Source organism: Astatotilapia calliptera, chromosome 7 (assembly GCF_900246225.1).
Source record: "Astatotilapia calliptera chromosome 7, fAstCal1.2, whole genome shotgun sequence".
Classification (NCBI taxonomy): Eukaryota; Metazoa; Chordata; class Actinopteri; order Cichliformes; family Cichlidae; genus Astatotilapia; species Astatotilapia calliptera.
In genome coordinates, this window is record NC_039308.1 from 27,287,787 (window position 1) to 27,557,786 (window position 270,000).

At 40.4% G+C, this 270,000-nt stretch overlaps 11 protein-coding genes and 1 long non-coding RNA gene across 33 annotated transcripts in view; 7 read left to right on the forward strand and 5 right to left on the reverse strand.

The window, feature by feature from the left end:
- The first annotated feature begins 8,325 nt into the window (after positions 1-8,325).
- LOC113025913 (syntaxin-2-like) lies at positions 8,326-13,372 on the forward strand. 4 transcript variants are annotated; one of them, XM_026174155.1, is made up of 9 exons: positions 8,326-8,372; positions 8,823-8,867; positions 9,181-9,280; positions 10,160-10,234; positions 10,626-10,687; positions 10,847-10,955; positions 12,303-12,376; positions 12,491-12,628; positions 12,717-13,372. In XM_026174155.1, exons 2-9 carry the CDS (start codon positions 8,829-8,831, stop codon positions 12,888-12,890), a joined length of 771 nt encoding a protein of 256 aa, XP_026029940.1. In that variant the 5' UTR covers positions 8,326-8,372; positions 8,823-8,828; the 3' UTR covers positions 12,891-13,372. The 4 variants fall into 4 exon arrangements, with proteins under 4 accessions (XP_026029940.1, XP_026029941.1, XP_026029938.1 ...); XM_026174156.1 differs by lacking the exon at positions 8,326-8,372 and adding an exon at positions 8,443-8,464; XM_026174153.1 differs by lacking the exon at positions 8,326-8,372 and adding an exon at positions 8,449-8,509.
- Positions 13,373-14,432: 1,060 nt separating this feature from the next.
- pgam2 (phosphoglycerate mutase 2 (muscle)) lies at positions 14,433-16,347 on the reverse strand. Its single transcript, XM_026174157.1, has 3 exons — positions 15,812-16,347; positions 15,515-15,695; positions 14,433-14,913 (listed from the first exon to the last, which is right to left on the reverse strand). Exons 1-3 carry the CDS (start codon positions 16,226-16,228, stop codon positions 14,744-14,746), a joined length of 768 nt encoding a protein of 255 aa, XP_026029942.1. The 5' UTR covers positions 16,229-16,347; the 3' UTR covers positions 14,433-14,743.
- A 3,383-nt stretch (positions 16,348-19,730) lies between these two features.
- Positions 19,731-22,643, forward strand: nefla (neurofilament light chain a). The gene is made up of 4 exons (XM_026174152.1): positions 19,731-20,854; positions 20,976-21,100; positions 21,563-21,963; positions 22,054-22,643. The coding sequence occupies exons 1-4, from the start codon at positions 19,811-19,813 to the stop codon at positions 22,380-22,382; spliced, it is 1,899 nt and encodes a 632-aa protein (XP_026029937.1). The 5' UTR covers positions 19,731-19,810; the 3' UTR covers positions 22,383-22,643.
- A 2,634-nt stretch (positions 22,644-25,277) lies between these two features.
- Positions 25,278-30,161, reverse strand: nefma (neurofilament medium chain a). Its single transcript, XM_026174158.1, has 3 exons — positions 28,867-30,161; positions 27,934-28,058; positions 25,278-27,823 (listed from the first exon to the last, which is right to left on the reverse strand). The coding sequence occupies exons 1-3, from the start codon at positions 29,923-29,925 to the stop codon at positions 26,188-26,190; spliced, it is 2,820 nt and encodes a 939-aa protein (XP_026029943.1). The 5' UTR covers positions 29,926-30,161; the 3' UTR covers positions 25,278-26,187.
- A 3,160-nt stretch (positions 30,162-33,321) lies between these two features.
- LOC113027374 (uncharacterized) lies at positions 33,322-35,325 on the reverse strand. Its single transcript, XM_026176992.1, has 2 exons — positions 35,251-35,325; positions 33,322-34,812 (listed from the first exon to the last, which is right to left on the reverse strand). The coding sequence occupies exons 1-2, from the start codon at positions 35,323-35,325 to the stop codon at positions 34,189-34,191; spliced, it is 699 nt and encodes a 232-aa protein (XP_026032777.1). The 3' UTR covers positions 33,322-34,188.
- Positions 35,326-75,091: 39,766 nt separating this feature from the next.
- On the forward strand, positions 75,092-152,120 carry LOC113025917 (ankyrin-1-like). Of its 6 annotated transcripts, none has more exons than XM_026174160.1 (43): positions 75,092-75,913; positions 107,464-107,565; positions 113,089-113,187; positions 113,660-113,758; positions 114,449-114,547; positions 115,110-115,295; positions 115,546-115,644; positions 115,787-115,885; positions 116,001-116,099; positions 116,900-117,097; positions 117,499-117,597; positions 117,845-117,943; positions 118,333-118,431; positions 119,496-119,693; positions 119,971-120,069; positions 120,294-120,392; positions 120,629-120,826; positions 120,983-121,081; positions 121,287-121,385; positions 121,485-121,583; positions 123,197-123,289; positions 123,438-123,510; positions 123,692-123,712; positions 125,029-125,152; positions 125,389-125,452; positions 125,992-126,104; positions 127,165-127,389; positions 128,325-128,479; positions 128,758-128,969; positions 130,323-130,527; positions 131,634-131,730; positions 131,856-132,084; positions 134,584-134,712; positions 136,047-136,166; positions 136,716-136,800; positions 137,923-137,997; positions 139,194-139,325; positions 139,480-139,638; positions 145,131-145,788; positions 145,915-146,185; positions 146,528-146,599; positions 148,151-148,245; positions 148,450-148,516. In XM_026174160.1, the coding sequence occupies exons 1-42, from the start codon at positions 75,788-75,790 to the stop codon at positions 148,217-148,219; spliced, it is 5,775 nt and encodes a 1,924-aa protein (XP_026029945.1). In that variant the 5' UTR covers positions 75,092-75,787; the 3' UTR covers positions 148,220-148,245; positions 148,450-148,516. The 6 variants fall into 6 exon arrangements, with proteins under 6 accessions (XP_026029945.1, XP_026029946.1, XP_026029947.1 ...); XM_026174162.1 differs by having other exon boundaries at positions 75,093-75,913; positions 145,915-146,050; XM_026174165.1 differs by lacking the exon at positions 148,151-148,245 and adding an exon at positions 140,260-140,331 and having other exon boundaries at positions 75,094-75,913; positions 145,915-146,050; positions 148,450-152,120.
- A 2,123-nt stretch (positions 152,121-154,243) lies between these two features.
- Positions 154,244-157,456, forward strand: LOC113025918 (eukaryotic translation initiation factor 4E-binding protein 1-like). Its single transcript, XM_026174166.1, has 3 exons — positions 154,244-154,530; positions 156,662-156,853; positions 157,340-157,456. Exons 1-3 carry the CDS (start codon positions 154,395-154,397, stop codon positions 157,369-157,371), a joined length of 360 nt encoding a protein of 119 aa, XP_026029951.1. The 5' UTR covers positions 154,244-154,394; the 3' UTR covers positions 157,372-157,456.
- Positions 157,457-160,062: 2,606 nt separating this feature from the next.
- On the reverse strand, positions 160,063-162,286 carry LOC113027337 (nodal homolog 2-A-like). The gene is made up of 3 exons (XM_026176955.1): positions 161,855-162,286; positions 160,804-161,558; positions 160,063-160,701 (listed from the first exon to the last, which is right to left on the reverse strand). The coding sequence occupies exons 1-3, from the start codon at positions 162,153-162,155 to the stop codon at positions 160,549-160,551; spliced, it is 1,209 nt and encodes a 402-aa protein (XP_026032740.1). The 5' UTR covers positions 162,156-162,286; the 3' UTR covers positions 160,063-160,548.
- A 1,586-nt stretch (positions 162,287-163,872) lies between these two features.
- On the forward strand, positions 163,873-193,315 carry LOC113025919 (low-density lipoprotein receptor-related protein 2). Of its 8 annotated transcripts, XM_026174167.1 has the most exons (57): positions 163,873-163,965; positions 164,541-164,663; positions 164,916-165,161; positions 165,617-165,730; positions 165,837-165,956; positions 166,215-166,340; positions 166,768-166,971; positions 167,097-167,265; positions 167,469-167,637; positions 169,025-169,247; positions 169,458-169,577; positions 169,740-169,958; positions 170,128-170,436; positions 170,710-170,934; positions 171,042-171,170; positions 171,259-171,507; positions 171,659-171,889; positions 171,994-172,242; positions 172,332-172,820; positions 172,973-173,188; positions 173,305-173,484; positions 173,614-173,877; positions 174,045-174,260; positions 174,384-174,563; positions 174,696-174,962; positions 175,215-175,481; positions 175,652-175,867; positions 176,012-176,188; positions 176,451-176,573; positions 176,666-176,821; positions 177,042-177,515; positions 177,700-177,915; positions 178,032-178,211; positions 178,345-178,608; positions 178,775-178,990; positions 179,114-179,293; positions 179,418-179,540; positions 179,834-179,998; positions 180,127-180,342; positions 180,422-180,651; positions 180,755-180,884; positions 181,235-181,428; positions 181,548-181,734; positions 184,391-184,603; positions 184,761-184,944; positions 185,037-185,238; positions 185,445-185,609; positions 185,698-185,907; positions 186,030-186,245; positions 186,455-186,589; positions 186,964-187,165; positions 187,373-187,495; positions 188,101-188,208; positions 191,320-191,556; positions 192,284-192,593; positions 192,775-192,868; positions 192,954-193,315. In XM_026174167.1, the coding sequence occupies exons 1-57, from the start codon at positions 163,908-163,910 to the stop codon at positions 192,999-193,001; spliced, it is 11,256 nt and encodes a 3,751-aa protein (XP_026029952.1). In that variant the 5' UTR covers positions 163,873-163,907; the 3' UTR covers positions 193,002-193,315. The 8 variants fall into 8 exon arrangements, with proteins under 8 accessions (XP_026029952.1, XP_026029953.1, XP_026029955.1 ...); XM_026174168.1 differs by lacking the exons at positions 173,614-173,877; positions 174,045-174,260; positions 174,384-174,563; XM_026174170.1 differs by lacking the exons at positions 173,305-173,484; positions 173,614-173,877; positions 174,045-174,260.
- A 1,232-nt stretch (positions 193,316-194,547) lies between these two features.
- On the forward strand, positions 194,548-203,431 carry LOC113025920 (uncharacterized). 6 transcript variants are annotated; one of them, XR_003272849.1, is made up of 5 exons: positions 194,548-194,629; positions 197,156-197,292; positions 198,142-198,209; positions 198,575-198,889; positions 200,203-203,431. It is a non-coding gene; the product is annotated as an uncharacterized LOC113025920 (long non-coding RNA). The 6 variants fall into 6 exon arrangements; XR_003272844.1 differs by lacking the exon at positions 198,142-198,209 and having other exon boundaries at positions 194,550-194,629; XR_003272845.1 differs by lacking the exon at positions 198,142-198,209 and having other exon boundaries at positions 194,623-194,686.
- A 3,122-nt stretch (positions 203,432-206,553) lies between these two features.
- Positions 206,554-208,256, reverse strand: LOC113027338 (claudin-23-like). Its single transcript, XM_026176956.1, has one exon. It carries the CDS (start codon positions 208,132-208,134, stop codon positions 207,301-207,303), a length of 834 nt encoding a protein of 277 aa, XP_026032741.1. The 5' UTR covers positions 208,135-208,256; the 3' UTR covers positions 206,554-207,300.
- A 7,750-nt stretch (positions 208,257-216,006) lies between these two features.
- LOC113025921 (tankyrase-1-like) overlaps positions 216,007-270,000 on the forward strand; it is a 112,550-nt gene continuing 58,556 nt past the window's right edge. The window contains exons 1-6 of one of the 2 annotated variants that reach the window (XM_026174178.1): positions 216,007-216,715; positions 218,202-218,317; positions 222,593-222,701; positions 230,840-230,935; positions 257,719-257,755; positions 260,491-260,566. In XM_026174178.1, coding sequence (XP_026029963.1) covers positions 216,208-216,715; positions 218,202-218,317; positions 222,593-222,701; positions 230,840-230,935; positions 257,719-257,755; positions 260,491-260,566 — 942 coding nt within the window. In that variant the 5' untranslated portion in view covers positions 216,007-216,207. The remainder of the gene's footprint in view (positions 216,716-218,201; positions 218,318-222,592; positions 222,702-230,839; positions 230,936-257,718; positions 257,756-260,490; positions 260,567-270,000) is intronic. The other variant, XM_026174179.1, reaches the window with a different exon arrangement.

The following is a 270,000-nucleotide window of genomic DNA, read 5'->3' on the forward strand; positions in this document are numbered from 1 at the left end:
AAAATAGTTAGTCCTAAAAGCTGTGCCAAATGTGCAGTGACACAATCGTGCAGAGATGGTCCGTTTTGCAAGGCAGCATGTAGGTAACATGTAGGGGGGGGGGGGGGTTTGATGATACATTTGTGTGCAGTGTTAACACTCTTTTAGAATTGGATTGGAATTGGAACCTGGAAAAGCTTGAATCATTTTGCAATTTTCTTTCTTAGAAGCTTGATACTACCAAGGCCTCATCTGTGCAAGTATGCCTGCCTCATTAAAACACTTAAAGCCCTGGAGAGCAGCCATTTGGCTTTTCTACCTTTAAAACCCTCCTACCAGCCAAATGGCTTTTAGCTAGGCTTTAGCTTCAGCCAAGTGGAAGCTAAATTGGCTAGTCATTCATATGTATATTAGGTTGTTACCTGGGAATTCTGGAGGGAGGGGAGTGGGGGTGTGTGAATGAGGGGGTGGGGGAGCTGCTAAAAGCTGTGAACTTCCTTTTGTGTTCGTCTGATGCATTCTCAATCATCCAGGGAAATAAATCTCCAAAAGTCACCAACTTGGAGTGTTTCAGTTTGCCATCTTAGGGAGAAATCAACACACATGGGTGTATGTCCTGTGTTGCTGAGATTTATTGATAAAAACAGTACAAAAAAAATCCAACCATTTGTACACATATTTACAAATAATAATTGTTAGATATTTTAGTATTATGGGAGCATGTACTGGGTACTTTTTTTGATGATATTAGAACAGAAGATTCTGTGACTCAACAAGGCTCATTATGTTAACCTCATTTTCTCTTGCTTTGTCAACTCAAGATTTTATGGTGTGAAAGTAGATACTAAGGTTGGAGGGAAAACACCAACAAATCACTCTTTTACTTATCACTCTCTTGCAGAAGATGTTTATGTGAAGACCATGTGGGTTGTGTCAGAACTCACGGATGTAGGAGACCTCTGTATAAGATTTATAGGCCTTGAGAGTGCATCTTACTGCAATTGTAGAACAAAGGATTCCAACTGTCTATTGTTTAACAGACCTGTCAAAGGTATGTTGAGATACGATTGTAGAAGGCCTCTTTCAGAGCTGGGGGACCTTCCTTATATGGTTTTAACTTGAAACTTGTTGACACACGAACTTTCTGCTGCACAAAAGAATAAAACTTGAGTTGATTTTGGGAAAGCAACCTGAACAGTCTGTATCATTTTGTTCTCCTAACTGCTCCCGATGTCGTAACTAACCCGCTGACGGCATATCTGAGTGCTACTTGAGAATATATTGCTGAGTGTTACTTAAGAATAATTTTGAATCTTATAGGGTAAAGACAAAACTCTGCTTATAGACGGCCTCGCCTCAGGGAAACCCGATCCACGGACCAGACCTGGGACGGAGTTTCTTTCAATAATAAAAAGTGAGTGAGTACATAAAAATATAAACATGCTCAAACTAAACCAAAAGGGTTGTGTTTTAAAATGTCCCACAGTACATCAAACTTGCTATTGTCAGATGAAGAGTTCTCACAGCCTTCATTCATACTGTTTGTGGTTAATAGTAAACATCCAAGTCAACAGCCACTTTGCAATTGCCTACAGACAAAATAACAAGATTGGACAAAATAACAAGATTGGACAAAATAACAAGATGGAGCTATGAAAACAAACTTGGCATGTAAAAAATTTGTGAATCTGTCACAGTGACTATTTACATAAACGTGAGTTAAGATAGTGGTTTAAAATAACTACCCAAATAAATGTAAGCACAGCTGCCGAGTGGCGAGACTTCCTAAACAGATCATTTTCCTGTATTCAAATCAGTTGATTTTGATTTAATTCAACTTTATTGTCATTACACATGTATAAATACAGGGTAATGAAATACCCTGTATGCATCTAATCAGAAGTACAAAGAGCAGAAAGCGCAATAAGAGAAGATTATATACAGATGGTGGGAATAGTTATGTACATATTATGTACAAATAAGTGAAGCATACAGATGTTTATATTTTTCAATACAGATGTGCTACAGATGTACTACGGACAAATGATTCTGATCCCTTAGAAAGACAGAAGACTCAGATGGTTCCCCGCTGTAGGAACCCCATCTTCTTACGAACCTTTTACTTGTAAGACTTTATCCAGTTGCTCATCTTAGGCAATTGCAAAGTGGCTGTTGACTTGGATGTTTACTATTAACCACAAACAGTATGAATGAAGGCTGTGAGAACTCTTCATCTGACAATAGCAAGTTTGATGTACTGTGGGACATTTTAAAACACAACCCTTTTGGTTTAGTTTGAGCATGTTTATATTTTTCAGGGATGCTACCACTGAGCTACTAAAAGACCAAATGAGTCAAGAATTATAGTTAATCCACAAACAGCTGAGCACATTCTGATATAAAATGAAAGCCCCAGACACAGGCCCAGGTGCTACAAATGTCTCATTAAGGAAGACTAGTGGTGACCATGAGCCAGCATACATAACAGGCCACTGAATCTAAGCAGCTAAATGACTGTCATTCAAATGTCATCCAGTTAATTATTTACACCTGTGCCTGTAGCACTGCGATGCATCATCCTGCTGTGCAAAATTCAAACCTATGTCAAATGTGTGCAGACGGTGACCAGGTGTCCCACTTTGTTTTAACCTTTGTCCTGGGACCCAGACACCGAGGCAATGACCCACATCTTCATTGGCTCCAGTAAACAAGAGGCAGCATGTGAGACTCAAAAATACATGACACATTGACACAAACAAAGATGAGACAGCAGCTGTAACGGTAGCTGACAGTTTTATTATTTGGATAGAAAAAGATTGCAAAGTGTGCATAAAAACTATAGCATAAGACTTAAAATCTCATTTTACTTTTCATTTATACTTAGTGCATTTAATTATTTTCTGATCTTCGCTAGATTTTGTGTTGTCAGTGTCCAAGTGTGGATTAGTTCTTGTTTTGTTTTGTTTTTTCTGTTCTCTTATGTTTCATTGTAAGTGACACACTTATTAAGGACAAGTGTCATTTTGTGCCCTGTAGGCATTATTGTGTATCTGCAGTCTGTTTTATTGGTGAGTTTGGCAGGAGCGACAGTGGCTATAGACAGTAAATTCAGTGTGATCACAGCTTTGTAACTGAAGTAACTGATATGTTTGGCAGTGGGATCTAATTTCAAACAAGCTTTAATATCTTGCCTTTCTTTTTCAACAACATTGGGCTCAGCAGAAAAAAGATCTGCCACTCTGCACAAAAACAAGAGTAAGTCATACTTATAGCAATAAAACTGTGAGATTATGATGATGGCGGCGCGTACACCACGTGAGGCCCTGCATCTCTTCAGATTTTGCAAGTTAGCAGTGTTATTCCTGCTCATTTCGGGTCTGTTCGTTCAGAACATCCTCGCTTTTACATCTGACACCTGACGAGAGCTTTTGGATACAGGATTACATAATTTCAATTGTTTTATCAGTAACCTTCGACTCATCCCGGAAATAAGAAGAACACCGAACGCTTTGCAGGCTACTCGGCTGACAGGAAGTGCTCGAAGAAGTGCAAACAAAGGCGGGGCACCAGCTTTAAAAGAACGTTGTCAACTCTGACCCACGACACATGTGGCTGGGCATTTAGGCCATCTCTGACTATAAGCCCAGCAATTCCACACAGACAGCCATGAATGTGTCCTCCCTCAATGAGCTAAATAACTCCTACGCTGGTTTTGACAACAAGAAAAAGTCTTCCAAAACCCTACCCTCTGATGACTGCCATACCATCACTCTTACCACCATAGATGTCCATAACGCATTGAGCAGCATCAATGTTCTCAAGGCTGCTGGCCCTGACGGCATTCCTTGATGTGTGCTTCGAACATGTGCTGAGTAACTTGTAGGGGTCTTTACCAACATCTTTAACTTGTCGCTTGCCGAGACAGTAGTACCAATGTGCTCCAAGACCACCTCTATTGTGACAGTGCCGAAACACTCATCACCAATGTGCCTGAACGACTATCGCCCTGTAGCCTCACGCCCATAGTTATGAAGTGCTTTGAGCGACTGGTCCTGGCACAACGCAAAACATGCTTGCCCCCCCACACTGGATACTCACCAATTTGCCTATCGAAGCAATAGGCGTACAGAGGATGCTGTATGCACAGCGCTTCACTGTGTACTCTCACACCTGGACAACAAGAATGCTTATGCAAGAATGCTGTTTGTTGAATTCAGCTCAGCATTCAATACAGTTATTCTGTCTAAGCTGGTCACTAAACTTGTGGATCTTGGAATCAGCAACTCTATCTGTAACTGGATTATGGACTTTCTGACCAACTGACCCCACCATGTTAGGTCAGGCCATAACTTCTCTACCACCATCACACTCAACACTGGCACTCTACAGGGCTGTGTGCTGAGCCCCTTCCTCTACTCCCTCTTCACCTATGACTGCAGGCCTATGTATGGATCCAACTCCATCATCAAGTTTGTGGATGACACCACGGTGATTTGTCTCATCAGTGACAACGATGAGTCTGACTACAGGGAAGAGGTAAAGCACCTACCTGTATGGTGTGCTGACAATAACCTGATCCTGAATACCAGCAAAACAATGGAGCTCATTGTGGACTTCAGGAAGGATAAGAGATACACCCATGTCCCCATCTACATAAATGGCACTGCTGTTGACCGGGTTTCCAGCTAGTTCCTGCGGACCCACATCTCTGAAAATCTGTCCTCAACCAACATCTCCACGCTGGTCAAGAAGGCCCAGCACCTCTCTTTCTTGAGAACACTGAAGAAGAACCACCTGTCTGCTGACATACTCGGTAACTTCTACCGCTGTGCGATAGAGAGCATCCTGACCAACTGTGTCACAGTCTGGTATGGGAATTGCTCTGTTGCTGACCGCAAGGTTGTGAAAAACGCGCAACGCATCACAGGGACTCCACTTTCTGCCATTGATTATGTCCACAAGAAGAGACTTCTACACCGGGCAAGCATCGTTCTCAGGGACTCCTCTCATCCTGCCAATAAACTCTTCCAGCTCCTCCCCTCCAGAAGGTGCTACAAGACCCTTCAGACTAAAACCAGCAGGTTTAGGAACAGCTTTTTCCCCACAGCTGTCATCCTACTGAACTCAGTCCCAAGCTGAACCTTTCTATCCACACTCACTTAACCTGCTACACTCCTCCTCCCCCTTATCCCTCCCAATTACAATGATTGTGACTGTCATTCATTCTCAACATTCACTGTATGCTCACATTGGGTACTGCTATAGTTTAGGACACTGACATAACATAGTCTCTGTTCTAGTACAAACTTACACTATTTACTATTATAGTATGTTCAGAGTGCTACTCTGCCACTACTGTAGATATATTCATAGCACTCTGTAGATCTGTTTACCACACATCGGTACATCTGTATATATGTAGCACATCTGTATATTTGTTCATAGCACATATGTATATCTGCTCATCTGGATAGCAATATAGAACATCTCTATGCCATACAGTTCATCTGTATATCTCTACATATGAATACATCAGTACACCTCTACATTTGTCCGTAGTACATCTGTAGCACATCTGTATTGAAAAATATAAACATCTGTATGCTTCACTTATTTGTACATAATATGTACATAACTATTCCCACCATCTGTATATAATCTTCTCTTATTGCGCTTTCTGCTCTTTGTACTTCTGATTAGATGCATACAGGGTATTTCATTACCCTGTATTTATACATGTGTAATGACAATAAAGTTGAATTAAATCAAAATCAACTGATTTGAATACAGGAAAATGATCTGTTTAGGAAGTCTCGCCACTCGGCAGCTGTGCTTACATTTATTTGGGTAGTTATTTTAAACCACTATCTTAACTCACGTTTATGTAAATAGTCACTGTGACAGATTCACAAATTTTTTACATACCAAGTTTGTTTTCATAGCTCCATGAATGAGTATGTGATGGTATTTTTATATATGTGGACATGAACTTGCCCTACTGATACTGACAGTCATGCCAGTCTGAAGAACTCTGACACAGTAGTCTGTTTCAATTTCCTACCTTCTGACCTTCTAAAGAACATTTACACCATCAAAGACTTTTATAGAAATGTTATCATGCACACACTCTTGGACCAGGTTTGAAGAAGAGACACACAGAGACACAAGCATGCATTCCCTCCCTCGCGCACGCACACCCAACATGGAGACAAAGAAATAGACGCCGTACACATACTCACTTCCCATACACACTCTATACTCCCAGGTCCAGGCACCAATACGTCCAGAGAGGCAATCAGCCCCCATACCCAGGAGATGGTTCCCTTCACTCTGTGGTGGAGACAAGCAGACCGTCCTGGCCACCGCAGCAGCAGAGCAGCCCACCAGCTCAGACCCCAACCAGATGACCAGCTCCTCCTCCCGGCCTCCTTTAATTTTCCTCTCCAATCAATGTTAGGTCCAATCCTGCATTTCTAATGCAATCTTTTATGATGGAGAGAACTTAACAAAAGAAAAGCTTTTGATAAGGAAATGTAAATGTAAACTATTTCTCAAGACGGTAATCTAGAGACACGCACGTGGACTATGCAATTCTTTCTCTTTCGAGGTCCCAGGGTTTCCCTCTAATCTTCCATGGAGTAGCAGGCACTGATGAGTGCAACATCAACAGCACCTCTGTTTACAACATGGCAGGGGTGGAGGCATGGATGGAATACTTAGAATCCCTTTTTGCTCACCTACACAAAAAGGGAGTGGAGAAAAATAAACCAGGAGAAATCTGCATCATTTCCTTATACAGAAAAAAAAGTGCGCTAACATAATAATTTCTAATCAGCCAGGCATCATGAATAAATTATGAGCCCAACTGAAACAAGTCACAGAAGATCTTTCAAATCTAGGATGTAGAAAAGCTGTTCTACATGCATGATGTAGTATCTGCTATGAAGTTTTTCAGTGGAACTACTCAAGATATACACTGAATTGAAAATATTTCATTGTTTTTTTTCACTTATTTGCAGGAAAGGAAACATCTACACAGTACTTGAGTTTAATAATGTAATCCTGAAAACAACTTGTTTTCTAGAAATACTAATCAGTTCAAATCCCCACAAATTGGTGACCAACATGCGGCTAGGGAAAAAACACCACATGTCAATTAAGTGGTTGTTTGACAATATCTAAACTATAGTAGTGATTTTACCTGCTTTTTCTCCTTAGCACAAGCATGAAGAAGACCTAAACATTGATTTGGGGGATTTAAATTATTAAATTAGAGTCAAATAGCTTACTGCATAAACACGTACATCAAAAAATATGTCCTTGCATCCAAGTGCTAAAACCACGGTTGAAATCAGAGGATACATGAGCAGGATAACAAAAACATGTAAAGACTATATAAAACTGAAGAAGCTGGAACCTCAAAAGAGTTTTGTATTTTTTTATGTATGTAAAAGATTGGGGAAGAGTTAAAAGGCCTTGATCAGATACAAAGGCATACTTGTGCCCTGTGCCTTATAGCTACATTACCTGAGATTTCCCACTTATAAATTTAAGCAGATTGTTTCATATATTTTCATATTTATGAGAATGAATCATTTTTAGAAAGCTACTAATATTCACAGTAGAAGCACCTGTAGACTAAATGGTAAATGGACTGGCACTTACATAGTCCCGTTCTACTGAGTCGAGCACTCAAAGCACTTTCTACAAGCCTGGTTCACCCAATCAGACACACATTCATGCAATGCTTTTATCTATGCTTAAGTGCTTTCTAACATTCACACACACACCCACACTCTGATGGATGCATTGGGGGCAGCTCAGGATGCCAAGGATACTTTGGCACGCAGACTGGAAGATTCAGGGCTCAATCCAGCGACCTTCAGATGAGTAGATGCTGTACAACACAGCACACTAACAAAAACTGAGGTTTAATTGGCATATTGGTAATTTGATAGTAGTCTGAATTCCATTGAATATGGTTGGAGACCTGAGTCTGGAACAAGTAAAGCCTCAGAGTCCTAATCAGATGACATTAGCTGAATTTTATTCTGATAGCTGAAACTATTCTGTGTACAGTATGTACACATTCCGGTGTGATTTGAGTAATTGTTGAAGGAAAAAAAAGACCTGCCCATTAAAACCAGTTAGCTAGGGCTTGTTACCAAACATTTGTAGAGGTGTTTGTGGGTATTGGGCAATTACAAGCTATGCCCTGGCTGCAGTTAACCGCACAGCATACAGTATGTTAGCACTGGGATTCGTACTGGTTAACTCCCGTGTAGGAAAAGCCTTTCAATCCCCTAAATCTCACTCCCTGGTATAGTTCTAATGCTAAGTCTCGGTGAACTACAGTAAACAGACGGCAGGTGCATCACTCCCACACCTGCTCCGTAAGTACAGTACCTTTAGCCGCAGGACAGGCTCTTTGTTTGCTTTGTTGTGACGGTAACGCGCCTGCGTACCAGCGCACTTTATTACACAGGTGAGCTCATCGAGCTGTGCTAACAAGAGGAAGGGCAGAGAGCAGGTGAGGCCGAGCCTTATCGCCAATACCGAAAGTAACAGTATTACGAGGGATTCTTCTTTTTGTCGTTGTAGTCACCGTAATGCCGACCGTGTGTTAGCCGTTTGGTAGGTTTTTAAAAGATTTTTAAAGTGAAAAGACTTTCTCGGAAAAAAGCCTACATCCAGTTTGTCTCGCTTATACCAGCAGCGCGCTTTGTGTTTTGTTTTTTAGTATTAGATATTAATGCTAAAACATTCAAGGGATTTTCCCTGTAAAGGTGGTGTTTTTCAGATCTCTTTAACGGACTAATGTCATTTTTCCTCACCTGTAAAAGGACGAAATGACGGCCACGAAAGACATGGAGGATTTTTTCAAAACGGTAAACATGACACAGCTTTGAGCTACGCTGTTCTTTCTGAAATAGCTCAAATTTCATATGTACAATATTTTAAAGGCAATACTTAATACATAGGTTAACTGTCATAGACTGTGTAATTACATTTAAATGTGTAATTTCTGGCAGGGGTTGTCTGATAAACGTGTGTTCATTTTGCTAGAAATGTGTTAGCCTCACAAAAGCAAAGTACCATGTGTGCTGTCAGACCAGTTCCCACCACCATACCCCATATAATATTTTCATGTTGTGTGTTCCAAGCTGTGTAACAGTAGTGTTTGCATCCATGCATGTGTAGGTGGGGGAGGTGAGAGGCCTCATTGAAAAAATCTCCTGTCAAGCAGAGGATGTGGGGAGAAGACAAGCTGCCATCCTTGCGTTTCCGAGTCAAGACAAGAGTAAGTGCTGATTTTTATTTTTATTTTCAAAAAGAAGCAAGGACAAAAGTGAATTCTTTGTTGTTATGCTGAAGCATTCAAACGGTCTCAAATTCTCCTTGTCACACAACAGCAACAAGAAACACACACAACAAAGAGTCTAAACAGCCTTTGACAAACACACCTGAAGCTGTTTGTACAGCAACAGACTTGGTAAATGTTACACAGATCAACATGCTTAGGAAGTTTAGATATAGCTTCAAAATCTGCATATACTCACACACATATACACCCACAGATGGAGATAATAACAGTGTAGCGTGCAAAAGGTCACGAGGTACCTCAAATTAAACCGTCTCCAGCTTGTGGTGGTATTCTTTACACACCGTTATTAAGAAATGACTTGTTGTGCTTATAGCAGCGGTGCATTTTGTAGTTTATTTTTGAGTAGACAATATTAATACTCAAAAATGCAATTTCACTGGCCTCTCTAAGATGCTCTTTTTATTCCTACTCATGTTACTGACCCAGTGTCAGTTCCCCAGCTCTTTCTTCTTAGTACCACTTATCTTTTATTTAACTTTTTTTTAACATTTTCTTGTCCTATCCCAATTTTGAGACATTTGAGACATAAAATGAGTAATGTTTATTTTAAATTGTACATTTTCTATTATAAATAAAATATGTTTATCAGATTTGCTGATCAATGCATTCTGTTTTTATTCACATTTTGTACAACATACCAACTGTTTTTAAAATTGCAGATATAATATGAACATCACAAAAGCACTATATATAAAACTTAATCCTTTTTGACACCCGTGGTGTCTGTCTGTGGTGATATTCACCACACACAGTAGTTATTTCCTCTGTGGACTGAACTTGTTTTGTTCTTCCCAGGAAACAAAGATGAGCTGGAGTTGCTGAACAATGAGACCAAGAAGAATGCTAAGTTAATCAAAGCAAGGCTAAAATGTAGGTGGACACATTTTTTTGTAAAGCACTGCAAAATTAGCTTTTATGCAGTGTAAGTTTTTGGCATGCTTCAGTGCAGTTAGATAAAATTTATCATTTTTTTTATATGAATAATGCATATTTAGCTGTGTTGTTATTGTTTAATATAATGAAATGGGGAGGATCAGTGCAGCTGAGTTCCTCATACAGTGGGAATAGTTTGTAACACAGGATTTGACTTGTAAATGTGTAAAAAGGAAGTGTGGTGTAGCCCACTCAACATGCCTTTTGTAAACAAGCTGACAACAACACTGAGCTCTTTACTGTAACTGCAGAAAAGGACTGTGACATAGCAGACTTTGTTTAGTTTTCACTTGGTCCTGTATTCATGTTAGATCGGATTGTTTTTCAGCAATGCAGAAGCCTGGGGATGAGACCGGAGCTACAGTAGCCCAACGTATTAGGAATAACCAGGTGTGCAAGTAGTTTTATTTCCTGTCACAAACCAGGTGCAAGATGATTGTCTGACACTCCTTTGCAGTTTCAAACACGCCCGACAAAATTACTCCTGACAGAGGTCTCTTTATTGACATTTGAATTGATTCACTTCGTTCTCTGGCTCTCTTTCAACAGCACTCGTACTTGACTCGGTGGTTTGCTGAAGTCATGAAGGGTTACCATGAGGCACAAATTTCCTTCAGAGAAAAATGCAAGGCAAAAATTCAGAGACAGCTGGAGATTGGTAAGTTGCCAAATCTAAAAGGGAGCACTTGTCCCTCCTCACCCTCACGTCAGGTTGTGTAAATGGATTTTATTTCATACACCAGTCCATACTGCATTGAATGGAGGGCGCTTCTGCCAATGCTTTACTAGCAGGAAAACCTACACTAGTGTAAGTCACTGTGAGGGTGTTTGCATAGTAATAGCACTTTGGATAATAAGCTGGTGTCATTTTGGAGCAGCAATTTACAGTCTACAGTTTATGGTCAGCGCTCTATTGTAAATAAGTGTCAGGTTCATTGTTCTTTCTCATGACTCACTACTTCACAGTATTATAACCAGCTTTCTATTATACGTCATGTTCACAGTTTTCTTTTTCTCCTTTTGTAGTCTGAAGTTATTTTGTACATTTAAACAGTAAAGCAAACTGTCCTTTCAATTCCTGTTAAAAACAGTGCTGCCTTACAGTTTACATGCACTCACAAACTACTTTATTAGATACACTTTATTATTATCTAATAAAGAGACTGGACTAACTTTCACCTTAATTCTTCATGGCTGCCAGCCCATCACATTCAAGGTTCTATGTGTTCTACATTCAGAGATGTTTTTCTGCATGTTGTAATGAGAATGATAATTTGAGTTACTGTTGCGTTCCTATCAGCTTGAAGCAGTCTGGCCATTGCCTCTGTCCTCAGGCATCAACAAGGCATTTTTGCCCAGAAGACTCATGGGGTATTTTTTTGGCCTATTCCCTAAAAAAACCCTAGAGATGGCTGTGTGGGAAAATCTCAGTAGATCAACATGGTCACCTTGTCCATGTCTAAATGCATGCACTGCGTTGCCATGTGATTGGCTGAATAAAGAGTTATGTTAAAAAGATGTTGAATAGGTGTACCTATAAAGGTGGCAGGTATGCTATGGTAATTGCCAGTATGTTAATGCCATTAAATTAGATTTTTTTTCCTTCAAATCTGCAATTAATATTGTACTAAGCAGCTGGCAGGGTGAACCTCTGTTTAATAAGCACTCATACACGCGGTTCCCCATGATGACATCTAGAATAGTTACAGGGTGCAGTGTATCTGTGAAAACTGCTTTTAAGTGTAGTACTTAAGCTGCTCCACAGTACGATACACTGTAATTTAAATGTGCAGTAGTACGTTTAGTAAACAGACTAATGTAAATCATTATATCAGTAAGTAGAAGTTGAGGTGTAATTGCACCATCCTGTGGTGACTATCTAACTGGCATCCTTGGCAGCACAAAATAAGTCTTGGTCTTTGTCTGTTATTTATTTAGTTGTTGTTCAATAAATTAAGTTCCACAAACATGATGAAACTTATTTAGTATCTTTTGTTACTTTCAGTGAATAAAAGCACTACAGGTAAAGAGTTGGAGGAGATGTTGGAACGTGACAATCTTGCCATCTTCATATCTGATGTGAGTGGAATCCAACATCTTTTTTGGGGGGGTTACTCAGATAAGCAGTTTTTGTAGGTTTGAAGCCATTTATATGATAATTCAAACACAGCTTGAGCATTTTCTCTTTCGCAGATCACCTCTGACAGTCAGATTTCCAGCCAGGCTTTGACTGAGATTGAACTTCGCCATCAGGAAATCCTCTGCCTCGAGTCCAGCATTAAAGATCTGCACGAGATATTTGTTGACACTGCCATGATGCTGGAACTCCAGGTAAAACAAGTTACCTCGCGTGGGAATGTTTAATGAAGATTAATGTAACATATTTGTGAATGACATTCATGTTTTTTTCTTCTCCCAGGGCGAGTTAATCAACAACATAGAAAGAAATGTCACAACTGCTGCAGAGTATGTAGACAGATCAAAGGAAGAAACAAGCAGAGCTGTTGACTACAAGAAGAATCCTTATAAGATAACATTTCTGCCGAACTTCATGAAGTCCCTCAAGAAAAATAGTGCCCCTGATCCTGTGTGAACAGTGACTACACCAAATGTCCTGGTGTGCATTGAAGTCAGTTTTATCTGATTTATGTTGCCTGTGTGCCCCTCAGGCTCCTTTCTAAAGGATTTTGATGACGCTGTTGTTTTAATGAAAAGAATTCATTTGATAATAGTAAAACGATTCTGTGGACAAGGCAGCAGCTTCCTAACACCACCTTCAGTCAGTGTATTTAGATTCCTAGTCCTCAGGGTTTAGGTTTTAGAAATGGCAAAACAGCCCCTTTTATGTTTTCCTTCAGTCTCTTATTTAGCCAGTAGGTGTCATGACAACACTACAGTGTTCCTTCTCTATTTGCTGCCCTTTAAAACTATGGTGCTGCATATTGTGTTGTTTTGTTTTTTTAATGTTTGTTTTTTAATGGTTTAATATAACACTGTGTTAAAGTGAGAAAAAATGTCTGTAAACTGACCACGCCGATCTCAAAATAAACCTGTGAGGAATGGTGCGGTACTTAATTCATGGGTCTTGTATTATGATAGCACAAATGAAAGAGGAGAAGGGATTGCTTTGATGATTGAAGGCAGAACACAGGCAAAATCATATTTATAATGTAAGTGAAGGTCAACTTTAAGTTGATTTGGTTCAGCTAAAAAGCTATATGTTGTTTTTAGTGCGCACAGTGGCGATCCATATTATGGGCAATAGTAGCAGAAACATTCATTCAGAAACATTTGGATGACTGATTAGAAGGTTAGGATTTCAAGCTTCCCTGTACCGTAATGTTAAGCACCCAGCCTTCTCTTTAGCAGCACTCCATACTCTGACCTCAGTTTGCTAACAAGATGAGAATGTGCGACAATCAAAAAGAATGTTACTGTGGTGTAACTTTGTGAAAAAAAACAAAGGCTTGCATTAGAATGCTGTTGCAGGCCTGAAGAATTTCTCCTCACATAAAATCACTTCAAGGGGACAACTAAACAGTCTGGATGTACTTGCAGGAAGATGACAAAGCGTCTTGTGCTATTAAGCCATGAAAACAACTTCTACAGGGATGAACCATTCTTCCAAAGGTTGTCTTGGTTGGGGAATAAATTTGCATTAATTTTCAATAACACTTTGTCAAAAGGGACAAGTCCACCCAAAACCTTCAAGAAAAATCTGGAAATGTCTGCATTTATGTTTCTCCCAATGACTGCAGTCACTTGTCTGTACTGACTCTTACCTGGGCCTTAAGTTCAATAGGTACCTGTTTAAAATTATTGCGTGTGTTCGTTTTTCAGTGAGATCTGACTGGAGTGGAGGATGAGCAAGCATATTCCTGCATTATGGGAGTGCTGCCAGGTTGAACCCATTGACTTATCCATTAGGCTGCGTTTCTCGCTCTCTTCCCCCCTCCTCCCCTCGCTACAGCTCCTGGATAAGATTTCACAGCACCTTTAGCACTTTGCTGAAAGCTCGGATTTTCAAACAGGGAGGGAAGAAGGATGGGAGATAAGGATGACGATGTAATTTAAAGACACAAAAAGAGAAAAGAGGTGCAAGAAGATAAGGAAGACAATGAAACTGATACAGCACTACATAAAAAGATGGTTTCTTTATTGGTTGCGCCAGGTTGGCGAGGGCCCACAAAATAGGGCTTGGCCACAAAGGACTGAGTGGTGTGTGATGACATCAAATGTTAGGCCCTGCAGTTTTGCTTTGAAAGGTTATCCCTGTGTTTGTCATTTAAGCAAACAGTAAACTAATGGGCTGAAAGTGGCCTGTCTCCAAAAGAACCATTAAACGTTTCCCCAGTTGGAATGGACAACAAGGATCTACTAATAGATTAGAGGAAAAGGTTGAAGGTGGGTAACAGTCTCTTTTTCTGCCTCTACAAGGAGTCTGGCTTATTTCTTCGCTTTGCCCTGGGCAGCTACAGCCTCCATGGCCTTCTTTACAGTTTCCTCATCACCGAGGAAAGACATGGGCTTAATGGGCTTCAGGTTGGCATCCAACTCATACACAATTGGGATTCCCGTGGGAAGGTTCAGCTCCATGATGGCTGCATCAGACATACCTGGTGATGCAAGCAGACAGAGTAGATGAAGACATGCGGAGATCAGCATCAGAGGGTACAATACACTGTACTGTAAGTCTGTTAGAATCCCAGCAACATAGACAGGACAACAGATGGACAACAGAAAAAAAAAAAGTAAAGCATGTTTTCTTTATATCTCAGTGTATTTTAAGTTCCCTCAGATCTGCCTCTGTCTTTCAACACTGGACCTGCCACTCCTATCTGACATTTACTATTGCCCTTGAAGCTCTTTAAAACCCTTATCCGTCTCTGGGCTGCTCCTTGAAAAAGTACAACCTTTCTACATAAAGGTCGTGACTGTAATGGGAACCAAGCTCATGACCCTCTACCCTGTCCCTGAGATCTGGTGTGAGCCTCTGCTGCTATTTATAGACAATCCACAACTCTTGTCTGTATGTGTGTAAAGTCTGTGTAAGTGTGTGACACTGGCTATTCAGGTCAACTTTCTGCAGAACTCTTTGGCTATCATGAAAGAATTTCACTGTTAAGTGTTCTGCAGTGTCATTTTTTAAGTCACTCTATCTACTGTGTCCGACCTTCTCATTCTTTTCTTTTTGTAAACTTTGTCCACAGTGCTTACCCTCTAAGTGCTTGACAATGCCACGGAGGCTGTTCCCATGGGCAGCAATGATGACATTCTTCCCAGCTTTGATTTCAGGAACAATGACTTCATTCCAGAAAGGCAGAGCGCGGGCAATGGTATCTTTAAGTGACTCACATGTGGGCAGCTCACCAGGCTTCAAGCCTTTGTAGCGTCGAGACTGGAGGCAAAAACAACACCGCAAAGTACAAAAGCTTAATAACTGACAGCACTCTCAAGCAAATTCTGGAGCAAAGTAGCTTAGCTTTAAGCTAAGCTACTTTGCATTTGTCTCACCTCGCTGATGATTTTGTGATAAGGGTGGTCCTTATCCATGGGGGGAGGTGGGATGTCAAAGGAACGACGCCAGATCTTCACCTGCTCTTCACCGTGCTTTTCAGCCGTCTCGGCCTTGTTGAGCCCAGTGAGGCCTCCGTAGTGGCGCTCATTCAGACGCCAGGTACGAATCACAGGCAGCCACATCTGGTCTGTGCCCTCCATGATGGTCCACAGGGTCTTGATGGCACGTTTCAGGACAGAGGTGTAGCACACATCAAACTTCATGCCTGCCTCCTTGATAGCCTGGGCACCACGCTTGGCCTCCTCCACTCCCTTTTCACTGAGGTCAGCATCGAACCAGCCACAGAAGCGGTTCTCTTGGTTCCAGGCGCTCTCGCCGTGGCGGACAATAACCAAACGATGGGCGGCAGCCATGCTTAATACTATTTCCCTAGATTTTTACTTAAACCAGACACAGAGCCCTCAGCCCTCCTAAGTTGTGGACACTCACACACACTCTGGCTGACCAACAGTAAGCCCAAGGCAGCATACCACACCCTTTTTATAGCAACCTGGATCATGGCAATGCCTAGCAGACAGGCCTTCTTTACTTTCCCCCTGTGAGAGGCCTTCATACTCTGATGGACACACTGGGAGGACCAATAGAACCAGGCCTCTATCCTGGGACATGTGGTGTCTGGGAAGGCCAGAGGTCAGATACTGATCCAGAATAGCAACATGACTTTTAAACTGACATCTGTGCAAGAAAAGTGTAAAGATCAGAGTTGGAACCTCATGCTCAGATGAAGCATTTCCTCACTCTTCAACTCACTGCACAGTGAAGATTTTGTATGTTTAGTAAATATTTGTCCACAGGGCATTTGTTGTGTAGGCATAACAGTGACTATATGACTCATGTAGGTCCTCTGTGTTCCACTATGGCTGGAGAAATTCCATTTTCAGTGTGTCACTAAACAGCTGCATACAGTAGCTGCCAGTGCCAGCAGAAAAAATAAATTAATAAATTAATAAAAAAATACACACACACACACATATATATATATATATATATATATATATATATATATATATATATATATATATATACATATATATATGCGGCTGACTACTGGTGCTAGATTTACTCTTACTTCTATAAACAACAATTATGTATTATCATAAAGAACAAGATAAAGGTTCATAAACAATAAAAGGAGTGTGTAAAAGTCTGTCAGAAGTGCCTATCTTGGTGCAACATAAAGACATTATCAAGTCAGTGTAAAATCTGAAATCAGGGTAATATATAAGGTGTTATTTCAATTAATCACCTCTAGGAGCTGCTCTAATATCATGTCGATTATGTTTACCATTGTATTACATGAAACTTGTTTTTATGAGATAAAAACACCACATAAAAAACTTTGTGAATTACAGTTAGAATATTTTAGGGGTATGTTGAAAACAGAATGAGTTACAAATCCAATAATCCACTTTTCTCCATATGATAGAAAATTGTCACCATCTCTGCTGCATGCTTTGATTAAAACTTAATCACTTTGTATCCTTAGTCTTAAATAGAAAAAGGCCTGGCGCTCCACCAAAGTGAACCTATGACATATGCTACTGAGACAACATTTTTAGTATTTTTCATTAAATTTAATGCTGGGAAGAGAAAATACACTGACAGACAAAGAGCTGACAAAGCAGGGGCATTGAGCTGCAGAGCTAACAGGAAAAGTAGATGCCTTGTGTCCTGAACAATCAAATTTATGATCCAGAGGAAATACAATAATCCAAAAATAGAATATTAATGGAACTCCAGGCATGAAGCCAACCTGCATCATGTGATCATGACATTGAGATTTTCTTCTATACAGAATATAAACTAATGAGAAGGACTGTGACAAGGAAGAAGAAAAGTCACTATTTTTTTTTTTTTTCATTTTTATGGCTAGTACAAGATGTTTAACAGAGAATGATGAGTATAGTCTTTCAACGAAAAATTCTCTGTGTGCTGCCTACCATCAAAAAACTGTCTGACAAGTCTTGCAGAATGGGAAAAGTTAAGTTGGAAAATAAATATAATATAAATACTTGCATTTAACAAATACACAATTGGTTATTATGTTAATTTAAGTTGTGTCTGGTGGTGGCTGGATAGATGAATGGATGGTATTTTTGGCCCTCTGGTGGTCAAGCTGGACTAATGCATCTTATTAGTTTATTTCACCAAGACAGCAGATGCTATCATGGATCACAAAATTGTTGCTCTAATCAGAAGTATGATGCTGGCATCGTTTTTTGTAAAATGCTAGCAATGTTGAGTGCGATAATACTGTCGTCTTCACATGTAGGCCGAGCTTTTATGTTAGTCAGCATCGTGAAGGCAAGAAGTACCAACCTGGAAATTAGCGCTGTAAGTGATCTAATGTGCTTGGGAAGAGAAGTTAATGATCTACTTTCTCTGTTTTATTTCCCCAGGTCCTGTAAGCGCCTTGTCTGCCAGAAATCGCCCCGATGCAGATTGTCATACTGCTGTTACGGTGGGAAAAAAAAGTGTACACAAGGGAGTTTATGTGATCACAACTGTTACGATGACTCAGCCAGCAGCGCAGCCTATGCAGCTCCCACAGAAGCCCCCCCACCTCCCACCACCTACCTCCTTTTTATTTGGGCACAGCACTGCCTATAGGCACCAGGGGCATTTGCTGCAAAGGCAAAGAACACCAGCCATACATGCTGTAGAGCTTTCCCATATACGACAATAGACAACTACACAAAACTGCACAATTCATGCTGCAAAACACTGCAATGCACTTCACTTATTCATAAAGCTGGAAAGAAAAATGAATCTTTGAACGGAAACTCTTTACTTCACACGCACACACACACATACACACACACACACACACACACACACGCACGCACACACACACACACGCCATATATAGCAGTATGGATATGTTTTCTCCTGTTTCAAATCATGAGGGCAACACAATATGTAACTAGTCACTGAATATTTTAAATATCTTGTGTCGCTGTTATGGGCAATATGATGCTCTTGAGAATATTTGTTCTATATATATATAGCAGAAGGGGTATTTGGGTGAACACACAATTTTCAACTTCTGCAGAAAATGAAATCACAGTAAATATTCTTTAACTAAAGGATCAAAGAAGAGTATTAAACACACCCTGCATGTAAAAATTAATAACCTTTAACAGCAGACAGTTGAGAAACCTGTTGAGAAAAATGAAAATCAATTATGGTATTTTTGCAAGCTTTGCTATACCTGTTGATACCATTGATACATGTTGTATTTATTTATAGTTCAGACATTGTTTTAGCTGCACATTAACCCACTCTAAGTCATGCCTTTAATAGTGTTATGCCATCTGTTTGGGTGGGATTTTTATCATTGCAGGTGTTGAGGCCATGGCTGTAGTTCTGCTCCCCACCACACACAGAGATGCTGTGTCATGATTGTAAAATGAGGACACCCCGGCCCCACCCTCACCCTTTTTTCTGCAGTGAGTGAGGAGACAGAAAATGTGTTTGAGTGATATTTTGTCATTTTTACAACATAAAATTACTGTAAAAACTGTACAGTTTCTTAAAAAGATCAGGTTATGTGTTTAAAACTGGCCATGTGATAGACTTTTTTAAAGTTTTGCTGTAGTCTTAAAAATTACTGTAAAAAGCTGTTTTTATATTCTAGTTTATTTAGAAACTGTTTTTCTTCCTCTCTGCTTTTAACCCTTGCTCATTTCCCTCCTCCGTGTATTCCCATGGCTCATATCTTTCTCATTTCTTGCCATTGCAGTGTAAACCTATCAAGCCTTCATTGTCAGAGGGTGCAGAAAGTGCTTGCGTCAGCCCCCACCTTCCAGCTATAAAAGCGCAGGCTGCTGCAGCAGCAAGCAGTCAAGACTTAAACCCAAGCCCTTCGCACTCCTCCACACGCACACATACAGCAAGAGGAGAGGAAGAGCAACTTTTCCTCCCAACACTCAACCATGAGTAGCATCGGATATGACCCTTACTACTCCACCTCATCATACAGACGCTATTTTGCCGAGCCTCCTGCACGTGTGGTGGTGACTAGAGGGAGGACCCTCTCTGGCTTCTCTACTCATGCATCCCCACTGTCTTCCTCCCGTCTGCAGTACTCCTCCCCTGGCCGTGTGCTCTACTCTTCTTCCTCACCAGCTTCTTCCCTGGAGCTGGAACTCAGCCAAGCGGCCCAGATCAGCTCCGAGTTTCGGGCTGTACGCACACAAGAGCGCAGCCAGCTGCAGGACCTTAATGACCGTTTTGCCGGTTTCATCGAGAGAGTGCGTGAGCTGGAGCAGCAGAACCGTGCCTTGGAGGCAGAACTGCTGCTGCTGAGGCAAAGGCACTCTGAGCCGTCCCGCCTGAGAGCTCTGTATGAGCAAGAGGCCCGGTCCCTGAGAGCAGCTGTGGATGAAGCTAGGGCAGAACAACAGGCTGTCCTAAGTCAGAGAGAGAGGCTGGAGCAAACCCTGAGTGCTCTGCAGGGTCGATATGAGCAGGAGGTGTTGGCTCGTGAAGAAGCTGAGGGCAAGCTGATGGAGGCTCGTCGGGAGGCCGACGAGGTTACCTTAGCAAAGGCTGAGCTGGAGAAAAGTGTGGAAATCCTGCTGGACGAGCTGGCCTTCCTCAAGAGGATTCATGAGGGTGAAGTGGTTGAACTTCAGGCCCAAGTCCAGCTGGGTGTGCAGGTGGCTGTGGAATCTGAGGCTGCCGCTCCAGACCTCTCTGGGGCTCTCAGGGATATCCGGTCCCAGTATGAAAGGCTGGCTGCCAGGAACATGCAGGCAGCTGAGGAGTGGTTCAGAAGCAAGGTAGGCTCCCTGACTGAAACTGTGGCCCAGCACACTGATGCTGTGAGAAATTCCAAGGACGAAGCAGGAGAGTACCGACGCCAGCTACAAGCCCGCATACTGGAAATCGATGCATGCAGAGGCCTCAATGGATCCCTGGAAAAACAGCTGCATGACATGGAGGAGAAACAGAGTGCAGAGATAGCAGCTATGCAGGTCTGTAAATGTCGTCCAGATCTTTGAAGTATGTTACTTATGGTTTTCATTTGATCCTGCAGTATGTTATTTCCCTTTGTCTCATTGTATAAAATAACACTTAACTTTGATTTTTCTTTAGGATACCATTGCAGAACTGGAGAGTGAGCTGAGGGGCACTAAACAGGAAATGGCCCGCTACCTGAAGGAGTACCAGGACCTTCTGAATGTCAAGATGGCTCTGGACATCGAGATTGCTGCATACAGGTAATGGGTGAAACAGGGAGTGAGTCTGATAAATGATAAAGGGTTTATTTTTAGCGTTGCAAAATTATATAGAAACTCCTATTTAGAGGCACCTAGGAAACTGATGCTTTTGGATTTGTATCAGAGTCAGTGAAGTTTTTTTTTACATTTAATGTCTGAGACATGCAGGGGCGTAATTTCCAGGGGGGTTATGACCCCCCAATAATCAGACCCAACCAAAAACCCCTCCCAATAAAATTATGAATTGTCTTGCATAAATAGGCTGTTGATTTTCTTTACTCATTTCAGTTATTACCAGCAAAATAGTTTAATCATCTCAGAATTTGCCCAGATTTATTTATTTATTTAGACAGAGATCCTGACAATATAATTCTAAGAGTAAATAAATGACCACTTACTGTTACATTTAAGACCCATGCTTTTAACTGATCTCCCATCCTTTCTTTTCATTGTTTGACGCAGGAAGCTCCTGGAAGGGGAGGAGTCTCGCTTCAGTGTAGGTATGGCTGGGGGAGTGTCTCCGTTGTACAGCCACAGTTTGTCAGCACCCTCTTTCGCTAGGCCCGTCTTCTCCAGCCTGAGCTCTGGCACCTCCTACCTGATGACCTCACGCCTGCTCAGCTCCAGTGTCAGCACCACTGAAGGCATCATCTCTGCCAGCCACGCCCAGCAAGCAGAGGCCAGCCCACCTGGTGAGGAGGAGGTGGAAGAGGAGGAAAAGGAGGAAGAGGAAGCTAATGAAGAAGAGGTGGGAGAAGAAACAGAGGAGAAAAAGGATGAAGAGGAAGAGGAAGGTGAGGAGGAGGGTGAGAAAGAAGATGAAGCTAAGGAAGTAGAGGAAGAGGATAAGGAAGAAGGCGAGGGTTGGTTTAACTTGCTCAGTCATGTTCTATCAGTCAAATAAATATCAATTATTAGTGTCATGGTAACTAAATTGTCATCTCTTGATTCAGGTGGTGATGAAGAGGAGCAAAAGGAAGATGCAGCAGAAGCTGCCGAAGATGAAGGAGAGAAAGAGGGAAAAGATGAAGGGGAGGAAACTGAAGCACAAGAGGAGGCAAAAGCAGAAGGAGCTGATGACAAAGAAGATGATACAAAAGATGAAGCACAAGAGCAGGAGGAAGTTCAAAAGAGTGAGGAGAAAGAAGATAAAGCTGATGACAAAGACGTGAAAGCTGTTCCAAAAAAAGATGACAAAGCCGAAGCAAAAAAGGAGAAAGTTGAAGAGAAAGCTGCCCAACCTGAGCCAGCTGAAGAGAAGAGCACAAAGGATAAAAAGTAAACCGTTATGGTCAAGACTGTCCACAAAAAAACTGCAGCTTAAAGACAGGTAGAGGCAACAGTGCTGTCCTCTTAGATCTGCTTGTTAACATGGTGCTCAATAACACAGTCCAACAGCCATTTAAAGCAACAAATCAAGGTTAAATGCTTACCAATGTTCCGAATAGCCCATAAAGGTCTTGTTGCACAGTTCTGAGTGAATGTAATAGTGTATGTGTGTGAGAGTTCTGGTGGGTAAATAAATTATTCTTAAAGCCGTGCATCTCACTGATTTTGAGCCCTGATTTAAAGATTATGCTGACATGCATACAGATTTATGATATAGTCCTCATAGGCACTTGGAAATGTAGAGACATGTGTTGATTTATTATTTCCTTAACAGGCAGAGAGGTGAGCAGCCCAATCACTTACCACACTCACACTGACAAATGCAGACATTTAGAGTCACAACATTGCCTCTAAGATAATTGCTATCCTGCTGTGTTATAAACACTGTCACAAAAGATCCTGCTGTAGTTCAAGATTGATTTTGAACATCAAAGAATGTGGCTTAAAAAACCATAATCTTCATCTTACAAATAAAAAACTGTTTAGTAGTAAAATCAGATTAAAACTTTCATCTTCTATACTGTCTGAGATCACTTGCTGCTCACCATATACTGGGTTACAGAGCAAGTTTGTAACTTTTGAATGTTGCCAGGATTTATAGTGAGTATCTAAACTCACTGTGTAGTTTACTCAAAGTATCACATATTGCCTCTTTAAGAATAACATCCAATGATAGTCACTAGCCTAGTCCTTCAAAGATCTGAGATCATTATGCATTGGAATGAAGGGGAAATGACAAATGAATATGAGGAAGAAAAGAAGCATCAACGGGTGCGAAGTATTCATCTTTATTAAGCTAAGGTAATATGCTCAGTATGTTATGTATGTATCAGAAATATCACAGAAATATATGCTGGCATTTACACATAGCTAAATTTCATTTACCACATTACAACTGTTTAACAGCAATGAAGAACTGAAAAGAAAATCATCCCAATAACATCAAAAACGTGTTCCTCATGTCACCAATTACATTAAAGCATTGTGATCTAATTGAATTCCCTACAGAAGGAATTGAGAGTAGTGAAGTTCAGAGCATTAAAAGGCATGTTTTCAGACTATAACAGAGATATTTTTGGTGTTTATGGATAGTTACCACCTTCACCTGCTGAATCATTTGAATTGTGATTTAAGGGGTGGAGTTTGCTGACACAGGCTGCTGTTGTTGGTAGACTGGGAGTCACTGAACTGGAAATGTCGCCAATGTTTGTGATGTGAGTGCCTTGTAGGGCATTTTAGGTTTATTAGCATTGATTACTACCATTGATTAGCAGCAGGAGTGACAAAAGTACTGACTTTCTTTATTTAAGTAGAAGTACAGATGCCTTTACTCCAGTAAAAGTTGTAGTACTGAAGTGACTTTTTTACTCAAGTAAAAGCAAAAAAAAAGTACAGGCTCTGAATTTACTAACAATGGAAAAAGTAGCTACACAATTCTACTAGCCATTTTTGTACAAATGTAACTGAACCTTGTGCTATATTAATATAATAATAATTAAATATTAGTATATGAGAATATAGAAATTATTAACATTTTAACGTTCTAATTTCAATCAAACTGCTGTGTTTGAATCTATTATACAGGGCACATGCAGTGAAAGAAAATTTAAAACAAAAATGCTATTTTCTGTCACCTCCGTTGCAGACGAGGACTTTCCCTCCACACCTAAACAGTAAAACAAGGCAGGGGTTAAAGTGGGTGGGATTCAGCAGGTCGGGAAACCCCGTGTAGTGATCTGTGTACTGGATCAGCATGGGGAAAATAATCACAACTCACAATAATTTCTAATATAAGCTTCAGTAGATATTCTTGGTGTACATGATGTGAACAGCTGACCTGTTGCTCTTTGTGGATTTATGCAACTGAACTGGCTGATGTCCATCCCCTACAGTGACACTACTTTGTTTATACTGTCTTTACACTAGACTGTATAAAGTTGGAAGTCAGTGAATGAATCTAAACATCATCAGCTTAAATGCAAAATTCATCTTTGTTTCGCTTGATGTAACATCCCTTCAGGCTTCCTCCTCTTCTGTAGTGCTAGTCACATTCTGAAGTACTGCAAACACAATTTAAAGTGACGCTTCTCACTTTTAAGACATACTTTTATTTTAATTTAAACACCACACAGCCAAAGTTTACGGATAAAGAAAGAGAGGAATGGAGGCCAGAGAAACGAGCTTCCATGACTGCCAAGTTCGTTTGGTTTCTTTAAAAAGAAAAGTAGCAACAAGAACCAAACTCGCTTGTCCAGGACTTAATGTTTCTAAACTGGTGCAATGCGGAGAAGTGCGAGTACACTACGAGATACTTTATTTCCATGCATTTATTTTTAAATGAAATTCATGCTGATACTAATGATTAACCAGTGACACCCAACCAAGATCGCCCATGGCATTGTTTTCCCAATTATCTCAAATAGCTCCCTGTAGTTAATATTCTGTTATCTCTCCTAATGTGATTTTTTGTTGTTGTTGTTGTTGTTGTTTAAAAATGCCATTTACACACAAACACACACTGGTCCACGTCATTAAATTAGGCTTTTGGAACCCTTGTGGTGGGTTTTTAAAAAGACACTGATGCTATTTAATACTGATTTTCTGCACCCAGCCTGTTAGTGATCACATCTGTCGTCACTGCTGGGTTTATGTTGCTGTTGACAGGAAACAAACCACAGTAACTACATTCAATTGCTAATAAACTATGTAATATTCCGTAGCTGTAATGCTGTATTGCTGCAGTGCTGTATACAGTTGATTAAAAGAATAATAAAGTGACAACAGACAGTTGGCGTTTTGAAGATCTTTATGACATTTATTGAGCAAATGCTGCTGGGAAATTGTTCATGATGAGTAAAGTCATGGGATTGCAAACAGTAGCACCTCATTAAATTCTGTATTTAAATTCAAGTCCATCCTATGCATACAGGAATGCATGTTTCTATCATTTACAGTATATATTTTTTTCAGTTGCAGTCAGGTAAACATAACAGACACTGATAAAAAGCATGTTTAAGGCTAGGAGTTTCTTTAGGTTTCTTAAGCTTTATCTGCTTCGGTAAATGGATGTATATGGTATTGTGTTTATCATATCACCGTCCATTTCTTCCGTCACTGTTGGCTGTGTATTTGTTGTTGTTAGTTTCTTTTTGGCTCAGTTGGTATCTTCACGTGTCAAGTAAGGCTTCGTCAGTAGAATACATATGTCTGCATCGAGGACCCTCCATCCGCCAGTCCCCCACTTTTGCTTCAACTCCAAAACCCTCTCCGCAGTAATATTGTTTATTGATTGCTTTCTAGTATTTACTCTTTTTAAGGTGTATTTCTACCATACAGAGAGGAAAGTATTCCGCTCCCCTGAGCTAACATGCAGAGACACCCCACCCACCCAAGCACCCACCCATTCGTGAGCTCACCCACTAACTGCAGAAAGGAAAAAAATATAAGGAAGAATAAAATATCTCAGTCACTTGCTCCTGTCCGCGTCTGCTGTGAAGCCCGTTTGAAGCTTTCACTCAACATGCATTTTTGAAATTTGTAGCGTTTAACTTTTGTCTTCTCGCTCTGACTTGTTTTGTATGTTTGAGAGTGGTTATCTTTATTACATCGCTCTAGCTGTATGATTTTCTTTGTTATGTTAGTTCTGGATTGATTGCTTGTGTTGTTCTCTCCCCTTCCTCCCCTCCTTCTCTGCTCGCTCACTCACTCTCCGTCACCTGCTTGATGGACTGAGTGGAGTGTTTCTCGGTCTTCTTAGTAGAGACCAGTTTCTCCTGCAGCATCTCTTCCGCCTCCTTCACTGTTTCGGTCACAGTGACGGACTTGATGACATGCTTTGACCCATCCTCTCCGGTGGTGATTGTCTCCACGGTCTTGGTGATCACAACCTTCTGGCTGCCGTCTTCCTTGACAGGACTCTCGTCTACGCCGTTGGTGATCACATCAGCTTCTTTTCCTTCATCCTTCTTCTCTTTCTCCTCAGGGCTACTCTTGTCTATGTCACCGTTCATGGCAACATCTTTCTTTTCAACTTTCTTCTCTTCTGTTGGCTCGCTCTTTTTCTCAGTCTTGTCTTCAGTGCTTTTAGGAGCCTCAGGCTTTGCGGTCTCGGTCTTTGGGGATTCAGCTTTTGGGGAGCTAGATTTTGGGGATGCTTCTTTTGGAGACTCTGCTTTAGGAGAAGCAGGCTTGGGAGATTCAGATTTAGGAGACTCTGGTTTTGGTGATTCAGACTTGGGGGAGGCAGGCTTAGGGGATTCAGACTTGGGGGAGGCAGGTCTAGGAGATTCAGACTTGGGGGAGGCAGGCTTAGGGGATTCAGACTTGGGGGAGGCAGGCCTAGGGGATTCAGATTTGGGAGACGCAGGCTTTGGGGAATCTGACTTTGGAGAGTCAGGTTTTGATCCCTCTGTTTTGGGAGCTTCTTCTTTCTTTGGAAATTCAGGTTTTGTTTCCTCAGATTTAGGAGCATCTTCTTTCTTGGCCTCGGCCTTTGTAGCTTCAGTTTTTGGAGCCTCTGTCTGGGTTACAGCTGGTTCTGAGTCTGGCTCATCTTTTCCCTTCTTCTCATCTCCCTTTTTGCCTGCATCCTCTTTTTCCTCCTTCTCATCTCCACTTTTGGATGCTTTGTCACTACCTGCATCTTCATCCTGATCTCCACTCTCTTCTTCAGCACCTGCTCCCTCCTCTTCTCCACTGCCCTCTTTGTCTCCAGCCTTCTCTTTGTCAGGAGAGGCTTTAGACTCTGGAGCTTTGGTGCACAACATTGTCTCCTCAACTTCTTCCTCCTCTCCTCCTCCCTCTCCTTCTTCATCACCTCCCTCTGCATCATCCCCCTTTTCTCCCTCATCCTCACCCTCACCACCTTCTCCCTCTGCTTCTTCTTCCTTCTCATCCTCACCACCTTCTCCCTCTCCCTCTTCTCCCTCATCACCACCTTTTTCATCCTCCTCTTCCTCCTTGCTGGGCGCACTTGAGCTAACTTTGGCTTCAGTGACAGCTACGACTTCTTCTTCTGCTTCTCCTCCCTCCTCTCCTTCTCCCTCTTCCACCTCACCCTCTGCTTCCTCTCCCTCTGCCTTCTCCTCCCCTTCTTCCTCTTCACCCTCCTCTCCTTCCTGTGTGGCAGAGAGCTCTTGCGCTAGCTCTGCCAGGGCCTCATCCATTTCAGCCTTCTCATCCTCAACCCTTGTCTCCTCAATGATCTCCTCCACAAACTTGTGCTGCACCTTAAGCTTTGTGGGCTCCGACTTAGGCTTAGAGATTTTAGTGGTGGTGACAGTCTGGCGGTAAGGAAAAGTGCTGAAGTGGGTCTCCTCACCCTCTAGGAGTTTCCTAGTGTAACAAATGCATAAATTAGATATTTAAAGTATGCTTCTATATGAAAAGGACTGCAAATATTGTTTCAAAATTAAATTTCAATTGTGCATGAGTGTATCCTGTACCTGTATGCAGCTATTTCAATGTCTAAGGCCATCTTGACATTGAGCAGGTCCTGGTACTCGCGCAGGTGACGAGCCATCTCCCATTTGGTGCTCTTGAGCTCATTATCCAGCTGGTGAATTGTTTCCTGAGTGAAATACACAAAAATCAGCTGTTGTTATAGGGTTGAATATGTTGAATAATTTAAATGCAATACGAGGTCCAGTGCTCAAAACCAGTCTTCATGTATTATGCAAATTTTTTTTGAAGCCTTAATAGTTTTTCCAAATTATCTGTTGCAGTGCTGCCCATGTCTTTCTGTAAACTCTGCAGACTCTGCGCAACAAGGCTGCTTGCTTTTTAATACATTCTGACGCAATACAGTATTCTAGAGATGTTGAATGCCTCTGTTTCAAGGGCAGCCTCCGCACTCTTTCAATACACCCCCACCCTCGCCCTAAAATCTCAGTGGTGTGATGCAAGGACAGAGCCAATCAAGGCATCGACCCATTGCCTCTGACTCAGCAAGAGAGAGAGAGAGCGGGAGAGAGAGAGTCTGCTGCAGCGATTCCCTTTTAACCATTTCGTGACTCTTGGAAATCTCTCCAGCTTGTGAATACAATCAGCCTGCTTAAGAGAAAAGTGTTTGTGCTGAACAGTCACAGTTAGGCAGAAGGGGACAAATGTTACAGAACCTGTCAAAGATAATAGAAACTAATATTTTATATTTGTGAATCTTTTTTTTATTTGATTTTAAAGGCTCACGCTTAAATGCTGCGTCAGTAAAACGTAAATGTGTCCTATTAAGGACATCAACTCTTTTATCAAGTTTTAAAAACAGGCTACACAATTCTTTAAGAATAATCTATGACATTTCAAAACAGAATTGCCTTGTTTTAGAGTTGAACGTCTGTTCTCAGCCCACCGTCACCGCTCTTACCGGGCTGCCTTCTTACCTGCAGGCTGGCCAGGTCGCTGTTGTGGCGGTCCTCGATGTCATTAAGCTGTCTCTCCAGTGAGTCTCTTGTACCGCGGACGGACTCCAGCTCCACCGTCTTGGACTGCAGCTGACGGCGATAGTCGGCTATCTCGTCACGGGCGGACTTTATGGCGTCCTTGTTTTGCTCTGCAGCCTCGGTCAGCTTGACGTAGCGGCACATGAACCAGTTTTCCACCTGCTGCAGGTTCTGGTTGGAGTGGCCCTCCAGTTCGCTTCGAATCTCCCGGAGAGCCTCGGTGATGTCAGCCTTCTGGAGGTCTTTCCTTTCCACTGTCACCTGAGACGCCTGAATCTGGGCGATGAGGTCGCTGACTTCTTCCTCGTGATTGTTGCGGATGAAGGCGATTTCATCCTGCAGCGACTGAACTTTCTTCTCCAACTCAGACTTTACCAACTCCGAGTCGCTCATGTCCTTCTTCAGGACACGGATTATGGCCTCTGTCTCCTCTCGGATGCGAGCTTCTTCTTCAAAGCGGTCTCTGATCCGCTGGATGTCCTCGTCGATGTGGTCCGTGTCGAGCTGAATTTGTGCCTTGTCATGGTGGATTTGCTCCAGCAGCTCCCGTAGCTCCCGCAGCTCCTGGTCATAGAGGTCGTCCATCTGGGAGCGCGACACCTGTTTGTGCCGCAGTGCCTGGATCTCCGCCTCGATCTGCTTGTTCTGCTGCTCCAGGTAGTGCACCTTGTCAATGTAAACAACAAACCGGTCATTGAGCCCTTGAAGTTGCTCTTTCTCGTTAGAACGCTTGTAGTCTCCGTTCAGGATAGAGGTTTGACTATAATCAACGCTGTCGGCGGAGCTCAGCACAGCTGAGCTGTATGCCCGGGTTGCCGGCATATTCACGCTCCTCTTGTAAGACGTGGTCACGGTGGAGCCGGGACTGGCCCGGGACCAGGACTGGGACCGAAAGCCGCTGGAGGGGGTGCCGCTGGAGCGGCTGTAGCCATAGCTGGTCGTTCTGGTATCCATAGTTCTCCTGAAGGGACTCCCTACAGTGTCCACCGGGTAACTCATCCGGTTAGACCACAGAAGGGGATGTGCGCAAGAATGAAGGAGGACGGTGCAGGACGTGCAGGAGTGTGGCGAACGTTTATGTGGGTGTATGTGTGCGTGCAGGTGAGGGGTGTGTGGCTCTCACAGCGACTGAGACCTCCTCTGCGTGCTCCTTATATATCCGAGGCTCTGCAGTTGCCAAAGCAAGTATGAGGCAATTTTATTCCATCCACTGAAATAGGGGGAGGGGAGGGCGCATCCCCCTCGGGCCGTCTGCTAATGGTCCGGGGTCCCGTTCAGCCTGAACCACGTGGGCTATACGGGTTACGTGGGTGTCCGGCTTAAAGTAACCTGACAAAGTAGATAGATAGATAGATAGATAGATAGATAGATAGATAGATAGATAGATAGATAGATAGATAGATAGATAGATAGATAGATAGATAGATAGATAGATAGATAGATAGATAGATGTAGCCCCCTCTTAGTTCAGCACCATGGACAGCAACATGCAGTTCAACAGCAGTATCAGTTGCATTTATTCTCGGTTGAAAAAATAAACATTCTTATCCTTCTTGTCAATAATACGGTATAAAGAAGGTAAAAGGGAGTGCCCACCCAGTGATCCACAGCGTGTGTGTGTGTGTGTGTGTGTGTGTGTGTGCGTGCGTTCCTGTCTGCATGCTGTATTTTTGTGTTTACATTAATATTGTCCATAGTTTGTCTTTTTGGGATTTTTAGTCTTTGTTGGACAGAGCAGTAAAGAGCTTATATTAAAGTAGGAGGAGATCAAGGTGGAATGACTTGCAGGAAATGGCCCAGGGTGGAATAAAGCCTGTGCCTTCCTTAGAAGCCTTTTGGCATATAGGCAACCTGCTCAACCAAGTGAGTTATAGTGGCACTCCATCCCAAATAAATAGCTTACCTTATCAAACATCTATGGCCACACATACAGATAATTCAAACTTTAAAGTTGAGTGTTTTTTCTGTTTACCAACACTTCTAACCATTAATTGATTTCCAAACTTCCGTGAAAAGAAAAATATCATCATAAAGAAGCTGGATTAATTTTCATGAAGAGAAGTCTGTTTAGGTTAAGGCACAGCTACAAAGTACACTGAATTTTCCAACTCCTGACACAGTCTGTTCTTACAATTGAATGTCTAAACATCAGGTATTCATTCAATAACTTGGTTAACCGACTTTTGTTTTCTTTTTAATCTCCATCATGACAAAATATAATCTTTGTTAATTTACAGAACTGTTTAGAAATTAGTCTGTACAACCTACACGGAAATGTGTTTTAGCTACAACACTGTAATAGTCAGTGTTTATATTTGTACATGCTGCACGTAAACTTTCTTCCAAGTTAGTAGGATTTTTGCATGGGATTTGTGAGTTATCGAAGCATTTGATAAGGACATTTCACCCTCAACAAATGAAGCCTCACTGTGTAGGTTGGCTGCATTGTGGCTTGGGCCATCAGGGTATTGATCTTCTGTCAATCTTGAAGCTTCACTCAAATATCGTGTGACTTTGATCAATGTGAAAATGATTGTTGAAGGTAATGCACCACAAACAGCTGCATCCGCCTTTTTTCCCCTCCACTGCTTATTTAATTCTGTCAAAATTCTCAAACCTCTCCTCTGCAAGTGCAACCATATTTAAAATCCTGCAAAGCCAGTGCGGACATAAGGACCAAGACAGATACTTTATTGCACATCTGGAGATTGCACTTTAAATTTAAAGCTTTTCAAATAATAATAATAATAATTATCACCTTGATCTACAGTTTATGTCCCCCCCCCCCCCCCCCCCCCCTCATTTCCTTCTGCTGAAAGGTTTAGTCAGGCAGTACAAATGCATCAAGCTTGGCCAATTTTAGATTGCTCCAGAGACAGAAAGGCAGACAGCGAGAGAAGAAGAGAGAGAGGAAGACAGAGAGGGATACAGAGAAAGTCACAATGACTTTCTCGCCCTGTTTATGCATGTCTGCCTATTCTAAGCGCCATCGTGTATTGTAAGTAATTATACTCCAGGAGCCACACCCCAGTCTCTCTGTTTGCAGACTTTACTGTGCCCTTGATCACTGTCCCATGACGTTCTCTTCGGGCCCTGATACTGGCTGCAGGATTTCAGACAGATATATTTGCTGTAGGGCTGTCGACTCAGAACCTTGAGGTGCTTTTAGATGCCCTATGAGGGCGGTGGTGGTGTGATGTACAACTTAGAGTGAGTGTGGGTGGGTTGGGCAGAAAAAGGGGAGTCATTCAACATCAGTTTTGGGCTCCAGCGCACTGCAGAAGGGTTGGAGTGTTTTCAAATAGCACTGCAGTAGAAACAGGCTCTAACAAGGAGACAAGCCCATCCCAGTCAGCCCCAGTCTGTCCCAGCCTGCAACCTGCAGTGAGCCCTCCACAGTATTGAAGTGTACCCGCGTGGGGTCAAGGTGTGGACAACCTTAAGTTGCATAGTGTAGAGGTGTACTGTTACATATTCACAGTAAGCTGCAAGGTCAGCGTGACCTTTTATTAAACCGATACGAGTGGATCATAAAAATGAGCAGCAGCATAGCAATCTTTTGTAATAACAGAATAACACAAACATATGTAAGACATTCACCTGTAAACTTAACACATAAACATCCTTGCATCAACTGACTAATAATGAAACTAGTCGTTCAACTACAGTTTATAATACCTTGACTGTGTTTGCTTCACATTCATGTGTAAACTATATACACATGAACATACATGCAGTTCATTTGTTTTGCCATTTTGTGTAGAGCCAGAGGTGGTCATTTGCAAAAGTAGTTCACTAATGAAAAAAAAATTGTGCTTAAAGGTGTATTACTGTTGATCAACAAATATCAACAGATGTTGCTGTATCCTGTATCAGAGGTTACCTGAATAATCTTACTTTCTTCAATACTCCCATCTAAAAGTGTCATGAAATACAAAACTAAGACGAAAGTTTCATCTTTCCCATGGGTAGTGGGTCATAATTATTTATTTATTGTTTATTTATGTGTTTATGGTTTATATGATTGGTGAACACACGCTCACTTTCTGCATTACATTCAGTTGAGTGATATTTTATGCTTAAAAATGTCCTATGAAATAATTTCATACTCCATATTCTACACGCTAAGTGTGTATTGAAAATGATATATTTGCACTAATGATGACTCTGTAGACTTCCATGTAGTTATAGCTATAGACTTTCAAAGTTATACATACATTTCACTAATAGAAATATTGCCTTTACCTTTAAAATAAAATCTATCTATCTATCTATCTATCTATCTATCTATCTATCTATCTATCTATCTATCTATCTATCTATCTATCTATCTATCTATCTATCTATCTGTATGCATATCTATACATACGTATGCATATCTATATATATATGTATATATCAGTTTTGTACTTTGGTACAACTACACTGAATAAAAAATGAGAGAGTCAATAGCTTCAAGCACAGAGCACATATACCAAAGTCTAAACAACCGTTTAATTGTCAAATCTAAACCTGGTTCTCCCAGAGGTTTCTTCCTGTTACAGTTTTTCTCCATTGGTTTGGCTCATTTCTTGAAACAGAAATTACATTCTCAAAACTCTAAGATCATTTGGCAAAACACTCTTACAGTTTAGCACAACACTATAGCTCACCCGCAAAAGCTCATATCTCTTCCAAAACTGTTCACACAGGCTTCAATCTAAATCCCTTTCGCATTTAAACAGTCAGTGTCTCCAAAATGGCAAAGATCCTTCTCAATAGCTTTGGCTCATTTCTCGACACAGATGGGACATTCTCATCATTCTTGGTGCTTTTGTCAAAATAAACCTGGATGGTTGATCACAACAACATGGTCCACCTGCAAAAGCTCATATCTCTCCTAAAACTGTTCACTCATGTGTCAAAACTACATTTCTTTCTAATCTGAATAGTCAGTGCCCCCAAAATGCATCGTCCCTTTGGCATTGTGTGAGTACTGCCATACAAAATGTTTAGATGTTTTGTCACTATGGCAGAGGACCAACAATATACGACAGAAAAGAGTAGCCTCCAAGGTTTGACATCACAGATTGCACTCACACTACCAAGGAAGTTATAACCATTTTTTATTCACACGCAAAGAAAGTTTCATACATATGTAAAAAGAAAATGTACATTACAGTAGTAAATTGTATGAACACAAAATCAAAAAGCAAGGACTTATTCAGTGGTCGCTGTACTCATTCTCCCGCTCTTGTCCACTGTCTTCACCCTCCTGATTATTTACACGCTGTTGTCCGTCTGGCCACAGATTCTCGTCCACATCACAGCGGATACTTTCTCTAGCAATGCAACGAGGGAAGACACGGCGTGCATGCCGCAACCATCCCCTGCGTCCATAGCATGGAGCAGAAATGGCTGATCCTGAGCATGATGCTCATACACTCTCCAGCTCCAAGCAGAGAAAAACTCCTCTATCGGATTGAGGAAAGGAGAGTAAGGTGGTAGGAACCCCATGACCATCCTTGGATGCGTTGCAAACCAGCTCCTAATGAGTGGGCTATGGTGGAAATTGACATTGTCCCACACAATTACATGAATGGGTAGGTGAGGCCCTATGAGACCTCTCTCATTTTCAGGGATAAAATCGGTATAAAGGCGATCCAAGAAGATGAGGAGCTTGTGTGTGTTGTATGGGCCAAGACTGGGGATGTGAGTGGCCACACCATTCTCAGAAATGGCAGCACACATAGTTATATTGCCCCCTCGCTGACCTGGGACATCCACTGTGGCCCGGTGGCCAATAATATTACGGCCACGTCTTTGGCCCTTGGCCAGGTTGAAGCCAGCTTCATCCACGAACACCAGGATGTGAGGGGTCTCATGTCCTTCCAATGCCATTATTCTCTAAAATAGAGTAAAGAACATAAAATCAGTCATACAGAAGAGTCATATACTACAGTTAGACAATTACATGTTCTCCCCCACAGGTTCAATATACTACAGGCCACTGCTCCAGTGGTTCTAAACTAGTGATAGGCCTATGAGGAAGTACTGCAGGGTATTTGATAGAAAGGGGAGTGGGAAATACTGATGACTTACTGAGATGTTACAGTAAAACCTACAGTATTAGATAGATTTGATTGGGAGACAACAAAATAAGGATTATAATGAGAATCGTATCATACAGTAAACTGCAGTTTTCTGTTGAAATTCTTAAAGTCAGATGAAGAAAATACTGATTCTGAAATCAGGTAAAGGAGGTATTGAAACCAAATAAGTGAACTACTGCTTACTGTGATTACAGGTAAGGTTATAATGAGAGACAACCAGTAACTGACTTACATTTACATACTGGTAGCGCAGATCCTTCACTCGGTCAGAGTTCCTCTCAAATGGTACCCTGTAGATTTGTTTCATTGTCATCTGATGCTTCTTGAAAACCCAGTCTATTGTGGAGATGCTTAATGTGTTTATATTCTGGAATATGATTGTCCTGAAGGATGGCATCACAGATCTGTCTCAATGTGATGGCATTATTTGCGGCCTCTTTCCCCTATTCCTCCACCACGCATTCTCAGTCCTCCTCCTCTTCTTCTTCCTCCTCCTCCTTGAGGAAGAACTTCCCCTTGTCCGTTTGCTTGGCCTTGTCTATCCATGTTCAAAGATCGGACTGGCTCTGGTCAAGCTCTATATATCTGTTTGGCAGCACACAATCATGGAATACACCTGTGTGTGACACTACCCCTTCGTTAGTCTAGTTTCACCTGACTGTCAATGACTGTCATCAATTTATCAAATATTCAAAGAAATTCATATATGGTATTCATGGTATTATGTTCTTGACCAATTTTGACAATTGAACAGACAGTTGTGCATGCGAGTACTTATACAATGAAATCATGCTGACATGTTTTGGAGGGAATGATCATTAGACTGAGAATCAACTAATCAGTCTAGATCTACAAGATCTATTCATTTGGAAAATGTGCTAAATGTGGGCTAACTGTATAACTGTAGGCTACTTGTACTTAATCATTTGCAAAGATGCACTGAGACAATTGAGACATGTACTAAGGCATTTTCCATTTGATAAAATGAATGAGAAATGCCATTCTGTTGTGAACATTTGCCAAGAGGTTTGGAGGTTTGTCCATGTTATTTTGAGAATGTAATTTCTGTTTCAAGAAATGAGCCAAACCAATGGAGAAAAACTGTAAAATGGAGTTTCTCCTTCCCACTGTCGCTTGCTCATAGGTGGTCATCTGATTCTTGGGGTTTTGTCTTTTTTCTCTGTATTATTTTAGGATTATCTACAACATAAAGCTCCTTGAGGCAACTGTGTTTTGTGATTTGTTGCTATACAAATAAAACTGAATTGAATTAAATAACTGGATAATGACAAATGCTTCGTGTTTGTGAAGTCAATAAGTCAGACTACTTCCAGATTCAACCATGGCATAGTATTAAAATTTACAATTTATTAGTACATTTGTCAAACTAAAGCCCAGTTTCTGGTTGAAAATAGGTAACCATCAATTAGCAGGAGTTAAGACTGCTTTTTACAAAATACATATATTTTGATTCAAAGTGAGACTTTACGAGTGTTAGTTGGTGTAGTCACCAAGTTTAGTCATCTCTAATTGTAGTATTATATTTAGAGCTTAATCTACCTAATGTTAGGGTTCCTGGGTCGGTGACCCAGTGTTTTGTGTTTTTGGTTATTTGATTTTGTTATTTCTTTATATTCTAGCTTTGCTTTACGGGTTTTTCTTAAGTTAAGGTCCTCTGGGTGGGGTTTGGTTAGAGTTTTAGTGTTTTGGTTTTCTGTCTGTGTTCCTTTGTTGCTGTCTTCCCTGTCTGCTGTATTTCCACGTCCAGTCAGTGTCTGTGTCTGCCCTGGTCCCACGTCTCTGTTCCCTTTGTTTTAGTGCTTGCCTGTGAGTCTGTGTTATGTTTCCTGTTTTACTTTGGAAGTCTATGTCTGATGTTAATGTGTCTGGTTTTGCTTCCCCTGGTCTCGTTAGGCCTGATTTGCCCCAGCTGTTTTTCCCTCCTGTTACTCATTCCCTGATTGCTCCCTCTGTGTATTTAAGCCCTGTGTTTCTCTGTGTCCATGTCGCGATCTACTGTTTATTTTGCTGTGTGGTTTGCCAGTCCACCGGTGTTAGTTTATTTTGAGTTTTTTTCCAGTTGTGTTATGTTTGTGTTCAGCATTAAAGCTGTTTTGGTTTAAGTTTGTCTCTGGAGTCTGCATCTTGGGTCCTATCCCTGTCCGCACACAGCCGTCACCTAACACCTAAAGGTTTTAATGTAGCCTTCTTGTAATAGTATTCAAGAGGACTGGGAATCTATAGCTTAACTAAATAATTGTAATACTTACCACAATGATGCTTCGATCTTTCATGCAATTAACAAGGCTGCCTGTTGCCTTTCTGTCACTTATTTATTCATGAGGTGAAGCAGTATGTCATGAGCCAGAGGAGAGAAAGAATGACACTGAGACATAAACAGACAGACATAAACACAGGGAGATTAATTAAGACGTCTGCTGATAATTCTCAGCTCCTCAGTACAGAGAGACTTCACAGGTACACTTATATTACATTGTAGGTCCATATATGAAAATAGGACATTTGATTAACCCTTTCATGCATGAATTATGACCAGTGTTGGTCAAGTTACTTGAAAAAAGTAATCAGTAACTAATTACTGATTACTTCCCCAAAAAAGTAATCCCATTACTTTATTGATTACTTATTTTCAAAAGTAATTAATTACTTAGTTACTTAGTCACTTAGTTACTTTTTAAAAACACAATTTACAACCTGAAGAGGTGATAAAGCGATAGATCTTTCAGCCCAATTCTACTTTTTCTGCATAATCCATCATACAAAATGTAATCAAATGGAAAAGTCTCTTTTTTTAACTTGTTTTATTAGTTTTAATCTTTTAACTTTATGCATCAAGTAAAAATTTAATTATATGCAACATTCTCTGAGTTGAATAAATTAGTTTAACATTTAAACCTATTTTCTGCACATTCCAGCACATAAAATAAAATATTTTTTGTGTTTACACTCAGTCTTTCAAATAGATGCAAGTAAAACACAGCAGAAAATAAATAAAGTCAAAGACTCAGCGGTCCTGTTGCTCTATTTTCACCTGTAAAGCAGGACTGCGGTAGGCGGAGGTTTACCCTGGTGCAGGTGTGCTGCGGTCAGTGGAAGAATCCGCGAGTTTCTCTGTGAATTTCCCATTGCGTCATAGCGCACTCGGTGCTTGTTGGAAGTTTAGGGGTTTTTTTTCGCTGTAAAAAGAAGTTTTCTTCCCACGCACAACGGACACTAATGTTTTTGTCACTTTTTATGGAATCAAACTCAAAGTAAGGTCAGTACTTCCACGCTTTAAACACTGCACGCTCATACTCTCTCCTGCACTCGATATGTGATCCATTGTTGATCTGCACACAGCTGTTGTCACTAACGGCGCACTCGCTTACGTCACTGTCGTGAGACATTCTTGCAAAAAATCACGGTTTTAGTAACGCAGTAACGCAGCGTTCCTACGTGAAAGTAACAGTAATCTAATTACCGTTTTTGCAATAGTAATCCCTTACTTTACTCGTTACTTGAAAAAAGTAATCAGATTACAGTAACACGTTACAAGTAACGCGTTACTGCCCATCTCTGATTATGACAACTTCAATCAGGACTTTTTTAAAAGTATTTTTATTCATCTTTAGGCATGAAAAAAAAGATTTTTGAACTTCATTTTCTTTTTAAGCATGCACTTTTCAAAGAATTGTTTACATGTCCACTTAGGTGGACAACTGATGTGTATGGAGTGACACATCAGTGGTTTATGTGCAAGTATACCATCAACACTGACACAAATACAAGAAAACGGCCTTTGAATAGCTGTTCACTGTAGTGACCACTATGTGTGAAAGGGTCAATGATCAAATGTCACATCTTTGACTGTCTTCTTTCTGTTAGGAGACCTCGGTCATCAACCCAGAGTTTTGGGTTTTCATTATTATTGTACTTTGATTTTGCCTTAATTTATCATTTCTAGTGTTTTGGTTTCTTTGTTCGTGTTCTACTTTCTGGTTTCTGTCTGTGTTTCTTAGTTGCAGTATCCCCTTGTCAAGTCCGCGTCTCTGTGTTATGTTTCCTGTTTTACTTTGAAGTCTGTGTCTCAGGTTATTGTATCAAGTTTTGCTTCCCATGTCTCGTTAGCCCTGATTTGCCCCAGCTGTGTTTCCCTTCTGTCTCTCATTCACTGATTGCTCCTCTGTGTATTTAAGCTCTGTGTTTTCCTTTGTCTGATCGCCATCGTCCCATGCTGTGTAGCAGAGGTGTGGACTCGAGTCACATGACTTGGACTCGAGTCAGACTCGAGTCATTAATTTTATGACTTTAGACTTGACTTGAAAAAATGTTCTAAGACTTGTGACTTGACTTGGACTTTTACACCAATGACTTGGGACTTGAATTGGACTTGAACCGGTTTACTTGAAAAGACTTGATATTTTACCCCAAATATAAAATTTAACATGCATATTATATAGAGATTGAAAATGTGACGTCATTCACGGGTAGAACCGCAAAGGATTCTGGGAACTCGTGGCAAGCGGTACTAGCGCACGCAGGCTTTCAATTGAAATCAGTCACACAGCGATAAAAAGAAACACAAAAATGTCAAGAAGCTGTTGTATTATTAACTGCAATAGCCGGTCGCATGACAGCCACGGGAAGCCGACGGGTAAAGAGATCGGTTGTTATCGGATTACGACGTTGAAGAGAAATTGTTTGAGCCATGTTTCCGAAGTAACAAAGAGGCGACGGATGGCCTGGATTGCAGCCATTCAAAGATCAAATATAACGTCCCAGAACACTCCAGCTCACAGGTTAGTCTGCTCCAAGCATTTACACGAAGGTCAGTGTTTTTTAGTAGTTAATACGTCATTTTTCATAAAATAATTGGTGATATAGGTTAAAAGCAAGTCTGGCGCTGAACAGAAATTGTCGCTCCTTTGTTTATTGTGCATAAATAGTGAATTATCCTGACACAATATTGCGTTTCGCTTCTGTTATTATGGTACATTGACAAAAACACATACTTTTATTCACAGGATAAAACAGGTTTTTTGTATCACTAATTGCCCAGTACGATTACAGCATACAGTATTATTGTCACTGCTACATTTCTGTGATGGGTACCAGAAATTATTTCCACTACTAATTAATTACCGTTGAGCTCAAAGGTCCTATTAATAAACGGTTAACGAATGTGTATTTATGACGACGATTTGTGAGACTGGTAAACTTATGATATGTACGATGATCTTTACTTTCTACACGGTGCATTTCAAGGTCCTGCACCCATCCGTCGGTAAACTGTACCTGGGCTTGTTGCAGTGACCTGAAGTTACTAAACTTCACGAGTGTATGCACTCACTCCAAGAACCGTATGATTATAAATATGCATATAAATATGCTAAGATGAGATAGCTGACTTCATCTAACTAGCAAATGTTGTCCAGGCTACGTTGGTGATACAGTTTTTTTTAATGTGTATGATATTTTTGTCATGCGATTTTAAAGCCGGTCCTACAACCGCATCCAAGGCTGTGTAGTCTGTCCATCTGCTTGCCAGTATAAGTTTCCTGTATTTCCAGTCAGCCATCCACCAGTAAAGTTGCATTTGAGTTTATCTTTTTGCTCCTTGTGTCTGCGCTTTGGGTCCACCACTCCTGCCTGCACACAGCCACACATGACACTTTCATCCACCTTGGTAACCTTGTCAAATTCATCGACAGTACTAGCAGTTGTAACACTGGTGTCCTTCAAAGCACCAGACTGTAAAAATGTCATACATAGGTTAAAACTCTGTACTGATGCATATATATGCGTGCTTGTTTTTCTGAAGTGATGCATTAAAGACTGTGTTACAGTTATTTTATTTTAAACCTTTGGTTTAAAATGAATAACATAATTTCTATAACAATGTCAAAATATTTGACCGTATCACTTGTTTTCTTCATTTGAATTTGTGTACGTGTGTGCATACATTGCACTTCACAGGCACATGGTCTGTCAGTGATGAATTTACATTATTGCTTCATCAGCTCCCCTTCGAGGTGCCCTGTACATTGATTAACATATTTTTTCCCCGGTGGGTTTCAAAGCTGCTCTGATGCACGCACCAGGGAAGAAAATCTATTTGTACATTGTCTTTTAGGTTGAGTGAAAATAATTGAGAAAAATACAAAACAATTTCAGTTCTGTGTAAATTTTTTAGGGTTTTGATGATATTCTGCAACTAAAATCATTTGAATCCACTCCTATAACTTACCAGACTTCACTGTCCTGGTGGTGGCGGCAACAAATCGTCAATTTTCATATAAATGAACACCTTAATTACACTTCCAGAACATTTTATTTGTCCACAGATTTCTTAGGTGGGGTAACAATTCACTTTTAAAATAACAAGAGCCAGAGTCTGCATAACCATGGATTTTTGGCTCAAGGCCAAATCAATAATGATTTGTTAAACAATCTTATGTTGTAGTGGATCTGAAAACTTTCGTCTTCAGTGTTCTGCAAAGGTCAAAGATTGGCTGTACGCCTCCTGAGATGGATGGTTGAGAGGTGGAAGGGTAAGAGCATCTTGTGGGGAGGTAAGCAGGGTGTGACAGCTTGTGGATAGCTGTACTGGGTGGTGCTGGTGGGAGGTGGGGAGCAAGTGATGTCATGGATACTGCGAGGGCAAAAAAAAAAAAGAAAGATGAACAACAGTAGAAGGGGTTTGCAAAGGAGAACAGAAAGGGAGGGGTGACACAAGGATCTGCAGTTTATCTGCAATGCATCAGTAGCTCTCTCTCTCTCTCTCTCTCTCTCTCTCTCTGTGTGTGTGTGTGTGTGTATGTCCATGTTAACATCGAGCAGAGTTTTTTTTCTCATAGGCGATCCTCTGTGGATGGCTAAGTAGCCACAGACAGAAATAAAACTGTTCCACATCTTCCTCACACAGGGAAAAGGATTGGCAAAAGCCCAAGACAGGCCTGTCACTTCACACACACACACACACACACACACACACACACACACACACACACACACACACACACACACACACACACACACACACACACACCGATCGTATGGAGCAGGCATCAGCAAGGAAAATGCTAATATTCAGTCCTTCGAGTTTCTAAATCAGTTTGATTTTTTCCACAAATCAGTAGGGGAAAACGGGTATATGTGAAATGCACAAATACGCAAATCACTTGTTCCACTAGAAAATGTTTGAAAAGCAACCTGAAAAAAGTGATTCCCTTCAACATACTTCTTCAGCAGGGAAGCCATCAAACCTTTAATAAATTCAACATGAGATTCAATCACTCACCTAAAGTTACATAACAAAATATATGACAAACAAACTGGGGAGTGTTGTATCAATCTGTCAGCTCGCTGAGAAAATTGCAAAACTAATCTGAAGCATAAATACACACATACAAACACGTTATATCCCACTAAGCATGTTTTCTCGTTTCCCTGTGATGAAGGGAAATTCACAGTGTTGCCTAGGCAGTGATTTATTTTGTTGTTGCCATTTATCTGTAGCATTTGGTGCTCCAGATAAATTATTTAGAGCTCAGACTAATGATGAGATTGCCTATTTATGCTATATATTATGATAATATTTGCCTAGACCTCCTGTCAGACCACCATTAGTCACTGAAAGTGTTGGACTCCAGATATAGAATAGAATAGACTAGAATAGAATAGAATAGAATAGAATAGAATAGAATTCAGCTTTATTGTCATTGCACATGCACAGGTACAGGGCAACGAAATGCAGTTTGCATCCATCCAGAAGTGCTTTAGTGATATAGATATATTACAATATATATTAGCAATAATATAGATATGTGAGTATATTACAGAAATGGGTCTATTATGGTATGTTATAATGTACACGGTATGAAGTATGTTATGAATATTCTATAACTATGTACAGTAACTGGCTGTAGTGAGTACAAGCTATGTAAATGGTAAATGGCCTGTATTTATATAGCGCTTTACTAGTCCCTAAGGACCCCAAAGTGCTTTACATATCCAGTCATCCACACATTCCCACACTGGTGATGGCAAGCTACATTGTAGCCACAGCCACCCTGGGGCACACTGACAGAGGCGAGGCTGCCGGGCACTGGCGCCACCGGGCCCTCTGACCACCACCAGTAGGCAACGGGTGAAGTGTCTTGCCCAAGGACACAATGACCGAGACTGTCCGAGCCGGGGCTCGAACTGGCAACCTTCCGATTACAAGGCGAACTCCCAACTCTTGAGCCACGATCGCCCCAGGCTATGAACAGGATATAAATATGAAAAACTCTACAGAATATGAAATAAATAACTTTACAGAAATCTGAGATATACAGTTATACAGAAATGGGAACTATGCAAGTTGTAAACAGTTGTAGGATTAAAAATTATCAAATGTACAGAATGATTATTTACACAGAACTATACAGTAGTGCAGTTAAGATAAGTGAGATATAATTCCTACAGAGGCTATATAAAGTGCTAGTGGTTGTGAGTGGTGGTTCAGTCCATGTTATTATTGTGTGTTTGAGGGTACAGTTGTCCATTGTGGGTGTGTGTATGTTCAGTCCATGTGTTAACGTGGGTCAGATGTCAGGAAGCAGAGTTCAGGAGTCTGACAGCTGTGGGGAAGAAGCTGTTCCGGTACCTGGTGGTCTTAGTCCGGAGGCTCCTGTAGCGCCTCCCAGAGGGCAGGAGGGTGAAGAGTCCATGTGATGGGTGACTGGGGTCTTTGATGATTTTCCCAGCCCTTTTCAGACACCGCTTCCTGTAGATGTCTTTCATGGCAGGAAGTGGTGCTCCGGCGATGCGCTGGGCAGTTTTCACGACCCTCTGCAACGCCTTCCGGTCCGAGGCAGAGCAGTTCCCGTACCAGACTGTTATACAGTTGGTCAGGATGCTCTCGATGGTGCAACGATAGAAGTTCACCAGGATGTCTGAGGACAGGTGGTTCTTCCTCAGAGTCCTCAAGAAGAAGAGGCGCTGGTGAGCCTTCTTGACCAGCTTGGAGCAGTTGGTCGTCCAGGTGAGATCCTCGGAGATGTGGACTCCCAGGAACTTGAAGCTGCTCACACGCTCCACAGCCGTCCCCTTAATATGGATGGGTGGATGTGGGTCAGCATTCCTCCTGTAGTCCACGATGAGCTCCTTAGTCTTCTCGGTGTTAAGCAGCAGGTTGTTTGTGTCGCACCACTCAGCCAGATGATCCACCTTCTCCCTGTAGGCGGCCTCAGATAATATCCAGATATTACACTCTTAATACTCGCACTACAGCAAGCAGTATGATTAGTGAAAGTGAAAACCTTACAATTACTATGAGAAAACAACGCTGAATAATTATTTGCTGTTGCTGATAGAAGTGTCACTATTACTTGTCTTCCAGTATTAGAAGTACAAAGAGCCATGCAACTTATGGTGTACAACAACCACTCAGCATGTGATGGTGTCATACTGGGTTGTGTGCTTTAAATGATTCATTACTTTTTTTTAGGCATAGGGATACAATAATGATTGTGCTGGGAAAAATCAGTACTCACATTCACCTTTATTATAAAAGGGAAAAGGGAAGAAAGGAAACATAAAAAAAATAAAGAAGAGCAAAATAAGAAAAACAGCAAATAAAAAATTAAATTACAAGTAAAACAAAGTATTTGAAAAGTATTCAGAACTAATTGTTATGTTTATTTGTAATTGTTGCAATTGTGTTTGTGTGTTTAATTATAAGTAAAAAACTAATTATTCTACATGAGTCTTTTATTCATTAACATTAATCCAGTTTCTTTTTGTTTTTTACAGTCTTTGGTCAATACCCGAACGTGTTTGTGAAACAAGAAATCAATTATTGTGCTGCTGACTCACTATCACACCGTCATCCTCAAAGGACACTTGATTAGAACAGAGCCATTGATACTACGATTAATTCCACTCCAGCAATGACAAATCAAAAGTTTATGCTGTGAAGACAGCCTATGTCTATGAGGCCACTCCTGATTTCTTTATATTTTGCTCCCAAGGAATCACAATTTCTTGGAATTTTTTTAATGTGGTCTCCAGTAACAGTTCTCCAGGCTTTTGAATGTTTTCTTTTATTTAACACTGACATGAAAAATTGACAAAAAAAATTGGAGCTAAATCAAGGGATGAACCAGTGTTGTGTCTACACAGAACGAACAACTCTGACTGACGAATGTGAAATTTTGGTTTAAATTATGATTATCTGGAGGAGTCCAGGACAGAGGTACAACGGTGAGTCTCTACAGGCATCTGGAAAACATGGTGGAGACTTTGTCACAGTCTGGGGCTTTATTAAAAAAAAAAAAAAAAACAGAAAAAGAAAAAGAAAAAGAAAAGAAACAAGAAATCAAGTTAGATTAGTGGTAAAATAAATAAATAAATAAATAAATAATAATAATAATAATAATGATAATAATAAAAGATGATGATGATGATGACAATACATACAAATTCAGCTTTGTATTACAAAATGTCATATGATAAAAAAGTACTTTAGTACAATAAAGTGTTACTTTATTGTACTAAATAGTATTTTAGGGTGGTTATTTCAACAAATTCTTTGACTGACAGAACAAACCTATTCACAACCATATTTCTGAGAACTATTTAAAGAATCAGAAGCTTTGCTTACTACCACAGTATTTTAGTAAAATCCATTAAAATATTCTAAATATACCATAGCAGGAATAGCGTGATCTCAGTTACTTATGAACTGCCATTTGAAGTCACAAGCAAAGTAGAATTAAACTAAAATGTCATATTCATCTAATAAACTTCACAGATAGCTAAATAAATTTCAATCAAATTAAATTAAATCAGATTTTTGAATTTTATTAATTTAATATTGATCCTGACTCTTATGTCACGGTACTGGGTCCGTGACCCAGTCTTGTGTTTCTTTAACTTATATCCCTTGATTGTTTGTTATTCATGGCTTTGGTTTTCTGTTTATATTATATCTGTAGTTCTAGCTCCTAGTTTCAGTCACTTCATGTCTTCCCTGTGTTCCATGTTGCATATCCAGTCAGTCATGTCTCAGTGTCAAGTCTGTTTCTGAGTCTTCATCTTTGCAAATGTCTCGTGCTTCCTGTTTTACTTTGATAGTCCTTGTCTTATGTCAGCGTATTCTGCTTTGCTTCCTTTGTCTTGTTATGTCTATTTAAGCCCTGTGTTTACCTTTGCCCTTTGTCATGTCGTGCACCCTCACAGCTGTGTGTTTCCCTTGTCCTTGTGCGCCTGTTTAGTTTCTTAGCTTCTCAGTTCCAGGTTTGTTTTCTTGTGCTCCTGCTTAAGTTCCAGTTTTCCGGTGTTTCAGGCCTTAGTTCCCACGTTCCCGTGTTGTTTATTTGGTTTTTTTTTGTAAGGTAATGTTATTGTGGATTTCCCAGCAATAAAGCTGCCATTTTCAGTTAAACTCCCATGCCCAAACGAGTCCTGCATTTGGGCCCTCATCCTGCCTGCCACACAGCAACATTACAGCTATGACAGCTGGGATCAGTGTGCATTGACCCAAAATGAGCTATGCTTGTTACAATATTTAAATCAATTACTATCTTACTATAATACTGTCAAAATAACTAATTTGATTAATATTTCATATGTTTGTAACAATTGTTCTTTCATTTTATTGTATGATAGCATTGTGACCCCAGGAAGAATAGCTGCTGCACTGCTAAACTTAATGTGGACCTTGATAAGCTAAAAGGTCTATGCATAAAAACTACCTTCAGGATGTATAGAACATTTATTGCTGAAGATCTTTCCTCTGCCTTCAGCAGTGTTGCTCCTGGATATGTGAGCCCTTGTTGTCCCTGAACCATGTGTGTCAGCATGTACTGGCTGTGCCAGTTGTCGATGTGTCCCGGCACCAATGTCATTGAGACAAATTCGTTTACACATGTTGCAGTTTGCTAATAGGTCCACAGAGTCCCCCACAGACCCGATGTCTGTAGAGGATGCCATTCTTCAGGGTCAAGGCAGTCACGGAGAGCACGTCTTTTCCTGCCTCGATGCATCACACACGCTGATGGGGCAATGCCTCATATTGAGTCTTTAAAGGTATTTAAAGCTGAAGTCAGCAGCTTTGGATGTCTAGAGGAGGAAGTGAACGATCAGCTGAAGCAGAGCAGACTAAACCCAATTACCCCACTGAGGGAAAATGCTCTGAGACCCTTACTTAATTATTTCATCAGTGTCAGTTTTTCCTTCCCTTCTCTCCTTCTCTTATCTTGTCACAAAATCAGCCTCTTACATTCATAATACATTAGGCTTCATTCTGAAATGCCTTTGATCTGACAGCTTTTTAGCAGTTATAAACAAAGAAGAAACATTCATCCAAAAGAACAATCTAGTAACCAGGTGCGTCCCTAAGGTCCCAAAGACCTGACTCATGCTCACGATCTGCAGAGGCTATAAAAATACCAGTGCACAAGATGAAAGAGGAAAATGTTAATACTTCCTTCTCTGTGTAAAGTCACTGATATTATCAATCCCGTTAATCTGTGTTGATGTTTTTATTCCATTCTTTTCTATTTTAATCTACAAAAGTTAATTGTGTTTGTCTTAAAGTGCATTCCCGTTAATTTTTTTTCTCTGTTCAGGGCTCTCAGCAAAGCAAGCAGATATTATTTTCTAAAAATGTCAGTTGCTTGCAAACAGCATGGCTCCATGCAGTTCTAGCCATCTACCTCCAATATCCTGGATCATTTGTAGTGCTCTGACATTATGGTTTTAATCTGCAGAGTCACTCATCAGCCTCCTTCACTGCAGCCCTCCTCCCTCCTCTGTTGTCTCCACCTACACAGTAGCAGATTCACTGTCTCTCTTTTTATGTCTCCATCCTCCACCTCCATCATTTTTGAGACATTTTAGTGTTATGCCCTCTGTGGATTGTCTATTCAGTACCCATGCATGAGGAAATTACCTCAGTGCGTATTTTCTGTTGCGGCAAATGAAGAAACCAGAAAAGTAAAAAAAAAAAATAAGACAATGTAGTTGTTAATTAACTCACATTGAAGTTCTCTTTTGAAAGGAAGACTTGAGAATAGATTACAGTATGTGTACTCACAATAATGGAAATGAAAATGACGCCCACACATGACCACGCTGAATTAAACGGTCAGAAATATTAGACATAAAAGGTAATGAGACTTAAAGGTTTCTTGGGGGTAAATGTCTTTAATGTTTTTGCTTTAATGTTTTTTGCTGTGATGAACTTTCAATGCCATTTTCTCCTATAAAATAATGTTATAGCTCTTTAGCTTTTCATAATTAGGTTATAGTACTTAGTATAGCTGATGCTCATGAACTAACTGGATATAACTGTGCAAATAGCATCTCAACAGCATCATGACGATGCATAATATATTCTTTATGAAATGTACACAGCATGGGGGATTGTATAATGTGTTTTCTGGTACATTTTTCTGGTCAACTCAAATGTGCACTGTGTATGAAGGCGTGACTTCACTCATACCCATCAGATTGTATCCATGTCCGCACCTGGCAGCAAAACAGGCAGATCAGGTTGGGACGAGATTGCCCTGAGGTGCTGAGGACTGTAGACACTGTTGGTTGTCTTAAAGTGGGTTTGTGGCTCTCATTTGTAAGCAAAAAAAAAGACTTGAGGGTGTGTTGACAGGTGCTAACAGGGTGCTAGAAGGCACTGTCAAATCCACAAACTGTACATAAAAGATGAACATAGCCACAGTGACTTCACAGATTGGTTTGAGAGGCTCTGTTTTGAAACTTCATAGTTAGCATTTTAGCTGCAGTCATGTTTTCTTTGCGAGTACAGTGGGACAATAAGGCAATAAGCAATAAGTCCCAAGGTATCAGCTAATGCAAGTATGTTTGAATAACATGCAAACTTATTGCATGGGTTGTATGCACAAAAGCATGTACCCACAAATAAGTGCAAAGTAACATAGTAATAACATAAGCGCAATCTGATATCCCCATGTCAGTGAATGGTCAACATTGCAACTGACCAGTTACGTTATTTGAGTATTCAGTTAGCATTAGCCAAGAAGTTACTGTACCTAATGTTATCAAAAACTATCACAAGCAAACAAAAATAGCTAACAGCAAATCCAACCTTACAAACCTTATTTGTTGTATTGCTTTAAAAACAAACAAACAAAAAAAATCACCATAAATTATGATGAACGACAACAACACAAGATAATTAGATATTCCGATGACATGCTATAACCCAGTAAGACAAACATTTTTAGTACAAATTAACATGGCCAGTCAAATTATTTGTCTGAAAAATCCCCTCAAAAAGTTGATTTGGGAAAATATATGCAGATTTGAGTTCACGCAGAACAGTCAACCACATCTTTACAAATCACAAGATTATGGGAGTTCCTGTCCTGTTTACAGATGGGGAACCAAAACTCTTAAAACTTCTAGAGACAAAATGTTTAAAATATGTCACACTTCCTGTGATATCGCATTACAAACACTTGGTGTCAGATATAAAATTACATTTTCTGAAAATTTTGCAACTATAAGATTAGGGAAAAAAAATAGAAAACTGCAGATACCTGAAGATTTCTTACAAACAAATAAAAACAAAGTTTTTTATTTTTAGGAAATAATGGTTTAAAAATGTGTTCAAAAACTTTTTAATGCTTTAACTGTATTAAAAAACTGTTCAAATCTGTACTTTTTCCTTTGCTTTCATGCCAAAAATGAATAGAATTCAGCTTTTGTGTCATAAGGGGTTTGTCTCTGTGTAAAGAATACAGACAAAGGTGGAGGTTTTTCTCCTCTAAATAAGAGCTGCAGGGAGGATGGAGCTCTTTATGTAGTGTTGAACGATTATTATTATAAGGTCTACATTATAAGTACATTATAGACCTACATTACATAGCTATGTATTGTTATATCTCAGTCTGCCGATAACCACATTAGGAAAGATTAAAGTGTCTGTGAAGCTTAAAGTAACACTCAGTATGACGTGTGCTGTCTGTGATGTTTGTGTGTATACAAGAATTTGTGGTCATGCTGCAAGTCTGCAGTATGAGTGCTTGTATGTACGACAAAGAGAGGACAGTGATATTTGTGTGTAAGTGTGAAAGTACTATAGTTCTACCTCCAGTTATTTTAAGCCATTTCTGTTTCTCCTGGACTCGTCAACAAATAGAGGGGGGCTGAGGTGCAGAGAGGAAAGTGGAGTCATGCTGCAGAGGTTGAGCTGCAGAATCATGATACAGCTGAATGAGGGAGGAGGGAGAAGGGGCGGGTGCAAGGAAGGGGTGGGGGGGGGTGATAACCGAGGTGCTGAGGTTTAACAAAGTCGGATTTGGTGTCTGTGTGTGCGTGTGTGTGCGCTCGAGTGTGTGTGTGTGTGTTAGGAATGTTAACTATTGCTTTGAAACTCATTACGTAACTGTATCTGTTGCTGCAGCAGAGCAGAACACTGTTGCAGTGGAGAGGACCTGTCTACACTGTTGAGCTGTTGCATTCAACAAGCTCGCTTCTCTAAATGGCGACATTTGTCACAGCCTTGTTAAAAACTCATAAGACCATTTTTTTTCTTCTGCCACCTCCCTAGATAATGATAGCTGAATTTGGCAGTTAAAACTAGTTTACCAGAGTTAGAGAAAGCTCAAGGTCAACACTGAGAGTCATAAATTAGCTTGTCCCCTGTGACACTAGAGAAAACAATGAGCATAAATGTGACATGAACTTGCAATCTTGTTGCCTTTGAAATGGCTACTTCAGCAAGGGACCAGGTCTTGTCTTCAAAGTGACTTTGGTGCATCAAGATGGAAATAAAGCTCCAATAAGACAGAGTCCGTTTGCTGCCAGTTCGTTATCAGTTTGTGACTGAATGGGATCAAGTTGACAATTAAATGCAATCTGTCTTTGGTAATACACCCATTAACTGTGATAATTCTGGAAAAATCTCAGCAACCAAATGCAAAAAATAATGTAGTAGCTAATATCAACATTAGTAAAAATAAAATGATTGTGAATATGACACCACAATAAAAATCTAATTGATTATCTTATCTACTTGAATATAAATTTATCAGAACAAAGAATATTAGAAAAATCACAGGCACATCACAATCACAGTCAATGGCAAAAGTCAAAAAATTCATACATTAATATCATATTATCTAAAGTATATCCAATAAATATATAAATTATATTTATTATTACTACAAGGTATAACGTTAGTTAGATTATGTTAGCTTGCTAACAGTTTAGCCTACAGAACATGGTTTATTTCAAAATAGCGTGTATTTGAGGATGACATAAGAAGGCTGACACTTTGGATGTTGATAATATTAACTGAGACTTACTCAATTTAAATTTTGTTAATAGATCTTGAGCCCGGTCTTTTAGGCACTTCAGTAAATTGGACTGCCTTCCTTATGATGAGTTGTGACAGAGTTATTGCATCAGCTGAACTGGTCACCGTCTTCCATGTGTAGTTTTCTGTAATTTTGTCTTTCTTCTTCAGCAGATAGACTAGAACACTTACAGTTGTATGCTGTTACCCTCATTTCCACACAATTTGCAGCCTTGGTACATATGCTACATACCTAAAAAAAAAAATCAAATACCACTGAATTTTGAGAATTTAGTAATTGAAAAATATATTGGCTTGCAAAAGTATTCGGCCCGCTTGAACCTTTCCACATTTTGTCACATTAAAGCCACAAACATGAATCAATTTTATTGGAATTCCACGTGAAAGACCAACACAAAGTGGTGTACACGTGAGAAGTGGAACGAAAATCATACATGATTCCAAACATTTTTTACAAATAAATAACTGCAAAGTGGGGTGTGCGTAATTATTCAGCCCCCTGAGTCAATACTTTGTAGAACCTCCTTTTGCTGCAATTACAGCTGCCAGTCTTTTAGGGTATGTCTCTACCAGCTTTGCACATATAGCGACTGAAATTCTTGCCCATTATTCTTTGCAAAACAGCTCCAGCTCAGTCAGATTAGATGGACAGTAGTTGTGAACAGCAGTTTTCAGATCTTGCCACAGATTCTCGATTGGATTTAGATCTGGACTTTGACTGGGCCAGATCGGATGGCCCATTTGACTGGGCCATCTGCACACTGATCCGAAACAGATCAAGACTTATACTAATCTGAAGCTAGGGCAAGTTTGCAAAACCTAAAGAGCTCAAGATTATTAACTAAATACTTCAAACTACCAAGACTACTCATAAAAACATATGACTTAGTCAGCTAAGCAAGCAACACCAGTAACACTAAAAAGATGTGTCGAAAAAGAATGTACGGTTACTGTGTAACCTTGGTTCTCTTAGTCTCTTATATTGAGACTATGTCTCCACACCGTTACATATTCCATATGTACGGGGTACGACCCCCCTTTGTCGTGGCGCGTGGATACTTCTTTAAGACACTCAGGCACGCCCTACAGCTCACGTATAAAACAGCTGTGCAGACATGACACCGGTGATAGTTTGATTGGAAAGCATCTCTGAGCGGCCTGACGGTTGAGAGATAGTCTCTCAGTAAGAGAACCAAGGTTACACAGTAACCGTACATTCTCTAGCATATCGAGGCTATCTCTCCACACCGTTATATATTCAATATATATTGTGGCTCAAGAGTTGGGAGTTCGCCTTGTAATCGGAAGGTTGCTGGTTCGAGCCCCGGCTTGGACAGTCTTGGTCGTTGTGTCCTTGGGCAAGACACTTCACCCGTTGCCTACTGGTGGTTGTCAGAGGGCCCGGTGGCGCCAGTGTCCGGCAGCCTCGCCTCTGTCAGTGCGCCCCAGGGTGGCTGTGGCTACAATGTAGCTTGCCATCACCAGTGTGTGAATGTATGTGTGAATGGGTGGATGACTGGATGTGTAAAGCGCTTTGGGGTCCTTAGGGACTAGTAAAGCGCTATATAAATACAGGCCATTTACCATTTACCATTTACCAATATGTACGGGTAACTCTGTAAGACACCCCACGAGGAGACAATGCAACTGAACCACCAAGAGTGAAGGTGCCAATGAACCATTGACCATTGAAGTACACATAAGTAGACCACCCCGGTCAGGGCTTCACCAGACGCGAAGGCCAAGCCGGGGGGGTGGAGGCAGCAGTCTGCAGATGCCAGACTGGCCCGAACCGGTCATGCAGGACCGCAAGTGATCGGCCGCTCAAGGTCAGCCCAGGAACCGCGAGACAGACCACCAAGGAGTGCAGCACACCGAGCTGCTAAGTAGTATCCCACTGGTCGCATAGGCCTATGACATGCGGGCAATGCCAGACAGAGAGTCGGCACTACAGGCTGGAGAACTCTCACTCACCACAGCGAGGTCCAAATGGTGTGTAAGCTAGCGAAGCAGGCAGTATGCCAGGGGAGCACAGCCTACAGTAGCAGGTCAAGCTAGGGATGAGACCTGTCTATCCACAGAGCCGAAGCTGCCCCATGCTGTCGACAGACAGGGAGGGGGACTGGCAGCTTAACCTACTAAAGTGGAGGGCTGAGCAAGGCGACGACCCGAAGGTCCACCCCCAGCACCATCACTACGTGCTGTCCACAGACAGATGAGCCTCAAGAGTGAAATCGAATGAGACACTTGAGGTCAGTCATAAAGTCCCAGCTCACTGAGCGGGCCTGTGCTGGCCTTGTAAGCCCGTGACACACAGCCAATGCACGAGACAGGGAGCCAGCGTTGCAGACTGGAGAGCTCTCAGTCACTGGCTGAAGAGCCAGACACAGCGAGGTCTGACAAGCGTGTAAACCCGCGGAATGCATGAAGAGGAGGAGAAGAAGGGTAGCTCGCCGAGCCGCTGAGTGGGGACCCTATTGGCCGCGCAACCCTGCAAGAAGCGGGCAACGCCAGGCAGGGAGCCAGCGCTGCGGGCTGGAGAACACTCATTCGCTGGCCGAGGTACCAGACACAGTGAGGTCCGACTGGCATGTAAGCCAGCGAAGCTCAGAAAATACGCCAGTGGAGAACAGCCTGCAATGTCAGCACGGCTGCTGAAAGCGGAGGACCGAGGCCGCAACACCACCCCGCGCCATCCACAGACTGGCAAGGGTGCTGGGGGTCCAGCGAGCTGAAAGGCTAAGTGGGGACACAACCGGAAGGTGTGCCCCAACGCCAGTCGGCCACTAAGTGCTGTCACAGCAGGGGAGCCACAAGGGCGAACTTGCTACTTGTGCACAGTTGGCACTGCAGGCTGGAGAACACTCACTCACTGGCTGACGTATCCGGAACTGGCGAAGCTTGGGCAAGACGCCACACCTGCAGCTGCAGTAGCAACAGTAGCAGCAGCAGCTCAAGCTGCAGTCAGAGCCGAGAAGCCTCCCCGTTCAAGCAATGACAGGAACCCCGCTGGTCGTGTGAACCACGCACGGCGGGCAACATGCCAGAAAGAAAACTGGCTACACTAGCCTGAAGAATTTGCACTCCGCGCAGCGAGGTCCAACTGGCGTATGAGCCAGCGAACGCGGGCAATACGCCAGGGGAGCGTAGCCACCAAGCCACTCGAGCACAGCAGCTGGCTATCGCCATGACAGAAACCCAGGGCATAGCAGCCACTTTGCGCCGTCCGTACGTAGGCCAGCAATAGTGGGCCCAACGAGACACTTGCAGACAGTCAGAAAGTGTCAGCACACTGAGCGGGCACCTGCTGGCCATGTGACCCGTAACACAGGGGCAATGCACTAGACAGAGAGCCAGCGCTGTGTGCTGGAGAACACTCACTCGCTGGCTGACGAATCATACACAGCGAACCGCGGGCAATACGCCAGGGGAACACAGTCCGCAGCAGTAGTACAACTGCGAAGACGAAGGGGCAAGGCAGGGATGCGACCCGAAGGGATGCGAGGTCCAGCTGGCGCATAAATCGGCGAATGCGGGCAGTACGCCAGGGGAACACGGCTAAAATAGGCTGGAGAATGCTTACTTGCCGCAGCGAGGTCCAACTGGCCTGTAAGCTGGTGAAATGCGGGCAACACGCCAGGAAAGGGATGTGAGCAGCCCTTTCCTGTGGCGACTGCTTATCAGGGCCTGGAGCCTGGGGCTCGCTCGGGCCACTTTGGAGGTGGGGTGCCCTCAGCCTCTCGGCCTGGGGCTCGGTCACTCAGGCACAGCTGGCTGCCGGCGGAGCTCACGGGCGCGTCACTGCAACTCCCCCTGGCTTCTGCTCCACGGCTGCTGAGTGAGCCCTCATCTGGGACTCTCCTCAGCTCTTTCTGGGACAGTGGCGCGGCTGCCCCTCTGTTGGTCTTCCTTGGTCTCTTGTGTTCTGGGGGCCTCTGGATGTCTGGAGTTTTGATCTCCTCCATACCTGCTTCATGCCCTGGAGGACGGGGCAGTGGCCCCCCCACACCCTCTAGCAGATCATTACATGAAGGAACCTTTTAAATACAAGCGCGTCCATGCTCACAGGTGTACACACGGGTGATCACACCCACAAACTACACCCTTTTTGGCTCCTACCTCAAAGCACACTGTGTTCTGTTGATCTTATGTGCTGCACAATAATGTTTAATATTTAGTATTTACTGTCATATTCCCATATATCATTGTGATGCTGTTTATTCTATTACTCTTGTTTTCTTCTGCTTGTTTTCTTTTTTCTTTCTCAACAGGTGATCCAGGTGATCGATATATGTATTTTTTTTCTCTGCTTATTCTGTTGGTTTTTGTTTTTTGCCCTTCTCCCCGTCCCTCTTCTAAGCTGTTTTTCTTTCCCTCTTTCTTTCTCCCCTTCTTTCCCCCAGTCAAGTCTGTCCCGTATTCAGCAAGTGAAAATAAAATAAACAATAAAAGGTGAATCAAATGGACCATTACGGCAAGGCTGGGATGGTCAGTTTGGTAAAGTAAATCCGTTGGGCATCTTTCTTCGCCTTTAGACAATAATTCTGATGGCAAAAGAGCCAAACAGGACAGGCAAAAAAAAAAAAAAAAAAGGAAAGGGATGTGACTTGCCGGGGGTGTCAGCTCACTGAACGGGCCCTGCTGGCCACGTAAGCCACAACATGTGGGCAATCTGCCAGACAGAGAGCCAGTGCCACAGGCTGGAGAACTCTCAACTGCTGGCCCAGGCACCAGATGCAGCGAAGCCCAACTGGGGTTTAAACGGTCGAAGCACGGGCAATATGCCAGGGGAACACAGCCTGCAGCAGTGCTGGCCACTAGGCCCAACTTAAAGGATGTCAGTTGGGCCTAGACAAACGCCAGACAGGCTAACAGACCGGAGAATGATCACTCGCCGGCCGTGGCACAGCAAAGTCCCAGCGGCGTGAAGCCTGCGAAGCGGGCAAGACGCCGAGGGAACACAGCCCGATACACACAGACGCTAGCTCGATCGGCGAGGGAACCGGGCCACGGGAGACCGGGGCCGAGGGAAAGCTAAGGGGAACCAAGCTAAGGGGAACCGGGGCTGAGGAAAACCAGCTAAGGGAGACCAAGCTAAGGGATACCAGAGCATACCAGGGGAATACCAGGGAATACCAGGGGAGAGGCAGTGCCCATCGAGGCTGCCGAAACAGGCTCCAACAGATGCAACACACACACACAGAACTCTCAAGGTAAACACACACACAACCCAAGTGGAGATCAAACGATCACCAGTGTCACGCCTGCACAGCTGTTTTATACGTGAGCTGTGGGGCGTAGCCGGGCGTGCCTGAGTGTCTTAAAGAAGTATCCACGCGCCACGACCAAGGGGGGTCGTACCCCGTACATATGGAATATGTAACGGTGTGGAGACATAGTCTCGATATACTACAGAACTGCCCATAAGGATGATAACCTAATACAATCTATTGTCAGGTGCAGAGTAGAGATGGTGGATAGATGGGAGACAGAGGAGGTGGAGGCTTCTTCCTTTTAATCGTGATGACTCATGGCTGTAAGAGTAGGGGGCAGGGATAGCTCAGTAGGTAGAGTGGTGGCCCCATGATCGGAAGGTCGGGGGTTCGACTCCACTGAACGGCTACCCTGAGGTACCCCTGAGCAAGGTACCGTCCCTACACACTGCTCCCTGGGCGCTGCACTGGTGGCTGCCCACTGCTTCACTGGGTGAATGGGTTAAATGCAGAGGAACTATTTCCCTATGGGGACTAACAAGCTCACTTTACACTTTTTACACACTTTAAGAGTCATACATCAGCTTTATGCCTCAGCTTTGCTTTTACATCAAAATCATTGACTCTGCTGCTTTCTTCTTCTTCAGCAGTTCCTCTTTACAATGTGAACTAAGCATTGCATGTGTAATTTACATTTACTCTTAAATGTTTAAATGATTGTCAGATTGGCCCTAACTTGTTTGCATAATCAAAGCAGATCTTCTACTTTACTGTAGGTGCAGAAATATTATATACAGTTTGGCAGAAAATGTAATATGCCTGTTATAGTACTACCTACTAGTCTGTGACACAAGCACTCTATTCACAGTAAGAGTAGTATCATGGCTGAGTAAGCCGTCTCTTTGGTTTGGATCATGGAACTCAGAGTCACGCAACCCTAACTGGTGAATGGCTTAACTCTGCATATTTCATGAGACTTAGGCTGCAGAAAACCAGTGCACATCAGCAAAATGTGAGTGTTTGTTGATGTGTAGCACATCTATGCCAAAAATAAATAAATTCTTCCCAGGTCAAATATCCCATATTTATTCTAGGAACGTTTTCAAATGTGTTTTCTTTCCAAAAAGGTCTTTGATTCACTTCTTGTCCAATTAGTTATTTGCCTAATGCAGTCTCACAAATCATTTTGGCTTTAAGCAATACATTTAGTAGCTAAAATTAATTTGATAACACTGATGTCTGCTGTAATATTTACAGTAAAAATTATGCAGACACAATAATTATAGTTACACTAATTCATCAAAAACAATGCTTATACGGAAAAACTCAGGGAATGGGCATCTTAAAAAGTATTATGTAGGCTCAGAGACAAAAGATTTAGACAAGCCATTAAGAGATACATCACAAGATTTTTAAGAGGATGCACTGCAAGAAAGAGCGCAACAAGAAGACTGACAAAGATTAGAGATCTTAGACCCCTCTTCCCCCAAATCCCGGGGCAGGCTGACTCACTCTGATGGCTCTGAAGTGCTAAAATGCTTTGTCTTAGCCATGAGAGACCCTTCATCAGCATATTTCATTCCCTCTGAACAAGAAGAGAGGAACGATAGGATGTGTTGTGTTGTGCGCGTTGTTGGATGTTTTGAATTTTGAATGTAGCAAGTTTTCCCTTGTGCCTGACAAGCAAGTCTCTTCTCTGCAGAGTACCCGAAACTCTTTCTTCTTTTTTTGCATCTTTGTTAACTCTGTTCCATCCTCAAATCCTCAAACTGGTGTTTTCTTTGAAATAACTCTTTAAATTCAAACAGAAGCTTCAACTAGAATAGGATGCTCAAAAATAATTTTGTATTAATATATATAACCAAAAAGGTTGAAACATGAAACCAAAAGCCTTTTCCTTCATTATGTTTCTCTAGGAACAAACGTATGTGATTGTGTATGTTTTATGTACTCTGACAATATGTAGGCACAGGTGTGTACATTCACACACATGCACTGACATTTTTGTTATAATTCTAACCTGAGGCCACTGAGTTCACGAGAGTAGCCAAGAAGATGTCATTAATAATTAATAAGCACGTTCAGTGTAGTAAAGCAGGTCTGACAGAGTCATTCACTCGACCTACAAATCCTGAATTGCAAATGACGCTGCCAGCTACGGCAGTGCCACACCTTTAATAAGGTTGTTTAAAAAATAAATAAATAAAAAACATGCTGAATTTAAAAGTCTTATTTAATGTGTCTGACACTGCCGGCTTTTATCGATATAAAGTTAAAAATAACAGGCAAGATGTACAAATGAATCTGTGCTCTTTTTCACTGCTGGATCAGATTTAGTGTCATATATCAGACTTCCTTTTGTTTGCCATTGCTGCATTGATTTTTTTTCCTGTTTTACATCTGAAATGCAACAGTCATGGGAACAGTGTCAGTATTACTGTAACACACTGTGTGCAAGTGTTCTGAAGGCTATTCAAGTCTGCATAACCCCAGAATCGGGGAGGGAAATGGGGGCATACAGTGTGGGTATTTTATATAATATATATACTGACCACATGATTTTTTTTCAAAGGGCTTGTCTGATATAGTCACTTAAAATGGGCAGTGAGACAGACAAGAAGTGGGCTGACTTCATCTAAAGTAGACTTACCTACACCGAAGTTATAATATGCCAAAGAATGACATCCCAAAAGTGCCTCTTAAATACTTCACTACGTGCTGTTTTTTTATGTGTTGTTTTATGCAGACATCTACATGAGAAGAATGCAAGAGTCATTAAGCAGGATTACAGTTTACCAGTTAAAACAACAAAATGAAATGGTTTCTGTCACGGGTAGGGAGAGGACTCAGGCGCAGACTGGAATTCAAAGTTAAATACCACAGTTTATTTACACAACACCAAGTGCATGATATATACATGTGGGGGCAGTGGTGATCCCCTAACTCAGGGATCACCACAACATAACCTAATAAACCTACACCTTAGTTCACTTCAGGGGCGATTTTAGCCCATTTTTGGGGGTGCTTAAGCAAAAATGAATCAAAGCACCCCCAAAGATTTCTTACTTTTTTTTTTGACAATATTTGCTGTTTGTGTGACACACTACTAAAAATATAAAAACCATACAGTACTGTACTTGTTTGAGACGTAACATTTTAACAACAAAATTATAGATAACCTCCCCCCTTCCCAAAATGGTTTGTTCCAGCTCGCCTCTCCCCTGCTCTGGCTCTAGCGCTCTTGCTGCCAGAGCGATGGTGGCTGAGACGCAGCAGAGCGGAGGTGTAAGTGCCTGACTTAAAACAGGACATATTAGCTGCATTTAACCTTCAGTTACTCTTATATAGTTAGGTAGGAGTCATACCATGTTTCTTTTTAGCTGAAAAGCATTACACCAGGTAACCTGCAGTGTTAAAAACGTGTTTTCCGACAATGTTTGCTACCCTACAATCCGTCCTGCTCTGTAGTAAATTCAGCGACATTTGACCGTCCTGTTGCTCCCATTGAAATGTATACAGCCTATTTAAAATCTAAAACTTAAAATTGTCCGTAGCCCGCTGCTGTTACCACTGTCCTGTTTGAAATGGATACTAACTAGCTAACTGACTGAATGCCCATTAACCTTATAATCTATTTGTGTATGATTGTCAGTCTAAAGAGGGAGAGAGGAAAGAGGGGAACGTGAGGAGAAAGTACAAGGTCAGGAAGAACCAGGTAAGAAAACAGAGAGGGAACAGTGACAGGCAAAACAGAAACTGTTAAACTGACAAAGAGAAAAAAACCCTGATTTTACTCACACAATCTGGAAGTTGTGTTCTCCCTATATTAATGCTGCTATACAGAATCTGCTAAACAAACTGGGTTGAAACATTTTTGACCCTCTTTAACAACATTCCAACATACCATTATAATGGATCGCGGAGATTAAAATTACTGATATATTTTTATGTGGTTCAGCCACAACTGTACTAAAACCTCAGTCGCAGGACGTACATCACATTTGCACACTATCAGAAAGTGCCAAACAGCCCTGGTGGAGTGAGGAGCTGTAAAGAGAAGCAGAGTTCTCTGTTTATATTCTAAAAATGTTTTAAGCTTGTTTCAAAGATTCTGTACAGCAGCTTTAAATGTTTTCCAATAGCACACATACTACTTATCAGTGTTTCTTAAACTTTTTACAGTGTGTACCATCTGATAAAAATGTCAAGCTCTCCTAAGCACCACTATGAATGCATGAAAGTCATAAATCTTACAACGCAAAATTATTATTATTAAATTAGTAAAATTAGTATCTGCAATAAAGGTTTTTTCATACATTGTATACATTCTACCACAGGCAAAGTTGCCTCCATTTTTATAGTTTTTATTAATATTTTGTAATAATTTATTTGTAATAATTTATTCTGTTTTGGGAGTGTTTTTTATGTATCTGTATTATATTATACATACACTTTAAAAGTGAATCTCTGTCCAAAAAATGCACTCAGTTTACTTTTTACTCACTATGAGCATCACTCATTATTCTCCCCCAGTAATTAAGGTTAGTATATGTATTTTTTCTATTCCAATCCATTCTTCTTTTGCAGCATTTAAGACAACAGACGATGAGGACAGGGAGGAACAGGGGGTTAAATGCACCAAAGTGACAGTCAGAGAGAACTCGGGACAACATTTAAGGATGCAGGGACTGACAGAGACAGGTTTATCTTGCCTGGCTGGGCAGCTCTCTGGGTGCTCAGCACCCCCAAAGCTCTGATCCTAGAATCGCCCCTGGTTCACTTTGTCTAGGGTTTATTTCGAGGATTTCGCACAACCCAGGATTCAAATCATGAATACATAATGGGCTTGGATTTACAACATTATGAATGAAATGTGGTCTACTTGGAAGCAGCAGGGCTCTCCTCCCCTTTCGATGGTTTGTGTGTGAGACTTTAAATCATCAAACTGTAAATTAGGAATTTTAAATTGTTATTGATCCCTGTACCCCTGGTCCTAAAGTGTATATTTATTTTCTTACTCTTCTTATATATATTGTTTGTTTAATTGCACTGCTGTAACTGGAGCCTCGTCGTCTCGTCTCTCTATATACTCTACTGCAGGGGTGCCCAATCCCGGTCCTCGAGAGCTACCGTCCTGCAGCTTTTAGATGCATCCTTGTTCCCACACACCCGAATCAAATGAATGGCTTGTTATCAGGCCTTTGCCAAACATGATGGCATGCTGAAGAGGTAATCAAACCATTTGATTCAGCTGTGTTGGAGTAGGGATGCATCTAAAAGCTGCAGGATAGTAGCTCTTGAGGACTGGGATTGGGCAGCCCTGCTCTACTGTATGTAGCGGAGATGACAATAAAGTTTACTTTGACTTCAGCCGCGAGCAGGCGCACCGAGGGCTCTCGCGCTCACTTTTCGCGTATAGAATTTCGAAAAAAACATCAGTGCAAATTATAAGTCTGTATCATGATGTCTGGTGTTTTCATGTTTGTTAGTTTGTTTTTATTTTGTTTTATTTTGCAAGTTGGTTATTAGACGCTGCTCCAGCCAGCCAGAGAATCCCGCCCCGCCCTCTCCTCCCTGTGCCGCAAGCAGCAGGTGCACCTTGCAAACGGAGGGCGCCCTTACTCCCAGCAAATGGGCGGCAGAAAACCGATTGGTGCCTATGCCATTCCCAATATGCGCTGTCATGACATCGGGGCAGCATGGCGTGATGCCGCCCCGCTACTGTGTGGGGGGAAAGATCCAGGGGTCCAGGGAGTCCAGGGGTGATTCGGGAAAGGTCCTCTCACACACTTGAACTCCACCACATGAATCCACACACCAACACGCTTGTAATCCAAAGCAGAGACAGGGACCATGACAGTTACCTTGAATTCTGTGGGTGACTTTATGGGTGGGTGACAGACTTCATCCAACATTTATTGTGGCTGTAACAAAGACACATTTGCATCGCTTAACTCAGGAAGGCAAAGTAGTAAGGTAACTAATTAGAGCTTCTGGTTATAAAAACAAACAAACAAACAAACACAAAAACAATGGGACAAAAAACAACTTGCAAACATGGAAATACCAAAATCAAATTTAGAAAAACTGTCTGTATCTTCTTTTATTCGTAACCTCACTGCCTTCTTCTCTAACTTTTCTAAATCTCTGTCTTTTTCCTCATTTTTTTCAGCATTATTTTTCCCTGTTTTTTTACACTTTCCTTCTTCAGTCTTATTTCCTTTGAATGCAAACACAGCTCTCCTGATGGCAAAAGCAGCACCGTTATCAATTACTCCCCGTCTCCTGCAGCAAAAACCTCTCTGCAGACACAGCACATTTCCCTGGCCTAGAGAGAGAATGAAAGTGGGAAGAGGAGTTGAAAAAAAAGAGGGGCAAAGTTAAGAGACAGAGAGACTGAGTAAAAAGAGAAGGAGCACAGGGGAAAAGAGGAGGTAGGTGGGCACATACCGTGAAGGGGTAAAAATGATCTGGACAGCACAAAACATTCGAAGATTATGGTAGGCTGGGAGATGAAGGGAGCACTTGCACCTTATGGCTTAATATATCATGACAGCCTGCTGTGTGTACGTGTGTGTGTGTTGGATGGCCTAATATGACCTGTGTAGCTAGTACACTCAAAGATACACAGTATGAAAGAAGATAGCAGCAGGATATCAGGATATGCAGGTTTCTAAGCAATAATATTGGCATAGAAATCAAAACACTGCAGAGTAAATAAAAAATAATAAACATCGACAGTAACATATACTGGAATTGTTTGCTTTGCGACAATCCCACTAACTGCATCACCTGACATACCCAAGTGCAAATTAAAAGAGTAATGTCCCATTCTTTTCCGATATAGGATTCTAGCTGCTCAACAGTCCAGGGTCTGCTTTCATCTTCAAATGTTTTTAATTAGTGAAAGTCTGGAAAGGCAGGCAGGTTCAGCACCCGGATTCTTCTACTATGAAGCCATGCTGTTGTAATAGATGCCGTATGTAGTTTAACATGGTCTTGCTGACAAATACAAGGCTTTCCCTGAAAAAGACATCTGGATTGGAGCATATGTTGCTCTCAAACCTGTATATACAATTTATCACTGATGGGGCCTTTCCAGATGTGCAAACTACCAATGCACTCCCATATCAGATGCAGGCTTTTGAATTTAGAAATGATAACAGGCTGGATGGTTCCTCTACTCTTTAGTCCAGAGGATATGGCCTCCATATCCACAGAACAGTTTTCCACTTAGCTTAAGTCCATTTTAAATGAGCATTGGCCCAAAGAAGACATCTGCATTTCTAGATCATGTAGAAAGCTGCGTTAGTAGATGGCATGGTTCACAATAATTTCTGGAAGTGTTCCTGAGCCCATGCAGTGATTTCCATGATGAATCATTCCTGCTTTTAGTGCAGTTCTAGCTGATCACATACAAATACCAAGCAGCCAGTATTGATTTTTGGCTTTGTCCACTAAGCAAAAAGATTTCTCTAGATTATCTGAATCTTTAGATGATGAGATACTCAAAAATCTTTGCAGTTTTATTTTGAGAAACACAATATGCAGATTGGTGAACATCCGCCCATATTTACTTCTGAGAAACTCTGCTTTTCTAAGAGCCTCTTTTTATTCCCAGTCTTGTTACTGACTTGTTATTACCACATACTTTCCCAGCCTTTTATTTCCCCTTATTTGCATTCTGTTTTCATTTACATTTAACACAGGATCCTAACTTTTTTGGAACTGGGCTTGTACATTTAGCCATTGTAGGAAAATAATTCAGGGTGGTCATGGGGAGAAAATAGTAATTGTTATATATTTTAGTAACAGTATAAAATAGTTTAAAACTATTAAGAGTAGAAATGACACACTGAAAAAGGTACTAAAACAAAACGTGTGCTGTGTAATTCAAATTCAAATTTTATTTGTCACACACACACAACCATACACAGTATGACATGGGGGTGAAATGCTTGTAGCTGTACAATGCCCGACCATTAAATGACAGAAGAAAAGTTTTACAATATTTACAATTTACTACAAAAATTTACAAATTAACTTAGGAATTTACAGTAAATAATGTGCAAATAGCAGAAGAGATTATAAAGATAAGGATTATAAATTATAGGAATTATAGGATTATAGGAAATGTGTGGTGGTGCGTGTGGTGACGTGTGTGAGAGTCCAGTCTTATAGTGACGTGTTTGGGAGAGTCCAGTCCTACACCGTGTGTACGTGCTGTATGCTTAATAGCCCATAGCTCTGACTCCATTAATAAGTATTGATATTATTTGCATTATTTCCAAGTTTTATGTGATGATGGATCCTCGTTTATTAGCTTTTTTAATGTTTTGCATGAAAAATCTGAAACCAAAGAGTAGCCACGAAGTTTAGCTGGCAAGTGGAGCTGGAGAGTTTAACAAAGTTATCTAAGAAAAACGTTCACACGTTGAAGGAAATTCTGTCTGGATAAAGACTACGTCTTGCTGCTGCACATAGCAATGCAATACACCTCCTCCAGACCTCTCATCTCTCTTCTGCCTTTTTCTGTCTCCTCCCGTGGGCTGAGCCAACGCCCAGTTGCTGCAGTGCAGCTCACTTTCCCATTTCAAAAAACTCTCCCCCCTCCCTCTCCTGATCTCTCCCTCACTCTACATCTTTGCCTGTGTCTCTCTGCAGTGAGGCAGCGAGCAACACAAACTGACAGTACAAAAAAGTGTTTTTTGTACGACTAATCAGCTTAGAATTGCACTATCCTACGAGCAAAAGTAAAAATTTGTGCACATCTACATTTTGCATAAATGGTGACTCGGTTTATTTTCAAGAAATTCTCAATAAGTTTATTTGAAGGATGTTTGATTGCTCCTTGGATATTGTGTAATGTACATGAACTATTGTATAGATTTGTTTTCCCCATTAATATCTAACACAAAATTTAAAAAAGGGGGGGGGGGGGATGTGGAGTTTTATTTATCTCCAAACACTGCAGCAGACACAAATTTCACTTACATTGATCCTTCCTCCCGGCCTTCATTTCCTCTACCCTTGGTAAACTTAATGACCCAAACAGACTCATCAGATCACCCGATGTCTACTTAATCTGTTAAAAGTTCAAAATGATTTGGGACTTAAATAACTTTAATGACTAACTTTAAACCACTTTGAATGTTGTTATCGCAGAAGCACTGCTGATAAAGTCATAAAGCTGTGTTATTGGAGTGCCACTACTGAACCTTTGGGAGTAATTGAGAAACATAAGACATATGGCTTAGACTGCATCCTCTACAATGAATGGGGCCATCGGAAAGACTGATTAAAAGTTCGCGCAATTAATTCTGGAAAAGGAAAATATAGAAACATAACACAGAGGAACTCTTTCCCTTAGCTCTAACAATATTCTAAAGTATTGTATGCATTTATGAAGCCATGATAATTTCATATTTTATAACTGGCACAACATATCCTACTTAGGAGCATGTATATTCTAAATGTCATATATATAGCTAAGCAGACTTAGTAACGTCAGCTTAGTTTTATCGAAAAGAGATATAATGTGATAGAAGACTGTGATACATGCTTATATCAATTCTAGATTAGATTACTGCAATTCATTACGCATTTGCCTGAGCTAGCAAAGCTATAGCTGATCCACAATATAGAAACCATACTTTTTATTAAAACCTGAAAAATAGAGCACATCACTCCCATTTGAGGTTTTCTTCATTGGCTATCTACTAATTTTGGAATTGATTTTAAGACATTTTTTTTTCAACTTTTTAGACCAAAGCATATTTCAGATCACCTGACACCGTACACCCTTAATTCTACCCTGAGGTCCTCAGCCAAGGCTCTGCTCGTACAATCCTGACTAAGAACTTGGGAGTGATCAAGCTTTTTCTGTCAGGGCACCTTCTTTGGAGTAATCTCCCTGAGGAGATCAGATAAGCAAACTCAATTTTATCTTTTAAATCCCTCTTAAAGACATATTTTCATAAGCAGGCTTTTTTCTGTTCATTTGTTTTAAGTTCTCCTAGTGATCATTTTATAGCTGCTTATATTTTGCTTTTAATTTTCTTAATTTACCTGTTTAACCTGTTTTTATTATAATTTTCTTTATTTCTTGCTTTTAATCTCCTTGTGCTGACAGTATTTACCTCCTCTTAAATCTTTTATTTGCTGTTTATTTCCTATCTTATCTTGTGAAGCACTTTGTAAAGGTGCTATATGAATAAATTGTATTATTATTATTATTATTATTATTAGTAGTATTATTATTATTATTATCATGTCTTTGTAATTTTAGTAACTTTGAAACAGACTGTACATGTATCTATTCATATGTGCATTCTTGTTATTGACTGTTTCATTGCTTGGGTTTGGTTTAAGAAATGCATTCTTTTTCCAGCATATCATATAAATCTCTTGTAGAGTTAACGGCCCCATTGTTTTTGTAGCTTGTGCACATTTTGTCATGTGGCTTTCAATTAAGTCACAACTTGCCCTGCCTTTTCTTGTCATGTCCTATCATACCCCACTCCATCAAACCACATCCATTCCTATCACTTTGTGCCACGTCACAGCATGCATGACATTATATGCAGCTTTTAGAGCTGCAAGAAAGACAAACCCACACTTTGCTGTACTTTGCCACTGGACAAGGATCAGACTTCTATATCTAGCTTGTACCTCCTAATCTATGGAACAAGCTATTTGCCATTGCAATTTGCAGAACCACTGCAAAGCAAACACATTTACTGTAATGTAACTCTTGTTAAAAAAAAAGAAGAAGCCAGGATCAATAAGTATTGATTGTGATCTGTGCACGTCCTCAGCTCTAGTGCTTGGACTGCTCTCTCAGGCACTGTAATCCAAGCCTCGGAGGTCAGCAAAATTCCCGGCAGGTTGAGGCTGCAGCCCTAGAGTAAACGAGAGACAACATAATCTGTCACTGATCTGGTCTGTCTTCTTTTTTTTCAAAAAAGCAATATATATGTTTCAATACATCTCATATTTTCTTTCCCAAAAACTAACAACAGAAACCTTTTGGGAAGGCATGGATATTTCATGGAAAATGTTGTAAATATGGAACCTGCACCATCATCAGTTGCTTGCTGAAAAGGCTTTGACAATGGAAAAAGGAGACATTATAACCAATGCAGATCAGCCATGTGTGCAAGTCTACTCATCAGCATTTCAAATGCAAAGACAGAAAGTCTGCATAATTCTTCTCCTGGACAGGAAGCTGGTCTGCAGTACTGTGGGATCTTGGCTTCAACAGGGGTGACTCTGAGATAATTTCTGGATGTCTGCCAAGTGCTTTTCACCCCCGACCACTTTGATTCTCAGAGTGTTTCCAGCATACCCAGCTCCAATGATCAATGGTTCCTAATGGAGGCACGGTCGTGGACAGCATGAAATTTAAAAAGAACATTTAGCTCTTATACCTTTTTTCCCCCAAAGCCATTCTCATTATGGCAGCATAAATGAATTGTACCAATCTAATTTTGATGATCCATCATCATCCCAAGAATATGTTGTCGAGCTTTTGAAACTCTGACTGTACTTTATTCTTCAAAGGAAAAGTTTGACATTTTGTTGTCTGTCATTGTCATGGCTGAACGCTAATATGGAAATGAAGTGACATTTGTATAGCACTATTGTACTCTTACTGACCTGATAAATCCCTTACTGTGAAGCCAAATGTAAGCTAAAGTCACCACTTAAATAACATGGCATATTTCTACTATTCTGTGTCCTAGCAGTAGCTTAATATCTAACAAATTATAAAGGCAGTACTGACCTTCCAATCTAACATTGTGCAAAAACAAAAACATGCTCCCTAAAAAAGTTTATATATACCAACTTCAAAAGTACTTTTCGTGGCTTTAATTGTTCATATGTGTTGACATAAACCAGTTTACTGCAGCATAAGATGCTTCAAAGAGTGTCCTGAACTTGATGTATGCATGCAACAAAAAGGGTTCACATAAGCCTTATATTTGAATTCTGGTTAATAAAAAAAAAAAAGTCATTTGCAAAGTTTAGGATCTTTTGTTCCTATAGGATTCTTCCTTTCAAGTCGTGGTTAACACACCATCCCATTGTTCTCTGACGAAGTAACTGAACTGCTGAGCAGGCTATAATTCTGTGTTTTGTTGCACCATGTATCTGCATGCTGTTTCTACCCTGGTGAGCATTATATATCAGAGCCAGCACAGCAAAAAGCATTGATACTCTTTGCTCTATTGCAGAGATTACTTAATTAATTATTTTATGTATCTTAATATTTGGTCTTTTCTATGCTGCAGTTTCGATTAAGGAACACACCACAGTACAGAAAGTGAGGAAAGACAAGAACGAGATTAAGAAAAACTGAGATATTACACTTTGTACATATCATACAAATGACCATATCATATTTTGTGTGTGATAACAGCAGATTTGTATGTGGTCTTTTATAGTGTGTACCTCTTCAGCAATTAAATGGTTTCTTAATATCTTGTTTGGCTTTTTCTTGCTGAAACTTTGAAGTTTGCTGACATCTAGTGTTTCAAGTGTGAAAATATGTTATGTGCCATTTCTGGTATTACTGCAGTGGAAGATGGTAAACTCAGTAGTAGAGGTAACAGTAGCTTCATCAAAAAGGAGAGAAGATAAAAGTCTTCTTAACTGAAGACATAACACTTTTCTGTTAATCCCTTTATAAATTAAATTGTCCTGTTAGTATACTGTGTGGTTTAAACTGTAATGCCATAACAGTAATAACACATATTAATTGTTATTGTGAAAGAGTTACTATTGATGTTAACAGGAACAGAAATACTTTAACATAAAGCAAAAGAGACTTGCACAAGATTTTTAACTCAAGTGGTAATTGTTAAACCCTTTAAGAAAGATAATACATAAAATCATATGATGAAGCAGGATGAAGGTGTCCGTACTAAGAACAATATGGATTCATTACATCAAGGTGAAAACAAAGACATGTCCTTTGTTTCAGCGTTCCCTGCCTCTTCTTATTTCTGAGGTGGATGTAGTTTGTAATGGACACAGCAGCACTGGCTGAGTCCCAAAATGCTTTTTTTGCTGAGGGAAGTGCAAGTCCTCGCCAAGGGCAAAGGACTGGTGGATGCACATTCTACATTGGAATAAAGCCAGATGGCATGTAGCAGAGCTGGAAAGACAGTGAAACATTAGGGCATTTCAGGGGCATTACCCAAAACACATGAGTCATATTTATTATTATTTGTGCGTAAGAAAAACAATTAGAAAAACTTCAAATACGGATTGAAAGAATACTTTTAAAGAGCAGAAACAGATGGCGATAAGGCGTTTGGTAGCAATAACATCCACTTGCCACCTGATGGTGCAACAACACAGTGAAAGCCAGATGACCAAAGATGCTGCAGTGATATGTGAGACTTTAAATAGTAGTGATGGAAATCTCTCAGCAATGCAGAATCATGAATCACCATTCACTGGAAACCATCCAATCTACTCGGGAATGTAGAGCGTGACATGCTGACATTAAATCACACTTTCTCGCTACACCATATGCTGACTGTTGAACCAAGACTTCACTTTTGCAACTACAAATTACAACGATCCATAACTCATCCTCCTCGCCAGCGCTCCACTACTTAATTTACTGAAAAAGTGTTAAACTGTTTAATCGCGGTCGTGCACTGACCTTGGGAATCTTATACTGCAGGCAAAATATTGCCCAAAGCACAGAGGCCTATAGTCACATTGAGCTGATAGGAAGGCAACAGTAAGACAAATACCAACTTGTTACAACCAAGGTATGCAGAAGAGCATCTCATTGAAGTAAATGGCCTATGGGAGCAGAAGACCTCACCTGGCCTCTTTGGGATTCGGTGGAACAGAAGATTTACAACAATAAACATATCTGCATCAACTGTGTGATGCTGTAATGTCAGTATGGACCAAAATCTCTGAAGAATGGTTCCAGCACCTTGTTGAATCTATGCCACGAAAGCTCTCCAGCGAGTAGTGCGGTGCTCTGAACGGATAATTGGAGGTGAGCTTCCCTCCCTCCAAGACATCTACAGGAAGCGCTGCCTGAGGAAAGCGGGGAGGATCATCAAGGACTCCAGTCACCCCAGCCATAAACTGTTCAGACTGCTTCCATCAGGAAGGAGGTTCTGCAGCATCCGGTCCCGTACCAGCAGACTGAGAGACAGCTTTTTCCATCAGGCCATCAGACTGCTGAACACGTCATAGACACCTCAGCTTCACTACTGGAACTTCAACATTATGCACTCCACACTGTATATAAATGCCACTTGTTTTGCACATATTCAACTCTGTATATTTTATATATTTTATTATTATTATTATTTTTTTTTTTCTTTTTACTATTTAATTTGTAAAAATGTGTATACACACACACACACACACACACACACACACACACACACGTAGGAAAATATTTAGTATACACATCCAGAAATGCATACACTATTATATATTGTACATATATTTATTAGTTTCAGGTTGGCCATTCTTGTATTTTGCTCGTTTGTGTTGTAGTGTTTGCACATCTCTGTTGCTTGTGGGGCTCGCACACAAGAATTTCACTCGCATGTGCTGTGCCAGTGTGCCTGCACATGTGATGTGACAATAAAAGTGATTTGATTTGATTTGATTTGAAAAAACAGCTCTCAAGGCCAAAGGGGATCCAAGCTAATATGAGTAAGATGTAACTAATGAAGTGACCAGTGGCTACATGATGCATATCTTTTTGATGTCTTAAAGAAAACAAAAAGTCAGTGATCTGTTATGTTCATGTTCAGGTATATGAAAAACTGTACCCCTGCTCGTCTTCATCAACTGCCCATTCTCTTTATATGCCCAGAAATTAAAAGTGTAGATTTTATTAGCAGCAGACATCCCTGTGTCTGCTTCATGTCTGAATTATGTGTGCAACTGTCACTGAAATAAGTTTAGAGCTGACTTTCCCCAAAATTGCATTAAACGCTGGGAAAGACTAGTTTACCATGGCTTTGGCTTGTTTCTTTTCTCCACAGCTACACTGATTACTTACACTGATTAAGTGACTGATCTCATTAAGCTAGAAAATTGCAGTGCCAGATCTTCAGGTAACAAAATATGCAGCTTCATCATTTTCTATATTTAGCACACACCATACTGGCTCAGGAGCTAATGGACCCAGCAAATGTATTTTTATTTTTTTTCATCAGTGATGGATTCATGCACAATATGCTCTTTCTAACGCAAATACATCTCAGACCATGCAAGCAAATTAAAACACACCATTTATTCATTTTATGGATCAATATATGTTTTTATATTAAATTCTAGTTGTATAGTATATAGTGTATAGCTTAGTGTATAGCTTATAGGTGCAAGATCCAGCTAATGTGATACACACTTGTAGGTTAACTAAGCTATCTTTCATGGGTGGCAGCTGGCATGCACGCAGTGGGCTTCATAGAACACAGCAGGAGAGCGCAACTTCGGCAACAGTGAGTTTGTATTTAAGAACAGTACATTAAGTAGAAAAACAAACAAATAAAATACAATGCAATACATGAGCTACGTTTATGAGTTAATTCATGAAGTCTGTACTTTGGCGGTTGGCACAATAGCTAGCAGTATACCCTTTCCTGAAAAATGTCGACTTATAAAAATGTTATTATAGTTATGGGGGGAAAAACAGCGACTGCATCGGCATTCTTTTTTTTTTTTTTTTTTAAATCAGTAGCAAATATTGGACTATGCCTGTAAATGTTAGCCCAACTTTAGCTAGGCCAAGATTTTTTTGTTTTTTCTTAAAAGTATATTGCAACAGAAATGTTATGAGTAGGTATCAAGGGCTATCATATATCATAGCCTCATATATCTTAGTTAATATAGTGGTTGTATTGCTAGCTGGCTAACTACTGGGATACCAACCTAGTTCTGCTGGCCAGTAGAAGCCCTGTAAACTAGCTACCCTGGGTTTTCTTAAGTTATCTGTAACCAAATTATAAAATATCAGAAACATACATTATGGGAGTAGTAATGGCTTTAACTTCAAATACACACTACCACAATGTAATAGAGAGAAATCTGCAGGTTATGATCTATTTTTATCTTGTCATTTAAGTTATTATCTAATAGAATACATTTCTAGCTGCTCCTGATTTCTTTAGAGACTCCTAGTAAATATTGGAAACAGGTGTAAACAAACATTATATATGGCAAAAACAGCTGTTACAATGAGCTTGAAAGTCAGTATTTGGTACGACTATTTGACCTTTATTTTTCAACACAGTCTGAACTCTCTAAAGCTTTCTTATAAATTCTTTAAGAAGTCTTCAGGAATAGTTCTTCAGGCTTCTTGAAGGGCATTCAGCGCTCTCTTTTGTTCTATTCTCTGTCACAAAGATACAATTTAAAATTGGTTCTGTGTTATTTGTGATGTGTAGTCAGTGTCCAGAGAAGAAAGAAAGACAGTAAGAATAGGACTGGCTCCATGAAAACATAAAGAAATTGGGGGTGGCATAAAACTTTTACAATACTGTATTCTAACCATCAAAATGTTCCTGCTGATGACAATCCTGTGTCTAAAGAAAAAAGGTCAATGGATATTTTTTACGTTGATCTTAAAGTTGTTTAGAGTTCTGTTCATTACATATTGGTTTTGTGTGCTGAAAGCTGTCAAAGACCGTTTTTGTAGTAAATTGCAAAAGTGTGAATACAACAGTAACCTACAATTGCCTAAACCTGCTCCTGTGCTTCACCCTGCTCAGGCTGAAGTAGAGTGTTTTGGCTGTTGCTATCTAAGCCTTTGGAAAGAGTCCAGAGCACAGGTCAGCATTTTCAGAAATAACTATGCCTTTGTTCACTAACTTGAAACTAGAGATTGAGGCTATAAACCAATCAGAAAAGTGTTTACTGAGGTCATAGAGCAAGGAAGCTCACAGTCATTTACATTTGTCCTTCAGTTCAACTAAGTCTTTTTGCAACAAGAGGAATCGCCCCCTGCTGCCATTTAGAAAGAATGCGGGTTAGAGGCGCTTCCACTTTGGCTTCAGTTTTCAGTAATGAAAGTTCTGTTAATTTAAAAAAAATTACATAAAGTTAATGCATGAAAAGAGCAACAGCAACAACAATGCTTTCCTTCCCACAGGTGAATAAATGACGCCATAAAGAGGTAAAGACAGGCACAAACTGGACTAATGTTCCCGTTGTGCTTTATTTACTAGAAAGTCTAAATAGCTGCTCATCTGAGATATTTGCACTAGAGTCCTATAGCCACACTGTTGCATAAACTATTACCTATTTAGTCTGTATTTTATGCACATGGCTTTCAGAGGGCACATGGATCACTCTGAGGGGAGTTTTTATGCAGGATTTGCAACAATTAGTCTGGTTGCTTTGATGGTGAGTCCAAGGCAAGCTCTGGCATACATTTTGTTGCTAGATCTATTAAGCTAGATCCATTAGCCTGATACTAATGGATCTAGCTTAATAGATCCATTAGTATCCGTATAAAATGTCACTCAGATGTGATGCATACAAAGAAGCAAGAAGTTGCATAGAGTCACACAAACACAGAAGGCATCTATGAATATAAAATGTATGCATTCCTATGCATTCCTATGCTGCACTTTACGTTGCTACATCATTCTGCAGAAAGATGATGTTGCAGGGGCGGATGGGGGAATAAATGAGAGAAAGAAAGAAAGAAAGAAAGAAAGAAAGAAAGAAAGAAAGAAAGAAAGAAAGAAAGAGAGGGGGGGGGGGTTGGTAGACCTACACTCTGGTGATGAACAGTGTGTACAGAATGCAAATGTGTTATATTAATGAATTAATAATAGCTAAACAAATAATTCATTTTGGAAATAAGATGGAACTGTTGATAAGACAACAAACAAATAAACAAACAGATATTGTCATGTCTGTTGAATATAATGGATTTTATAGTTTGAAAATTGGTTTCCGGATTTGACTCACAATAGGAAAATAAGAAGGATTTTAAGTTAAACCTGGATGTTAGCTTATTAGAACCAAATAAAACAAATTTTATAATCATATGAAGGCACAGCAAGTCAATTTTCCATTAGATGGTGACACAGTCAAAATCAGTTGGAGATTACCTGCAAAAACTGTTAGTAGTTTTTCAAAAATGAATGGTAATGTTGTTTTTTGTTGCACCAAACATCTGTGCATACCCTCTTGATTTGATGGAAAAAGGAAAAGTGGTGGAATGAAGGGGAAGGGAGAGGAGCATGCAGTTTTTATGAGGCGTTCACATCGTTGATGCTTTTCTTCTGTTCTGCTTCTGACAAAACATGAGAGAAACAGGCAGGTCTAATACTTATCACACGGCATACTGTTTCCATGCCACCTTAAAATCGACTTTTGGCCAAGCTGTGCAAAGACTCATCGTAAAAGCATGATGCTGCATATTAGAAACCCGTTTCTGTTTCACAAGCTCCCATTTTTCTCACTTCTGTTCTTCTTCTCTTGTTGTTCTCTGTCTGTTTCCAGGAGGGAGGTGCCATAGAAAAGCTATTGGCAGAGAGAGGGAAAAAAGACGTGAGAAAAAAATTATTTGAAGGCATTCAGCAGCTTTAGCGCCCTCATCTTTTGTACCTCACTTATGCAAAAACAGCTATTCTGAAAAAAAAAGCCTTTAACAAAGAAGAAAACTGGAGAAAGATGCAGAGCAGCAGGAAGAGGAGGGCATCTGACAGATAAAACGAGGGAGCTCTGCAGCAGGATCCCTACAGTGCTGTACACAGAACTGCGTGACTGGTCTCTGCAAGCAGAGGGAGGAGAGAGGAGAGAAGGGAGGAAGGTAGGAGAGAAAGAAAGGGGGAGGGGAGGCAATTCAGTGCAGTGCTAGCAGACTGGATGAGTAGCAGCCGCGGCATAAGAAGCAACATCAGCACCACTAGCTGTAGCATCTTTCTTTGTGGCTGCTGGAGGCTGTCTTGTGGCTGCTCTACCATCAACAGCCACAAGACATACACACACACACACACAAAAATATTTGGACACAGACGCTCCTCGTGCTTGCATCATACACACACATGTCGTGGTGGCCACCAGAGAAGAGGTAGTAAGTGACGGGGCTCGGGGGACAGAGGGACACAGGAAGAGGAAACCGGGACGACTGGTGGTAGTGCAAACAGGAGGAGGGCTGGAGCGACCGTGACTGGAGCAGCAGCAACAGTAGCAGCGGCACCATGGCGCAAGCCGCCAAGCAGCTCCGCAAGACCAAGGACCTTGCGGAGGCCGCCGCCCAGGAGCAGAGGGAGAAGGAGGAGGAAAAGATAAAAAAGAGGAATCGATCCAGGGACCGCAGGCGCAAGGTATGGCTGATTATCTCAAGAGACAGGGGAAATGGCAGTTATTCTTACATCCACCTGCCTTTCTCTATCTCCAGCAGTCTTTCTCTCTCACTGTGCTTGATTGGTTAGGGTGCAATTACACATGTATAATTACACAGTTGGTCTTATGGCCTCAGCTGGTACGTGTGCCTGTGTGTGTGTGTGTGTGTGTGTGTGTGTGTGTGTGTGTGTGTGTGTGTGTGTGTGTGTGTGTGTGTGTGTGTGAGTGTAGGCTAGCCAGTCAAGCACATTTGCTCTGGTACAGGTTGTGTCAGCTCTGTCAGATATTTAACCATGGGGAAAGAAAATTAGGCTTACGATGACTGTTATGCCACTAGAGGTGTGAATAATATGCGCTGCCGGTCAAATAACACGAGCTGTCTTTTTGTTTTTCTTTCACGACATGCGTTTTAGGGGATTTCAGCCTTACAGTGTGTGCACTATATGTATTTGAAGGAAATGCAAGTTAGAGGTACTGCCCAAGCTTATATTTCAATGCAGATTTTTGTCACCACTTACATGGTTTGCATGCTCTACTCTCTCCTTTATATTTGGTGTCTTCCCCCATATTACAGTTTTTTTGTTTTGTTTTTCCATTGGAGGAAATGTAAAATGGAGGGGGAAAATGGAGGTACACTCTAATAATAGATGCAATTTTAATGCATCTGTGTATCTTTTGGGGCATGTTTGTGCTCCGTGTAATGTTCGAAGGAGAGATTGATGGGGATGATTATTTGTAAAGATTTTCAGCACGTAATATTTTTGGTTTAGAAAATGAATATTTTTTGTGTGACAAAGTGTGCACACAGAATATCATCCTTTAGGCACGAGAGCACTCATTCACCCCCTTTCACTTGTCTCCTGGACTCTTCCGCTCTCGCTGTGCCACTGGGTGCAGATTTTATTGGGGTTGTGCCTCCTTGCACTCATGCTTGGCAGCGGTGAAATGATTTATGGAAACACATATTACATTTTAGAGATGTTTATTGAATGATTAAAAAAATATATTTTTATCCATTTCTACATCTGATAACATTATTCCATGATCATAGCCTTTGTATTTAATATTATGCAGTATGCAAGTTTTCTCTCCCTCTTTCAATATTTCTGTAATGTAAAGTTCCTGGATAATGTAAAGGTCTTTGCGTATTCACTGCACAAGAGCTGTGTGTTGTGTGTGTGTATGTGAGAGACAGAGTGTGAAGCAGGGAAAATAGATTTGTCAGACAGACAGAAACAATTATAATACAATTATTTAATATTATTTTAAGTATGAAACTGATTCTTCTGAATGGAAATATGTGTAGTTTCTGAAGCTGTACAAAATATTTTAATTTTATGATCGGCTTATTTTGCTGGTTTAGTTTTTCTTAATGGTATTGGAAGAATATTGGAATGGGTAAATGGCATAAACATGGTGATGTGTTGAGGTGTCAATTTATGTGATATCGTGACAACCTATATAAATGTACTTATATAGGATAAACATATGGATTGTTCTGCAAAATGACACCCCGGCTTGGTGTTTTACCTCAGGCCTCTCCTTCAGGGAATACAAGTTAACGCCATAATACTTTGTTCGGTTTCACACATTTCCCCTTGTGGGACAATTAAAGGATTATTCTATTCTACATATAGTAATACACATACAGTATAGGACATACATATACACACCCTACAGAACAGCCACCAAACTGGGGCTGGTCCACCGGCACCCTAGTCCATAGAAGACCCAGCAGGAAGGACATAATGAGCCACCAGAGTGTGTGGCGATGATCAGCTAGCCAAAGCATATATCATTTACAGACACCCCTTTAAATAGTACCCATGAGGTTCTCATTCCCCTGATGAAATGTGTTCTTACACTCTGAGGCAAAGAGAGAGCTTTGTTGCTGTAAGCTAGGAACATAGCCTCCACTAGCCTGTGGGAGACCCTCTGTTCAGACAGAGAGCTTTACCTTTGGTGGGATTAGCAAGGCACACAAGCAACTGGTCACATAAACACACATTCTGAGTGCGGTGAATTTGGGTACATAGTACACGCTCCAGGCACAGGGAATGCAGCTCCTCAGATGCAAAAGGAGGGGGAAGCAAAAACTGTAACCATGAATTGTAGTAATAATCTGAAGGAATAAAAATCCCTCATTTGAGCATACTGACCATGAAGCCAACACAAGAGAACTGTCTGCAAAAGGATTCACAATGTATGGTCACTCACTCATTTTGTAGAAGCTAACCTGAGAAACAATAGTCTTATATGAAAGAAGCTTCATATTTATTTATTTTTTCTTTGGGGGGGGGGGGGGGGGTGCACAAAGGGTCTGCAGCACCACAGCCAAATCTCAAAATGCTGGTGATGCCTAACTACAGATCTCGGGTGGTGGACCCCTTTCAAAAGAATTCGTGGCCAGAGGATTTACACCTGGCATCAACCTGTCAAAGTCGATATGACTGACCAAATATACTTTAATTATTAAAGAAGAAAGAAGATATAACAGCTCCCAGGGAATGTCAAAAAGATCTGCAATAGAGGACTGGAATAGGAGAACATGTCGGTTCTGGTAACATTGCTAAAAGGTTTACTATTTATGACCATGCAGTTTTCTGCTGCATGAAGCCCTAGGACTTTAGACAATCACACTGTGTTTGGACCAGACTGCGTATGGAAAGTGCTGCACCTGCTTGGACTGACAACCTGAACAGAACTTAGGTGGTGCGTCTTGGTTGGTAACAGATGAGAGATGTGTCCCAGCTCCACAGCTAGAAGGACTGAGGCTTCCTACTAGGAATCTCATTTCTTTGCTCTTTGCTCCAGACCAGTTGGTGCGGAACTCAACTTTGAGACTGGGCTCTCACCTGCCATGCTCTCTTGGGGATAGATAACAGAATGGCAACAAGTGATGGCACACATAAACCCTCAGCAGACACCGATTGATCCAAGTGGATGGTCCCTTTTCTATCCAGGACATGAGAGAGGTTCAGCCAGATGCTGCTGTTGTCCTACTCTTAAGGCCCTCAAAGGGCATAGGGGTACTGCTGTACAGCAGGGCCCACAGAGAATGCAATACATGGTTCCTCTGATGTCATTAAGGAGAGGTGCCAGGGGGCTGTCAAAGTGAACCAGTGACTTGAACTCCAGCAGGTGCATTGCAAGGTGACAAAGTTGAGCCCGTTAAATCTGATATCCATAAAGCTGAGATACAGCGAATCTGCTGTGCTTAGAAGAATTAAGAGGCCTATTACACCATGGTTGTGAGATGGGGCCAGATGAGCAGCCAAGTGTGGTTCCCGGAAAGGTTTAGATAGTGAATTAACTAAGCCAGCTTTCTCTGCATTGCCCAGCTCCAGAAATGGTCCGTAGCTGTTCACAGTAATGCAGGTAGACAGTGGTTAGCTTCATGAAGCTGTTAGCTCACAGACAAAATCAGGGAATATGGGCAGGTGTTTTTTTTTCTGAGACAGTACAGGATCCTAGCCGCAGCTTCTTGCCTGTATGGTGAAACAGCTCAAGCTGTAGCTAGCCAGTGACTTCACAACCTCAAGAACGAGCATCAACATACTCCAGTTGGTAAGCCCAACTAGTCTTGGGTTCATTGAATGGACACTCCTTACTAGGAGAAGGTCATGCTGTTCAACATCAGTCTTTTCTGGTCCTTTTCCACAAACATCACTTGTTTTTCTAGTGTTGAATGCTGGCAAGAAAACACATGTTTCTGGCTTAGTCAGTGCTCTCCTAGCATGGACAGTCCCCAAGCAGATCGGACATGCTTTGTGCTGGTCTTCATCATGCAAAGAGAAACCACTTCCATAAGGACATGGGTGAATAGAAGATTTCTTCTTCACTTGCTTTGGTTTGGTACTCATATCTAAATGCAAATAAAAAAATGCTTGGAAACATGGAAATTAGTCCACATGAGGACTACACCACTGGTAATCAAATTAAAAAGGGTAAATTTAACTAGGAAGGAATAAAATATAAATTAAGGTTAAAAAGGAAATAACTGTACAACACAAATTAGAATGAAGGGTAAATTTAACTGGGAAAGAATAAGATAAAATATATAAATTAAAGTTGAAAATAAAATAACTGTACAACAAAATACACAATATAGAACTATATAAGAATGTATGAAGAAATATAAATAAATATATACACAATAACAGCAGCTGTACAAGTATTAACTGGAAATGAAGAATATAATGTCCAGTGTTGTGCAATCCACATTATGTCTTCTGCAGTGCAAATATGCACCGCCTGCTGTAGATTGAGTGCAGGTCAGGGAGCTCGGAGCGGATGGTGCGCTCAGCTGATCACACAACCCTCTGTAGAGCTCGTCTGTCCTGCATGGTGCTGTTCCCGAACCAGGTTAAGATGTTTCCCGTCAGGATGCTCTCTATGGTGCACGAGTAAAAGTTCCTGAGCACCTTGGAGGGCAGTTGGAAGTCTCTCAAGCGTCTGAGGTGGTAGAGACGCTGACGGGCCTTTTTCACCACGGTGTTGATGTGACAGGACCATGACAGGTCCTGCGTGATGTGAACTCCGAGGTATTTGAAGCTGTCCACTCTCTCCACTGGGCACTCGTTGATGACGGGGGTCTGGTAGTTCCTTTCCTGCTTAGTGCTGAAGTCCACTATCAGCTCCTTTGTCTTACTGACGTTTAGAAGGAGGTTGTTCCTCTGGCACCAGTTCTCCAGATTCCTAATCTCCTTCAGGTAGGCCGTCTCGTTGTTATCAGAGATCAGGCCCACCACGACGGTGTCGTCAGCAAACTTGATGATGGTGGTGGAGCTGGTAGTGGCCACACAGTCATATGTGTACAAAGAGTACAGCAGGGGGCTCAGAACACACCCCTGGGGGGCTCCAGTGCTGAGAGTGGTGGAGGCTGAGACATGTCCGCCCATCCTTACTGCCTGTGGTCTGCCAGTTAGGAAGTTGGAGATCCACTGACACATAGATGAGCTGAATCGTAAACTCTTTTCGAGTCGGCAGGCAAAAGAGCTAACTAGCAGTAGCTAGCTCGCCCGACTCAATAGAGGTGTTCTTAGTGATGTGAGGAGTGTTAGAACTGAGGAATGATTGTGATGTGTGATGTTGACAACCCCACTCTGTAGTTTTATGTGGTCTGCCATCTGAACACCCTAAACACTTCCACTTTGTGATTATACTGTTCACATTTAATCACTGAATATCTAGGAGGGAATAAATCTCATAAATCAACTTGCATTGGTGGCATCCTATTATAGTTCCACACTCAAATTCAGTGAGCTCTTTTAAAAATATTTGTAAAGATAGAATTCACGGCTAAGTGCTTCATTGTCACAATGTAGCAATGGGACAGAAAAAAACCTGAATTAATAGGTGTGGCCCAATGCTTTTGTGTATATTCTGCAGAATAAGCCTAATTCAAAGACTTTTAGTTGTCATTTATATATTGTTTTTAATAAAAACACATCAGACAAACCCTTCCAGGTTTGTGCAATGTCCTCCTTATTAATGCTATAATATATTCATAATTATCGTCAAATATAAGACAACTTCTACTGTTTCATACATTGTGAGTGAAAACCTAATATGGAAATCAGAGTGTGCAAAGGATTGTGTAGTATAGTGGAGATGTGCCAACCCCCCTGCTCCCCAAAAAAGTGAAACCTGGTCCTTTACAATACTGTTCTTATGAATACTTTTCTACAGGAGTTGTATAAAAACAGTGCTTCAATTTGTTTAAAACTAAAAATGAAAGATGTTGAAAAGCATTTAGAATCATTATTTGCATTTAATTATTTGTAGAGAACAAAAATGGTTGAATTGACTGTTCTTTTAGACTATGTACAACATAAGTGTTACCGTAGTCTGCTGGATTTCATAGGCCGTTTGACCTTTCCCTCTCACCTTCACCTCAACAATCACCCATGCCACATCAATATATGTCACTATCTGTATCTGTCTTATTTCCTCTTTTGCTATAATCTCTGAAGACATGAAGGAAGGAAGATCAGGCACAGGCAGGCCTTAATGTTCTTGGGATTTTAATTGGCCCCATTCGATGTAAATCAAACTCGGCAGGATGGCATCTCTCCTCCCTATTCCTCCCCTCGCACAAAGGTTATCCACTCCAGTGCCAACAGAGATCCTATCACAGCTATGGACAGACTGGACAGCAATCCAGTTAGGGAGTCTGCAAAGGAAGTAGCCGTGCTGGCTAAGGTACATGCGTTACAACTGCCCAGTAGTTTTTGAACAGACTTCTGCCATGTACATTTCGGGAAACTAAATAACTAAACACTAAGTGTAGAAATGTCTTTGAATCACTGAATATTCTTTTTTGTTCTAAATACAGATTTTAGTTTTATTGTATTGGAAAAGTGTTGACATGTTCATGCAAAGCACTTTTATCAGATTAGATTGGAAAAACATTAACCTAGCTGAAATAATCGTGTGCTCTTTACTATTCATAATACTCGCATGACTGTTAATGATTTCTGCACATCCTAATTACCAAGTGAGTGATTCCAAAATATGTCAGCAAAAATAATGATTGAATTATGTGTGACAGACTCAATACAACCAAACTGCATTACGTGAGCATCTTAAATTATAAATGAATGTTTTACAAGGTAGATCTTCTTATGACATAAATGATTGCTTGCAGAAAATTCAGTTTTAACCTCTTGAAATCTTACATCTAGACATTAAATGTGCCCTATTAGATTTTTCTTTAAATCATGCCATCAACAAGATGACTGCATTTCCACGATCATTACACACTTGTGAGGTTAGTTCTTTTGCGTTTTGCTTTGTGTTGTTTATATTTTCTTTATTACTTTTTAAAATTGTTTCTCTAAATTCTGGGCTTCTAACTCACTGTTGCTCAAATTCTACACTTGAATATAGGGTGGCATTTTTCACATTAAGCCCTTGCTGTGGAAAAGAGGTACAAGCATGCAAAAGTGGAGAACACATTACACAGTAAAGCTTGGCAAAGATACAGTCATTTCTGGCCACTGGTAAAAGGATAGCTCATGAATTGCAGTATCAAACATTTGAAGTCCTGCTTAGTACGTGTCTAATAGTTTTAGTGCATGATATATACCTATTCTTTAATAGGGTACATAATTATATGCCTTTATTATTAGCACAACAAATGCTAAGAGTGGAGTAATGCGATTTAGGAAGTACATGGTAATGCTTGTCCTTCTTCAAATTGCACTTTTTGCTCATTTTCTGTAACCAACCTGTTATGTGAAACCCTTTTACTCTAGTAGCTCAACACAAAGCTCCTCAGGTCCGTGCATGTCCCTGCTTCCTTCGGGCCTGCACTTAATACAATGAATCTAGAGACCTTTTAATGGATACTGTGTGTCTTTTGTTTGCCTTTTACTCCTGTTTTCCAAAAGAGCTTTATTTGTGCACATGTGAGGACATACAGTGTGTGTGTGTGTGTGTGTGTGTGTGTGTGTGTGTGTGTGTGTGTGTGTGTGTGTGTGTGTGTGTGTGTGTGTTACATGTCAGGCCTTCGGGTTATATCATTTCACTTTTATGTAACCTTATGGACACCCAACACTAATTAGCCAAAGCTGTCTTCCATCTCTCTACTCACTTTCTTGGCCACTCTTCCATTTTTACAAGATGCCCCATGGGATAATAACACTAGAAATTCTTCTTAGTGATGCCTAATTTTGGTAATTAGAAGTTTGACATCTGCAAAAATAATTTCATCCAAATATTTTAGATGGGGAAAATGTATCCTTGTCTGGCTGTTTTTTGCCCGCCAAAAAGTTGGATGAATGCAGTGAACAGGAGAAGTGCTTTTATCCAGTCTGCAAGAAAGCAACCTAATCACACCAAATCATTCACAAAGGCCTTAGCCATTACTCCACTTTGAACTCTATGAACATATTGATTTATATGGATTTACTTCAGGCCAGACGACTTACAGTAAAACTGCTCCCGACAGGAAAATTTGCAGTGCTTGCATATTTTAATAAAAATATAGATATCTGGTGTCAGCGAACTGATGCTATGGATTGTTGTATCAATATTTTGTCCTATCCCTAGTGGTCTGATGCCTTTCCATCCCCTTTGAGAAATGGGAAGGCAGGATAAGCCAAGGTCAAGCAGAGCAGAGCAAAGCAGCACTTTGCCCAGCCCTAAGCATCCGCAGGCTATATTTACCAGGCAGCCTAGGATTACACTGCATCTGAGACCAGCTACCCATCTATCTACAAACCTCTACCGTGTTCTAACTAAGCACCTGCTCCGTGCTCAGTACTGTGTCTGATGTTACCCCAGATGCATACCTGCTCAAACGTGATTCCAGAACAGAAGCATGATGGCCGATATTTATCGGATCTCTCTGAGGGCTTATCTTGTACTCAGTTTGACTGGCACGTATTTTGATCTGGAGATCAAACTGACTTTAGATGAGTACTCCTTGTCAGACACCTTTGATAAATATCAGAATCATTTTGCTCAAGTATTGTGAATCTTCAGTGGCTGTTTACCTTGAATTCAGGTACTTGGATTTATGGATTTAATGCTTTAGCGCATGAATAGGAAAAAAAAGTATCATAACACAGTTGCCACATTGCAGTTAAAGGTATGGCCAGTTGCATTTTGACATTGTATTGATCAATCTGTAGTCTGATTTTGTGTGAATCCCTCAAGTGTCACAGCTCATCTGCCGGCCTGAATCTGTTAATCAGCGCATCCATCATCATAGTTAGCAAGGCCACTCAATGTGAAGTATGCAGTGCGAGGGGTAACAGCTGTAAATCTTTTGGCAAAATTTAATGTGACCCTGAGGTCATCCTACCAGCGGTCAGAAGTGATGGATGTTGCCATAGTGATTAAGGTTTGACACTGCATGTGGTGGGATGATGAAGAGATGAGTTGATGGACGAGGATATGCTTTGGCTGGTGATGGGAATTCTAACTTATGCCCTAGGCACAAAATCCCAGGGGGAAAAACCTTGTTGATTGATTTTTACTCCCAAACTGGCTGTATTTGGTCCTGGCTCCATTAGGATGTGTGATGATTATAATTTCTCACAGCACAACTGAACTCACTAAACTAAATCAATAACATGAGTTAGAGAGCTGTTGGCGTCTAGATTTTTTTATGAAACAAGACTTGCATTCCACTAACTTCTAGTTTAAATCAAAAGTTACATCTAAAATATACAACACAACATCTAATTGTTACAGCTGACCTACCTACATGCATACCTAATGCTCATGATACATTTATCAAATCAAATCAAATCACTTTTATTGTCACATCACATGTGCAGGTACATTGGTACAGCACATGTGAGTGAAATTCTTGTGTGCGAGCTTCACAAGCAACAGAGTTGTGCAAAATACAATAATGTAAACAAGCAAGCAAGCAAGCATTTACATCATCATAGTTCATTAGTGAAATTGTGTGAGGACAGCCAATTACAAAGAATAATTAGAGGAAAAGTGAAAGTGATGCAGAGTGGCACAATGCCACACACACATGCACATTCACACACACTTAGAGCTGTAGCTGGGCATTATGTAATGGAATTACTGCTCCTGAAGGTCTGCGTGGATCATGTGGCTCGTAGGAGCCCACTAATGCACTGAAGCAGCCACTCTCAGGCACGCCCTGACTCCATCACTTTCCTTCGCTGACCTAAAGACACTTTACAGTGCACGTGCTAGCTAATGCACGTAATGCTTGATCAGAAAGAAAGAACTGTATATAGTGATGATGGTGGAGATATTTTCAGTATTTCTTATATATTTAAAATTCTTGTGCAAATGTACATTTCTCACAAGCTCCAAACTGTTGTGAGAATGATTTTAAGGTTTGAACACAAGAACAGACTACCACGGAGAATGGTTCATGGTGGACAAGGTGGACACTTATAGCAGTGTAAAGATGAAAAAAGCCTTAGTGATGCAAAGCACCAGTTAAATGTTCCTCAACTTTGTCGTGAGTGATTGAAGCAGCTACCAAAGTGGAACGAAACTGCTTGACATTTGAAAGGTGGTGAAATAAAGTAGTGGGTTTTATGTGGATGGGATTAAGGCAATGAGCAAAGCTAGAACTGATAAATAATGAATCTAATAAGAAACAACTGATGTACACAACCAATAACATAGCTATTAAAAGTAGCCAAGTGTTAATCTACCATGTTTTAACTGCGCCTGTTATAAAAACAGAAGATTTTAGGTCATTGCCAAAGCTTTTCAAGACTTCTTGCTGTCTATGGTCATATTATTTTTTTTGAAGTAGATCCTTGAAGTAACCAAAACATGTCATGCTGTTTTGGGGCACCAGCTGTATTTCGTGTAGTATGGTTAAAAACACATCATTCCAAATGGAATGAACAAATGCTTTTTTCACATCAATTTAAGGGGGAATTTGTGGTGGTGGTGACGTAATTGCTTTGTGTGTTCGTGTGGTGTGTGTGTGCATGATGAGAAGGGGTGTCATGTGTCTTTGGGATTGCTGTCTGATGTCAGGTGGTATGGCTCCCCTCTCTCTTCAGCCTCATCAGTCAACAGCCAACCATGGCTGGTGGGCAGCACTCTTGAACACATTAAAAACAAGTTTACTTACTGTAAACACTATTGGTTTTCAAGGTGTGAAACTACCAGAAAAAGAGCTGAAATATTACATCAGCAGTTTCCAGTGCATCCCTGACAGAACCAGCTGCCATTCATTCACTGATATCACTTCACACTCTCTGATCAGAGCGCTTGCATCAGCACCCACTGATGGCAGCTGGACTGGGAAGGAGATAGCTGGGGGAGAGAGCTAGAAGCAAACTGAGAGTGGTTCTCCTCAGTCAGCTTTAAATCCTTGTCAGCCCTCAGCCATTTCCCCCTCTAGAGCTATAATTCTTTTTTTCTTCCTCTCCCCCAGTGAGGAATCCTGTATTTCTGACTTTAAACATATCATCAAATCCCTAATATGGACGTAGGACACTTATCAACACTGCTCTGTTTCCCTGCACTATCCTCCGCTGTCTGCTGTACAAAGGCATTGAGTTGGAAAACCCACACCACATTTGTATAAATACTTCATTGCTAATTCAATTTTAAACTCTAGATGGGAGGAGGGGAACTGTAGCAACTGTTCGTTCATCCATCTGTTCATCAGTGCTTTCCTGCGTTAGATATCTTTCGGTTTCTCTGCTTATTCTTGTTTGCTTTATGTTGCATCTGTTTCTCTACAACTTCCCATCTTATCCTGTTCACCTTCTCCTCTACCTCTCTCTCCATCTATGACTTCCCCACCCTCTTCCATCCTGTCTCATAGCTGCGCTCTTGGTTGTTTTTTTAGAAGGCTTACTCCTGATTTTTTTTCTGTAGTTTTCAATGATTGAAAATAAGAATATACAGTGAAATGAATGACTTTAACCGTAAAGCTAAGTAGACAAATTTTTGTTGCATAACTTGACTACAGAAGTCACTACAGACAACAAAAAACAAGGCTGATAATATTGCACCTTTTATCCTCTCAGCTGTGTGATTCGATTTTGTTGTGCCTCTAATCTTAAATTCCAGACATTTATTGCTCCATTTCAAAATCTAAAGCTAACAGAGAAACAACCCCAATACAGTACAACAATCTTGAGCCACATCTCATTTCTTTATATTTTGTTGGGTAAATGGGAAATGGGTTCAGTGATTTATTGAAAGGTCCAAACATGGTAAGGCCAAAACAGAGTTTGTACAATTCTGACAATATTGAAAGTCTGGTATGAGCACTGTTATTCTTCAGCACAGCCTGAACTCTCCTGGGCAGTTTTCTTGTAATTTCTCTAAGTAGTTTTCAGGAATCGTTCTCCAGACCTCTTGAAGGACATTCAAAACTCTTCTTTGGATGTTGGCTGCCTTTGATTCTGATCTCTGTCAAGATGATACTATACTGCTTTCAGGCTCGGGCTCTGTGGAGTCCAGTCCATGACTGATTGTGTTTCATGATTGTGAACAATGGCTCAAGACCACTTTAAAAAATAATTGTGTGCTCCTTGGAAATATTACTCAAGTCAGTAAAGAATATAGTGTGTATCAAAGTAAAGTGCACACACATGGCAGTGAAAGCAAGATGTCTTTGTAAAACAGAGTTCATCAACTTCCTGTAGTCTTCCTCCCCAAAAGTCTGGCAAATGTTTGTATATCTAAAATTCAGAAACAGCTCTCTCTCTGGAATCCCCTGCATGCTGCTGTCAACTAAACAGACTCTCCTCATGTCATTTATATATTTTGTGTTTGTAATATTTTGTGTCTCAACCAATGCTCCCATAAAAAAGTCCAGCAAAATCAAATGCTAGAAAATGCCATAATTACTGCTTACAATACAAATAGTCAACCTTATAATTTATTTATCATTGACATCTGTGCTGCCTGTTATGGCAACTCTAGTGAACAACAAGGTTGCGCATCCATAAGAAAAGTATCCATTAGCAGTCTGGGATCGAGGATGAGAACACTAAATAAATAAATGTTAACACGGTCCTGTGCCAGAACAGCCTGTGAGTCATTAAATATGATTTCCTAGCATCGAGTGAGCAGGAACGGATGAATAGACAGAAATCTCTATGAAGGCACTGCAGTGGTTATTATTTTGTCTATTTCAATCCTTCAACCTTTCGCTTTTACTGTTTACAAAATAACCGCAAAGCCAAAGAAGAACTCATTGTGAAGCCTGACCAAAATGACAACTGTAATAGATAACAAATGTGTTGATATACATATGTGCTAATATTAAAACTTCAGCAAAAGAGGCTTGAAATAAGTCACGTATTGTGCCATCACATATCTAGATCATAGCAGCTCTGACTCCACTATTTACAGTACTCTTGAGACTGTTTAAGGGGATGGTGATGTAGAGTAAGGCAGCATTTTCATGATAATTTGCTAACTGGTTCTTAATTTACATTGCTGGAAGGTGTAAAAAAAACAATTACTCCACCCCTTTCCCCTTCAGCATACCTTGAGCATACTCTCTTTAAATGCATGCACATAAAGAATAATATTAGCCTATATGCAGTATATTGACAGTGAGGTTTTTTTTAACTCCCTAAATGCTCAGCTTAAATAAATACATAAATAAATAAATTACACAGAAATGTATAATCTAAATATACTTCATATAGTTGCTTCTGCTTATCTATTTGAATATAACATTATAATTCTGAAGCACTCTCCTCGGAAACGATGCATCACATCCAACTTCATAAATTCATATTTAATCAGATGTTACACAATGCACTAGCATATGTTTTGTGTTTTTGAGCTGTTAAGGTGTTAAGTGGGCACCTGTGACTTTGCAAGATGCTCTGAATTGATTGATTGTCATTTTCTTTTTAATCACATTCTTTGTCTCACTTTATTTTGCGCTACTTCCTGTTTTTGCTTAATTTCTTCCACTTTCTGCCACACCTGTGTCCAATCGACTAATTACTCAACTGGGTGTGCATGTTTGTGTGTATACATGCAATTCCCTTGATCCCTGCCAGGCTGTCTTGCTATTCCCATTAGTCAAGGATTCCAGCTTTTTCCCAGTGTTCTCTGCACATGTTCTTTCGCTTTAATATTTTCCCTTGTGCATTTCTTGTTTCCTTCTGTTTCTAATTAGCTCTTATTATGAATGACCTGCTTGATTGTTTTGGGTGGTTTGTGCCTTTAGCAGTTATGTTGCCTCTCTCACTGCCTCCGTGTGTATGACCCTATAATGATGAATGGAAGATCTGGATATTGGAATTTGCCCCCTTCTTTCTGAACTTCCTCTGGAGGGTTTAGTAGCACACCAAACAACCGAATATTACTCTTTATGATGCAGCAATAGTACACTTAAATTATTGATTTCCTCCCTCCCTCAAACACACACTTTTGACACTGTTGTGCCATCTTGCATCTATGACTCACAAAAATGCGCACAGGCTAAAATATTTGTGGATCGTGGCCTGATTGTAATGAAGCAGCAAGACTGACTCAGCGGTTTTAAGCCTGTGTGACGGATGGACAGGGTGACAGGGTGTGTCTTGCTGGCTCTACATCAGCAATCCCATGGGGAAGGCCAAGGTGAGAGGAAAAACTCACAGGCCTTTAAATATGCACATAACATACATTAAAATTACAGTTTATCTGAGGCTTCTTCTTCGCCAATGCCATTCAGAGGGCACTCACATGGGAGCGTGCAAAAAGTCTAAAGTGATTGATTACACTGTAATTTGCATCACCCACTGGCAATAAAGACAAAACAACCCTTGCTACTGTAAATAAAGCATTATAATACTTATATCAGTTTACACATCTCCCTGTGGCTGCTGTATATGTTAGTGTAAACTGGATATATTTCTGGTTTAGAAACAAGTGCAGACAAACCTACTCTGTTAGTTTACCTTCTGAAATAATGAAAGCGGTAACTTATATCTTGACCCAATAATAAAGCTTGGGAAGACTTTGCTTTTCATACTTTTAACACCAACCTGAACGGCTAATCTTAAGATGTAAGATTATTCATTTTTCCAGCATCTATCGGGGAATAGCTTATCACGTAATTGAATTTAGTTTCTTTTTTCCCTAGTGAAAACCTCACATTCTGGGGCATGTGTAAACGTTTTTAGGAATGCCAGTGTGCATGGACATGTCATAGAGAGCACAGACAACAAGCATCAGCAACTGTTGAAGGGTGATTGATGGTGCTCTGAATGAAGTGCAGCTTTCTGCAAATGCAGTGTGTCAGCTTGTCTAGCCCATATTTTTAGCCTTCCCTGGTGCATAAGGTTTATTATAGCACGAGGTTTGGAAGGAGCTCAGTGACTTCTCATTCTGAGATCATGTGACATAGTCATGCTGCTACCCAATTTGCATCATTGTTCGCCAGCTTTTGAATTTGGATAAAGCTTGCATTTTTAGTTGGGATGCAGTATGTTGTCTTTTGGTTATATTAGGAGTTTGATGTAAGTGAAGATGAAAAGCTGCAGATTTGGAGGTGCAAACAGCAAACGTTTGCTATACGGCTGCAGATTTTGTGCCATTTAGCTGTCTAGCTGAGCTGCCTTGAGTGCTAGACTAATCCAGGCATTTGGGTAATCCCGTAGTTTATGTTACAGTGGTCACCTTAATGTCTGCTTTTTTTAAGATTTACTTACTTTCTTTGATTTTCTTACTCAGTGTATCTCACCCTGTGACTCTCTTTCCTGATGTATACTTTATGGAAAACTGCATTTGGCTATCATCTTGGGAGACAAGACATTTGATTTCAGTGCTACTTTAGCGGTGCTTTAACCCCTAGCAGACCTTGTGCTTCAGGCCTGACCCTGATATCAGGAGTGTGCCTCATTGATGAATAGCTCCTTATGTGTTGAAACGCCCCTTGTGATCCTGCACAGAATGCTGAATCATGAGGTGAAGGCTTTATCGACTGGCCTCGGGGAGCAGTCACAGTCCCTCCATCGCACCAGTAGCAATTTGTGGCTGAGAATAATGCCCTTTTTTTCTTAACAGTGGGATGCTAAAATGATTTGCCACTACTGTGAGCCTCTTTTCCAATACATTTTCAGTATATTTCATCTCATCTGTGTTTCCTTATGAGTGTAAGCTTTAAATTATTAGAATACCAGATTTAATCTTTTGGGTTAAAACGCTAATTTCCTTTGTCTCATAATAGATAATCAACTCAGAGCGTGGCACTGTAGTCATTAATGGTATTGCTGTATGACTGCTATTTTTAGAAGCAGCAGTGGTCCTCGTAGTCATAGAGGTGGTTGCTACCTCACAGCTGAAGGTAACCATGCCCTCCTGTGATCTCGTCCTCTAATGTATCTTGTGTTTGTCCTCCATGACTTTTCTTTCTTTATCCTCCATCCGCCCCTCTGTGCCTACATCACTCTTTCAGCATGTTGCTCACTGGTATGATGACTCTATACCCACTGGGTGATTAGCAGTGACCCGCTGTCACTAACACAGACTGCACAGTAGGGACACCTCAGTGTGCTCAGAGTAGAGGGCGAGTACAGAGGTGTCAAACATATGGTTTGCAGCCCAAAAAAAGGCCCAACAAAGTGTCCAGAGCAGCACTATATAGCTTTGCAGAGTGAAAAATTGCAGAACATTTATTGATAATTACAGATTTTTAATTAAAACACATACATATTCTTACATTAATATATTAATATGAATAAAATATTGTGTTTTTTGTTCTCCAAAACACTACGGTTTAAGGTTTTTTGGCTTTGTAAATGTGGTTTTGAAAATGTGCTCATTTTTCTCAAGACATCAACATGTGTTTGTACAGTAACGAAGGGGAATTTTGAGTGTAATTTGGGGTTGGATCAGGAAGGGCATCTGGTGTAAAAATCTGCCAAATGAAACATGCTGAGCTGCCCACTGGGGTGAGCCCGTGTGAAGAAGGGGGCAGCTGAAAGTAGCTCATTATGCAACTGTTTTAGTGGCTCAGCCCACTTGAGATCAAGTGGAGCTGTTTGTATGAACTGTAAATCAAAATGAGTTTGACACCCCTAGGTTAGAGCTTACAGTTGCCACATCTGTGCACAGGTATGCAAACACATAAGCATAAACATGTCACTTTGGATTTTGATCAACAAGATATTACAAGACATTACTCATTATCTCATTAACCCTGTAATCTCTCTTTTTTCTTTTACATACTATGTCAAGTCTTTCACACTATTTTTTCACATTGTAATAAAACTACTTACAGTAGGTAGACACTATGTCAGGGGTCCCCAATCCCAGTCCACGAGGGCCGGTGTCCCTGCAGGTTTTAGATGTGTCCTTGATCCATCGCAGCTGATTTAAATGGAGAAATTACCTCCTCAACATGTCTTGAAGTTCTCCAGAGGCCTGGTAATGAACTAATCATGTGATCCAGGTGTGTTGACCCAGGGTGAGATCTAAAACCTGCAGGGACACCGGCCCTCGTGGACTGGGATTGGGGACCCCTGCACTATGTTATTGTAGTGAGTGCTTAGACAGCCAAACATTTGTGTTTAAATTGCTCCATGCCATTCTTTGTACTGTAGGAACATGGTCACAAATATAGTTTGGTCAGATTGAGTAGGGTGTATGGAATACACAGATACATTTTCTTATATTATGTTCAGTGTATTTGATTTGTGCTGTCTTTTGTGAAAGCCTACTCTAATTCTCAGGTCCATCAATCTCCATCCATCCATTGCATGTGTGTGTATGTATGCCAACCTGACAAAGGAGGGAAATGATATCAAAGAGATTTCTATCCCCAGTGGTCCTGCAAAAGTGTGCAGGAGATTAGCTTTTAGTGTTGGGTGCAGCTTGCTCTGGAGACATTGCAGTGGAAGAAAGACATTTATGAAGATGAATACGAGTGTGGAACATTTTGAATAAACTGTCTAGGCTAGGAGGTGGTCAGGGCGCTGAACAGCTTTTGGCCACTGCTCTTGTGACGTGATTTTTGTCAGCTTAGATGCATATTGCAAACATTCAGCTGACACGTGCGGGCTCGTATGTGTTGGACTCTCTACATCCTGCAGTGAGGAACATATGTCAGCTACTGTGACTGGTTGCTGACAGCAGGGCTGACAATGATGCAGCATGTTGCACTCTGTGTATATACTGACATGTGTGCACATAAAATTGAGCGCACATCGCTGCATTTGTGTGTCTACATTACGTGTGTGTGTGTGTGTGTGTGTGTGTGCGTGCGTGTGCGTGTGTGTGTGTGTCAACCTGAGGATCCAGATTATTAGGATTTCACATGCATCCACATACATGTGAACTGTGAATATTTATCTTGTGCCTGTCAGGACGCTTGTGTGTCTTAGTATGTGTCACCTCCAGAGCCCTCTACAGAACTGATTCCTGACATTGGTAATTTGATAGTCAGTCTGTCAACGTCGCGTTGGAGGCGGGAGAACCTGCCCCCCACCCCTCTTCTCATCTATCTCTCCCTCCCAGGCCACAGCCGTGATACTCTGACATGTAACATCCAACTGTGCCTTCAGACAACTGAGTCATAAAGCAGTGACTGCACAGTGACTGTTGAGTTTGGTGGTTTTGTTCATATATATATTATATATCCTTTGCTCTAAATACCATTAATGCCAGTCACTTCTGTCATAACATGTCATTATGACTCAGGATTGAAGAGAATATTGGATAACAATAATTTCCATCTTTATGTTAAGATATTGTAAAATTGTTAAAGTTTTTCATGTCTCACTTGTCAGTTGTTCTGCCATTCCTCTTAGTTTCCAGACTTGCTTGTGGCGCACTGATGCTCACATACAGATATTTATGAATAGATGAAGGTGAGTGTTTTCTAGCAGCTCAGTTAAAGCAGCCTTTCCGTGCTGCTTCACAGTTCAAGAGTTTCACATATGTTTACAGAGATATGCCTGAATAATCCTCTTTTATTATATTTTGCCCTGCACTTGATTTAAAATACTGACTCCCAATTTAGAGAGCATCTAATGCGGATAAACACTAAACTTTGCATTCATTGAGGTTTATGCGTGTACTGGAATATATACACATGTGAGTCCATGAATCAGTGTAAATAAAATAAACTGAATACACTGAGATGGTCACAAAAAACATACCTTTTACTTTTTACTGCAATTTTGCTAGTTTTATTAATAAAACCATCTAAGGTTTATAAGCGAGGTAGGGTACGGATAAGACATCTGTGCTCCTGTGAAAATGCAAAAATGCTGTCATACAATAAAATACTTATAAAAAAGTTCAAGGGCTGTGGCAGCAACCTCGGCCTTTGCCTAAGATAACCTCAAAATGAGCAAATGACAGATGGATCAGGGAGGTTGGAGTGATAAACTAACAACTCTGAGACTAAAAGTATTTTAGGTGCACAGTTCTGTGGTGCTATATATATATTTAAGAATAAATAATGATTTTATGCTCGTATTAAATATTGCACAGTAATGATGATCAAAATGTAGTGGGCAGAGGATAGACTGATATCAACTGATGCACAAGTAGATAGATGGACCATACATGGGTAGACAGACAAACAGATACAGCTGTACTTAATGTAATTGATGTAATTCTCAGATTTTTTAGTTTAACCAGTGCATCAGTGAGGTGTAACGATTATGCAAATCCGCCTTCTTTTCTTTGTCAGTGACTCACTGACACTCACTGACACTGCATCCCATAAGCACCAGAGGTGCTGCTCTGTATGTGACCGTGACCTCTGATTTCTCTATTTCTGAGAAAATTCACAGTGGTGATTCATCAATGACCCTAAAATGGATATGTTTCTTTAACTCGTGACTCTTTTCTTACACTCTTCTTTCCTTCTTTCTTTCCTGCTTCAATTCTCCTCAATCTCATTTCTTGTCTACAAGACACAGCATATTTATTTCTATTTTGACATTTTTTAACTTTGCTATTGAAGCTCAGAATTTGTAAGAGTCTGGGAGTATCATCTAATATGCTGTGTGATCTCTAATGTCGCCAGTGCCCATGGTTCTCATTCTTCCTCCTTCATGCTCCTCGCTACCATTTTTCTATATCCATTTTTTTCCTTCACTTATTCATTCTGCCATGACTATTTTATATCCTTTATACCATCGTTTATCAGAGGCACAGTCCTCGTTTTTGTACCATGTGTACTTTCTTTCCTCCTCCTCCTTCCTGTCATTTGTAACTTCTCCTCCCTTTGCCGACTGCTTCTTCCTGTCATCGTGATTGCATAGTGCCCTTACGGGAGTCACTGGTCGTCTGCAGCTGAGTGCTTTGCATTAGTTATGTGCACATGATTTTCAGACATAATGGCTCCCAGCTTCTCTGTGTGTGTGTGTGTGTGTTTCCCCCCCCCCCCCCCCCTTTTCCTCATAGTTTTTTCTTCTACTTTTCCCTTTTCAAGTTCATGTGTGTTGTCAGTTTTGGCTGTGGGAAAGCTGGCCTCACATTTGATTCTACAAAGCTCTGGTATACAGAAGATTTTGTGGTTTGCTCAGTAACTGCGAAGCACCCTGGTCCATCACTGCCCGACCACTGTGCTTGGGATATATGTTTAATTGTTTTGTGGAGCAGAATTTGTTTGGAAGACTGATTGATCGGATGTTTGCTAATTATTAGTTGACAACCTGCAGCTAATATTTAGCTTAGTTTAAAATAAAGACTTGTGCTAAGATAAAATAAATGGTAAATGGACTGCTACAGGTACTTTGACTGAGTGCTTTCATGCTACAAGATAAACCCTTTTGGACCTTAAGTACATGCATTTCATTTTTACTATATACTGCAAGGAGTAACTTAATATTCATGGAGAGATAAGAGAGTGACAGAGAGAGTGTTCTTTTCACTTAAATCTCTGCAAGAAGGAAAACAGGTGCATGTCCCAAGATATCAAACTTTTATTTAAATGAGTGATTTAGATGTTCAAGGTAGTGGCACTAGTGAAGCAAATTAAACAGAGCAGCAATTAAGCAGCAATAAGCTCAGCATGGGCTTCTGTGTGAGGGAGTACTGAGTTAAAGGCACACTGCTTCCTTGTGTCAGATTTAAGATTGGTCACTTGAGGTAATCAAATACAGCTGTAATCAACTTCTAAATCATGCTGTGCTTATTTTAAAGCATCAGCCTCTCAAAGCTTGGCAGTCACAGATTGCTTTGCACTGAGGAAAGTTAATGTCAATTTGGCCAATTAGATGTGAGTAGAAATACAAGAATGTCTAAACATTCAAAGTTATATTTTTCCCCCATTTATTTAGTGGTCTGTTTTCTAATTTAGTAATGTTGGTTCTGTGGATATGAAGCTTATATATAAAACATGCATTATTTAGTCTTAACAATTATATAGGCTCAAATCATATATATAAGCTTTTCATTAGCGGTCCTGTCAACAAAAGTCTTGTTCCTATGGTGGTTAAGCCATTTCTCTTCATTTCAATGATATTTTATCTATATGGCACCAAATGACAACAACCGTTGCCTCAAGGTGCTGTTTTTAAACAGTTTCTATGACTCTGTATTTTCTGTGTGCCAGTAAAATACATTTTCAGATTCAGTTTTGCTGGCAGAGAACTTGGAACTTGACTTTGATACTGGTGGGGAGCCCAGAATGCCAGTGATGACGTCAGGAAGAGACTCTGAGGGACAGCTGTACCCAGCATGCTTTGCTCCTAGCATTTCTGCAGTCCTCATAAATATTAAAAGGTTATGAAAAGAGAGAGAGAGAGGAGGCACATTGAGGGTGGGGATAGTCTTCACAAAGCTGAGAGAGCCTGGGATGGGGAGAGAGAGGTTAAAGGAGCGATGACAAGAAATGAGTGGAAATGACGGATAGCTGAGCAAATGAAGAAGTGCTTGTGAATTCAGGAGTTCGGGGCCTCCTTGCCATGTCACTTTATTGTCTCTTTCTGTCTGTCTTCTTTTCTGTGCTGTAGGCAGAAATGCCTAATGGGGTAGTCAAATGAAAGCAGAAATCATCCAGTGGCAGGTAGAAATGCAAGTTAAAAGGGAAAAAAAATCACTAATACGTCTGTCACCTGAACAGATCTTTCTTGAAATGTCCAGTAAAACACAGTACAGTAGCTGAATTCTTACAGTGTGCACATGCAACACAGCCACGCAAAGGATTATTCTCAAGAGGTAGTAGATTATGAATATAGAGTGCAGACTGAAATGAAGAACAATAAATTATTTAACTTAGAAGACGTGGTAACAGTGTTTCTTCTTTATTTTAGTGCATTTTTGCCTTTCTTTGATGATAGTAGAAGAGCTATAGAGACACGTTTTCTGTGCTGGTAGCTCCAATGTTGTTATACATGTCCTTGCAAAATAATAAAATGTATTTTATTGTTTGTTTCTTTGTAATGAATTCTTGATATAAAAAAAGAGGAATGGACCAGAACCTTGCTGATACAAAAAGCCCCCTGTCACAACGGATAGATCCCCTCAATGTATGAGTCAAAGGTCAAGGTTTTTCTTTCATTTCTGTATGGCTGTATCCCTTATTAGCATTTTCACAAATGTAAGCAGGTTGCATAAGGTTGAAATATTAATCATGGCCTGGACAAAAAATGTCTGTGTATAGTTTATAAACCATAAGCCATCTTTGCCACATTTTCTTTTTCCTTGTCTGTGCTTTTGTGTTGTGTGCATTTATATGCTAGCCCCACTACCTACATGCGCTACATGCACATGTGATGTGCATGCATTTAGACATCAAGATAGATATATAAAAAATAAGAAGAAGCATGCTTTGATTGTAATGGGCTGCAGAAGCAGTGGCCTGACAGAAGCTATAAATATTTCAGAAGCTCTGTTTTAGCACAGAGATAGAGAAGACAACAGGAATATCCTGGTTTTGATGTGGCTCTTCATTTTGGAGGAAGGAAGAATTTGGTGCACAGCTAAAGTTATTAATCTCAACAAACCATCTAATCATTTATTCAGTCGTTAACTGCTGTCTTTATTTTTAAAGATACATGTCAGCTAAGCTTCAGATGAGCATATGAACATGGAGCTGTGTAGTTGTGGTTGTGGAGCTGTTTGCTCAAGTTGATGGAGGTCAGTCCTTAACTGGAGCTATTTTATTTTTTTCTGTTTCCTTACTTTCTGTCATATATGTAATGTTACAATTCAGCATATTCATATATTAAACATGTCCAAAGTTTGAAGTATGAGGTCAGTAGGGAGGCCATGAAGAGGGAAATAACACAAAATACAGACACTAAGAACTGAGAGACTGCACCATTAGCACAGTATATATAGCACAGTTATAAATAAAAATGATTTTGAATTGTCAATAATTCAAAGCTCCTAATAGATTTCAAGAAAAAAAATATGCGTCTGGAAATGAAAAGGATGGGCCCGCTTTAGATTTGTTAATCATCACCACAAAATGTGGTACCTTGAAATGAACTTAGCAATGTGCTAACAACATGACTTTAGTAGGTACAGTCAGTAAATGGTAAATGGGCTGATTCTTATATAGTGCACTTTATACAATGTGTCATTCACTTGGTTATGTTCATTCACACTATAGCACTTTTTTCTATACCCAAGTGCTTTCTGTCTAACGTTAACATGCATTCCTATTCCAGTGAACACAACTGAGAGCTACTTGGGGTTCACTATCTTGCCCGAGGATACTTTGGCATGCAGAGAGAAGGCAGCCAAAAATCATCTACTTCCTACTTCCTGAACTACAGCCACCTCCCAATACTAGTGTTCCCACTATTCTTGCCAGTCTCTTATTTTGCAGTCATTACTGTGAATAGCATGAACCTTTCTCAATCTTTCTTAATCTGAAGTCTCAGTCTTTGTGCTTTTACCTACATTTAGATCCAGGATGAGTCACTTTCATGCTCACATCCATTGTATTAGTGTTCAGATCAAAGCCTATATGTTGCACGACACCATCTCATACTCTGAAACTCTCCATCCATCAGTAATAGATCAGCTCACACACCGTAGAGCCTGCAGGACTCAATCGATTTTTAATTCTCGGGGCTGTGACTTCATCTTGCCAACCATAAGCACACGCTTGAAGTGATGTCCATTTTCCTTGGCGAAAATGTTAAATTATGGCAGCCTAATTATGAGTTAATGCTTTCAATATCATTAGTATGTTAAATTGTTTACATGTTAAGCATTTTATTTAGATACTTCTTAGCTGATGTAAAATCTTTTGGAGTGACATAAAGACTACAAATATAGCAGCTTTATGATGATGATGGATAGCATCTGTATCTACTTACCTGACAAATACAACTTAACTAAATAACTAAAAACAACTTTCATGTATTTATTTTAAAATCTATCTTATTTTTTGTGTTTTAGCCCGTCTCACTTGTATGTCACAAAATAACAATTAACAAATTGAAATTTTTATTCAAATATATTCCAGTTTATTTGATTTAATATTGACATAATATGTATAATGTATGTATCTGTTCTTATTTACACAGATGTAGATGTCATGAGTATGTAAAGCAATAGAAAATATATCTTCAGATTAGACTTTTTTAATGTGATTATTCCAATCATTGCTTTTATGAGCTTGTGCGTATTCTCGTGAAAATATTTTATGCTATCAGACCTACAGGGACTTGAAAACTGTGGAAACATGGAAAATAAGAAACTGTGCCAGTAATAATATAAATGATAAGCTAGGTGACCTGTTTTATGTACCTGTACTGTGCAGCATACCTCTCACCAGTGATACTGCCATGTGTAGGGGGTTTCTTTCTGTTAGGATGGATTGGCTCAGCCTTAGTGTGAGGAGCTTGGACATCTGCTGCTCCTTTGTGTCAAAAGGAGCCAGTTGAGATGCTTATTGCATCTTATTAGGATACCTCCTGGCCACCGTCCTTTGGAGGTTTTCTGGGCATGTCCAACTTGGAGACCTGCTGGATAGATTACACATCTCCAGCCTAGGAATGCTTTGAGATCCATCAGGAGGAACTTGAACGCTTTGCTGGCGAGACAGATGTTTAGAGTTCCCTGCTTGGTGTGTTGCTGTCACGACTCAACTTTGGATAAGCAGAAGCTAATGCCCTGATAGATACATCTGTTTATGGTATTTACAGTATGTTGTACTCATGACTGTGAGATGCACTTGACAGCTGGAGTCTGCAGGGCTTGATCTGTTTTTGTCCTGCTGTCAGTGCATGAAAACCATGTGTAACCATACCTTTGTGTGTTAATCTACACTCAGTCGTGTCTCTGTGGTTTTTTATATTTCTTTTCTGTTCCTATTTTATGTGTGTGTAAGTTTGCCTGGGAATCTGTCTTCTGTGGTAGAAGTGGGTCTTTGTTTAAACCCAAGAGGATTCATTACTGTGATCTATCTCCCTCCCTGTTGGTGCTAACACTAACATACTGTGGCGTCTGTGCAGCTATTTTTAGTTTTGGTTTGTGTGTTTGAAGGTAATTTGTCTTGGTATGCTTTTTTTTTATCATTATATGAATGAACGTCTTGTTCGTGCTCACTATTATTCCATCTACAACAGATATTTGTGTCCAGTATTTATCACAATAGACCCCAAATATGCTGCTTAAGATCATCCATGATTGGTTTTGAATATTTTTCTTGATTATTGAGCTTCTGCACCTACCCTCCTATGCCTTTGTTTCTTTCCATCTTAATTTTTATCTCTCCATATTTGCACAGAAATTAGGGCTTGTTGTATTATGTTTAAATTATGTTGTCTTGCTCTTATTAAAGGACCATAGTTTTACATTTTTGTTCTTATTTGATTTTGTTTTCAATTTTGTCTAGGTTCAGTTACTTTCCAGAACAGATTTGCTAGCTTCAGTTTAGTTCTTTACTGTTTGAGAATGTTTTGTTTGGGTTACAGTGATACAGTGGCTTTTATACGGTGGCCCTGCAACTGGTCCGTCGGGTTATTGTCTCCCCAGAAACACTTCCCTTGTGCTTTTGGAAATCTGTTTTTTCCTATTTCCGTTGTGTTTTGTGTGCTTTTGCCGTGTTTTTCTTATTGCTGGTGTTTTCTTAGGTTGCAGTCCGTTTGGCCTCTCAGGGCCACTGTACTTTTCAGCCTGTAAAGACGAAGTGATTGAAGTGCAGAACTTCAGTTTTAATTTTTAAGGTGTCTAATGTAAGTGGTCAACTGACATGGTAAATGGACTGATTCTTATATAGCACTTTTCTACTCAAAGCGCTCTATACAACATGCCACATTCACCCAATTGCGCCCATTCACACAAGCACTGTCTTCTAAGTTTCTTAGTGCTGCCTAACTACTCAAGTATGAATTCATACACATTCATACTCCGATGGACACATCGGAGAGCAGTGTGGGGTTAGTATCTTAGTATCGAACTGCTATCGAACCACTAACTTCACAACATCTAACCAAGTCAAGAACACTTTCAAGGAGGTAGATACTTCATTATCAAGATCTACATTTAAGAAATACCATCAAAAATTGAAATACCAGAAAGTACAAACCATTGGTTATGCTCAAGAATAAGAAGACCAGATTAGACTTTACAAGAAAACATCTAAAAGAACCTGCTCAGTCCTGGAAAAATGTCTTTGGATAGATGAAAGCCAAATTAGCTTTACTAGAATGATGGGAAAAGAAGGGTATGAACTAGGAAAGGGATGCCTCATGATCCAAAGCAGATCACATTATCTGACTAACAGGATGAAGGCAATGCTATGGCATGAGCATGTAAGGCAGCCCGGTGAACCGGGTTGCTAGTGGTTATTGGTGATGTGAATCCTGAAAGGTAACAGGATGAATTCTGAAGTGTATGGGCCTATACTCTGAGACGAATGCTGCAAAATGGATCACAAAGAGCTTCAAAGTGCAAATAAATAGTAATACAAAGCATAAATGCAACCCAAGAGGTTTTCAAGGCAAAGAAAACATATTTTTCAATAACAAAGTCAGTGACCTGATCTCAACCCAACAGAACATGTCGTTCAGTTTCTGCAGGCAAAACTGAAACCAGAAAGATCCACAAACAAGCAGCAACTGAAGATGATTGTAGCCAAGGCTTAGCAGGGCGTCTCAAGGTTTGGAAAAACAGCATTTGAATGTCCATTTGGAGTTCTAGTCTTCAGGCAGGCACTGACTGCAAAGGATTTTCATACAAAAAAATATTATTAAAAAAAAATGTTAGTTTGTCCAATTAATTTTGCACATCTAAAAATAGCTGTAATTCCTGAGGACTTAATGCAGTAATTTCATCAAATTACGGTCAAATAACTGCTGAAAGTCTGAAATTCAACCCCAAATGCTTAATTTTCTAAAAAAAAATATGTATCTAACACATCCATGCACATGCAAAAGTTCCAGTGTGGAAGAGACGAGATGCATGTTTAACTGTTGGAAGAAGTCTCAACTTTAAGTGACACAAGAACTCATTTCAAAATTAGATGTGACAGGCGCTGTCACTACGATAAGTACAGACATCCAGTGTTCTGCCAGTGACTAATGTCAAATACCCACAGCACAGAAAGTCAACAAAACGCTTCCAGTACAGACTTTGTGATATTTAAAGTTTCATGATCTATATCTTCCCTCTCAAAATCACCTGGGGAAAAGCTAAATGCTAGAATTGTGCACTTGATACTGTAAAACTTTATTTGGCATTTACACCGCTGTCTCAGAACATTAATTTAGTCACATAGATGTCAAACTAAGACCAGCAACAGCTTATTTAGCAGATTATATTTTTCTCTCCCCATGCTCCATGACTCATTGCCATACGTGTCTTAACATTTCTCATCTTGTAGAAAATGAGGTGTTACTCATGCAGTTCCTGTCCCTTCTAATAGACTATTCCTGCATATTTGCATTAGTGTGTATGCATATATTTATCTTGCATGGGTGCCTTCTTGCTTTCATTTCCATGTGTGTGAAGTCATGGGACTTTAGCTTCAGTTTTCTCTGCTTCTGTATTTTCTTTCTGAAGTCTTTGCTTTCATAGCTTTTGTCATGCAAAATTTGGCTACAGTACTTTTTTGGGAGCGTAGGTTGATGAAAGTAGGTTTGATGTGATGGCAAGATTTGGTGTGTTTAAGAACTCTGACAGAAGAGCTTTTCACACGTTGCATCCTACCAAGAACTTTGCTCAGCATTGACCTCTGTATCAGGTCCTGTTTTGGCTTCTGAGAGGTTAGCCAAACCCTGGGGAGTAAATAAGAAAGTTGTATTCAAAGTACACTTGTTTCTTTCATACTTTGTATGTGTTTGTCCATAAGTTGTTGTGGGATTCCTTGAGGTTTTGCAAAGATCATCTTTCTGCCTCCCCTAAGTCACCAGTTAGTATTTCAGGTGAAGATATTGAAATTTCAGCATATCAGCGCCCGAGGAATATTGTAGTATTTAAGTTCATTCAAAATTCAGATTTTAAGACAAACTAATTGGATTTATTGTTTTGTAGTATATTGTGCAATGACTGTGTGTTATTGTGCCTTTTGTAATGAATTTAAAACTGCCGTCAAATGCCTGCACATACTTGTCGTAGACTTGCGACATGCATAGACAGTGGAGTGGGAGATAAAGGCTCCTATTTTATCATTTTTCTAGAATATTTGTGATTATTATATTTCTAATGACAGATAAAAAAAAATACTCAATGTTTTATTAATTTTTGCAGCTTGCAGGCAGCAGCATTTATAAGTATAAAAGTAAATAAAGCATTTGCAATCCTCCTTTTCGAGGGGTGGACCTTGAGGCTTCATAATATCACTTGGTGATGTCACAGTGGCTACATTCTTACTTTAAACTGCGAGCTTTAAAAACAATGAAAATGTATAATTTAGAAAATAATTAGTCGCATAACTATTTGTTTTTATATATAAATTAGTAAAAAATTGTGTATTTTATGACCTTCAAAAATTGAAGAAGAAGAAGCCTCCCACAAATGATTGTTTCCTCCTGACAAACTTATCTCCAGATGTTTAGCTTGATAAAGCTGAAAACTAAGAGGTGAACAAGCAAACTTACTGTAAGAGACAGTTTTCTGATATTAATATTTCTTGACCTTGACAATACAAATTATGTCTGAAATATAAATCTGAAATCACTTGCATAGCATCAAATTATATTCATTTACTGGGTGATAATTAGCTTACTACATATCACTACATTTTGATTAAAACTTGAATATATGGAATTGAACCTTGAATATATTGAATGAACCTGAAACAGTGACATTTGTCAGTAACTGCAAACTTTTAAGCAGTAGTGCAGCTATCACCATGTCTCTTCTTAAGTACATCATGGAGTTCAGTACCTTTTTAACTGTCACTTCTACTGTGTCTACTTCTACATCTACTGTTTATCTAGAAGGATGTGCAGGATAAAGTGTGAAATTAAAAAAGCTAACAAAACAATAACAAAGAAGAATAACTGGCACTAGTAAATGTGTTGCAGAGCAACAGCAACACAAACAGCATAAAACACAATGGGGAACACATGAATATGGGGAAAATACTGTAGAATGTGAGGAGGGAAGCAGAAGCGAAGTGGTGCAGAATGGGTTTCTGGATTTTTCATTTTCAGCTAAATATGGTCAGCTCATGCCTCATGTTGTGGCTGGGTCTATTCACCTGACCAACACTCATTAACAAAATAATTTGCCACATGAAAAATGCACATAGAAAATGGCTTCATTTAACAATGGTGCAGAGTCATTGGGAAGAAGAGAGGGGATGCAGGTGTAGACTGTGATCAGTAATATTATGACACCAAGATAAATGAGGCAAAGGACCGAGATCTGAAATGGCTTTTGGTTGTAGAATAAATCATAGCGTAATATACGCATGATAAATAAATTTAGCTGAACACCAGCAGGGTTCAGGACCACATTTTTTTGTGATGAGTCTTTGCTAGAACCCATTTGATCGTGACAGCAATTGTGTAAAATAATGTGACAAGCGACCTTGATCAGCTTGATAAGCAGGTATTATGAGGTTATAAAACTGGAGGATTATACACCAGTTTTGGTGTATAATTTGCGACCGTGGTTCAGGTGGTTGAAAAGTTCATCTTTAACCGGAAGGTTGCCGGTTCAATACCCCAGCTCTCTCTGTCCTGGTCGTTGTATCTTTGGGCAAGACACTTCATCCTACCGCCTACTGGTGTTGGCCAGAGGGGCCGATGGCGCGATATGGCAGCCTCGCTTCTGTCAGTCTGCCCCAGGGCAGCTGTGGCTACAACTGTAGTTTGCCTGCATCAGTGTGTGAATGTGAGAGTGAATGAATAGTGGAATTGTAAAGCGCTTTGGATGTCTAGGAAAGCGCGATATAAATGCAATCCATTATTATTATTTTTATTATTAATAACAGCCACGCCTTTTCAAACTTGATGCAGGTTAACCACCGTCCCCTGTTCTCACAGGATATTTGCATTGCTCAGATATTATCTATGCTGGCACAGTAAAATAATCAAGATTTAAATAGCTAGGCCCTACACTGCTGCTTGAAAAGCTGAACTTCTCCCTGAAGACATGTAAAGGAAAAACAGCAAAGCTACAGAACCAAAATTCAGCATGCATAAATTGCCTCACAAGCTTCACAAGCTGCAGTGTGGAGTTGAAAAGAGCAACTGTAATTGTTTGTATTAGAAAAAAAACTCATCTGGAAAAACAGGTTACCACATTCTATAAAGACAGAGTAATTATCATGTACTGTTTAAAATATCTTCTCTGCTCACTTGCCAGTTCCTAAAGATAGAATATTCATAAGAGACTCTCCATAATGTGACAGACACCTACAATGTACACAGTAGCAGCACACTGGATTGTTAAGTAGGAAGGCTCCTGTCACTGATAGTGAGTCTTTGAGGTCCTGTCTCTCATCTCTGCTGTGCACAACTGCTGTCTAGCTCTTATGTTCAAAGTAAAGAGACCAGATGCTGAATAGATAATACAATATTATCCTTCAAATACGCACGCAGGAAGATAAGAGTAACAGGTAACATGTATGATATTTATAGTATCGTCAAATGTATTTACACAAATCACGTACCAGTTAAACAATAGATTGGTGCCAAGATAGATGCCTGTGCTGACTTCAGGAAAGGGCACTTAGAGTAACATGAACAAATCGAGCTCCTCTAAGAGTTGATGTCTTTCCTCCTTGGTATTATGTTAAAACGCACCTGAATGCTCCAGACCTGCAAACTGACAAAACATCTGCTTTTTTACCCACTTATTTGCTGATGATCAGTCAATGAAGCGCATTCAATTAGCAGCACCTGGCTGCCACATTCCCTCTTAATTCTTATGGAAGCAGTCAAGGTGTACCTTTTCACAGGACTGCATGGAATCCTGTAAAAGTGTTATTTTTCACATGAGCTGTGAGGAGAGAAGAAAAGATGACTCAGTGACTTGAAAAGGGCAAGCATATCTTTAAGCAGTTCAGCCTAATTAAAGTACTTGGGAATAACAGCTCAAACTGGTGGTGACAAGGGTGGAGAGAGGGTCAAGAGTGCAGTACACTGCATAACATTTCTCTTTCACAGCGTTGAATCATTTCATTGTGCAGGTCAGTTGTATTACATTATTTGCTGATAAATGAAATCGGGGTGGGCGTACAAACACTGACACACAATGAGATACAAACCACAGGAGCTTTCCTGCCTGAGATCAGACAGGCAGACAGCGGAGCTTGTGATGAAGCGTGCTATGAATGCCAGCCCAATGCAGAGTGTGGGCGAAACACGAATGGAAGGAGTCTGACATTTTAAGCCTCTTACAGAGGGCAGAGAAGCAGTGAATGTGCAGTAGTATCATATTCCTGCATATTGCCCTGTGTCTTGCCTTGAAGGGTAGTTATGTTATTATAATGGATTAAGATGTGTAACCTGACTGAGGCTCTTAGTGTAACTACAACTTGATAGCAAGGATAATGTTGGAGGAACAGTTAATATTGAAGGATCTTTGCATATTGTTGCTCTTTTTACAATTTCACAAATAAGCAATTTTGTCATCAGTCATCGCTGTTATGTGAAAGTTTTTAAATGCACAGAAACACAGTGATTTGTATTCACCTGCGTGCTCGCTTCCTCCTCTCCTCCACCTTCTGCAGGCCGATGCAGCCACCAGCTTTCTGCGCGCAGCTCGTTCAGGGAACCTGGACAAGGCGCTCGATCACATCAAGAATGGAATCGACATCAACACAGCTAATCAAGTAAGACAGTTTCAGTCAATTCACTGGAACAGCCATCAAAAATCTGCTTACGTTTGTGCCTGTGTGTGTGTGTGTGTGTTTAAGAAAAAATGGCAGCCACTGGTTTCTATAAACAAAAAAGGCAAAACAGGGCTCATATCAAAATCTGTTACAACATTTAAATAAGAATTGTGGTACAAAAATGGTTACATTGCAGCATTACTCTATTTGGTTTTGCTTTTTGAAATGTAAAGAAATTAAAAATTAGCCAGAAATACATAATGGCTCAACTTATCTTGGTGACCGCACCGTATATAAATATATAAATGTATAAATATACCAACACAAGTGATTTGATTGGAAGAAAAACAAAATAAAATAAACATCTGAAAACTGGGCCTAAAGAAACAAAAACAAGAAAGGGTGCTGGGCCAGTCATGCAATGGGCTGTAGGACCCAGAACTTTCCTTACTAAACTAATGAAGTAAGAAGGCTAAAATAACAAGTAAAGCCACAAAAAACAGACTACTAGCTCATCCATTACTCCACGTGGTGTACCTAGGTGAAAATGAGGAACAGAGGAGACAGGGGAGCAGGAAAGAGAAAAGGAGGCGAGAGAAAGCAAATAAAAGAGGAGGGTGTATAACAAGGTCTCAGTGCCAAGCCTTTTTCTCAGTGAGATCTTCCCTAGATCAGTCATCATGCATTCTGGAAAAATGGACAACCTATAGCAATCTATTATCGGTACAAGTGAATTAGCTTTGACTGATCTAATAATCATACCTTTCTTTTTCCAAATCCACCATGGAGTTAGTATTGGAGTAATAAACATTTCAGTGCACTGTTAAAAGTGAAAGAGTACCACTGAACAAGAGCACATAATAGGAGCAGACCAAGCTTTATTGTTTGGTCTCTTAATGTTTCTCAGGAGAAATTTCTACCAGTGCAGTAAAGAAATTTGTGACACTTAATGTGCCCTTGCACATCTCTTGCCCTCCTGTTCATTTATTACTTGCTCTAGGGCAGCATGTTGGGAACGAGTTTTGTCTGCTTGTACTGTTTCCTTTAATCACTTCTTGCAAGATACCTTTTATAAAATATCACACCATTATACTATTTTTGGGATAAATGGGACCTGTAATTACACCATTGAGCCAAACCTTTAGGAAGATCCATCCTTGATATGATAAAACCCTGATAACTCATTTAAAAAAAATCTTTAAACCATCATTAAAGTATTCTCAGCAAGATTATGGATAAAAGTAGAATATATACACATGAGTGAATGGTGAAGTTTTTACACCAGGGCAAATCCTACTAGTAAAATATACTCACTAACTACTGTCGCAGGTATGCTATGCTGGTAGTAGGTTGGACTCCCTTTTGCCTGCAGAACCTTAAATATTCATGTTAGAGATTCAAAACATTGCTGGAAAGATTCCTCAGAGCCTTTAGTCCATATTGACATGATGAGCATCACACAGTTTTGAGCTTTCTGCGACTGTGAGTTATCATGCTGGATGCAGCCATCACAAGACGGTCATAAGGGGACAGACATGATCAGCAATAATACTCAGGCAGGCTGTGGTATATAATCATTCCTAAGTTATTTCTTATGAAGCCCAAAGTGTGACAAGAAAATATCCTTAACACCATCACACTACTGAAAAACGGGACGATCGCATTTTTTACACCGTTTACTCCAAATTTTGACCCTGCCATCTGAATATCTCAGCAGAAAATGAAACTCATCAGACCAGCCAATTTTTTTCCAATATTCTTGCACGTGCCTGTGCACGGTAGCTAACAAGAGCGGCACTGAATGTGGTCTTTTGCCACTATACCCCATCTGCTTCAAAGTTTGATGTGTTGTAACTTCATACATGGTTCTCAGCACACACTGGCTGTAATGAGGGGCTATTTGAGTTGCTGTTGCCATCTTATAAAATCAAAGCATACTGTCCATTCTCCCCTTACCTTTGACATCAACAACTGGATTTTCTCTTTTTCTGATCATTTTCTGCGAACCCTAAAGTTGGTTGTGTGGGAAAGTCCCAATAGATCATGTGTCTTGGTAGCTTTTCAGTCATCCAGCTAATGTTGAGTGCTTTCACGTGTCATCCAAGAGGTTTCTTCAGTTCTAAACTACGGATAAAGAGTCCGAGGTATGCAACCCCCCTTGAAAATGGTGTTGAAGGTCATTGGCCCACTATTATCCTCGGAAGTCGTCACATGAGGCAAGCTGTGAAAAAAAGCATCGAACATTAGCATCGCAGGGGCCAAGGTCTGAAACCTCTGCAAGACATTTTGAGCTACTAAGGTCACCTGAGGAACGCAGGATGGGCTGAAACGCAATGAATCAGCAGTTTCTGTAATACTTAAATCAGCCAGTCTGGCACCAACAACCATGCAACATTCAAAGTCACTTCAGTTAATTTTCTTCCCGATTCTGAGCCTCTGAACTTCAGCAGGTCATCTTGACCATGTCTAAATGCACTGAGCTACTGCCTTGTGATTTGCTGATTTTATATTTACATTAACAAGCAGTTGAACAGGCATACTTAATCAAGTAGCCAGTGAGTATATGTACTCAAATCTGTACTGTAAGTACTTTGCCTTGATGATTAATGTTTCACTAGCTTAAAGAATTAAATTATAAATAAAAAAGTGGAAAGATTGATTTCCCTACAACATATATAGTACTGTAGCTCTTTAGCACTAAACTGTAGGAAAGAAAGGTTTTCCCTTGCTAAGAATATCAGGATTAAAAAACAAGCTAAATAGATAATTGCAGTTTATTTTCATTCTATTTTGCCATTAAACAAACTGCATAGATTTTTGTCATTAGAGGAATACTTAATGCCATACCATTATTTCAGTGTTATCAGTAGAGTGCTCATTTGCAAAATCAGCAAAGGATTTAAATATAAACCAAAAAGAAAATTAACTATTCATGACTCCTAGACCCCCCTGGGTTTCTTTCATTTTGTAAAGTAGGGTATATTAATATTTAAGTACAGTTGTGGTCAAAAGTTTACATATGCTCATCATGGTCATGAATGCCATGATAATTTGGGATTTTTAATGATTTTGTTGAACTGTTCTTTTTCCGGGGTGGAATGACTACATAACACATCTTTAATGACTAGAAAATACGAATTGGATGCACAAGGTTGAATTTTGGGGCGGGTGGTTATAATCCACACACAGTCAGATATATATAAATATACACCCCAACTAATATTTGGTTACATTTCCCACTTTAGATAGCCATCAGCATAAGCCTGGCTGGATATTTGACCACTCTACTTGGAAGATGGGGTTGGTGGGGTTAATTTACAGTTGGGGAAATAATTATTTGAACCCCTGCTAAATTTGTAAGTTTGATCAATTACAAAGAAATGAACAGTATCTAATTTTATGGTAGTTTTGTTTTACTGGAGAGAGAGAGAATACCAACCAAAAATCCAGGAAAAAAACATAGTACATAAAAGTTTGTTTAGGCTGGCTGTGGCATGGGAGGATTTTTAGTGACTGACGAATGCTTTTATACATGGATAAAACACCGCTACTGAAATGTAAGTCATTTTTGACAGTTAATGTTTACTCTCAGTATGTGATGCACTACTGATGGAAGTAATGCAATTCAATTGTATTTTATATAGCACCAAATCACAACAACAGCTGCCTCAAGGTGCTTTATATAAGGTAAAGACAATAATGCAAAAGAGACAGAAAAACCCAACAATTATAAGACCTCCTATGGTCAAGTGCTTTGGTGACAGTGGGAAGGAAAAACTCACTTTTACCAGGAAGATACCGCAAACAGAACCAGCCTTAGGGACTGGTGGCCATCTGTCGTGACCATTTGGGGTGAGGGAAGGAAGAGTAACACACAAATAAAATAACAGTGGATGTGCAGTGGATTTCACTAATCACTGTGGGTCACACTTCAAAATGAGAATTGCATCAGTACATATTACACATTACATTACACAGAGTTTGTAATTGCAGAGACAACTCCATTCATTTTGGGCATGTCATTTTCAAGCAGGAAGCTCAGAAAGCCCTTTGGTTTGCTTTGGTTTGGTAGTGTGGGGCATTTAATAAACTCAGATTTATTTCACAGGATTGGAAGAGTTAAGTAAAAAAAAGTAAAAGAAAAGTTAGATGTCTTTGATTATGATGGTTTCCTGGTACCATATTGCCTAGAATTCTGCCATAAAATTGGCCCTATACAATGGCATCACTTTTTTCCCTTTATATTCTTTGAAAACAAAGAATATGTCAATAAAAGATGCATACTCGGGCCAGTGTGAAATTGTCAGTCTTCAGTATTTAGAATATTTGCATTTCATCGTTATTGGCTGGTTAGCTTGCAGGTGTGGTAGAGGAGCACTTGGTGATTTCATGGGCAGAAATCTCTATGCAGACCTACAGCCACACCAGAGAGCAGGATTTGACCTGGAAGCCTTGGTTTCTCAGTAGTTACTATTGTTAATAGAATCTAAAAAACTTGGATTTAATACCCACAATTCTGATCATTTTTAAGTTATTAAATATTGTTTTTTATCTTATGTTTATTTGTTTACTGTTACATTGATGTCTTTTTGCTCATGATGAAAGCAAGGGCAGACATGGTATATTTATATATGATATATATTATATGTGATTCTGCAGCAATGATCTGGCCTTGCTACAGAAATACAGGCTGTTCTTGGTTTATCTGTACCTACCTAACTAATTTCCATAGCTATTCCATTATTCGTGTGTTATGATGAAAAAAGAAAAGAAATCTCACCCTGTAGCTGCTTCAATCACATCTACACACAGCAGACATTCACACGTTACAGTGTGTGTAATTGCCTTTGATACAAAGTGTGTTTCCCATCAGAGCGCATGCTCGCAGAGATGCTCTGTTACCCATTTGAATTGAGTGACACTGCAGTATGATCAGAAGTCTGAGAGTTTGTGGATCACTGAGACTCCTGGTGGCCAGATTGTTTACTACAGGCAGACTGCATCTTCTACAAACATCAGTAATTCACTGTGCAACTAAGCTGCCACAAAAAAGACAGATAATCACAAAGAGAGACAAACCATGCTGAGATAAAACAGCTGTCTCATCAGAAAGTTCATTTTTTCAGAACTGAGCCCTCGTGCTGTCACAGTGGGTTTATCCGTTATTTTTAGAGACACTCTAACTAGACAAGTGATGTTCTGCACAGCTAGAGAAAGTGAGCATATGTTGCTGCACTCACAGGGGTATAGGAGTGAAGAATACCATTTCTATCCTCTCCTCTTGTGGCTTCCTAATTACCTGTCAATGAAGTGGGTGGAGTTAGAACCGATGGAGAACTGTATAAGCTTTGGAGTCTGATTATGTTCAGCAGCAAGTCCTACACATTATACTCAAACCACAGCATGGATAGCATATTGTTTCCTTTTCTCAAAGGTCATAAAATGCTTTCATGTCTAAGCTTTACTATTATAGCTTTGGTGGGAGTTGTTTGTGTAACTAAATCTCTCCATTTCCTCCTTAAGAATGGTCTTAACGGGTTACACCTCGCCTCTAAAGAAGGCCACGTCAAAATGGTCTTGGAATTACTCCATTCTGGCATTGAGCTGGAAGCAACTACAAAGGTACATTTTTTTCTGTTCTCTCTGTTTCTATGTTTCCAACTTGAAGTGAGTGAACCGTGGTAACTGCCACACTTTCCCAAAACTTGTCTTATTTTACTATTTTAACTCAGGGTTTGTTTAGTTGAGTTGAGTTGTAAATACTGGGACCAATGGAAAACTACACTTACAATACAGATACACAACATTTTTTTAATGTAATACTTTTGTATTTAAACACAGTTTAAATAGACAGTTTAAGTGTTTCTCATTTATACCAAAGGTATTTATTGATGAACAACTAAATAAACTAAAACAAAGTTTTCCTGCTTTTAGTCGGTATAGCTTTTTTAATCTTATACACACTACACAGACTAGATTTCACTGTTGAGTTCTCAGTGTAGCGATCTAGGCCATTAGGCTGTAATAATTGCCCTCTCACTCACTTTAATTTTCTTTTCTCGCCTTCTCTGTGGTTTTTTTATGTGACCTCAAGAAAGGGAACACTGCTCTCCATATCGCAGCGCTGGCAGGGCAGGAGAAGGTGGTGGCTGAGCTCGTCAACTATGGTGCCAATGTTAATGCCCAGTCACATGTGAGTCGCCCCAAGCTGCGTAGAAGGGTTGAACGTATGAGCCAAGTGTGTCGAGTGTGTATGTGCATTTGTGCGTGTTTTGTTCCTGTTGAATATGTGTCACAGCAGCTGATAAATCATTTCTCTGCATATTTATATATAGTATCTGTACTCATAAACATGTGTGCGTCTGTGTCCTCGGAAAGATAAGCACCTGTTTTGTATCCAGTACTTTACCCATAAAGGTAAAGGTAGGATGCTTTTAAAAACTGATACAATTTTTTATTTTTGCAATTTTTATTCATCATTAACCTTTTAAAAAAGTGCAGTACAAAATTTTCTGACGCCTCTTTGCTTTAAAGACAGAACCAATTCTGCTGGATGCAGTTAATAATTAATAGGCAGGATTGTTTGGGGCAAAGTTTGTTACCAAACTTTAGCTGTATCAGTGTCCTCTGTCCATTCATGTAATCTAAGGCTAACTGCATAATGTTTGGATTAGGCCTCTATGAAAATATGGGTGCTTTGAAAATAGTTCTTCATGACTCAGGCTTTACCTTTGGATTGTTGTTCATAACTGCTCTAACTTTTGCATAGTAGTATACATGTGTATGCATATGTGTGTTTGTTTTCTGACATCACCACTTGCAGTATAGGTGGATGTCCATTTCTTGTGTGTTTTTTCTACAAAATGTATTTATGTCCCAACAGAAAGGGTTCAGTCCTCTCTACATGGCAGCACAGGAGAACCATTTAGAAGTGGTCAAATTTCTGCTTGAAAATGGTGCCAATCAAAGTCTCCCAACTGAGGTATGTGTCTTTCAACAGCCTGTTTATTGTTGGGTGTTTCCTGACAAACCACACTGATGATGGGTCTTTATTATAAGAAACTGTAGGATGTGTAAAGTAGTCAACAATTGTGCCAATGCGAGAGGGTTTACCAAATGGAAATTTCCTTAATTAACAACAACAAAACTTTAATTGTCAACAAACATTGCGGGATCATGTAAATACAATTAACAATAGAAAATAAATAGGAACATATTTAGTGGTTTTAATTGATAGAACAAACAGAAATTGTCGGGCAAGAGGATATAATTTGAAATCACATTGTCTCTAACATGCTAACATCTAACATCTCCCTTTATTATGCCTGCTCTCATTCCATTTTGTTTTGGCCTACCTTTTCTGTCACCTATCAATGTACATACTTGAATTGGTGTGTTGCACCGTTTTCATTGTAAGAGTCCTACAAAAAAAAAAATAGTTGCAGTCTATTTTTAGTGACAAAAAAATGGTTCGTCCTTTAATTAACCTCCTCTTCTTCTTCTCTCCTCTCTGTTTCTCTTCTGCTTATTGTCCCCTCCCTCAGGATGGCTTCACTCCCCTTGCAGTGGCCCTACAGCAGGGCCACGAAAACGTAGTGGCACTGCTCATCAACTATGGCACCAAGGGCAAAGTCCGCCTCCCTGCCCTGCACATTGCTGCAAGAAACGATGACACGCGCACTGCTGCAGTTCTCCTGCAGAACGACCCCAACCCTGATGTTCTTAGCAAGGTATGCATTCACTGAGTATGGGTAAACTAAACTGTCAATAAGTCAGTCAAAAAGAAAAGATGTTGCATGAGCACAAAAATGCAGCTGATAAGGAAGTTCTTTCAATTAATTATACACATTTAAGGAAAATTCTGTAATCTCCTTAACTTCTTTTATCTGTAAACCTTTCACATTGTCCTTATTTAGTAAATATTTTTAAACTGTTGCTTGCTAATGCCCATTGTGTGTCTGTCTCTCTCTTTCTCTTTAGACTGGTTTCACACCTCTGCATATTGCAGCTCACTATGAAAATATGAGTGTAGCCCAGCTGCTGCTGAACAGAGGAGCGAATGTAAACTTTACCCCCAAGGTCAGTTTAATATTATAAAACATAACGATTTGCTTTTCTACATATATATCTACATGCAGAAGCTTTTAATGTAAATATAGCTGGGATATAAATTATACTATAAGCATAAAATTGACTTGATTTATTGACTTTGATTGTTTAGAATGGCATCACACCCCTTCATATAGCCTCTAGGAGGGGCAACGTAATGATGGTCAGACTATTGCTGGACAGAGGAGCACAGATTGATGCCAAAACTAAGGTACTAAGCTGCAATTTAACATCTTCTACATTTCCCAGCCTGATTTTGGAGTTTGTTAGTCTGCACTTCATGGTGTTTATTTCTTGTCTAATTTGCTTCACTTCTCTCTTTGTAGGATGAGCTGACTCCTCTCCACTGTGCAGCTAGGAATGGTCATGTTCGCATTATTGAGATCCTGCTAGAACACGGTGCTCCCATCCAGGCTAAAACCAAGGTAGGTGGATTTTGTGAAATATTGCACTATGGCTGATCTATGGAGGTATGCTCTGTGGAAAAGAGGACTGAAAGTCGTTAGAAGCAAGACGAACTACAAGCTGCAAGAACCAGAAGTGGTGAAGTTAGATGAGTTCTAATACCTGGAGTCAACCATCCAAACCATCCAAAGTAACAGACAGTGAACAAGAGATGTGAAGAACAGAGTGCAAACAGGGTGGACAGAAGAATAGCAGCAAGAGTGAAAGGGAAGGTTTTAAAGTTGTGAGACCAGCCATGATGTTTGTTTGGAGAAAAGGGTAAGTGACAAAAAGACTGGAGGCAGATACGGAGGCGGCAGAGTTGAAGATGCTTAGATTTTCATTGTCCATAACAAAAGTTTGTGTATTAGAGTGACAGCTCAGGTTCAACAGTTTGGAGACACAGTTAGAGAGGCAAGCCTGAGGTGATTTGGCCATGTGAAGAGGAGGTATAGTGGATATATTGGACGATGTTGGACATAGGTTAAATATAGAGCTGCCAGACAGGATGACAAGAGGAACACTCCAGAGGAAGTTCATGGATGAAGTGAAGGAGAAGTTTGGTGTGACAGATGAGCATACTACAAATAGGGTGAGATTCCTGACAGAAGGAGAAGCAATCACCATGGCTGCATGTTTCATTAATGTGGAGTCTTTTCCACATTTAGCTACTGAGAAAATCCCATGATGACTCAGTCAGTGTCAACTCTCCAACCTGCTCTGCCTCCATATAGCCTACAGTTGATCGCTGGAGTCCCTATCGTATTGTTCTTTCCTACAGAACGGTCTATCCCCCATCCACATGGCAGCTCAGGGGGATCACATGGACTGTGTCAGGCAGCTACTCCAGTACAATGCTGAGATTGATGATATCACACTCGACCATTTAACTCCTCTTCATGTAGCAGCCCACTGCGGTCACCATCGCATGGCCAAAGTTCTCCTGGACAAGGGGGCCAAAGCCAATGCACGGGCTCTTGTGAGTAACCGTTTTCTTTTGAGATAATTTCTATTAAGTTACTGTGGAAAGTTTTAGGCAATGAATGTGATCTCTATGGCATTCATACATTCTAGGATCTTGTGTTAATGAGGAACTAACTGTAGCAGTAATTTGATATTCTCCGTTTCTCAAAGTTGGCATAAACTCAGCTCACATTGCTTTGTCTTCTGCCCTTAAATGAGTTATAGTTGTGTTCAGTTCAGCAAACTTCTAAATTAGTAAAAAAAAAAAAAATCTTTATATTAAGTCCTTTAAAAATAACGTTTTCTGTAATTTTGAGTTGAAAATGTACAACCCATTTTTAAACTGAAAAGTCAAAAATCTTCAGCACTGTGATTTATTTCTGAGCTGTTTTTTTTACTATTTTTTTATGTTTGCAGAATGGCTTCACACCTTTGCATATTGCTTGCAAGAAGAACCACATGCGGTCTATGGACCTGCTGCTTAAGCACTCTGCTTCCTTAGAGGCTGTCACAGAGGTAGGATGGTGTGACCACGAGGAAAAGGGTCTAAAAATTAACAAATCCTTATCCCGATGTGCAAGCCCTCACCCTGACAGTTGTATGGTACTTGACAGAGCTAATCACAGCTCTCTAAATCGCTGCCACCATCATTGATAGTAATCCACATAGGCCAGACAGACGTGGCTAATGAGGTTAAATGTAATTTAGCCTATTTATAATGCATGAGTTTGATGTGCTTTTCTTTTCTGTTTTTTGTTCACAGTCTGGTCTCACTCCTCTTCATGTAGCAGCTTTCATGGGGCATCTGAACATAGTGAAAAACCTGCTCCAAAGAGGGGCTTCACCCAATGCTTCCAATGTGGTGAGCACTGCTTTTCTCATCCCAGAACAGAACAAATTGAATCTGACTGAAAGGGGAATAAAGTCACTCCTTTGGAGATCTGTTTTGTGGAATGCATATTAAATAATAATTAACTACTGGATTACTGAAATTAAAAGGCCAATCTGAACCATGGCCTTTAATACTACGATAGAGGATTAAAACAAGATTTACTCTAAATTTTAAAAAATATGTGTGTTTGAACTTTATCAGAAAGTTTTAAAACTCAAAATAAATAAATATAGAAACTTTTCATTGTAGGTTGTTACAGATGGATGAACTGCAAATGTCAGTATACATATGGACCCTTATATACACATTTGGGGTGCTATTTTGTCATTTGAGTAACTACCTGTATTTATCTACATCAGAAAGTGGAGACTCCTCTTCATATGGCCTCCAGAGCAGGACACTGTGAAGTTGCTCAGTTCCTGCTCCAGAACTCAGCACAAGTGGATGCCAAGGCTAAGGTATGAGCTGAGTAGTAGTACTAGTAGTACTACCAATGCTTCCAAGCAGAACACGGAGGGTCAGCCTGTCCATGCCACTAAATAAACAAAACAAAACACAAAACAAATATTTCTACAAGCTCCTCTGGGTGCAAAGACCGCCTTTTATCATTTGAGGAATATAGCCAGAATCAGACAAGTTTTGTCAAGCGACACTGCAGAGGTTCTTGTCCATGCATTTGTGTCTTCACGTATTGATTATTGTAATGCTCTCCTTTCTGGGCTACCAAAGAAAAGTTTTAGAGGTCTACAGATGGTGCAAAATGTAGCTGCTCGCATTTTAACAAGAACTGGGAAAGTTGAGCACATTAGCCCTGTACTGAGATCTCTTCATTGGCTACCTTGTCAGGTTCGAGCAGATTTTAAGGTCCTGCTGCTCACCTACAAGGCTTTAAACGGACTGGCACCTTCATACCTCTCTGACCTTTTACACCATTATGTCCCATCCCGTGCTCAGGACTCAGGACTCTGGCCTTCTAAAGGTTCCTAGAGCCAGAAAAAAGACAATTGGAGAGCGTGCTTTTTCTTTCCATGCCCCGTTTCTGTGGAACAACCTCCCTCGAGATATTAGGCAGGCATGCTCTTTGGAGGTTTTAAAAACTAAGCTGAAGACACATTTGTTCACCCTATCTTACATGTCTTAATTCTACGGCTTTTCGTTTTTGAATTCTTACTGTTTTAACTTATTATTATTATTATTGCTGTGTATCGCTTTTATTTATTTATCTTTTCAGTTTCAAATAGCTGTACAGCACTTTGTTTGAAAGCGCTTTATAAATAAAATTATTATTATTATTATTATTATTACTAGTAATAGTACCTTATTCAGCACCCAAAACAAACTTACAAATGATCGTGCAGCAATTATCAGTCAATCACTGATCTTTTTAAGTTGTCACAAACAATGCATAAAGGCTGTTTCATGTACACAGTGGCAGGTTTTATTAGGCATGATGTTTAATTTCCCGATGCTCAGCTGTATCTGTTTTCCAACTTGAACTAAACTCATTGTCCTCTGTGTCCAGGATGACCAGACACCTTTACACTGTGCAGCCCGTATGGGCCACAAGGAGCTTGTCAAGCTGCTCCTTGAGCACAAGGCCAGCCCTGACTCAGCTACAACTGCAGGTCACACACCTTTACACATTGCAGCACGTGAAGGACATGTCCAGACTATTCGAATATTATTGGATGCTGGAGCGGAGCAAATAAAGATGACAAAGGTAAAATCAGAATTAAGATTAAATGCTCAGTTAGTGCAGACCGCGTTTTATTGCTAACTGAACCGCTTCTGGCAAAAGATGACCGTTGAGGTTATTTGAGTCTGTCTTATGCTAAATTAAATAATTTAAAATAATTTTCTCAGCTAAATATAAGCACAGATAGCCACAAATAGTTACATATAGTAAAACCCCATATTCAGAAACATTGTGGTGTACAGATGCAACTGAATCTTTGACAAACATCTTAGTCTTTTCTTCTTCTTCTTCATTTGAGTAGAAAGGTTTCACTCCCCTCCACGTGGCCTCCAAATATGGAAAGGTAGATGTGGCTGAACTCCTTCTGGAAAGAGGAGCAAACCCAAATGCAGCTGGGAAGGTGAGCCAGTCTGTACTTTTGTTGACAGGCAGTGAGGAGCAGTTCATTCTGCAAGTTTGACCCCACCCCGAGATAATTTTGTTTTCAGCTAATTGATTGATTACCATGGTATGTGTTTCATATATACATGTTTCTGTGTGGTTTTTTTGCATATGTGTGTGCATCTGTGGGTTATATATATGTTCATGCGTATGTGTGTGTGTGTGTGTGTTTGTGGTTAACAGAATGGTCTGACACCCCTTCATGTGGCCGTCCATCACAACAACCTGGATGTTGTTAGACTCCTGGTCAGCAAGGGAGGATCTGCACACAGCACTGCCCGAGTAAGATGTTCACACATATGTGTGTGCACATTAGAGGCAGGCCAGCATAACCTGCCAATCCATGACTGACAATCATACAAAACAGGCTAAATTAGAGTGATTCTCAAGCATACATTGACTTGCATAGCAAACTTTGTACTGGCAAGTGCTCTCTCACAGCAGCGTTTAAGTTATATGCTGGAAGAATAGCAATGTCCACTTTTTTATTTCTGTTTTGTCCTTGTTTCTTTCTGCAGAATGGATACACTCCCCTTCACATAGCAGCCAAGCAGAACCAGATGGAGGTGGCCAGCTGTCTTCTTCAGAATGGGGCATCGCCCAATTCTGAGTCCCTCCAAGGCATCACGCCCCTACACCTGGCTTCACAGGAGGGACGGCCTGACATGGTGGCTCTGCTCATTTCCAAACAGGCCAACGTAAATCTTGGAAACAAGGTATAATATTAGAATGGAGAGAATTGATCATGTTCTAAAGAGTAAAGTTTAATTCCTGTAGTTTTATATGTGCTTTTTTAAAATTATTATTAGATTAATATACTGTCTAAACAATAGATAAACTATGATGCTCATTCCTCTGGTCGTTCTTTGTAGAATGGACTGACTCCTCTGCATCTTGTGGCCCAGGAGGGTCATGTGGGCATCGCAGACACTTTGGTCAAACAGGGGGCATCTGTTTATGCTGCTTCACGTGTAAGCTACATCGATTCCACTGAATACACATAGACATAAAATACCATGTGTGTGTGATGAACTGAAGAGATGGCATCTTTTGTCTTTATACAGTCTTGTGCGCCAAATGACTAAGCACATATTTGCCCGATATTTAGACTGACAATTAATGGGTATCACTAAAGCAACTAAACAACAGCTTGCTGTCTTTCTCTCTTTGGCTCAGATGGGCTACACACCCCTTCACGTGGCCTGTCATTATGGCAACATCAAGATGGTGAAGTTCCTTCTGCAGCAGCAAGCTCATGTGAACGCCAAGACAAGGGTAAAATTCCTTGTCAGCACCCCCCCTTTTTTTTTTTATCATATTTAGTTTCTTCTTTTGTCCGTCAAAACTTTTTTATCGCTTTCTTTTTTGCTGCAGATGGGCTACACCCCTCTGCACCAGGCAGCCCAGCAGGGCCACACAGATATTGTCACACTCTTGCTGAAACATGGAGCCCAACCCAATGAGATCACCTCGGTGAGAAACCTTTACTAAACCCTTCCTTGTGCAGCAGTTTTTCTGAAGGAACAAACATGTGATAACAAATAAAGAAATTGCCTTCAGTAGAATAGTTAGCACTAGATTAGATTCAGATCACAGATCATCATCATCATCATCGCTCTCTTGACTGATAAACATTCCTATCCTGTTAAATATTTCTCTGTAAACGTTTTTCCACATGCACAATGTATGTGTGTTCACTGTCAGGACTATTATTTACTTTTTTAGTTGCTGTGACTACGTTGCAATGAAACTTTTTTTTTCCAGTGTGTACTCTGGAGCTAGAGTTCCCCAACTAAAATTGATGTTGCATCCTATTTTGTCTATCCATTTATTTTACATCAGTATTTTTAATTTTTGATACTTTGTTCAGAGATTATTTTTACATCACTACATACACCTGACAGCCCTAATTGGTTAGTTAGATTTTAAATTAAGATTTTGACAGGCACAATTTATGAAAGGCCTGAAAGATGCAGTTTAAGACCTAGTAATTAAACCGCAAAATTTAATAGCTTTTTTTTGTCTTTCCATTCACTAGTTTTGATATATTAGAAGTTTGGACATGTGTATAACTATGGTGGATACTGTCCAGTATATGTTTGTTGCAGCCTGTAGGATATATCAGTTCACCTTTTGCCTTCATTTTTCATATTTTTTTATTTATGTTGTAGATGTGTACCGTAATTCTAAAAACTATATTTCTTACAGGACTCCATGCAGTCATGATAAACTAAGTATACCTTGTAGCTTGTAAAACAACCTTTAGCTGCAACAACTTGAAATAATGATTTGCTGTATGACTTTATAATTTACAACATTGCATTAGTTTATGGAGGTTTGCAGGCATTCATTTATATACAGATCTCTTATGGTCCCATCACAGCATTACAGTCAGGCTGAGGTCTGCACTTTGACACTGTGACACCTTGATTCCTTTCTTTTGCGGCCATGCTGTTGTATACCAGCCAACCTTTAGCTCTTGGACAGATGGCCTCAAATGTGACAGATTTCATGGTCAACTCAATGAATACAAGGCGCCCAAGCTGCAAAACAAACCCAAATCATCACCCGTCCAGTACCAGCATGCTTGGCAGTTGACATGAGGTATTTGTTTTTGCCAAACATGGTGCTGAGCAGTATGGCCAAACATCTCCTCTTTGGCCTTGTTTGTCCAAAAACCTCTTGTGGTTTCTTCAGATGCAACTTGGCAAACTTCAGCCATACTGTCCTGTTCTTTTGAAGGAGAAGAGGCTTCTTCCCGGAAACCCCATCAAATAAACCATACTTGTTGAAGTTGATTTTAATAGTCAACATGCTAGCAGAGACCTGTAGAATCAGAGCTGTAGCTCTTGGGTTTTTTGCACTTTCTGAGAATTGTAAAGAATCTGTTGGGATGTTGACTCCTGGCAAGATTGTGGTATTTTGTCTACAAACACCTGAATGCTTTGAGATCTTCTACTTTTGTTTTTCACAGGACACTAAAATACTTCTTTTTCCCAAGAGTATATGTTTTCTACAGGAAAGAATAAAGTTCTTAAAATCTGTGGAAATGATTTTAGTAATTTTAATTATCTGTCTCCGTGTAGAACGGCACGTCTCCCCTGGGCATTGCTAAGAGGCTGGGTTACATCTCTGTCATCGATGTGCTCAAGCTGGTAACCGAGGAGTCCGTTTCTGCGGTGAGCATGGTTCACCTAGTTACACCAGTACATGAAGAAGAAACGTTGACCCACCATGATCAGATGTTCACTGAGCAAACTCTGTTTTCCTAATTACATTCAGCTCCCTCACTGCTTGCAAATTAACTCCCACCCTGGTTCTCCACAGATCACGACAGAGAAGCATCGGATGAGTTTCCCCGAAACTGTAGATGAGATTTTGGATGTTTCAGAGGATGAAGGTAGGCTGTCTTATTTGATTATGTTAAAAGCATCAACTGTGCAGCTTTGATAATTACCTTTCAGCTCTGATTTTGGTAGAAGACGAGCGCATGGGAAGTACACTGACATGTCGAAGTACCAGCATGAATTTGACTGTATATGTGCGACTGTTTATAACACCCTTTTCCATTTGTCTTGTAGGGGTTGCCCAGCTAACGTTAGGTAGGACTGTGTCTGTATCTCTGCCTTGTCCGGTCCGGTGACTCGTACTCGTACTTGTGCCTTCATTGCAGTTGCACTTTCTCATTTTCTCTGTGTGTCACTAAATGTCTTTCTAATCAGTTCTACTTTCGACTCCAGCCCTGTTTGTTATCCTCTATTTTCTCTGTCTTATCTTTGATCTCTCCTGTTCTCCCTCTTGTTCAGAGATTTGCTTTTTCTTTAAAAAGTCTGTTTGTCATCAGCATGTAGTCACAACATTTTCCTTTTACCAGCACATATCTGGTCATGGATCTATCATTGACAGAACTCCAATATTTCTGTATTTAAATTTAAATGGCTCCCTTGCAGTGCAGCGTTGCTGTTCCTCCTGATTTTTACAGTGTAATTGATCCATAAACGGATAAAACACATACTGTGGCAAAGCTGTGACACTTTCCAGCAAACAGCTCCAGTTTATACAGTCATCGGCCTGCCTTAAAAATCTAGAAAAAATAAACCAAATTCGAATCTTTTCAACACGTTTTGGAAGCATTTTTTCCTTTTGCAATGTGTTTTCTTGTTTTTATACTTGTTTAATTTTCTCACTTTTTACTTCTTTAACATTTTTTTGCTTTGTTTTCCTGAACAGCTTATACGAATGGGTGCTAAAGTGTCTGTCTTGTGAAGCGGTTTAAAGTTGTTGTTATAATTATTATTTTAGTATCATTCCTATTTAATAATTAAGGTGTTTTCTCCTACACAGAAACAACCATCACCACATGTGATTTCATCTTTAATGGGCATGCTCACTAAAAAAGCTGTCACCAGGTGCCTTGCAGTTTGCTGTCCATGCAGTGTCCTAAACTGTGTTGATATTCACTGTCTTACCAATCCTCTTCTTTCACTACTTTGGTTTCCATCGGCTCTGGTTGTTGTTGGTTTGACTCCATTGCTTGGACTAAAATGTTTGGAACTGCTTTGTGGCCATTTTTTTCTGTGGTTTGGTGAAGGGATGGGAAGGATGGTGGAGTAGTAATTACAGATTTCATCTGGGGATTATATCAAAATTGATTTTACTCGAATTTGAAGAGAGTTCAAGGTTTTGAGAGCATTTCTCATAAAATACATTTTGAAACAACTTGAAATGTATTGAGATAAACTGATATTTATTGGGAGAACTTGTCCTTAATTTAAAGTTTACTCCGTATCCCCCTGGTGTCATCCTTTTCTCTCTTACTTCCTTATGTGCTCCTTGCAACCTGTTCCTTACCACTTATTTTTCTCTGTGTTCATTTTCCATGTTCTTTCTAAACATTTCTTTTACATTTTTACCACAGGAGACGAGTTGCTGGGGATGGACGGAGCTCGCTATTTGAAGCTTGATGATTTTAAGGACCAGGATGATGACTTTCTCTCCCCAAAGAAGACCCTCAGAGACTTTGAGGGCGGCATGGGCACCACGTAAGTCAGTGTGAGGTGGTGTGACGAGGAGTCTTTATGTGAAGAATGCCTAATATGATATAATTGAAAATGAAATTTGAGCTGGCGATTAAATTACTGACATAGCTCATTTATCCTTACCTTAGATTATGAGAAGCAGCAGAGTGAGCTCATATGATTTTATTAGAATTTTGATAGCGGTGTCATATTCAGCGATGGTTTCTTGTCTTACCTTATTCCTACCTCCTCTTCGACAGTCCATATTCTCCTGCTATTCCCAGGATCCCCTGTGTGTCACCAGAGACAGTTATGCTGGATCAGGTATGCTTAGCTCGTGACTAAGAGTGGCTTTGTAAGCATTTGTTACTTTATCTTATCCTCCTGAGACCTGAGCTCCCATTTGAATACTTTTCTAATTTCTTCTAGCTATTTGGGATTAGTTGGATCTGATAAGTATATAAACTAAGCTTCCTCTTTGAATAGGAAGCCATTGATTTGTTACGTAGTTGTTACATACTTGTATGTACTCGTAAAGGGACACTTAATTTAAGTTAACATTGCTTGACAATCACTTTCTTGTGCAGAATGAAGTTTTTAAGGTGCAAAAAAGAGGCTATAGAAGACAGATATTCAAATGGAAATATCACTAACTTATATTATTGAACCAGATTCTGACTTTTATTCATACCTCTTCCTTTATTATGGTCTTCTCTCTGCTTCATGTTTTATATCACCTCTTTCTCTTTTCATATCAGTCTTTCCCTCCTACTTTTCTCTGGTTTAATCTTCTCAGTCATAGCTGTTTTACAGCCTCAATTTCTCACCGTTTTCCATTTTCATTTCTCCCTCTCTGACCTCAGCACACCCCCGTCCCTTTGCCAAAAGAATATGATGAAGATTCTCTTATCCCAAGCAGTCCAGCTACTGAGACTTCAGACAATGTCAGCCCTGTAGCCAGCCCTATTCACACTGGGTGAGTTATTAAAATGTTTTTCTTCCCCGTTAAACCAAATTTTTAAAATTGCTTTTATGTTAAACAGTATCAGTCGTCGATGCTTCTTGTCAGGATTCTTATTATAGTGTTTTGGCAGACTGTGAAATTTCTGGCTTTACAAAAAAGTAAATAGAAAAAAAAAGTGCAGATAGTGCAGACTTGTTAAAAGCCTATGATGATAGTCAAAAGCATATTATATTTATCATCTATTTTTCTCTTAACCTGATTATAATTAACAAAATTGTTTAAACTCTAATGTCATTAACATTTAAAACTGGCAACCGATTCCATTAATTCATCTACTGAGGTGATAGTTTATGTGACAATAGCATCCTTTACTTATATACAATCTAAAGTGCTCTGTAAACTGCTACGAAAAAGGGCCTAGGTAAATGCAGTCCATTTATGTTTTAATGTTATTGCATAGAGGTATGATACCAAAAGATAAATGGTGGTTGTAATGATTATCAGTGATGATCACGATGATCACAATCCAAATTTACAGATATCTTATATTTAAAGGAACTGTATTCCAGCAATAAACACTTTAATTTATCAATTATGCAAAGTCATAATTTACTGTAACTGTACCTCCATGAGTCAGCTTTTGAAATAGTGAGTATGAAAAGATGACCTCAGACATAGAGACACCTGTATTAAGCCACCGGTATAATGCAGGAGAAGCAGAATCGGGATCTCTTTCAAATCTTTTCACATCATTCTTGCTGAGCATTGCTGCAGATCACTCGTTCTCTCCTGTCATATCCAGACAAGCAAATGAAAAGAGCGCCTACACAGTCAATTGATGTCTTCTTTATGAATAGCATAAACCATGAGCGGGCAAACCAGATCAATTCAAAACACTGCTGAACAAACAGCACATGAATAATCTGTTCCCATCTCGTAGAGCTGGAGGATTTCCCTGACGAAAGTCCAGTCTTTGTGTTTTTTTTCTTTCTGTCGTGTTTTATTAATGTTTAAATGTGTGTTGATAAAGTAAAGTTTACATGTTCTTAATTTATGGCACCATGTAACTCAGCTTCCTGGTGAGTTTCATGGTGGATGCTCGAGGGGGCTCCATGCGAGGCAGCAGGCACCATGGACTACGAGTGATCATCCCTCCCCGAACCTGCGCTGCACCGACGCGCATCACTTGCCGTCTCGTTAAACCCCAGAAACTGACCACGCCTCCTCCACTAGTGGAGGGCGAGGGCCTCGCTAGCCGGATCATCTCCCTGGGGCCGTCCAGTATGCAGTTCCTTGGGTAAATCAGACCTTTCTTTGGTTTATTAACTGTATTTGATCGTATTTGACTGTGCATTTACAGTCAAAGCAAAATACTTTTGTGTGTATTTGAGTGCCTATATGTGCACGTATTTGTGTGGCTCTTAATAGACATGACATGTCCAAGACAAGTTCAGTGATTGTGCCATTTAATGGACAAGACTAGATCATGATGGGGTATTTATAGGAAAATAGTCATTTAAGCAGTTTAAAACTAACCTATCACAGTGTAAAATTACAGAGAATATGGGGATCATCTACGGTACAAATTATCTTAAAAATATTTTTAAAAATCTTCAGAAAGTATTGTACACAAAGGACTAGGTTGAAAACCAATGCTGAAAGGTCCAGAGTCATGCTGGGATGATGTATCAAGCATTTCTGAAAACCATTGTGCGTGAGCACTGGTCATTTTTATTGTACAATATTAAAATTCTAACCATGCAAGGAGAAACATAAAAAGCATTCATAAACATGTCGTCTCTGGACATCAGCTCATTTAAAGAGGACCAGGTCTGACCAATCAAGTGGCAGAGGTTTTTTAGAAGTCACACATGTTGCATCTTCTAAGCTGTGAACATCCACTTCAAAAGGCTGTGTATTAGTGCAAATGGCATTGATAACTTGTACTGTTAATGTTAGTCTGGGCTCTGAACCAGCTGGCCTGTAGTTCAGAGTCATCAATTAGAATGTTTTGGCACACTGTGAAATAAAATAATACCGCAGAGCAGACCTCAGTCTGATGAGTACCAAACCAGGCAAGTAGGGAAATGCATTTGACTTTCAAAACTACAGCATTTAGTCTTCTCTGTTCCCCAAAACCTATAGATTGTCATTAAAAGACGAAGAAAAAGAAGATAAAATATGCACCTCTCCTACCTTTTTCTAAAAACCTTTCTGACATTTCATTCACAGACCAGTGATAGTAGAAATCCCTCACTTTGCCTCACTGGGACGAGGAGACAGAGAGCTTGTGGTGCTCCGCAGTGAGAACGGCTCGGTCTGGAAGGAACATCGTAATCGCTATGGCGACGAAGTACTGGAAACTATTCTGAATGGCATGGATGAAGGTTAGTGGGATTGTAATGGATGTCGCCTGTCAGGGAAACCTTGAGGGGTTGTATTAATCTTGATGTATGTCCCTGGAGTTACAGAAGACAAGCATAGGAAGGTTTTTTTTAAACACAGAAGCTGCCTCCGCAGCATCAGACAGGCTTTATTCCCACAAAGTGTTCATTTAAGACTGAAATTTTCAGCTAGACATGTATCCTAACACCTACCATTACCCTCTTTTTCTTTCCTCTTTATCTCTTTTCTCTGCTTATCTCCACTATTTCACCTAATATAGACTTGGAGAGCCAAGAGGAGCTGGAGAAGAAGAGAATCCGTCGAATGATCTCCACTGACTTCCCCCTCTACTTTGCAGTAGTGTCTCGCATACAGCAGGAGAGTGATCTCATTGGTCCAGAGGGCGGTCGGCTGACCAGTAAGCTGGTCCCCCAAGTTGAAGCCATCTTCCCTGAGACTGCTGTCACCAAAAGAGTGAGGCTGGGACTGCAGGTGAGAATATGAATTGAAAAGAGGCTTTGCACATGTACACTTTTCATAATTGCTTGATTGTTCAACACAAAAACAGATGTTCAAATGAGAAAACAACCAAGACTGTGCCAACATGTTTACCTCTGGCCTCATTTTCTGTTTGTGCTGCTTTCAGTCTACGAGTTCAGATTTGACAGATTTCATGCCATGAAGTTGATGTTATGTGTGTTTGACCAATGAGTCTGAAAATGCTTGAGTTTTGCTATCAGTCATGGAGACCTGATGCGAGACGTGAAGAGGCAGACTGATTTATTTCAGTACTATATACCTTAATGCTAGAAGAAAGGTCATCACTTGTCATTTGAGATATCCCATCAAATAGTAAATCTATATTTCATTCAGTGTTTTGTGATGTAGCATCAGTTATTATTGGTATTACTGTAAATCATGTACATTTTTTAAAGTAAATTTCTCTTGCCTTGCACTTCATTGTGATAAATTTGCTTTGGTTTATTCAATGAAAATGTAAAAAAAATACATCTACTTCACAAAATAGAGCTGTAACAAACAGTGATATCAAACCGATAGGAAGAAGATTTTCTCAGTTTTTAAACACTGTCAATAAGAATTTCATTGATAGAATAGGTTAATATAGAAAAATTATATACTTTATTAGAACATTTTCAAAATTTGCCTGACCTTTAAGAAGCATCTCTGGTGTTTGCAACACGTGGTGTCTGCCCTGCCAAACAGGAGCTTCTGGCAAATGTATGACTGGCTGTTACTCATCCAGACCTCTGCAGACACCCGTCTGGGAACTTGGCACACACTCATGCTGACTGATCTCTTTTCACACTACACCTACATTTGGCTTTGTTTTCCACAGCAGAAAGATTATGAAGGATTATGGCTTCTTCATTTCTGTTGCTTGGTCACTTGAGTGTACATCGTTTACGTTCTTTGTCATGGCACTAATGTTATGTACGTAAGAAGATTGCATGAGTTTTACTTTGGCTACGCTCGTCTGTTTTCCTTTTTATTCAGCCATTCGTCACTCCTCAGTTCCCCGATTTAAGTTGTGAGCCACAGTGACCAAGCTGATGCACTGATCTGAGTTTATGAATTTGTTGCATGTGTGAGTATGATTGGGAATTTGAAGTTTTAGCCTATTGCACATTTGCTTTTATGGTTTATGGTTTGTTTTCCTTTTTTAAACATTTTGTTTTAATTGTTTGTTGATCCTTGTGGAGTTTCTGTTATGTTTTATTTGTGCTTGAGTTTATCTTTTCCATTCTCCATGTATGCAGCCTTCTCCTCCTGTCTTTTCGTCATGTCCTCAGTGTCCCTTTTTTGCCATTAACACTTTAACATCAGGCACAACCAATCCCTGATGAACTGCTGACCAGGCAGCTTGGTAACCAGGCCACCTTCAGCCCAGTGGTTACCATCGAACCTCGGCGACGCAAATTTCACCGTCCAATCGGATTGCGGATTCCTTTACCACCGTCGTGGAGGGAGAGCCCTCGTGATGCTGGCGAGGGTGATACCACCAGCTTGCGTCTTCTCTGCAGTGTCATTGGTAGGAATAACTTTACAGAGTAATCCCTTTTTATATTTTGTTTTTTCTTGTAACAAACATGAGATACCTAGGATTGTATTCAGGAATTATTACCTTTCTCATTAGGGTACAAACAAAATGATCTGCCACCAGATTATATATTTTTTTGTGTTAAGCAGTTTTATTTACCAATTTGACTTTTTAGAGTAACCTTAAAATGACTCTTTATGGTGGTGAAGGGGAAAATTTGAAATACTGGGGCAAAGAAAATCAGAGCACCAATTCACTAAAATGGACCCTAACAAAACTGATTGATGGCAGTGGACACGTGGGTGTACTTCTGACTCAAACATCACAATATAAAAGGCTCTAATCTCCTGTTTTAATATGCAAAGCAGGGGTCATACATGGAGATGCACTTCTCAAAACAAACATGGCAGCAAAAGAGGAAAGTCGAAAAAATACCATACCAGTCTAAATTCGACTTAAACTGTATTTACATTATGTGAGTTTGAGCCGTCTCTGGAGAAAGACGACCAACATAAAAGGATATTTCTGAGTACTCAACTGGTAATCAAGTAAAAGGCAAAAGCAGCATAAAATTACGTGCAAAGAAGCTTGTCAGACGGAAATAAACATGCACATTAACAAAATGATTGAGATTCCAATCATGTCTCTGTGTAAGTTGTGTCCTCCATCTGTTAAAGCTGAGCCAAGGAGGACACAGGAAGCAGACAAACAGCAGAGGAACAACAGCTGTCTGTCTTAGCCTTGATTCAGTTGCTTTTATCATTGTAAGACAATTAAATTTTCATGCAGCAGACTAGAAATATTTCTCAAGTTTATCAGATCAATGTCATATAGTGTGGACTTCAGTGTGTGGGAGTCATTACAGGGAGTAGTGAAAAAATGACCAACAAAACTGCCTGGAAGTCATACAAAAGGGACGCTAAACAAATGATGCAAAAAGGAGAACCCAGGATACTGGATGTATATATTCAAAAAGACAGTCACTAGATAATCGATAATAGGTGGGAGACCTAACAAAGAAAGGAAATCAAACTGATGAAGGTCCAACTTAGACAACATAATGGGACAGTTTTTCCAACACTTGCACATCAATCCAGGTGGAACAGCACCAGCTCAGTGGGAGGACATCACTGGAACCACCAAGCTGATGTACGCCAACAACTGTGCCAATTTTACCACCAATGTGTCTGCAAGGTGAGCTCAGTAAACACCTGTGCAAGCATGTTCCCAGTCAACTTTTTTTCCTGCACTCTTGCACACGTCTGGATTTAGATCCAGCTGGTTTGTTTAATTCTTCTCTGTTCTCCTGCTATATCCAGATTCTGGCTGGCAGACTGTCCACGTACGGCGGAGGTGGTCACCTTTGCCAACCTGCTGTACAGGGAGCTAATGGCAGTCCCATATATGGCCAAGTTTGTTATTTTTGCAAAGATGAATGAGGCACGTGAGGGACGCCTGCGTTGTTACTGCATGACAGATGACAAGATGGACAAAACTCTGGAGCTGCACGAAAACTTCACCGAGGTGGCCCGTAGTCGAGACATTGAGGTGCGCACAGGGGCAAGGCCACAGAAAGCCAGCTTATTAAGGAGCGCAGTTGAACATGTGATTCGTTTTAAGTTCTCTAAAAAGTGGCGGCATCGTGGTGTGGTGGTTAGCACTGGTTCCTCAGACCAAGAAGGTCCTGGGTTTGAATGATGCTGTGTAAAGCAGGGGTCCCCAACTAAAATAACAGGAGGTTCACTACCTCCATCATCCAATCAATCTGGGTTCCGAACACTTTAAATGACCCAACAAAATTATTTTCTTTCATTTCTATTTAACATTTAATTAACAATATAGACTTTTGCCTTGTAACTACTGATCAATTATTCATATGCCATTAAATCATCTGCTGAACCGAAAAGTGTAATCCAGTTCAAGTACTAATATTAAACAAAAAACTATTTAACAATAAAATCATGTAATAATCTTTACCACATCTATTGCACATAACCCAACATTAAGGTGTCTTGATGCATGCTCAATCATCCAGGTAAATCCAAATCAAAAAAGTTGTTTCTGTTCATCTGGACGAACCGTTTTCAGTGGGAGAAACATTTCATTACTCATCCAAGTGACTTTTGAAGAAGAATGGGAAAAGGGAAAGACCACCTTTGAATCGATGAGCGGGCCTAAGGGTACATCTTTCGCTATCTTACAACGCTGTGATTGCAGCCATTCCCCAACTCTCTGTGAATGGTACTCATGGCCATTGATTAATGGTCTTTGATCAATGGGCTTTGATCAGTGGTTGTTAATCAATGGTCATGACAATTTGGATTTTAATGATTAAGAAACTGACCTCACAGCCCATTGTTCATTCAGTGGGCTAGTCATTGTGCAAAGGTACTGTTTGTAACGTTGGGGAAACCTGCAGTCAGCTGACACTAAAAAAATCACTTGGATGACTGAAAACACTACATCCAGATGAACAGAATAAACTTTTTGGGACAACATTAAGGTGCAAACAATTCACCTAAAAAAAACCCTCAATTTTCAGGAAAATTAAGAAGTGCTTTAAAACGGTGCAGTAAATATGTTTGACAAACTCAACACCATGTAACTTAAAACATACTGCAAAACAGTGCTGGCTCTCACTTCAGTGAGAGAAATTTGCATGTACATTTGCAGCTAGCATTTTAAAATTTGGGTGAAATGGGGTCAATGCAGTTCTTAAGCATGCATGCAAATGTTCATTAGTCAGCTGTGAGCGAATTTTGTCCATTCATCTTTAAATGTCAGATAGTCCACTATACATGCTTTTGATAAAGCCATCTTTTTTTACTCATTCAACTGTGCACCGCCAAGTCATCATTCTACTGTCGGCAAGTGCAAGCTCCCAAGCTGTAACTTAGCAACCTGTGTTGAAGGGCCCGCATTGGTTGTTCTTCTTTAGCGTTTTTTTTGGTGGTTGGTGGTGCAATACCGCCACCAGCTGGCTTGGAGTGTGGACTAGAAAGTCACTGATCCACATAGCTGCCCATCACGCCTGTTCAAAAGTCAGCCATGGCAGCCGGCAGGAATAAAATATCTAGCTACATAGTAAATGAGGAAATGCTTTGCGGTCTGGGGGAAAACCCTCTCGGGGTCCGGTTTGGGTCTGGAGACCGGGGGATGGAGACCCCTGGTGTAAAGTTTGCATGTTCTTCCTCCCACGGTCTGAAGACATGAATATGTTGAATTGTCCTAAAGTATGGGTGTCTGTCTCTGTGTGTTAGCCCTGAGATGGATCGGTGACCTGTCCAGGGTATACCTGTGTTGTTCCAAAAAGTGATTGCCTGCCAAAAACTGATTTCCAATGTTTCCGTGTATTTTTAATGTGTAATATCTTTACGCATGTTGGTAAATAGACTACAAAGGGGTTATATATAGAATTAAAAAATTATCTGTTTTTTCAAGTATCTTTATAACTCTGTGTTATTGTACTTACCGGTACATTATAACCAATCCGGTCCTTTATCCCCACTTAAAGTATTTTTACAGAACTATTGTAATATTTGCTGCCATTTCTGCTGTCCAACTTAATCTTACAAAATACATTTTTAATGTTAATGAGATTTTTTTTAACTGCATAAATAAAGGTTCTATAAAAGTCGCTGCCAAAAACTGATTGCGGCTTCTACCTTGTTACACGAATGTTGTTTGTGGTCATCCATGAGGGATGCATTTGACATACTGTATGTTTCACATATTATAGCACAACAAGTTACTTAAAGCAGTTTAAATACGAGCAATCAGTTTTTGGCAAATACCAGAAATCAGTTTTTGGCAGACAATCACTTTTTGGCACAACACCTGCTTCTTGCCCTTGTTTTTGCCATTTTTGTTATAGATTGCATTTGCTGCACCTAGAAAGACAATGGATCATTCTTTTGTTTGGGTTTTTTGGGTACAGCGTATTGTATCATGAGAAATCTGCATAAATTCCCTATGAACGAGTGCTTGTGAAATGTTATTAGAAAAAAAGCAGTTCCATTTTTCCCTTTTATGTTATATTTTCCACAGCTAATGGAGGGCATGCCTCTCTACCTGGAGTGTTCCGGGAACTTGGTGCCCATTCGGAAGGCCACTCAGCAGCCTCGTAGCTTCAGCTTCCAGGCCTTCCGAGATAACAGACTGCCTGTCTCTGTCAAGGTCTGTCCCTAGCTGCTTGTTCATATGTCTGCTTCTTTATCACTTGCTACGTGTTGCTACAGTATTGTGTGTTTGTTTGTGTGTGTGTGTATACATGTGCAAAAGTGTGTGTTGTTTAGTTTTTGGATACAGTATGTCAAGGACTTTCTCACCAGTTATTTACACTCATGAGCACCTGCCGATGACTCAAACACTGCGTTCATATGGTGGTTTTTGTGTTTGCTTTTCACTCTCATATCAGTGATGTAAACACGTAGGTAATAGTACAGTCCTGTGCTCACTCTGCAATCATTGCATATTAAACACAGCAGTATAATTGGTGCACTATAATTGCAATATGCTACCTTTTTTCATAGAGTTGAGAGATATTCCAGGCAGTAAAGTTAAGATAAACATTAGAAATATTGGAATGTCAGGTTGTTCATCGGATCTCGGGATTCTCAGTTTCTTCAGTTAGCTTTTGGCATGGTGTGTCATTGTGAGTCCTTTTGTTCTTTTTTCATTTTCATTGTGCTTTGTTTGTTTGAAATGTAAAGGTAATAAAAACCAGCAATCTGATTTGATAGGGTGTTTTTGTTTTGTGTTTAAGTTCTTTATCAAATGCATCATAATTTCATCTCTTTTTATTCCACATTACATTGATGACTTGTGTATTTGTTCTTCTATTGATCGTATATGTTATATATTGTGTGTACGAGCCGTTCCATGCCTGTCCCGTGACCATATTTATGTAATTTCCATATCACTGTTTTTCCGTTCATCTGTGTCTGTCGATGTGATAAGTCAAGTATTGTTCAGAATCAGCTTGATGAATACTGGTAGCCAAGCAACAAACAACTTACCTGTCTAGCTGTCAACTCTCTTGGGTAATTGTTTGCATGTCCTGTGACTCCTTCACTTTCTTTGCCTGCCTTCCTATCTTGCGGCCTTGCCTGTCTGTATGTGTCTGTCTCACTGTCTCTCTTTCTCTCTCTCACGGTCACTCTGTAACTGTCTGGTCTGACAGATGTCCAGGTAAAATGTGCAGGTAAATCTCTCCCTCTTGCCTGCCTGTGGACTGCTTCCATCCCTGTTTCCCCCTGCTTCTCGTCCCATGTTACTGCGCCACATGCTCAGGACAACTGTTAAGGGATCTAGTGCTCTTTTTGATTTTTTTTTCTTCTTCTTGCCCATCTTATCTTCCTCTATTCTATCTTTTCTGCTCAATTTCTCTTCCCGCTCTTCTCTGCTCATCCTTTTCTGTCTTTCCATTCTCCTCCTTTCCCTCACTCCACATTATTCTATTCTATTTTTCTTTCTTCGTCTCTGTCTACCTGTTTTCTGTCTATGTTTAGGTCAGAGACAGTAACAAGGATGCCTCCGGGTTTTTGTCTTTTCTGCGGAAATGCACCAAGTATGAGGACACACAACACGTACTGTGTAACCTTAATATAACCATGCCACCTTGTGTCAAGGTAAGAATTTGGTAGCAAACATGCACACATAATAAATAGAGGTGATAAAAAGAAAGATCACGCACTGTGACCTTATCTCGATAGATGGTCATTTTTTTCAGGTTGTTCTATCAGACTGGGGCTTGTCCAAAATATATGTGTGTGTTACATATATTATTATGTATTATATGTAATATTTGCGCTTATTAATTTTGTATAGACAAAAAGAGATTCCATTAAAAAAAATAAATGTACAATAATACAACTGAAGCAGTATAACATTACACAGTATCAGTTAATCCTTTTGACAAAGGGTTTACTCTTGGACTGACAGGCTACCTTAAAGGTATGGAGACTCCTTATTTTAAAGGTTTAAAGTGTTTTAATCTAGTCTACTGCATTTTACCTGGATTACTATTTTAATATCAACCATTACTTTGCCAGGAGTCTGTCTGAAGTGCTACATCTGTCTAATGTTACATGGGTCAAACATGGTGACATGGGTGTTTGTTAAAAGTTCAAAAGTTCTGTGTAAGGCGATTAATTATTGTAATTCTTTCAATTTTTTAGGTTGTTGGAAGTGAGGAGCGCAGACGAACTTTAACCCCTCTTGCTTTGAGAGAACGCTACAGTGCACTGAACGAGCCCAGCGTGGGTAAGTCCTTCAATGCTTGACCGTCAGCCCTCTCCGAATATACACACAGTGGAGATGGGCACTGAATGTTGCACTGCCACTTTACCCACAACCCTGCTTCTTACTCTGCCCTCTCTATTTTCCTGTCTCGTGTGCACGCATGGCACAACAACTGAGCCTTGGATGCAATGTACTGCTCTACAGTATCCCACTAAGTTTTTTGCAGTGCAGTTAGTGGAAACATATTGAATGTGCAGCCACAAGATGAGCAGTCGCCCCCAACATGACCTGAAATGGCTCCATGGCACATGGCAATTTAGCCTTTTTCTGTCCTGAGTGTCCTGGTAGCTGTGACAATCAATGAATGACTTCTGTGGTTGGTTTTGCATGGCGCTGGTGTCTCCACTGCGATTTCCAATGGCATGGCAGCAGATACTGTTAGCATTAGCACTATAGCTTAGCACTGAGAATGGGCAGGACCTCGCAGTGGAGCAAGACAGATGAGCCCTTATACTGGCCTGTGGTAACTAAAGAGAGTCAAGATGACCATTCTGATTGGTTTAAATGGTGCTGATGGCGAGTGAGGGTGAATGGATAAAGGCCTTTTCTGTCTATCAAATACACAGCGCTGCTATATTGCACCTCAGTCTCTATTTAATGGTTACTGAATGCTACTGTGGTTAGCAGGAATAGCACCTGAATGAACCCCAAATTATGACCTTTCCTTGTCAAATGATGTCCTAACCCTGAGAATTATATGGGTAAAAAAAACACTGTTGTTGGTATTGCTTATTTCCTCCAACAGAGCAGTGCTTTTGTCAAGGTACGTATTGAAACTTAACTGTCTTTTAGGTACAGATGATGAATTGGAATAACAAGAAGAAAATGAGTCAATACTAGCCACCTCTTAATAACATTTGCTTCAACACTATCAAGTCTAAAAAGAGTCTTAAAAAAGTCATAAAAAGTCTAAAAAATTCATCCCAATTAAAAAAAATATTTTTTTCCACACATCAATATCTGTTTGACTTCCCAAATACGTTTTTGTGTAAAACAGTATACTATTAGGTCATTGAAACATCTTTTACTTGTGTGCTGTATTACATGTTTCTAAACTGTGTGTGTGTTTTTTTTTCTCATTAGCCACAGTGAATGCCATGGAGAGGACTGAGCTCAAAATCAACATCATATCCGAACAGCTGGGTTTAAGCTGGGCAGGTTAGTCACACTGGATACTGTACAATCTGTATATAAAATGGATATATAGCCATTTGAAAAAGAAATTCAAAGCCACATTGTGAAAAACTAAATGCACCCTGATTGCTTCAATAGAAAATAGCTACAAAGTTGGACCATGCAATGCTTATAAAAACTGCAAAAAAAAACAACCCAAGAGCACCATCTCAAACTCTACAGGCCTCAGTTGGCAGTTGTTAAATGTTAAAGTTCATAATAACACAATTAGAAAAACACTAACGGGCTCAGGTTTGCAAAGTTACATTTGAATAAATGTCCTTTAGACAAACGAAACCAAAATGGAGACATTTGACCGTAATGTACAAAGCTACGTTTGGTTGAAACCGACCACAACAGATCAGCACTAACACCTTATAGCAGCTGTTATAACTCCTCTATATGCCTATATATATATATATATATATATATATATATATATATATTCACACCAGTGTGTGAATGCGAGAGTGAATGAATAGTGGCATTGTAAAGCGCTTTGTGTGCCTTGAAAAGCGCTATATAAATCCAATCCATTATTATTATATGTATATGAATCACATATGAGGCTATCAATGGTTCCTGTTAGTTTAGAAAATTAGGAAAAACACGTATAAGGGCAGGATTATGTTGTAACAGACACATCACTACTGTATTAGTGTACAGAGTTCCTCGGTTTCTCAGACGGATCAAAGAGTCGCTTATCACATACTGTTTGAAAACATCAAGATGGCAACTGAGAAAAGAACAGTTATTAACCAGTGGGTTAATGAGTCCTGGCTAGGTACATCTTTTAGATCCGGTCTATGATGTAGACCACTAAACCGAATATTAAGGAAACCCCTGCCAGTTGTTATTCGTCCAGATCAGAGATCCTACTTATGTTTGTCCTTCCCGTAGACCACACCACCGATGACCAGCAGGAGCCCACGTCTTGCTGTTTTGTGTTATGCTCCAACCCAATTATTTGGATTTAGCAAGTTTCTCATTATCAAAGTCTCCCATCCAAGTTGGTGACTAAGAACGAGCAACAGCTTTTACTAATATATCACAAATCTGCAGGTGTGCCATTATACTTAGATTATTCACTTCATCTGTGAGTGGTTATACAGTAGTATTTTGGACTTAGTTGTATAAATATGTGCTTTATGTTTCTTTCTATTCTTAACTGTGTCCATTAGAGTTAGCACGAGAGCTTCAGTTTGGTGTGGACGACATCAATAGGATCCGTGTGGAGAATCCAAACTCCTTGCTGGACCAGAGCTCTGCCCTGCTCAACCTGTGGGCCAGCAGAGAGGGCAAAAGGGCCAAGAGTAAGTTAGCACTATATCCCTTTAAAATTCAGACCAAACGATTAAAACTTTGACTAGTGCAAATATTTCTGTGTCGGGGCATCCTTATCTGTGCATGTGACAGATATTTAAAAAGAAAAGTTGAGTGATAAATCGTGGAACCTTTGCCTCTCAGTGGAGAGCCTCTACTTTGCTCTGAAGAACATCGATCGTGCAGATATTGTAACCTCTTTGGAGGGTCAGGCTCCGCAACCAGCACCTGGTTCTTCAGAGGAGGGCGCCTGTCGGCTTGGTGACCGCGACTCCACTCTGTTGTCCCCCAGTGTCATTAATGGTAAGATACAGGAACACATTAAACATCCTACACACAGGACATATAAGAAGGGTCAGTTCAACATTTTTTTTAACAAATTACCTCTTTACGGTTAATTAGCAAAGATATGCTGTGCCTTAATTTTGTATTTTGTATTGTTAAATAGATTGACTTCTCTAGCTACATGTGTTGTAATTACAGAAAACAAAGGGTTCAATACTTTTTATGTTTATTGCAAGACTGATGTTCTCATGATGGTTTGTAACCGTCAGAAATGGAAAGTTTTCAGGAATTTCCTGTTCAAGAAGACTTTAGAGGCAACAATAATGAGAGGCTCAATTTACTGTGCAAGTGCAGTATCTGGTGTACTTGGTCATTTCCAAATAGATACATCCACAAAATATCAGGAAATGCAGATGTAAATGGAAAAAACACGGTGGGACCCCACAAAAAGTTGCAGAAAGCATAGAGCGGAAATTATTTCCTAAAAAAAGTCTTCACTGCCAAAAATCAGAGACTAAATTCTTCAGCCCAAGAAGGTGAGGCTTTTATTCTCATTTACTTTCCACCTCTGAAAACCCCTCCTTGCCTTCTCTGAGTCTGGGTAACAGCCACTTTACCTTGTCTCTGTTGCCCCACAAGAGATCACGGACACAAGGCCATCGCGCCTAGTGCGCAAGCCACGTGTTATTAGACCCCCGTTTTTCAGAAGGGGTAAGTTGAAGGGAACTTGGGTTGCATGGTGGTTTGCTGCTCATGACCTGTAGTGCACATGATGATGATGATGATGATGATGAAACCAATGATAATGATTCTCAAATACCATTTTTGAGGTCTCAGGAATGGTGTCATTCTTCCACCATGAAGCAAGCTTTTTGCAGCATGCAGTAACACCGCCTCTCCTCACTGGGGCACACATCATTTTATTTTCATTTTTTTAATTTATTTTTTACTTTTTCTTTTTACGTTACACTTTTTCACACCTCATACTTGAGCCCTAAACATGATGCCATTTATTCTTCTGACTCAATATGAGAAACGAGGATAAGTCACTTTTTCTGACAGGGGTTTAAGTCGTCTGCAAAACAGCCAACAGTTAACGTATGGGTAACGTTCGAGATTTTATAGATTACATGTGGGTGTATGTGTGGCTCTGCGCGCGTGTGTGTACACATACATGCACGTGTGTGTGCATACACGCCCTTATGTGTCCTGTCTGGGATGGATACACTAGTCAAAAGTGGCGCTGGTGCACAGATGACAGTGTGCTCTGGGCCTCCATACCTTGTTTCTGTCCCTGCCTCTTTCTTTCTCTTTCTTCTGTCTGAGAACAAGATAAAATTTCACCTGTCACGTTGTGCTTGATCGACAGCAGACATTGGTCCCCAGCGACAATGTCTTCTTGCAGTCTTGAAATTTTGTCTTTTCCTCGGGATCCTGTCCTACTTTCTGTCTTTTTTTTTCTCTGAACCTGTAACATGTCATATCTGCTGCCCAGCTGCCCCGCTCCTCCTCGTCCTCCTCCCTTCTCTTGCTCTTCTTCCTCCTCACAGCTCTTCCTGTCCGACCTCTGACCTCATATGACCTCATGTTGACCTCTGGGCCTCCTCTTCTCTTGTCATCTTATTTTCCCGCGCTCCTCCCTCGTTCAGTCGAGTGGGGACCCTCTCCTCCTCTTTAAAACAGCTCTGTGTGTGTACTACAGTTTGTGCATGTGCATGTGTGTCTGTGCATGTGTGCACGTGTGTGTGTGTGTTTCAGACTTATTTATTCAAAGTAAGTCAAGTAAAAATGACATCATATAGCCGAGCTTGAAATTTATTCATACTTTTTCTAGTTTTCTTCCAAGATTATAGAGAGTAAGTTCAATATTTTAGTTACACAAAAATATTTTAAAATTCATTTTAACCCCAACACAAGATGGCCATTTGTAAAGGTGTGCGTGGGTGTGTGTGTTTGTGCGTTTGAGCACAGAGTTTCTTGAACAGAATAACGTTTGCTGTTTGTGACATCTTTTATGTGCATGGCATGCTTTCAATGTATGACGTTTTCTTCACAGTGTAAAATATTTTCTCTGTTCATTTATGTATTTCAGTCTTTTATTTAACGCTATATTAACAAACAAATGTTTTCTTTTTCTTTTTCCTGTAAAATAAATGGTGTGTGTTTTTTAATGCTACGCTATAACACATGGTCAGCTGCATAGCACATAATGCTCAACATACAATGTTGCTGTGGTGGTCTTCATTCATGGGCAAAATAATCACATGTTTGGTAAGTTACAATTTGAGTGGTTTAACACTTAACCATTGTGTAGTTGGTTTGGCAGTTACTATATGTAAAATTAAAAGAGCTAAATCCAGTAACCAATGAAAAAAAATGCCATGAATTATCTATAACTAAATTTTCTATGCAGTATTTTTTTGCCCAAGTCTGATGATGGCCTTGCTGCTAACATTGTGTGAACGTTATTTGCCAGCAGGGATTTTACTGTGAGGTGTGTGTTGATTCTGGTGTGTATGGTTTTTTTGTACATCCGAGCGTCACCTGTGAGCTAAAAGTGTGTGTCCTCCTTGTGTGTTTTTAAATGAATGCAGTGTTGTGCGTTTATACATGTATGTGTGCGTGTGAGTGTGTGTTTGCTGTGGTAAAGTGTGCTGTGTAGTGCTCTTCTCTTCTGTTTCTTGTACCATGAGATTCTCCGTGGAGTTTATTTGTGCTTCACTACATTTTGTGCCTTTGACACCTGTGTGAGTGTGTCTGTGTTTCAGCAGCAGGAGTGAAGGGAAGGGCTAACCCACATTCATCTAACTCATTCTAACTCTCATTCTAATTTTGATTCATTCCCTCCTTGCTCACCTCATTCTGATGCCACCTCTGATCATTCTGGCCCTGTACCATCCCAGAAACACACACATGTGTACCCACACAATGGACCATTGTTGCATAAACTCTGAGAGACAATTACTTTACACAGTAAAGGTGTATTTTACCCATTACAGTGTTGTGGATCACATCAGAAAAGGTTTAGATTTTTAGCTCCATAGATGTGCGTACTGTGATAATTAGTATTAGTGTGTCATTGAAATATACAGAAGTAGATTTACTGATAGTACAACAAGGTAGAATTGCTATGTTGCTTTACTCAGTCGTTTCTTGCCCATAGCCTCATTACTACATTAAATTATGGTTAAATGAACAAAAGTAGCGGTGCATGAAGGTCTAAGAAACTTTCTGTGGTAACTTTCAGATACGTCTCACTTTAAACTGTGTTTTGTTTCCACAGATGAACGTCAGAGCATTTTCCATTTAGTACAAAGAGATATCAGGATGCCTTCTTGGTGGGCATAAATTCATGACTGATTCTGTTAAAAGTGTATTTAAAAAGATATTACACATTAAATGCTAATAGGGTTTACACACTTTTTTTGTATTTAGTTCATGTGTACTGTCCCTGATGCCAGGATATAGTGAGGATCAGGAATTAACATGTTTCATTGCACAAAGACATTTGAACTAAAAGTATTATTTTGAGTTTAACCTCATACTATACTCATTCTGTGGGTTGTCTATTCGGCCTGCAACCTCACATTACAGCACAGCCTCTACTTTGTGCTTTACAGTGGTTTATCATTGTGATCTGTCAGTGTGCCGTTCTTTGTTTCATATGGGTGAAATACAACTTTACTGTTAAGTCTCTATTCATCTGAACTCACTGACACACTAGTTTATTAAAAATATTTTGTTAACGGAATTAACTAATCCAGATTTGTGTCAAAATATAAGTGTTACCATGTTCAAGTATCACCAAAGATCAACATATGGGTTATAAGCTTCGAGTTAAATGAAATGTGAAAAATATGAAAAATTTTACATTCAGAATGTTTTATTATTATTATTATTATTATCATTATTATTATTAGATATTATTATTAGTAGTAATATAAAGTAAATGTAAAAATAGTCTTAAAAAATAAACAATGAAAAAAGACATTAAAATGCCACTTCCTCAAAATATATTTTTAAATGTATATTTAATAATTTTTAATTATTTATCAAAGAAAATAAAACAAGCTTTGAAATGAAAATCTCAGATCATGTCAAATCTCAATGAGATTACATAAAGATTCTAACAAAAATTTGAATTTTCTTTTTAAAATATGTATGATATAAATTAGAACCAACTACAGTGTGTGACTGTGAATTTGACTGTGTGCTTTTGTGCGTCTTTTTGTCAAGTAGTCCAACAAGCTGCATAATAAGTGTCATCCTGGAACTAATAATAGAAATGTGTAAACCAATCTAATTGGATCTAATATAATCAACGACTTAGTCAACGACTTATGATTTAGCAGGATAAGATTAAACAACACATCATGCAGTGATTCTATTTTTTTTAGTTACCCTTAGATTAAAAGTTGTGTGTGTCTTTGTGTGTGTGTGTGCGCGTGTGTGTGTGTGTGTGTGTGTGTGTGTGTGTGTGTGTGTGTGTGTGTGTGTGTGTGTGTGTGTGTGCGCATGTGACTTGTTTTATTTGTTTATTTTTCTGAGTGGGTGCTGGGCAGGGGATCTTTTGCGTACAGACACATGAATGCATGACTCTGAGTTGCAGCTGCAGTCGGGGAGAATGCGGCAGTAACTTGCATTTTCTTTTCCAGAATTTGCAAGATGCTGCTGATTCCCCCGCAGAGACTTGTGACAAGGGTTGGAACGATAAGCGATGTTTCATTACATGTTTGGCAATTGTATCACAGCTGCTACTTTAGCACCGGAAACAAAATTTGTGCAATCCTCTATGTGGAAAATCCAGGCTTTACCCCAATTAAACCTACCTTGAAAAAAAAATTATAATAAAATGTTGATGTAAAGCAAAAAAGGATGAAAATTTATACTAAAGAGAGTAAAGCCTTAAATTATTAAAAAAGAATATCGTGCCAACCCCACAATCAATTAAAGAACCCTACACTCATCTTTCTTTTCTCTTATCGAGAAACAGTTTCTGTTCTGCAGATTCACTTTCCGAAAGTGGGAGCAAGCTAGAGCCCAGCATCACTCACCTCACAAACAATGGATGACTCACCAAATTCTTTTATCTCTCACCTCACAAATTGCTGTGTCCCAATGACAGTTACCTGAATAGCTCTGCAAACTTGAAAAGAAATTTTTTTTTTATTCGATTAGCCAAAGTAACAGTTTTTGAGTAATATCATTGTGTTCTGCCTTTTAGATCGAAAGCGTGAAAGCAACATGTTGGCTGGGATTAACTGAGAGTCAAGTCAGAATTACTGGCTTAGCATCAAGGCATCTTAATCCTAAATTAGAATTCTAAATTGTGATTGATAAGTAATTGATTAAGAGAAAGTCTTTTGTCTTGGTATATTGGGACAGAGCTGAGCCCCACTGTTTCGCTGGTAGGTTGGAGAAACAGTTGTCCCACCACCTCCCCATCCTCTCAGTGGCTGTGCCTGCTTGGTGTTAGTCTATCTCTTGTCTCGCTCCTGTTTTCCCTCCAGGTTATGGGCTGGTGCAGGAGGAGCTTCTGTCCCCGGCCTCCATGCAGTACAGCTTGCCATCTCCACTGGGCGTGGAGCCCTACTGGCAAGAGGTCTCCAGCCTCGAGTGCGCCCCCATTGCCACCACAGAGGAAGATACATTAATGGAGATGTCGGACGTTCAGGTGTGGCCAGCAGGGGTCAGCCCCTCTCTGGTTACAGTGGAGGACTCATCACTAGAGGGAAGCAGTCGGGCTGACGACTCAGAGGGCGCCACACTCTCCTTACCCTGCAGCTTGGGTCGCCCAAGCAGTGGAGCCAGCGGGGCCAGCGGCTCCATCATGGAGCTGGAGGAAGAGGAGGAGGAGGAGGAGGAGGAAGGGGAGGTTGAGGAGGAGGAGGCACCACAGGAGCCAGCAAGTGCACTGGCGGAAAGGGACAGGGTGAGAGCCAGTGGTGCCGTTCCCAAGGTCAATCTAAATGGCCAGCTGGGAGGTCAGAGGTCGGACGTGAGGAGAGTGGAGAGTGTGGCTGTAGGAGGAGGAACAAAAGGAGGAGGTGGAATGGTAGGGCTGGGCTCAGTGGAAGGGATTTCTGTTGTTTCAGGCCAACAGGTGTACTCCCAGAGGTGTGAGATAACGGGGCTGGGTCGAGCTACAGAGCACAACGGAGACAACCGGTAAGTCAACTGTGTGTGATCGCCATCACTCTATATTTGTTTCTTTTCCACTGCCTGTACTCAGAATTAACATATGTGCTTTCTTTGTTTCCCTTCCCTCTGGTCTATTCACATTCTGCTTTTCAGGATGGTGGGAGGAGGAGCATTTCAACCCTACATGCCAGACAAGGACTCCCTACAAGGCTGGGTGGGCTCGGTGTCATCAACGCGTGACGGCAACGTGCCAGGCTTGCATGTGGCCCAGGAGGCTCTGCTGACTCCGGTGTGTGACACTGGTTACTCTCATGTGCTGCGTGGGCGCCTCCTGCAGGGCACGCAGCCCTTTGACAAGGGGCTGGGCTTCTCTCATCAGGAGGCAGGCCAGCGAGCTTGGGAACAGGAGCAGAGGCGGGGACAGGTCAGGTTGCAACGCCGACCACCTGCCGCTCCCTGCGCCTGGAGGGGGAACATCTTTTCCATGTTTTCTTTTTTTAATGATCAACCGGGAAGATCGTCATTCAGTTTGATTTTTTTTTAAAAAATCATCAACAGCTTAATCTCACTGAACGATCATCAGAACAGATGATTGACCACAATCAGTCACAGAACCAGAGCAGAATGATGTGTTGCACAGCTCAACACATCTAATGAAAAGCTGCCCATTAATATGATTTAACATTTGTGATTGAGAACACCTTGTTAAGAATTAGAAATGGATTTTTTAAATATATATAAATTGTGGCCTTTTTTTTCTTAACAGAGAGAGGAGAAGGAGGAGTATGTTGCTGAGGCACAGTTTGTTGAAGAACGTGGAAATGCACTTGCTAGAAAGGTGAGTCACTTTGTGGGTATTTTTCATTTGCAGTGAATCATGGTCATACCAACATTATAATTGTTGTTTATTTGTTGTTGTTATGAGTTTTGTGTAATTTTATTTATTCACTTATTTTGAGTTCAGCTTTCATGGTGGATTTGCTCATTTCAGTCTAGTTTTGATTGTTCAGTTGCTTTTTTTGAGTTTACCTATTTTTCATGGTGACATTTGGGTGCTTGTCATGGGCAAAATGTAAGTAATTCCAAGAGACATTACAATGCAAAACCTTGACTCACAGCAGTGAAATGTCTTTGTGCATATTGCGTTGACATATTTGACCAAACTGACAAATACTAAAACATTTGCCAAAGGTCTTTGGCTGCACAAAGGGAAGGATTGTGACTCTGCAACCAGTGCAGATGTGCTTGCCTGCAAAGCTCCAAAATTCAACAGCACATAGCCTGCCGGACTTTCTGAAAAGTTGCACAGGGAAGTTGCAATGGAGTTCACTATGAACAGGAAGAATTGGGGAAGTATAGTGAAAGATCAGAAAAGCAGCAAATGAAGATGGACATAAAGGGATGGAGGTGGTCATCAACTACACTAAGTAGGCTGTTGGTCAGTCAGTATTCACCGGCTGAAGGTGTCCCAAGAAAATATCCCTGCACCATTACACCATCGACTCAAACCTGAACCACTGATGTATGGCAGGATGGAGCCATGCTTTCACGTTATTTGCATAAAATGTGGTCCCTGCCATTTTATCTTGTGTTCGAAAGACTTATGAGACCAGACATTTTTCCAATGTTCTTTCATCCAGTTTTGATGAGCCTGCAAAGACAGTAGCGTCAGTTAGCTGCTGGTGCGGTCTTCTACTGATGTAATCAGTCTGCTTAAAGATTCAATATGCTATACATTCAGCACTTCTGCATACTTTGGCTGTAATGAGCCACCTTTCCCCCTTATATAAGTTTGAAGGACTCTGGCCATTCAGACCATTGGAATAGGACAATCATCGCTCTATTCTATTATTTTTTTTTTTTAATTGAATTTATTTATTTTCTGTATATTTTCAGTTCTAGTTCATTTGGTAAAAATTCTCACTTGTTTTAGTTTTAATTTGAACTTTAGTTGAAACCTTCTTCACACCTACTTTCAGTTTTAGTTAACACTGATAACCTTTTGTCACACCCAAGCACTGCAAACCCCGTGCTTTTTACTGTGAGTTATCCACAAAGCCTGGCCAACAGGGTGGGAAATTAACAGCAGCCACAAGGCAAATGTTGACAGCAGATATGAACTTAAACCAATTATGATTCAGAGATCATCATTAAAAAAAAGCTTTTTAAAAATGACATTATAAAAACGGGCATTTGTATGGCATGAAATCTTTTGTGACTGATTGGCTGATTAACTGTGAAATGATGGTAAATTTGTGAGCCACAGCGGCCAGGTGGGCAGACAAGTTAGTTTCCTGCTCTGGTTTCACATGGAGGCTTCAGCCGTTAACTGGTCCAAGTGTTGTTTCCTTCCTTCCTTCCTTCCTTCCTCCCTGCCTCCTTGCTCCAGGTGGCGGTGGATGTGAGAAAGGGCGCTCAGTCAGTGCAGCGCAGCAGTCTGCGGAGAGTTAAACACTGAAATACACTTTCTGCCCATCCCTTCAGGTATGGGACACAAGCACTAGTGCATCCCAGTGCTTGGATAGATGCCTTCTACGGCACCCTGTTGGAGCCTGTTAGAGCCTAATCATCTCTCATACGTCGTTTTGTCTCATTCGTTAAACTTTGGCAGTGATTTTATAGAAGCTAAGACTAATTTAGCCCATGTGATGCATATCTACTGGTGTACTCCTTGTCTCTGTTTTGTAGGACCGGAAAGCCACTGCCAAACCATCCTCCACGAAAACACGACCGGACCGCAGAGGAAAATGAGCATGGAGGAAGTGCAGACTATTTAAAAAAACAAAAAAACAAACAGAATCATCCTCAACCTGTGACCATGGAGCACCACAAAACAAAATAGAAGAGGAGAAAAAAAAACAGGAATTAAACTTGTAGTTTTATAATATTTGTAAAAAAAAATATCAACTAGACTAAGGCATGACGATACCGTTTCTTTTTCTTTTTTATACAAAAAAACATAAATGTTAGTTAAACAACTAAGAAAAAAAAAAGCAACAAAGTGCTTCCTGTGAACTGTAATCGCATGATGACTGCTGGTGCATGCCCTTTTGAACTGTCATTATCTACAAACTGAAGGGGTACAAGGTACGGGGGCGGACCCACATAAGGGTTACAGGCTTTTTTTAAGGGCCTTCTTTCCCCCAACTGGAGTGGTTTGTTTCAGCAAGTTGAGTCTAATAACACTACAGCCAAAAAAAAGAAGTCCCTCAATGGATGGTTCTCTATACAGCTAAGCCTCTGCTGAGCCTCCCAACGCTTCTTTCACTGGACCCTTTGCCCTGTTATTCTAAATGTGATATATGCACTCTATGCTACGTGGACATGTGTCAGTGTGTGTATGTGTGTGTGCGTGTATTTTTCTCTACCGCATGTGTTTCTTGCTTCCGGCTTGGCGCTGAGCCCTTCCCCATGATTGGCTTGTTGTCCCTGTAATGTCACGGCGTGCTCAGCGCTGGAATGAGAAAGCCGCCGTGCTGCCCTGCTCGTGACTTCTTGTCCGCGTGCGTTTTTTTACATTTTTAATTTTTTTTCCTTTGTGGATGAAGATCGCTCCTCATTGTTTCTTTGGGACTCGTCCACTTTGGGTTTCAGCTTTGTTTGACTGCGGATGAGAAATGAACCTCTAGCTCCCCTCGTGTTTTCAGGGGGAATGTTTTCAGACAGCGGGAATGTTTTCTTTGGAAAAAGCGTGGGTGCTCGATTGCATTGTACAGCAGCTCTGAGGGCACAAAGCTTGACTTTCTATTCCCTCAAGCTTTTCTGTGCTCTTCCATTGCTTTTTTTGTTTTCTTTTTTTTCCCCAGTAGCGTACTTTACCTTCACCCATAATCTATCAGTAGCCTCAGTCTATATGCAGTCAAATCACAGTCCTCTCCCATCAGCATCTAAAGGTCCTCCAAACCCTCTGTGCTCCCTCTTTTATCTGCTTGCAGTGGCTGTAGCGCATCACTGTTGAATTTTTGAGTCAATATTTCAAATTGTGGTGAAGAAAACATGAAGGATCTCATTCGTGTGACGATGCCGTGATTTGAGGATTTCTAAGCGAGAGTGAAATGGCAGACAGGTAGCACTGTGATCGTCTTATTAACACTGACCCCAGACTCGTGAACTGTCAAGACCCACATTCATATATAGCACAGGCAAAAGCACAGAAACATATATGAACACATTTCCAGAAACACACAAACATAGATCACACGGTTAAATAATTATTGCCTGGTCAGTGTTGTTGTTGTTGTTTTTTTCTTGTTTTCTTTGGAGTTTGCCACAGCAATAATACACAGAAACAAAAAAAAACATGAAGATGGAACGGCAACTGTAAAAGACTGGTTTCCTCAGAGAAGACACAAACTGTATCTGGATGAACAGCATTTGGCATTGAAGCTCGCCCTTGAAGTGAGTGAGTCAGGACGTACTGATGCAAGATGAGATGACTCAGCTGTAGCAGTGCGAGACCTTGGAGGCCGGAGAGTGTTTGTGTTTCAGCACTTAACGTAGCAAAATATAAACCAGGATATCTTCATTTAATATCTGTTAAGAAGCTTGCTGCTGCCATGAGGCGGAATCCACCGAACTCTGTTTTCCTTCTTTTTTTCCCTGGATAATTCAACTTGTGTTTCTGTAAATCATCAGCTCATCACCTCTGAAACACTTTATGCAGAAACTGGTTGGCAGCAGCATGAAGGAGTTACATCATAGTAGCACGCATTTCCTTAAAATCACCTATATCTCCCATAAGTACTGTAAATGCTACTGTAGCCTGAATGAGTGAGACCGGATGAATGAACACATTGGTTATACATCACGCAAATGCACTTACTTTCCACGCCCAGTCCATGCACGAGAACCTCATGGGATAATAGCACGTTTTCCACTGTTACTTCACTCAGGTTTTCAGTTCTGCTCTATCAGAAAGAACAAAAGATGTTTGTTTCTAAGTTCTGAGTCATCCTCTCAAAGACAAATGTGGGACACAAGTGAGCGATTTAGAGTTTTCTGTTGGGGCTGTTTGAGGTGGGATGGTGATGCGTGGGCTTTTTTTGGTTTGGTTTTTTACTTTTTCTTGGTGGAGCAGGGTGGTTTGGTGCAAGTGTGTGTGTAGTTTAGTTGTGTGATTCACATTAGACCAAAAAACACTGAGTGTGTGGTCAGTGCCAGCATGTCTACTTAACCTCGCTGGTGCGCTGCTCCTGCTGTGACACCACTGTTGGTTATTTTTGTCTTTACTCATTTTTTGTTTGTTGGTTGGTTGTTTTTTTGTCACAGATTGGAAAAAAAAAAAGCCAAATAAATTTTGTTGAAGCACAGGCAAAAGATTTTCCTTTCACCAGATAAATATAAAACAATTATCTTCTCATATGTATACCTTCAATTGTCGATGCACGTTATTGTGTAATCTTACCTAATCGGCCATTATGCTGAAGATAAAGTCAACAAATGACAAACAAGACGCCCACTCGACTTCACAGCTCCCACAATCACTCTGTTAGTCTTTAAGACTTTTACTGTATCAGCACAAGAATGGGGGTTGGATCCAGATGTTTTATTTCTGTGTTGAGGTTTTAATCCTTAAGATTAATACTCTAAAAAATGTATTTTGATGCTGTTAAAGGTCAGAGGTTTTTCAATTTGCATCCCTTAGTAGATTAGTTTTATTATGAGCAGCAAGAAACTGGTTCATGAAAAAACTGTGTGACCGTAGTGGATGTAAAATGGTGGATGCATGCAACAGTCCTAAAGTTTAGTGCTAATCCCATGATTTTGTTGGAGCTCTGATTGAACTGTTGCTTTTCTTTTGTATGTGAAGAAACTTTGGAAAAATGTTTGCACTTAATTGATATACTATATTTTTGAAGTGACTGCAAATCTGGTCACTGACATTTTATAAAAGAAATTGGCCATAGCTCCCATAATCTCACAGTATGTCTCACCCACTGATTTGTAGAGACCCACTTTGAAGCTTCAATTTCAGCATTTTGGTTGTTAATTTGTGTTTCCTTGGAACCAGATGGCACAAGCAAGGTTTGGATCTGGCAGGAAAAACCAAGGGACACTGCACACGTTATCGTTTATTTATTTATCCACAATCTGTCTGGTTTGCAGTGTGTAATTAGAGTTAGGTTAATTGGTGATTCTAAATTACCCATGACTGTAAGTGCAAATGATTGTTTGTCTCTATGAAATCATCAACCCCCATATTGGTTCATTAAGCAAGACTAGCAGTAATTGCCTTCACTAACAAAGTAGTTGTTCAAACAACAAGATTTCATTGTGTTTTCCTAAAGTTTTTAACTTGTGTAGAATGAATTAAAACAAATTTCACTCTACATATTTAAATTAATCACTTCAAGTCAATGTAAGTAATCTACGTTGCTCCAACGTAATCTGATTACATTAAACCACCAAATGCCAAATGTGTTGGTTTGACATGGTCAAAAATGGGTTATTGTACTTGGTTAAATCACATGGAAATAGGTGCCATGATTAAAATGTGTTCATCCCACAACAGATTTTTTTGAGTGTAGTCAGTACTCTTAAAACATGCTTACTTCCCCCAGAGGCATCAGCCAAGACTAAAATCTTAAGGATCATAACTTTGACTTTAAGGAGCTGTCTTCCTGCTTAACTTCCTGCTTAGTCACATTTGAAATCCTGAAAAAAAAAAGTCTCCACAAAGCAAAATGATGTATGAAGTAGTTTAATTATGTTTCCATACATAGATCATTTGGATTTGCCGTCTGAATTAAACTTGTCTGTGATCCTGTGCACTTCCCCAGTGTTTGTATGTACAGTATGCGAGTGTTTGTGAGTGTGTGTGTGTGTGTGTATGATGATGATGATAATGATCATGATGTTTGGTTCCAATTCTGGTTGGATCAGCGGGAAGAAGAGAGACCGCAATTTCCCAGGCATGTGATCTGAGAGGACGTGTAACCTACAGCAATGTATTTTAAAGAGTATTGTAAAATTTTAACTGTTGCAAAGAATAAAGATCACCTATACTCCTTTAGAATGGATACATGACAATGTAAACGCAATATCATATTACTCTATCCTAAGGAATGCAACTGCGCACATGCACAAAAAAAAGATGTTTTTATGAAAATATATGTATAAATATATGACAAAATATATTTAATTAGAATGCTATGCACCCTCATAGAGTTATTATGGATGTTCTTTAAGCATTATCTAGACTAGGCCGACGTCCACGTCATGGGGAATGTAGAGGCTTTGTAGCTATGACCACTTGTTTTCTTTTCTTTTGTATTGTCCCGGAGAGAGGATAAACCAACGTGAATATGTATACAAGCCTTTCAATCAGAGTCATTCTGACATGAAGATATGTATAGATCATCTTACCCTGTACACCAGCTCAAACCATTTACAAGAATTAATAAACAAAGATGTGACATAAATGTGGTGTGTTGTTTTCGCAGCAAGTGCATTTAAGTGCCGTCTTTTTACTCTGTGGATGTATCACTGAATTGGTACCGTCTCACACCTCAAGACACAGACGTGTGTCCTGGATGTCTGAGAAGTTACAAACATGCATCTTCTTAATGTTTTATTCGACAGATCCAATAATTTTATGCAATATTTATTCCCTTCTTATGCATCTGAAACCTTATTTTCGAGGAAAATGTCCCAAAGCAGTTGCACATACACAATACATACATACACGAGAACTTCAGATATCTCACATCTAAAATATATAAAAATTGTTCTTTTCCCCACAAAGTGGTGATTGAATAAACGGGATTGGCTTCAGCTTCTTTGAATCATTTGTTATATCAGTTTTTAGTGTTAAGAAAGAAGAAGGAAGAAAGATCCTTTTGGTCTGCCAAATGTACAAATATGCACAGACTGCTAATTTATTGTACTGTCATGTATGGTTAAAAGGCTGAAGAAAGAAACCCAAAAAGAGCATGATTAATATTTTTAACTGTCACAGTGTTTTCTCTTCATAAATATGTTTTTACTGTAGTTGATCATATACTGATTTGTGGAATGTGCTTAAGAATGCCATTTACGCTATCAGTGTATGAATGTGTGTGTGAATGGGTGGATGACTGGATATGTAAAGCGCTTTGGGGTCCTTAGGGACTAGTAAAGCGCTATATGAATACAGGCCATTTACCATCATCCACTGTAAGTATACAAACTGAACTTCTTTGTCATTGAAATCACTACATTTCCATCCCGTTGTAGAAATTTGCATGATTGTAGCCTACCTCTGTGCTGGTTTTGAAAATCTTTTGTACATTTTGAACAGTTGTGCATTTTAATCGCACGACAAATGTCTTATAAAATGTGTTTGCTGTATATTTTTATTGTTGCTGTTGCTGTAAAGTGTTCTTGCAGAAATGTACCATTGCATGTATTTGATTGCTGCAGATTAGGAGGGAGGAAAAAACTACAACATCCACTGTCAACATCAAGTGACGCCCCCTAGTTTCAGCCAATCATAGCCCACCGCCCCACGTGTCGTTTTGTAGGAAGTTCCTGGGATGTTGTTTTGGGTTTTCTCAGAGCACGTGGAGGCATAGTGTAGCTTTCCATGCTCAGTCTGCGGGCGTACATGCAGCTCTCCTCATCTGTGGAGTGTCATTAGCGCATAGAGTTGAGAGATGTCAGCGGGAGGCCAGGCCACCAGGAGCCGGGATATCCCCGCCGTCAGGCGGGTCGCTATCCACGACGCTGCGCATTTGCCAAACGACTACTCCACGACCCCGGGAGGAACTCTGTTCAGCACCACGCCTGGAGGTACTGATGTCCAGAATGAGGAAAGAGAGGGATTCAGAATAATCTGTATTTATTTTTACTCTTTATTTGCTTTTTTTTTTTTTTTAAATAGGCAGTACACGCCTATTACAGAAAGTCTTAAGAAACTATACAAACTGTACTTGCAAAACTCAGTAATGCATATGTGCATATGACCTGAATGACACAACAGTGGGTGACAGTCTGAGCGGCTGGTTGAGTAAACAGCTCTCTGTAGCACCTACCTGAAAGCAGCAGTTTGAACAGTTTGTACATGTCAGGGGTATGCAGAGGGTTAAGGAGTTTAGAAAGCAGCAGCACCAACTTTTGTTTTGGTCTCAAAAGCCAAAAGGTTTGCTCACATGTGAATTATTTTCCTCTTCAGATGCTAATCGGAAAAAAAATTATAAAGACAGTTTATTTGCTTTTATATATCTCAGAATTTTAAACAAAAGTTCCAACACTGCAGTTTACTTAGTATCCCAAAATCATGATTAGCTTATCCATATGACTTAGAGACAGAGAAATAGAATAGAAATATCCTTTATAGTCCCCCACTGCGGAAATCCACGTATTCCAGCAGTAACGTGGCAGGCAGACGGGGCATGGAGATTCACATAAAAGTAAAGAATATAAAATAAAAAACAAGAAATAAGATCTTTTACAACAAATTTACAACATTAAAAAAAATACTGTACAGCTATTAAAAATAGTATACTCAAATTTAATAAATGTGCAGCCGAGTGGGATAATTTTTTTAAAAGATATCCAAAAAGTGCTGTATACTTGTGCCTGACAAAAACAAAAAGAGAGAGATATTTGGAGTTATGTTTGAAATCCAGCTCCAAAAACAGTTCGTGGTAATGGAGGTAACTGAGGTCCTGTCATGTTGTCTTGTTAATGTTTGACAGCGTTGGTGTGTCCCGAAGTATAACAACTAGCAGAAGCAGTACTTTATGGATCCACGTACTGCAGTTGTTTAACAAAACCAGAGATTATTTCAGTGTATTTTACATGGCTTTATTCCTCCGCCCTTAATTATTTTCCCATTTATGCTGATTGGAGACTTATAACTGCATGTGTCTGATGGCTCTGGTTACAAAATCTAGCATTTTGCCCCCTCTGCATGAGGTTTTTATGTGCATAAGCTTTAATCTAATGTGGAAGTCGTCACTTATGAATGGCAGCTTCAGTGTCATTATCCAAGAGTATGGGCAGTGTGCAGCCTATGTTTACTTGCATATACAGTTTACGACTGTAAGGTCAAATGTTGGCCTGTGCTCAGTCACATCCTATTTATAGTCCTGCTATTACAGCAGCCTGTTGTTGAGCTGCAATAGCAACATGTTTACTAAACATGGACACACTGGTTGTATTAATCATGAACAAGTGGGACTAATGATTGTGAGAGATCACAAAAAAAAATCCAAAAGCTTACTCACCAACCAACATAAAATGCCAACTGCTAATGTGAACATTTCAGAAAACTTTAAAGCTGTAGCCAAAAGAAAATATTTTAATCTAAACTGAATTGGTCAAGCTACACACAACAGAGATCATCTGAGGCCGTACTCAGGACCTGGACCAGCAGTAAGCTCAGTTTTGACCTTTTTTTTTTTTTCCTCATTTTGGGGGCTGCCATTGTTTTATTTTAAACATTGACAAGCTGGGGCCTTGGGAAGCTTCAACTGCAGAGATAAAAGTTAAAAAAGAAAATGTTTTCCCTCAGCGGTCGTGAGAAACCTGACTCAGAAGCACATGCCCACTACAACTGATACTGTGTCCTGTAACATTAGCAGGTGGGACACAGATAAAACACAAGTGAGTCACTGAATATGTACCAACATAGCTGATATGGGCTGCAAAATTGGGCTAAATGTCATGGGCGTGTATGGACCTGTGCATTGTTGGGTCACACTAGCAGAGAAAAGCAGGCAAGCTATTTGCGCACCAACATGTTTAAAGTTTAGATTAATAGTAGTAGTTTTAATCTTTATTTTATTTCATCATTGTTTACATTTGATTTATTCCATGTTATTTTTATTTTGAAATCTGTTTTAGTGTGTACAAGGATTATCTGCTGTACTGGAATTTTCCCAAATAGTCATCACTTTAAGAAAATGCTAACCCGCAGGTACCAGAATCATCTACGACAGGAAGTTCCTCCTGCAGTGTCGGACATCTCCCCTGACTCGCACGCCGCCCAACCTGCCTGACATCCCAGGCGTCACTCGGCCACTCAAGCCCGATGCCTCCAGCGACACAAACCAGTCCGATCAGTCGCTCAGCAACAACACGGACCACAGCGTGCATGCAGAGAGCGCAGGTAAACGTGTGCAGTGGAGACCAGTCTGTGACCATTTGGCAAAAATAAGGATTCCTTGACTGATTGAGTGGTTGTTGATGGCAGCAGGTGGGAAAACAATTTCTTAAGGGCCAATCATTTCAAAGTAAACTTTACACATTATGAAACTTTGCAGGCAAACATTCTTCATGTCCACTTTCTTTTGTTGACGACAAACATGGAAAACTGCAGGTAGCTGTGGTGATCTGCTAGCGACCAAATCAATCACTAGAAGGTTTTTGATGCAGCACCTTGCGTGCAACTAATTTTATTCAGCAACAGCCAACAGTGTCTAGGAACCACTGCCAACCAGTCGGGGATTACACGTTGTTTCATAGCAACCGATTGAATGTGATTGTATCACCTTCAATATGAGCAATGTGCACACGACGTTACATAGGAAACTTCATTAAACTCTTATTTCTATTAATTGTCCATTTTTTGTTGTTGTTGTTTTTTCTTTTATAGGTGAAGATGCCCAGTTTGAGATGGACATCTAAAGCGGGTCAGCTTTAAGGATTAAAGCAACATAGTTTATAGTTTTTGTTTACCGGTATTAAAAAAGCATATCTTTTAAAACGATGAGCCTTTTTTCTGTGTAATCTGTGTTCAGAATTGCTCTGAAAACGTTTTGTAATGCCTCTCCTGTTCAAGTGTGCATGAACAGTTTCTTTTCTTTGTATGATTTGTGAAATATTTGACAAATAAGTCAAGGTTTTGTTACAATTAAATAATTAAAATTTTATGTAATTTCATTCATTTCTCAACTTTGATGACTTGTCTTTAATTTGTTTTTACCAATAAAAAAAGAGAGAGACCGATCTGTTTATAGTGAAGTCTTATTTCACACCTTGCAGTAAGTGACTCTGACCATTTGGTGTCAGCAGACAAACTGTTAACTGAAGTTCAACTTTAGAAATCATTTGCGACCATATTTCTGGAAGTCTGATGAATGTATTTGTTATCTTTAAGTTTTGGTCTGATCATCAGCAACTACTGAGGGAAACTTTCTTTTTCGTGCTATTGTTGGCTAGAGAATAAGAAGGCTTTGTTTGTGGAAAAACCAAAGTGACCCAAAGCTCTAACGACAGAAGCTATAACACTAAAACTAAGCTAAAATATACCCACAGTGCATCCTGTAGTGTTGCGGGTAGCTGCAGCCTCAGCTTAGGTGGTTTGGTGAGTGACAATGACCCAAATAACTTTCTGGTGTAAAATCTAAAGAATATTTTGTGAAACTATTGTGAGGACAAGTTCATATTTATTTTAAATCTCCATTTTTGGGAAGGGTTACAATATAATGATAAACATATTTACATGCAGTAAGATGAGATGTTTTCTTCATTCACCTCTCCTGACCTTATCTGCATTTTTGGTCCCTTCATTTTATCTATCGGTAACTCCTCTCTTCAGATCTTAGTGCCTCCCATCAGAGGTGTGAGAAGAGGAAGCGATGAGGAGACGGAGGGGAAAGATGAAAACAGGCATTTAAACTTATTGGGCATCCTTACCTCGGGGTTGTTAATTTCAAGCAGTGTCAATGAAATATGATGTTTAACTGCATCATAAATAGTTGTCTAATAAAACTGGTAAATAGATGACTGCTGTATTTTATGACCTCAGATGTAAAGGTGCTTATGTTTTATATTTTAGGGCTGCTTTTAATGAGACTCACAACATGCAGCAATGTGATAAAAGATATTGGATACGGTCAGATGTTTGCACACAGTTCTCATCAGCATGAATACCCTGGTAATTTGGGACTTTTAATTCTTTTTTTGAACTGTTCTTTTTTCAAGGTGTAGTTTTTTTTATCTGCACAAGTTTGAAATTATTTGGGTGATTATTGATTAACTCCTGGTAGTTTCTCTTTTCGTTTGTTTAACAGTGCTCATTGGAAACAACGACACTCAGAACAACGGGGAAGTCCGAGGAACTCAATAAAGAGATCTACACAAGTTAGGAAGGTTTCTTGAAGCCATTTCTAGACAACTGCCAACTCCACAGCCATCTGACAATTATATGTAAATACAGGATGAGAGGAAATTGTTTAGGATGTTCAAGAAAAACTCAGGAACCACCAGAGTTCAAGCCTGCCACGAAGTGGAAACTGCTGAAATATTAGCGTCAGTGTCCAAAGTGACGTGAGCTTTATATCAACATTGACTGAGAGGGTGTCGACCAAGAAAGAAGCCCCTGCTCCAAAATCATCACCTTCGAGTTTGACTGCAATTTGCAGTTAGATAACACAAATATTGAGGTATTTGGTCACAATAACAAAAGCTATGTTAAGGAAGGGTAAAGGTGGCTTTCAAACCTATGAACACTGTCCCAACTGTTGGCATCATGCCCTTGGGCAGTTTTGCTGGTGGTACTGTTACATTGCACAAAGTGAATGGATTAATCTCATAATTATTCAACTTCACCTCAAATCAGCAGTTAGATGGTTGAAATTTGGACATAGTGTCAATAGTTGGCTGTTCCACAGGACATGATCTCTCATTTTGGAACAAAGCAGACATTAAGCTCCTGATGTGACCTTTTTGAAACCCCAACATCATCACAATTGAAAGTTTGCAGACTACGGTTAAAAGCCATGTACTTGCCAGGAAACCAAATGAACTCTACCAATTTTGCCAAGAGGAGTGGTCAGATATCCAGCCAGAATTATGCCAGGTGCTTGATATGGCTACCAAAAACAACTTGTTGGTTTTGAACTTACTAAGGAACATTCAACCAAATATTAGTGGGGGTGTATGTATAATTTTGGGTGTGAATTTATACTATTAGCCTTCTCTAATCCAAATGACACAGACCCAATAGACCTAAGTGCCTTCTAGTGTTTTGTTCAGCAGTATCTAGATCCTGGGTTGGTTGTTTGTTTGTTTGTTTGTTTGTTTGTTTGTTTGTTTGTTTGTTTGTTTGTTTGTTTGTTTGTTTGTTTGTTTGTTTGTTTGTTTGTTTGTTTGTTTGTTTGTTACCTTTGTACAGTCAGGGGCTGTTTGTGAGACATTTCCATCTACAGCCTTGGACACCAAAACCCAACAACTCCTGTGCTTTTAATTCTAGTGTGTGGTTTTTCTGTTAACAGGTAAGAATATTTCTTTACCACCAACATTTCAAAATGAAAACACAATTTGGTCAAGTTGCTTAAGAGAAAAAAAAACAATTTATTGCTCTATTATGGCCTATATAGCAAATATACAAATAGGTCAATGTGACCCAAACGTCTCAATAAAGAATATTAATAATATTGATAATGATAATAACTAAAGCGCTTACAGTAAACCATTCTGTAATTTCAATGGTATTAGAGGTTCAGTCTTGAAGCATAAAAACAACATAGTTTCTGTGACAATATAGTGCTTAAGTCTGTGATCATGTCGTGCCTTTTGAGACATGGCTATTAAAAGGCACAGCTTATAGTCCCACATAATTTCCTATAAACAGAAGCTGTTTCATAACTGTTTAGCTCTGTAATTTAGAGAGAATCGTCCAGGATATATACTAGAAGCTTCCTGCATCACATCAGCAGTCTCTGTCCTGGACAGCTCTGTGCCAGCAGACACGCACCCACTTTGCCGCTCTGAGATCCCAGTACTCTCGCTGTAGACCCCTTTGGTCCCGTGGTTCACAAGTTGAAGGGTTATATGATTTCCCTTCTGCAGGCGTTTCCCTCATTGGCAGCCACACTCCTCCACCACCATGTCGTCTTGATGCCTCATGACCATCTTTCCATCTTCGAAGTACAGCATGGAGATTGGTGCCAGGTGTGTGGGCACACAAGACAGACAGGGTGCCTTGTCTGGATGATGATAATTCAACAGGCTCTGGAGAGCGGAGAAGAAGAAAATAATTGATTAGAGAACATCTATTCATGCTGTTGGGGCATTATCAGTACTGTTGCATATGATGAGGTGTTTCAGTCTTACCTGTATGTATGCGTGGTTAGTAGGGGTGTAGGTCTCATCTACTGGTGTGGGACAGGTCCCTTTGCAGCGATAAGCGTTGTATCGTTTGGGATAGACAATCCACTCACTCCAGCCGAGTTTCTCAAAGTCCACCCACATGTCCACCTTCCTGCACAGATGATCCTTTTTCTCCTCTTGTGTTGCCTTGTCGCTGGGAGCATCTCTCCCACCCTCCTCTCTCTGCTGCTGGGTCTGCTGGTCCCTCTTTTCTCTGCTACTCCTCATCCTGGAGGGTACGTGCTCCCTGCCCAGACCAGCGTACTTGGAGTGCTTTGCTGTGCGGATGAGCATTGGTACTCGCTGGTCCTTTGCTTCATGCTTTAAGAAGACCACCATGATGACCCTGTCAGCTGTAAGGTGCTGAAATAATTCATGCTCCTGCTCTCTCTCCTCTGGCTTCTCTTCCCCCATCCTCTTTGCGAAATGCCCCCGATGCTGCAACCAGCGATGGACTATGTGCGTCATGTTGAACACTTTCCAGGAGGACGGCGACATCAGTGAACTGGGATGAACTCTAAGGTGGCCAAGAAGCAGCCTATTCTCGGGGCCGTGCATGCACCGCTCACTGTGGGAATGGTAGATGTCTATTGAAGCGCTGGAAGATTCTTTAAAAGCTGGCAGGCGGATGCGAAGCTCAGCCAGCTGGACAATGTCGCTTGCAGACATGGAGGACATGTCAAAAGTGAGGGACCATCTCCTGCCAATCTGCTGGCAGCCTGAAACAGATACGATAAAAGACATTTTTAGAATTATACCACGGGGTAAAGCTATGACTTATTTAACAATAGACATGCAAACTATTAAAGGGGAATAGAGAAAAAAAACACATTTTGTAGTAGTGTGTCAAACTAAAGTACATTTTGCTGCTAAATGTATTTATGAAGTTCTTCTGTTTGTAAATTATTCTTTTTCATCCATATTTTCTAAAAGAAAAGTTGGGCTACGTGGCTTTCAAATGGCTTTCAAAATACCTAAGCCCGTTTTCGTAATTTCCCTGATGTTAAATACTCACTCTTAGCGACCAGGCTGATCACAGAATCGGAGCTGTGAAGATTTTCTTCGTTCCAAGTGTGGGGCACGCTGTCAGCCTGAGTACTGATCTGGTCTTCGATCAGCATGACCCGGTAGAGATGGATCATGTAGTGCGGCAGACTGTTAAAGCGGTGCCTCTGTGCAGCGTGTCTGGCCCCACCGTCCCGAGCTTTCCTCCCACGGAGCAGTTTATCAGGGTGCATCTTAGGGATGGCGAGAGCCTGAACCAAATCCACTAGAAGAAGAAGCGCAAAAGCGAAATCCACAGCTCGTCTCTTCATAATTTGTCGTGTTGTCTCTTCGGTAGGCAGATCCAGAATGATCAGGTGTAGTCCCAGAACCGGATTTATAATCACGCGTGTCTCTCTGAAGTTCTTTGAAGACAGCTGTCAGGCCTCTAATGGCTGAAGGACGCCTGTGATCTAAGCGGTATAACAGGGACCTCCTATGGGCTATCGAAACAGAGTGCTCTTTGAAGTGGAGTCCCCCACTCTGATTGATGTTTTGTATACTGGCGATCCCTCAGATTAAAAGGCATGATAATATTTTTAGCTAAAGAGATTATGAGCTACACAATTGCGCCTTGATTAATTGGGAGAAACAAGAGAGTTAATCAAAAAAACTGCTTTTTTTTGTATGACATCATTAACAAACTGCGCAACCCCTTGTGTCCTATTTCTGTCCAGGACACAAGCGGAAAATATAACAGGTTATTTTAGACCAAAATAAATACGATTTTTGTTTGTTATTTTTTTAATTAATTAAATTTAATTTTAATGTATTGTTAATCTTAAAGGGATGTCAGTGCTCAGAAATGAATAAAACGAACTGAACATTTTCAATAAATATCAGGAAGCCTAATCAGCAAAATATTAATAAACAATATGAAAATATGCGGAAGCAAACCGGTGATCTCCTTAATTTACTGTTTTAAAAGAAACCTGCAATGCGTGTGTTCCGGCATATTATCAGAATAATATAATATAATATAATATAATATAATATAATATAATATAATATAATATAATATAATATAATATCAATACATATAGAAAAACAATTAAAATCAAGGTAAAGTTCAAAGACAGTATAATTAATTTGGGCCACTGTTTTAGGAACTGTAAGTCATTCCTTGCGTAATATTGCGTTTCCAAAGGCACACGACTTTCATCGGACGCTAAAGCCATTAAAAGCTAACACACCCAGAGTGATAACTGCCCGCTAATCGTTTCCATTCATAAACTAAACAGCTTCGGGACCTCAGTTAAAAGAAGAAAGAGCCCATGTACAAAGCTGCCGTGCTTCTGATGAAAACATTTAACAAAAGGTGAAACTGTTCAAAGGTGTCGTTTTATTCCTTTAAGTCATTGTGACAACATCAAACAAATGTATTCAAACTAGCTAGTTTTATGTAAAACTTTAACTAATTCGTTTCAATTAGTTGGACGAATGAAAAGCAGTAGCCTACTGTCAAATTGTTTCATTAATTGACATAACGAAAGAATTTCATATTGGATATAATTCATGTTTTCATGTAACAGCGCGCACGTAACACAACCAGATGAAAACCTTAAAGTGCACTGCACACACAGTAACACGGTACCATGTTGAGCCTGAAATACTAACATCATTATCTAGAAAGACAGTGCAAAAATATCACTGCATGCACACACATCGTAACTGTTCTTCCGTGCGTAAAACCACAAAACCTTTCGCAATGGGCAATAATTCATCAGCCTGACTTGGTGGTAGAACTTCATCACCAGCTAATTAAAAAAAAGAAAGCTCTCCAAATGCAACTTTAAATTAACTTAATTCAAGGGTGCGGTTGCTATTATTAAAAATAATGTAAGTATGTTTTATTTGGCACTTTTTAAGAAAACGTCGAGTTTAAGTTTAAACACAGCGGAATAAATCAAATTTTATTTCTCGTTTTTAACTTGATCGGAAGTGACTCTATCCGCCGCAGCTACCGGATAAAAGCGTTTCCTCTCAGCTGCTGCTGTTTATCCCGATGAGCCGCGCAGGTCGACATGGATTGGCGCCTGTTGGTTTGTTTGATTTTTCTGGCGCATTTGAGAGTTTTGAGAGGTATTTTTTTTTCTTTGACTATCCAAGGGTAGACACTTTCAGTTTCACAAAAATAGGCAAACCTGTTTCTGCGGGGTGGATTTTAGGGTTCGCTATATGTCAGGGTTTTGCTTGTGTGCGGCAGAGGGATGTTCAGGGTTACGAGCTATATTTCAAATAATCTGAGCTTCATGGAGTTTGCCTAATCAGAATGATTGTAACAACGAGACAAGTTAGTATGAAACTAGCAACATTAGAGTTTCAGGACGTTTAAAATAAGCGAAAATCGCCGTTCATTGGATCCTATTTAGCACTGAAGTACTTATTTAGATCAAATCATGCAAAGGTACGCCGAGAATCATGAGCTGATATGTACTTCATTTGATATTCATTTAACCGTATGAAAGTCGTCTTTCTAATTAGAAATTTTAAATAGAATATTAAACATCTATTTCTGACTGCTTTGCATCTTTTCCCACTCACATGTCATATGATTGTACAACTTTTTGTTAATACAATTACAACCAGTGAGGAAGTTATTGTTTTAATTTGTCTGACCACATTTATTTCTTGTTCATACTCTTCACATTTTGTAGGACAAATCTCGGAGTGCAGTCATGACCAGTGGCAGTGTGACGATGGCGGGTGTATTCCTGCTGTGTGGAGATGTGATGGAGATGGAGATTGTCTGGATGGATCAGATGAAGTGGACTGCACTGGTGGGCTCCCCCCCCCCCCCCCCCAAAACCTGTGGGGGGGAAAAAAAACTCATAACTTTACACATTACAGTATTATCTATTTTTGTTTTCCTGTAGTTTGAGACTCTTTAAGTGATGTTGAACAAAACAACTTTTAAATGAAGCACAAAAGGCAAAGGACATTTTTTTTTCTCCCCTGAGCTGCAAGTGTAGGTTGTTGGTTCAGGGGTAAATAAATGGAACCTTTTAATGTTTTTGTTTTCTTTCCTTCAGGACTCCGAGGCTCTGATTGTCCACCAGGTCAGTTTGCTTGTGTGGACTCTGTTGGCTGTGTTAAAGCGTCGGCCCGCTGCGATGGACAAAAGCAGTGTCCCACTGGCTCCGATGAGGAGAACTGTCCAGTCACAGAGGGCTGCCTGGACTCTGACTGGACATGTCAAAATCACATCTGCATCCCTAAAGAGCTGAGGTGCAATGGAATAGATGACTGCATGGACAACTCTGATGAAAAGGACTGTGGTGAGGAAAATGCCCTAACAAGAAACTAAATATCATTCTGTGTATTTGTGACACTTTCTAAACAAAACTACCAAAAGTCACATTTTTCCATTACAGATCCAGCTATGCTGTAACAATTCTTTAAATATTTTGGATTTTTATCATCCACTAAGACATATTTATAGACTCATTTGTTCTGAGATATATAGATAGATAGATATAGATATTAATTAATTAATTAAAGTTAAATGGGGACATAATCATGTTAAATGTACTGAAATACAAATCAAGGCTATCAGCAGAGGTAAATCCAGATGACCAGAGGTAAAATGGCATATTTTTGGATGGAATCAAAAACGTTTGAGTTAAAGTGTGAATACACCTTTTCATGCACTGATGCATCATGCAACTAAAAATGAACATTTAAATCTTTATCCTGATTCTTAAAAAGGTTAATGTATATATTTTTCTCCCAGATTTGTGCAGTGAGGGCAGCATACGGTGTCCTGAGGGGACATGTCTATCTGCTGACGAGCAGTGCGATGGCACGTTTCACTGTTCTGATGAAAGCGATGAGCCCATAACCTGCGGTACGCTTAAAGCAACTCATTATCACAAAAAACACTAATATACAATGGTTTTTGTCTATTAAGTCGTCTTCTGTGACGCTGATGCTTAAAATTCCGCCTCCTGCAGGGCGTGCCTGCGTTATGGACAATGGTGGATGTAGCCATGTGTGCACTGACGAACCCAGGGGAGTTCTGTGTTCTTGTCCTGCTGGATATAAGCTGTCTCCTAATGGAACAGACTGTGAAGGTGTGTGGGACAAGATGATGACAGTTTACCTTCAATACTAGGTTTTATAGCAGAAACCAAAATAATGCTAAATTAAAGAAAGAATAAAGGTTTTGAAGTACGAGGTGTCCGTGTCCTTCTAAAGGAGCAGATGATTCCTTAATCCCTGATCCTGTTTTCATGCAACTCCAGGAGTAATTGATATCTGTGACTTTGTCATTTTCCAGATACATTTTTTAAAATGCATGCTGGCACATGTTTACTCTTAATTTCTTACAGATTTGGATGAATGTGCTCCACCTTTCGACCCCTGTGCTCATCACTGCAGTAACACCATCGGTTCTTATTATTGCTACTGCAGAGCGGGATTCAAACTAAATGAAAACTCAACATGTGTGGCTTCAGGTGAAGTGAAAGTGTTTTTCCTGTTTATAAAATTGACGCTACATTCTGTCGATATAATGTTCCACCAATTTGTTTGGTACCAACTTGAGTCAAGGACTTTGCTAGGACAAAGCTAATGGGTGTAAGGCCTTTGTTATGCTGTCAGAATCCATTCTGGATTTGGTTTCGTCCTCTTAAACGATCAACACCAACATCAAAGTGCACTTATGATGTCTGATTAATGATATGCTAATAGGTGACTTTGATGTCGGTAAGGTGGTGACAAAAGCTATAAACTCTGTTTGATCAAGGACAAAGAGCAGTTAGGTAATCAAAGACTTTTCCTGTAAATGCAAATTTATCAAGTGAGGCCTTGATGATTAAATGAATCACATGAATTATTGGATAAGCGTCACTAACGGTGTCCTGTATGAATCTGCATTTACAGCTAATCCTGTCCGATTGCTGCTGGTTGGGGGGACAGCTTTAGGATTATTGAATGTGAAATCTCAACAGTTTGAAATTATTCAGAGTTCAACATTTGACTCTGTGGCCTTGGCGTTTGATGTTGCGCGGGGGTGGTACTACTGGGCTGACAGCCGTGGCAACATTTACAAAAGTGATGGACAGCAAAGCTGGACAGCCTATACTGGTTGGTTTACTCTTTAATTCAAGAACGTATCCTCACATTAAATTGTTTCTTGCATATTTTTATTTTTTTCGTAGTTATATTCTACTTGCCAACCATTAATTTATTTGTTTATTGTTCTTAAACAGGAGAGCCTGGTATCAAAGGCTTAGCTTGTGACTGGCTCAGTGGGAATCTGTTCTGGACCAACAAGAAGACTGAGTCAATCTACCTGCAGAGTTCTGATGGAAAAAGTTACACTGCTCTGCTCAGCAAAAACATCAGGCCCTCAGAGCTGGTCGTTATGCCTGTAGAAAGGTCTGTATGGCTTATCTGCTACATGTGACTGAATTTTAAAGTGATCAAATTTGATATTTCATTCGGGCATAATGGTGGATAAAGGTCAACATTTTAGGGTATGTCAAATACAGGATATGCAGTTACTATTTTACACGTTGATGAAAATCGATGATGCACTGCTTAGTGCTGCTTATTCATATTCGCTGCTTTCTGCCTCCCAGCTTGATGTTCTGGATCAATACAGGTCCAGGTGACAGAGCAACAATAGAAAAGTCTTGGATGGATGCCTCAGAAAGAAGCTCTCTGGCAGTCATCACTGCTCAGTCTGCCCACAGCCTCACTGCTGATGTAGCTGCCAGACGGCTGTACTGGATCAGTGATTTTAAGAGGGTGAGATTTGGATCAAAAGCCCAAATGTTCTCCATCACAGTTCATCACACACGGGGCCTGTTGCATAGAAACCATTTTTATTTGCTGCTTTGTTCCTGATCAGAAGTGCTCAGATTGTTTTTTTTTTCTCATTATTAGAAATAATTAAAATAATTAAAAAAAGAAAAAGTTTACATATCTGGGACTAGTTCGGTCACTCCTGGGCATGTATTGATTTTATTTATTATAAATAAATGCAAATGCCACCCCTGTGGGATACACTTGAAATCAAAAAGCATTTACTTTACGCTCTTTAAAGTTAATAATAATCTAAAAAAGTTTGTCTGTGTGCCCTACTTTTTTTTTTCTCACCACATGCCACTGTTATTTTTACCCCAACAAAGTCTTTTTATCCTGAAGCTCTCAGATACGTTTTTCTCTGTATTACACATGTGAGATGGTAGGAGAATTTGAAAAGTGTTAACTTGGATTTCGTGAAGTAGTTCATAGTTTTTACAGGATTCAAAAGCAAGTGCAGCCCATGATTCAGTAGCTTTTAAACCTTGTCAGCAACACATTTGTTTGATTTTTAGTCTCTGGCTCACTCTTCTTTACAGCATTGCTTTAATTCATTAAGGTTGTTGATGCGCAGCTCTCTTAAGGCCCCAGCACAGAATTTCAATCTAGTTGAGGTCTAGACTTTGACTGGACTGTTGCAGCCCTTTCAGCCGCCCTGTTGTAGATTTGCTGCTGTGTTTGGGATCATAGTCCTGTTACTTGTCCCATGCCTTAGCCATCCGACAGGTGGCCTCGCGTTTGACTCTAGAATATTTTGATATCCAAAGGTTTTATAGTTGACTCAACCACTGCAAGTCCCGTGGCTGCAAAACAAACCCAAACCACCTCTCCACCGCTGTGTTTGACAGTTGCTATGTGGTGTTTGTGGTGGTCCTAACCATAATGTTTAGCCATTGGAACAATGTCCTTCAGACAGATGAGACCACAGTGGAGAAATTTGGCTACAGAGGTCTTGTGGCTTGATTTGCATCTTTGCAAATCTGTCATGCTGAAATGACACCATGTTCTTTTTAGAAAGAAATGGCTTTCTGCTTAAAACTTTGCAAGCCATAAGAATATATTTAATTTTCCATAAGTCACTACAGAGTTGTGAGGAACAAATGCTCACGTGATTGTATTTCACTCAGCAGATATTTTACCTCTCCATCACAGATGTGTCATATTCTCACATTTTTCCTTTCTATACATCACAACAATCTCTTCTATGTAACCTGACGAGGGTGAGGGAGTCCTCATAGTTTGAGCTCTTTGCTGTTCTTAATAAAATAACGTTGGCTAAAATACTCACACTCGGTCATGATGACTTTTTTTTTTTTGTCTCCCCGTTCAGTCCATAGAGACTGTGAAGGTGGATGGGAGTGGCCGTTACTCCTACACAGGACTGTTCAGCAGGAGAGCACCGCAGAGCCTTGCTGTGTTTGAAAGTTCGTTTTATTGGGTTGATAACAAAGGACTCTGGCAGGCTCCACAGACTCAACTGAGCCAGAGAAAATTTATATGGGAACCCACACTGCCAGTATTAGCTGTTTACCATGAGCTACAACAGCCTCAAGGTAAATCTTATGTTATTCTCAAACATGGTCGTTGATCAGTTTTCCTATCTGAAGATCTGTTTTTAAATTTATATGCAATTTAAGCTGTTTTAAATTGGATACAAAACAAGGTTGAAGTTGTTAAATGTATTTAAAAGTTGTTAATAGAGCTTTCTTGGTCTTCATAGTGGATTGTGTTGCACCTAATAGTCCTCTCATTGTCTTCATCAGGTTATTCTGCATGTGTAAAAACACCCTGTCACCTCTGCCAGCTAACTAAAAGCAACCCTCTTGGATTCACCTGCTCTTGTCCAAACCTCAAATTGCTGTTGCTGGATGAGACATGTGAAAGTAGGTTTCCTAAAACTTTCTTTTCACCTTTGTTAGTGTAAAAAAAGACATAACTTTTAATTCTGGTCCAAACTTATTAAATCAGTTGTGGTTAAATAAAAATGCATTTACACTTTACAAGAAAACACAAAAGATGATCTGTAATATTATTCACTGTCACAGATCCACGGTTTCTCTATGCTACAAATACGGAAATCATCTTGTTGGAGTTGGAAGATAAAGGGTTCATTGAAAGCCAGCTTTTCACCACCAATGAGGGGATCCTCTCTTTTGAGATTGACTGGGACAGAGACTGGCTTTACTGGGCAAACCAAACTGGCCACATTCAACGCATCAGTTTAACAGCGGCCACCGCTGAGCTGGTCCCAACACCTTTGCCAGGTTAGCACGGATTTGTTCACATATGTTGCTTATTACTGATGTGCAGTGACAAAAATCATATTAAGAGTGGTGGTTCAACAGTTTAAAAAAAAATGTTAAGACTTAATTAGTTTCTACCTTAAATGGCTGTCAACATACCTTCTTTCAACTTATTTCTATTTCTTTTTAGTTTGTCTGATAAATGTGGACCAGAGGAGCGGAAGCCTTTATTGGGTGTCATGTCATCGAAACACCATCGGAACAATCACAGCTGACAGCTACCACCCAAAGCAGCTTTACTACACGACAAAGGAGATTAAAAACTTGTATCTGGACTGGCTGCGGGGTACCATCATCTGGCTAGAAGAAGATCGAATTCTCAGCATGAGCATGTTGGGAGGTGACGCTAAAGAGCTGCTGCACATAGCTGGAGGAGTGAGTGGGGGCATCGCTTTTGACCTCAGGGCTAATAGCCTGCTGTGGAACTCAAAAATGGCAGGTTAGTTTTATCGTTGGATTGGTGTGTGGAAGCTTGTTATGATGCCTGGGGATAATAAATACATTTTTGGGGGGTTAGTTATATCAAAATTTCAGCTTATGAACTCAAACTTTGGAGAAAATAACTTAAAATTTCCAAACCACACTCATTCAGATTTGTTTTGCATACTTGCAAATCTCAGGATTTGCAAACCACATAAAAATGATGAACTTGTCACCTCACAGACTTTAATGTTGCCTTTAATTAAGACTTTTTTTTTTTTTTTTATGACAGGCTTAACAACATTAAGTTTGCTGCGAGAGAGAAGCCACCAAGCTGGAAGAAGATGGAAGATTTCGGGCTCAGTTGTAGCTGCCCTCGAGCCTTTTCTCTTGTCAGTTTCAGACAACGTAATGACTCTGTGGGATCAGCGTGATGGGAGCCCCATTCAAGATGCAGCTGTGATGGGTCATGTGATCAGAGTAATCACTGCTCCCATAGATATTCAGACAGTTCAGAGTAAGATCATCTGTCACAGCAGAAACAGATTTATATAGCACTTTGACATTTTTCTGGTATGCATGATCATCTCATTAATTCCATTGCATTGTCTTTACATTCTCAAGCCTGCAGGAAACCATCGTTTTTGTGCAGACACTCATCAGTCTGCCTCTCAGAAGCTCAGCTGTGTGACGGGAAAAAGGACTGCCCGGAAGGAGATGACGAGTTTTGTCCTGGGGCTTGTCTGTCTATAGGTAAATGCCCAAGCTGACATTCTTGTTATAACTGGCGATGCAGCTCAAAAACATATTGAGACTTACTGATAGGTTTTTTCGATTTCAGAGGAGTTCGAATGCCAGGACCGGAGCAGTTGCCTTTCCAGACGTCTTGTGTGTGATGGTCGGTCTGATTGTACCGATGGCTCTGATGAGGCTGATTGTCCAACTGCAGCTCCTCGTACAAGTCGGTCAAATGTGATGAAATGTCGCATAGGCTCAAAGCCATGTGAAGATGGCAAAGACTGTGTTTTATATAGTCACGTGTGTGATGGAGAGGACGACTGTGCGGATGGATCAGATGAACTGGGCTGCGGTGAGTTTCCTAAAACAAAATCAACCGTTTTTTGATTAGCGATGTGATGTTTTGGTGTACGTTTAGTTTTTGGCTTTGTAATGCATTTTATTATTTCGTTAGTATTCTTGTCACTGTGTTTAACGTATGACACCTTATTTGTCTTTTAAAGATGCCCTGCAACAGAACATGACTACCACAAGAACTAATATGGACCAATCAAACAAAACTCCAGGTCCTACCACTCTTTCTCCTCGAGCTCTCCTGGCCTGCACCAGTCCCTCTGTCCTCTGTCCTTCTTCTGCTTACCTCTGCATATCTCCAGACCAGTTCTGCAATGGACATAGTGACTGCCCTGACGGCTTTGATGAAAAGAACTGCGTAAAAAGTTGCCCCTCAAAAAGTAAGCACCAAATCAGTATTTCATTTTCTCAGTTTAAAAATATTTAGCATTTTATGTCTTCAAAAGTTTGACACTGTATGTCCTGTTTAATAATTTTATTCCAGATGACTTTTTTTGCAAAGATCATCGCGGCTGCGTATCTAAAAGCCTGGTTTGTGACGGTGAATTTCATTGCTACGACGGCTCTGATGAGGTCGACTGTTCGAGTGCAGCCACGGCTGCTCCTGGGAGAAACATTCTGAAATGCCGTTTGGGGTTCACAGTCTGCAAAGATGGGAATCAGTGTGTCCTCAATATCAGCGTCTGTGATGGAGAGAAAGACTGTCAAGATGGATCAGATGAAGAACGATGCAGTTAGTATCTATGCCAAGTTTCTTTTCAAGTTTTATATATTGCCGTTAAAATAATTTTAAATTTCTGCTTCTTGGTGTCATTTTTCTAGATGTTGCAGAGAGAGATTCTACAATGCAAATAGAGAGACAGCCCTCAAATGATTCTCCTGTACTCCTCACACCGTCCATTAAACCTCACTACAGGCTACCTTGCAGCAGTCCTTCAATTCTGTGTCCAGATTCCTCTTTGTGCATTAAACCAGCACAGATATGTGATGGAAGAAAAGACTGCCATGATGGATCTGATGAGAACTGTGTGAAAGGGTGTCCTTTTGAGGACTTTCTCTGCAAGGACCGAAGGAGCTGTGTCTCCAAGAGTCTGGTCTGTGATGGACTGTTTCAGTGCCAGGATGGATCAGATGAACTGAACTGTCCGACTGTGACCGCTCCTGCAGCTCAAAATGTGCTGCAGTGCCACAGGAACGCAAAGATGTGTAGTGATGGCACAGAGTGTGTTTTACTCAGCCACGTATGTGATGGAGAGAAAGACTGCATGGATGGATCTGATGAAGAAGGATGTCCAGGAATTTGCAAAAAAGGTTGTTTCACTTTAAACTTTATATTTAATCTTTCCGTGATGTAATGAACTTAATATTATTGAAACTGATCAGAACTTTTATTCTTTAAACCTGTACATGTGAGGTTGCAGATGCAAATGGCTTCGTCCATGATTGTCTTCTTTCTACCCCAGGTGAGTTTCAGTGTGCCCATGGGAAAATGTGCATCCCTGAGGTTCAGGTGTGTGATGGGAGGTGGCAGTGTCAGGACCATTCAGATGAAGCTGACTGCCAGAAACCAATCAAGAGCTGTGAGCATCGTTGTGCTGACGGGAAGCGCTGCATCCCAAAGAAGTTCCTGTGTGATGGAGAAAAAGACTGTGTGGATGGCTCAGATGAAGTGGGCTGCAGTAAGTACTGAGAAGCTGCACGAAGGAAACCAGAAGATTCAAATGAACCAAACCTAGTTTTTATAAGTTTCACATTGCTGCTGCATGCTGAACCTAACACAGGTTTTTCTTTCCAGATCAGGCTGCTGCTCCATCATCAGAGTCTCCTGTCTTCACTGCATCACCTTGCGTTGCTCCTTCAGTTCTCTGCCCTGGATCATCACTGTGCATCTCTCAAAATCAGCTGTGTGATGGACAAAGAGACTGCCCTGATGGATCTGATGAAAATGACTGTGCGGTCCATTGTGTAAACCCAAGTAAGTGCTTGAATGTGCCATGGAAAAAAAGGCTTAGTCTACACATTTAGCCAAGAAATAAAGACATGAGTTTTGAAAAAGTTATATTTTTTTCTGATCTGTAAGGTAGATTGTTTTTTCCCTCCATAGCTGACTTTCTCTGCAAAGATCATATGGGCTGTGTCTCCAAGAGTCTGGTCTGTGATGGACGCCGTCATTGCCAGGATGGATCGGATGAACTGAACTGTCCGACTGAGACCGCTCCTGCAGCTCAAGATGTGCTGCAGTGCCGCAGGAACGCAAAGATGTGTAGTGATGGCACAGAGTGTGTTTTACTCAGCCACGTATGTGATGGAGAGAAAGACTGCATGGATGGATCTGATGAAGAAGGATGTCCAGGAATTTGCAAAAAAGGTTTGGGGTTTTTTTCCCCCACTTTAAATGTCATTTATTTAACTGTTTATTGTTTAAACTTTTATTTTATTGCTTAAAAGAAATTGTATTTAAAGTCACATCAACACGTGTACTTTCAAGTGGAGTTGTGAGATCAGCTGATTGTCATTACTTTCTTTCCATCCCAGGTGAGTTTCAGTGTGCCCATGGGAAAATGTGCATCCCTGAGGCTCAGGTGTGTGATGGGAGGTTCCAGTGTCAGGACCATTCAGATGAATCTGACTGCCAGAAACCAATCAAGAGCTGTGAGCATCGTTGTGCTGACGGGAAGCGCTGCATCCCAAAGAAGTTCCTGTGTGATGGCGAAAAAGACTGTGTGGATGGCTCAGATGAAGTGGGCTGCAGTAAGTACTGAAAACTAAAACTGGAATAGCAAAGCAGAGTAACTGAATGTTTCAATAGGTTTATTTGATGTTGTCCCAGGTTACAAAATGAAACACCAGTTTAATAGTTTCCTTTCTTTGCAGACTACAACACTGCAACAACCAAGGCTCCTGCTTTTCCTTTTGCTTCACCGTGCACTCCTCCTTCAGTTCTCTGCCCTCGATCGTCACTGTGCATTGCTAAACATCAGCTGTGTGATGGACAAAGAGACTGCCCTGATGGATCTGATGAAAATGACTGTGCGGTCCATTGTGTAAACCCAAGTAAGTGCTTGAATGTGCCATGAAGAAAAGGCTTAGTCTACACATTTAGCCAAGAAATAAAGACATGAGTTTTGAAAAAGTTATATTTTGATCTGTAAGGTAGATTGTTATGCTTGTTTTTTTTCTCCATAGCTGACTTTCTCTGTAAGGACCATATGGGCTGTGTCTCCAAGAGTCTGGTCTGTGATGGACGCCGTCATTGCCAGGATGGATCGGATGAACTGAACTGTCCGACTGTGACCGCTCCTGCAGCTCAAGATGTGCTGCAGTGCCGCAGGAACGCAAAGATGTGTAGTGATGGCACAGAGTGTGTTTTACTCAGCCACGTATGTGATGGAGAGAAAGACTGCATGGATGGATCGGATGAGAATGACTGTGCGGTCCAGTGTGTAAACCCAAGTAAGTGCTTGAATTGCTATGAAAAAAGGCTTGGTCTACAGAATCTAGCTAATTATTTAAGATGTGATTTTAATTGTCAGACAGTTTTAAAAATAATAATCATTTTGAATATTTATTCAGTCTCATAGCTGTTCTGTATAAGCATAAGTAGTTTGGAGGCAGTTTTTTATTTTTTTTTATTATTTTTATATATATCTTCAGCTTGGTATCTTTGTTTTGTTTTTTGATTTTTGTTTTTTCCCCTCTCCATAGCTGACTTCCTCTGCAAGGACCATATGGGCTGTGTCTCCAAGAGTCTGGTCTGTGATGGACTCTCTCATTGTCAAGATAGATCGGATGAACTGAACTGTCGGAGTGTGGCCGCTCCTGCAGCTAAAGATGATGTGCTGCAGTGCCATAGAAATGCAAAGATGTGTAGTGATGGCACAGAGTGTGTTTTACTCAGCCACGTATGTGACGGAGAGAAAGACTGCATGGATGGATCTGATGAAGAAGGATGTCCAGGAATTTGCAAAAAAGGTTGTTTCACTTTACATGTAATCTTTCTGTGTCTGAAAATAGCTTTTTGACCCTGACAGAGTGAACTTAATGTTATTGAAAATGATAACATCTGTTTTACTTTAAAACTTGTACATGTGAGGGTGCAAATGCAAGCGACTTCATCCTTGATTGTCTTCTTTCTACCCCAGGTGAGTTTCAGTGTGCCCATGGGAAAATGTGCATCCCCGAGGTTCAGGTGTGTGATGGGAGGTTCCAGTGTCAGGACCATTCAGATGAATCTGACTGCCAGAAACCAATCAAGAGCTGTGAGCATCGTTGTGCTGACGGGAAGCGCTGCATCCCAAAGAAGTTCCTGTGTGATGGAGAAAAAGACTGTGTGGATGGCTCAGATGAAGTGGGCTGCAGTAAGTACTGAGAAGCTGCAATAGCAAATGAATCTAACAAAGCAAATTTACTATAAATTTTTTTTTTGATTTTTCTATTGTCTTAACTCTTGCTAATAGATTAATAGACATTACATGCTAAAGCTAACAGTTTGTTCTTTCCAGATCAGGCTGCTGCTCCATCAAAGTCTCCTGTCTTTACTGCATCACCTTGCGTTGCTCCTTCAGTTCTCTGCCCTGGATCATCACTGTGTATCTCTCAAAATCAGCTCTGTGATGGACAAAGAGACTGCCCTGATGGTTTTGACGAAAACGGCTGTGCTGTCCAGTGTGAAAACCCAAGTAAGTGGTTAAATTACCATAAAGAAAGGTAGCATCATTCATGCAGCCACATCCAAACTTGGATGTGCACTTGCTGTTTGAAAGATTCAAAGAGAAGGTGAAGTTCTTTATTTTGAATCATGTTTGTATTTTCATCAAGCATCATAGGCGCTCTGATATCTTGTAGAAGCAGCTTACATTAAATCCTTCAAGTGTTGTCTCCAGTGTTATATAGCCACCTCTGTTCTTCTCAAACTTGCACCTTTTTGTTCCTGCACATCAGATGACTTCTTGTGCAGCAACCAGAAAAAATGTGTCCCTGGAATGCAAGTGTGCGACGGCCGAGCCCAGTGTCCCGATGGCTCTGACGAGAAGCTCTGTCAATCACCAAATCCTACTGCCACCTGTAAGATGCGGTTAATCAAAGAAAATGTGTGACTTGATCGTTTGCTTGCCCAAACAGTCTGCCCTTTAACGCATAATGTTCTCTCTGTCAAGCCTCCATGAGTGGCTTCGGCACCAGACAAACTCCTCTCAGATGCCGCATTGGTTTCAAACGATGTAAAAATGGCCATGAGTGCGTTATGTACAGCCATGTGTGTGATGGGGAGAAGGATTGCAGTGACGGCTCAGATGAAGAGGGATGTGTGGCTGGTAATTTCTAAGTGTATAATTTTCATATTATTTGTATCATTTCTTGTATTCATCTGTTGAATTATTTTAAAGACTGATTGTAGTGAGCTAGTAATAGATGGAACACTATAAAGTACTTCCATGTGCCCTTTAGTTAAAGCAACTATATTAATTTATAATGCAGAAATGGTATCTTGAAGTCTACAGCACTGCTGATTCATTTCATTTAATATTTTTGTAGACGGTGCCAGTATGGCTACTGACACAGGAACACTCGGCTCAACTGTATCTCCTTCCGTCAACTTTCGCACAGAGCAGCCTTGCATCAGTCCTTCAATTCTGTGTCCAGATTCCACTTTGTGCATAGAACCAGCACAGATATGTGATGGAAAAAAAGACTGCCCCGATGGCTCCGATGAGAAGTGCGTGAAGAAGTGTCCTGATGACAGAGACTTTCTCTGCAAGGACCGAAGGGGCTGTGTCTCCAAGAGTCTGGTCTGTGATGGACTCTCTCATTGTCAAGATAGATCGGATGAACTGAACTGTCCTAGTGCAGCCGCTCCTGCAGCTCAAGATGATGTGCTGCAGTGCCATAGGAACGCAAAGATGTGTAGTGATGGCACAGAGTGTGTTTTACTCAGCCACGTATGTGATGGAGAGAAAGACTGCATGGATGGATCTGATGAAGAAGGATGTCAAAATACTTGCAAAAGAGGTTTGGTTTTTTGGTTTATTTCTTTATTTTTCCAATTTAAACTTCATTTAGTTCATCTTTTAAATGTCTGAGCTTTGTTTTTTGATGATGATGATATGAGCTTAATGTTGCCTTGTTTAAACCTGTACATGTGAGGTTGCAGATGCAAATGGCTTCGTCCATGATTGTCTTCTTTCTACCCCAGGTGAGTTTCAGTGTGCCCATGGGAAAATGTGCATTCCCGAGGTTCAGGTGTGTGATGGGAGGTTCCAGTGTCAGGACCATTCAGATGAATCTGACTGCCAGAAACCAATCAAGAGCTGTGAGCATCGTTGTGCTGACGGGAAGCGCTGCATCCCAAAGAAGTTCCTGTGTGATGGAGAAAAAGACTGTGTGGATGGCTCAGATGAAGTGGGCTGCAGTAAGTATTGAGAAGCTGCACGAAGGAAACCAGAAGATTCAAATGAACCAAACCTAGTTTTTATAAGTTTCACATTGCTGCTGCATGCTGAACCTAACACAGGTTTTTCTTTCCAGATCAGGCTGCTGCTCCATCATCAGAGTCTCCTGTCTTCACTGCATCACCTTGCGTTGCTCCTTCAGTTCTCTGCCCTGGATCATCACTGTGTATCTCTCAAAATCAGCTGTGTGATGGACAAAGAGACTGCCCTGATGGATCTGATGAAAATGACTGTGCGGTCCATTGTGTAAACCCAAGTAAGTGCTTGAATGTGCCATGGAAAAAAAGGCTTAGTCTACACATTTAGCCAAGAAATAAAGACATGAGTTTTGAAAAAGTTATATTTTGATCTGTAAGGTAGATTGTTATGCTTGTTTTTTTTCTCCATAGCTGACTTTCTCTGTAAGGACCATATGGGCTGTGTCTCCAAGAGTCTGGTCTGTGATGGACGCCGTCATTGCCAGGATGGATCGGATGAACTGAACTGTCCGACTGAGACCGCTCCTGCAGCTCAAGATGTGCTGCAGTGCCATAGAAATGCAAAGATGTGTAGTGATGGCACAGAGTGTGTTTTACTCAGCCACGTATGTGATGGAGAGAAAGACTGCATGGATGGATCTGATGAAGAAGGATGTCCAGGAATTTGCAAAAAAGGTTTGGGTTTTTTTCCCCCACTTTAAATGTCATTTATTTAACTGTTTATTGTTTAAACTTTTATTTTATTGCTTAAAAGAAATTGTATTTAAAGTCACATCAACACGTGTACTTTCAAGTGGAGTTGTGAGATCAGCTGATTGTCATTACTTTCTTTCCATCCCAGGTGAGTTTCAGTGTGCCCATGGGAAAATGTGCATCCCTGAGGCTCAGGTGTGTGATGGGAGGTTCCAGTGTCAGGACCATTCAGATGAATCTGACTGCCAGAAACCAATCAAGAGCTGTGAGCATCGTTGTGCTGACGGGAAGCGCTGCATCCCAAAGAAGTTCCTGTGTGATGGAGAAAAAGACTGTGTGGATGGCTCAGATGAAGTGGGCTGCAGTAAGTACTGAAAACTAAAACTGGAATAGCAAAGCAGAGTAACTGAATGTTTCAATAGGTTTATTTGATGTTGTCCCAGGTTACAAAATGAAACACCAGTTTAATAGTTTCCTTTCTTTGCAGACTACAACACTGCAACAACCAAGGCTCCTGCTTTTCCTTTTGCTTCACCGTGCACTCCTCCTTCAGTTCTCTGCCCTCGATCGTCACTGTGCATTGCTAAACATCAGCTGTGTGATGGACAAAGAGACTGCCCTGATGGATCTGATGAAAACGGCTGTATGGTTCATTGCGAAAACTCAAGTAAGAGTAGAAGTTACTATGGAGAAAGCTACCAGAATTCACTCTAGGGGAGTTTTTTTTTAAATGAAGTGCTTGGTTGTGAGCTTTGAAATCCTAAATAACCTTTTTTGTTCCTGCATATCAGATGACTTCTTGTGCAGTGACCACAAACAGTGTATCCCTGAAATGCAAGTGTGCGACGGCCAAGCCCAGTGTCCCGACGGCTCTGACGAGAAGCACTGTCAGTCACCAAATCCTACTGCCACCTGTAAGTCGAGACAGAAAGCAGACCAGCACATGCAACTGGGGAAATTACAGGAATATTATATTGATCCTTCTCCCTCCACTTGTAGTTCTAGCTAAACAAAAACCCCAACTCACAGCTGATGCACTTTCTACACCCAATAGCAACCACAGTTTGAAACATCATACTAACTAAAACATACACTGCTAAACCAACAACTGAAAACAAAACTAGAAAATCTCCTAATTTGCTGTTACTTTGCTCACCTTTCAATCTAAGCTAGTTTCTTTTGATTTGTTATTTTTCTCTTTGCCAAGCCTCTGACGAGCTCAGCACCAGATCGACTCCTCTGAAGTGCCGCATTGGTTTTAAGCTGTGCGACGACGGCCTGGAGTGCGTCATGTACAGCCACTTATGTGATGGAGAAAAGGACTGCAAGGACGGGTCAGATGAAGAGGGATGTGCTATTCAGTGTAAAGCAGGTGCCTTATATATATCTTTTTTTCTTTCTTTTTTTTCCCTTTTGAGTTGGAAAAATACTGATCTAAGGTTTTAATGGCAGGAAACATGTCTCATTATCTTGAAGGAAAATGGTCTTTCTCTTTCCCAGGTGAGTTCCAGTGTTCCCATGGGAAAAAATGCCTCCCACAAGAGCGAGTGTGTGACGGGCAAAATGACTGTCTGGACCGATCTGATGAAACTGACTGCTCAGTTATGATTGAGGGCTGCCATCAGCGCTGTGATAATAATACTCGCTGCATACCAAAGAGCTTCCTGTGTGATGGAGAGAGAGATTGTGCTGATGGGTCAGATGAGGAAAACTGTGGTGGGTGCCTTTCAGAAATTTCAGAAAAGCAAAGCATGCAAACGTGAAATTACATCCACGTTTATTTTCCTCTTTCCAGGTTTGGTGTCCTGTGCGGATCATCAGTATCGATGCGTTAGCGGTCAGTGCGTGTCTGAGGCACTGAGATGTGACGGATATGCCGACTGCAGTGACGGCTCTGATGAGCTGCACTGCTCGAGGCCCCCACGCTGCCTCACACAACTCCGATGCCCACACACTCATGAGTGTTTGCAGAAAGAGTGGCTCTGCGATGGCGAGGACGACTGCCAGGATGGTTCAGACGAGAAGGTGGGGAATGAAAGTCAAGTACATCTTGATTTGTCGAGCTAAGAAGAAAGGGAATGCTTAGAAAAACAGAGCAAAGCGTGTAATCATTAACATTTCTGTCCAGAACTGCAATGCTCCTCCAGCAAAGTGCTTAAAGTTCCAGTGGCAGTGTGGAGACAGCATTCAGTGCGTTCCTCTGTCATGGAGGTGTGATGGGAGGAAGGACTGTTACAATGGCATCGACGAGGAAAAATGTAAGCATGTTCACTGTTGATGTCATAGTTCATTGGACGGATTCACACACATTTGATTAGTTAGAAGGGGAACTCATCATTTTCAAAGTGACTGTAATTTGAATCCCTAATTTGTGCATTTTTATTTTTAATGAGTAAGAGTATGCCTGTGGTGCTTCAAATGACCCACATTTTTGCCCATTAAAATGAGAGAATTTCTATCCTAAAAACCTCTTTTCTGTTTCTGGATGTTTTTAAACTAGAGGAAATCCTCGGTTTTATTCACTGTTGGGAAGCTGTGTAGTTAGAAAACAAATTACACACATTCACCATTAATTTTAATTGTATTTTTCATCTATTAATCTTCACAGGTAGCCAGAAAATATGCCCTTCTCATCTTTACCAGTGTGGCAGTGGAGAGTGTGTGGACACTAACCTGGTGTGTAATGGCGTCACTAACTGTGCTGATGGGTCAGATGAGGGTGTGAATTGTGTGCAGCACAGCTGCTCCAGTCCATCGGCTCCCTTATGCGACCACAGCTGTGTCAGCACACCGTATGGTCCGGTCAGTGCAGAACAATGTGTATTTGGTTATCTGGCAATTTCTCATAAATGGTAACTATATGTATCATCACATCTCTGCTGAACTTATCCTGGAAATGTCATCTTCCCGTATTTTTCCAGAAGTGCTACTGTGCTGCGGGTTTCAGACTGATGTCCAGAGCCACACACTGTGTGGACATCGATGAGTGTACAACAACACCTCATGCCGTATGCAACCACATTTGTCGGAACACCCGTGGATCCTACAGCTGTCATTGCCACCCTGGCTTCTACCTGGAACCTGATAACAAAAGCTGCAAGACGAAAGGTGCAGTTGGTCTGGATGCATTCTGTCTCTAAATGACTCTTTCTCCATCATTTTGTCACTATTACCACATCAGGAACATCACTGTCACTTTTTTCCCCCACTAAAATCAGTTATATTTTTCATAACATAGGCTCATCTGAGCAAAAGGCACTAACAGTCAAAACCTATTGTGTCAAAACATACAAAGTCAGTCACTTCAAGTATTGTTCATACACAAAAGGAGATGTACATGATTTATTTGAAATGTGACAGTATGATTGCTGAATGTCAGAAAAGCAAAATTAAACTATATTTATCAGAGAACACGGGGGGAAAAACAGACTGAGGCCATGGAACAAACTACTGTATATTACATCAAAGTCCCACTGCACTGAGCTACTCCTAACTTGCAAACGGCAGCAACTCTATGTATTTATGCATTGTAGACAGGATCAAGACAAGCTACGTTCAAACTGGGCATCAGATTGTGGAAGAAAAGTGATTTTAATAACCAGGCAGGCTAGTCTGTGTATTAAGAAAATGCCATGACAATTTCTAGGGTATACAGAGAAGGGTCACAAAAGAGAAACTATCCAGTGACAAGCAGCTCTCTGGGTGAAAATGCCTTGTTGATGTCAGAGAACAATGGCCAGACTACTTTAAACTAATAACTCAAATAACCGCTTGGTGCAACCAAGCTATGCAGAAGAGCATCTCTGAGCACACATGTCGAACCTTGAAGCAGATGGACTACAGTAGCAGAAGACCACACTAGGTGCCACTCCTGTCAGCTAAATATAGGAAACTACAATTTAAGCTACAGTTCACACAGGCTCACCAAAACTGGACAACAGAAGATTGGAAAAAACACTGTTCACAAAAACCCTCCATGGTCACCAGATTTCAATCCTATAGAGCAGTGGTTCTCAAACTTTAGTAGTATAGGCCTATTTAACACCACATACAGTTTACACAGACAATTTTATTTCTTATATGAGTGTTATTTATTGTAACTGTCATAAACAGGATGTGACATAATGATAAAAATAACACCTGTACTGCATTAAAACATTCACAGCAGGTGGGATATCCAATCTTTAAGTGATGACCTGATGAACCCTGCTCCCGGGTCCAAACTACTCTGAGTCTATTAAGGATGTTGTGTTTTTTTTACATGTTTTAATGCTTTGAATCTTCTATTTAATCTGAACAAGCTCCTGAAAAAAGTCAAGGATCACTGTCGGCCTCTCTCTGTTTTTATTACCACTATTCATTTTAAAGCTCCGTTTTTAAAACCTTACGATGTAACTACAGCCCAGCCCATGCAGCAGTATGTTAATGACTAACCTTATATCTCAGTTGTTCTCCTGACTGAAGTTTGGTCCGTTTAGAGCATCCTGCCATGCGATTGAATTTGTCCCTAACCACCGCGAACCCTCACGTTAACCTTTATGGAGTGGAAAACGTTAGTATTCATCCTCCAGCGTCACTGTGTTTATATTATGCTAACTATAGCTGTGTAGCTAGCCACCACACAGCACATCATTATATACCAGCTAGCCCAACTTCAGTAACCCTACAAACGCCACTGCTGTTTCGTTTTCGGTCTTCATTCAGAAGCGATAGCAGAGCTGTATGTTTTAATTTTTGCTGTGGTGGTTAAGATGCTGGATTTTTGGCTTCGTGGTTCGTGCACGTTGAAGCCCAGTTTGCTCTGCATGGCATTTCAGCCAACAACACAAAATGCCATCGTGTGGTAGCCTCACTGGATCCGCTGTCCACTTGCCATTTGATGACCCTCGTCCGGGACCTCCCCACCCACCCAAGGGAAATACACCACTCTCAAGGTGCTGCTGCTGCCACATAATAGAAGTGGATCGCATTCTCACAAGCATCAGGTGCTTCGGCATCCACGCAATAGTTCCCGACTCACCGACGGCATCTCCCGCGCCCCCACCAATTCTCCCAGGGGTCTTCAACTCATCGATGGTGGCTGGGATTGCGGCACTGCGGAAAAAGGCCTGTGTTTTTTACCATCAGAGTGACAGAGCCGTGCTGCCTTTGCAGTTTTAAGGCCCAGGGAAACAAGCCCTTCAGCGCTCTGTAGCGGCTGTGATGATAAGGAAAGGCTGCTCTTCATAGAGGACTCGCGCTCTGAGACATTTTCTGATTGACTTCAGCTCCCAGAAGAGCTTCTGGTACTCTCGTGTCATCTTTGCATACCTCTACAATTGTATATAATTTAATCTTAAACAAAAATTGCAGATTTCCTGCGTACCACCAGAGAGAGCCCAAGTACCACTGGTGGTACACGTACCACAGTTTGAGAAAGACTGCTATAGAGCACCTTTGGGATGTGGTGTAGCAGAAGGTTTGCATCATGGATGTGCAGCCAGCAAATCTGCAGTAACTACGTGATGCCAGCATCTCAACACGGACCAGGAATGTTTCAGCACCTTGTTGAGTCTATGCCATGAAGAATTGAGCTTCAAACTATAAGCTTCCATAGTTTTTAGATGAGAAAGTAATCAACACATTAATAAAATGTATTTAGTAGTGACTTATGTTTAGAAAGTACAGACTTGGACAGTCTTTGGCCTTTAGTTTTTGTGTGCGTGGTTGTATCACTTCTTCTACAGAAGACACACAAAAGTAACTTTGTCATGTTTCCTCCTAGATGAGCCCTTGCTTCTGGCATCAGTGCAGTCAGACTTGTTCCTGCTGGGAGTCCATAGTGGCACGCTGCGTCTCCTCACCTCTACCAGTCGACCCGCCTTCTCACTGGATTATCACTGGGTTCAACAAAGGATTTACTGGCTGAGCACTGACTACCAGAGCATCCGCTGGGTCGACATGAGAAACCCAGACAAAAGAGGAAACTTGGTCAAAGGTAAAATTTCGTAATCTGGGCCTGTGTGTGTGAATTTAAAAATTGGAAATGTAGTGAATCTACTTAATTTAGGACCTCACTGGACCTCACTTAAAAATATAGATAGATTCAGATGGTGAACCATCAGAATCTGAGATGCTGTTATTAAATCTCACAGGTGTGAAGTCTGATTTTATCGCAGTGGACTGGGTGGGTAAGAATTTATACTGGGTGGATGGCCTGGTTGGTCAAATTCTGGCAGTGAAACTCAGCAACGCCACAGTGAGGTCTCAGGACTGCACTGTGGTCCTGGGAGAAGATTTGGAGCAGCCAAGCTCCTTGGTTCTGCTGCCACATAAAGGGTGAGTTTCTCTGCTTTGTGCATTTATTTTGTAATACGAAAGCACTCCAGCTTCGACATCACAGACATGTATTGTATAATTAATGTTCTTAGGCTGATGCTGTGGTCTGAGATCGGCAGCACGCCTCAGATTAAGCAGTCTGGGATGGATGGTTCAGAGAGGAAGGTGGTTGTGAGCCACAGTTTGAGTTGGCCAGTCAGTTTGGCCTATGACCTCCTAGATAACAGAGTGTACTGGGCAGATGAGAAACTGCGCTGCATTGGCTCAGCCTCTCTGGATGGAGGCAACATCAAGGTATTTGAATGTCAAACCGCAAAACAAGTAGAACCCAGAGACATAAGAAAGGCAAAACATATGATGTGGTGTCTGAGATGCCTTTAATAGGCCATGTTACTAATAATCTGTCTTAAAGTTTATGATTATGGATAGTATCCCAGCAGTTATGCAATATCACAACACATGTGTTGTGATATAATGTAGTAATGGCTTTCTTTTACTAGATCATTCAGTTGGCTGAAACGCCAAACCCTTTCTCAGTGGTGGTCTTCAATGATCGTGTTTTCTGGTCTGACACAAAGAGAAGAGTCATACGCTCAGCTGACAAGAACACTGGGAAAGACCAAAAGGTTGTTCTGAAGAGACCGGGACAGCCATTTGGGCTAAAGGTGAACTCCGACAGTAAAATGAAGTCACGTTTGATCAAAGACTGTCACCGCTTATGAGTCTTAATGTTAAATCTTCTTCTCTCCCTAGCTGATGCATGCCCTTTCGCAGCCAGCTGTGCCCAGTCCTTGTGACCATCTGCGCTGCTCCCATATTTGCCTTCTGGCCCCCCCGGTGACGGGCAGATCAGCAGTATGTCGATGCCCGAAGGGTCTGCTGCTTTCCAAGGACAACATCACCTGCTCTCGGCCCAGGGATTCATCTTTCATCCTGCTCCTGTCTCAAAACACAATTTACCAGGTGACATGTTTTGTAGTGATGTTAAGGCCTTCCATCCTGCAAAACCCTTCTAGACAACACATTTAAGAAATTAGGTCTTCTGCTTTGTTCCACTTTAAATCGCACCTCCCTGCTACTGGCAGATTTACTTGCGCTCCTTGCGAAGGGATGGTATCGCCCTGAAAAAAATGCCAAACAGCAGAGTCTTGGCCCTCCCGGATATAAACGAAGCCATGGGGCTAGATATCTCCACCCAGGAGTTGTATGTGGCTTATGCGGGATCTGTGGATGTTCTGAAAATGGGAAGCTACAGGTCAAGACAAGGACTCACACCTGCTGGACAAGTCCTAAAGCTGAAGGTATGCTTAGGGCAAAAGTCTTGTATTTAATGGGAAAACAGTAGGATGTTAAACCCTGAAGATGTAACCATCTGACATTTAATTTAAAGTTAATAATCTAACTCTACATAATGGCTTTAGTTGGTGATTACATCAGCCTCAGCTCTCCAATAAGTGTCACTTTCTGGCGAAACTTTAAGTCTGGAAGCTATCCCTCTCTGTCTTATAAGGATGATTCGGTCACGGCTCTGGCAATTGACTGGGTGACCTCTAACCTCTACTGGAGCAGCAGCTCAAGGCCCAACATCCATGTGACATCCCGCAATGGTGGCTACACCACGTCTCTCCTGCAAGGATCACTGACGGTGAAGGCAGCACTTATCATATTTCTGCTCAGACGTGAGCGCTTACATCTGATGTTTTCATGGGTCTTCTCAGTCTGCTGTGATATTTGCCATTTGTTTTTATAAATGTTCTCGATCAAAGTTTATTTACTCGCTTTTTCTTTGGTGTAAACAGACTTCTAAATTGTTGTCAGTGAAGTTTTCACATTTGCAAGTATTGGTTCATATATAATAAAAATGTACTTTTAGCTACATCTTTATTGTATTACCAGTCCTAAAAATAATCCACATAGGAAAAGAGACTGCTAACACACACCTTGCTTTATGCTCCCTTCCTTGCCAACCCAATGACCTTCTCATGTTAAACGTTTAATGTTTAACAATTGTCTTTTCAGCTTGCCACATCCATCGCGTTACATCCCTCCTCAGGTCGACTTTGCTACACAGCAGTGGTCATGGCAGGTGGGAAGAGCCTGACGGAGGTGGTCTGTGCCTGGATGGATGGCCGGAACAAAGCAGTGCTGTGGGGAAAGTCGAGAGTCCCCAACTCCCTGGTGTTCGTTAATAATGGGACCAGAATCTACTGGGCTGACACTGGTGAACAGTTAAACGCACAATAAAACAAAAAACCTCCCACACACTCATAAAGACCGGGACAAATTTGCATTCAATTCCTCTGAGCAGTAACTCAACACAGGATCCTAATAAAGAAGTGGAAAAAACTGTATAGTAATGACATATATGAGATGAGAGTATTTTTCTTTGATAATCCTGTTTCTGTGTTTGCCTCATTTCTTTCTTCAGATGGAGTGATCAGCTCCATTGGAGTGGATGGTTTGGGATATAAACAGTTTAAGGCAGGACCTGATCTGATTATGTCCTTGACAATTACTGAGAACATCCTGTTCTGGGTCACACAGGGAAAGGGTAAGATACTTTTTGCTTTGATGTGTTTTCAAACACCTTGTTTAGTTGACATGACATCATATTCAGTGATACTAGCAAATGGCTGAAGTGCTAAGATATTTATTTGTACAAAGGCTAGTGTAGAGATTAATTTTTTATTTTATTTTTTGAAGGGGGGGTGTTTTTGTTTGTTTGGGGTCTTTTTCTTATTTGAATTTGTATATTGATGTTTTGTTGAAATGTATCTTTAGTATTTTATTTCAATTTGAAATGTTAAGATATTTGCATTTATATAAAGGTTTGAAAAATTTTTGGATGTTGTTTTACTGGCAATTGATGTGAAAAATTTCGTTACTTTGGGATTAAGTCAATGGGGTTTTCCTACCATTTCACTCTAATCACTTCATAGCCTTCTATCACCTTTGCTTCATCTTTCTTTTTCCCATTAAGGCAACAGTTGGCATAACAAACTAATTTAAATGTGAATAGTTTGATCTTTTTCTCTGCAGTCTCCACCATTCAAACACATCAAGAAATGAGTCCCCCTCCCCCCAGAACAGATTTGCTGATTTCTGTAGTATATATTTTTTTTGGTTTTTTTAAATTGTACTTTTCAACTTGTGTAGATGTGACCAAGCTGTGGTTCAGTGATGGCCTCCAGCCTAAACAGTTGTGGTTTGAGACAAAGACCAGCGTGGTGGAAATCAGAGCTCACAGCAATGACACCCAGTCAGGTAGGTGGAAAAATAAGTTGACAGAAAGCAGTTGACAAAATATGGGACATGAATATTTTTACACTTCTGTCAACAGAAATTATCTCCCAGCTGTATGATGGTATGCATGAAAGCCTAGATTAAGCTTCTGCCAAAAAAGTATCAGTATGCCCAATTAGAGGTTTAGTACATCCTTCTCTTTACAAACCATATACTATGGTGCACTGTGGGGAAAAGTGGGTAGATTGCAGAATAAGTAGGTAGAACAGTTAGGACTACTGAGCGGACGCTATGTAATGCCACTATGAGAGAAGGTGAGGTATGACGGGCATGAGAAGAATCTGAATAAAGCACTGTTACAGGAAACCGAGAAGAGATGTTACAATAGCTGACGCCATTTCCAAAGTCAAAACTGGTTGTGGTATGACACCAAAAAATTACATTTTTGGTTTCAGTCAGTCTCATAGAAGGCGAGAGGTATTGATCACATAATTTCAATGAAAGCAATCAGTGTGTGTGTGTGTGTGTGTGTGTGTGTAATGTGTTGAAAACTAAAGCCATGTGCATTTAGCTTCTTTATGATAAGTATTCAAATGGAACAGATTGGCAAAGAGTGCGATAGTCAGGGAGATGAAGAAAGTGGGCAGGAGTGCTCGGAGGCTAGGTGTACGGCAAAGGAAAAGGCTCATCTTCAGTTTTATTTGAGGCTCGATAATCTTGCCTGACAAACAAAGAAGTGAACTGGTACGATTTCCAAGGAGGGAGATGCACAGAGCTGTCATAACTACAGAGGGATAAAATTGAGCTTTACAATGAAGATATGGGAAAGAGTTGTTGAGGCGAAGTTAAAGAGACTAGACAATTGGTGAGAAACAGTGTGGCTTCATAATCTTAAAGAGCTCTATAGATGCTTTGAGACTGATGGAGAATTACAGAAGGACCTGCACACTCTTCATGGATCTAGAGAAAACACGTGATGGAGTGCTGAGGGAAAAAAACTGCAGTACTGCATGAGAAAAGTGGGTCTAGCAGAAGTATAAGAGTGGTGCAGGGCATTTGAGAGAGCAGTGAGACTGAGGTGAGGTTTGTGGTGGAATGACAGATGGGTTCAAAGTGGGGGTGGGATTGCATCAGGGCTCTGAGCCTCTTCTTATTTTGAATGGCGATGGGCAGGGCAATGATGAAGAGCTCCTCCGAAGACTGAACTCCTAGAGGAGAGCAGTTTGAGAACAGGTTTGTGATACATGTTTAGCCGCATTAAATGAAGGTGGTTGTTTGGGTTAGTGCGAACAGACTGCATCTGATTTTACAGTCGTTTTTGATGTCCATCACTGGTCGCCAGATCTATCAATTTCCTGTTGAAGAGCCGTGAGCTTCTCTTCCAAGACCTTATCCATATTATGTTCAATGAGTACAGCCTAAGTACTCACAGCCATCCCCATCGCTTCAGTCATAGCAGCTAGCCTTGTGGGGTTTTGAACAGCTGCAACTGCTTTCTTTAATCTTCGATAAGCCAGGGTCAAACCAGCTCTGATCAGCAAGAAGCTTGTTATCATGGTTCAGAATAGGTAAATGTCTTCAATCGATAGTTCTGCCAGGCATGCAATGCGCCAATTCCACCACCCATCCATCGTGTATCCGGCAGAGAATATCCCTCCAGGACAGTCGGGCTTTTCCGAACCCCGGCTTCTAATCAAGAAGAGTGTCAATTGCATTTAGGGATCAGTTGATCAAATGCATAATTCTTCTTTAGGTTTTAGTGAACAGGACTGAGAGATTCTTCTGGGAGTTAGAGTTTTAAATGAGACTAGACAGAAGACATGAAGCCAAGCAAGGAAAGATAAGGGAGGGAGAAAGATGTGGCCTTCTCTGTCAAGAGCCAAGAGAGAAGAAATGAGCAAGACTACTAAGGAGGTTCACAGATGTAGTGAAGAACGACATGTAGATGGTTGATGTGTCGTACTTCACTTCACCTATACAAATTAGTATTACCAGAGACTTGTTTTTTGTTTTGTTGTTGTTGTTGTTTTTGTGTGCTCCCAATCCCAGTCCCAAGCCTGGATAAAGAGGACGCTTGCATCAGGATTACTATTTTGGATAATTGGATAATGATATGTAATCAAAATTAATTTCAGACTAATAAACAAGCAACCAGTAGATTTTAGGGTGTGTATTATCTGAAGCCTAGTTAGTGAAACAGCTTTGTGCCAAATCCAAGTAGACAAATCATAAAAACTATGTTAATCACACTACATGTTTTCAAACCATCATTAAGGCATTTACTCAACTGCTGAGACGCCGCCATCAGGAAGCATTTATATCTATTCTTTGGCAGTTAGACAATTCTAACTCACTGTTGCCTTTTTTTTTTCTTCTTTTTTTAAAGAACAAGGCAAAACCAGCTACTTGCAAAACAGGAATTGTAATAACTGCAAACTTCTTTTTTTTTTTTTTTGCCTTCATTATTTTTCTTGTTCCTCTCCATTTCAAAATGGAGGAATCTGGCAAAGTGTGTCACAGTACAGTGTAGGCAGAATGAATAGTCTCACTTAGGCAGAGTTGGAGCCGAATTGATGGCAGGGTGATGTGATACCTGCGGGGGGGGGGGGGGGTGTCTGGCTGTGTGCTGCAGCGGGAAAGGGTAATGATACTGGGGCTGTGGTATGCATTGTACACTTATTCTCTTCACCCATAACCCTTTTTCATAATATGCACATGTAATACATATATCATACATAAACTGGAGGTTTTGAGTATTCTTTAGCACATACATACAATGAAACTCTAATTACTAACAGAAATAATGTACTTTATGAAAGTCTGTATAAATGGTAAATAGCACTTTTCTGTGCAGAATCCATCAATGTCAGAAACGTGGCTACAAGATGAGTAACATGTAGTGATGTCTAATGAATAATCAAGGTTATATAAAGTTATTTGTGTTGGGTACTTTACAGGATTTTTTTTGTATTAGGCAAATTCCCGAAAAGCCAGTAGTTCTGGAAGCTAAGGAAGATGCTATTTTATACGTAAATGTGGTGTTACCATGACTCCTGAGATATTTTTAAAGAAAAGTGCTTCAGATAAATTTGAGCCTGCATGCTGTAAATACTGCTTACTCGTTTCCTCCAGGAAGCAATAGCTGCTCCAAAAACAATGGAGGGTGTGTCCATCTGTGCCTGGCCTATCCCGGAGGTAGGATGTGTAAATGTGGGCGTGGCTTTTACACCTTAAATGTCACTACTTGTGCCCCAATTACCTCCTGTGCCCCTGGAGAAGAATCCTGCTTTGACCGCAGCCAGTGTATCAGCAGGAGCAAGTTCTGTGATGGACAGGTTGACTGCCTGGACCAGTCGGACGAACAGGACTGTGAGTTTTCGACCAGAATAAAGAAGCAGTATTCAGTGAACTTAGTTTGTCATGCCCTGAATACAAATATTAATTCCACGTTAAACTGCCTTGTTTCGGAAAGTAATGGGGGGCTATGGTAAGATGGTATGACAGTCTTATTTGAATTAACCTGAGTAAAAAGTGTAACACTATCCTCCAGATATTTAACAGAACTCCAGAATAAATTAGGTCTACACAATTTGCCAAGTTACCTTTTACAAATGGGCACATGCTTTTCTCGCGCCTGCCAATTAATTTGGTTGAGACGAGGTATTGCCTGAGTACATCTCAAAATGTTCCAGTCTATCTACGGTGTTCCTGCAGGAGAACATTTACAAAGGCTTTGTACTATTTAGTAGACAGCTTAAAGGCTCACTAATGTCCAACCTGAGCCACATTGACACGAGTCACATTTAGCTCCAACAGGTTAAAATCAAAAGCTAATATAATGTGTCTTAAAGGATCAGCACAGCACTGGGAAAACTCATCTTAAGTTTTGAAGGAAAGATTGAAGCCACTATCACATGTCTATAGTCAATGGGAATAAATCGCCAGCAGCCTGTTGGCTCCGGTTAGTGTAAATGTTTGAAATGAGGAAACTGCTAGTCTAGATCTGTCCAAATGCCAAAAAAACCAATGAAGCTACACATGCACCTATGTTTACCAAGCAGCTCATTTCAGTCACTGACGGTGACTTTCTCTTTAGGTCCAACTTCAAACACTGCCTCATTTGGAACTGAAGACACTGATGGCCACCCTCTGGATTCGTCATCATCTACATCCAACACAGACAAGAACTCTGTCTCATTTCAAGACTCTGCCTCCTGTGATCTGCAACGCTGCAGTAGTCATGGGAACTGCATTGTGGAGGGTAAATTCACTCGCTGCCAGTGTCTGTCTGGTTACAAAGGAGAGTTCTGTCAAGAGGAAGAAAGGCAAAGCCATGTCGGGGTGATCCTGGGTGTCTTCTGCCTCATTGCAGTGCTGATAGTCGCCGGATTCATTTTCACTAAAAGGTACTAATTACAGTAGAGGGAGAGACCAACTACTTGCTTACCCAGATTGTCTTTGTCTTGAAAGAAACTGAACTGAAAAGTCGGCTCCTGCAGTGATTAGTGTTTGAAAAACATTTTTGGATTCGTAACTTGGTGAGTAACGTCCAGTAGAAAATTAAAATGTGGCTTCCAATTTCAACAGGAGAGGATGGGAGCTCATCAGAAGCAGATCCGCAGACAAGGAAAATCTCATGGCCAACATGGGTCTATCGAGTGATGTAGAGTCTGACTCTGAGGTAAACTGTTATTCCTGTGAGAACTGTTGCATTTGAATTAAAAGCCAAAATACATGATTTATTAATTGTTTGTCTCCTCCTTCAGGAGGTGGACTCCCCAGCTGACGTAAACCCTCTGGCACAGCTCGATTAGACTACTCTACTCTGCACTAGCTGTTGTGCTAGCTTTATAGCAACCTGGAAATTCTCAGGCCTCATGTGTAATTTGTGAGGATGCATTTCAGTGGCTATGAAAATGCTGAAAAAAAGTGCAATTTTATAGAATGAAAGTTCTCACTATTAGCGGCTGCTCTCAAATTTATAAAAATTTTCCACAGGCTGATTTGATTGCTGGGAGTGGTTTGGTAAATTTGCTGTGTCATATAAGTGAGTCAGGAGAGACGAGCTGAGCTGAATCGATAAGAGTTGAAATACAATAATAAAAATAAAGACGTTAAATCACTTGAACCAGATTTTCTTTATTTGTAATGTGCTCAGTGTCTCGATCTCTGACATTTCTCTCTTTAACCATTAGTGTACACAGTATGTTTTACATCTTACACTCCTGGGAGAGTTCTCACAATGGGGCGTATCTACTTAAGATTACATTCTGTTCCTGCCAACACTGAATGTCTGCCACACTTTTTTTTTTTTTTTTTTTCCTTTTCAAGGTGAGTTCTTATCCATTCATCAGTTATTCTGATACCAGTTTTAAACAAAAGCTTACTTGTTTCACTTTTGTTCCTGGTTTCCACTCGGTTTCTCCCTGGAACATTTGTTGCTGTTTGTTTTCTGTCATTCAATCTGATTAAAAGCGGTTTTATCCTGAAACTATGAGCATGCATGGTTTTTAATTTGACAGTATTGCTTGTTGCCTTAATACTGTAAGTTGGGGGAAGAGAATTTTCAATAAAATAACTTGTTGGTAATTACTATCTCAATATCCTTGGTATTGAAACATGGACACAGCTGGGAGTATGAAAAACTGAAATGTGAGAAACTGTTCAGAGGCTTTGTAATCAAATGACCTAATTCAAATGAGGTGTGGTGTTTGGCAAGTGTCATGCATTACCTTCACTCTGCCTCATACTGGGGCCTGGGAAAGCAAACATGACATATCAAATGGTGTCAGTGGTTGACACTTCTTCCTGTTTTTTTTTGTTTTTGTTTGTTTGTTTTTTGTTTTTTAAATAAATTCTATTCATTAACTGATGCGCTTTTCTGCAGACATTATTTTTCTTTTTTTTTTCTTAAAAAAAAAAAAAAAGTTTTTTTTTAATTTAGTTTCAACATGGTTCTCTCCATTACATTTGTTACACAGTGCTTTGTGACTTGTGTGAGAAAAGCGCTCTACAAATAAACTTTACTCACTCAAATTCCTAGTAGGGCAAGTATCTGAATTTCAACCCAATACACTCCCAGTTCTAGTAAAGAGGAAAAACTGGTTTCAAATTGCCAGGTTCAAAATGGTATGCCTTGACATTTCAATTCCTTTTATTGCTACTACTCAAATGTTGATTTTTCAGGGCGGTTAAGCTGGCAATTAATTTATGTTTAGCTTCAGACCACAGAAATACTTGGTTATTTTTAGGAAATGGTGATGGCTTGGGTTCAAATACGCCAGAACATTCCTTAAAAATGTGTGTCAGTTCAGGGATTAGTTTAGGTCCTTGCACTTCATTGGGTTTAGGTTATGGAGGTGTGTCACTTTGGGTGTGTCTCCAGGGTTAAAGGTAGACGCATTCATCTGTTTACCTCACCTGGTTTTGACGAGCAATAAAGGTAGGGTGAGCATGGGTGTTGGGTGCCAAAAAAGGGATTAAACATGTTTTGGTTTTTGTAAGTAATCTCTTTGCTTAACTTGGTAGATGGCCTGCTACATGATTTATGAATCTACTAATATATCAATTTAGAAACTGGCTATTTTGAAAGTATCTTTATGACTCTGCAATTTTATGCCTACTCTGTGTTCTACTCTTCAATTCAAGTAGATGTCTTAGATGTAGCGCCAACAAGTGTTTTTCACTTCCTCGGTCCATGCATTTAATTGCCAATCTGCAGTGTCTGGCTACATGTTGAGCCGATCTGCCACACCTGAAAGAAATATGAATTTCCTTCGGAAATAACTTGTGTTCCTCAATAGGCTTTGCTCTAAAACCTCTACTTTAGAGGATGATACTTTTTATGTATCAAGCATTGCTTTCCAGGGCTTTCCACTGTCTTGGCAGGTAAGAAGCAGTGAGTAGTCAAGATTTCAAGCTCAGATTATCGTGAGTAAAACCAAAGCTGGGGTCGTTTGTTACTTGTCAATTACATAGATGCATACATATTCTTTGAGTCCCACTGGAATCCATTTGTCCTGCAAACTGTGAGCTTCTCCACAGTGGGCTTTCCTCTAGCTTATTCCAAATATGACAACTCTGGGAGACAGCAAGAATTGGTGGGTATCTTTCAAAGACTGTTTCCAAACTCTTAGCTTTAAGGGTTTCTTTGTTGCTGAGTTTTGGGATGTTCTCCTGGAGTGGCATAACATTCTTTGACACTAGGAATGAACACATTTGCAAAATGAATTCACCCTCCATGCTCTGTGGACTCCTAGCCATTTTATCTTCAAATCCATCTCTTCTTGAGCTGAAAGATTAAACACTTGAGTTGAATTTTGAAACGGAGCTTTCTATGACCAATAATTGTCTGGTCAGCCATCAAATTGCAGCATACCGACACTCAACATTTCCCTCCACTTGAAGTATTTTGTGATGCCTTGGATACCTTGAGGGTTGGAGGAAAGCTTTAAATAAAACTGTGGCTGCTGTACTACAGAAACACTCGTTTTAGACAGGAGTAGCATCTAGCTGTTTTCTCCCTTTTTCATCCTGATGTTGAGAGATTAGCTGGTATTGTTAACCTGACAGTAGATATCCCTTGTTTGGCTTGAATTTCATTTGTTCTCAAACTTAACCTCTCACTTAACTGTTCAAAATGCTTGCAGACGGTTTGTGTGCGTGTTCTTCATTGGGTTTTAGTCGTGTAACTTTGGGTGTGTCTTTAACGATAAAGGTAGTTGCATTCACCTGTTTACCTCACTTGGTGATGACAAGCAATGAAGGTAATGTAAATATTGGGGTGACACCTTCTGTTGACTGCAGGTTGTTTGTATTAATTTACCCTGCACCGACTTATGGTTTGGAAAGTACCAGTGGTTGAACAAACAGCTTGGAAGTCCATGCAGTTTGTTTTGAGCAGTCATCTTATGAGTGTTCATATTAAAATATTCAAACTATTCAGAGTCTAACTGCAATTCATCATGTACATGATAATGAGTCAAGTTTGACAGTCTGAGAGCAGAGATGGCACAAAGCCCTTAACCTTTTTCATATCAGACGAGACAGCAAAATAGTAGTCCACTGAGGTGCTGTGCTGCAATAGCCATGAGATAATGACTGTGATTTGTGCCGACTAATTTATGTTTGTTAAGAGCCAGTTGATGAACGGTTACAATAACACGGCTCCACATGTGAACATGGAATTTAAGAGGCTTCTGCTGAAAATAACATGACAAAAAACATGTCTTGAATATAAATGAACTTTCTTAGAATATTGCAAGAAAGTTCATTTATATTCAAGTGAACCTGAAATGCCTGCAAGCAGTTTTAGTTGCGTGGCCCCCAGCCTCTCTTACACGTGTCAACAGTGTTTATATAACATGTGCATGAATGTCTGCATGTTACGCAGACATGTCAGTCATGTCAGGTCTTGCTACCCGAGTCCTGTTCTTACTTGCTTTCTAATCCTTCCATCCACCCACTAGGCTAACAAGCACACCAACTGCATTTCAGTACAGAAAAGGGTGCGCAGACCTCTTGCCTGGCTTTTTCTATGTCACATAATTTTTCAGCCTTCCTGTGTAATGGTTTATTGTCTGAAATACATCACACAAATAAAAATTGGTAGTTCCCACGGATGCCAGAAAAATGAATTTTTGTGAAACGCTGTGACTCAAACTTTGAGATGTCAAGTTTCCATACAATCCCCATGAAATTTAAAGGTTCTACATCCGTGTCAGAGAGGTGTGTGTGTTCCTGTCTAGCTATCTTTGTGAGGTTTAGGCATTCATTTTTAATGGTTAGGGTAAGGGGCAAGGGAAACCATTATGTCAATGAAGGTCCTCACTAAGATAGCTAAACGGACGTGTGTGTGTGTGTGTGTGTGTGTGTGTCGATTTTAAAGATAAGACTGAGGGAGGAGTGTGTGCATAAAAACACAAGCAGGTATTCACAGCTTTCTTCCTCTTCCCGCCTTCTCTTTCAGTGAGGGAGCGTGTAACAAAAAGGGAACTTGAAAAAAATTGACCAACGTCATCATTCAAACAGACACCTGGACAATCCCGCGACTAAAATTCCACTGGCAGCGTTTTAGGACTTCGTGGCTGACTCCTTTTTGCTTCTGTGAGTATATGGCAAGTTCATTTTCTTGTACAGTGTGTTCCTCTGTCGTGTTACTCCTGCGCCTGCCTTGGAGCTAGAGAGGAGCACAATGCTGCTGGGAAACCAGAATAACAAGATTCTTGTTTGTAAGTACAATAACGTCCACATCGGCACTTATTGATCACAAAAAAGCTGGTTTGTAGATGTTGGTCTCTTAAGCGCATTTATTGTAGCTTACTTGAGCAGTTAGGTCACCGTCCTCGGACAGCTTAGCTTAAAATGATGTGTTCAGAATCTAAAAACAGTTGAACATACTTGGAACGCATGGCTGAGAAAGAGTTATCCGCCTTTTACGTCACCCACCGACACAAGACTGAAGCCAATTATCAGCGCCAGAGAAGCGCCCGAGAAGACATCGCGAACGCTTCCTGGCCATCCAGTGTGGATGTCAGTGAAACTGTTGGGAAGACAATGTGAACATTTTATTTGTACTGTAATCTGCAGATTCTGACAGAAATCTGCAGCTATCATTTGAAGCACCGCTCCTCTCTTAAACAGCAATAAGGATCATTATTAGGTTATCTACATTATTATGTAAATAACAAAATAACTTAAAGCAAAAATTGGGAAACGTGAAGTCCGAAGTCTGCATATTAAGGGCCATCAGTCAAACAATACTGTTGCTCTGGGTCTAAACAGAGCTCGTTGTGTGTGACGTCTTCTTTTGCGCATGCGGGCCGCTTTGAGCGTTCACACTAGAGCGCGTTTGCTGTCGCATTTTATTTGTAGTGTGAACGAGCAGACAAAAAAATCGGATTTGATCAAAAAATCGGAATTGAGCATTATTATTTCTGTTGATTTGATGTGTAGGCTACCTGAGAAGAAACTGTATTTGCCGTAAGAATAGATGTGCAGCCTTCACAACGTTTCATGCAGTGGTACGTACTGCATGAAACGTTTTTTTTCCCCCTTTGGTCATTTGTTTGTGATTTGAAAGTAAAATATTCTGTATACAACAGGTCTTCCTTCCTACACTCTTACACACACAGTTTGGGGGGTTTTCCCACGTGTATAAAAACAGAAAAGTATAAAAATGAATATTTGTCATTTCCGATAATACTAGTACTACTTTTTTAAATGTTGCATTTAAAAAAACAAACAAACAAAGAAAATCATCACATTTCAAGATTATTCTCCTTTTGTTTGGTCAGCAAATGTTATGGTAGCAGAGGTTAGATTAATTTTTGGGCGGGTTTCTAACCATTCATCCCATTTTCCCCATTTTCTCTCCATCTCTTATTAGTGTGCCTCCAGCTAGTCCTTCGTTTAAGATGACCACCACTTCCCTTCCTCCCGAAGGGAGAGGCATCAGCCCCAACCTGTCCGCCTGTCGAGAGTCTCAGTGTAACAACCATGGTAACTGTGTGACTCCTCCTGGTGGTGGTACAGATCTACTATGCAACTGTGATCTGGGCTACAAGGGTGACTCCTGCGGGGAAACGGTCAATGGAGCGTTAGGTTTACCTTTGACCCTCAGCGTGTTAGCCGTCCTCATTGGCCTCGCAATCCTGGCATTCGTCCTTGCCAAGTACCAGCAGAGAAAAAGGAAGCAGCGAAGGTACTGACATATTGCACATGATTCTGTAAAAACGCATGTATCTAGAAAAGCTTATTTTCAGCATTTTCCCCGATTTATGAACATGTGTACTTGATTTCTTGTCAATCTGAAGAGTGGGGTTATAGAAGTGACCTTACATTGGGGTGTGTTAAATAGAACTATACACAACATCGTCTTTTGATTACTTGCCTTGGATAGTACAAAAACTGAACTTTTCCCAAATTCATATCAAACTAACTTTTGATAATTTTAATGTATGCCTTTCTAGTACTACAGCACACAGCTATACAAATTTGTTTCCAACTGACAACTTCTCAAATTTTTATTTAACCAGGAGAGAATATAATCTGTAGATTGAAGGTGGATGTATCCAGTATGACACCAGTTGACTGGTTTGAAGCCTAAAGCTGAGCATTTTGGTCTATGCTATGCTTTAGCCTTTGCTGGAGAGTGTGGGGGGGGGGGGGGCGATTGGACCCGAACCCGGGCCGCCATCCTCCAGCCATGCGACACATGGTCTCCTGCTCACCCACCAAGCCAAACCGGCCCCCTCTAATAAGCACTTTCTTGATGGATTTTATATGTTCAATTACTACTTTCAGGTCATATTGGATGCAATATTTGGTCATTCTAATAGTCAAAGGGATTATGTAATGTTTGTTCAATGGCAAATGATGTAAATTGCTAGCCAATAGTCTAGTTTTAGTCATCTGGTTTCAAAACGCAAAGACGGTGACTGCAAAAAAGATAAAGACATTATAGCAGGGCTTCACTAACCAAGTGGTGAACTCATGGTGGCTAGCCCATCTTTTATACTGTTATATTATATCTGTAGGATATATCCTCTTATGTACAGTCTACATGGGATATGAGTGTGTGTGCACAGTAAAAATGGACTGTAATATTACCTCAGAGTGACTATACAACCAAGAAGGTTGTTGTTTTTAGCCATTGTTGAGTTAAATAAAAGATTAAGGTCCTCCTGCTGAAACATGAGCAGGAGGAGGAGTTAAAATAACAGAAATGAAAAGCAGTATTTTGCTTAATTTAGATTTTCAAACAATTGAAACAATTTTTTTTTCATCACATTAGTGCCTTTCCATCACAGCAGAGCTGTGTATGTAATGTTTTGTTTTTTGTTTTCTTGGGGTTTTTTTTTTTTTTTAATTTTATTTAATTTTTTACTTGGTTATGGTTATTCTCACTTTTTCCCCTAGTGTCTTTGCTAAACGAATTAAGTCACTAACTTCGTATCCATGATGAGGAAAATTCACAACAAAATGAACTTTTTTTTTTTCTTTTTTCTTCAACAGGAAACTACTGGAACAAAAAGCCTAAAACAGTGCTGCTTAACGTGGATAACTGTCGAACAGAACGTTTGACCTACTTTGATGATCAAATTGTGGCTACTATAAGAATTATTCTGCAGCATCCTGGAGACTCTAGCACCAACTTCACAAACTGAGTGCCAAGGCATATGGGAGAGTCGCTTCCTATATAGTATTTTTCCATTTATATAAATGTATCCATCTCCAGCTGCGTCGTATCGCAAGCCTCATGCTTATTAAACTTGTGCCTCATCTCGGAAAACAACAAGACTGGATAATTCTGTTGACCTAATTTTAAACTTGGAGTGAAAATGTCTGTATTCTAATCAGCAGCAGCTTCCTTGATCACATTTCTTGGATGCTAAGGCATGCTTCTGCAATTAGTTTAAACTCTGACACTTGTTAGTAAATTAATGTAAATGTTCATCCTCTGTGAGGGAGCTGCAGTTTAGTTTAAGTAAAGCAAGTGGTTGTTATTTTTCTAGTGAAGGCTTCTAACAGAGATAACACTTAAGATAACTCTAGATTGTTTAACGGGCTAAGTCAGAAGCTGATTTGATGCCATACAGTTTTTATAAAAATTTATGTGGAAAATATGCACTTTTTTTCCACTTGCGTGGGTTTATTTCATTTCATTCAGTACATACTTTTGTACCGTGTGCAGTTGCTGCCTGTTTTGTATTGTTCCCCTGGAATTTCTTTCTTCTAAGCGTGTGTGCGCGCCTTTTAACACTTCAGGTTTTTCGGGAAGTATTTCTACCTATTTCTAAGTGCCCTGTCTTTGATGCTGTTGTAACAAAAATGCACCAGTACATCACTGGCCTGCTTTTACTCTCATATACGGCTATGCTTATGAAAATAATGCATGTAAATCTGTGCAGACACAATCCTGCAGAGCTGTCAACAACATGCGCATATTGTACAGATGATAGGAGAGTGGTCAGAGCAGATTTCAATCTTGGCATGTTTAAAACTTGACAGTACATGTGCTTTTAAATGAGTTCGTGTGCTCTTTGAATTTCAGCCTACAAACTGATTACCACTCAGTACACTTCCGGTCCTGTAAACATGAAAACTACATAGCATCTTGGTGCTGAATAATTAGTCAAGTTCCTCAAGCTTGTAGCCAGTGTTAAGTGCCTACTGTATTAATTCTTTCACATGTTCACAGTTGTCATGTTTCACCTGGTGAATACTGATAATCACAAATGTAAACTAATCATCAACAACTCAGTAATGTTTTGCAAATGTCTGCTTCTCTGACAACAGGGTAAAACTGCAAAATGTTAATGTTACTGTAGATTTTCAGAGCTCCCATATACAACACTCAATATTGTTAAGATTATCATGTTTTTGTGTGTACATGTGTTGAATTTTTATATGAATATGACTATTGTTGATGAGCAGGGTTTCTCAATGTATGCATTCTCAAGTGTCTTCCACTAGCTTGTAAACCCTTTGAATTATATAGACAGAAGAGAACATCTCACTCTGTGGGTTTTGTTTTGGGGGGGCGGGATTAACTGGACAGTCTGCTTATATTGCAGGGCGTCACAGTGTTTTATCACTCAGGGTAGGCTGTCTTTGAGCCCCTGTTACAGTAAACCTCTTTTTCTGGCATCCAGTGACATGATAATATCAGGTTCGGTGTTTACTAAACTCAGACGTGATGGCTGTGAACATTCAATCCTCACAGGCTGAGAACCTAACCAGTTTTGCCATATAATAAGATGTGTAACAACAAAAAAGTGGAAGCATCTGCCTTCAGGGTATAACTAGGTCAACACTTGCTGTCCTAATAAGGGACAGACTTTGCATGCTTGTTTGCAGAAGGAGGAGCTACTTGTATCATGGCAATTAGAAGTACATCCCACAAGTATAACTACTCAAGATTACACAAATTCCTCATGAGTCGGCTTTTGGCTGTATGGTCAGCCACTGTATGCAGGAAATGAGGATATTGTTTATTAGACTCATCAGACTGATTTGAACCTAAATGCTGGGAGCAGTAACACAAGACGGTACTATTACTGTATCCATCACTTGGTGGTGTTAATAAGCTGTCAGGGTAGTTCAACATCTAGCTCATAGAAGAGGAGCAAGCGTAACACTTTTAAATGTTGCAAATGCAACGTTTCACCAAACATGAGCAAACACAGCCTGTTTCTGTGCAGTTTGTCACACTATGCCTGCAAGCCAAACATACAGCTGCTGTACTTCAGTGAAAGATAGAAATGAGAGATGGCTTCACTGAGAGAGAGAGAGGATATAAGAAAGCCAGGACAAACAAGGAAGGAGTAAGGACAGTTCAGCTTATAACATCCCAATTCTTTTTAGAGTTATTTGATCAGATATTGGATCTATGAACAGGAACTTTTATTCAACTGTTATTTAAAGGTTGTATAAAAATACTGGGACATTTAGTGCAGGCCACACTGAGTTTAAAGGGCTTTGGTAAAGTTTAAATCGCTATATGGGTCTAGTGCAGTGAGGTTTTCATGAGTTAATGTTAGGCTACATGAAGGGTGCTTCACATCAAATGAAATTTAAGCTGATTGATCAAATTCTACCTTTTAACCAGCTTTATACTGTCTATCGGTGGGAAATCAGGCATGTAACATGTGCTTGCATCCTTTGTTTTTGTTTTTTTGTTTTTTGTATTCATGCAAGCACAGCATATGTGCTTGCATGAATTTTCCTGTTTAATTGTGGAGGGGCAAGCTCACCCATCTGTACCTGACAGAGCAATTTTTAAAAAAATTTCCTTTGTTGTTCTCTGCGTGTGCTCTATATCACGGATGCTCAAACTGTGGGAATTATTTAAAAGTAGCATTTCAGTTAGAATAAACTTCAGTCCCTCCTGTTAACGTTATTTTGTCATTATATTAGTTCAAAAGGTTAAGTTAACATGGGGGGGGGCTCGTTTTTACTTCTGTGCTTTGAGTACATTTCAGAGACTGTGCTTTTTCAACTTTTAAGTAAAGCAGTTAAATCGCCACTTCCACTTTTGCCAGAGTACTTTTCAGCACAAGTATTTCAACTCAAGTAATGTGAGTGTGTACTTTTGCCATCTCTGCTGCACTTTGAAAATTTGTCTCCAAAAGTTCTGTTTATCGGGATGTAGCGTTTTGTGGGAGAAAATTTGTCTTTTTACAGGGAAGTTCCTGAATTTTACATTTAATTCAAATGGATTTAATAAAAAAAATAAAAAGTGGAGGAAAGACATTGAAGTTTGACTTATGATTTTTTTGACTGTCACACCCGAAAATTCTGAAGTACTTTGTATTTTGTGTTGTACTGGTACCTTTGTCTAATAAAAAGACTTTTGACAGAAAGACTGTCACACCCATCTTCCAAGCGCATCTGCGAGTCCTTACTGGCCCATAGTCTCCACCCACAGATGTCTCAGGACACTTTTTAGTCCAAAAAAAGAATACTACACTGACCCTCTAGACTCTCTTAAAATATATATTCTTATTATAACATTAAAAAAAAAATAAGCCTGGTTGTCAGAATATAAGCAAAATTGGAAATCTATAAAGAAACATTGTGCTCTGTGTATGCTGAGATCTAAAGGTTTGAAACTGGGATTTTAAAATGTTTCAGGGGATTGAAAAATATAACAATTTCTATACGATGGGTCAGATTTCTCTGTATTCAAGAGGATAAAAAAGATTTAAGTTACCACAGTGTCAGTGGATTGTTTTTTAAATAGAGAAATACAAAAGCAGCTTTCTTAGTTATTAACTAACAAGGCTTCAAACAGTAAATTTAATCTCAAATATGTCTTAATATTAATATTAAACACTTAATATTAAAAAAAATAAAGTGCTTGCCCACCATACTTTGGCTTGTGGCCTTCCTTTTGTTTTTTTTATACTGTATGTTACTGGAGCTTTCATTTCTGCAGATCTTATTCTCTTCTCTGTGCACCTCTGTACAAGTATAGGAACAAGTTGAAGTTTGCCTCAAACCTCTACTCTCGTTTTCAGAAAGGAACATCATCTGGTAATGGTCAAGGAGATCAGCATCTTTAAATATTTTTATGAAGACGGTGCGTGCGTCTTTGTCACGAAATATACTCGATGAGAATGAGAAGCCACAATAGTGCCCTCCAGGAGCCAGAGGCAGAGAGAGAAAGGCCATAGGAGACCCACGTCATCTGCAGCCCCCCAACCAGTGAAGACCCAATGCCACACTTCTTAGTGGCAACTGTGTTCCGAACCAAGCCAAAACAGGTGGTGGTGGTAGGCCCCAAATTTAGCCCTCATGGGCCACAGCCAAAGAACCAGAGGAAACAAGGTGCCTACCTTTCCAGAGGACAGCCATGCTGCCACAAGCCAATAGCAAGGCTCCAGGTGGCCAAGAACCACCTGACACCCAGCAGAGCACTGGGCCTGGGGCTTGCTGACCCTCTGAAGTGTGTGTGGATGTCCCCACAGAGTGTAGGGAATAGGGTTGTACACGATAATAACATTTCAGATTAAACATTATCTAACAAATCCGGAACATTTTTACTTTTGAACTCTGACCTTTGGTCCCGCTGCATGTAAAAATAATTGTTGTAAGCGTCACTGCAACACAATTATCTGACCATTAAGTCCATTAGATGCTGTTACATTACGAAGAGGGGGTTTTCTTAGATAAAAGTCACGTGACATCAATAGCAAAAGTGGAGAGGTCAAGGATGAATGGATCAAGATAAGAGGGGAGAAACTTCATTGACAATTACTGCTGTCCAAGCAGCATAACGCAAAACTGCTTTCGTGTAAAGTGGAAGGTTCCTTTATAACCCAGTGTTGGACAAATACATTGTCCAACACTGGGTTTTGTACTAACCCTGACACACAAAGCATATGTTTTTCAATTTTGGAGTATTTATTTCAATTAAATTGGATGTTATTTATAATGCTCCAAAACACAGGAGCAGTTGTCTCAAGTTTCTTTATACTGTAATATAAAGACTGTACAGTACTAGAAACAAGCTCACCAGATTACTTGAGTTAATTTTTTTAATTTTTTTTAAACTTTTTACTTTTACTTGAGTAATAAGTAAGAGTAATAAATGTTACTCTTACTTATTTACGATGGATACTTGACCAAACCAAACACATGATTTCCTGTGATCAAGCACTAGTTAAAAAAAAGTTAACTGAGAAAATTGCTTTTTTCCCCTTTTTTCCCTCATTTCAAATGCTAATACCGTTGAAATTAAAGAGATAATGTTGTTGGATGATATGCAAAAACTCAACCTCTCAGACTGACCAGACTATGTCACATGATATAGCTTGTATGATAGTTAAATGCATCATATTATAATCACAACATGTGATGTGGCTTGTCTTGACCATCCTCAACATTTAACCTAAAAATAATTTTTAAAAAAAAATAATTAAAATGGGGAAATGATGTAAGGACAAATGTAGAAATAATAGCACTTACACCAATCTTGTTTAGTAAGTTGTTCAAGGCATTCTAATCCATAGCAGTGTGAAGAAACACAGTCCCTCCTCAAATCTGTGCTATATTTTTGCCATTTTTCAGGTGGAACTGAAGAACTGTGACATTACTAAGTTTTCATCCATGCATCCATTCATTTTCTTAACCATTTGTCCACTTCAGAGTTGCAGGAACTGTATCCCAGCTGGCAGCCATGACAGAGACACAGCCAACTATTCACATCTATAAACAATTTAGAACCATTCAATTTATTTTCTGTCTTTATTCTTCAGTTTAACCGCTGAGAGTTGATCTGTTCTTCGGGGCAGTGTCAGCACACAAAGAACTGTAATAAAAACATTCTTATTCATCATCTATGTCCGTTCCATTGTTGTAACATGCAACAGGTCCTGCAGGAAAAACCATGCCATTTTGCAAGCCTGTTTATTCACAAAAGACTTAATGGAGACTATAGAAAGACAAACGTTCATTACATTTTCACCTCGTTTCAAATGCTAAGGCATCTGAAACAAAAGAGATAATGTAGTTGGACAAGATAAACAAAGAAACCAACCTCTCAGACCGGTCAGACTGCATTGTCTGAATACTGGTGAGGTTAAGACAGCAAACAGGGTGAGAGAAAAAATATATATCATTGTGCAATGTACCACATTTTATACATTTGACTAAGTATGGCAAAGCAATGGATCACATAACGTGCCTGCTGATCAAAGAACATATTGCCAAAGTTATGACTCTTCTATAGTCCTGTTATAAATCAGCATCAATGTTCATTCTGTTATGGAGTTTTCTTTGTTGAAATTGTTGCTTTACTACTTTCGTTACATTCCATCATAATGTCAGAAAAGTTTGTAAAGAATTGACAGTCACATCTTGTTAGGAAATGGAGAGCAAATTTAATTACCAGCATATGTATCACAGATCAATGAGTACAGCAGTAATCATTTCAGGGTTCAAGATGAAGGGACTTAAAGTTCATCACTATAGAGCATTTACATGAAAGAGAAAAAAGGCTGGAATATTTAATGTAGCCACACAGCTACACAGAAAATAAAATGCCCAAGCGCCCTTCAGGATGAGGGATATTTACAGCGTAGAATCATATTTAGAATTTACACAGATTATCATCAAGAAATATATTTTTTTTTCTCCATGAATCAATTTTAATGTTATTTACTTTTCTTTTTTAATACTCTAGAGCCCTCCATTCCAGGCTGGCTCCTTCCATTTTTACATTATCCATTATACACTGGACTATATACACTGGACACCACTTGACTATAATCTATTACAATGATAATTTAACTACAATCAGGGGGTCTGGTCCACCCACAGTCACATTAATAAGCAGCCATGACCATGTCACACATACATTAACCAAACTTTTATGTTCCATTTCCTTCAACTTTTAACGATAAAACACTGCAACAGAGAATCTAAAGTAGGTTATTGGATCTCTTACCACTGAAAAATTCCTTTATGGCCCTAAAATATCTCTAGTAGTGTGTTCTGACGTTCTTGTGCTATTGCAGTAATCTGCTAAAAGATTTTTCATCTTAGTCCAGTTTTCAAAGTTTTCTTTTGCTGTGTTGATGGTCAGTTGTGGAGGGTACTGTTGGCTTCTCAGAGGTCCGCATCAAAGGGTCTGCTGTTGACGGTGTTCACTGAGCGGGCAGGGGGGCTCTTGGCCCGTGGGAAGGACACATCGTCCTCCATTGAGTCCCTGGAGTACGGGACGCTACTGTTGCTGGCAGCGCTCCTGGCCCGACTGAGATTCGGCACTTCAACGCGCCTGGTCGGGGTCTTCGGTTCTCTGCGACGCATGACCTCTTCAACCCGGACCTCTCCTCGGTTCTTCCCTCCGCAGCAGCGGCAGATCCCGATGAACATAACGAAACCGCCCAAGACTTCAAATATCCCGCCGATGTAGCCCAGAATGATGCAGTAGCCGACTCGCGGAGTTATCAATGCTGTATTGACATTGGGCGTTGTGATGTTTGGGGGGCTGTGCGTGTACCAAGAGATCGGTATGATGGTCAAGACGCCTGAGCAAAAGATCAGCAGTCCACCCAGACCGGCAACTACCCAGTTAGGCCTGTCTTTCCAACAGCGGACCCCCGGGATGGCAACAGCCAACCCGATTAGAGTCACGATGAGAGAGGCCACCATCATACCCTGTGCGGGCTGTATGATCTTGTTACTGAAGTACTGGGTGTCCGCTTGGCCGCACTGAGCACCGGAGCTTATTGTGGATGCAATACAAATATCCCAGATTCCTTGTTCAATGAAGTTATCGGAAGGAAGATTGCTAATACCGTTCAGAGTCCTCCAGTTTGGGGCCACGGTCGCGACCAAGTCCAGCACCCAGCCGCAGGGAGCCATGACCATCCCGAAGATCAGGATGCCCGGAGTGCGCAAAGAGAGCCGCATCCACTCCTGCGTTGATTCCCTCGGCATGATCGCGGTTGTTGTGGTGGTTGCTGCTGCTGCTGCTGATGTGCCTCTTCTTACTCCTAAACACGTTGCAGTGACTAATTTCTACTGGGGCGATCAGCTTTGACGGCGTCGTCCTAAAAAACAAGTCCGACTGAAACTCAGCAGTGGGCGGGCCTTCATCTTCCCTTGCCCGTCTTGCCTGCCTCTGTCCCCAAATAGGACAGGTGTGGCGCTGTGTGCGTATGGGCGGGGTGCGCCTACATCTTCACCTGTAACTGCAAAAAGCAGAGTGCGCGAGCGGTGGGGGACGGGGGTAGTTTCGATTAGGCTTTTTGTCGTGCCAAAGTGTGATAAGTGATAAAGGATAAGAAAGATAGAGGTTTTTCTTTTCAGAGTAGCTGTTTGAAGCGTGGTGCAAACGTGTCTTCCGCTTTTAGGAGGTATTTAAAGCTTCTAATAGTGAAAGCTACCCAGACTTAAAAACTTAGGCAAGATATGATTTTTCGGATCTCCGGTTGCATTAACCTCCTAGGACCTGGCGTCGACATATGTGAACATCATATTTTGGGTTATTTAGACTATAATACTCAATTTTGCTCTACAAGGGCCTGATATCCACTTACGAGGACATTATACAGCTTCTGTTCTATCAAAATTTTAAATGAATATGTGGCTCTCATTTTTCTTAGAAACAGAAATCAGGTAAAAAAAAAAAAAATTATAAAAGGATCTGGTAATTCTTTGTTTTTACATTCATCGGGTCCCAATATGCTCAAATATCAAAGAGAAATTAAAAATGCATGCTGTGGAAGAGTTTTAGGAGGTTAAATAACTAAAACGTTTTATTTATTTATTTTAACTCTTGTTTCATCAGAAAAAAGGGTTCTTGGGATTTTTTAAAAAGTGTTCTGATTAAGAAAGCGAGTAGTGTATTTAGTAGAGTTGCGTACCAGGACCCAGGGCTGGACTTGGACGAAAAATCGGTCCGGGCATTTTGACTAGAGGTATTATACAAAAAACCATAAAGCCTTTGAATAAAAACTAACTCTGTTGTGACAGTGATGTATACTGTCATGTTGTTATATATGTCTCATTCTAATAAACTTAAACCTACACCACCCTCCCTATTCTGGTATTCTAAACAGTGCTTAGCCAAAACCCAAAGTCGAGTTAACCTCCTGAACTATCTACAACATATGGTGGAAACCTGAAATTAAGACAGAGAAGACTAGAGGTGAGACATGATCATTACTGAATATTAAAAATAATAAATGACAGATTTAGTGATATTTTCATAAACTATTTATTTACCACATCAATGAACAGCATGGCAGGGCAAAATATTTTTTGTAACATGGCAACCTTTAAAAAGTGAAAGGAGACAGAAACACAGGTGAGAAAGAATAAAACTTAATTGACTTTTTGATGGCATTTTACACACAGTACTGGTACAGAATCTAGAAAATGTGGGAAAATACTGACATCATATACAGTACTTAGCTACTTCTGAAGAAATTATGATGGAACCCTGAAAAAAAATTACTATGTACAATAATGGATTTCTATGCATTTTACATCAGATGAAAACGTTGGTTGTAAGATTCAGATAATTATTTGTTAAAAGTGAGACATTTTAAATGAGATTAACAAAAGAAAAGCATTTCTTCGTGTCCCCTTTTCCCTGTTAATGCCCTACCTGGCAGTGGCGGTCCTAGCCTGTTTGGCGCCTACATAAAACATATTAAGGATTGTACATCAACATAAAACTGTTAATTTCACCAGAGAAACACACACACACACATGAAGAGAGAGAGAGAGTATGCATTACATGCAAACGGCTACCAAACAGCCATCATAATACGTCATACAATGAGAACAGAACAAATCAACAATTGACGATGACTAATTAATATTAAAATCTGTAACATAATGTATTGTTTGGAGTTTAGTCTGTCACTGTTACTATTTTTACCATTTCTTTTTGGAGCAACTGTAATCCACATTATTTCCTTAGGAATTAATATTAAAGTCTTCTGATTCTGATTGTTTCAGGATGACCTGCCATTATCCAATCACACATCTGCTTACCTGTATCTTTTGCTCGTTTCTCCTCCTCTTCTTTTCTCTTTTTTCTAAACTGAGCACCTGATGGCTTTGAACTTTTCTTGTCCATCTTCCATTGGTTTTCATTTTGCACTCCAGTATGAACACAAGGATCGCCACAACATGACCTAATAGACCTACACCTTAGTTCACAGATTCACTTTGTCTAGGGTTTATTTCTGGGATTTCGCACAACCCAGGATTCAAATCATGAATACATAATGGGCTTGGATTTACATCATTATGAATGAAATGTGCTCTATTTGGAAGCAGCAGGGCCCCCCTCCGCTTTCGACGGGTTGTATGTGAGACTCTAAATCATCAAACTGTAAATTATAAATTTTAAATTGTTATTCATCCCTTTACCCCTGGTCCTAAAGTGTATATTTATTTTCTTACTCTTCTTATATTTATAGTTTGTTTACTTGCACTGCTGTAACTGGAGCCTCGTCGTCTCGTCTCTCTATATACTGGACTGTATGTAGCGGAGATGACAATAAAGTTTACTTTGACTTCAGCAGCGAGCAGGCGCACCGAGGGCTCTCGCGCTCACTTTTCGCGTATAGAATTTCAAAAAAGCATCGGTGCAAATTATAAGTCTGTATCATGATGTCTGGTGTTTTCATGTTTGTTGGGGTTTTTTTAAATTTTATTTTATTTTGCGAGCTCCAGCCAGCCAGAGAATCCCCCGCCGCCCCGCCCTCTCCTCCCTGTGCCACAAGCAGCAGGCGCACCTCGCAAACGGAGGGCGCCCTTACTCCCAGCAAATGGCCGACAGAAAGCCGATCGGTGCCTATGCCATTCCCAATATGCACTGGCTGAAATCGGGGCAGCATGAGTACGAGGGGGCAACCGCCCATGTCGCCCATATCAAAAACCACTACTGCTACCTGGCCCCCTGGCAAAACTTTGCTAGACCCGCCCCTGCACAGTTACCAGCTGTCAGCTACGTAAAAAGTGATCCTGGTGTTATTTGTCTCTCAGAAACAGTTCATAACTTCCCTTCAACTCATTCATGTCACCTAAAAGGTAAACCTGTTTCTCCATCACCTGTTCAGCTCTGATGATTCAGTAACATCAGGACATCTCCTGGTTTCATCTTCATGTTTCCCTCTCACCAGATAGCCAAACCAATATCATGACCAGCAGTTTTACAGCTGTGGCTCCAGCAAACATCAGCTGATACTAGAAATTAACATTAAATAAATTCAACAGCTGATCAGCTTAAACGTGCTGCTGTTGTTTAGCGCGACATTCACTGGTTTCCTCTTTCTGGCGCAAAGTGGGCGATAAACAAGAGAGACGGGACTTGCGTCAGAAACACCGATCAGCTGATCATTGATCAGTTTCATGATTGAAGTAGCAACAGGAGAGGGAGGGGAAGAGAATGAGAGAAGAAGATGCCGCTGACAGCGTAAAGACACAGAATAACTCCAGCTTTGGGTCTTTTTTTTAATTCTAGCTGAAGTAGGGGACAAACTGTGTTCCTTTTCAGCTCAATACAAAACACGTAATATTTTCTCTGAATACGAGACAATTCCATTTTTACAGGACGGTTGGCAACTCTACTAACTAACCTTTTGAATAAAATAAAGTTCACTATTAGTAACATCATAGCACCCACCCAGCTGTATAGACACTAGCTAGTATGCAGTTATTGTAACTGACTGTAAAAAGTCAGTCAATTTATTTGACCTTTGACCCAGATAGACTGCAGGGGATAACTTCTCACCTGAAGTTCAGTTCACCGAATACCAGCGGCCGCCTAGGATCTCTCCTCCTCCGGCTCACCTTTCCCTCATCCACCTGCTGGCCTCCACAACTTGCTGATTGTGCAGCAGATTCCAGGAGGAAGAAGTTGCTAATTTCATTGCTATTTTATCCCAATTTACTGCAAAGCTTTAGGGCAGACAGAAACAAAATAAAAGGAAGAATAAAAGGAGTGCATTTTCAACAGTATGTTTCAGTTTTTCTGCAGGACAAAGAAATTCTGCTGTGGGCTTACATTTTAAGAAATGGAAGTGCAAAACTACAGATAAAGTTCTTGTTGCCCTAACAGTCCTGTAATAATAAAACTAAGTTTTTGCTTATTTTACATTTTATTTATTTAGTATTTTTCTGTGAACTATCACAAATTATTTTAATTATTTCAATGTTTTATTTTGGTGTAGTATGAATGGCAATGTCAGGAGGAAAAACTGTAAAATTTCTGAAGAAGATTTTCAGAAATTTTCTGACTTTTGAGATTTTGGACTTTTCTACAGTGAAAAATCCAAATAATGCTTTAGCTGCTACTGCTGGAGACTGAGCCAGTATTTTACTTCATTACAAAATTCACACTGAACTGACTGGCCAGGTTTATAGAAATATATATGTGAGACCTGGAGTCATCATGACTTTGATTTGCATGGCATGTGGGTTCCGTGTGTTGGGAATCATAATTGGCAAGAATGTAGTTCTGCAGGAATCTATTGAGAGCAGCTTGAATACCTTTCTGCCTCACTCTCTTTGTTTTTCTCTCTCCCGTGCCTCTCTTTCAATATTCTGTCCACACATGTGTTTGTTTCTATTTTTTTTATATCCTGGTTTTTCTAGCTTCTTCCGTCTTTCTGGTTGTGCTTGATGTGAGATTCTGCCAGAGCATCAAAAGAAACCCGATTATTAACGAATGCTAATAAGGTCTCTCCATAGGTAGGGGGGATCATTCATGATTCTCAGTGCTGTAAACACCTTGTCAAAGAGCTGAGATGAGGGTGACTATTTCACAGAGCTAGCAGCTTTACTGATCTCTTTAAGGAAAGTGAATCAGTTTCTGAGAAAGTCAATGACCTATGAGAGGCAGATGTCACAGCCAGACCCTACATTGTTTAGGCTGACCCCGTTTCAGCTACGATGGTATTTGTCCATCAACATCTCCTTTGAGCGATTAACTGTGATTGCTCAAGTCACCAAAGGAAGCTCAACATTTAAGTATTTTATTTTATTTCAGTGCACTGATAAGAGCAGCTGTATTTTCCTACTGCCTTCAATAGCAGCTGTTTACCAAATTAATACAAAATGCGACATTTTTAAAGTAAGATTACTTTGCAAGAAATATCTGAAATATACACAATAAAATACAAAGTCATGTGTTCTTGAAGCCATCTGTATCTTTATTTTTCCTCAGAATTGTTTGTGTTCTTTGACACACAGAGGACAAATAAACCAGGTACGACAGGTATGTGAACAAACCAGGCAGACTTTGTGAACCAATCCTTTTGCCACATCATTTGTACACAATGCCTCTTTCCCTTATCATCATAGTATGACTCATCAACTTTATCCCTCTGTAGTTATGTCAACTTTTCTTTCTTTCTTTCTTTCTTTCTTTCTTTCTTTCTTTCTTTCTTTCTTTCTTTCTTTCTTTCTTTCTTTCTTTCTTTCTTTCTTTCTTTCTTTCTTTCTTTCTTTCTTTCTTTCTAGGTAAGTCATAAAAAATAAACCACAATCTGAAAAAAAACCCCAACCTTTAGCTGTTTTCATTCAAAGTTTCATATATTAATGTCAGTCTTCCACCACCGGTTGTATGTAAGCTACATAACTTCACAGCATTTGTATCATGCCACACATCACAGATCTTTATAAGGTGAAACTGGAGCAAATGATTTGGATGACAGCAAGTTTTGGTTGCCAAATACATACCACTCTTGCAATGTAACAGTTTGTTCATGTGAAGTAGTTTTCATTTTCCAGGTTGTGAGCCCTCAGGAACAATGATGTGTGCAAACATACGCTGAAATTTTGACGTCACATTTCTAACCTTTCTTCACTGTGCATTTTATGTTAATGACTAGCATCACAAATACAAAATCAGAGATAATTAATAATTTACACATGCATTTAATTCCAGAAAATGCAACATTTTTGGCTAAGGCGTTTTCAGCAACCCTTTATCGCTTTAACTAGAAAACAAAGGAAAAGGTTCACCAGGTACAAGTCTGATGCAAACAAGGAATGACAGGAACTCTAGAGACCTTAAAAAATAACAACTCACACAAAGTCAGACATAACCTGCACTTCCTGATCCTATTGAAGAAATATTGCACATACCAATGTTATATGTGTCATAAATTTCAAACGGATACAGAGAGTGCATACGTTTTGAAAATATGCCTATTTTTTCATGAATTTAATTGCATTTACTAGATTTTTGTGAGAGAAATAGTTTTGTTTGGGTTTCTTGTTTATGCAAAAAAAGTAGGTAAGTGTTTTGACTAATACTTATCAAAAAGATAACTGTGTTAGAAAATAGAATAAATTAATTTATTTGACATCAGTAAGGACAAATATTAGTCAAAATTTGTCAGAATCCTCATTCATTTAAGAAACACTAGGACCTTTATGCTTTTGAAACTTTATATTGCTAAAGTGTTTAAAACCTGAACTTGTGAGCTTGACTAAAACAAAAGAATCTTAAGTATAAACTATAGGCAACTGACAATATGTGAAAAAATAGGTTACATATAGTACTAAATTTAGGAGCAAGATTATAAAGAACTACAGCAAAAGCTTCCAGTTTTCTCAGAGACTATCTGCCACTCTCTAGTGGCCAATTAATGAAACCACTAGAATATTCTTAAGTAAACTGTTCACGTTTTATAAAACTCTGCACCCAGACTCTGCCTTTGAAGTTTGGTTCACTTGCCAATCATTTCTCACAGCATTGCTTTACAGCAAAAAGGGCCTTAGCTCAAATCTGCCAGAGTTTTCATGGTGTTAGAGGAGACTGTCATTTGGCTTGTCAAACTTCAAACACATGCAGTGAAAAAGTGAAAAAAGTAAAGAATAAAAAAATAGCTATTAACTTTCGATGATGTTAAAAGTAAGACAACCCTTTAACATCTGAAGGGAAATGTGTAGATTCTTTATTGACACAAATTTTGTGGACTGATGGCTGACTTGATCTTTATTTAAATCTCATCAACAGTTTGAAATAATACAATATGAGAAGCTAAATGTTCTTTTCAGCATCTCCAACTATTACCAAATGTCTCCATCAGGTGGCAGTGTTGAGCCAGAACAGAACACCTGACGTTTTTAAGCGCAAAGCAGTGGACTGAGAAGACTGCATACAGAACAGTCTTGTTATTTGGAGACTATGTAGATGCACGGAGCTCCCACAGCCACTAGGGGGGCCCCACGCTGCAATCTCAGCCACAACATACAGCACTCTTTATATTTTTCTTGCAAGGAGCCAGACCTTTCAGAAAGTCTTGAGTAATAGCTCTCCAGGCTTTCTGAAGGTCTTTCAAAGTTTTTCTTTGGATAATGTCTGATTTTTCACTCATTTTCAGTCCAACCAATTTACCTGACCATCAAATTGTTGTCCGTATATTCGTGGAGATCAGGACAGAGGTACAACAATGAGTGTCTGCATCATGCAAACTCTGCTTTCATCTAAAAAAAACAAAACAAACCTGCATCTTCCATGTATGCGTGCACATTATTTGCTACACGTCTTTCTTTCTTACCTATCAAATTATAATGAAATTAGGGGTTAAACTTAAAAAAAGAAAAGAAAACTAGTAACACCCAGACTCATTAATATTAATTTTATTTTGCAGTCTTTTAACGACATTAAACATTTTCATGTATTCAGCTGAGAATCGTGGAAATATTAACGTGAACATGGAGGCTAAATAGAATAGAAAACATATGCATAAATATATGTCTTTTTTAATTTTATTTCTATTTCCACTTGAATAAAAAATATATATTTTCTCTCCAAAACAAATGCAACTTCATAAAAAAACATTTCCAGATTTTGTGTGTACTCGTGTCTTAATTTGAAATCTTACCAGTGAAGACATGCTGATATTCCTGTATTTGAATTAAAGATATTTTTGACCATAAATCCATAAATCCACGCAAAACCGAGCGGAAGTTTGGCTTTCCTGACAGGAAGTTGTCAGCAGTGTTATTGTTGCTAGTGGGGACTGTTGTGTTGTGAAAATGGCGACATCTCGTCGCTCCTCTCAGCAGCAGCAGCCGCCAAACTCCCTCCTGTCCTCCCCGCCCCGTTGCTCCTCTCACCCTGTCACCCCGTCCAGCTCTCTGCTAGCATCCATTGATGATGCCAGCTCCCTTCCCCACGGAGCCGCGATGGAGAACACCGGTGACGGTGAGGTAACACCAGCCTCTCCCACCACAACCTCCCCTGCTTTGGCCCTCGCTACCAGTAGCAGCAGCAGCACCACCAGCAGCAGCAGCAGCAGCACCACCACTAGCAGCAGTGCTAGCTCCCCGACCACCACCGAAGGTAGCGGCACCAGTCCCGGTTCTACGCCCGACTCGAGCAGCGGGAACCCGGGAAGCAGCGGTGCAAACGGTTCTTTCAGGGAGTTGTTTGAAGCCTGCAGAAATGGTGATGTTTCCAGGGTGAAGAAACTCGTGGATGCGGTGAATGTGAGCGCCAAAGACATGGCTGGACGCAAATCGACACCCCTGCATTTTGCTGCAGGTAAAGACAACGAAAACCACTTTTTTTCCTTTTAATTGAATCAGGCTTCTTTACAGGCTGTCTAGCTGTAAGGTGCGTTTAAGGTGTGGGAGTGACCAGGAAGAAAGTAATATTAAAATCCACGAGTGAGAAGCAAGCACATGCTTTAGCAGTAGATTACTCATCAAGTTTTTAAGGAGCAAAGATCTGACATACACTTCTAAAGAAGAAACAAAACACTCAGCTAATGTCCGAAACATTAAAATTAAATATCTAATATTTAATTTTTAGTCAAAACCACTTTTCAGCCTCATTAAACCATAAAACCAGCTCATGATCCATTAATTTGCTGCGCTCCTTAAATTAACGATCAATTTAGTCTGTAAAATTGGATTGCATTCCAGTATAATGTAACCGTGTTCACCATAACTTACCGCGGAGTACGTTTTGCTTAATGTAGAGCTGCCTCCGACTCCTTGTACTTTCCTACAGAGAAAACAGAGAAACATCTTCCTGTGTTACTGCGTTGTTACACTACACCCAGTCACACCCAAAATGCCATTAATAATTGATTTCCAAAGGAGAAGCAAATTTTACGTGCCAAATGTGTGGAGAGAGGACACAAATTAAATAATGAGCGCATTAAATAACATCGTGGTTGAGTAATGGTGCGGTGTGTGTGTGTGTGTGTGTGTGTGTGTGTGTGTGTGTGGCATTTGTAGATAGAGGCATATGGTAATTTGCATTTTTAATATGTTAAATGTTTGCAAGCTGGCTTAAAAAGGGCATGTGACATTTAAATGGAAAACAGAAACAAATAATTGAACAAACTAGAGTGATTTTATATCTAAAGACTCAGAAAGGTGCATGTACATTATTTACATGTTCCAGTAAAACAGAAAATATAAGGTTTAAGTGGTTGAGCAGATGTAATATAATCCACTGGTTGTCCAGCTGTGTTGGACGTTTGAATCTTCAAACTTACCTTTTGTGCAGTGCATGTGTGGAAATCATTTATATATGCATTGACATTAAAGTCTGCAGCAGGTAAACAGTCATCACTGTGACAGAACATCGACCTTAGTTTAGCTTCATTTAATGAACGCCTCTGTCACAATGGACTGTTCGTTTTTCCTTGAGGAAGAAGAGCATGAATGCTTTTTCTAAAAATGCTTTTGGCAGGCCAGAAACAAAAAAGAAAAACATGCGCAGCTGTTTTACATCACAAGCCTTTCTAATCCTCAGTAGCCTGAGCCAAATTAACAGATTCTCTTGAGTTACAAAGTGAGTTTGAGACAAAACTGGAATGTAAATAGGAAAAAAAAACATAATTAAATGACTTATTTATTGTAGATGAACATGAAAAATTTACGTGATTAAACAGTAAAACTAAGTCCAGACCTGCCAGACAAGGCTGTTGCAGTAACTTGTTTTTAGTGCTCTGGCTTCATAGTTGATCTTCTGCTTTTATTTTCAGCACTCGTCTCCCTTTCTGCCTCTCTTTTAGGTTTTGGGCGGAAAGATGTGGTGGACCATCTGCTTCAGACGGGTGCTAATGTGCATGCACGAGATGACGGAGGTCTCATCCCGCTGCACAACGCCTGCTCATTTGGTCACTCTGAGGTGAGGCTTCATACCATGTTAATGTACTCATCAGAAGACTTCTGTCATGTTTGCATTCAGGAGGGTTTACCTTGTAGTGACGTAAGTAGATGCTTCCTAGATGAGTTTTAAACACCACACTCTCTTCTTCACCTCACAAGAGAAGTGTAGAAGAGAGGACTGCCAGGGTGGAGTGGGTGGAGATGAGTGTCAGGGGTGATTTGTGACAGAACGATGGCAGCAAGAGTGAAAGGGAGGGTTTACAAGATGGTGGTGAGTGCTGCTATGATGTGTGGTTTGTAGATTGCAGCACTGAGGGAAAGACAGAAGCATTTCTTGAGGCAGAGATGAAGATGCTAAGATTTTACTGACCGAAATTGATCATACAGGATGTCAAGGCACTCTTTTGTACAACAAATTATGAAATGGATTTTAATTGAAAAATTATTGTACAAGTAGAACATCCATCTATCTTCTTCCGCTGGAGGCTATCCCAGCTGTCTTAGGTTAAGCGGCAGTGTACACCCTGGACTGGTCAGAGAGTCAAGTTCTGCTTGGTTCAGCAGTGCTCTCCCCTCGATGCTCTCCACAACCAGAAATCCACCTGGTTCTTCATCCATCTAAACTTCATAGATAGGTCAGCTGACATATAATAGGTAGGTATTGGTTAATTGGCTGAGTCACGCCCAAGTAAATACCGGACTAGATCATTACTGATGAGGAGGAGGGGGGGTGACACAACCCCCATATGTCTGAAAATAACACATGCATGAAATGCATAAGGAGGATGCTATAAATATACACACAGGTTAAAAAAAAAAGGGGGGGGGGGGTCTTTAATGGTAAAAGCACATTTGTTAACAGATCCTTATTTATGTCTCTAAAATGTAAAATATCTAAAATTTAGACTTAAATTGTAGACTTAAGATGAGATGTCTAAATCGTTACTTCTTTGGCTAAAATAATAAGATTAATTAAATAAACATTACTCATGTGAGAGTAATTTAACTGGTAAAAAAAGAAAAAAGGTGTAGTTCATAAAAACTCACTGATAGAAGAATCCTCATTCATACCTCTGGGGTGCAGACTCTTAAAACGGAATATCCAAGATGCTTCTCTTTTTTTCCGGATAAAATTTATATTGCCACCTCTTTTTTTCTGTTTCCTGTCTTGTATTTAAGCAATTTTTACAATGTTTTACTATGACCCTGATGAAGGCCACAAGCCGAAACGCGTAGGTCAATTATTAAAGTTGTTCAACTTCCCTCAAGTGTTGCTGGAGTTCCTGCTTTGTGAATTCTTTTATCCTCTCCATGCACCTTGGAAGCAAGTGAAGTTGTGCCAGAAATTTTTTTTTTGCTGCGATTTATCTTCATCCATCTAGCCATGCCTGACATTCATTCAAGTTTTTAATCCAACTTTAACTGGATTTATATCGAGTCACACACAAAGTTTTTTATATGTCGCCAAAGAAGAAGTTAAAATGAGCTCCTAATGAAGGTTCCAGCTATACAGATTACACTGAGCATATCTGGAAAATGACTCTCATTCCCCCATTCTTATTCTGCTCATGAGTGAGCATGCAGATGTTTTGGATTATCTCTGACAGATGTGCTAATCCTTTTTGTCTTCCTGGCTTTTTACTACAGTAATCAATCCAGCATTCACGGTTTCAAATGTTAGAGAGCTTTTTGGAGCTTTGTTGGAGAGCACAGAAAATTGGAGCAGTAATGCAAATGTATTATCACAGCAGCGGTTAACATTTTGATGACAGATACTTGGAAACTAAAATTGATCACTCACACACAGCTAAAACATTGAAAGTGGACAACTGCCTTGTTTTTTTAAAATCAATTTATCTGTGTCTGGATTATGGCGGGGCGATATGGCCAAAAATATTTATCATGATATATATTTGAAAATTTGCGATAATGATATAACTGACGGTATAACTGACGCAAGACAAAACTCCACAACTTTATTAGTGCAAAAAAAACCAAACAAAAAACAAACCCCATCAATGTATTTTCACTTAAACAAGCAGCTGTTTTTTTTATGTGCATTAAAGCTAATTCCTTGCTGACAGTTTAACCAAAAGGCATTTCCAGTGGAAATTGGCCGACATGTCCTCAGCATAACCATGTATAATATTCACAAAACTTAAAAAGAGGTTATACACACACAATGTGGAAATATTATGTTGAAGCACAGCACGTATCACTCCGCGAGGCTCCTGCCTACAATAGCCATAATTCTCCGACAATCCATCAAGCGGTGCAGCTTTGTACTAAAACATTTTTTGACAGATTTTCGAGCGCCGTGTACGACATAAACTCGGTTCGAGGTCAGCACAACCAGAATTCATACATAAGGCACACGGGATTATAAGGGGCACTGTCGATTGTTCAGAAAATCAAAGGAATGATTTTAAGTGTGCCGTATTTTCCGAAAAACAGTAATAACGACGGCCCGCTAGCATGCGCTACCAGAAATTGTGCTTTGTTGTGTATCTGACAGATAAAAGCCAAAACCAGTTCCACAGCACTGAAGTTGGAGCATTTTTACAAATCAATTCTGGTTCATTTGTTTCATTCAACAATCCGCTTTCGCCCTCCTCATTCTCTGTCGCCGCCATGCTTTTTCCGCCATGTGCGTATGAAAACAAAGGCACTGCGCATGCGCGTTTTGCCCATATTCTACTGGTATTACCGTGAACGGTATGATTATGGCTCAGCCCTAGTCTGGATCATGATGGCAGTCCAGACTTTCCTCTCTCAGCTGGGAAAGGGAGAGAGTGGACGCTGAGGTGTTCCCAAGTTGCCTCACGGGAATTGTCTCTTCACTGTGTCCTGCTTCTGTCCTGGGGTCTCCTCCCAGTTGGACATGGCCAAAACACCCCACCTAGGAGGTATCCCAGGTAGTATGCCTGAACAACCTTGACTAGTTGTTTTCAGTGTGAAAGAGTCATAGCTCCAGAATGACTAAGCTCCGACTAAGCAACTTTCTGTAAGGGAGAGCCTAGACACCCTTGGGAAGCTGATTTCCATGGCTTGTATCTGCAGTCTTATTCTTTCGGTCATATCCACTGCTTGTAACCATAGGTGAGGATAGGGACGTGAATTAACTAGTAAATCAGCAGTTCCACTTCCACGCTCACCTCTCTCATTACCACAGCTGACCGTTACAGCATCTGAATGACCTCAGAGTTCACTCTGTCAGTCTCCCACTCCCTTCTTGCTTTGCTTGCCTTTGGATTGAGTGGTGGTCAGAGGTGGAGGCCTTGGCATTCCTATCTTTTATTGTTTTTTTAAAGTGTAGCAATTATAAAAAAAGATTGATGTAGCCTCTGTGACATCACCTACTGATTTATGAAATCTTTCGAAACGTAATTATCTGGCTGTTTAAAAAATCAGAGAGAGAGAGAGGGTTAATGATAGCTGCGGCTAGATTGCAGATTAGCAACATGCAAACATGCTTACTTCTGCTAAAAAATGTGGATATGTAGAACTAGAATCTGAGCGATTACTTTAGGCCATTAGAGGAGCTGCAGTCTTGGACCATCTATTTGTCTTCATTGTTCAGCATTCTGGGTGAGGTTTTCCAGGCATGTCCCACCAGGAGGAGGCCCTGGGGCAGACCCAGGACAGGCTGGCGAGATTATATCTCTCGGCTGGCCAGGGAACGCCTTGGTATTCCCCCGGATAAGCTGGAGGAGGTGGCTGGGGAGAGGGAGGTCTGGGCCTCTTTGCTTAGGCTGCTGCCCCCGCGACCCGGCCTCGGATAAAACGGATGAAGATGGATGGATGGATGTTCAGCATTCTGCTTTGCACTGCTTGTCAGCAGTGCAAAGGTAAAGTGTTCTGTGGCCATTATGCTCGTACGACAAAAGTGTGAACACATTCTCTCAATCTCTTTCAGTCCCACCTCTGTTGACACATCACATCCACTGCTGCAAGCCGCGCTTTGGTGACGTTTCGGTCAGTCGTGCGCTCCTCGATTTTTGTAACCTTGCGTGTTTTGCTGTTGCTGCAAAAGTGCTGTACAGCCAGATTAGGTGTGGTTGTGCAATGTTGTCACCAATACAACATTAATTTTAAGAGTATGTTGTTAGATTTTCACATTTGTTTTGCAGGAAAAAAACAACTCAAACTTCAAAGCAAAGCAGTTTGTAGTTTGACTTTTTATTTTCAAACTGTTGCTCTGTCTGTGTCACACATGCAATTATTACATGTTATAAAGTAAAAAAAAAAAAAAGAACGATCTGAACACCCATATGCCACAACCTTTTTATCGTAGGTGGTGTCCTTGCTGCTGTGTCAGGGGGCTGACCCAAACGCTCGAGACAACTGGAACTACACTCCGCTGCACGAAGCCGCCATCAAGGGCAAGATAGACGTCTGCATAGGTGAGCACACAAAACACACATGGTAAAAATGCCAGGCCATGACCTGTACAAAGGGGTTTGCATTAATGACTCTCACTCAAAAAGTATGCATTGCACAGCAACCATCAGTACATTCAAAAATGTGTTTAGTGGCATTTGAAGGTCTCGGTATTGCTATTTTTCTTGTGTCTGTTGGCCCAGTAAGATTGAATTAACCGGTCGTGTGAACAGAAGCAAAACAGAAAACAGTCAGTGCTCGAACTGGTTGCCATAATAGTATTCTAGTTTGCTGCATTGCTCCTTTGGGTACAGTAAAAGCCAATGTTTATTTTTTACAGTCATTTAAATATATTTTCTCATCTTCGTTGATAATGCTTTGGGAAATTTTTTTTCCTAAAAATTAAAGTTTGAATTGAAGAGGTGTGTTTGTGCAGCAGCTCACAAGCTGGAGTTTGAAATGTGTAATCATTATATAGACATTATATTAGAAACTTTAACGACCCCAGCCCATGCTCTATACTGCTATGCTTTTATTTCCCAGTTAGCTTAAAGCAGCAACTAATCTGTAAACTGTGTTACTGCCTATTGTTAGTCCCCCACCCACCCCACCCCACACAGGGGACAAAAGGAGCATTGATTTTTTTTCGTCTTACTTGTGAGTTCACATTCCTGTTGAGATGGTGCAAAGCGATACTAAAGTGTTTGATCCCTTCAGTCCACAACGACCTCTGTTTGGCCGTCTCTGTCATCACGACTCGTTGTCTGCCTGTCAGCAGCAGAAAGGAAAGTACCTTTCAAGACGGTCTATACCGGGCTGACCGATAACAGCGACTTGCTGAGCAAAAATAGAGTCTGAGTAGGCTGCGCGATGGTTTTGAAGAAAACAACATTGCATTTATTTATTGATTCATTGATTTTTAGTTCCCTGCCCTTTTGTTGTGGGTAGGCAGAGTCGTAACTATGGTGAAACTTGCAGGTTCTAGCCTCACGGGTGCTTGTAATCATTTATTATGGATGCTCTCGCAGCATATCTGCACCGGGAGATTTGTGTGATTTAACCAGCTGTGTGTAGAGATTACATGTAACCAAGTGTCACAGACAGTCTTAAACAAAAATAAAAAAGCCAACTTGTATCCTGGGGTAACGTTTGTCTCACACGCATCTCAGATGAAATTGAGTTGCAGCCATTCCATGAGACAGGTGAGCGATGGATTCCAAAAAGGCTTTCTGGGTGGATTTACAAATGAAGATTCAATTCCACAGAAAAATAGACGAGCTGTGTTACTGATCCCCGAGGAAAATCAGAGGTAAACACGATTGGCCACAAACATGAAAACAATCTGTGCTGTAATCTTTATGATGTTTGTGGAAAAGTATTGCTCAGGATGAGGACTAAGAACAAATGACTGCATGAACACTCAGTGACACCTCGCCTGGAGTGCTGAGAGCAACAAGGAGGAAAAGTTGTGCCAGTCTTTTTTCTTTTTTTCATAGTTTCTGCAGGATGCCAGGGCTCTGAGAGACTGCATAGCAGCAATGGGCTTTGTGGTGCTGTGATGATCCCTGAGAACCAACTTCACTCTGCTCTCAGAGGTTTTATCGATTTATCAATAATTATGAATGAGACTGAAATTGAGGTAAAAAGGGTTAAATCTGCTGTTGACTTTCTCTTCACTCAGTCATGTTTAGTGTTGGTTTTCAGTCTAAGCAGTGCTTGATTTTAAAACTTTCTGAAAAACTTTAGAAATGAGATGAATTCAGAAACTTCAAGCTGAATCATACCAGGAAATAAAGACTTCACATTTCCAGGTTCAGTTTGGCATCCTGCAGTCGGACTTTTAATGAATTTATGAACGACACACTTTGTGTTTTATTGTTTAATTATATTGACATGACATTTTAAGCACAGCATCAGTTGCAAGTGAAATTCTCTGTGGTAGCTCTTTATAGCAGCTGGCTTTGTTTTACAATGGCTCATTTAAGGTCTTTACAGAGCCGCACTGATGTATTGGCTAATATTTGCTATTTGTTGATGAATTGATATGTGCATTTATAACAGCCAAAAGATTCTTTGTCGGTGTTGCATCTTTGTAACAGCTGGTTTAGGGTTTCTGTAACAGCCAGTTTTGAGTGTCCACAGCACCCGGTTTAGGGTTCCCCAACATCCGTTTCGCTTTAGGGTCTGTACAACAGTTTGTTTAGACTGTTTGATTTAAGGTCCTAAAACAGCTGACAGTACCAGCTGTGTGACCCTCTCTTTTTCAGTGACTGTCTTATAACCTTGACCTCCTCCCACGTTGCTTTCTAGAGATGTGTTTAAGTGCCCGTCTTTACTACACAATTTTTTGTTTGTCCCCGTACTGTACTTAATCAAATTTGACGTTGTTTGCATTCGATCAAATATCGCAGTGAGAGTAGCCGGGGTCTGCAACCTTTAAGACCCAAAGAGCCATTTGGACCCGGTTTCCATGCAAAAGAAAACACTGGGAGCCGCAAATAGTTTTTGACATCTAAAATAAAGATAACACTGTATATATTGTTTTTTACCTTTATGCTTTGTGTGAACAACTAAGGTGTGTTGCTTATGAAATCCATGAAGTGCTACAGAGAAAATTACATTTTATTTATGTAATTAGCACATTTTGAACTCTTAAAGAAATATAACAAAAGGAAAGACACCCAGCTGAACTAAAATGATCCAGCAAACATAAACTGTTGTGAGCCGCCACCCTTATGTCGCCTTTGGGCTTTTGGAGCCTTGACATGACTTTTAAAAAATAATTCGAAAAAAAGCACTATGCTGCTGAAAAATGAAAAATAGATATTTGCAAACTTCTGCCTAAATATGTATTTTACCTGGTTAATGTGTGTGGGGGGGCGTGGTCTGCAGCGCCGCTGCAGGGGAGGAGGACGCACCTGAGCGGCACCCGCAATCACGCCTCGCCGCCTTAACGTCTGTGCCGTCTATGCTGTTGTTGGTATGTGTTGGCTGTGAGCTGAAAAGCTACAGCCGGCTGTATGCGTCAGCAACCGTGTGTGAAAAGTGGTCAATAAAGAGATGCTGAAAAGCGTGTTCACGCAAACATCGTCGGGTCTGCCGTGATATGTTTACAATGGGACTTCTGCTCCTGAACCTCTGCGCACAGCGTCTGCAAATTGGGGCTGTAAAAGTCACTTTCATCTTTACGCAGGACTGTAAGCTGTCGTCTGTGAGGCGTGAGCGGTGTTTGTTTTTAACAAAGTTCACGGTGGAGAACAGCTGCTGACATAATGTGGATCCGAAGATCCATAACTGGCCTACCTGGGGTTGAAAGTCTCGATAAATGCACGGCGTTTCGCCCGGTACACCGGCTTCCGCAAGTGTGACGCTTATTTTGAGCGATGAAAAAATAATAAAATATAATTTTATTTTTTTATTTCAAAATTACAATAATCTTCCAATTTAGAATTACAAGTTAAAAAAAAGAACTAACATAAATAAAATACACTTCAGCTAATTACTTCTAATTTATTTTCCCAAACTGCGCAGAGCCGCACTATAAGGACTAAAGAGCCGCAGGTTGCCGACTCCTGCTGTAGTAGATGGAGCTAAACAGAGAATATTTTGTAATATGCTATTCAAGCAAAATGCAAATATGTTTTTTTTTTAAGCAATATGTTGTTTGAATTTGATTGAACATGCCATTTGCTCATTTGCAACAGCAACTGAAACTTGCAGCCTAATATGAAAAGTTTGGCACACTTGCTATACCAATAATCACTTCTCAGATTTTATTCTTCAGGGTGAAACGATAGATTTATAAAGTTTGTACAGTCAGAGTTTTCTGACTCTGACATAGTGTATATATACAAGAAAACCTCATGAAGCAAGTAAGCAAGCTTTTAAGACAGCAGTTGGAAAATGTTTACAGGCTAAATCTGTTTAGATCAGGCTTAATGCTATGCAGACTTTTTGGGGATTATTTCAAGGACACAAGCAGCCTTAGTTGTTTGTGTCCTTATACACTGTTATACAGTGCACCGAAAGGCGCTTTAGTAAATATTAGTGCCTTCATTTTGAGAAAACACGGCCTAATAATTGTTTTGAACCAAGAACCTAATAAATATGTTGTTTGCTGCCAGTTCAGAAGGCAAATATTTCCAGGTCACATAATCAAGTGGTGAGGTAATTTAAAAATCTGGCTGCCATCCTCAAAAGCATTTCTTTCTCTTGCCTGTGGCACAAAGGAAAAATGCAATCCGCATTTCCACTCACCATTCTTCTCCTGGATGTGTGTGTCCCTGACTGCACAATTTGCAAAGCTGAATAGATTTTCTGCAAGATTTCATAGTAAGAATTCAAATTAAAATACAGATGATCTGATGTCTGTTAATTTTAAATATATTTTTAAACAGTGCTTTCATAGATCTAATAAAGCTGCAAAGGTAATTTAGATTAAATTTTGTTATCAAAGCGACATAACCTTTGCTTCAAGCGCTTTTTACTCCATGTCTTTGAATAAAAACAATTATGCTCATTTCTAGCTCCACATTCTTGTTCCAAGACTCTAATCAAGTATGTTTTGAACAAGTCACAATTTTGAAATGACCTCTGTGTTCTGTACTTATCAAAGGTCTTCTTCCCCAAAAGTTCTCATTCGTTGCCCCTTGCCTGGCTTCCATAAACAGAACCCAGGGCTTTTATACTTTGGCACTGCATGAGATTACCGTATGAGGAAATATGTCCTGATCTGATGTCAGTTTTGGCACAGGACTTGAAAATATATTGTAAATCAAGAGAGATGCCTGAAGCCTGAGCTTTTAATTTACAGGGATTAGTTTTACATAAGCTTACCAAATGATTATGCACAGAGGTTCCTTTTTGAACTGTTACAAGTCAAGACCAGAACATGTTTTTGGATAAACCCACCAGCCCACCACATGCACTAAAACTGCATCTATATTGTCAGATGTGGACCAGAAAAGGGACAGAGAAGATTTGGTTTGCAGCCCAAACTGCAAAGTTACAACCAAACCGAGGCATGTAAACAAAAATCACATGGTCTTGCTTTCTTGCTTGTTGGACAGCGTTTTAGTAGCCTGTCATCCTGCCAGGCTAAAGATTTAGCAGCTCTGATTTGACTGTAAATTCAGCTCAGCGTGATGGACGCTGTAAGTAAGAAGTAAGAAATTAATCTCTCATTACTCGACTTGCATATTTTCAGGTTCAAGGTTAAGAGAAAATCACATTGACATGAGGATATTTCAGATCCTGAGGCAGCCATGCTGAAGACGATAGCTTCCAGTGATTCCAATGACAGTTCCGTATGTGGATTATTTTTATTCTTTCCACTGCTTCTTTGTTCGCGAGGGGACGCCACGGCGGATGGAGCCGCATGTTTGATTTGGCACAGGTTTTTCTTACGCCTCATGCCCTTCCTGACGGAAATCTCCCAGGGATTTGTGTCTCTTCCCGGTCTCGAAATGGGACTTGTTCATGTGTTAGCTGAATGTGTTAACCACAACACCATGAGTATAAACCACTACAGGGCCATCCACCTCTGGGTGCTGCATTAATGAACCACAATGATCTATTTGATAAAAACAATGTGATTGTATCCATGCATGCATGGAGTTGTGAGGATCCTTATCCATGCATTTTATTTTATGGAATCCATGGAGCCTGATGGGTGGAGACAGCTTTTCTGGTTAAAATGTCTCTTAACCATCCAGCTAAGGCTGATGTCAATTTATTTTTCTATTATTTGAAGGTAATAGAAAATCATTTAGTTTAGGAAATGTCAAAAAAGCGAACGTTGCCGTCACAATTCCACTGAAGTGGCATCTTTAAAGAGACTGTTTTTTACTTTTATCTATTTGAACAATTCTTGTTTTTGAGAAAATAATTGGTATTTTTGTCTAGATAAATGACTTAGAAATTGCAGTTTATTATTTTTTTTTCTCCTCCCTCTTAATTAATATTTTCAGAACAACAGTCCTCACGTAATTTGGTGCTCCATGCATTTATTCAGATCATATTGTTCAACTTCCCAGTTATCACTGTGTGGCCCGCCGTGACGGAGCAGAAGAAAGACCTCCTTATCTTTACTGTATGATGTGCATTTTGAGCAGATAAAAGCAAAAGATTTTCTTAAAGAAAGGCTTTCACTGTGAAGTGTTTCCAAGAGAACTCTGTGCAACAAAAGGCTGCTGGATTATAGCAAAACTCTGAATCATTAGATTAACTAATATTGACACCAAAATCATTAAACAGGACTGCTTCTTGGCTTTGGGTTAATCATGCATCGTATTTCTTGTTCGTCATCCGACTCCTTGGACCCAAAGGTTTTCAAACAGCTGAATTGGTTTGACCTTTCTGTTTTTGACTCAAGCTGTTTTGAACCTGCAAACAGCTTTGTAGGGGGCGAGACCTTTAGGGAGGGATGAAGGTGCCACACTTGAAGGGAACGGAGTACACTGGATTTATAGCACAAAATGACAAGAGAATGATTGCAAAATGGCATTACCCTATTATCGTCTTGGAAGCTAAATAGCAAGTGTTTTAAGTAGAACCTCCCACTTGCATTACTTACATTTACACATCTTAAAACCACTTTAGTTGAGACAGGCTGAGAAGGAGATATCTCTGTGCTCATTTTTTGTAAAAGTTGTTTGCTGAATGGTCACAGGTATCGGAGGCATTCGTAACTGTTGCAAATGTAACATTGTCCTGACAACTAATCTAGCATTTAAAAAAAGGATTTGGGTCGTTCAGAGTGGGCTTTTGCAGGTGTTACAGCACAACTACGTCCTCTGGAGACTGAACTCAAAATTAGATGCTGACAGTTGTGAATGAATTACAAGCAGCACAGACCGTATTGCAAGATGCATGAGCATTTCAGGCTGTGAATGTGAGATTGCGTTGCTGTATGGTTGTGCATCAGACTGTCGTTTCTCTCTCTGGCAGAGTATGGGCACATCTTTATACTCTCACTGTTGGATTGGGATTGGCGCAGAGTTAAATCATGTTTTTGTTGAGGGGTGAGTGGGTGAATAAGGTCTGCGTCAGTGCCGGGGCCGAAAGAGAGAGAGAGCACGTGCACGTATGTACCAAGATGCCTGCTTCTCTCCTCTTCTTCTGTGTCGGCTGTAAGCTGGGTGGTTTCAAGTGTACACAAGTGTACAAAGGGCATGTGCGCTGGGAACTGTTCAACACTCACAATAGTGGGAAGTGTTGTGGAAAGGAAGTCAGTAAGAGTATTGACATTAGCACCCTCAAAAGGGCTCATTTAAAAAGCGCAAGCAGTTTGTTATTCAGCTCATACCTGTTCGGTAGTCTCATGCCTCTAGCCTCACCTTGCTTTGTTCCTTTCCTTTCCTTTCCCCACATTTCCAGCTCTCTTGTTTTGTTTTGCTCTTCCTCCCCTCTTTTCGTCCTCTACCTCTCCCATCCACTCCAACTCTAAGCCCCCCCCCCATCCCATGGTTCCCTCTCCTCGTCTCTCATGTCCCCTCCTCTCTTCGCCTCTCCTCTCTCATCTTGTTCTCCGCTGCATCGCTCAGTCAGTTGGAGAGGCAAGAGTCTCTCCACTCGCACTGCCTGCCCGCCTCGTCGCTGTTGCTGCTGCTGCCTCGATTAGCCGTAGCCTCTCTTCTCTTCCCTTTCATTTCATTTTTTAAACTTATATTCTCAGCTTAATCACAGCCTTCCCTTCCTCATTCTTGGAAGTGTGATGTGTTTTGCGGCCGGTCACGTAGCTGTTAAGTCCGCTGTTTCTCTCTGGCGGTGTGTTGTAGTGTAGCTTTTGCTTGCTTTTGTTGTGGCATGTCTGTTTACATCAGCAGCATGGGTCGCAGGGCAGGGGCAGCCAGGGGCAGCCGAGGGAGCAGCACTAGCAACAGAGGAGGAGCAGCTGGAGAAGGAGGAGAGAAATGTGAAACGGGACTGGCAGGAGCACTGCCAGGAGACACAACCGCGGGAGGTGGAACGGGAGGGATAGCTGAGGATCAAGTGGTAGAGAAAGGAGGAGGTCCAGGACGAGCAGTGTATGGAGAAGGATGTGGTTCAACAGTAGCAGCGGGAGGAGCAGGAGGTGGACTGGGAGGAAGTGTGTGTCGGGGAGTTTGTGTGTCAGTCCAGGAGCTTAGCTACTGTCTCTGTCTGCCCTGTTGTTGTACAGTGTTACTGCAGCATGGAGCCGACCCCAACATCCGCAACACGGACGGCAAGTCCGCCCTGGACCTGGCTGAACCCTCCGCCAAGGCCGTGCTCACAGGTCAGTTTCCTGTCTGTCCTTTAAACGCTGCGTACACTCAGAACAGCAAATATGTGTTTCTTTCTGTCACGGTGTGTGTTCTTGTGCAGGCTGCTTGTGTGTACTGCTCATAGTTTCTTGTGTGCCTTCCCAGCGCTCTTCTACTCCTGTCTTCACGCTAAGTGTGCCCACAACTTTCATTTCCTCTCTCTCCCAAGGTTTCAGGCAGCATCACCTTTTTTCTGCCTTATCTGTCACGCTCTCATTTTACAAGGCTGCGCTGCTCTTGTGTTCAGTGTGGACTGCACACCCATTGGTTACTACATCCCATTTTCTTTGTTTTGCTTCTCTCCAAGGCTGGAGTTTGTGGTTAGCGAGGTCGTGTCTCTGCTGTCTTTTTTGTTCTCTCTTTTTTATTTTCTCCGTTGAGTCTTTTTGGCTGAAGCTGCACTCATCGATCAGTCACTCAATAAACCATTGTTGAATTGTGTTGAATTTTTTTTTTTTGCTCGCTTGCCTTTCTCTCTGTAGTCCTTTATTTTTCCTTCTTTCCTTGCCTTTATTCACAGAATTATATCATGAACAGCAGCAAATTGATAAGAACTTTGCACTGCAGGTCCACATGTATTAGCCGCTGCAACACCCTAATCATCATTTCCTACACGGCTTGATGTGAGATTTAGATTTTTAGACTGAAATCACAAGAAACTAATAGCTAACATTCAAATCGTTTTGACTTTTCCCTTTTTTATGTATTAAATCATTTCCTTACGGTAAGGCAGTAGAAACAGGTTTTGACGTCCTCCAAGCAAAAGAAGGGGGGAAAAAAGCTTGCAGCGCATTAGTGACCAAAAAAAAAACTTTGCTGTGAAACTCAAGCTAATTATTGGTTCTTTCATTGTTATAAGCTCATAAAAGCAGCAGGACTCATTACACCTATTCAGTGGTAGAGGAACCACTGGGACATAGTTACAGCTTTTTAATGAGGAGCTTTTGAAAAATATATATTTTTAATAAATAGTTAAAACCCCCTTTTTATTATTTTATCTCAATTTTTTTCTTTTTCTTTTTCTTTTTTTTTTTACATCTTTCCTTTCATTATCATCACTTGTTGGCATTGCATATGTGTTATTTTGACGATCAGAGCGCTTGTTTCACAGCGATCACTCAGATCGCAAAGGTTGAAAGACTGTGGGTTCGTATGGATCCGAATGTTTTGGTTCGCTGTAGTCTTAAGTAAGTAGACTTTTATATTCTCTTACTTTCGCTCTCTCTGGGTATTGATGTTGACTCTAAATCAGCACCCGCTTCTGTGTTTACGCTGAATTTCATCACCGTGCTGGTCCTCGCTGGTAAATGAGATGAACCTGGAGATACTACAGCGAGGAGCAGTGCGGTGTCAAAACAAGGCGCTCCACAGTATATTTGATAGAAAATGTTTACCGAACATTGCAGACTTAATTAAGTGTGCTTATACTTTATGTAATGACTCGAGGAGGCTAATAATGTAAACAACAAACCGACTGAGACCTGCTTCCAAATTGGGAGTATAGTAGTGCAGCTTACACTGCGCACTCGCACAGAAGCTCACAGGAAAAGGTTTTTTGTTTTTTTTTAAATGTTCTTCTCTGTGAACTCCTTTAATTAGAATAACAAGGATGTGAGTTGCTTAGAACAAGGGATGTCAAGCAAAGATCTTGCATGTGGTATTTACAAGCAACATGAATGTCGTTATTGTGTGGTTATACATGCTGATTTGGCCCGTTCGCCAGCACAGTCAGCACAGTCAGCAGTTGCAGCAGTGGCTGTGACACGGGGCTCATGAAGGTAATTAAGGCATTTAAGCTACTTCTGCCCAAAGTCATAACTCAGTCAAGTCTGAACACATTTTAATTTAATTAAATTTTTTTAGGCTCAAGTGTGATTTACGCTTCCATGTGATAACTGGAAGAACTGCAAACAGAAACTGCTCAAAGTTAATTTGCCAGAGTTATCGCGATGCTTGAGGTTTAGAGCAACACCTGGAGCTGACAAAAAACTCAATGGAGAGCCACCTGAAATAGACGCAGAACAGTAATACCCATGATTTATTTTTAACTTACTTTCTCATTTGACTCAGTGAACTTATAATCATGTTTTAGGAAATGAGTTTGAGATGATTTAAGCTTTGTGGCATGATGCGTTATCTGGCTGGAAGCAGCCATCAGGACATGGGTACACTTCACAGCAATACTCAATTAGGCTGTGGCATATTGAATAATGATTAGTTGGTACTAAGGGGCCTTAAGTGTGCCAAGAAACTACCACAGCATTGCACCAACACCAGCATACTAAACCTCCAGGCAGGAAGGATCCATGCTGTTGTTTATAGCAAATTCTGACCCTATCGTCCAAAAGGGGCAGCCGAAACTAAGCCTCAACAGACCATGCAACTTTTCTTTTTCCAATCTTTTTTTAGCTTAAAGCTGAAAGCAGTCTGGCCATTCAGCTCTGGTATCAAAAAGATATTTTCAACTAGACAAATGCCACCCATTAGATATTTTTTCTTTTTTGGACCATTCTCTGTAAACCATGGGGATGGTTGTGTGGGAAAATCCCAGTAGATCAGTAGACTCAGAGAAATACTCATACCAGCCAATGTGGCACCAACAACCATGTCATGTTCTGCTCCAGTCGGATGCTTGGTTGAAAGTGAAGCAGGTCGTCTTGACCATGTCTACATGGCTAAATACATGAAGTTCCTGCCATGATTGTCTGATTAGATATTTGTGTGACATGACATATCGGAAGGTAAAACTCCAATTAGGAAGTTGCTAAACAGATACAGATCTAGCATAGAGCTGAAAACATAAATGATGATGGACTGCTTGTGACTCTTTTCAGGAGAGGCAGATGTGTGTTGTGACATTTCTGTGAAAAAGTCAATAGTAAAGTATTTACAAGGACAGCTAAACCTGTCAGTTTGAAAATGTGTCATTTTCAAAAATAATCTGCTGACGCATTCAGGCGAAAAAATATAGCTACCGGTGAAAATAGTTGATCACCGGCAGTCTGAGTCTCCACGCCACTGCGAGTTCCCTTCATCCTGCGGTGGTTTTGTTTGTGGCTCGGCTCAAACAAATCACCACATCTTGTTTGTACCGTGAATTATGTTTTTAATAGTAGACACTAATTACCCACGCTATCATCCCGTTACATTGTCTCTGCACGTCACGCCATTCTGGAAGGATTGCGCTGTTGTAATTACTGTAGGAAGTGATGCGTTTAATGGGATGCACTGACTGACAGTTTTAGTATTGAATATATGGTCTGGGTTTGGTAAAGGCTGCAGGAAAAAAATGAGCAGGGAGAGTTATTGTGAACGTATGTACTTGTGTTTTTTATTTGTAGCCTGTGCCGTGCTCTACGTGACGGTATGGACCTTTTTCCCTCGTCCTATGTATTGTGTGTCTTAGATTTAAAGGTTCTGCTCTATTCCACTTCTCTGCCGCAGGCCAGCACAGCTTTCAGTCTGCAGTGATGGAAGTTTATATTGACCCATAAATTAGCTATACTGCTCTGCCACATCCAATAGGGTGCTCTTAGGAAAGTCTGTCCCCTGTTAGCTGGGGATGTGAAACGGAAAGGCAAAAAAATTCTGTTGATATATTTATTTTAATGTGGGTTCAAACCCCTCACACTGTGTTGTAATTTTAAAAAGCAACTCTGTCAGATGACATCTGCGAATTAGTTTTGGGGGTTTTTTTTGTTTATCTTTTGTGAAGTTCATCTCGCAGTTTGGTTTCCTGATCAGGATGAACATCACAACAAGACAGACCCGTGTGGACTGCCAGCTTTTTGTTCTGTTAATTTACTCAGGCGCTCCCCAGATGCTCTTTTTACACACACACAGCCAGGGAAATCTGCAGATTGCTGTTTCAGTCTGTTGCAAGCATCAGACACAACTACTCACGTCACACTAGGGGGTAGACTCACATGGACAGCTTCACTTCCTACGTTTCTGACAAGTATTTGATGAATAAAGCCCTGGTGTTGTGCTTCTTGTTGGTTGCAGAAGTTCAGTTGTGTTAGACTCTTGTGCTCGACCACATGACATGTTTCATCTGTTAAAGCATGCTCTGATTGGTATGCACAGCCTGTCAGAATCTGCTTTAACAGTATCAGTTGCACAGAAATAAGGAATTAGTTCTGATAGAAATGTAAATTCTTCAAAGGAAAGAAAAAAGCTGGAGGTAAATCTGTCCTCATTACTCTAAGATGCTTTTGTAGTATGAAAGCTTAGAGAGTAGCAAGTTAATTACATTCCTTATCAGGTTACAAGGGAGAGTGCGCACAGGTTTGCTGTGAGATTAGCCTGTTGCTAAATGGTCAGTGGCTCCTGAAGTTGGTTTTAAACTGTGTTTGTTGCTTGGTTCGGCTGACTTGTTAGGCCTGATTCAAAGTCCTGCGTCATTTTGAGACATCCTGAGAAACACCAGATGGATTAGCATTTTATGATCAAGCAAAGTAATTTTTAGTACAACCTTGAGGCACTGCTCTCTATCACAAGGTGAATGAGAATGTGACTTTTGGGCAGCCTATTAAATCAATTATGCACAAGTTCTGATGGACAGAGTATTTCACGTTGAAATCCTTTTGAAAGTGAGCTGTGGACTTCAAGATTAACCAGGATGAACCTTTGATGATTCACGATGGACTGTGTATCACAGGTGTCAAATAACAGGATGTGGTGAATGCTAAAACATGAGGTTTTAGCATTTAAATCCTCCCTCTGGTTATTCAAGATCCTGTCATGGTGATCCCAGCCTAAGCAGGGTATTCCACATGTCCTCAGCAAAGTTTCCTCTTATTCTGGAGGATCCTGAGGTGGGCCCCAAGCTAGATGATATATATAATCCTTCTAGCAGGTTCTGGTTCTACCCTGAAGTCTCCTCTGAGTGTGAACAATCTCCAAAGGAGGCACTCTAGCTTAACCCTCTGGGGTTGCTGGACGCGCCGGCGCGTCAAAATCACATGACCAATTTAAGACGACACAGCTATGAGATGCAGCACGTCAGAGTCTCCATTTCAACTTGGGTCGAAAGTGCGGACTTCAAACTATATACCAGTTTTTGAATTGTGTCGATGGGCCACGTAAAACCAGAGTTGTGATAAAAAATGCACGCGATGTTTTTTTTTCTGAACAAAACAGTGGCGTTTACAGCGGGAAGAACGGTAAAACTGCATTTTCTACAGACAGCGCTAGCAAACACTCTCCGCTTGCGAGTGAAAAAAGAAAAAGAAAAAACACTCTTTCCCTATTGGTGTTAGAGTTTACCATGTCAGCCAATCAAAAAAATGATAAGGCAACATGTGACATTTGGTTGTTTAGGGAGAAGGGGAAGTTTTTAGGAGTGATACCCGCGACGGAAAGCGGGCGAGCGAAAGACAGAGAGAGAGCGAGTTTTCATATGTGAGACATTAGTGACGTTTAGCGTGTTTGGAGGCTGTAGTTAGTGTGTTGTGTAGTTATTGTCTTGTATTGTGTGTCAGTTAGACTGCTGAATTTCATATTTGCTCTAAAAAAGCCGTCAAAGGCAGATTCCAGTGTAAAAGCTGTTCCCACATGGAAAACTGGACTGATGCACCTCCTGCTGTCAGACCTGCAGGGTTTAGGCCTGTGGTGTTCTCCTTTGTCTTATACTGAACACAAACTACATTTTTTTGGACTGGCACAAATCATTTGTGTGCCTTCTTCTTTGATGCAGAACACCAACCAAACAGCAACTCAGGTAAAAGCAGAGGAGGGGGGCTATGTGTTTACGTGCATAACGAGTGGTGTTGTAACAGCAGGATCATTCACACGCACTGTTCTCCTGATTTGGAGGTTCTGGCAGTCTCGTGCAGACCTTTTTACATCCCGAGGGAGTTTACGGTAGTTATTGTGATAGCTGTTTATATACCGCCGGATGCTAACGTTGGCACGGCTCTCAGCCTCTTGCTCAACACCATAAACAAACAACAGCTTGCCCACCCCGATGGGGTTTTTATTGTCGCCGGCGACTTTAACAAAGCGTGCCTAAAGACTGTGCTTCCTAAATTTGTCCAGTTTGTGGACTTTGCTACGAGAGGAGAGCACACTTTGGACCATGTCTATTCAAACATCAGGCATGCTTTCAGAGCGACACCCCTCCCCCACCTGGCTGGATCTGACCACCTCTGCATGTCCTTCACCCCCACCTACACCCCCCTGCTGAGAAAAACAAAGCCCCAGACAAAGACAATAAAAACCTGGCCTGAAGGAGCCCTCTCTCAACTGCAGGACTGCTTCTCAACAACTGTATGGGATTTATTCTCCAGCCACAACCTCCAGGAGTACACGGACACTGTACTCTCGTACATCAGGAACTGTGTTGACAGTGTCACCATCAACAAAAGGGTCAGGGTGTTTCCAAATCAAAAACCCTGGATGAATAGTGAAGTGCAATCCCTCCTAAAAAGCCGCAACACTGCCTTCAAGTCAGGGGACAGGGCTGCGTATAGGGCAGCCAGGGCAGACCTGAGTAGAGGCATCAGGAAAGCTAAGGCTGCCTATAGGAGGAGGATTGAAGATCACTTTGCTGACAACGACCCCAGAAAAATGTGGCAGGGGATCAATCACATTACCAACTACAGAAGCAATAACCAGGCGACATCTAGGACTGATGCCTCGCTGGCTGAGGATCTAAACTGTTTCTTCGCCCGCTTTGAGACGACCAGGCCCTCAGCTGTCACACCACTTCCACCCGCCCCCAGCACTGGCACACTAACACTCAGGGAGCATCAAGTGAGGTGTGTTCTAAGGTCAGTGAATCCCAGGAAGGCGGCAGGTCCTGATGGAATACATGGAAAGGTTCTCAGAGCATGTGCTGACGAACTGACCGGAGTCTTCACTAAAATCTTCAACCTTTCTTTGTCATCAAACACCGTCCCGCCTTGCCTCAAAACCTCCACCATCATCCCCATCGCCAAGAAGTCAGCTGTGGCCAGCCCAAATGACTACAGGCCTGTTGCACTTACGCCTGTAGTGATGAAGTGCTTTGAGAGACTGGTCTGTCAGCACATCAGGGCCGGTCTGCCTCCCACTCTGGACCCCCACCAATTTGCCTACAGGACAAATCGATCCACCGAGGACGCCATCACCATAGCGCTCCACACTGCGCTGAGTCACCTGGAGCACCGAGGAAGCTATGTGAGAATGCTCTTTCTGGACTTCAGCTCAGCATTCAATCATATCATCCCGGAGATCCTGGTCCAGAAACTGTCTCACCTGGGACTCTCCACCCCCATCTGCCTCTGGATCAAGGACTTCCTGACAAATAGACCACAGTCTGTCAGACTCGGCCCCCACCGGTCCAGCACCATCACACTCAGCACCGGGTCTCCACAAGGATGTGTTTTGAGTCCCCTCCTGTTTACGCTCTACACATCCGACTGCTCCCCTACCCATCTCTCAAACACCATCATAAAGTTCGCGGATGACACCACAGTGGTTGGACTCATCTCAAGGGGGGATGAGTCGGACTACAGAGATGAGGTCAACAGACTGACTGAGTGGTGTTCAGTTAACAAACTCCAACTGAACACCACGACAACTAAAGAACTTATCTTGGACTTCAGGAAGGGCAGAGCAGACCCGGCCCCACTCTACATCCACGGGAGCTGCGTGGAGAGGGTACACTCCATGAGGTTTCTGGGCGTGCAGATCTCTGATGACCTCTCCTGGACTGCAAATACCACGGCCACTGCAAACTCTCGGTACCTCAGCAGAGCTGGCAATATCATTAAGGACCACTCTCACCCCAGCAACCAACTGTTTGAACTATTACCGTCAGGCCGACGGTACAGGTCACATAAAACCAGGACAAACAGATTCAGGGATGGCTTCTTTCCCAGAGCTACCACCGTAGTAAATAAGCACAAAAACAATTGAACCTGCTTAGCTATACCATACCGTCACTGCCATTATATCATGCTGCTATTCATACTGTCATTATATTAATGCTGCTATCCTGTATATATCGTACTTACTATTGTTTGAGTACTTGCGATTATTTTATTGTACTTTTTATATTTTACATTTATATTTATTATTTATCTTGCACCAAGGGAGTGGCACTCCAATTTCGTTGTACTCTGTACAATGACAATAAAGTCTATTCTACCTGATTGTTCAGTAAATAGATTTAAATGGTTATATAAAAAACACCTGAGGCCTTGGCTGCATTTTTAGGTAAATAGTACCATATAACTTTGTTGTTTGCAAAACTTGTGCATAATTTTTAGAAATGTACAATTTCTATTTGCATTTCAAGTTATGAAAATGATTCGTTAAACATGTTTGTGGGTTTTACAGTAAAAAATATAACTTTTTTCTACTCGGATTTTGAATTTTTTGTCTGAATTTAGATCAACTGTGCTAATATAGTATACCAAAATGAAAAAATAACTCAAATTTCAGATATTTGAGGTTGTGCTGAAAATAATAATACCAAAAAAGGCAAGAAAAACATATTTTAAAGGTGAAATATAGAGGTAAAATCAAAAGTAGTCAAAAACGGCCAATTATACCCTGGACCCCAGAGGGTTAAACCAGCTGAACTCCTTTTAATACAAAGGAGCCAACCTCTTCACCCGATCTCTAAGGCTGAGGCAGGCCACAGAGCTCATTCTTCTAGTCTCTACCCAGAGCTCATGACCATATGTGAGGGTTGGAACGTAGATTGACTTTGTAAATCAAAAGCTCCGCAACGGCCCAGCGCAGTGCTTACATTACTGCTGATGCTGCACCTTTCTGCCTGTCCATCTCACGCTTCATTTTACCATCGCTTGTCCACAAGTTCCCAAGATCATTAAAACCTTTTGGCTTTACTGTTACTCTACCTGTCTTCATTATAAAAATAACTCAAGTGTTTTCAGTACCTCTCCAATAAGCTACTTTAGATCTACTCTGCGCTCACTAGAAAAGGGACTGACTTTTCTACTTCAGTTCATTTGTGTGTTGACTTGTAATTAACTTTTCAGACAAAGACAAAAAAGTTGCTTTAAAATATATTCAGTAAAATACATCAGCCTAGCCCATATTAGGCTTTTTTAAGATAGTGTTTGCTGTTAGAACTGACATGTTGAAGTCGAAATGGGACTATTGCAGCTTTCTTCTTCCCCTCCATACACAGTGTTTCTGCCCCCGTTGAGGTATTTCCCTTCTCCTTAAAGAAAATCACTACAGTTGCTTTATTGATTGAAAAAAGCGCACTGTCTAGAAATAAGAGGAAATTGTTACTTTTGGTTAAGGTATAAGCATGTTACCTTGACTAGTCCCAATTTAATCCTATGATCACTTGCAGAAGTAATTAGCGTCATGAGAAAGAAAAAAAGACTAGCAGGGGGCTGTTCTGCTTATATTCAGAATGACTGCAGATATTATTTCTTCAATTAAAACCAATAAAATGATCTGTTGATTATCCAGTACCTGAGTTAGGGTCTGATACCCACCCTGCCAGATCGTCCCACCAACAGCCATGTGATCAAACTCCCAAACTTTTCCTTGAGCATACTGCAAATGAGCAATTGACAAATACCCCCGCTGAGACGTTTCACATCATTACTTTGTGGGTAACTTGGGATCACCAGGAGGCTTATTCTTTACATCCATCTTCCTTGTCATTGATGATTGATCTTTTTCTGGCCAGGCAGTAGTGATTGGGACAGTTTCTCTCCATTGCTTTCTTTCTTTACCCATCAGATACTGCATTGTTTAATGAGCTTGCAAGTACAGCCTGTACTCCATCCACCTCTCATCTGTACATCAGCCCTCCGTGTCGCTCTTTCTCTTTGACATGTCATCTTTGTCCCTGTGCCCCCTGTTATGTCTCGTCCTTCTCGGGTTGTACACCAGTTGGCCTCTTCATTTTTCTTTTTCTGACATTTGTCTTTTATTCTCTTCCTCCTCTTTACTTGAATTAGCTGACTCCACCTCATCCTCTTTAAATCTCTGACAGTAGCCTGTCCTTCGTAGGTGACAGTGTGCCACACACTTAACGTCACACTGGGGAAGGTAGTGATTGGAGACGGTAGCATGGATCAGAATCGTTCCAACCATCTCTAGTGATCTTGTGCTCTTGTGCACAAGTGACCACTCACAGTCAGCTACTGACTTCAAAGTGATGTTGATGCATCTGAACGGTTGGGGGTAATTTTAGAAATCACATCTATTGGGTTTGTGATACTTAAGGACGGGAATTTATAAGAATTTAGTGATTCTGATTCCATTATCGTTATCACTTACTGATTCGATTCCTTATCAATGTCCTTAATGAGTCTCATTGGGGTCTCACTAGCTCTGCTTTGGGAGTCACCCGTATCTCCAAGAAAGCATATTAAAGATAAAACATGCAGAAAATTAATTGCATGCTGTGTTTTCAAATGTTTGTGCATGTCACCTCGTTGTTGTGATCAGCGTTGGGGTCATTACTCAAAAAAATTGATGAATTACAAGTATAACAGAACACTTTTCTTAAAAGTAATGCAGTATGTTGTTAAATTACTCCGAGGAGAAAGTAATTTGTTGCACTACTTATTACATTACGTTTGCATGTCTCTGTGAAATTATGTGGAAAGCATTGTCTCACAATTACCTTTTAAGAATATAAACAGTTTTACAGTTTTATCTGTTCTGGACGGAGATTGCACTTTGTCATTGTGCTCTCGTCTCTTTGTGCAATAATAATAATAAAAGTAATTTCCATATTCAGACAGCTATTTTTCTCCTTTGGGACACGAAATGAAATTGCTAATTGGCTAATTGTAGCAAAGGTGTAAAGGGAACAGATGAGTGGGATCGATAGGAATTGCAAGGAATTGAACTACTGGGAACTAATTGAGAACTGGTTCTCTCCAAGAACCGGTTCTCAACTCCCATCCCAAGTGATACTAAAATGATTAACTGTCTGAATTTCCAAATTAGACGGCAGTTATTTGCAAGCCTTTGCTGATCATTTGGTTGTAGTCAGTCTGAGATGGCCCATGATTGTTTGGGAGCAGGTGCGAGGCAGTTGCTTTGCGATCAAAAGTGGTCACCCAAAGGTTGAGGGTGTTGCACACTCAACCTCTGCAGTCCTATTTTTACTCTAATGTGAGTGAACCATGAGATCAGCTGCTGCTGCATCACAGACCTCGACCAGCCCTCCCCAAATAGCACTTCAGTTCAGGTCCTCATTGACAAAACATGAACATGAACTAATCATCAGTAGTGAGGCTGTTTGCTCACTATCTGACATATCCTTTACCGACAAGGAGACTGATAAAGGCATACAGTTGGTTCAGGTAATTTCCATCCTGCTTTAGCTCCGTTTTGTTGTTGGGATTATGCTTTTGATTTTTTTTTTTCCTGCACCTTTGTGATCAGCTCTCACGTCTTGAAGTAGGAAAGAAACTGTTCTAATATGTTTACTTATGTTTGCCATACAGTGAAATATTGATTTAAAAAGGAAAACAAAACACATATTTAAAAAGAGAAGCTTTATATTGTAGATACTTTTATTTAGGCTAGGTGATAGATGAGTGACAGGTATGTGGGTTGAACTTTGAGCCACTGAGGCGAAGGAGAACATGAGAAACATTGCATTTGTTAGTATTGAGAAATTTAATAGAAGTAACAACACAGCATGGTAACTGAAAAATGTACCATATTTATTCCCCCATTTGTGCCAATGCTAGTAAATAAATAAATAAAATTGCAGATGATTATGTCAAAATATTTACTGTTACAATAGGTTTAACAGTACAATAGATTTCAACTTGTTACGATTCCATCTTTGATAATTTAGTAAATATGAAATTGATCTGACAATTGATAAATATCAGCTTCTGCCATTGTTAATCGTCACGTCAACGTCACTGTCAGTAAGGCTAATATTCACCAATTGCCGTGTTTGATTAAGTAAGTAAGTAAGTAAAATTTATTTATATAGCACATTTCACAGATAAAAATCACAAAGTGCTTTACAATAAGATCAGACATACAAGTTAAAATTAATTAAATTAGTTAAAAGCCCGTTTGTATAAAAATGTCTTCAGCTGCTTATTAAAGGAGTCAGTAGAGTCTAGACAGCGTAAAGACAACGGCAGAGAGTTCCACAGCCTAGGTGCCAGTGCCTGAAAAGCCCGATCCCCACGTGTTTTAAATCTAGTACGTGGGACCACCAGTAGCCTCTGACCTGAAGACCTAAGTGCTCGGGATGAAGCAATCGTCAGCAACTGTGACAACTTCTGCAAAACAATATATTTTTTGGCAGTTTTCTGGTGTCAAGCCACCCATCAATCTCAAAGGTTATAGGGCTATTTAAACAATTTAAAATCTGTAATCATACAGTGTAGAAATATTATTCACAAGTGAAAAAAATTTATGACATCACAGTGGACATAGCAGTTCACCACAAGGTAAAATCGTAAATGCTTAGAGAAAATGAAGAGATGCATCTCAGATTTAACAAGCCTCAGTTTGCAAGTTAACGTTTATGAAAATACCATCAGAAAAGTGCTGAAAAGGTATGACTTGTTTGGGCAGATTTCAAATGGAAAGCAAAAACATGAAGCATGGCTCTGGTTTGCAAAGTTGGTGAAAACCAAACAAGGATACCAGGACCTTAAGAGAGCCGTGTGTGAATGGATGCCTACAAATCTCAAAAAACTGAAAGTGATATAAATAATGTATACTTTGTAAAGGTGGTTCTACAAGCTTCTGTATCTTGGGGTGTACTCAGTTTTATTTTTCACAACTGTATATTTTTGAAATAATTAGAATTTTCAGAGCAACGAGATTGTCTTGTCTTTGGGGTCCTATGGACTAGAAAAGCGCTATACAAATGCAGGCCATTTACCATTTACCATTTGTCATTTGTACTTGAAAGGTTGGATTCGTAATTTCAGGTTTCCACAATATGCTTTGCATCAAACCCTGCCATCTAAAAGTGATAATGTGGGGGTACAGAGGGCTTTAAGTGATGTGCTTTTTGATTTGTCCTTTTTTCCCTCCAACGAAGACTGTTTCTCTACTTTTGTCTGGATCTCTGGAGTTAAATAACCTTTCTCATTAAAAGTGCTTTATTAGGCTGTCGCAAAACACTTCCACGTCTTAAAAAGCCACTTGTGATGTAGAAGTTTGAAATGTCAGTCTGGGAGCATATAGCAAGGACAGCTACAGAGAAAATAATAATTATTCCCCTTTGCGTGCATTATGGCTGCATAATAAAAAGGAGAGAGAAACGTTGGAAGGAATAAATGGAGACTGAAGAGAGACGAGAACAGAGAGAGTCCATTAGCTGCTATTAATTACCGCTGATTGGTATTCACAGACTTACTACTTCTGAGCCTCCAAGAGATCAATTCTCCACTCTGGACCTCAGTCAGCACACACAAGTAAGAACAAGTAAAAACACACTTGCCTGTTCCTTTGACCTCTCTTATTTTAACTCTAATATGATTTTCCCCCCCCCCTATGTTAAAGAACAGATGTGCGCTTTCTGTTTTTTACGCTGCATTGTCACTTTGCTGTGTGCTTCAGGTTAAGTGCCCAGACAGCAGAATAGCCAGTTTGGGGAAAATTAGGTTTCAGATTATACAAGCTGTCCTTGTTTTTACAAAGTGTTTTATTTATTTATTTTCTTTCCTTATTCATAGGAAAATATTGAATCCCCTCCTTTTAATTGCCTTTCTGCGCTCATGACCTTGTCTGGGATGTGCCCGGCATGATCAGACGTGTTTCATATTTACATATTAATGTGTGGGTGTAATGGAAAAAACTAAAGTGTTAAATGAATGAAATTACTGCAGGTAATCTGAAGGAATGTGAACAAGTGGGCATTAGTTTCCATCTTGCTGACTTTCATGGTAAAGCTACATTCACGCTGAATAAAACATGACAGCTTTCTTGTTGCTGTCACATCAGTGCAGGAACATTTCAATGTGAGCATTAGTGTAGCAAGTATGATGCCTTTAAAAATGTGTGATTGTAACTTCAAACATGTAGCTTTTTGGTCTTTTCATGGATTTGATCAGGAGGAATAGACTTTAAATAACAGCGACGGATTTCTTTGTTTTTTTCTCTTTGATGCAAACGTCTAAATAGGCAACATACGCACTTCCTGTTGCTCAGTATGGGTCAGAAAATCCAAGACAATGTCAATGTGACCTTTTACTTTACTGCACTGCTGCCAGTAGACAGGAGTAAAGATTCAGGAGGAACAGGAGTTGGTTAGACAGCCTTTGAATAAGAGGCCTGAACCTGAAGTTTATTTTTATAAAATACATTTACTGGCAGAGACCAGAAGAAAACATTTCAAAGTGGCCAACGAAAGTAAATTGATAAATGTGCCTCATTTTTTTTCCATTATCTTTCTGCGATGAATCGTATTACTTTTACTTGAGCCATGACCCAGTTTCTCCACAGCAAGTTCTCTGAAGCGATTTTGAATATTTTTCAGCTTGATTTTACCAAGTCAGATAAACAAAGCATCAGTCTTACTTTAGTAACTTGAGTATTTAAAGTTGGGCTCGCAGTTGAAGTTGAATCTGAGGACTCAAGCTAACATGAACTTAACTTTTTCCCCTGAACGAGTTCAAGACCGGATTTTTATTGTCATATCATATTCGCAAGATATATCGATACTTTACCTTTTTATAGAAATAGTTTGATGTTGAGTGACATTAAGTCTTCCTTCGGTAAAGCTGTACCAGTGTTTGCATCATCTGTCACTGCACTCTCTACGAGCACAACCCCGCCCCTACTTTACCTCTCCCTATTCATCTCTGATCCACAAAGTTCTCCTGTAGTGTTGAAAGAGACACGGTACTGTTTGAACTGTGCAATAAAACAGAACGTAACCATTGCATGTGTAGCAACAGTCGACCAAGTCTGTTCAGTTGTGGAAGCAAGATGGCAACAAGAAGAAATTGCTCTTTTCAAACTCAAATTGCTGGTCTATCACTGTCAATTTGAACTCGTCAGGTCATACCAACTCTTTATAGTACAAAAGTCACACAGTAAGTAATTGAGGCATTTGTAGCCAAGTAACCGCTGTGTAGTTTGAGGTAAAAATAACAATTTTTTAAGTAGTCTCGTTGATGTGACAAAACTGTGGTGAGTTGTTGCAAAGAGCTGAGGGAAGACAGGCAAAGCAGCTCTAAATACACCATACGCTTTATGTTTGCTAACTGCTAAATTATGTTTTGATAGTGACTTCCTATCCATGGCAGTACAGAGTCCTGAAAAAGAAAGTTTTCAAAGAACTACATACTACACAACATGATTCCGTAGCTTCTAGAACCACCTTTGGCAATCATAACCTGAAGTAATGTCTTGATGCATGCGCAATCATCCAGGTAAGTAAATCTCCAAAAGTTGATTCTGTTCATTTGGACGTAGCGTTTTGTGGGAAAAACATTTCGTCACTCATCCAAGTGACGTCTTCAGTCTCAGCTGACTGCAGGTTTCCCCAATCTTATAAACAGTGCATTTGCATAATGACTGAAACCAGCTAACTGAAGGAAGAATGGTCTGAGAGGTCAGTTCTTTAATCTTAATTGTTCAAATTCTCGTGACCATTGATCAACAACGACTGATTGAAATAGAAAAGAATTGGTCTGTTATATTTGCAGGTGTGCTTGTGATCATTGTCCTGTTTCATGACCTAATTTGGGCTGAGCTTTAGCTATCAGATAGATGGCCAGATAGATTTGACTCTATAATACTTTGGTGTCCAGAAGAGTTCTTGATAGATACACAGGTCCTGTGGGTGCAAAACAAGCACAAATCATCACCTCCTACACCAACGTGCTTGACAGTTGGTGTAAGTTGTGTTTTGGTTTTCAACTTCGGTCTAACCAGTCCAAAGGACATTGTTCCAGAGGTGTGGTTGTTTGCGCAGATATAACTTTTTAAACCTAAGTTGTGCTGCCATGTACTTTTAAGAGACGTGGCTTTCTACTGTTTACATCACCATGTTTCTTAGCTCCTGATAGTATGTCCAATGCTGTCAACTGCAATTGTATTGTGTCTCATGAAATTGCAATTTAAAGAAACTGAAATGTCCCCAACTGAGTGAAAACGTTTAACCCAGTGAAATCATCCAACATCTGAATGAAATCTGCAAAATTGTCTAAAGTTTCCTGAAGAGTCCATTGGCCCCTTAGTGAGAAACCAGCAGTTAAGTTTGTGTTTGACCATTCAGCCAGAAAGTAGAGAAATATGATTTCGGGTCCATATCATCCAGCTCTACATATTCCTACATTATTATTATACTTTAAGCCAGTGTGGCTAAGGCTTGGTTCTGATACAATGCAAAGACTCCAAGGCCTTCTTGGATTGAACAAATGGAGAATCAAATAATTTTGAAGTTTCTTTTGGTCAGGAAAAAAAAAAACTTGTCATAGGTGGCTTTTCATCCCTGGGAAGGGGTTACAGGCCACGGTAAAAGCCTGCCACTGACAAAGAAATTGGCTGCAAGGCTATGCAGGATATATGAGAAGGACAGAAAAAAAACGAATCCACCGAGAATAAAATGGCTTTGAGTCATTTTTGCACGGTATCCCTGTCGTCGTGTCAGAGCTGGAACTGGTACTAATCTAATTTGTTTCGCTGCAAGACCAGTTTTTATCCCTTGGAATCAATTAGAGCTTGTGTCCATCCTGCCCTGCTTGCAGTGCTCAGCAGAAGCTTTGGGGAAGCATTCGTCCCTACTCCTGCTGTTACTGTGTGACTGCGGAAGAAAATGCATTGTGTATTTCAACAGAAGCTGTGTACGTGTCTTGCTGTGAGCTGAGGGTGTGCTGTCAGCAAACATTTATACTCTGTTGTAAATAAAGTTAAAAAGAAACCGAGGAATGGTCCACGGTGGATAGGCAGCACTAACATAGCAGAAAATTATCCAAAGCGCTCTCACCAGGGCTGGCGGAAAATGATGAGAAAGCAAAGGAGTTGGGCTGTGAGATGGAGAGAATGGCAGTGAATGAAGGGGAGAAAAACACACTATATATTGTAGATAGAAAAGCAGTGGATAAATGTAGAAAGGGGAAACAGATATGAGTAAAGCACAAGAGAGAAGAAAAGAAAAAGATGAAGATGCTTTTCCGGGTGAGGGTGACAGACGAACAGAGAGATGAATTGATGTGACTTAAGTGAATGCAGAGGGACTGGAGAAGTGTGTGTTGCGTTAACGGCCTAATCATGAAGACAAAGAACTGCTGTGGCTGCTCTGAAAGCTTTGTCCTGCTAATGCACAAACGAGCAAAGCCAAGCTTGCACCTGTGTGCACCTTCTGAGTGTGTACGTGAGAAAGAAAGAAAGAATTCCTGTGGCATGAGGGCAAAGTGTCTTGCTTTCCTACCCCCGTTATCAGTGGCATGCTCATTGATTCCAATGATGTGCCTCGACCTTATTTACCCTCAGACAGAAAGTCTGCACACTTTAGGAGCACAACATGATTCCTTTTTGCTGTCTTCAAACCTTAAGAAGATTAAAAAAAAACAAAAACAATAAAATTACCTCATAAAAGAGGAAAATCAAAGTAACAGTATTTTTATGCCTTAGTGTGTGTGTGTGTGTGTGTGTGTGTGTGTGTGTGTGAGAGAGAGATAGGGAGAGATGCGCATTCAAGGTTCAGTCACCCCATTTGGGCCATTTTCCTACACTGAAATTGCCTTGTTTTCCACATGGCTGCACAGCTCCATAACACTGAGTAAGTTAGTGGAATGCAGCCGGCCACTCAGCAAGAGTAGACTGACAGAATTTGGTTAATGAATTAAAAAATAAAATAAAATAAGAAAAGTGTGTTCACACCAATCTGTTTCTCCTTGAATTATCAATCTTTCCCATAAGCCCTACATGGATATGTGAAATCAAACAAGTGTTGCTACTTAGACAAGATCTCAATATCTCTTTGCAGTTTAACTGATTATAGCCTGTTTTATCCTCCAGGAGTTGTATTTTTTCACAAGTTTACAAGTAATTTCTTTTAATAATTTAGGAACGCTAATTAAAAAAAATGTGGGGGGGTTAACTTCAGGAAAGAACCTGTTGAAATATTTTGTAGAAAGGTTGTCTGGAGAAAAAAATTACTAATTAAAATTACAACTACATCTGTTAAACATGGCAGTAATATATTTTAGTAATGAACAGTGCTGAGCAGTCTGGGCCAGCGTGTGATGTCAGACTGATAAGGATCAGATGCAGAAGAATGAGCTGACGGCATTCTGCTGCGTTTCCTCTGGGTTGTTGCGCGACTCTTGTTTGTGTGCCTCATTCACGGAATCTGCATTATGATCCAATCTATCTATATTCATTCGTCCCAAGCAAACTTTGTTTTTACAGTTGTGTGCCTGTGCAGGAGGACAGTCCATGCTTGGGCCTCGTTCTTGTTCTTTTATATCTTTTCAAAAGGAGGTGGAGAGAGTCCATGCTGAGGTGTTGCGGCTTTTTTAGACAGGCTTATATTTACCAATACGATCCAAATTTTGCTGCCTCTGAAAATAAGTTTATATAAATAAGTGTATAATCGTCATTCAGCGGAGGGGTCCTTGAGCAATACTCCACTGACATGCTTTCCACCTTTTTGTATGTTATGTTTAAAAAGAAGATTATAGGGCAGAAAAAAGGCAGCTCTCTAGAGAGGTAGCTGAATATATAGCTCACTATCTAGTCACAAGGAACTTGCTGATTAAGGACATGTTATTATTTAATAAATGATTTAAGAATGGAAGTGTCCTTTGATAAACTTGATGTACATTTTTCCTGTGTAGACTCTTCTGTAGGCCGTTCTTTTCTATGGTTTTATTTTTTGAGCAGTTCTGCAGTTATAGTTGCCACATGAGTACGTGTTATGCATCAAACCACACTCTCTATATATATGAAGACAATGCAGGGTGGTGTGACCTATCATTAATGTTTAATTGACCACTTGTGGAACAAATGGAACCGATGCAGCACACACTTGCTAATACTTGTGATTATTTTTAGTCTGCTGCTTTCTTTGTCTTCTTTCTAACGTGTTACTATCTATGTATCATAAAACATACCTAACCAAATAAATATAAACACACACGGATCACCCACAACATTAAAACCACAAATAATGTCCTACTTTTGTCTGTCCCCCTTGTACTTACACAATAGCGCTGACCTGCTGTGGCATGAACAAAAGACTGCTGGGAGGTCTCCCTAGTTGTTTAACAATGATGTTTGTTGCCAGACATAACAGTTGAGAATGCCAGGACTCTCATTCAGTGGCTGATCGGTGGGTTTTTAAAACTGCTACAGAACATTTCCTGCTGTTGTAGGAACAGTTATGTGAAAACCAAAATGAACACACCTTTGTTCACCAGAGTGATTGCAATAATCCCAGAATAACCTCAGTTAAAAGCACAGTTTATATAAGATGATCTGGCGTTGCCCACTCAAGGTCACAGGCATACGCATGGCGATTTTCTGTCAAGATGAATTACGCCCGGGTTTATAGAGGTGTACACCGGCTAATACATCGAGATTTTTACTTTTACAAAACTCAGCGAAATAAAAGATGGCGAAGTTGGCGGCCAAAAAACACAATTAATCCAGAGCAGCTCTCTTTGGTGCACCACGCGAAGCGATTAATCACACAGTGTAAGAGGCGAGTGTGTATGAAGAAAGCCGAGGCAGCCAGCGAAGTGGCAAAAAAGCCACTCTTATAAATTTCCGTTCATTCTTTTTGTTTTGTGATTGGTCTCAGCGTACACAGATCCACTTACAACCTCAGCAAGTGCGACCTTGCCGAGGATATAAGTGGATCGCTCGGCTCCTCACTCAATCCTGTGTTGTTGTGGGGCAGCAGATAAATGCTTCTACAGTAAATGATATTTGATTTGAGCACACTGACACACACAAGCAGACAGCTGGGCGCTGAAGCGACTCATGGTCCAGTCAGCATAGTCTGTGCTCATACAGCCTTTTACTTTACACATACACACCTAGCATACAGGGTCTTTGCTAGATGGGCAAGATATATATATATATATATGCATTATATATAGTATTGTGACTGTTTGACATTGACTTGTATGACCCTGGACACACACACACACACACACACACACACACACACACACACACACACACACACACACACACGTACGTGCATATACAGACATTCACACAAATGCACATATGCAAAAAAAGAGAGCCTGCTTTCAAGCACACAACAATTGGAATTCAAATGGTGATCGCTGGTGTCTACTGCACTCTGCTAAGGCACTGTCTGGCACACACACACACACACACATAATATCATCATTCAGGAGGCAGCTAGCCTGTCCTGAGCTTTAACATGTCCTTGTCTCTTCTGTTTGGAGTCAGCAGGATTGTCCCCCCACCCCACACACACACACACACACACACTCGCTCTCTCGCTCTCGCTCTCTCTCTCTCTCTCGCTCGCTCTCTCGCTCTCTCTCTCTCTCGCTCTGTCAGATGTTTTCATACATACTAAAGCACATCCTCCTCTTATATCACATAGTTGCCTGTCTGTTATTACTGGAAAATACGTCGAAGCATCCAAACACCACGCTGTAATCTGAAAGACTACTCTCCTATTAATATGTGACATTTTAAGTATTTTGCTGTCCCACTGACTCACTATCACTTACCATGAGTGAGCAGTCGTGGTCTGACGTGATCCATTTTAAAAGCAGCCATCTGTTCACGTCCTATGCTGCTCTTTGTTTTTTTTCTCCTCTCAGTCATGTTATTTTACCCTCGCAGAAAGGGGATGTTCAATCGCTCAACATGTTTGCATCTTTATAATTGATTAGAGAAGCATTCCAGTAGCTTTGCTTGTAGTAAAATTTGTGTTTTATTGATGAGTGATTTGATTGAGTGTTTTGAGCCACTGTAATATACTTTTCTGGTCTTATATGAACTTCATTAACATCAAATTTTAATGTCTAGGATATCTTTCCTTTTATTAGCTGTGGCAGAACTTAAAATACCTCAAGTATCTGACCTTGTTTACCACTCCTGTGAAGTGGTCCCTCTGAGACCACTACCAGGCAGCATTAATGGACAGGTGTTTTTCAGGTTGTGCTCTTTATTCAGCAGAGTCCTTATCTGTAATGAATTTGCTTTACTGTCTGTCGTTGGACAAAGCTTGAATTATTGATTTTCTGGTGCACTGACTTTTGTTCTGCCAGATCCCGCTTTGTGTACAGATTGTATCCAAAGCGTTTTAAAGTGCCACACACTGTCCCCTATAAAAATATTCAGTCCAGCAACAGTTTAATGCTGAGAAAAGCCCTCAATACCCTTTAATTGTTTGTTTTCTTTTCCATTATCTATCACAGTGCTAAAATTAAGCTATTTTCCACATTTTACTTGAACAAGCTTCTGAAATCTGAATAAATTCCACTTGAGTGCCATCTGAATGCTGCTTCAGTGGAAGGAAACAGCTAAAGGAAGTCTGACCTCTTGTTCAAAGGACTTACCATTTGTCACTCTCCCAAATTGTCTTAAATTCACATGCTGACCACAAAGTACTGCAAAACATGGCTTTCTTATTCTATAATTTTTTAAAAATGTAATTTTATTTTAAATGATTTTAAAACCACGAAACTTCCCGAGGACCTCCAAGTTTAAAATAGGTGGACTTTCTTGCCCACTTCTTTCCATGGAAGAATGATATGAAAGCTGACCACTATCAAAAAGGAGTATGTGTCATTAGTCATGTTTTGAAGTGGTGCCTGAAGCCTAGAAGCAAAAAGGGAGCAGAACTAACAGCTAACCTTTTGTTGTCCTTACTTGATATCTGTGTGTGAGAGATGCTAATTAAAACTGCTGAGCCGCAGTTAGTTTAAATCACTATAGCTTTCAAAGCATCCTTGAATCATCCTGTGGTTGAACGAGGAAGTATATCTCATTTTGTCTGCATTTCAGCTGCTTTATTTCTGCACTGTGTGTGACAGCACGCTCAGCTAAACATAACAACACTGAATATGTTTGCATTCAGGTGTCAGTTTGGCTTAAATTGAATTAGGAGGCTGAGTCACTCCCTTCCTGCCACTAGTCATAACTCCAAATGTTGTTTTTATTTGAGACTTTTAAGTGAAAAGAGCCGAGCGTTTTAATGCAAAATGCAAGCCTCAGAGGTGAAAATAGTGGGAGTTGAATCAGTTAAGATTTTTTTTTAATTATTATTATTTGCTTAAAAAAAACCCACTGCAACACAGAGAGGTTAATGTCACTGGTGACCTCATCCACTGACACCCACTCATGAATATCAAAAAGCCTTGAGGCTTAAAAGCTTGATTTTAACTCAGTAAAGTTCAAAGTGCCATAACCCTTTGAACTCTGAAAGAAGTTTAAAATGTGACAAATTTATATGACAAGCAAAAGAAAAGCAAAAGCAAAATGCATTTATGTATTCACAGACAAGTGTTACAAAGGCAATGAAATAATGGAGTAATGGATGGAAACAATACAAAATTAACAGCTAGAAAAGCGAGAACACTGGAATATCAAAGCAGGGGAGAATTTATTGGATGAGAACTGCAATAACAACAGGATATACACTCATCTGCCACTTTATTAGGTCCACCTTGCTAGTGTTTTTGCCTCCAGAAATGCCTAAATTCTTCTTGGCCTAGTTTCAACAAGCTGCTGGAAACATTTCTCAGAGACGGTGGTGTCACACAGCTTCTGCAGATTTCATATGGAAGACGATCTGTTTCACCACATAGATCTTGTGACTGTGGAGGCCATTTGAATCATTGTCATGTTCAACCAATCTGAGATAATTTAAGCAGGCATCAGGAGACCAGTAGCAGCGTGAACTGCTATAATGCAGGACTGATCCAAGCTTTTGCGTTTACACCAAATTCTGACCCAGCCATGCATTGCTGCAGTTTAGTTTTGGTGAAGCTGTGTAACTTGTAATGTCAGTTTCCTGTTTTAGCCAACAGCAGTGGCACATGATGTGATCTTCAGCTGCTGTAAGATGTAGTGGTTGTGGTCTTCATAACTTGATTGTAACAAGTTTTTATTTGAGTTACCTTTGCCTTCCATTCAGGTCGATGCAGGAAAATCCTGGTATATCCTAGTATTAGTACCAGCATGCCACGTCAGTCTTTCTTGCTCATTGTGATCCCTGGTTTGAACTTCAGCAGGTCATCTTGACCATGAAAATATAGCAGTAATGAAGAATTACAAATGTTAAAAAATCAAATCAAATCTGGTACACCCATTGCCCAAAATTAAAAGTTAAGCTGACTTTTAAGAAAATCCACATGGGCAGATCTGAGGGAAGCAGACAGAGAAATTCAAAGGTCATATAACACAGTCTGAAAGGTTCGATCACCCCAGGTACTTTTGCTTTTGTTCGGGACAGTGTACTTCACCTTAATCTGCAAGAAAGATGACGATTGAATGTGAAGGAGATCGGCAAATGTGTAGAAGACAAGTCCCCTACCGAAAAAACTCTATCCGTTAATGGAGTCTAATAAGAAAAAAAATACAAAAGTTGTGTGTGATGTTTATCACTAATCAACTTTAACCTCCTAGGACCTGCCGTCCACATATGTGGACATCACATTTTAGGTTGTCCAGACCAAAATACAAAATTTTGCTCTACAAGGGCCTGACATCCACTTACGAGGACATTATACTGCCACTCTTCTATCGAAATTTTAAACAAATATCTTCATATGTGGATCTCATTTTTCTTAGAAACAGAAATCGGGTAAAAAAAAAAAAAAATCTGGTAATTCTTTGTTTTTACATTCATCAGGTCCCAATATGTCGAAATATCAAAGAGAAATTAAACATGAATGCCATGAAAGAGTTCGGGTCTCAGGAGGTTAAACTAAAAGTTCAATAATGTAAATAATAGTAATAAAAATGATGATTAGAACAACATTATGCACCTGGGTTCAGGGATTGTGACTGTCAGGTGTGTAATGGAAGAATGAATCTGTCTCCGAACATAAATTGGTTCTGTACTACATCTTCTAATTTGGTTTCCCGATCTCTCTCTACATGTGTCTCCTTTCTCTTTGTATTCATATTTTTCTATTGTCCTTCCTGTCTGTGCCCCTCTCTGCCTCCCCCACCACCCGCTTCTTCTTCCTCTCACTGTTCTGCCTTAGCCCCCCTAACACCAATTATACTGTGTCAAATCCATACATGTCAGTTTCCAGATCCCTAATCATCCCTTCTCTCTTTCATCTGCAAATCCTTTGTTCCTCCCTCCTCCCTCTTTTCCCTTCTCTGTAACCTTTCTTCTTTGCTCCTCGGCCTATACCCCACCCCTCCGTCTGCTCCATGTACACACAGCAAATCCTCCTCATCCTTTTTCCGGTTATCTCTATCACAGTTACCTCTCCATCTTCTTTTGATTATTTATTAATTTCCCATTTAAATTTTATACACTTTTCCTTTCTCTGTAGTCTCACTCAGAGAGGAACTTTGTTGGGTACATTCGTGTGAATATCGTCTCATGTTTGAATAAGTTCCCATGTCACTTTTCATTAGAAGTCACAAAGACTTTGGTGTTTTACTGGGCAGGCTCTACTTAGCAATGTCAATTTTCTATAGATGATCTTGTTTACAATCCTGTCTTTCTCCAATATTTAGAGTTAACCAAGTGGAACATGTTCATTTTCTCTTTTTTACCACATTTTACTAACGAAACTGAACTGCTAATAAGCTTCTGCGTTTTATCTACCAAAGCTTTTTATAGAATAAAGATTAAAAGTGGACTCCTTTTAACATGCTGCAGCAACAGACCAAACCAAGCCAGTGGAAAAAAAAAAATGAACCCAAAAACTTTCAAGCTGCATACTTTATCTCATGATACAGTAACTTAAGCATTCTCTGTCAGAGTATGTGCTTAATATGTTAATATCCTAATTTTTTTGAGCCTATTTTTGTTTTAGCTTCAGTTTCCTGTTCCCTTTCAGTCGATTCACTCTTTACGACACATAAGTATGGGATATGATGCCCCCTCTATTCACACCTTCAGGCAGATGACCTGTGATGACATGCACAGGGCCCCACCTGCACATATGTACCTTGGTCATCACAGTCATCCCTCAGTTCTTATGATTTTTACCTCACTACGAATACTTCTGCTCTGCTGGGCTAGATAGCTGTTGCTAATTAGCTCCTTTGCACTACAGCGATCAGCGCAATGCATTGCATGTCTGCCTGGGGATTGCTCACGCTAGGAGCTAAGCCTGTGTGTTTTGTCGCCAGCTCTGTCGCTTGACCCTGGAAAGACAGGTGAAGTTTGTGGAAAAAGTGCTGGGACGGACAACTGTCGCACGCACTACCCTCTCCTCTCTAAGTCTAGGCCCCTGGCTTCAATTAGCTGGGCTGACCTCATGGAATATGTTGATGGGGGTTAACCGAAGATGAGCCGAAACCATGCAGGAGCGCTGACCAAGCCCGTGCTCCCCATGCTTGGTCAGCGCTCCTGCATGGTCCCCATAAGTTCAGCTCGACTCAACTCAATTTGGTTCTTGTGGGTGTTTTCATTAGCAGGTAGTACCTGGTACCAGGTGTTTTTTTTTTTGTTTTTTTTTTAGTTCTTGCTTTGCTAGGGCTTCCAAGTGACCTGAGTAAGTACAAAAATGTGATGTCTACAGACTGCATGCCATCACTTGGCCAGTCACTCAATGAGTCATGAGATTGACTCCTTTACTCCTTCAAAACTGCCATCTAAAAAAAACAAACAAACAAACAGCAACGGAGTAAATGGGTGCACAAAAAGTCTGACAAAAAGGCATACACCTGCAGCAGGTGTATGCCTTTTTGTCGACGTTCTCGACGTTCCCCATTGTTGTGCTAAAAAAAGAAAGAATAAAATTGTTTTTTGTATTTACTCATGTGTAGGTAAGATTTTATAGAGGGGGTTTTATTATCCATGATTTTATTTTAATATTACTGTAAAATTGGTGATTTTATTTTTAGTCCCCAGTTATCTATAACCACAAACCCTGAAGTAGGGCCAGTAATGCCAAACAGGCATAAATAAATATGGAAGTCAGTCCAGGAGTATTACAGATGTGTTCCTCCCCCACCCAAGAACATCTGTTTCAGTGGCAGAAAAGACACATAGAGGAAGTTGTGAGTGTTTTGACTATAGTGTATGAGGGAGGCAGGGCTATGCGAGAGGGAGCGCAAGAGGGTGAGGAAGCAGGGGGAGGGGTTTGTTTATTTCAGTTTTTTTTCTTTTCTTTTTTTTTAAATGGTAACTGCGCCTCCTGAGCCCAGGGGGGGGGGGGAGGCAGGAAGACAGAGATAGGAAAAGAGGAGAGAGAGGGTGACTGAGAGAGGAACAGGAATGATGGAGAACGTGGGACGCTCGTTAGCAATATGAGCAGCGGCCGAGACACCGGAGACAAACGCGGCGAAGGAGAGAAGGATGGAGAGACGCACGGGCGGATAGAGGCAGAGCTTGTGTCGGTCCTCCGCTCGTCGCCCAAACAATGAACGTGCTGTGGTCGCTGCCGGCAACACATCGTCACGGCAACCGGAGCCAGAGGGGTGCGCGCTGAGTGAGAATAGCAGAGAGGAGAGAAAGAGGAGGAGGTGGAGAAGGGGGTGTGGGGGGTGGAGAGGGATAGAAAGAAAGATGGTGTCTTCCCCCAATAGTCAATGTGCGAGTTTTTACATGGCTCCTCTCTGCGCTTGATCATGTGTGTCTGTGTGTGGTTGATGTGTGTTACTGGCCAGTTGTCTGACACCATGATCTTCTGTAACCATCTAGGTGAATACAAGAAGGATGAGCTGCTGGAGGCGGCAAGGTGAGTACCAGAGTCTGCATGCTCTTCTTTGTTTTCATTTTTGTCATGCTCCCTCTCCTGCTTTCTTGCCTCTTTAAGCCTCCCTCTCATCTCTTGTTCCCCTGCTTACTTTCTTCTCAGCTTGACTCGCTGCTGTGGTTTCCCGTACCCATTTCTACTCTTCATGTATCTCCTTTCGCCCTCCACGTCTGATACCCTTTATTTTATTTCTCTGTTGTTGTTGTTGTTTTTTCATCCTCCACACTCGTTTGTTGTTTCCCATCAGAGTTCTCTTATTTCTGATTTCCTGCATGTTCCTGCCACTCATGCTCTTCTCTTCTCTTCTGTTTACTTGCCTCCTGATTTTTTTTCTTTTCTTTGCTTCCTATTTGTCAAACCGTTTATCACTTGAGCCTCTTTTTTTTTTTTTGCACACACACTCAGCTCCCACACTAGACAGGTTTTTCAGATATAGAAAGCTCAGTACTTTTGAGCCAGTGACACTTGTGCATTTTGGAGGCATGTTATGGTTGCAGGCAGTGCATGTGGGCTGTGAGTGTGTGTGTGTGTGCACTTGTGTGTGTCTGCCTGTTTCCATCTCTGGGCATGTGGAAGTGGAAAAGCTTTCATTTAGGATTGCGTGTGGGTGGCTGATCGCTCCAGTAGACCCCCTCCTGTCTCCCGCTCTTCCAGCCATGCACAGATGCACGCGCACATGCACACACACACACACACACACACAATCGTAAGGCAGCAGCTGGCCCAGTATAGCATTACCACTGTATTATGGGGTCAGTAGGCTGTTTAAGTGTGAACTGTGATCCCACTGTGGCGCTCTCACAGCTGAGCCACTGACTGGCTTATCACACATGTAATTTTCCAGAATGTTTTTATTTTTTCTTGGTGTGTGTGTGTATGTGCGCGCGCGCGTGTGTGCGCGTGTGCGAGCAAAAGAAATTTTTTTTTAAAATTTCTCTTCTTTTGTTTTTAACCTTTTCATTTATGGGCCGGATAGCTTTCTTGAGGAGTGCAGTGGCTCAATATATTCTTAATGTATGTGACAGCAAATATTAGACAAGGCAGCTGATGCAGAAAGATGTCTGCCCAGTGAGGCAAATCTGTCCCTTTAAGGCCGTCAGTCAGCTGACAAGAAACTCTGTGGTGATCTGTAAAATGGTATCTGATGATGATGGTGATGCTACTTGGAGGGAAACAATAAGTGTCACTCCTCACCTCGTTGGCACTACAGGCAAAACAGGAAATTCTCCTTTTCAGCAGTTGTGCCAAAATCGTATTTTCACTGATCAATAGCTCAATCATACCCACCGATCAGCTGCATTACATGTAGCATGCCACGTTAGAAAAATCAGGAGGTGTACTAGTTGCCAAAACAACCAGCAACTGTGATGTTACTTTGGCACACACCATATTGCAAAAACAACCACAACGATAAACTGTTTGTAACCCTGCTAGCTTCTTGTAGCTAATAGGCAACAACTGTACTACTATAAGGTTTTAATGGTGGAGCTTACGTGCTTTAAACATACAGATTAAGTGCATTGGAACCTTTTTAACAGGATGAAAGTTGGATGTAAGTTGCAGGTGGGCTGTTGCTTTAGTCAGGGCTGTGAGTGTAAAAGAACTGCATTTCTGAAAACATTAAGAGACATAGCCAGAAGCTGGTCCATTAATCAACTTAAATGGTTTGAGAAATTTATTGGCTTATTCTTTTTTTATTTTTGCAGTCAGCTGCTCGGTGTAACTTCCTGATAGTGGCAAGAAAGCAGCGTAACATATTTCAGAAAATAGTGAGATATTCCTTCAATTTTTGACTAATTTCAGATAATATTCATGGCCACAGTGTAAACAAATATCCAACACATCATGCATCAAAAAGGAAGTCTCTCTTGTATTTGCTAACAGTCCTTGGAAAAGAAATAGAAGGAAAAAGGGGAAGCCACTGCATACTGGAACTAGAGGTGGACAGGAAAAATTGCAGAAGAAGAGAGCAGGAGGAAAATAGAGGAGATAACTATGAGGAGGGGAGAACTAAGAGATGGGAGGTAATGGTGGTTGGAATGGGGTGAAAAGCAGCTACGAGAGTGAGGAAACATGGAAACTTCACTCTGGGAGAAGGACTGGATGTGAATGTTTTTTTTTTTTTTTTTTTGGTTTTTTTTTAAAAAATAGAGTATGAAAAATATAGACACAAAGAGAAGGAAGGAGAGGTCCAATCAAAGAAGGGATAAAAGAATTAAAGAGGAACATGGAAGAATGGGAAAGTAATCCTTTTTTTAAACCAACTGACAGCTTCTTATTTTATGGCTGTCGGGGTGGATGGTAGTTGGATTGGCTGCTGCCTTGGCATCACTTCCTGGTGGTCATCCAATGTCAGGCCAGTCAGTCCAAGAACCAGGAAACACAGATCAGCAGTACAGACAAAATCTTAATTCCTCTTTAGCTAGGTGGCCAAAGAGGCATCTCTAATTGATTTTCATGGCATATTGCACTCAATTGTGCAGGAAAACACTAGTCCATCCAGCATCGGTCCATCCTCCAAACATTTCCTCTGCCAGTACGTTTTTGCAGATCAAATTTCTCAGGCTTTTTGCCTCAATCTCAAGCTTCTTATCTAATTTTCCCTCATTTTCTCTCCTCCATACTGCTGCAGAGCAACGGTGCTAATCCTCGGTGGTGGCAGTGATTGTTTTCTGTCTAACGTTTGTGTGTTTATGTATGTGTGTGTGCATTTGCAGGAGTGGAAACGAGGAGAAGCTAATGGCCTTGCTTACGCCGCTCAACGTCAACTGCCATGCGAGCGATGGCCGCAAGGTAAGAGTAAAGCGTGTATGCACAAAAGCGTATCCACCCACACAGAGTCGAGCAATAATAAGCTCATCACTCATTTCCTGAGTGACTGAACAACTCGGAGGGGTTTTAGGGGTACAAAACCAACCAACTGGTGGTTTTATTTTATTATTTCGCCCAGAAAAGTTAAACAAATGCTGGTATTGGCTGCTGTGGGCCTTGGCTTTATGAAATAATCCTAGCACTCACCAGCAGGCTTAGCCTTTCTCGGCTGTCAGTCAATAAAATGAATAGATGAAGACACAAAACCTTCTGTGAATAAATTAGTACCCGTGCTGAACAATAGCAGAGGATGGCAGGACGCACGGTACTGTCACACTCAGGGATACGGTCTCTGAAACAAAGGTACAGTTTTTGTTTTTTTTCCTTCTTTTACAGCTGATTGAAGTATATGCAAATTGTGAAGTTACCCCCCCAATAGCATACTTGTATTTGAATGTCTGCACTACTGCAGTTGCATGTACATGGATTAGCTTTGAATAGTAAGAAGAGTGAAGAATGGATTCAGGTGTGTTCATTGATAGTAATGAAAATGACACAGTTCCCATCCTATTCCTCATTCAAAGCAAATTATTTTGTGCAAAATGAGCCGAGGCTTTGAAGGACACACAGTTAAGGGTAACCTTTAACACGAAGGTATTTATATAAAAGATAAAATAGTAAAGCTAAAGTTGCAGGTATGATTTATTAAGAGTTATAGGCTTAAAAACCCAGCTTATCTGCTCCATAAGGCCTGTAAAGATGTAGTGTGATTGACAGAATGGCTAGCAACATGCTTGAACGACCTCTGAGCAGCCTTTTTGATAATACCATTGATAATTCTGACTGGCTGTGGAGAAATTTGTGAGAACTTGAAACCAGTGAGAGATGCCCAGACAGAAATCTTTCACATAAAATATCTATAAGTGGTCAAACCTTGGCAGAACTTTTGAGTACTCTTCACTCAGAAATATAAGGTGACTAAGATTGTTCAGCCTTGGCAGAGCTTTGCAATCTCTTCACAACCTTCATGCTTAAGCAACACACAACCTTGGTCAAGTTGTTTTCTTGTAGTTTCTGTATAATGCTCAGTTTTGGATTATAAAAATCGTCTTCAAAAATTCCTGAATCCACATCTACATCCAGATCGACTCGAAAAATCACTTGTTTGGCCAAGGCACCATCTCTGGTAAGATTTTCACTCCAGTCTCTTTGTAACCTTCAGTAATCATTCTAACAAACAGACAAACTGAACCAGTCATATAACCTTGTTGGCAGAGGCAACAAGCAAATCTGTCCGTTGTCATGTGGAGTTCAAGCCCTTGATGAGATGCCCAGTTTGTAAGACACTGTAGGTACAGTAGCTTGAGTCTAAAATGCAAGTCATGTGAAGGGATGAATAGAGTCCCTCCTTTTAAAGACATTTTAGAGACATTAAATTAAATTTGTGAAATTAGCTTTGATTTAAATTAATGGTCATCTTGGAACAGTTCTCCGAACATGTCCAAGGGAGAGTAAAGGAAAGCCCGGTTAATTAGGAGGCACCCAAGTGTGGGCTCATTTCCAGTACTGTCAGATGCAAAGCTCAACATACTGAAAGCTGCTTAGTGAATTGGAAGCACAGTTTACAACTTTTCCCATAATGGTCATATGGAGGGTATATTGCAGAGTTCCTTAGGGTCCTAAAATTGAGTCTAAAATGCTATCAATCATCTAAAGTTTAAGCCTTTAAAATGTCTCATTTGACGGGTCATAAAAATGTATTGAATTTTGGAAGCTAATGTTGTAGAGAGTTGATTGCACATTCAGTCTTTTAAATGTTATTGTAATGATTACACTAAAACAAAAATAGCAATATGGATGCAATAACGACAAATAAAAGTTGCGTGGCTTAGTCAGAACCTGCTGTAGTTTTTGTGTCAGAATCTGGTGTGTGGGCTGGCTCAATATCTCCTCCCATAAAACAAAAATAGCAACTTTCGATCAAAAAAAGGATTAAAAAAGTAGAAGTTAAAAATCTTCTTGTTATGAGAGCATTCAACAAGAACAGTTGGAAAAACCCAGTTTGCAAACTTTTGCAAAAAAAAAAAAAAGAAACAGAGTTACTGTCAACAAGTCAGAAAGACTTGAAGTGGACAAAAGATGCCGCCGATGTTTCCCATCGCCCAATAATGTTCTATATTTACATTAGGACCATTACCAAGTGCAACCCATGTATAACTCACTCTGTAGCAACAATTTTAACTCTTATATCTTTCTTTGGGGACAATGTTTGAACACTAACAGGAAGATCAGGGATGTTCTGGACTTGGGACATGATGGCTTGATGGCTTAACACCAGTCAAAGAAAAACAGAGCTGATAGATGTCAACTGCTTTAACTCTTTCCCCCATAAAGATAAGACATTATTACAGAAACTACTCAGTTTGGAAAAGAGCTTCAATATACTCCTAGTAGGGCTAATGAGTTAAACCATGCCGACCAATTGTGACTAGACAAATTCATTTGTTTACTCTTCAAGCCTCTTTGGGACTCCATTTTCCCTTTCTTACAACTATAGATGTGAATTAGGACTTCAATAACATTCATAATGGTCTAAAGTAAACTTTCGGAAACCCTAATTATAATTAGACCTTTTACTTAGTTGAATAATGCTACAGTTGAATAATAATAATAATAATAAAAGTGAGATGAGACTGTAGCAGTCAGCTAAGGTTGCAGTTTGAAGTTAATTCTGATCTCATTAGCTTGCAGAGGATAAAGTGAGAACTTAGAACTTGAAAGAATGCCAGCCACGCTAAATGAAATGCCAGGTACAACACCAAAAGTACACAGCCCTACAGAGAAAAGTGCTGTATTATATCCTGTTAACTTAATGGAGAAACTTTTGTGACTACAGCCTCACCGCATGCGTCCGCAGGGAGCCCTGAGCCTAAGGTTGAGCTCTGCTGCATTGCAGCAGCACATCTGGCTTATGACTGATTAGTCCCTCGGATGAATAACTGGAAGGAGAAGCAAACTACTCTTCTAGTTTTGTATTTTTGTAGCTTTAGTTGAAGTACTCCCTCTGGCCTTGCACATTACTGTTTTCCAGCCTGACAGAAATAAAACCTTGTTTTTTCCTTGAGAACAGAGTAAGACAGTTCCACTTTTCAGCAGCAAGTGTCCAAACAGTTTTGTGGTCCCACTTGAGCCCTTATCGAGTCTCTCTTGGGTTTTTTACTCTGAACTGTTATTCTTCTCAGCGGAGAAGAGACTGAGAGTTTAGATTTTCATATTAAACTAAACCCTAAACCCAAAAGTTTGTGCTTGTTGTATGTCAGATTATGTTAGAAGCTCAGCTTGTGACAAGCCACGGTTTTCAATAACAGTAAAGTACTGGCTGCTAGATTACCAAGGTTTTAACTGTTATTTTACAATTTTCCTTTAAACAAGAACAACAGCTTCTTAATGTAAAGTACTGCAGTGGAGTATAATACTGTTATCTGTTGGTTTCTTTGGTTTTCTTACTGTAATCTCCATAAACATGACAGTAAAATGTATTAAAATAAGTTAGATCTATAGCTGCAAAAACAAAAACAAGGTAAACCAGGTGGCAATCTCCATGTTCTTATTAATTTACACTGAATTCAATCCTTTATTTTCTTTTACTATTAGCTTTTATCTAAGGATGTAACAGTACCAGAAATGTAGTAGTTGGTGCTTATACGATGTTATAGGACCTTAGCCTTCAGTATCTGGGCTGCCTGCTCAACCAAGTGGGAGCCTTATGTTTTTATTTTATCTCCAGTACCACTAGAAGAGCAGTTTAGCAAGATTTTGAGTTCAAAATAACCGTTCTTTACTTTGTACTGGGCTCATTTTATCGTCTCTACTGTCTTTCCCATTAAGTCAGTTATGTTGGCAACCCTCAAAAAAACAAAAAATGAGCAGTAGGTTGTTGCTACTGTTGTGCACACTGTTTACCTGAGATGACCATATTAGGCATATGTAGGGATATGCTCTGTATACAGAGCCAGATTCATTTGAAACTTTGCTCATGTTCATGTACATCAAATATTGTAACCGTATATATAAAAGAAAATGAGGAAAATCCAAACAGGTCTACTTTAATCTATTTAGGTCCATTCACTCCTTATCATAAGAGTGTCCTCGATATGAATTGCACTCAGTTTAGTACAGTAGGGCTAATAGGAAATGATCATTCTCCCCTCAAAATGATCGATTTATGGAGAATTGTCCATAAATCGATCAACTATGTCCTCTGATTACACAGCATATGTTTGAATTTCTTTGCAGTGCGTGCTAAATGAGTGATGATAGGGACTGAAGATGGATTATAAGCAGACTGAAGGCACAGAGTTGAAACATGAGTGGGACTCAACATGGCACCATACAATGAAATGTTATAGCAGCTTGCTGTTACTATTTTTCTCCCTTGAGGCATCAACATGCTCAGTGTGTAGCGCTATTCAGAAAAATCAGTACATTCCCTTTATTTTTTTAAAGCATTTTTTTTTTTACATTTCGAGTTTTAACTTAGTGATCTGGTTATATATTTTTTTTCAGTAAACAGATATCTGCAATTTATTGGTCACCGATGCAAAACGTGCAGTACATTATTGGTTGCTATGGCAACTGCTGGGACAACCAGGGAGCCAAAGAGATCCTTTCACCCTATACTTTTGGTAACTGTCATATTAATGCTACAACAGCCTTGAGGAGGCTCTTTCCTCTAATTATGGGTACTTGGGTGTGTTGTTGATGATACTCAGCTGCAGCTTGTATTCATCACATCACTCCCGTATCCGTAATTGTGAGAGAGCATCCTCTAGCTATTATCTGTGCAGGTGGCCTGCTGGGGATGTGAGACCCCAGAGGGAAAACCGTATAATTTGAAATTCTTTGGATATGCAGGGGACAACTGCAACGGATCATTGAGGGACGCCGAAATTTAATGGAGCATGAGTATAGAAACATGCAGCCTCATCCAGAGAATAAAAATTGTGTTCAGACAGATACTGAAATGACCTCTTCTACTTAATCTGTATTTGTAATGCTCTTTAATTGCCTGGGCTGAAAGCACTCGTGCAGGGTAGGTGGAATACATTTGCACTCCAGTGCAGATTCATCCTCACTATGGTCTTAGGGTATTTTAATGGGGGGTACGACTAACAGAAATGATTGAATTCTACTTACTGGTTGTAGATATTGGTTGAAACTGGGGGATAGTAAAAACTTTTGCAGTTGTCACCCATCCTTTCACTTAAGCAACCAAAGCACAGTCGCCTGATGGAAAGTGTCAGAATAAAAACACTCAGTTGCAGAAAATGAAATAATGGGTATTACATAATACAGATGCAAATTCTTAATGTAATGTGTGTAAAAAAGCAAGCGTGGCATGTAGCATAAAGGTATCCTGATGGTTGGAAACACTGCCAGTGAGCTATATTAATGCAGGCCATTCTCATGAAATAGGATTATTATAATATACACAGGCATTTGCCCCAAGTTCTGAAAAAACAACACACATTTTTTTCATTGAAGTATGCAGATATGCAAAACGTACATAACTTAACCAGCACTTTTATAACAAAATCTGCAATATTTCAACGTATAAAATATTGACATTTATCATCATAAACAAGAGGGGAGCATCACACTCACACAGATAATGAAAGGGCACTACACAGAGCCTGGAAGAGTCCTAATGATTGATAATAATGGTACTCCTCTTTAAAATTAAACAAGAGTCACTGCCGTCTCTTTCGGTCTTCCTCTCTTCTCCAGCCTCTTGTTCTCCATTTCAATTTAATTAGATATGGCACAGACTCTCAGTCTCTCCCTTTTCAACCACACATGCGTACACACACACTCCCACGAACAAACAAAGATCTGGAGCATAAATGTTATTTGCAGACGGCTCTTCGAGAATTAAAAAGCTCTGCTTGTATACAACATACATGAGAAGAGACGCACAGAGGGAAGGCAAACAGACAGAAAGAGAAACAGACCTTATGCCCAAAAGTATGTGGACAGGCTACGGTCAGAGTCAAAGCTTTAATCAATCACAAACAGAATGCTGTCTTACGGGTAATTGGCGTATCCGTAATGCTCTTTAGCTACATTAACAAACAGCTCATCTCCCTCAGTGTGTGAGCTCCCGATAGTTAGCAGTTTTAGAAAGAGAAGTAGTCTGGTGCGAGGATAAAGAAGAGCTGGCATGGAAAAAAGAAGCTGTGTCGGTTCTTTGAGCACAATTTTGTTATATGTGATGCAGGATTAAGCTACAAGGTACGTAATTACTACAAGGGAGGGGAAAAAACACATTAGCTTTGTTTCAGTATCTTCAAACAGCCACGTCACTTAATGTGCTGAATAGGGGCAAGTTAAGCAGAAATGCCCAGATCTCCCTCACCCCAGCCACCTCCTCCACCCGTTCTGGGACACACACACACACTAACACACACACACTAACACACACACTAACACAAACACATTCCGATCACAACTGAGAGATGTAATCTCTCCAGCGTGTCCTGGGTCTGCCCTGGTGCCTCCACCCTGTCGGACATGTCTGGAACTCCTCACTTAGGAGGTGCCCGGGAAGCATCCTGGCCTATGGTGTCCTAGTGACATGCCTGTTCATGGACACCCTTATGTTCAAACATGGTTTTAGTTCTGGACAAACTGCCATTAGCACAGAAGCATCAACAATAACAGAACACAACGTCGTGTTCAGGTTGGACAGGCCATTCCTCCCAGTCACATTTTCGGTCTCACTGTCATTTCCCACGTGAGATTCCAAGTCCCTCAGTAGGACAGTGGAGTCACCAGATTGGGCATCTTTCATTACCCTTATCAGGGACCCCCAAGAAGGTTGGGTACTTTACACTGTACTTTGAACATACTGAAAATGTCACGGCTGGTGGAGTGAGCCGTGTGGTGTGGAGGAAAAGGAGGACCCAAAATGCAGCAGTGACTGATGATACGAGTGATGTTTATTTACAAAGTGGAAGTGGCAGAAACAGGCAGTGAGGCATGACAAAACAACTGAAGAAACCTAAACTGGGAGAACTAACTGACAAACCTGAGACCATACAAAAGGGGTGCGGGGCAGAGAGACGCAGAGACAGGAACACCATAGAACGCAGAGATACACGGATGAATGCAGACGAGCCGACAACGAACACAGACCGACACCCACTAAATATACACACACACAAGGTATTCAGGTAATCACACACAGGAGGGAAGAACAGCTGAACCTAATACACATGAGGACCGGAGGAGACAAGCTGAACACAATGACAACTGACACAGACTTTCAGAACAAAACAGGAAATCTAGAACCCGAACCGGACACAAGGGGGGAGGGCACAGAATAACTAGAACAGAGGAAAATAATCACAAAACACAAAACGCTGGGTCAACGACCCAGGACCATGACAGAAAACAGTCAGGACCCAGGCCTGTGTTCAGGTATTTGTGTGTTAGAGTAGGCTCCCTGTCCACCAGAAAAGGGATTGTCCACGTCCAATTAGCTAGCCTCAGCAGCCAGAGATTGGACTGCCAAGGTCCAATCCTCACTGCACTGAACCCTTTGGCCCCTCCTCTTGGGTTCCAAATAAAAGGAGTGAAAGAAAATGTCTACTTTGAAGATTTATATGTATTTGAGAAATACTCATTAGTGCATAAGACAGTTAATCCTGACATTGATTTTATGTGACAATGCCAGCCCTGTGGTCAGGTATTTGCGTCCATTTGGTCATGTGTTGTATGTAGGCCTGTTCCAGTCACTGTTTTCCTCTCCACAGCTCTATTTCTGAACCTCTCCTTCTTATTACACTCCACCACAATATAGATGCCCCTTTGTGTATGTGTGCCTGCATGTGCACGCACTCAGATGATTGAGGAGCCATCAGAGTGGGTTATTATTAACACAGCTGAGTGGATGGTGTTATCAAGCTGCCTCTATTGAAACCTACCGCTTACTCCCATGTACACACACATACATGCACACACACTCTTATAGCTCTCAGATTGCTTCTTTATGAAAATGGCCTATGCTTTCTGACTACCCACTCCGTACACACGGAGGTTCCACATGCGTACTCGTCATGTCTTAAATGTTCAGTTTTACCTTCTTGTAGCTTCTGCTGCACTGATGCTCAGCAGTTGTGCTTGTAATCTAGTTCTCTGTTTGGTTTTCAGGGAATACATTTCAAGTTTTGGATTGTGTCGAGCTGCCTCTGCTGTGAATGTGTGTTTGCATTTGTTTGTGTGTGTTTGAGAATATTGTGAGTTTTTGGATCTATATCTCAGCAGTGAGAATCATCACCCACTTGTGTTCCTGCTGGCACGAACATCAAAGAAATACACAACTAAAGAGCAAGACTCAGTGTTTATCGTTCCCATTTGATGAACAACAAGGGTTTCAAAACTTTTCAGGAATACAGCAGCAAATTTTTAACTCTAAAGAAAAAATGGCTTTGAAATTTGTTTTCAAAATCAGGACCTCTTAGTCTCTTTTGTGTTTTCTTTAAAGAATGTTATTTTTTTACTTTTGATAACTTAAATTAGATGTCAAAAATATTTTTGGAGTCATATAAGAGGTCAGTAAGAAAAAACGAGCAGTGAAAAAATATAAATAGCTTTGCAATATTTATTAAACTTCCAAGTATTTATATAAATAATTACAATTTTTGACCCCTGTATTCTAATTTTTGCCTCATAACTTTTGCACTGTCCACTTCCTGCTGTGACAAAACAAATTTCCCACGTGTGGGACTAATAAAGGTTATCTTATCTTATCTTATCTTAGTTCTGGGAGCAGAAACTCCTTGTTGAAGCCAGAGGTCAGAGAAAGATGGTCAGACTGTGTTGAGCTTTTGAGGAGACAACAGTAACTCAAGTAACTTCTGTGAAGGTTCTCAAATAACCACTTGTTACAACCAAGGTATACCGAAGAGCATCTCTAAAAGTGCAACAAAGCAAAGCTAGAAGCAGCAGAAGACCACACCAGGTGCCACTTCTGTTAGCTAAAAGCAGGATACCAAGCCAGATGTCTATTCATATTAATGTACAGAATTCACCTGCTTGCTGCTACTACTGCACATTCACCCAATGTGTGTGTGTGTGTGTGTATGTATGTATGTATGTATATATATATATATATATATATATATATATATATATATATATATATATATATAAAACCACCCAGCACGCCCCTGCGGGCGGTTTATCCTTCAAGCTCGGGTCCTCTACCAGAGGCCTGGGAGCTTGAGGGTCCTGCGCAGTATCTTAGCTGTTCCCAGGACTGCGCTCTTCTGGACAGAGATCTCCGATGTTATTCCCGGGATCTGCTGGAGCCACTCGCCTAGCTTGGGAGTCACTGCACCTAGTGCTCCGATTAC

Bases quoted from the DNA above. Each gene is read 5' to 3' on its own strand.
- LOC113025913 (XM_026174155.1), top strand. From the start codon at position 8,829: ATGACGGCCACGAAAGACATGGAGGATTTTTTCAAAACG. The intron at 9,281-10,159 runs GTAAGTGCTGAT...TGTTCTTCCCAG, and splicing joins GTTTCCGAGTCAAGACAAGA to GAAACAAAGATGAGCTGGAG. The intron at 12,377-12,490 runs GTGAGTGGAATC...TCTCTTTCGCAG, and splicing joins TTGCCATCTTCATATCTGAT to ATCACCTCTGACAGTCAGAT.
- pgam2 (XM_026174157.1), bottom strand. From the start codon at position 16,228: ATGGCTGCCGCCCATCGTTTGGTTATTGTCCGCCACGGCGAGAGCGCC. The intron at 15,696-15,811 runs GTGAGACAAATG...TTTTGCCTCCAG, and splicing joins ATCACAAAATCATCAGCGAG to TCTCGACGCTACAAAGGCTT. The intron at 14,914-15,514 runs GTAAGCACTGTG...TTGCATCACCAG, and splicing joins CATTGTCAAGCACTTAGAGG to GTATGTCTGATGCAGCCATC.
- nefla (XM_026174152.1), top strand. From the start codon at position 19,811: ATGAGTAGCATCGGATATGACCCTTACTACTCCACCTCATCATACAGA. The intron at 20,855-20,975 runs GTCTGTAAATGT...ATTTTTCTTTAG, and splicing joins CAGAGATAGCAGCTATGCAG to GATACCATTGCAGAACTGGA. The intron at 21,101-21,562 runs GTAATGGGTGAA...TGTTTGACGCAG, and splicing joins ATCGAGATTGCTGCATACAG to GAAGCTCCTGGAAGGGGAGG.
- nefma (XM_026174158.1), bottom strand. From the start codon at position 29,925: ATGAGTTACCCGGTGGACACTGTAGGGAGTCCCTTCAGGAGAACTATG. The intron at 28,059-28,866 runs GTAAGAAGGCAG...TATTTCACTCAG, and splicing joins GCGACCTGGCCAGCCTGCAG to GAAACAATTCACCAGCTGGA. The intron at 27,824-27,933 runs GTACAGGATACA...TTGTTACACTAG, and splicing joins ATTGAAATAGCTGCATACAG to GAAACTCCTAGAGGGTGAGG.
- LOC113027374 (XM_026176992.1), bottom strand. From the start codon at position 35,325: ATGAAACAAATCTACAGGGTACCATTTGAGAGGAACTCTGACCGAGTG. The intron at 34,813-35,250 runs GTAAGTCAGTTA...ACTCTATTTTAG, and splicing joins TGCGCTACCAGTATGTAAAT to AGAATAATGGCATTGGAAGG.
- LOC113025917 (XM_026174160.1), top strand. From the start codon at position 75,788: ATGGCGCAAGCCGCCAAGCAGCTCCGCAAGACCAAGGACCTTGCGGAG. The intron at 115,645-115,786 runs GTCAGTTTAATA...TTGATTGTTTAG, and splicing joins ATGTAAACTTTACCCCCAAG to AATGGCATCACACCCCTTCA. The intron at 123,713-125,028 runs GTAGGACTGTGT...TTTTTACCACAG, and splicing joins GGTTGCCCAGCTAACGTTAG to GAGACGAGTTGCTGGGGATG.
- LOC113025918 (XM_026174166.1), top strand. From the start codon at position 154,395: ATGTCAGCGGGAGGCCAGGCCACCAGGAGCCGGGATATCCCCGCCGTC. The intron at 154,531-156,661 runs GTACTGATGTCC...GCTAACCCGCAG, and splicing joins GTTCAGCACCACGCCTGGAG to GTACCAGAATCATCTACGAC. The intron at 156,854-157,339 runs GTAAACGTGTGC...TTTCTTTTATAG, and splicing joins CGTGCATGCAGAGAGCGCAG to GTGAAGATGCCCAGTTTGAG.
- LOC113027337 (XM_026176955.1), bottom strand. From the start codon at position 162,155: ATGAAGAGACGAGCTGTGGATTTCGCTTTTGCGCTTCTTCTTCTAGTG. The intron at 161,559-161,854 runs GTGAGTATTTAA...TATCTGTTTCAG, and splicing joins GATCAGCCTGGTCGCTAAGA to GCTGCCAGCAGATTGGCAGG. The intron at 160,702-160,803 runs GTAAGACTGAAA...TCCGCTCTCCAG, and splicing joins CTAACCACGCATACATACAG to AGCCTGTTGAATTATCATCA.
- LOC113025919 (XM_026174167.1), top strand. From the start codon at position 163,908: ATGGATTGGCGCCTGTTGGTTTGTTTGATTTTTCTGGCGCATTTGAGA. The intron at 173,878-174,044 runs GTTTGGGGTTTT...TTTCCATCCCAG, and splicing joins TCCAGGAATTTGCAAAAAAG to GTGAGTTTCAGTGTGCCCAT. The intron at 185,239-185,444 runs GTATTTGAATGT...TTCTTTTACTAG, and splicing joins TGGATGGAGGCAACATCAAG to ATCATTCAGTTGGCTGAAAC.
- LOC113027338 (XM_026176956.1), bottom strand. From the start codon at position 208,134: ATGCCGAGGGAATCAACGCAGGAGTGGATGCGGCTCTCTTTGCGCACT.